Below are 288358 nucleotides of genomic sequence, written 5' to 3' on the forward strand. Positions count from 1 at the left end.
ACGGGGTGTGGGCAAGTCTGCGCCTGGAAACGGGGCTCTGGCAACCCCTGGAAGGGGCCCTGTCAGGGGAGCCAGCCGGGAGATGACCGCACTGAGGACACCCTGGAGTAGTCCTGAGCTGGGGGGGGGGGTGGGGAAGGAAAAAGAAGAGGATTAATTTGGAAATGACACGTTGGTAAGTGGAAGCAGCTCAGCGCAGGGGTCCTGGAGTCACCGCACGGCAGGTCCCGGGCAAAGCGCGACGTCCTCTGTAAAGTGGGGGTGACAGCAGGAACGCCTGTGTCAGTGCTGGTGGGGGCCTGCCAGGAGCTGGAGCAGTGGACACGCTGAGAGCACAGCTTAGCCCTCACCTCACTCAAGAAACACTAGTTATGGGAACCCCGGGGGGCCCCGGCGGGTTAGCGCCACCTTCAGCCCAGGGCGTGACCCCGGGGTCCCGGGATCGAGTCCCGTGTTGGGCTCCCTGCATGGAGCCTGCTTCTCCCTCTGCCTGTGTCTCCGCCTCTCTCTCTGTGTCTCTCATGAATGAATAAATAAAATCTTAAAAAAAACCCAAACTGGTGGTTAAAACTGGTGCCCTAGCATAAATGAAGACAAGGTGCCAAACCATACCAGTAGTCATTGTACCACCGCTCACTACTAAAAAAAACAAACAAACCCAAAACACAACAGTTTATTGAAAAATGTCCTTGATGAGGCAATAAAAAGAATAGTCTAATGGAAAATTCAGTATTAAAATGTGAAAGGATTTTTTTTTTCTGTTGGTGTGTTTTGGCTAAAATGGATAATAAGTTTAATGGTAGATGGTAAAAAATGTTGTATTCCTCTCTTCGTAGGAGATACGGTGGTTATCATGTAGCCATATTCATTGTGGCTTAACTTCAAATCTATGATAAAAAAAAATATTAAAAATACACTGGCCAAAGCTCGAACGATTTGAGCAACCAGATAAAGTACTATCAAGTTATACAATTCAAAATATTAAAAAATAAAACAAAAACCCGGGTGGCTCAGCGGTTTAGCGCCGCCTTCAGTCCAGGGCGTGACCCTGGGGTCCCAGGATCGAGTCCCTTGTCGGGTTCCCCACAGGGAGCCTGTTTCTCCCTCTGCCTGTGTCTCTGCCTCTCTGTCTCTCATGAATAAATACATAAAATCTTTAAAAAACAAAAAAAGAAAACAAAACAAGTATAAATATCCATGAGTGTGTGCTGATATAACCACATCACTGGCTGAGTTAATCAGTGAGAGAGGAGACAAATCTAGCAGAATTCCAAATAAATCATGGAGATATTTTTCCGTAAAGGAGGGGGGCATAACTTCCCACTCCTTCGGTGCAGGCGGCGCACCGTGGCTTCCTTCCACCCAGCCTAGTATCTGAGGGTGGGGATGGGGGAGCGACCCCACAGGCACTGTAGGTGGTCAAGGTCAACAGCAGCAGTCACAAGCCGCGGTGATGCGCGTACGATACGGGGACAACAGAGGCGTCTACCTCTGCGGTGTTCTTCCTTGCAACCTACCACCTCAGTTGAACCATTAGAAAACCTAATTCCCAAAAAAAAAAGAAAAAAGAAAAAAAAAGAAAAAGAAAACCTAATTCCGCTAGAAAGGCATCCTACAGGGGCGCCTGGAAGGTTCAGCGAGCAGAGCACCTTCCGCCCAGGTCAGGAGCCCGGGGCCTGGAACCGAGCCCCAGTGGAGCCTCTGGGCCCCACGCTCCCGGCTCAGTGGGGAGCCCGCTCGTCCCTCTCCCTCTGCACCCCACACTTGTGCTCGCTCGCTCTCAAATAAATACATAAAATCTTAAAAAAATTAAAAAAGGCATCCTACAAATACTTGACCACTCCTTAAAACTGTCAAGGACATTAAGAAATCGGAAAATCTGAGAAACCGTCACAGCCAAGAGGAACCCCAAGGAGGCGTGAGTTCTAAACGCGATGGGTTCAGGGCTCAACTGGTGAAGCGTCTGCAATCGGCTCGGGTCGTGATGCCCGTGATGCCCGAGTCTGTGGAGCTCCCTGCCTCGCCCTCTCGCTCTGCCCCAGTCCCCACCCCACCCCCGTACTAGGGCTCTCTCCCCCTGTCGCTCTCAAATAAATAAACAGAATCTTTAAAAATATGTACGATACATAAATGTGGTAGGTTTGCATCTGGCTGCAATACAAAGACATTCGGGTAAAACTGATGAAATCTGAATGAAGCGTGGGCTTTAGCCAATAATAATGCACCGACATTGATTGATATGGTAATAAATGCACCGCACCAATGTGTCAATAATAGGAAAACCTGTGCGAGGTGGATGGGGAGGGTGGAGGGATATATGGAAGCTCGGCTCTACCTTCGCCATTTTTCCATAAATCTAAAACTTCTAAAAAATAGAACTGATTAGTTTGTAAGAAGTTTATCATTAATTGGGAATAATTCTACTGTCCATTACTCTAGCCTTGGAGAATCCAAGTTCTACAGTGGGATCTCCTTGCGTCATTCAATTCAGTATTTACCAAGGTCCTACTTCATATGCCTCTGAACTGCTGGGTCCAGACTATAAAAAAGATGAACAGGGGATCCCTGGGTGGCGCAGATCTCTCTCTATCAAAAATAAAAAAAAATAAAAAAAAAAAAAAGATGAACAAAACAAGACCCAAGGCCTAGGTGGAGATCAAAGACGTTTCAATAGGTAATTATTGTCCTGGGAGGTGAGCAGAACTGAAAAGTACAGTAAAGGGGTTTTGGGAAGGTTTCACAGAGGAGGCATAAGGAGGAAAAGGTACAGGAACAAGAAATAAGTGGGCTGAACCTGATTTTTTTTAAACCCGTGCCTCAAAGTCTTCTGTTTTTCTCCCCTCCCCTTTTTTCCCTGAAAATTCAAGCCCTATAGAGGCCACTACTTTACATAACATGGTGTTTTAACTTTGCATGAAAAATGGGGAAAATATACTTTAGAAAACGCCAAAATTTCTAAAATTATTACAAGCATGAAAGAATATCATACATTTCAAAGTCATTTTTTTTTAAAGATTTATCTATTTATTCACGAGAGACAGAGAGAGAGGCAGAGACATAGGGAGAGGGAGAAGCAGGCTCCCTGCAGGGACCCTGATGTGAGACTCGATCCCGGGACCCCGGGGTCATGCCCTGGGCCGAGGGCAGATGCTCAACCATTGAGCCATGCAGCTGTCCCCAAAGTCAATTTTTAAAAGAAATTATTTATTTTAGAGAGAGTGAGCACAAGCAGGAGGGGAAGAGAAAGAGAGAGAGAGAATCTCAAGCAGGCTCCGTACTGAGCGTGGAACCTGACACAGGACTGGATCTCACAAACCGCAGAATGCAAAAATAAGTGAATTTTAAAACTGGGATAAAAATAATAATAATAATAATAATTAAAAAACTGGGATAAGTTGGGGAAAGAGGGAGCTACAGAGGAATGTATACAAATATGAAACAAAGATAACATATTGAAGGACGATGTCTGAGGGCCCCTGGCTCCTGATCTCCGGGTCGTGAGTTCAAGCCCCACGTTGGGAACAGAGATGACTTACATTCAATACTTTTTTTTTTAAGACTTAAAATTCCGGGAAATGGCAATTCTGTGATTCAGCTTTCTGTTTCACCCAGGATCTTTCAAGCAAGTCGGTTTCTGCGGGTGTAAACCAGTGAGAGGAGCGGACAGGGGGGCCAAGGGCCTGGCCCTGCGCATCTGCTCCGCGACGGGCACGTGCACCGGCGTCTCTAAGTAGATCTTTAGAAGGAGCCTGGAAACGAGGGTCTGCTTCGCTTTCTGGAGAAAACCCTCGCTCGGAGGAACTTGGTAAGTTGCAGGCGATCCGGATTGGAACCCGGGTCCGTCTCCGCCCCGCTCGGCCTCGTGCCCTGAGGTCGCCTCTCCCGTGTCCTTTCCCGGGGCTGCGGCCGAAGTTCACCGCTGATTCCGCATCTCGTTTATTTTCTTTTTTTAATATTTTATTTATTTATTCATGAGACAGAGAAGAGGGAGGCGGAGGCCCAGGCGGGGGAGGAGCGGGCTGCAGCCGGGAGCCCCGCGCGGGACTCGATCCCGGGGCCGCGGGGTCCCCCCTCCCTCCCGGGCCCGCCCCGCCGCGCGCATCCACCTGTCCGCCGGGGCCGCCGCGCGCGCGGGAAGCCTCGGCCGCCGGCCCCGCCCCTGAGCGCCCCGCGGGCGAGGTGGGCCTCGAAGCCCCGGGGCTCGTCCCCCCGGCGTCGCGGGGCTGCGGGAGGACTCGGAGTCCGGAGGGGCGCGGGGGGGGGGGCGGGGGGGAGGGGAGGGGCCCGGTCCCCGCCGCCGCCCGGTGCATCTCGGGAGCCCGCCCGCCGCCCGCCGCCCGCCCGCCCGCAGCGGCTCCCGCCGGGCCAGGGTCGTGCCCGCCCCCGGGGCGCCTTTGTTCCCGCCCGCGTCCCCGGCCCGCGGCTCCCGGCGCTGCGGCCCTCGGGGGTCCCCGCGGGGCGGCCGGGGCGGGCGGGCGCGCGGCTCCCTCGGCAGGGCGGGCTCCGCAGGGCGCGCTGGCGGCGGGGCGGGGCCGCACGTGGCGGGCGGAGGCGGCGGCGGAGGCGGCGGAGGCGGCGCGGCCCGGGCCCCGGGGTGGGGGGGCGGGGGTCCGGGGGGGTCCGGGCGGGGGGCTCCTCCGCGGCGGCCTGCGCGGGGCGGGGGCGGGGGCGGGGGCCGGGGCCGTGTTTACCTTCCGCGGCCGCTGCACGTTGCGCCGCCGCCCGCGCCTCCCATTGGCCGCTCCCGGGGGCGGGTCCGCCGAGCCCGCGCCTCCCCGGCCGCCCGCTTCCCGCCGCCTCGGCGCACCGGGGCCGCCGCGCGGCAGCTCCAGGCCCGGCCCGGGGGCGGGACGCGCGGGGCCGCAGCGGCAGGTGAGGCGCCGGGCAGGTGGGCGCGGGCCGAGGGCCTGGGCGGGGGGACGCCGAAGGGGGCGCGCGGGGCGGGGGGCGCGGGGGGTGCGCGGGGGGCGGGCGCAGGGGAGGCGCGGGAGGAGCGCGGGCGGGAGACGGCGAGCGCGGGCGGGCGGGGAGCGCGGGGAGCGCGGGCGGGCGGGCGGGGGGGGGCGCGCGCCCGGAGGTGTCAGCCGAGGCGCATGCGCGCGGGCGGGCCCGGCCCGGCCTATATATTGGTTGGCGCCGGCGCCAGCTGAGCGCGGAGCGGCGGCGGGTCCCGCGGTGAGGAGGCGCGGGGCGCGGGGCGTGGGGCTGCGGGGCACCGGCTCCCGGCCTCGGGGCTCCCCGCGGCGCGGCCTGGGGGCGGGGGAGGGGCGTCCCGCGCTGCCGCCCTGCGGGGGTCGCCGTGCCGGGGGCTGCCTTGTCGGGGGCCGCCGTGCCGGGGGCTGCAGTGCCGGGGGCTGCCCGGGGCGGGGGCCGCAGGAAGCGCGGGGTCCCGGGGTCGTGCGTCCCGGCGTCGTCGGGGCGGCCCCCGCGCGGAGGGCATGGGGCGGGCGTCCTCCCGGGCTGGCCCCCGCGGGGTCCGTGCCCGTGTCCCTGGCTCCCCCCCGGGGTCGGGGTCCCGGGGTCCCCGCGGCGGCCGGGCCCGGGGGGGGAGGGCGGCGGGGAGGCCGGAGGGCGCGACCCAAGCCCCAGTTCCCGCCGCCGCCGCCGCCGCTCTCCAAATTGGCGCGGAACCGGCTCCTCCGCCGCCTGAGCGTCCGCGGCCCGCCCGGGGTGGGGGGTGGGGGGTGGGGACCCCGGGGACCCCCGCGCCGCGGCTGAGCGCAGGCTGTGCCCCGAGCCACACGGGGACCTCCAGGCCTGGCAGCGCAGGACCCGCGGGCCGGGGCAGGGCCGGGCCGGGCCGGGGCAGGGCGAGGGGAGCGCGGCTGACAGTGCCCCTGAGCCCTGCTTTCCCCCTCCCTCCCTCCAGAGGCTTCACCCGAACGAGGAGGATGTCCAGACGCAGGTAACCTCGCTGGTCTTGTGCGCGCGTTTGAGATGAGCGCTGCGCCTGAGGCTCAGCACCCAGTGAAAGCTTCCCCCCAACTCTCCCCCGCAGTAGCCGTTTACAAGCCAAGCAGCAGCCACAGCCCAGCCAGACGGATTCCCCCCAAGAAGCCCAGATAATCCAGGCTAAGAAGAGGAAAACCGCCCAGGTGAGGGAGCCAAGGGGACAGGCGGGCAGGTGGGGGCGGGGGAGGAATCCCCGGCTGGACCTCGGTGTGACAGTGCGCTCTTCTGTTTTGCAGGATGTCAAAAAAAGAAAAGAGGAGGCCGCCAGGAAACAGCAGTATGAGATTAGGGTACTGCGGGGCTGGGCTGGGGGCATTGGGGCGAAACAAGCGGGGACGGGGAGAGCAGCACTGTGCTGTTGCGGGGCTGTGGGAAGACCCCGCTGACGCGGTGACCGGGAGGGCCCCGGGGGTCCGCAGGAAGGCGCGCATCTCCGGGGGGCTGGTGCGGCCCCAGTCCCCCTACAGCTGCAGAGCAAGTTTGCCTTGAAGCAGCTGGTTCCTCTTTGTAAATCCCTCCCTCTTGGAGTCGCCTGGTGCACCAGGGCCCGCCTAATCTGTCCAATGTACTGCTCTTTGTTCCCTCCCCGACTGACTGCCGTGGAGGGTCCTAAGAGCTGCTCCTTGGGGCCCAAGTGGGATGTGAAGCCACTGACAGCTGGCACGTCCCCCTGGCTACCTGTTCCCCGTGGGTGGGGTACAGAGAACTCTGGAGACTCTGGTCCTCTTTGAAACCAGCCTCGGTTGGGGAAAGAGTCGTTTAAATGTTTGACTTCATTCAGTGGATTCCATTTTTTAAGGCTTTGCCTTATCGCGTTCTGAAGTATGGGCGCAGGCTTACCTGGGGTGGGGAGGGAGGGAGGAGCTTCCTATAAAACAAGGTGCCCTTGCCACTGCCCTAAGCCGAGGCAGAATTTTGATTTTTACGATCCTGAAAGTGATTCGTGTTTGGCTACAGATGCATTTTCTTAATCCTCCCCTCCCCCGACACCTGATGTCTTCTTGTATTTCCAGAACTGTATTTTGTTCTCTGAAACATCCCACCCGTTGCTACTCACGAAGATCACTAGGAGCTGTTATGTCTTATGTATAAGATACGCCTGTCTACTAGATGTCAGCCATGCTAGCTATAGACCGTGTAGAGATATACGCTTCCACTTAGGAACGATCCAAGACAAAAGCTGATTTTTTTGCACCATTTTTTTCTTTTTTTTAATGACAGAATTGTTGGCCACCTGTATTATCCGGGGGGATCAGTCCGTGTATTATCATTGAAACACCCCACAAAGAAATGGGAACAAGTGACTTCTCTAGATTTACAAATTACAGATTTAAAAATCTTTTTATTAATCCTTCACCTTTGCCTGATTTAAGGTAAGAAAATTTTCTGTAATTTAATATCAAAGGTTAAAATTGTACTAAATATTGTACATAATATGACACTTTTGAGTCCTATTTTGCCTTCATTATAAGAATAGAAAAACATCCAAAACTTGCTTTCTTTACTAATATTTATGCATGTATCGAGAATGGTGCTGTTTGCAAAGGATATGGGTATTTAAAATACTGATTTTATGAAGTTATTTTCATTGCTGAATACCATTAGCCTCAGGAGAAGAGCTGAATCCTCTTTTAATGGAATTTAAATGATTTTTCTAAAATCATTGTTCAAATGGAAGCACTTTAACATGAACTCCATTTTCACTTGACATATCAACCCTATTATTTCTTGCCAAGCTTAGGAAGATCCATACACAGTTCTTTTTTCTAGTTAATGTGACTAAGAGGTACAGCTTACACAAAACGTGTAGTATATTTGACTCTAATACACAAATTAACGGGCAGACATTTACACTTACCGTCCCTCCCCTTCCTTCGCTGTACTTTGTCCAGCTACCACCACGGTAGGTGACTCGACTACCGATTGATTTGGAGAGGACTGCAGCTGGTCTCTACTGGGATTATATGCTTAAATATTTAGATTTTCTGTGTCGCTCTTGAGAAAACCTTGTTATCTTAAGTGGGAGAACTTGTAATTTATAAATGGGGAAAGTACTCCTGAAATCCACAGCCTAGGTTCTTGCTGTACGATTTCAGGCTTCTGCTTTTTCATGATAAAGAAATGGTTTCTAGCAATTTTGTCCTAACTTATTAAGAGCTGCTCCTTCCATGTTCTAACTGAAAATTTTATTTCAATGCCTGAAGTTTATTCTTTGTAAAACAGCATATTCTGTGGGTCACATGGTTATTCTTTTCTTTCTCTTTCCATAGTTGGGGATGTTCAAAGGATGTTTGGCTAAACATGCTAAAAAAAGAGAGCAGATATGTTCACGACAAACATTTTGAAGTTCTGCATTCTGACTTGGAGCCACAGATGAGGTCAATACTTCTAGACTGGCTTTTAGAGGTATGTTCCATCAATATAAATTTCCTTTGTCTCTGTATAATGGAAAGATATTTAGATGTGTGTGCGCCTTCCACGTGCCCTTGGTAGGAGCCATCCTTTTGGGGGGTACCTACGGTAGTCCAAAATGGAACGCGTCTGCCTTGTGAGAATGAAATCTTAACACAGCCACTACATCCCTTACAAGCCAAACCCAATTGAGAATTCCTGATGTCTGTGGGTGGTGCTGTGTGCCAGGCATTAGTTACGGCTGAGGGTAACCAAGATGAACGGGACGTATAACTGACGAGGTTTTGAACCCTGCTACGCAAAGAACCAGGATGAGGTTTCAGGGCCCTTAGAGGTCCTTTTCTGTGTCACCAAAATCAAAATAGGATTTGGAATCCTGATTTCTAGGTCCTAAGTGATAAGGAGGCTTTGAATATCCAGAAGGCTAATAAGCCCTGTAGGTTTCCTATAGTTTCCCTTTAATATATACCTTTATTCCTTTCCATAATGCACTGTGCCATTAATGTAAAGGAGTAACAGTGATCTCCAAGTTTCTAAAGATCTGTGCCAGAATGTTCTACTGCTTAGGTCCATTCCCCTTCTCTGGATAAATTCTAAGAGTCTCAAATTATTGAGAAAGGGATTACTTATGTAAATGACCAACTGATCTTCCTCCAGCCCTTGGATACTTGCTCTGTAGTTTCCCTGTGCTTGACAGAGATGATGCACGGAGGGAGAAACCCTACAGGCTCCTTGGTAGAATGATACATGGCAGAGTAGATCTCAGAAGCTATCAGAAAAGTTCTTAAGACTATAGAACGCTGCCCTTTTGAGTCCAGTTCTCATACCTTATTCTGAATAGAAGGGAAGCTGTTTCAATCGTGTCGGTACAAGTAGGTGGCTGCTTCTTGACTTCTGGAGTGCCTAGTGATTATGGAAGCAACCAAAGCACAATTAGGTAGATTTTTTTTTTCCTTTTTTATGTTACACTGACTTTTTATCTGGTGGTTGTCCATCAGATTTATTGTTTTCCCTTAAATAGGATTATATGCAAAACTGTACAGAGTGTTAAACTTTTTCTTAGTACATCCTTTCAGTCTCAGAATGCAAAGATGGTTCAACAGTACTTTAATGTTTTAAAGGAAAAAAATCAAAGTCTCAATAGACGTGAGAGACCCTTTTTTAAAATGGTTTCCGTTCATTTCAAAATGTATAATAAATGAAGATTCCCTTTACACATTGTATATTAGAAACTCCTGTATTTCCATCCCTGTTTCCTCATTTTCAAAATGGGGATAATGGTTGCTACTTCCTGGAGTTGAGAATTTAAAGCTTTCCCTATAATAAGTATGGAAATGACAGATACTGTTTATTATTAATGACACTAGTGAAACATTAGGGAAATTCCCACTATAGTCAAAAACGAGGGATGAGATCAAGACTTTTCTATCACCAATGTTGTTCACTCAGTTCTCTTCTATAAAGACTCTTAGCCAACGCAGTACAACATGAAAAGATGAAGTTAAAAACGGAAAGGAACTGTATCACTTTGTAGTTAAATGTCTACATAGAGCAGTGAAGAGAATCATATAGAGCTGTTAGAATTAAAAATACAAACTAAGCGTGAAAACTTATTTACCAACAATAAACAATTAGGAAATTAATGGAAAAAAGTTATCACTCCTAATCAGCAAAAGTATAAATGTATCTGGGAACAAATTAAGTCCTCATGGGGAAAAAAAAAAAAAACTATAAAACTAGTAAGAACAAATGCGGATGGTAATAGATACTTTTTATCCTATCATAGTGCACGTTAATGATCTGCCTCCCCTCCCCCCCGCCCAATCCCAGCTGTGGTATCCTAAAAAGCAAAGTTGGCTTTAGAAATATTCTGAAGAAAAAATAAAAAAAGTATTCTGAAGACTGGTATTTTAGGAGAGATCTTTCTAATTTGGAGAAATGCATAGAATATTTCAACGTGTGGATTCTTCTCTAGGTATGTGAAGTATACACACTTCACAGAGAAACGTTTTACCTGGCACAAGACTTTTTTGATAGATTTATGTTGACACAGAAGGATATAAATAAAAATATGCTCCAACTCATTGGAATTACCTCATTATTCATTGCTTCCAAACTTGAGGTAAGTTCTCAAAGTTTATCTATTTACCTCAGACTCCTTTAAATCAGCACATTAATCCTAGCCATTAAAAAAAAAAAAAAAAATTCTAGCCAATAGAGCTTTTGACAGTAACTCTGTAGGAAAGATGAGTGGGGTTTTTTTCCAAAACATTTTCTGAATATTATTGATTTTGGATGAATGGATAAACATAGTTCCCTTTGTAGTATCTGAGCATCTGGTTTAGATTCTGGAACATTACCTGGGTGAAGTGTTCTATGGCACATTCTGCTGAACAAAATACACCGGTGTGGTCTCTGTACATAATCCTGGCACTTGGATCCATAGGAGGGTCTTTGAATACTGACCAACCAGATGAAATAAATACGACACCGAGTTAGAATAATAATGATCTATATCCACACTAAGATTTCTGTATCTGGTGGTAGTGCCAGGACAGAAAAGAGGACAACTCTTTTCTTGCCTGAGGTTTTCTTTCACACAATCTTTTTTCTTAATACAGTTTGGATATCATAGTTTCTTCTGAAAGTTTGAAACCTGTGTCATTTTGAGGGTGGGAGAGGGACCGATTCACTATTTGGACTCTCACTATATGCTTCAGGTATTCTTTCCAGCCTGTTCTCACTCGTAGCAGGTCTCTCTTCTACTCTCATCATTCCGTTTGTTCTCTGGGCTCTTAAGACAGACCAGTCGGCCAAACTGCACAACATATTTCTCGACATAACCTACTTTTTATAAAGTAAAGGAAAGGTTTTCCGTAGTTTCTAGACCTTAGTTAAGCCTTGGTTCAGTCTGGCCAATACACTAAGAATTTATTTATTCATGAGAGAGGCAGAGACACAGGCAGAGGGAGAAGCAGGCTCCATGCAGGGAGCCCGACAAGGGACTCGATCCCAGGTCTCCAGGATCAGGCCCTGGGCTGAAGGCAGGCGCCAAACCGCTGGGCCACCCAGGGATCCCCTACACCAAGCAATCTTAAAAGAAGTTTGGCTTTTTATTTTTTAACTGAAATGACTGGTTAAAATATTCTAGCTGTTTATTAAATGAAATTCAAGATCAAGTCTATGAAAATAAGTCTCAGTATAGTTGGCTAATTTAGATTCCTACATCCTTAAAAAAAAATTTCGTTACTAAGATATATCATCACTTTATGAAGCTGTCCTTAAAAATGAGGCCTGTATGTGATTTGTGTGACTTTTTGCTTTCATCACAATTTCAACTGTGCTTAATTTTTTAAAAATACATTTTAAAGGAAATTTATGCTCCTAAGCTCCAAGAGTTTGCTTATGTCACTGATGGTGCCTGCAGTGAAGAGGATATCTTAAGAATGGAACTTATTATATTAAAGGTAATAAACTTATTACGTCTAGGTTGCAATTTAGTAACTTAGTAGTTACTACTGAAAGACCACAATATAAGTAGTCAGAACAGGTTTTATTCAGTTTTAGGGTCCAGTTCAAAGAAGTTAATGCATCAACATACTGACAATGGTATGAATGGAGGGGAATTTACTTAACCTGTAGACTCTTCTTTTTCTCTATCTTTGAAGTTTTCAATATTGAGAATATATTACTTTCTTGATTTTAAAGTGATTAAGAACAGCACTTTGAAAAGTATAGTTAGCATACCACGCGTGAATACGTATAAATGAATTACAATGACTACCAAGTCTTAGTTCGGACTTTCCCCTTCTTCCAAAAGATAATGAGAATTATTTCATTGCCTTTTTTTTTTTCTTTTTATTAAAAAAGGGCTATTAACATAGAAGGATGGAGAAGAGAAGCGTAAAGGTTTTTAATCAGGCCCCAAATTAGAGTTAAGGCTGAATGTTAGCTACTAGAAAGTATGTTATTAAATCTGGATACCATGAATTTATATATAAGACACAAGAAAACAATGACTTTCACTTATAGATTATCTAAGGTATATGTATTATAAATTCATATTTTTTGCTAATTATGTCTATGAACATTTATATTCATGGCTCTTAAATATCAAGTGCCCAGGCAAGATTCCATTCTCACAATAAACTTGCTCAGATTAAGGCTTGAAGCACTGCATAAAGAGGATGTAAACAGAAGATTGAATTTTCTGTAACACTGTTCTCCCCTAATTATTGTAGACTGCTTGTAAATGGTAAAGTCCCTGGGCTTCATGGGAGAGGATATCATAAATCAGGATTTGTCTTTTTTGTTTTGAACTTTTACATTGATGAGAAGCTATCAAAGACCATGGAAAGAAAAAGTCTGGAATCAGTTCTTGGAAAATCTGAATAGAATTGGCTTTGGTCATTGAATACAATTTCACAAAGGCAGCTTTGATAAATAATAAATAGATGTGGAAGACCAGGGGCTATAAGAAAGAAGAGGAATGGATACCAGGCTCAATGAGCTTTCTAAATAAAGACAACTAGAGAATAATAAAGGGGCCCATATTAATAGACTGGAAAATATAAGCACCTTTACATTCTGAGGTAGCTATGAATATTTTTAATAAAAATGGAAGAAATAAGCCAAACCGGAAAGCTTTTAAATGACTATCTAGTAAAGTAGCAATTTATTAAATTGTCTATATACCTACATTTATTAACAGGTATTTTCATTCCATTAACAGGCTTTAAAATGGGAACTCTGTCCTGTAACAGTCATCTCCTGGCTAAATCTCTTCCTCCAAGTTGATGCTCTTAAAGATGCTCCTAAAGTTCTTCTACCTCAGTATTCTCAGGAAAAGTTCATTCAAATAGCTCAGGTATTTTCACTGAATATATACTAATGTCATTTATTATAGCTGTTTAGTGCATTTATAGTCTTAAATAAGCTAAACCACAAGAAACATAATGAATTAAATTCACTGATGAGAACAGAACTGCTGATATATAAATACTGGGAACAGAATCTTGTGTTGCTTAGTAATTCTAGAAAACAAACTTATTAATGTTTGAGTTTAAATGTATTAGGAGTAGTTTTCATTCTTTGAGTCCAAAATTACAGTGAAATACCTCTTTTTGATGTAAAATGGAAAAAGGCATTTTGTCTCTTGTCTTTCGTATGAAATTAATTTGAAAACACGGGGTACCGTTAGAATGAAGAGTACCTTAGTTACTTTTTTTTATTTTTATTTTCTAAAAGGGGCCCTGAGTCTATGTGATTTTTATTTATTCATGAGAGACAGAGAGAGAGGCAGAGACCCAGGCAGAGGGAAACGCAGGCTCCCTGCAGGGAGCCTGACGTGGGACTTGATCCCGGGACTCTAGGATCACACCCTGGGCTGAAGGCGGCGCTAAACCGCTGAGTGTCCCCCCGCCCCCCCCCCCCCCCCCCCGCCGCACCGGGCTGCCCCTTAGTTACTTTTTTAAAACTTGAGTTTAAACTCTGCTTTCCTAGGCCAGAAGAACAAACGTTCTTTCCTGCCTGCTCCTCGGAGGTATCTTAATGGCTACCATAACTGCCATATAGGCGCGAGGAAGACCAATGTTCTAATTCTCTGCAGGATATGAAAAGCTTACCATGGGATTGAAGGAACTGTGGTGTTCTGGGATGGGTTTTAAAGAATCTAGATTGAAATTTATTTTTTTCCTAGGTTGAAATTTCATTTGTATTTTAAATCTAGTCAGCACACTGTAAACTAAAACTGAATTACCAGTAAAATATTAGAACTGATTCATCTTATAAAATTTTCTAATGAAGAAGGCTTATTTTTTTTTCTGTCACAATTCCCAGTATCCCAGATTATCTGAGGCAGCCGCTACCTCCTTTTGATAGAGAACAAACATTTGATAACTATAATCACTGCGTCTACCTTGTTTGTTTCTAACTCTTTTACTCACATTACTATCTTCTGGACCCGTGTGAACAACTTGTTTTATTCCACTGGACAGGTATCACCTTAGGCCTCTGAAATGTAGCCTTTTTACACCATTCTGCCCTTTGTTCAACTTAGTACCTGGATTATACTGCCTTTTTTTTTAGCTAATCTAATCTCACTGTTCAGACTACACTGAGGCAGATATATAGAAGGGACTAGGTATCTGAAGGATCATTCTTAAAAATTTATCTTTCCTGACTTAAAATCATCCAGTAATTTCAGTAATCAGAACTAAAATTCTTAAGGACCCTTTATGATGTAACCGAGCTCACCTATGACCTAATCTGTCCCTCTCCAGCTACTGTCCTCCTCCCCCTTTAAGGAATGAAGGAAAGGAATTCCTTTGTTCTGCACGAGATGTTCCAAGGGAAACGGGTACCTTCTCATCGTCTTGGCCAGTGCTGTTCCCTAGACATGGAATACTTCCTACCCCGCCCCCCCGCAATCTTCCCGGCTGCCTTGGCTTTTAAGATTCACACAGCACAGACCTTCCCCACTCTGGATTAGGCGCCCTTCCTACCACTACCACAGCACTGCATCCTAACAGTCCTGGTCCCTATTCACTTCCCAACTCGAGCCACCACTCTGAAGTAAGTTCTCTTCGGATCCCTGCAGTTCTAGCAATCTTGGCATAGGGGTCCACATCGAAGTACTCATTACAGCTGACTGGTCTTTAGGAGCAACACGTTATACTCATCCTTTCTCCTCCTAAATATGTGTTTTTGCTTTTTCCTTTGCTAGCTTTTAGATCTGTGTATTCTGGCCGTTGACTCGCTGGAGTTCCAGTACAGAATACTGGCTGCCGCTGCCCTGTGCCATTTTACCTCTATTGAGGTGGTTAAGAAAGCCTCAGGTAAGGCACTGTGTGTTTCCTTACATGTGCACAACTAGGAAGGGCACTTGTACCAACCTCAGCTTCCTATCAAGATAGAAGAAAATTAGTTTAGAGTCCACCTGGGCGGCTCAGTTGGTTAAGCATCTCCCTTTGGCTCGGGTCATGATCCCAGGGTCCTGGGATTGAGTCCACCCGGCATCGGCTCTTAGCAGGGAGTCTGCTTCTCTCCCTCCCTCTCTGCCCCTGCCTTGCTGGAGCTAGCACTCTCTCAATCCCCCACCTTCCCCTGCCCCACGGCCCATGCTCTAAAATAAAATTACAGATTACCTTCCCTTGTGTTAGAAGGACTTTCTAATCTTCAACATATATCCATTAACAAAAAATAAGGTCAAATGGAACTTCTGTCCATTTGAAGTTAGTCAACGTAGGTATAGTTCCACTTCAAGAATTCTTTGTGTATTGAGAATTTGTTTCATTTGTAGAAGTTATTGGTTAAGAAGCCCTGATTCGGGGATCCCTGGGTGGCTCAGCGGTTTGGCACCTGCCTTTGGCCCAGGGCGCGATCCTGGAGTCCCAGGATCGAGTCCTGCGTCGGGCTCCCGGCATGGAGCCTGCTTCTCCCTCCTCCTGTGTCTCTGCCCCCCCCCCCCTCTCTCTCTCTCTTTCTCTATCATAAATAAATAAATCTTTAAAAAAAAAAAAAGAAGCAGCCCTGAGTCTTGGGGCACCTGGGTGGCTTAGTGGGTTAAATGTCCAACTCTTGATTTGCTCCCACAAACTGAGATGGAGCCCTGTTTTGGGCTCCACACTCAGAGGGGAGTCTGCTCCTCTGCCCCTCCCCTGCACGTGTGCTCTCAAATAAATCTTTAAACACAGCAACAGCTCTTTTTCTCCCTCAAAATAGTCACATTATTAAAAGGCCAAAAATCAGGGCACCTGGGTGGCTCAGTGGGTTAAGCATCAGACTCTGGATTTCAGGCCTGTGTTAGGCTCTGTGTACAGCATGGAGTCTGCTTGCCCCTCTCCCTCTGCTCCTCCCTTTGCTATCACATGTTTGTACTCTCAAATAAAATAAAAGGCCAAAATCAAGTTCCAACAATTTAAAGCAGATTAACACTCTCAAACTATGGTTAAGGGCAGTTTCTAATATAAACTTCACGTTTTCCTCTTTCCTCTCTCTAGGTTTGGAATGGGACAACATTTCTGAATGTGTAGACTGGATGGTGCCTTTTGTCAGTGTAATAAAAAGTACTAGCCCTGTGAAGCTGAAGATTTTTAAGAAGATTTCTATGGAAGATAGACACAATATCCAGACACATACAAATTATCTGTCTATGCTGGTATGTTTCTTGTGGGGCTTCTTGGTTTGATATCTAGTAAGTCACCAAAACTGATTAGTAAAGATACTAAAAATACTTCAGGGCGGTGCTAGAGGCTATTAGGGAGTGGAAAGTTCTAACGGGCACACACTAATGTCACAGCCAGACTGCGGAGTGTTTTAGGATCAATGCCGGTAGCCCGGGGTAAGAGTTTTTTAAAAATACAGTTACAGGCAGTTCAAACAACTGAATCTCCAGAACGGGACTAGTCCTTCCTACTTGCAGAGACCTAGAGAGACCACTAACGTTGAGGCCTACGTAGTCTCAAATTAATACCCAAGAGTTTGCTGGTTTGACTTTGTTTTATTCTATCAGTGCTTTATATTACCTGATAAACTCTGCATGATTTCTTCACATCTAGGATGAAGTAAACTATGTAAACACCTTCAGAAAGGGGGGACAGCTGTCACCCGTGTGCAGTGGAGGCATTATGACACCGCCGAAGAGCACTGAGAAACCACCAGGAAAACACTAAAGAAGTTAACTAAGCAAACATGTTGGGATTGACTGAGTATTGGGTAGAATTTCATAGAACTTGAACTACTAAAGTTTTCAGGAAAGTAGTGCTGTGACTGTCCTAGCCAATTTGAAAGTTTCACTGCCATTCTTTGATTTAAAAAAAAAAAAAAAAAAAAAAAACACTTAAAATTGGCATTAAGGAAGAAATTCCTAGATTAGCTGTTTAAGCAGCAGGACTTGTTTACAAAGATGACTTCATTCCCAATGTGACTGGATAGAAGCCAGCCACAATTTATGCCATAACAATTTTTCTTCTGATCCAGTGTTACTATGTTGTATCTTGATAAACTAAGAATTTTATCATTGGAGTTTTAGAGTAGGTAAGGGCTACCTTAAAAGGGACATTGAGTAATACAATACTTTGAATCTAGTTTTTAGATTCTCAAAATTCATATTCTTGACTAGTGCAATTTGGTTATTGAAAATAAAATTTAAACTTGTTTACAAAGGTTTAGTTTTATAATAAGGTGACTAATTTATCTATAGCTGCTGTAGCAAGCTATTATAAAACTTGAATTTTTACAAATGGTGAACTTTAATCTGTTTTTTTAAACTGGTACATTTGCCTTGCCATAACATTTTTTAACCAGTAAGGCTTAGATGAACATGGCATTTAAACTGTGCTCTAAAAAGGGGGAATACCAAAGAAATTTTAAACAAGATAAATGTTGCAGCTCCTCTTTTGGGCTTTGACACAGAGGTTGCTTTATAATGACTTTGTACACCACAATTCAAGAAGTACCCTTTCAACCTATTTATATGAGAAAGTCACTTTATTAACTCCAAGATATCCCCAAGGACTTTTTCTTAATTTAGTGTGACTAAGACTATTTATGTTTGCAAAACCATTAAGGTCCTTTTTAAATTCCTACATAATGAGTTAAGGACAGTGTCAAAGTGATAATGCTTAACACTTGACATAAATTTCTATTTTCGTAAGGCAGAAAAGTAGTACATGTATACTGACTCCTAGATTATTTATTAAAAACAAAAAAACCTGACGTAAGAACTTGCTGTATATAGACTAGCTACTTCTACACAAATACTTCAGTTTTTTTTAAAATGAAATTTGGCCTCAAGAGTGGGTCTAGTACAAGACAAATTATACTAGATTGCTAGTTTATTCTGTTACTGGACATGTGAATCTCTTCCTTTGAAGAAATTATAAATCTAAGCCATGGTTATGGTATGAAGTCTTCTGTATAGTTGTTTTTACTGTTTCAGTATTGTCTGAAAAGAAAACACCACTAAATGTGTACATATGTATTATATAATCTAATACTGTTTATTTTTTAGCCCATTGTTTAAAAAATAAAAGTTAAAAATTTTAACTAACTGCTTAAAAGTAAAGTTTTGCCATTGCTTGGAGAAACTTCTTTTTCCTTCTCTGCGCTGCCAGCTGTAACACTTCTTCTGGGTTGCTTGCGTTCAGTTCGGTCTGCCCGATGGCTTTGATCTTCCAAAACAAGAAAGTGACATTACTACAGGTGTGGTAAAAAATAGTCTTGCTAGTACACCTAATACAGCACTACCTCCACGCTAACAGTTGGCCTCATGGTAAGGGCTGCGGAAGACATCCAGACAGACCAGAGCCACCGGTCATGGACTAACAGTAGGTGCCCCCAACGTACCCCAGCAAGCCAGCGGTAGCCTAAGGCCGTCCCACACCGCCGCGGCACTCACCTCGCGTCCCCAGGACCTGTGGCACGTACAGTTACAACCGCTGTATCAACCTGGGGTGTATACAGGGCTCTCGCACTAGCCGTGGTCTCAGGCACCCACTGGGGCCTTGGCAATTATCCGCGGGGGGCAGGGGGCGGGGGATACTGCTCTACAGTAGCACTAATTCACATAAATTCATTGGACTAAAAATACCAGTATGTAAACCCAAATGTCATTTGACACATTTTTACAGTTAAATTAAGGCTCCGACAAAACAGCCTGAAAAATCAAAATTCATGTTTCAGGAAAGGCTTCATTCTTTTAATGGGAAAAAATAGTTGCTCAGCAGCATGACAGCAACAGTGGTTCATTTCTTTCATGATTAGAAAGCGTCACCCCGGCCTATTAATAATCCACAGAATTCAGCCAAGGAGCACTTTGGGAGAACACATTCGGACCTTCGCAGATTACTTTTAAAGTAGTAATCTACACCTTTAGATTAAAAAAGCCAATTAGAACATCTTTAAACAACAAAAACTACTGTTCTGTAGCCTGAAGGGTGGCAGTAGGAGTACTGAGAAATCAGCAGCAGCAGGAAGGATTGCTGGACAATTCCATTTCAATCTGAGGGAATGTGTGTGGAAAACCGGGTCCTACGGCGTAACTAGAGCGTTACTTCCAAACAAACGATGTCACCAAGATGACAGGCTACACAAGTCCAAGGAGAAGGCAGAGGTTGGAAATGGCCAGAGACTGGAGAAATAATGGTGTGCTCTGCGTAGGAGCCAAAACCATGAGTGGATGACACCTCCTAGGGAGGATGTAGGGCAACCTGAAAGTAACAGAAGGACTAGCTTTGGGGGAGCCAGGGTTAAAGGGTCGACAGAGGGAGACACCCACACAGAAGGAAAGTCGTAACAGAAGAATAAAAATGTCAAGGAAACCAAAGGAATAAACTTTAAGAAGTGAGATGTGAACAAAAGGCTAAGGACTGAAGAGCACCCACTGGCTCTGGCCTTCGGTGACGGCAGGAGTCCAGTTACGCCGGATGGAAGAGCTTCAACACACCAGGCAGAGAAGAGGAAGAGGAAGTAGAGGCACAGCCGCAGATGAAACCGTGTGTAAGCTGGGGGAGGTTACGTACAGGAGTGGAGACGACTCATTAAGTGTCTCTGGAGAGAGAGAAAGCCTAAAACCTTGCCTTCATCAAGGAGTAACCCTTCTTGGGCAGCCCCGGTGGCTCAGCGGTTTAGGGCCGCCTGCAGCCCGGGGTGTGATCCTGGTGACCCTGGATCGAGTCCCACATCCGGCTCCCTGCGTGAAGCCTGCTTCTCCCTCTGCCTGTGTCTCTGCCTCTCTCTTTCTCCTCTCTGTGTATACTCATGAATAAATAAATAAAATATTAAAAAAAAAAAAAAAGGAGTAACCCTTCTCACCAAGAGGAGTGCCCTGAGCAGTGAGCGCAGGGACAGATTTTAAAGGTGGGAAGGAGGGATTTCAAGCTGGTACTTAATGGCCACAATTCCAAAGACTACAGTTCCCATGTGCACAGGAGCTGCTCAGTCTGTCTTCTGGTCTATTCTACACACAGGCAGGGAAGCACGGAATAGGGAGAGAGAGGACAGGGGGCTAAACAGAAGGAAAGTCTAAAATAGTCCCTGACCACTGACCGCTGGCCCAGACACACAAGATGAGGGGCCAGCGAAGGGCAGAGACCATGGTTTAGTTGGTAGTGGCACCAGTTTATACAGTTGCAGGATTTTTTCCAACCGGACTCAGTGGCTCAGGAAAAAAAAGCACACGTTTTTGAAATGGGATTTTTCCAGGTGAAGTGAAGGATGAAAAAAGCAAAGATGCTGTAAATATCGGTCACAGGGTAGTTCTGACAGTAAGCCGCAGACAAGGAGGGGATCCCAAATCTGGCTGGCCATAAGAACTCCCTGGGAAACTTAAAATCTGGATTCCAGAACCTCATCTCAGACCAAGCGACAGTATCTGACGGCGTACAGATTGGCATTTGCTGCACTGAAGTGAGTAGGGAAGGAAGGGAAGCTGTGAAGGGGCGGACAGACTGGTGAAAAACCTGGTCTTCAACCTGAACACCTCACTGATCCTGAGGAACATGGGAGCCAGGAAGTGAGAGAGGGACAGGTAACTGGCCCAGAGCTCTTATGTGGAACAATTCTGACAAGGCACAGCTATGGGTGGGGTGGATAACGCAGGGTTGCGGTAAGCATGGAACCCGTAAAGCTAGGGGGGTACCGGGTAAACTGACCATGTACATCCTGATGCACGCAGAGGAATAACCAGGAGACTGGTTAGATGAGCTGGTAAGGAGAAGACGTAAGCTTTAAGGACAAAGTGTAAACCGATCACAAGGAGAAACGGTTTGGAAGCAGCACTGGGGAAGTGACAGGCTCGTACTGCCTCCCAGCCCTGCACAGGCTGGAAGTGGCGAGGGACTCGCCTCCCAAGCAAAGCTGGCTTTATGTTCTTTTTCTTTCTTTCTTTCTTTTTAATACTATCGGGCGATAGGGATCCCTGGGGGGCTCAGTGGTTGAGTGTCTGCCTTGGGCCCAGGGTGTGATCCTGGAGTTCCGGGATTGATACCTACATCGGGCTCCCCGCAGGGAGCCTGCTTCTCCCTCTGCCTGTGTCTCTGCCTGTCTCTGTGTCTCTCTCATGAATAAATAAAATCATAAATAAATAAATAAATAAATAAATAAATATCATTTTTCCTCTAAATGATGGTCATACAATTTAGTCCAAGTAGGGAACTTTAAAAGACATACCATAGTGCATAATTGTGTTAATATGGGTGAAAGAGCGAAGACAAAGTATCTATAGTGATAACGATGCAATGAATGTTAGGCAAGTAAAAAAGGGCCAAAAATTTATAATGCTTTGGCTAGTGAATCAAATTTTTATATAAATAATTCATCTCTTCAATAACTACTGAGCATCTGTTATGCACCAGGCACCATTCTAGGCAGCAATTATGACACAATCAAGTCCCTACTTTGTGGGGAAATAAGTATAAGTAAGTAAGTATATAGTATGTCAAAGGTAGGTAAGTATAATGGAGGAAAATTTCAAAAGGGAAATGAGAAGCAGAGAGAGTGTTGGGGGGAGAAAAGGGTGGGGAGAGACACTGCAGTTTTATAAGATGGCCAGGAAATGGTCGCTAAGATGACATCTCAGGAGACCTGAGAGAAGAAATGTTTCTGGAAAATTAAATTTCAAAGGCCCCACAGTGGTGAATGCTTTCAGCATATGCAAGGAACAGTAGGGCTAATGGGGTAAGAGAAGTTGGCAGGGGAGAAAGGTAGATGGTTCGAGGTCAAGTCACCTGCAGCCCTGTAAGGCCATTATGAGGATCTGACGCCGCACGAGATGGGAAATCATTTAAAGATTTGGAGCAGAGAAGGGACATGATCTAACATTTTAATACAAAATAAAGTAGGGGTAAAAGCTCTAAGATCAAAACAGGATCTGTTAAAAGTAAACACAGATAACCAAATTCTGGTAGCAACTAGGTACACAAAATCTTTTTTTGTTGGTCCAAATCTTAACAATAGTTTAATACCAGGGGAGATAGTATACACTGAAGAAAGGCATAAAGTAACTTACTGCAATTTGTCTTTTATCTGTTTCTCCTCTTTTATGATGAAGATCTAAACAAATCAGTTAAGAATAATAAATCTGATTAAATGCCATCACAGAATCTCAATTGTGCCTCAACTTTGATTTGTAAAGTACACAGTATTTTTTTTAATTTACAGAAATGAACTGTTCTAATAGCCCATGTATTGATGAAAGGATACAAGTCAAGTATTCCAAAATGGTGACATCCCATATGTAGTCATAGTAGGAGTCCATAGCATCGTGACTGAAAAACAGAATTTAGTTACTTCCTCTTTCTTAAGCAGAAAATTTCAACTTCATTTTATTTTAAAAATCATTCATACCTATTTTGTTCCTGCAATGATTTAAAGGCTGTCTTGTAGTCAATCTCTCTGAGGAACTGACATAAAATTGCCACCTACATAAATAAAGATTTGAAAAATGGTTTCATGTAACCAGTATCAACAATGATTCCTGCTTTGGATAGAGTAAATTTATTTTATTCAATATTGTTTAGTAATCTACACCCAATCTGGGGTTCAAACTCACAACCCCACGATCAAGAGCTGTGTGCTACTCCAACTGAGCCAGCCAGGTACCCCCAGCTGGGGTAATTTTTAATGATTCGTACATCATCACGATCCTGTGCTCCCTGCTCAGTGGGCAGCCCGCTTCTCCCACTCCCTCTGCCGTGTCCCCTGCTTGTGAGCACTCACTCTCTTGAGCTTTCTCTCTCTCCCTCTCTCATACTCTCTCTCAAATAAAAATCTTAAAAAAAAAAAAAAATCTGCCTAATGTTGTTAATCAATAACCTAAATCATAAATTTTTACCAGCTTTATTTGAGAAACTGGCAAAAAGCCAGCTCAGAAAACTAAAAGGAATGGAAAACTGCCAAACAAAAGTATTATGTAATGACTTTCAAGGATGTAGAGAGCATGCAATTAGAGCCGTCACAGCTAATTCACTCCTCCGCCCCCTCAAGGCTCTGGCAACCACTGATCTACATTCTGACTATAGATTGGCCTACTCTGGACATTTCATATGAATGAAATCCTACTACAAAGCCATGTCAATGCGTTTTATATTCAACATAAACACTTCTAAGATCCATCCCTGATAGAGCATGTATCAGCCCTTCATTCACTTTTATGGCAAAATAATATTCTACTGTAGGATCTACCAAATTTTATTGATCCATTCATCAACTGATGGACATCTGGGTAGTTTCTACTTTTTGGCTCTTATGAATAATGCTACTGTGAACATTCATGTACAAATCTCCCTGTGGACAGGTTTTTAATTTTCTTGGTTACAAACCTAGGAATTAAACTGCTAGGTCACATGGTAATTTTAAGCATACATTTTGAAGAAGTGCCAAACTGTTTTCCAAAGAGGTTGCCCCATTTTATATCACTACCAACAGTGAGTGTATGAGGGTTACAATTTCTCCACACCTTCACCAACAGTAGCTACTGTCTGTCTTTCAATTACAGTCATCCTAGTTAATGTGAAGGGTATCTCACTGTGGTATTTATTTGTGTTTCCCTAGTGACTGATGTACATATCCACTCTTAAATATTAAAAAAAAAAAAACAAAAAAAAAAGGATGCCGGGGTGGCTCAGTGGTTGAGTGTCTGCCTTTAGCTCAGGGCGTGATCCGGGGTCCTGTGATCAAGTCTCTGCCTGCTTCTCCCTCTGACTATGTCTCTGCCTCTCTCTGTGTCTCTCATGAATAAATGAAATATTAAAAAAATATATGTATATAAAATACACACACACACTTGAAAACACTTCCATTTAGAGGATTCAAAGACCAATGTTTTCTAATTCCTACTTTCATTTTAGTTAAAATTCACTAAAAAATTTTAAAGAATATGCCAAATTCTTAACCAAAACTATACACATGAAAATAAGCCAACATAATATAAACTAACCTGTGTGTGGCAATTCAGCAAAGAACAACATTTTATCATTCGTTTTATTACCTACAAAAACAAATTGATTATTTTCAAAAACCAGTTAACATCAACTGTAACCAATTTACCATTACCACTCTGATGTGGAATGTCAACAGTGGTGAAAACTGTGTGTATGTGGGAATGGTAGGTATGTAAGAACTCTTATTTTTTGCTTAATTTTGCTGTGAATCTAAAAGTGCTCTAAAAATTATAATTTTTCATTAAAAATAGCTGGTTACTAAAAAATTTAAGAACTTATTTCAAAAGCCATTTATTATTAAGTATTGAAAAATACCATTTAGAAGTTGATACCGGTGGCCTAAACCAGAGGAAAGAGAAATACGTACAGAAAGAAAATGAAATAAATTTGAGATTTACAAGATAAAATCAATTATGTCTTGAAGACTAATAGGATTTTGGTAAGAGCATTAGCGAATAGAGGAGACTCAGGATTTGGGCTTGGTCAACTCCAATGGCTGACTGGACAAAAGGTGTGTGGTGTTCTGGAGTTTTGTCATCGTTATTTTATGGAAAAAGGTCAGCTGGAGGGAGACTATAAGGTAAGATGCTGAAATCAGTTTTGGACAGGTTGAGTTTCAGGTGTTCTAGGAAATCAATGCAGCAATGATCTATAGGCCCTGAAAATATGGAGAGGAACTGGGTCCAGAGCATTCAATTTAGGAGTTACCATCATATACGTGGAAATAAACTCACCCCGAAAGAGGTCCAGGAAAATGAAAGCATTCAGGTAGACAAGAAAGAGAGCCCACAGAAACAACTTACCTGGTCTGTATACACGTCAGGGGGCACAGCTTTATTGAAGAAATCAGAACACACAGCTCCTGCCTGCAGGTAATAGTGAAGAGCTGCCGAATACTGATTTGTTGCTGAAGTAGAAAAATGGAAATGCAGAATTACCTATTAGACATACATATTAGAAAAAACAGACAAGGCCTCTTTTGTGAAGAGCTGGGTATTATACTTCATGAGTTGAAAAAAGCAGACTCAAAAACAAAACAAAACCAGACTCAAACCACAAGACTACAGATAACACTCAACAAGGACAACACAGAAAAATCGCATCTTTAAAAACTATTTTAAGGAAGCAATAGGATATGCTCCTTGCTTTCTAACGGATTAGCCAAAAATTTAGCTCACAGAAATTAAGTATTGGAGGTATTTGTTTCCCAAACACCCACTAGAAACACGCCTAATTTGCTGAGGTAGTTTATCTTCAGTAAATCTATTTTGAATATAGGTATTAAGATCTTGAGAATAAGTTATTTGGGGGGTTAGGGTGAAAATGAACATTAAAACTGGTATTTAGGGGGATCCCTGGGTGGCTCAGTGGTTTAGCACCACCTTCAGCCCAGGGCGTGATCCTGGAGACCCAGGATCGAGTCCCACGTCGGGCTCCTTACATGGAGCCTGCTTCTCCCTCTGCCTGTGTCTCTGCCTCTCTGTCTCTCATGAATAAATAAATAAAATATTTTTTTAAAAAAACTAGTAATTATTGGGACGCCTAGATGGCTCAGTGGTTGGGCATCAGCCTTTAGCTCAGGGCATGATCCTGCGGTCCTGAGATCAAGTCCCACGTCAGGCTCCCTGCATGGAGCCTGCTTCTCCCTCTGCAGAGACACAGACAGAGGGAGAAGCAGACTCCTCCTGGCAGTTACGCATCTGCCTTTAGCCCAGGGCCTGATGCCAGGGTCCTGGGATCGAGTCCCACATCCGACTCCCCGCAAGGAGCCTCCTTCTCCCTCTGCCTGTGTCTCTGCGCCTCTCTCTCTGTGTCACTCATGAATAAATAAAATCTTAAAAAAAAAAAAGTGTCTAAACAGATTTTAAAATAGCATATTTAGACTAGAACATTTTAAAATAGCAATCTTACAGGGTCGCCCCTGGATGGCTCAGTCAATTAAGCGTCCAACTCCTGGTTTCAGCTCAGGTTGTAATAATTCATTTTTTAAAGTAGTGATTTTACAAACTAAACTTTAACTTCTTTCCCTAGGAATGTTTTAACTGACTTAGTAGATGAACATTCACTTTTTCAAAAGAAAAAAAGAGTTAACAAAAATTTAAAGCATCTGAACCAAAGGCTCAACATGGAAAAATGAATATATGAATGAGTATATCTAGGAAGAAGAATTAGAGGTCAAAACAAGACTTAAAGTAGTGTGGAGGGACGCCTGGGTGACTCAGTGGTCGAGCGTCTGCCTCCAGCTCAGGGCATGATCCTGGAGTTCCGGGATCGAGTCCCGTATCGGGCTCCCTGCCTGGAGCCTGCTTCTCCCTCTGCCTGTGTCTCTGCCTCTCTCTCTGTGTCCCTCATGAATAAATAAATAAATTCTTTAAAACAAAATAAAGTATTGGGGAAAAATGTGTAATGTATTAATTTTTTGCTTCTAAAAGTGCTACAAAAAAGAACAAACCACAAAGCAACCATGCATCTCACTTACCAAAATAAATGTCTGCCTGAATAATTAACCAGGAATGGTTGTTTGGATTTATACTGAGGGCATATCGAACCAGCTCTTTCACTGTGATTGCCACAGCTTCAAAGTCCACTGACTGGAGGCTTCAAAGGAAAAAAAAAAAAAAACAAATAACCCACAATGAACATTAATCTCTTTCAACTTTAAATTCCATATATTTATTAAAAACAAAAAGATTAAGCCAAAATTTAGGTGACCAAAATACAATGCTACATATTCCTGAGAGTAGACCCATTAAAACCATCACAGCTAAGTGTAGGAGAGCGGAAGGAGGGCCCGGGCCAGCTGCTCTGGGCCGGGTTAAACCTGCAGCCCTCTGATGCAGAGAGCCCTCTGCAGCCCTCTGTGAGCCTACCCGCCAGCCCCGGCCCTGCTGCCCCCCGGAGGCAGTAGGGCACAGCCGGAGAGAACACGGGCTCCGGGTCAGACCCCCGGGAGGCTCAGGTCCTAGCTCTAGCATTACAAGGTGAAGCTGGATAAAGTGCTTCCCGCTGGGAGGGGTCAGATCCGGCCATAATCTACCAGCCTCCCCAGGACAGCAGGAAAGCTGCGGTACTGTCAGCTGGATTATACATTTACAGCTAAATGACTGAAACTCCTTTGTGATATTTTATAGAAATCTATAAAATGTTGGGTTGCCCGGGGGGCTCTGCGGTTGAGTGTTTTGCCTTGGGCCCAGGGCGTGACCCCGGGGTCCCAGGATCGCATCCCGTGTCGGGCTCCCCGCATGGAGCCTGCTTCTCCCTCTGCGTGTGTCTCTGCCTCTCTCTGTGTCTCTCATGAATGAATAAACACAATCTTTTTAAAAATTAAATTTAAATTAAAAAAAGAAAAAACTTCGTAGAACCTGCTCATGAATATAGGAGTGAAGAGGAGCAGGGAGGTAGACATCTCGGCAGCCTGGCTCTAGTCTGGGGCAGAGGCAGAGGAAGTCCTCGACCATTAATAGGAATGGGGAATTTGGGGGGCCGCCTGGGTCAGCAGTTGAGCCTCTGCCTTTGGCCCAGGTCGTGACCCCAGGGTCTCAGGATCGAGCCCTGCATCAGGCTCCCTGCATGGAGCCTGCTTCTCCCTCTGCCTGTCTCCACCTGTCTCCTGCGTCTCTCACGATTAACAAATAAAATTTTTAATTTATTAAAAAAAGAGAAATTTATAAAATGTTACCAAGAATTCTACCTACATATCAAATAACTGATCTTAAAATAGCCATACTTAATTCATGCCATTCTCACACTATTCTTGGGAGTCAATAAAGACTCCTGCTCAGGAGAAGTGTTTTTTTTTTTTTTTCTGGTCATTTGGTCACATTTTATTTTCTCTAGGTCAATTTACATAAAAGTATTTATCATGAAGATAATAGTTATTAAGACTATTATGTGTCAGTTCTTATTCTAAACACCTCGTTTAGAAAATGTATTAATTTATTTAATCCTCACAAATCTGAGGTAGGTACTATTCCTATATCCACTTAATAAATGAGGAAATGGACTAAGAAAGCAACTTATCCCTAACCCCTAACCCTAACCCTAACTCACCCACCTTTGACCCTCCAAGCCTCTACATGAGATGCACAACAACTTCCAATCTCCAAGCTTGGGATGAAAGCAAAGTACTCTCAATCTACAGACTGCTTATCTACCTACTAAAATCTTTTCTTCTTCAAATATGCCACAAAGAACAATAAAATAAGGCCTAGTCCTGCCTTTTAGGCACAAAGTGGGGGAAAAAAAGGGCAGCCTGGCGGGAAGAAAAAGTAACTTCTGTGAGGAAAGAAATGGGACTCCTGAATGAGAAGCTGCTATGTGTAGGAAGAGAAATGTGTAAATAGTTTCTTCTAGAAAAAGAACATTTTCTTCTCCCTCTCCAAAATTCCATCATCTTCTTACAATTCTCAGGAAATGAAAGAGAGAACATTTCTTTTTTTTTTTTTTTTTTTTTAATATGTCCCTGTTGTGTGTCACACACTAGGTATTTTTTTTTTTTTTTTTTTTTATTTATTTATTTATTTATTTATTTATGATAGTCACACACAGATAGAGAGAGAGAGACAGAGACACAGGCAGAGGGAGAAGCAGGCTCCATGCACCAGGAGCCCGACGTGGGATTCGATCCTGGGTCTCCAGGATCGCGCCCTGGGCCAAAGGCAGGCGCCAAACCGCTGCGCCACCCAGGGATCCCGAGAGAACATTTCTTAACGTATCCAAGAACTTAGTAACTAAAAAGGGTTTGGGAGCCTCTGACAATCACAGCATTAGAACAGACCCACAAAGAATTATCAAAAAATCATTTTCAGAAAGATACTTGTAAAAGATGTAAAATGCTGGAAACCTAACAGGAAATTTTTTTTGACCTCGATTTTCTAATTCTACCCATTGACAAAATATCAGGATCACTTAGGGATCTTTTTCAACCAAAGGCTGGTATACCTTAGCTCTTACAGTCACACCATATTCATTTTTAGGAAAATAATGGCTGCAAAAGAGAAACTAACTTGGCTGTAGAATCCTTATAGACTTTAGCCTTTTAGTCAAATTATTCGAGGTTATCTGTATCAGGATGGTTTCTAAATACATAAATAATAAGTTATAATACATCTTACTTGGGGATGGAGGATGGCCAAATAGAAATGTGCTCAGCTGTAATATCATTCACAATGTCCTCCTTAAAAAAAAAAAAAAAAAAAAAATTTAAAGTGTGATTTTAACAGGAAATTTCTTTCAAAGATTTTTTTTAATAAAATTATAAAATACTGACCCGAACGTTGTGAAGTTTCACAAATAGTGACAAAATAATAGTCAAAACCAATGGTTCCTACAATAAAGAAAATACAGAATCCTTAAATATTATATGTATTTAATATTCCTCCTATCAACCTCAGGAATACCAAGTATTTTCTCTCTAAAGATTCTTTGACTTTAGAAATGTACCATCTTCTTTAGTTTAAAGCATACACACTACAGGTCAAGTTTATTTTTAATCTCATGAAAGAAATCACAGTATATAATTTACACAAAAATTACCCTACTTAGGGGAGCTTGGGGGCTCGGTTGGTTGAATGTCTGATTCTTGGTTTTGGCTCAGGTCATGATCTCAGGGGTGTGAGATCAAGCCCCGAGTTGGGCTCTGCTCTCAGCATGGAGGGACCTTGAGATTCTCTCCCCCTCTCTGTCCCTCCCCAGATCACACGGGCGCGCGTGTGTGTGTGTGTGTGTGTCACACACACACACAGTTTCTCTCTAAAATAAATAAATCTTAAAAGACAAATTACCATATTTAGGTGACTGGTTTATGGTGCTCAAGTCTCTTCAGATGACTTTTTGAATTGAGTAAATCTCTTTTCCAATTAGAATTTCCAGCTATCCCTAAAAAAATTTTTTTTTTCCTTACTCAACATTTAAAGGATGGAATCTAGGTTATGTCCAGTAAATAGATGTAACATTAATCCTAGCAAAAATTAAAGCTAGGCTTCACACATCCAGCCCTATTAGGAAGACTGCTTTAGGGACGCCTGGGTGGCTCAGCAGTTTAGCGCCTGCCTTCAGCTCAGCGCGTGATCCTGGAGTCCTGGGATCGAGTCCCACATCGAGCTCCCTGCATGGAGCCTGCTTCTCCCTCTGCCTGTGTCTCTGCCTCTCTCTCTCTGTCTCTCTCATGAATAAATAAATAAAATCTTAAAAGGGGGGGGGGAGACTGCTTTAAAATTTAAAAAACACCTGTTCTATTCACTAAAACATGTAAAGGTAAATGCACAATAAACCTCTCCATTCAGACCATCTCAACTTCAGGAATGATCACTGAAGATAATAAGCACACTATACAGAGCACTTATAACCAGCATTTAAACACTCAATATTTTTCAGTCCTATTTTATGAAAATCAGTAGTAATAATTAGATCAACTTTTAGTAAGACTTACCCGTAATTTTTTGATAAAGGAAAGTAGTTCGCTCCTACAAAAAACACAAATTTTGTATACACATTTACTATCTGAAATTAGAAAGTAAATTATAGATGTAAGTTTATTCCTAACTCTCCAATTCTGCATGTATGAAAGAGCATAATGTTCTATTGTCAAACAAACCTAATAAAACAATTTCTCTGTTTTAATCACATGTGACTTCTTCAACACTATGCAGTCACAGGCATCACTGATTCTGATTTCTGGAAGATACTAAATGACTAACAATCTCTTAAAAATAACATTTATAAACAGAAGACATTTCCAAAGGTGGCCATGTCAGTCCAGAGATCAGCACCAGAGAACTAACACTGTCCATCTCTATGATATACAAGGATAAAGGCAGATGCTCTTGAAACAGTACAAACAGAACAAATAATAAACTCAAAAAATAAACTGACAGAAACATACCGATACATTATACCTAATGTAGATTCCCTCTGCTTTATTAAACTAACTCTGCCATCATTTCCTCGTTTGTGTTGACTGGACACACTACAGATCTGAACAACAACTTCCCAAAGGTCTTTAGCAGTCCGTCTACTTTCTTTAGGGCCAGGAAGTTCTTTGCATGTAGCTGCTAAAAGCTGTCCAAGCTATAACACGAAAAACAGAAAATATACAAAAAAATAATTTGTGACATCATACATCTAAGTTCTATTATTAAGGCACACTTAAAGAAGGATAACTACCCAAATATACCACAGTTATTTTACGTTGTGCCTTCTATCCAACCGCTGAGGAACGTTAGAGCTCACTGTCTACTGACGGATCAGAAATCTGAATGGGGAAGAGAATGCTCTGGTTCTACTGCATTATAAGGCTCATTTTTTCTATACAATTAATGAGGACAAAAACAAGTAGAGTCTAATTACAAAACTGAGACAAAGCAGAGAGGTACATGATTTATGAAGAGTATGTGTGTGGAGGGGTACCAAGCTGGTAAATAGTATGATCCCACTTAAAGGGGTGGGGGCTGTGTGTGTGTGTGTGATGGAACATATATACAATGTTAACTGTGGTAAAAGCCCAGAGGTGCAATTAAAATAGTGCTTAAGGGGATCCCCGGGTGGCTCAGTGGTTGAACATCTGCCTTCAGCCCAGGGTGTGACCCCGGGGTCCTGGGATCGAGTCCCACATCGAGATCCCCGCAGGGGGTAAGATCTAGAACAACCTCTCTCTAAGAAAAAGCCACTGGGGCTACTGCAGCTGTGAGGAAGCAGCAAAAAGGAAGGACAGACTACTGAAGCTGAACGATCTGATAGAGGCAGCCTTAGAGACCAAAAATGCAGGAAGAATCCATAAAGAGTGCAATGGCTGAAAGCAAAAGTCAGAGAAAAAACAGGCTCAAAAGGTAGAGGTGGGAAAAAAACAGACACAAGTCAAGTTGAGCACTTCCTACATTCCCTCTGTAATTTCCCAAAAAGAGGGCCCCTCTAGCCTTCGTCCTTATTAAATCTTACACATCATTGCTCTTGTAGAGAGTGAAGTGGCAAAGATCATTTCAAGTCCATCAGGAAACCCCAGATGCCCAACTGGACCTAGAAAATAGGATGGGGTCCCCACTGCTGACGGTAGCTTTTAAGGAGGTGGTCATACTATGACAAGATGAAAACTGATACTTTTCCCAATCTTTTTATAATAAAAAATGTCACACAGAAAATCTGAATAGTCCCCTGACACCTGCAGACCGGACTCACCGTCGCTGCTCTGCACACATTTTGGAGCCTACGTGTACTGTTTGCCGGCTCCTAAGCTGCAGACACCACACCTCGTCCCTAAGACCTTTGGGAGGTATCTCCAGGGACGGGAATACTCACCTTCATAGCCACAACTGCATGATCACACCTAAGGTAATTTAGAACGCCGGTGCCTCCTAAGGCAGTAGAAATGATGTAAAAACCCTAGCTGTGGGCGCCTGGGTGGCTCAGGGGTTAAGCTTCCGACTCTTGATTCCTCCTCAGGTCATGTCAGGGTCATGAGATTGAGCCCTGCATTGTGGACTCGGTGCTGCGGGGGGAGCCTGCTTAGGATCCACTTCCTCCCTCCCTCTCTGGCTATCCCCACCCCCGCACCACTGGCACTCTTTTTCTAACAAAAAACAAAAACAAAAAACAAAAAACACAAAAACCCTAGGGGTGCTCTGTGAATGGACATCAAGGAGTCCACAGTCTGAAGAACATTTCACCCTATTTGCCTACTGCACACAAGTTCGTTTAGATAGCCAGGGCCACCGTATGTGCAGCTACTGACTGCAGTGCAGTGCAGGGCTACTGTAGCTCCTTATCTCAATTCATTTGCCATTGTCAACAATCACATGCTTAGTTGAAGGTCACTTTCGTTAATTTACTTGAAAGTAAGAATTTTGAGAAGTCTTAGGCCCCAGGGGCACCTGGCTGGCTCAGTCAGAACATGTGACTCTTGATCTTGGGGTGGTGAGTTCAAGCCCCACACTGGGTACCAAGATTACTTAAATAAGTAAACTTAAAGAAAAAAAAAAAAGCCTTGGGCCCAAATCAATTGAATTCCATAAACATCTATGTGTGGGAACCAAACAAAGCACTGAGAATATAGAAAGTAAGTATCCAGATTATACAGGTTCAGTGCAACAAAAATGTATGTCCATGGTGCAAAAGTAGCAGGGCCAGTGGCACAGTTCAAAGGTAATAAGAGGAGAAAGTGATTTACTCATTTGCAGAGAAAGGAATAAGGCAAAGCTTCGAAGAAGCCACACCAACAGGCAGAAGCGGACAGGGCACCCTGGCTAAGCGACCAAATGGCACATGCTTACATGCAGAGGTGGAGAAAGCATCGGCGTACAGAGCCCTGGTAGTACTCAGAGTACTCTGGTACCGCCAGCACAGAACCAGTGTGACCAAGGAGCAGGAACCAGCACACTGAGGAAGAAGCACCTATACCTTAAGGCCTTGTAGGCCACACTCAAAAGACATAGGTCTTTGTCCTATGCTACTACTATTACCACCAAGCCCTCCTCCTCCTCCTATTAGCTAGTCTCTTACAACCCACGCGTCCATCAGCCTGTGCACTTTCCAATATACCACACTCATCCAAGAGGGAGACTGTATAGTTTCATATTATTTCAAAAGATCACATTTTAGTTACATGCTTAATTAAGATTATTCCCTTTCCTTTTTATGATTAACAGAATATTCAAATAAAAAAAACTTGAAAAATAAAACTGATAAAAATCACCTAATATTCCACTATCCAGAGATAATGACTGCTAATATCCTTCCAGACTTTTCCCTTCCCATGTGTATCCATGTCCCACGCCAAATTCCAATTTTGGAAACTGCTCCAAATTATAGTATTTTCAAAACAAAGTCCCTTACTCTAGACTTCTTTCTCTGACAAGGGAGCAAGGCGCCAACTAGGGAAGGTGCCACACAAACCCTAACCAGATGAGATGATGAAATGCTTCAGTGACTCTTCAGCAAGGTCACCAGATATCCCTCCTTCTTCTGGGCCAGATCAAGGAGACTGCAGGAAGCAGTGGGAGAACTCAGCCCAAAATCAGGCAACTTGCAGCACAATATCCTGTGCCCTTGTACACGGCAAGCCATCAAACACACACTCAGGTCCGCTGAAGCACAGCTCCCCAGAACTCATTGCTGAGAGAAGCAAAGAAAAAGCTACTGTACAGTCCTGAGCAACAAGCTAGGATCATAAAAGGAAATATCTGGAACAAAATGGTTCTCTCTGAGACCTTATTAAAGACCAAGACTATGGGGCATAATCAGACAAATACTCTAGATATGAGGAAATCACGATACAGAAATTTCACTAAAAAAGCAGATATAATCCAATGTCTAAAATTTCAAAGAGAAGGATGATTCAAATTATGACAATAAATTTTAGGAACAAAAGGAAGAAAAACTTTACAAAAGAAATGAGTGAATCTTCAGAGAGTTGAAATGAGCTCAGTTTTTAAAAGGACATACATGAAATTAGGAGGAAAAAACAAAGTAAAAAAGTGACAAGAGTCTTGTGCCTGGGTGGCTCAGTCAGTTAAGTGTCGGCCTTCAGCTCAGGTCATGATCATCCCAGGGTCCTGGGATCAAGCCCCGCAGGAGGCTCCCAGCTCAACAAAGAGTCCACTTCCCCCTTTTCTCTCTTCCTCCACCTCTTTGATCTGCTTTTGCTTGCTCTCTCTCAAATAAATAAAATCTTAAAAAAAAAAAAAAAACAACTAAAGAAACGGGTACAATAATCTCATCCTAATAATCCTTTTGTTTAGATTAAACACAAGTTACCTTTACGTATGGATTATTCTGAAGCAGAAATGCAGGAACTTGCAGTGTAAGGTATTCATTTTCCCTCCAGTTTAACATAAAAGCAACACACTCCTCAGCAATAACTTGACGAAGAGGAATATCTAAAAAGAGGAAAACAGTCGGAATTACCATCATAACATTAAAATGAGAACAAAGCAAATACGTACTAAGATTTCAGTTAAACAAATTAAAAAGTATCTGTAGATGAAAAAATAGAAAAATTCTAAAGTTTTACATTTCTTCCAGAAAGTTAAGGTTTCCCAACAAAAGACTGCATGGTCCTACTAATCAACAAAACCATCTGCTAAGAATATTTTACATACCCAATGCCCTCCTGAGGAAGTTCACAGTACCTGTCCTCTAGAAACTTGTAATTCAAGTGAGCAGAGAACACACAAAAAAGTGCAATGGTACATACAGTATAAACTTTTAGCACATTTAGATCACAGAAATAGCTAAAACATAGAATTGTAACAACTCTGAGTAAACGTAGTTTAAATATTTCTGATTAAAATGTAATAAATACTCCTAAGAAACAAGTCATTCACTTTAAAAAAATACTGACTATACCAAAAACAATTTTAAATAAAAATGAGACCCCCTCCAAAAAAAACAAACACCCAGAATTGTTTTGAACAAAAAAAGGAACTGTTTTGCACATAATTTCCTTTGAAATAATTATTAAATATACCTTAATATAAAATAGGTTACAAATGTTCATAGCTCAAAGTATATACCATTCAGGTTTTTTTTTTTTTTTTCCATTCAGGTGTTAATGTACTTCAGCAAAAAGAAAAAAAAATCAAAAGAATGCTAAATAACAATGTTAACTGAAAACAGAGCTATTAAATGTCTTGAGTACCTATATTTTCATCTTTCTAAAAAAGACAGCCTGGCTCTTTATTTCTCACCTTACCCAAAAAGGATTTGAAATGAAAAAAGAGTGGTAAAGGAACACAGCAAAATAAATTATACATTATTTGTATCACTGTCAAAAACAAACAAACAACCAGAAGTGAAAGTAGTATCCCCAATGCATGCCTATCACTGAGTTCAAGATCACACAGCATTTGGCTCCAAGGCTTCCTTTATTCACCCAGCACTCCTCAATAAAAGACCAACAAAGGTTCTTAAAAATAAATCCGAATCTAGGGAGAATTCTGATACAGCCTGAAAAGCAGTAATTTGAAGATTTAACTTCCTTGTATGCATCTCAATGCAATTAATCATTATCTCTAAATGTAGAGTCCTATGCTACAACAGGAACCCAGAGCAGGCCTAGAATTCAATTTTTCTGAAATCTAAGGAACATAACAGGACAAGTATCTCAATAGAACGTTACCTAAAATACAAAGGTATTAAAAGTTGAGGAATTTCAGGCACCTGGGTGGTTTGGTCAGTTGTAGCGTCCAACTCTTGATTTCAGCTGAGGTCATGATCCCAAAGTTGTGGGATGGAGTTCCATATTGGGCTCCAGGCTCAGGTGGGAGTTTGCTTAAGATTCTCTCCCTCCCTCTTCCTCTGCCACCCCCCCACTTGCATGCACACTCACATGCTCTCTAAAATGTCTTTTTTTAAAAAATTAATAAAAGTAGGAAAATTTCTCCCATAAGACATTACTGGCTTTAGAATAACTAATCTGTAGTCCTTATTTATAAACAGAAGGATGGATCTGTTGTCCATTAACATCACTTCCAATTCCTGATAGAGACAGGCCAATCCACATTAATACCCTCTTTTACAGAGGGCATGCATCTAATTTGATCAAAATTGACCCAATATCACCAGGGAACAATTTTTTTTTCCTTAAAAAAAGAGGGAGGAGGGGCACCCGGGTGGTACAGTTTATCAGGCCTCCAACTCCTGATTTCAGCTGAGGTCATGCATCTGCATCAGGGGACTGAGCCTGTGCTGGGCTCTCCTTCTCCCCACCCTACTGCCCCCTCAACCTACAGGCTCTCACGAAAGAACAAACCTTAAAAGAAAAGAGAGGAAAAGGCAGAGGACACCTTTTTGTACCGCTCCGCCTCCCGACCCATGGAGAGACCCGACTCTCACAGTGGCAGTGGAGTGCAGAGCTGTCAAACATCAGAGCCAGGTATCTGCTGAACCCAGGGACCTCAGTCTGTAACTGAGGCTTGAAGACCAGGAACTGAGTCTGTGTTTGCTCCTCCTAACAATAAAGGATATGCTTGCCTTTCTGTTTTAAACACTATTTGTAACACAAACTAAGGGACAAGCAGCTAAACATCCAACAAGAACTTACATAAATTATGTGCAGTCCTAGGAGTCTTAGACCAAAAACAGAAAGTGATATGAATTCCAAACCACTTAAAGGTCAAAAACGTACTACAAACAGACCTGTGCTTATTTAAAGGCATTTCCATCCATTTCAAAGATTAACCTGGACTGATGGGTTCGAATCACTGTTATGTCCCTTACTGCATGACTTTGGCCAAATTCCTTAACCTCTCCGCACCTGTTTCCTGACTTATGAACAGGAATAATTAAAGTAGCTACAGGAATAATTAAAGTAGCTACTTCACAGACCTGCCACCAGGACTAAATGAGTCATGCACCTAAAGCTCTTAGAATAGCTGACGCGTGCAGCTAACACTCAACAATGTTAGAATTTTTAAAAATTCCTTTTACTTTCAGAGAAATCATACAAAAAATCAAACTTCCACCTTATTTAAAACACACACACACGCACACACAGCATGTGTCAGTTGATAATACCAGTATGAGATCAATTATTTTTTAACATTTTTATTTATTTATTTCAGAGAAAGAGTGTGAGAGAGGCAAGCAGGAGCAGGGAGACTGATGAGGGGCTCAATCCCAGAACGCCAGGATCATGACCAGAGCCGAAGGCAGACACTTAATCAACTGAGCTACCCACGTGCCCCATGGATCAATTCGTAAGACATTAAAGGGCACTGACGCATTAAAACTCATACAGTGCTAAAAAGTTGTATTATTTCCTAGAAATCAGAATGTTTATCCAAAAGACTCAAAGGCCAGAAGCCATTTCTGTTTTGGCACATTACTAACACCTTCCTTTACACTTCAATTTTATAGCTTTAAATGTGTACAGTATGTTTTAATTGCTCTAAATATTAGTAAAAGATTTATAATTAGGAAACTGCTTTAATTAAGCAAGATTTACATACAACAGAGATAGTTTATACAATAAGCCCCTTTTCCTAACAACATAGTTACACTTACAATTGGTCACACAAGGTCTGTTCCTAAAGTGACAGGCGAGTTCTTGACCCCCTGGCAATCTGATTTCTGTGACGGTAATGAGGAATCAAACATTCAACCTATACTTACTAGAACATTTTAATTCTTTGTTAAAAGAGTATCTTAAAATTGCCATATAGTTTTATACTTCGCTGAACAATGTTTCCTCAATATTCATTTCCACCTGAGACCTGACTTTCCTCACTTGGAAAGAGGGTGTTCACAGATATACTTAGTTAAGATGAGATCATACAGAATTAGGACAGACCCTAAATCCAATGACCGTTGCCTTCGTAAGAGGACACACACACACACACCCCTCCCCCAAAGACACACTGGGAAGGCCACGTAACAAAGGAGGCAGAGACAGAGTGTGAAGCGCCAGGCCAAGGAATGCCCAAGACTGCTGGGAGCCACCTGAAGCTAGAAAAAGCTTCAATGAGAGCGTGGCCCTGCAGACACCCTGATTTCAGGTATCTAGTCTCCAAATATGTGAGAGAATAAACTTCTGTTTTAAATCATCTAGCTTGTGGTACTTTGTTATGGTAATCCTAGGAAATGGAATAGTTTCCCTACATTATCCTCAATGTTTAAGAGATCTCTACACCTGATTTCTGTTCTAGGAGAGCAGTAACTTTTTTAAAGATGGCAAATTAAATAAATAAATAAATAAATAAATAAATAAATAAATAAATAAGGTTGGCAAAAAGCCAAGGACATGTTAAGATTCTTCCCTACAATTACTTGAGTAGCACATTTCTGAAATTTGACTTTGTGAACGTCTTACCAGGAAGCCTCATTTCCAGATATCCCCGCACCCTACTAATAAGATCAGAAGGAGGCCTCTCTCCTGATTGCCCTGTTCCAGCTTCATGTGTATGAATATCCAAAAGCAGCATCTCATTCAGCATGACCTGACGAAGTTTCGGTGAGAACTCTGTCACCAATTCCAAACAAGCAGCAAACAGCTGTTTGGCATGGGAAAAGTCCTATAGAAAGAAATAACAGATCACTGGCTCACCTTTCCTCTAGAATCAAAAAATGTACATGAGTACAGAACAAAGAATTCATTTAAATGAATTTAATGATTTACACATTTAAATGAATTACACTGATTATCCTGGAGAATGAAGCCAGATTATCTTTTATCATCTGTGTCACTGATTTATTCCAATACATACTTAATTCTTTTGTAATTAAAATCCAATAAACAGTATAAAAACATGCTATATTATTAAACAAGCTGTACATAAATTGTAACCAAAAAAAGCTTTTATAGAACTTACATATTATATACACATCATATACATATACTTTATATATATAAGCTATATATATTATATACACATACATAATATATACATACACATAAATTATACATTTTAAACATATATATGTATATACAGAATGCATACAGATTCTGTGACAAGTACCCTACTATACCTAGGCTATACATTCTTCAACAAGGTTTCACATTCTAAAATCTTTGCACACACCCCTTACTAGTTCACGTCATTGGCTAATAAATAAATACACTACAATCCAACCCTTTTCTTACATATCTGCTACTAATTTTTTCCAAGAGAAGTCTTCATTCATTCTGTCTTCCCACATGCCTCCTTGACTCCTACCCCCAAGACAATGAAGAAATAGTTTTTACTAAATGACGATCTTCTCATTGTGCAACCTATTGACCACTTTTCAGTTATCTTACAGTGCTTGAGGGCTGCAATCACAGGGCTGCCCACTCCCTTGTTCTTGACATTCTCTCCATTCCCTTGGCTATTATGACTTGACCTCGGTCTGGTCCTCATACCCACCATGCCACTGTTTCTTGGACCCGATGTTGCATCCTCTCAGTTCTGTATATTCTCCCTGGGTGATTTCTAAGGCCTCCCAAATCTGTATTTCTAGCCCAGATCATTCCCCAAACTTCAGGCTGTTTCCAGTTATAGGCCCAAATTAACCACTATAAAAATGAATAATCCTTCAAAAATGTTTTTCTGTATATTTACTTGCTGGCATCCAAAGCAGAAAGCTAAGTATTGTTTTCCATTTTTTTTTCCCTCCCTCTTGCCTTCTCATCGCACATCAATAAGCAATCAATTCTAGATTTTACCTCCTAATGTTTCCCTCTGTTTTCTTTTATCCTTTCTAATACTTGTGCCACTTACTAGCTGCGTGACCTTGGACAATACCTTTGACTCTGATTTCCCACCTACAAAACTGAGCTAACACCTTCTACACAGTTTGTGTGTATGTGTGAAGAATAAATGAAAGAATAAATATATATGAAAACTGCAGAATAATCTCTGCGCCCAATAAACGTTAGTTATTTTAGGCGTGGAAAAAGAAAAGCTGCCAATGACAAGCCGCCTATTATAAATTTTTCAATAGCTCCACAATTATACAGAGCTGTATAGTCCAATATGGTAGCCACTAGCTATATGTGGCTACTGAGCATGTGAACTGTGACCAGTCCAAACTGGCTATTTTATTTTACACTTGAGGTGTAAAATACTACATTTTGAATGAAAACCTAGCACACACATTAGAAAAAGAAAAATCTAGTGTTAGTCTAGAAATAGTTCTCAAAACTTAGCATGCATCAAAATGGAGGGCCTATTAAAACAGACTGCTGGTCCTCATCCCCAATTTCTGATTCAGCAGGTCAAGAGTGGGACCCAATATTTAGCATTTCTAACAAGTTCCCAAATGTGGCCAATGCTGCTGGTGTGGCAACCATGCTTTGAAGGACCTCTGGTTTATAGCACTATCTACTAACGGTTCTTTGCTCCCTACCCTCTTAAAAACAGTTTTAAGTAAAAATTTCTATCAGAAATTGAATATTTAACCTCAGAAATATTTCTGGAGGGAGAGTTTAAGGAGATGCTAAAGTGTAGAAAAATACAGACTTTCTGAATAAATGAATTACACAGGATGCCTGGGTGGCTCAGCAGTTTAGCGTCTGCCTTTGGCTCAGGTCGTGATCCCAGAGTCCTGGAATCGAGCCCCAAATCGGTCTCCCTGCATGGAGCCTGCTTCTCCCTCTGCTTAGGTCTCTGCCTCTCTCTCTCTTTGTGTCTCTCATGAATAAATAAATAAAATCTTTTAAAAAAATGAATTACACTATTTTTTATTTTAAAACATATATACATTTAGGGATAAATCTAACAAAATACATGCAAGATTTGTAAGCTTAAAATTATAGAACTTGATGAGACAAAGATATAAATAAATGCAGACCTAAATAAATGAAAACATACTAAGGTCACGGATTAAAAGACATACTAAGGCCATCAATTGTCTCCAAATTGATTTACAGAGAGACTCATTACAATCTGAATCAAAATCCCAGGAAGCTTTTTTTTTTAAGTAAACACTGAAAAGCTGATTCTAAAATTTATATTAAAAAGCAAAGAGAAGGGTACCTGGCTAGCTCAGTAGGTAGAGCATGTGACTCTGATCTCAGGATCATTTGAGCCCCACAATGGGTGGAGAGATTACTTAAAACTCTTAAGAATGAATGAATGAATGAATGAATGAATGAATGAATGAATGAGTAAATAAATAAATAGAGGGAAGGAAGAGGGGTGCACCTGGCTGGCCCAGTCAATACAGCATCTGACGCCTGATCTTGGATTGGAACGATCAAAAGCCCCACATTCAGCACAGAGTTTATATAAATCTTTATTAAAAATAATAAATAAAATTCAAAGCAAAAGGCCTAGAATATCCAAAGTGATTTTGAAGTACAATAAAACTGGAGGCCTTGACAGCACTTGGTTTCAAAACTTACTATAAAGCTAAAGTATAGCTCTTGTCCCACCTTTCTAAAATAAGCCCCAGAGTTGGGCTCCCTGTTCAGCGGGGAGTCTGCTGCTTCCTCTCCCCGCCTCCCACTTGTGCTCTCTTTCACAAGCTCTCTCTCAAATAAAATCTTCAAAAAACAAAAAAAACAAAAAAAAAAAACAAAGTAAGCTGGAAGAGGAAAATTATGAAAAGAGAGCAGAACGTGGAGAAAGAACAGGGCATGTGACCTCGAACAGTATTTCAGGTGATTTCTGTACCGGTTGCACCTAGCTTCCTCCTCTAGCCTCATCACAGCCTCACCGCGCATACCAGTGGCACTCTACCATCAGCTTACTCCTGCCAATCCGCATGTATACCATCCTATTTCTTATCTTTGAGCTTTTCCATGATGCCATCCCTTTTACCTCGCTAACTTATTCAAGCCTTGAGGTTTATTGAGCTCAGGATTTCTGCCTGAACTAAGTTTGGAAATGTCATCTTTAACCTGCCTATAAAATTTTCTGTACTAATACTTGCACAATTATACCATCTTAAATCATTTATTTAACATTTCACTTACATCTCAACTTCCCAAATACACTACAAAGTCCTTATGTAAAATAAATTACAAAAGTGATTTTAAGAGATTTGGAACACAATTTTACTAACAGAATCCTAAAGATACAATCAATAATTTTTCATGGTCTCTATATTTTTAAAAAGGAATGGAGCAGTATCCATATATCCAAGACTCCAGTTATCAAGGTGAAGGAAAAAGAATGAACTACAACCCCTTTAAAATATCTTTTTGCAGAAAAAGAAAAACAAAACATTTTAGGCCTAGAACTATATTTTAAGATCAAGGAAATATAGGAAATTCTGATTCCTGGGTTTCATGGTAAAATTAATAACGCTTTTTTTTTTTCTAAGGTCAGACTCTGGCTGAATATAAAGCATATTCTTAACCAGTAGTTGATGTACACTTTTACTCACCTTAACAGTACTGCAGTGTAAACCTTTGGCCATGAGAATGTAAACCAAATCTCTTGTTAAATTGTCTTTAATTCCCAGGATAACCCCACTATAAACAGAAGGTACCTCCCACTAGGAAAGAGAAAAATATATAAATATACACACATAAACACACACACAGTCATATCTAGAGAAGAATCTTTCAATAATCTTCAATCACATTTAAAATGGTCATGCCAAGGTCACCTTTATAGAGAAAGAAAAATGACAGCCATAATGAAATGCTAATCAAAATGAACTGTAAGCCAATATTAATTTAAATGGACTGGAACTTCCTAAAGGACAGTCTATAGAAAAAGAAGAAGAAAAAAAAAACCCTAGGAGTATATAGATATATTTTTATGTGATCTTCACCACAATACTCTGAAGTAGGTACAATTATCCGCATTTTACAGATAAGAAAAGCGAAGTGCACAAATGTTAAGTAACTTGCCCAAGATTGATTCTATAGCTAGTACGTATAGAGGCTTGGATTTAAACTCAGGCAGTCAGATCAGAACTCTCCAACTATTATACTTCCTAATCTATAAAAATGAGTACTACTAGCATCAACACTAATGTTCAGGGAAGTTTTTCATTTCACTGCACTTCCATGTTCAAACCCCATAAAATGTACATAAATTTCTGGCTGCTTTTTTAATTACACTTTTAGCAGACAAGTATACAGTAAGTTAGAAGTACCGCCATAGTACTTTGATTTCTCCCACATCTATGTGCTATCTCCTTTGGACCTTAGTTACATTTCACTGAGATGGTGTTCTAAAAGTTATTTTCATTTGCACTTTGCATGCAGAAAAGCTTTTAAACAAATAAACTCAGAAATAGGTAAGTCCATTAGCTGGGCATTTTTAAATGAACATGCAAAGTCAAAAACTTCCTACAAGTAAGTTTTTATGAATCAATTTCAATCTGCAAGCAATCTTAAGCACATAGCAAAGCAGCTAGAGACTACATAGAAAATATTCCTTATACATATACTTACAGCTACATTTAAAATATTTGGAGATGCTATGACAATAAATAGAATATAAATTTATTTTTATTTATTTTTTTTTATAAATTTATTTTTAGAAGTTACAGACTTCATCACTTTTCTTCTCAGCTTTTTGGCTAAGATCAAGTGTAGAAGTTACAGACTTACAAGTATCCTTTTTGACATTTTGTATATTCTCCATCAGTCATGTTCAAAGTGCATTTTGTCACGTGAAAGCCCTAACATTACTGAGCAAACAGGGTCTTTATTCTAAAAAAGGTCAGAGAATAACTCTTCTATTAAATTACATCAGAGGAGGATGTGGATGGCTCAGTTGGTTACGCATCTGAATTCAGCTCAGGTCATAATCTCAAGGTCCTAAGATGGGCTCTGCGTTGGGCTCTTCCAAGCTCAGAAGGAGTCTGCTCTTCCCTCCCTCTCTGCCCATTCCCCCACTGGTACTCTCTGCCTCTCAAAATCCTTTTAAAAATAAGTAAATTGCAATCAGAAAACAAGTATAACACTCTTATCTCTTTTTTTTAAGATTTTATTTATTTGAGATAGCACATGCGCAGGCACATGAGTGTCCAAGAGGGGCAGAGGGAGAAGCAGACTCCCCACCAAGCATGGAGCCCGAATGGGGCTCGACCCCAAGATCATGACCTGAGCTGAAGGCAGATGCTGAACTGAGGCACCCAGGTGCCCCCTTCTTATCCACTCTTGAAAAAGTGTTATTTCTAACCTTGTTAGACACTGTCCAGAACTGGCGCTCTGAAGTCATGCCATGTAATTCAATTAAAATCTGTCGAATCCTCCAGGGATCCACTGATAATATCAGCTGATGCTCCAACTGACCAATGTTGACACTTGCTGAAGCTAAGAAGAGATTTCTATTTCAATAATAATTTAATTCAAAGAAACAATCCTACAAATATGAGAATAATTTGTTGAGAGAAATTGTATGTTTGTTAAGTATTATATCTCTAAGCGAAAAACAGCTCTCATTTTCAGAACTCATTCATTCAACACAATGTAAATTTTATCCTGATACAGAAAACCTAACAATTTGTATTAAGCCTGCATTTAATAAATAAATAAAAATATAAACAGATAAAAATCAGTAACTGTTCATGGAAAGAACAAGATGGGATATACAGAAAAACTTAAGTTGTGCAGTCTCCTGTCTCAAATAATTTTTATTTGAACATTGACACTTTAAAAACCATACCCTACAGTTTGAAAAGTTTAGATTTAAAAAGTCTCCTAGGGATCCCTGGGTGGCGCAGCGGTTTGGCGCCTGCCTTTGGCCCAGGGCGCGATCCTGGAGACCCAGAATCGAATCCCACATCCGGCTCCCGGTGCATGGAGCCTGCTTCTCCCTCTGCCTATGTCTCTGCCTCTCTCTCTCTCTCTGTGACTATCATAAATAAATAAATAAATAAATCATTAAAAATAAATAAATAAATAAATAAATAAATAAATAAATAAAATAAAAAATAAAAAAAATTTTAAAAAAAAGTCTCCTACTTTCAAACATAATATGTTAATAAAGGCACATATAAATATATTTTTGTTTTGGCAAATACTAAAAATGTGCTTTTCAAAGGAAGAAGAAAAGAAGGTGGAGGCACCGCCTTCCCAGAAAAACAAAAAGATCATTAAAATCCCTAATTACGGGATCCCTGGGTGGCGCAGTAGTTTGGCGCCTGCCTTTGGCCCAGGGCGCGATCCTGGAGACCCGGGATCGAATCCCACATCGGGCTCCCGGTGCATGGAGCCTGCTTCTCCCTCTGCCTGTGTCTCTGCCTCTCTCTCTCTCTCTGTGACTATCATAAATAAATACAAATTTAAAAAAAAAAAAATCCCTAATTACAACTCAGCTTTCAGATACAGTCTTCATTAATCCATTCTCCGCATTTTAGGTCCTAATGTCATTTTCCTAGTGAGGTTCAAGCAGCTACAATTTTGTTTTGTTAAACCAACTGAATTGTCTCACCTACATTAAGCTCTAAAGCTTATGTTTCTTATTAATGAACAGCACTATATTTACTATTTTATGTATTCATAAAATAAAAGCAAAAATGGAAGAAAATGATCAAATAAATAAGGAAAAAAATGGCAACGTTGCTCAAAACTGGTATACTGAGCCAGCAGATACTATAATAGCTCCGCTCTGATGGCAGAAATGCAGGAGAGCCTGTACTCTCTCTGAGTCTCAGGACCCTTTACCACTCCCCTCCCAGCTCTCATTTTTACCTCTAAGAACACAGCAGCAGCAGGAGAATCACCTTGGTATATTTCCCCAGCTAGAATCTTGTATGTAACTAGGCCTCAATCTCCATTAACCATAGACTCAGCAGAGTTCCAGCACTTAACTGCTTAGACAGAAATAGGACTACAGAAGACTAGTAAATTTCTAATTAATTAATGATATAAATTAAAACAAGTGCGAGGGCAACCTCAAATACACTGAGGGGCAAATATAACAGAGGGGCAAAATGTGCCAACATTTTCGCTAGCAGACTAGAGAGCTAACCTGGGATATCATAAAATGAAGTTACAGGTTTAATGCACAGATTTACTCTAGGGGATCTCTTCCTCATCTGATCAACAAGTAGCTTTCGTTCTTCATCTTTCAACAATGTAATGAAAAGCTCATGTGAAGAAATCATGAAAACATACTGCAGATCTTCCAACCCCAGACACACATTCCTAGATCAGTAAAAATATTGTAAAACAAAAAAAGTTTATAATTTAGTTTGGGGAAAACAATCATATTAACCAATCTTTATTAACAAACCATTTAATAAGCTACCCATTTCATAAACTGTATAATAATATTTGAAATAGATCTTAAAAAATTTTTGGTCCTTATTTAAAATTGTGACATCATGTCCCAATATACAGAAAGAATAACTAATATAAATCCTAAATTTTGTGTCATTACACAAATCTGAACTGTCTCTCAAATGACTACCTGGATATAAGACATGCAGGACAAATACAAAAAGTAATTAAAGTTATTTTTCTCACAGGACTAAATTGAAAGTTAAGGGGGGAAAAAAAATCACTTACTTTAGAAAAGCAGCCATGTTTCCTTTCAAAGAATCTGAAGCTTTTTCTAAATTTACTGATCTTGAACATACCTAGGAATTTGAGTAATTTGAGTAATTTTTATTTGAATATTGACCCTTTAAAAAACATACCTTACAGTTTGAAAAGTTTAGAAAACAACCAAATTCTCCTTTTTCAGTTACATATCAATCACAGATTTGGCTACGTAACTTAAGATAAGACTGTGACTAAGAACCATTATGGAGAGTGAGTAGAATATGAACATTTCAACAACTGCAGGTATTTATATGAAAAAAGAATAACCTACCTAGCATGGTATAGAGTTCTCCCAAAATGTATAGATTATATTAACCAATTATATGTGGTGATAAATTCTGCCGCAGCTCCAGCCAGAAAAGTGAAAGATTTCACCTGAGATAGCTGAATGATTAGTAATAGCTAAAGTACTGAGAACCAACAATTAAGAAGGTAACAGAGGTTTTAAAAATAAACAATGAAATAAAGAATAACAAAAACTAGTTGTGGAATATTAGTTACCTACAAATAACAATCTCACAATATTCGGACTTTATTCATCAGATTAGGATTTCCTCCAAATATTACTTACGTGAAACCAAAATAAAGCAATCACTATAAAAGTCCCTAATATAAGGAAATTGTCAAATACTCTCTAATATGTTAACAAAAAAACACAGAATGTTCACAGCAGCATTATTCATAATAGCCAAGAATTGGAAATAACCCTAAAGTCCATCAACTGATAGACACACAAAATGAGCAACAAATAATGTATCCATTCAATGGAATATTATTCAGCCACAAAAAAATAATGAAGCACTGACAGATGCTACATTATGGATGAATCTTGAAAACATTTAGTAGGGCAGCCCCGGTGGCCTAGCAGTTTAGCACCACCTTTGGCCAAGGGTGTGACCTTGGGGTCCTGGGACTGAGTCCCATGTCGGACTCCCTGCAGGGAGCCTGCTTCTCCTTCCGCCCGTGTCTCTGCCTCTCTGTGTCTCTCAAGAATAAATAAATAAAATCTTTAACAAAAATAAAAAGAAAAGAAAAAAACATTTAGTAAAGGGCGGCGGGGGGGAAGGCCCGCCCGTGTCTCTGCCTCTCTGTGTCTCTCAAGAATAAATAAATAAAATCTTTAACAAAAATAAAAAGAAAAGAAAAAAACATTTAGTAAAGGGCGGCGGGGGGGAAGGAGTGTGTGAGTGGCTCGGATGGTTGGGTGTCCAGTTCTTGGTTTTGGCTCAGCTCAAGATCTCAGGGTCCTGGGACAGGGCCACAAGTCAGGCTCCACAGTCAGTGTGGAGTCTGCCTGGGTTTTGCCCCTCCCCCTGCTCACAATCGCTCTCTAAAATGAATTTTAAAATTAAAAAAAAAAAAAAAAAAAAAGGACCACGTATTATTTTCTTTTATATGAAATGCCCAGAGCAGGCAAATCCAGAGACAAAAGTAGCTTAGTAGTTTCCTGGGGTGAGGGGACTGAAGGAAAATGAAGGACTATTACTGGGTAAGAAGTTTTGTTGTAGAGTAGAAGAGGGAGGGTGAAAATGTTCTAAAACTGACTGAGGTGGTGGTTGTACAAATCTATGAACATACTAAAAACTAAAAAAAATAAAATAAAATAATCACTGAATTGTACACTTTTAACGGATGAATAGTATGTGATTATACCTCAATAAAGAGGTTATTAAAAGGAAAAAAAAAAAACCGGAGCAGCTGGGTGGCATAGTAAGTTAAGTGTCGGACTCTTGATTTCGGCTCAGGTCACAATCTCAAAATGCTGAGATCGAGCCCCACTCCAGCTCCACACTGGGTGTGGAGCCTGCTTATGATTCTCTCCTCCCACCTCTCTCCCCCTGCCTCTCAAAAGGAAAAAAAAAAAGGCAAAAAAGGACAAAGGAAATAAGTTTTCAAGTACTGTGCTCAGAAACAGCATTGTAAATTATGCTCAGATGAATAGATTCCTCTATTAGCATATAGCATATATACATCTTGATGTACAAAATACTTATATTGTAATAATTTTGCTACACACTATAAATTAATAATGATCTTACAATAAGTAACACCTGAATATGCTTTCATGGTACCTTATTCACACATAGTGATGCACTGTATATGTGTCATGAAACTTAGGTAATAGGTGTTAACTTCTGATAAGCAATATAACAAATGTGTTAAGTTCAATTCTTAAAAACAGTTAAAACATGACATACTGGGCATCTCTATAAATGCTATAAACATTTTATTTCTTTTTAAAGATTTTATTAATTTATTTGAAAGAAAGAGCCTGAGTTAGGGGGTGGGGGGTAAGGGCAAAGGTAGAGGGAGAAGCAGACTCCTTGGATGAGCAGGGAGCTCTGATGTGGGGCTCAATCCCAGGACCCTGAGATCAAGACCTAAGCCAAAGGCAGATGCTTAACTGACTGAGCCACCCAAGCATCCAATGCTGTAAACATTGTTAAAAGTTAATAAACTTAAAAACGTAGATTAAGTGGGGGCACCTGGTGGCTTAGTCCAGTTAAGCGTCCAACTCTTGACCTGAGCTGTGAGTTCAAGCCCTGCATTGGGCTCCACACTAGGCATGGAACCTACTTTTTTTTTTAAAAAAAAAAGATTTTATTCATTTATTCATGAGAGAGACACACAGAGAGAGAGAGGCAGAGACACAGGCAGAGGGGGAAGCAGGCTCCACGCAGGGAGCCCGACGTAGGACTCAATCCCAGGACCCCAGGATCACACCCCAGGCTGAAGGCAGGTGCCAAACTGCTGAGCCACCCAGAGATCCCCTGGAGCCTACTTTAAAAAAAAATAAAAATAAAAGTAAATGGATAAATTCTTAGAAAATTACCTCTTAAAAATAATCAGGAAAAACAGATTACCTCTACATCCATTGAAACTGAAGCAATACCAAAAAAATCTTCCCTCACACAAAAAAATCTCCAGGCCCAAATATTTCATTGGTAAATTCTACCACTTAAAGAAGCATTCATTTTTATGGAAACTTTTCCAGGCAAGGAAAAAAGATACCTCAATTCATTTATGAGGTAACCATGACCAAAACCAAAAGTAGGACATAAAAAAAAAAAAAAATAGATGCCTCAACCTCATACATGTATGAAAAAAGACCTTAAAATATTAGCAAACTAAACCCTGCAATATAGATTTTAAAAAGAGAACATATACCTAAAACGAATATGCTATATGTCCATTATATCTCAACTAAAAAATAAAAAGTTATGACTGGAGTTTACTACAAACAAGCCAAGGTAGCCTGACACTTAAAATTAACATATTTCTGCAGCCACTGCAGAAGTCAAGATGGAGATTCCTCAAAAAATTAAAAACAGAACTACCATGTAATCCTGTAATGGCACTACTGAGTATTTACCCAAAGAATACAAAAACACTGATTCAAAAGAATATACGCACCCCCATATTTACTTCAGCATTTTTAACAACAGCCACATTTTGGAGGCAGCCCAAGTATCCATCGATAGATGAATGGATACAGATGTGTATAAATAAAATAAATAGCCATAAAAAAGAATGAAGTCTTGCCATTTGCAACAACATGGATAGAACAAGAGAGTATAACGGTAAGTGAAAAAACTCTGTCAGGGAAAGATAAATACCGTATGATTTCATTCATATGTAGAATTTAAGAAACAAATGAATGAAAGAAAAAAAGATCAACCAAAGAGACTCAACTACAGTAAATATCTAGATGACTATTAGAGGGAAGGGAGGAGGCGAGGAATGAAACAGGTGAAGAGGATTAAGTCAACACTATCTTGATGAGCACTGAATAACCCATGAATTGTTGAATCACTGTATTGTACACCTGAAATGAATATACCACTGTGTTAATCAGAATTTTTTGAAAATTTAAAAATTGATGTATTTCACCACATACACTAGAGGTGAAAAATTAAATTACAAAGCATCATAATAGAAATACAAAAAGCTTTTAATAAAATCTAAAAATCATTCATGATAAAAAGAAGAAACAGCGGCCCCTGGGTGGCTCAGTGGTTGAGCATCTGCCTTCAGCCCAGGGCGTGACCCTGGACTCCCTGCAGCTTGCTTCTCCCTCTGCCTGTGTCTCTGCCTTTCTCTAAGTGTCCCTCATGAATAAATAAAATCATAAAAAAAAAAACCTCAACAAAGCCATTTAAAGGGAGCATACCTCAACATAATAAAGGCCACATATGAAAAATCCATAGCTACCATCATCCTCAATGGCGAAAAGCTGAGAATCTGAGAGTCTTTCCTCTAATGTCAGGAACAAGACAAGGATGTTCATTCTTATCACTTTTATTCAACATAATAATGGAAGTCCTAGCCACAGCAATCAGACAACAAACAGAAATAAAAGGCATCCAAATTGGTAAGGAAGTAAAACTTTCACTATTTGCAGATGACATGATGCTGTATATAGAAAACTCAAAAGACTCCACTAAAAAACTGCTAGAATTGATAAACCAATTCAGTAAACTTCAGTAAAGGAGGATACAAAACTAATCCACAGAAATTTGTTGCATTTCTATACACCAATAAAGAAGCACCAGAAAGAAGAAAACAATCCCATTTATAATTGCAGCAAAAATATTAAGACACCTAGGAGAATAAACCTAACCAAAAAAAGGTGAAAGACCTGTACTCTAAAAAGTTTAACATATTGATGAAAGAAATTGAAGATGACACAAAGAAATGGAAAGAAATGCTCATGGATTATAAAAACAAGTATTGTTAAAATGTCTATACTACCCAAAGCAATTTACATATTTAATGCAATTCCTATCAAAATACCAACAGCGGGGACCCCTGGGTGGCTCAGTGGTTTAGCACCCGCATTCGACCCAGGGCGTGATCCTGGGGTCCTGGGACTGAGTCCCACATTGGGCTCCCTGCATGGAGCCTGCTTCTCCCTCTGCCTGTGTCTCTGCCTCTCTCTCTCTCTGTGTCCCTCATGAATAAATTTTTTTTTAATTGTGCTTTATGTATTTCTCTCAATGACTATTACATTAAGAGAGTTAAAGAAAGAGGTAGAAAGATCCAACGCAAACACAGATTCTGGAGCTCTCAGGAGAGGTCATTGTTACAATTTGGGAACTTTTAGTCAACAGGTGACCCAAACTTTAAATGAGAATTTAAAAATGATATGAGAAGATGGAGTCAGAAACAAATGACCATAAACAGAAAAACACTACAGAGACGTCGATAAAGGATTAAGGAAAACCTAGTAATGGAGAACTATCAAAGAGCTCTAGCAAAGGATGAGGTTGGAGAGCACAGTCCGTCGGGAGTATCAAACATAGGCAAGCCAGATGAAGAGAGAAAGGGGGCACCATATTTGGCAACCAAGAGGTCACTGGTAAGCTTATAGCAAAATTATAAATCAAATAGGGAAAAAATATCTTACCTCAAGAAGAAAGTCTATTTTCTCTTTATTAGGTCTAAGAAACAGCTGGTTAAATTGAACACTAATCGCTCTACCTTCCAATATATCACGGACTGTATTACAGGCACAGACTTTAAAACAGATTTCATCTAGAGCTTCATTTCTGTTGAATACAAAAGTAGATCTGCTAATATATTCTTTTTAATAAGAGAAAAGCATATATTACAAAACCAAATTCACAAGAATGAGTTATTTATCCTTGAGAGGTAAGATTTTAGGTTTAGGTTATTCAAGCATATGTCAAGGGTGGGGATAGAGCAGAAAAGTTTTAAATTTGTCCAGGGACAATTTAGTTACAGCTTAGAAAATAGAACCAAATTCTGCTAATTTTTCCCAAGTGCTTTTAAAATGAGATTAGATGAACATTAAAGTGGTTCCTCTGGCTACGCTTATTTCTCATATAATAATAAAACTAAAAGTATTGTCATAGACTTACAGGGAATTTGGAGGTAGATTTTTGATAAACCCAAAATGCACTCGCTGTTTTATTCAAAAGTAAGAAAGTAATTCTTCAATTTATTCACTTACCCCTGTTGAGCTTTCTGGAAGAGTTCCCTTAATACTGACTGCCGGAACTGGACAGGTAAACTGAAGGTTAAGTTATCTTCAATGAAAATCTTTACTACATCCTAGAACACAAACATAAAATTGTGTCCAAAAATAAAATAAATAAAATAAATAAAATAAAATTGTGTCCAGTTCAATAATCACAGCAAACTTTACTTTAAAAGTCTTTCCAAAAAGAAAAAAAAAGTCTTTCTATAATGGAAAATATATATTGAAGATAATCACAAGAATATCTTAACCAGGAAAGTCTTTTCTAAAACTTTAAAATAAGACTGAGGATAAAAATAGCCACCCACCCCCAACCCTGCTTTTTTAAATTGAAGATCATGAACCAAAAATGAGAGGTGAAGGAAGAATCAATCAATAAGAAGCAATTCAGGTAGGTTATTAGAAGTTGTAAAAATTCTTCTCATCCATTTAAACCTCAGTTCATACAACAACTACCAAAACAGTTAAGATAACTCAGATGGAAAAAGCATGCAAAGAAACAATTATAATAAACATAAATGGTTTAAATTATAATAGCTAGTGAATTATAGAAAATACCCACATTATTCCATATAGACTTTGTTTCAGGTCTTTAACAAGCAACATAAGAGGAAAAGGAGTGATAATATAGGGATAGGAAAGAGGATTTCCAGAAACATTTAAAGCTAATGAGCTGCTACTACAAAAGTACTGACAAAAGTGATTTCAAAACTATAGAGCAAACACTATCACCTCCATAGCAAAACATGAACAATGGCTACAGAGGCAAGACAGCCTCTTCCCACCAGTGAGAAGACACATTTGTTACAGCTGTTCAAATAACTATTTTCATTTACTTCATTTATTTATTGGGGGTTTGTGTAGAGGGAGAAGGAGAGAGAGAGAATCCCCAAGTAGGCTCCATACCCAGTGCAGAGTTGGAACATGGCTCGGATCTCACAAGCCCAAGATCATGAGCTGAGATGAAATCAAGAGCTGGACGTTTAACTGACTAAGCCATCAAATAACTACTCGATCAGCACAAAAACTACAGTTTACATAAAGAGAAAAAACAGGCTAAATATGATTTCTAAGATAGATAGATAGATAGATAGATAACTGAAGTGATAAATTTCAGAGTTGCAACTTACTCTTCCTAGCTACTCATTACAATACTTTGATTTACAGGTGTTGGCTCTTCATTATATTCACAGGAACATATGCCTATCCCTGAGTAGTATTTCTAAGGTCTCGTTTACATAGGTTTACCACTCCAGGGAGCTTCTTCAAGAGTCTATATCTTACTATATTAGGGATATATAACTAAAAGACTTTTAAATAAATAAATAAATTCATCTGTACCTAAGAAAGTTTAGTCTTCTTCCCTAGGGCAAAGCAGAATTTGAAAAGGGGGCAGAGGAAGGAGAGGAAGTACTATCCCTTTTCTTCTCCTATTTTCTGTGGGGAAGGAAAAAAAATATCAATTCTATTTAAGAGTGAGCTAAAAAGCTCAGCTAACAGCCCATTGGTAGAGACAAAACTAAAGATATGCTGTAGCTTTGTCATTTCATGACTCCTACTTTAAGTAACATGAAGCCTTTCCGATAAAGATTTTAAAAGTACAAATGATAATTCCCAAAGATTTTTCATTATAAAACTAAAAATATATACCCAAAGAAGACAATAAAAATATCGAGACTAATTTAACCCTTTCCATGTGTAAAATTGAGATAACAACCGGGCTCACTGGTAAAGCAAGCTCTGTAAGAGACCATCCAAACCACCAACACCAGCTTGCTCACTTTCTTCTTCAGTCTTAATATTTGTGGTGGCTAGTAAGGCCAGGCTACAGGGCCGTACTTTTAAGTCACTTTTAAGACACAAGACTTAAGGCTCCACAAAACTAACAATTCTCTACCCACAATTTTAAACCTTAAAAGTTCTGTTTACAGAGGTTTTTTTAATTAAGATTTTTAAAAATTTATGTATTCACAAGAGACACAGAGAGAGAGGTAGAGACATAGGCAGAGGGAGAAGCAGGCTCCCTGTGGGGAGCCTGACACAGGACTCAATCCCAGGATCCTGGAATCATGACCTGAGTCAAAGGCACTCAACCACCGAGCCACCCAGGTGACCCTGCTTAAAGAGTTTAATCTTAAAGAATTTACTTAACAAGGGCAAATTCTATATCCTCAAGAAAGGATATTACCAAAACGAGTCAATATCTGTATAACGCACCACTTCGTTTATAAACTATAACTTCCCACTTGATTCTCGTAAGAAGCCTATGCAATGAGTTAATTATTACCACCATTTTAGAGACCAATCTGACTGTGACTTGCCCCAAATCATACAACTGGTAAATGGTAATGCCAGAATTTAAACTCAGTTGTGTCTGGCTTCCAAAGCTTTTCAACTACCCTATTACATCCCCATCATACATCTTACCTGATAGTTGCCAGATCTCAAACAAATATGGACTTGACTATATGGAGTCAACTGTTGAGATGTACTATCAGAAGAAGGTACAAGAACATCACATGCTTGACAATAGCCTGCTAACCGCTTCTCATCTATGGTACAATGAAGAGATAATGAACCTATCTGTAAAGTAAGAAGTATACATCATTATCCATCGATGTAACAGAAACAACAGTCTAGTACCCACTCAATGCATTTTAACAGTACAAGAAAATGTAATGGAAAATTCAGAGCTGGAGGAATCATAAGAAAAAACGAAAAAGCAAAAAAAATTTAGGGCAAGGGTGAACAAACTACTGTTCACAAGCCAAATGTGGCCTGTGGCCAATTTCAGTATAGCCCTTACGGTAAGAACCACATGTAAGGTTGTAAAGGGAGGAAACCAAAAAACACAACAAATGAGAATATGCCACATAAACTGAATTTAGCCCACAGAGCCTAAAATAGCTACTACTTGGCCTTTTATAAAAGTTTACGGACTCCTGGTTTAGTGTTTCCAGGCCAACACAAAACGTAGATACCTAAGTAGATACGACAATTGAGATATTAACACTGAGAGTGAACACTGTGAAAAACGAGTTTAAAATATTTAAAAATACATAAGAGGAGAACAAATATGATGAGATGCCTGGGCAAAAGTAAAATGGGGATTCTCAATAGGTCTAGAATAGATGTAAAGTAAACCTCTTGAGCATTTAATCAATTTCTCTGATGAGAGACAGAAACGGGAATTTTTCTAGGGACCAAGCACATGAAAACCTAGTTATAGACTTTAAAATTCAGTTGCAGGAATCATAAAAAGAAAAATTCAGGTGATATATATATGAAAAAGTTCACCCTTACTAAGAATTCAGAAATGCAAATGTGTAAAAATTATGGTTATTTCACCGTTAGCAATTGGAGGGGGAAAAACAAAAACACCACACACACCTCTCACTACAGATCAGAGTCACCTGAGTGAAATGTACCTGGAAAGCAACTTGGTTTTAAGTTTCAAAGCCTTTATCAAATTAGTAACCACTGACATGATAATTCTATCTGTAGGAATTTAACTTGAAAGTATCTAAAAAACCAAAAAAACCATATGCTTGGAGACAGAAATATTACAGCTTTATATACATTAAAAAAAAAAAAAAAAAAAAAAAAACAGCAGCAAACATAAATACCCAAATACTAGGGAAATGAAGTAAATCACAATACCTCTATACAGCAAAAGAGAATACATTTAAATATTAAAAGATTTAAGTATAATAACAATATAGTATATATAGTTAGTCTAAGCTCATCTGTAATAAAAACAAAGAATGGAAACAGGAAGAAAATAAGCTAAAATGACAAAGGGGTAATTTCTAGGCAGTAGTATTACAGAGTTTCAAAATGTTTTCAGTATTTTTTAAAACTTAGCAAATGTACTACAATAAACACTTATTTTTATTATCATCAGAAAAAGTAAAGCCAAAAAGTATAGACTTTTTAAGGACTGAATGTTATGTGCCTTTTATCACTGTATTTACCTCTGCAATTAGTTCTTTGGTTCTAAAAAACTTTTCTCTGGCATTTTCATAGACAGCTGAATTTGTGGAGCCTTGCTGGAAGTATGCTGCACCCAAATCATAGCACACCTAAAATTGTAATAAGTATCAATTTGCTTATTAGTAACTTTTCATTTTTAAAAGCTGACAAAACTCATAATATGTTTATCTCAGCGAAACACATTTCAGTGAGCAATGAAACAATGTTCTTAGTCACAAGCAACAGAATCCAGTGGACTGATTTCAGCAGAAAACAGATTTAACAGGTTAACATTTCAGGTGGCCTACAGAATTAATGGGCCAAAGAATCAGACTTGAAGGGAGACAAGAAGCCAAGATGAGAGCCAGAACTGACCTGTGAGCACTGCAGCATCGCAACACTAGACTCCGATGCTCTCAGCAGCCACAGCCGCCAGCACTGCGGAGAGCAGCAGCTAGCTACACGCCTGCTAGGGCTGCCCTGGGATAGCTAGCAGCTGCTCTGGAAACCGGATTTTATTGTCACCACTGCTGCTACTCACCGTCGTAATGGATTCTCTATCATCTCCACTTTTCTTTTTTGCGATTCTGAGAGAGCGAAAGAGAGCCCACATGTGCGCGGGGAAAAGGGCGGGGGAGAGAATGACCTGAGCCGAAACCAAGAGTCTGACCCTTACCCAACTACAGCACCCAGGTGCCCCAATCGCCACTTCTTTTTAAAGTGGGGGAGAGCACCTGATCGACCAGAATGAAATATTGAGAAATTTGAATTAATGACTATAAAAGGACTGAAAAAGACAACTAAAAAAGTTACTAATAAAATTTCTGTATTTCTTCAAGAACATTCTTAAACTGATGCCAAGATTCATCAAATGCAGAAATCAAAGACTCAGCTTATTTATTTAATTCAACTTGAACGTTTTATGGACAGAGTAAAGCCCAGAAGGGGACAATGTCTGCTTAAAGACATATAACCAACTATTGGCAGAGCCCAGACTTGAACCTCGATCCCACAGTTCCTTATATCCTGTCCCAAGTTTATTCTACACATCCTGACAGGTTTAGGAGTTTTTTGTTGGTTTTATTTTAAGATTTGAGAGAAAGAGGGAGAGCAAATCTCAAGCCGACTCCATGCTGAGCATGACGTGGGGCTCAATCCCAAACCCTGGGATCATGACTTGAGCAGAAACCACGAGTCAGACGCTCAACCAACTGAACCACCCCAGTGCCACAATAGATTTTTCTTTTAAAAGTTTTCAAATTATTCCAAATAGGAGAAAGTTCAAATCCCTTGGCCTACTCTTCAAGGGTCTCAGAATCTGGACTAACTTCTCTCTCAGAATCTCTCTATTCTCCTCTATTTCAACCACACCAGCCTTTTCAAGTCCCCATTCATATCAGATCTTGGACATATACTTCCCTGTATTTCCCCTCCCTGTATTTCCATCTACACAAAACCAACCTTAGCTAACAGATACTTGTTCCTCCTCCAAACTCCTAACAGTCTGATATCCATTAGAACTACCCTTTATTGATAAGCATGATATATAGAACGAATCAGGATATATTCTTCTCAGCCTCTATGATACTGCTTTCCACTACTTAATCCACATTAACTGTTTGGCTGATTTTCACTCTAGAGTGCTTCCTCCCATCTGGGACAAAGTGGTGCTAAAGAAGATTTTTAAAAAGGAAATGGATATACAGATATGTATACACACATGCACACATAGATATTATAGTTTCATGTAGTTCCTCTTTCCAGACAAAGACAGATTACAGGATATCAGAAGGATATTTTCAAGTATTACTATACTAGCCATTAGAACAAGTTTTTATTTTTAATTCTTCTTTTTTCAAGATTTTATCTTTTTTTTTTTTTAATTTTTATTTATTTATTTGTGATAGTCACACAGAGAGAGAGAGAGGCAGAGACACAGGCAGGAGAAGCAGGCTCCATGCACCGGGAGCCCGACGTGGGATTCGATCCCGGGTCTCCAGGATCGCGCCCTGGGCCAAAGGCAGGCGCCAAACCGCTGCGCCACCCAGGGATCCCAAGATTTTATCTTTAAGTGGGACACGTGGGTGGCTGAGGTTGAGCGTCTGCCTTTGGCTCAGGTCGTGATCCCGGGGTCTGGGGATCAAGCAGGGAGTCTGCTTCTCCCTCTGCCTGTGTCTCTCTCCCTCTCTCTGTGTCTCTCATGAGTAAATAAATAAAACCTTAAAAAAAAAATTATCTTTAATCTCTATACCCAATGGGGTTCCAACTTAGTTACTTGAGTCGCATGCTTCTCCAACTGGACCAGCCAGACACCCCCATTAAAACAAGTTTAACTTCTAGGGTCACCTGACTGGCTCAGTACAGCATGTGACTCTTGAACCCGGGGTCATGAATTCAAGCCCTCAATTTAAAAAAATAAAGAATTCTAGGGGCACCTGGGTGGCTCAGTGGTTGAGCGTCTACCTTAGGCTCAGGTCATGATCCTGGGGTTCTGGGAGTCCCAAATCAGGCTCCCCACAGGGAGCCTACTTCTGTGTCTGCCTATGTCTCTGCCTCTCTCTCTGTGTCTCTCTCATGAATAAATAAATAAAACCTTTAAAAATAAATATATAAAACATTTAAATTCTACAATTAAGAGACAGTCAATAGGTTAAAAACAAAAAGCCTTATAATAAAGCTGCCCTGAAGGACAATAAATACTTTCAGTTTTACTGGGGAAAGAATGTAAAGATTTTCCTTTTGAGTCAGGTATATTTCTGTAATGTAAAGAATGCACTTTAAACATTAACATGCCAGGAAGTGAGTATTGCTATTAATTTGCCATTCAAGACACAGAATTAGGACTCAGCTACATAATTAAGAGAATATTTGACAGCTTACCTAGCACACTGAGATGTTTTAAGAGTTGTTCTCTTAAAAAAAAATTAAAAAATAAATAAATAAATAAATAAAGAGTTGTTCTCTTTTTCAGGTTCTATCACCCCACTCTACAGTGAGTATCAGAAGTATTACCAATATTTTTTTATATTACCAATAATTTTTAAACAGACTCCCAGCGATTACAAGATACTACAGTGCCAGAAGCCCTCCTATACGCAAGTTTCATTAACAATTTAAAGACGTTACCAACTGTCAATCCTCACTACTCCTATTCCAACCGTGACCTCCATCTCACCAGGTACCAAAAAATGACTACCTTCAACTCTACAACCAGCTAATCTGGAAAGGCACCTCCAGACACTGCCCTAGCTATTCCCACCCGTTTCAGAACGGGAAACAGTGATGCAAGAAATCATGCAAGGGGCACCCATCAAGAAATCATGGCTCAAGGGGTAGAGCATGTGACTCTTGATCTCGGGGTTGGGAGGTCAAGCCCCACTCTGGGGGTAGACTTTACATTAATTAGTAGATTAATGAAAAAAAAAAACCTGCCAAATCGTTTCAAAAAAGAAAGCAACATGCCAACTAACACAAAGAAGAGCATACAGAATTTAAGATGCACTATCCTCGTGGCCCTCTTTAGGCAAATTTTGAATACCTTACAATTTCTATTACACTAAAGATCTTGTGCTACAAAGTGAGGAAGATGCGAAATACCCATTAAAAAAGAGATACCTCAGAGAGTTTACAATCCAGCAGAGAAACCGACAACATGAATCCATAAGATATCTCACATCAACTGAAAGTGATCAAAGGAGCTAGAGCCCAGAGTTACAGAAAGCAGACAACCTTAAGATCCTTAGAGAAACTACTTTCTCTAGAAGCCTATATTTTTCAAAGCACAATATTTGTTTTGCAGGGTGGGGTTCTTGTTTTTTTGTCTAATCAAATATCTAATAATATCAATGAACTGTAAAATCAGTTACATGCTCACTGTATTTTCAGTATTTCAACTCTGTATCGTAAACACGACTGGGAAACAATTTCAGAGATGATAAAATCAAATAAAATTTCCCTTCCACTTCTTTTAGAAAAATTTCAAGTGAAGTCTTATAAAATTTACAAATTAAATAGGATTCAAAGTTTTAATAGCATCTTAAGTCAAAATGAAAGAGACAAAGGCAGAAATTCTAATTAAAAATACTAGAATGATCTCACTTAAGATTTTCCAAAAATTTGCCATATATTGATTAAATACAGATATAAATACCTGGCATTGCATCTCCTCAGTTCTGATTTTCAATCCAGCGGTAGAACTCTCAGTTTCTCCATTTACCATGCCTGGCTCCACTGCCAATAAATCTAGAGTTCTCATTGTGTGGACATAAAGATCCTTGTTTAATTTAAGTGCTGCCTCCAGTACCAAAATAGAATCAGAAGCTTGCTCTTTTAGCTACAAAAATTCAATCAAAAAATTATTAAAATACAGAAACTACAGAAAATTAACCAAAATATATTTACAGGATATTTCGTAGCTTGTCCTAAGCTATCAAAAAAATTTTTTAACACAGCAGGAGTGCAAGTAATGTGCCGAGATAGTTATCTTAAATTAAAAAAAAAAAAAAAAAAGTTCCTATTGTGAAAATTAGAAATACAAAGTGAAAAAGATACTTTAACAGAAAATTTAAAGAAAAATGCTTTAAAGATTTGCTTCCACTGACTTACTCAAGAAATGTTTGTATGCTTCAATGTATCAGCCATTTTAGTAGGCACTCATAACAAAAATAAAATAATGCAGGTTTTTTTTTCTTCCACATTCAAAATACTATGGCACATTAAGTTTATACAGACACAGAACACAGAACAGTCTTATCTTCCCTCTCCTTTCCTAGCTCCTGGACTTTACATAGTATCTCTGGCACTGTAGGTGTTAAAGAATTACAGAGATCATTTTCAAATTATGGAAACGCCCATGTTTCTTTTATATTAACTAGATTTAAAAAAAAAAGCTAATAGTTTTCTGATTGCAGAAATAATTTTAAAATATAAGTAACGTGTTTATTGTAGAATTTTGGGAAAAAGATATCACCTGAGTGATTTCTCTTACCTGCTCAAGTATCACAAAAATTTGAGAACAGAATTGGTGGCAAAGCACCACCATTAATGCTGAAAAGCTGTACAACTTACAATTATTACCAAACTATGTTCTAAAAAGTAAAAACCTGTCATTGCCTGTAGACCTTGCCAACTCTCATATACCTAAGGTTATAAGAAGTATGTGAATATGCTCTGCACGTGCCCCAGAAATGTGTAAGTATAACTGATGCTGATACTCACTACTTTCAAAATGTTTTCTGTTAGCTCTTTCTCCTGTTGCATCTGATTCATACTGAAAAAGAAATGATTGAAAAGTATCAAATGTTACTCAAAAGACTGAAAATTCTAAACTTCAAAGCATTATTCTTGAAAGTGAGGTGGAATTTAAATTAAAATGTTCCTAATGCTATTTCTTTTCATGCTTAAAAAAACAAAAACAACTCGGTGCATGGGTGGCTCAGTCAGTTAAGCATTCAACTCTTGATTTCTGCTCAGCTCATGATCTCAAGGTCCTGGGATGGAGCCCCCAGTCAAGCTCCATGCTCAGGGTGGAGTCTTCTTGAAGATTCTGTCCCTCTGCCCCTCCCCCTACTTGCACACACTCTCTAAAATAATTCTTCCAAAAAACAAGACAAAAAACCCAAAACTCAATTATGATGCTTATTTAACCATTATTTTCCTATTTGCTTTGTGTTAAAAAATAATAATAATAATCCTCAATTTAAGACTAAAACACTGACAGCAAAAACTCATCTATATCAAGTTAGAAATTATAGTCTAAGGTGCTCTAAAACGATTTCCCTATATACAGAATACTTATTCGAATAATTTAATTACATAAGAAAATTTCATTACTTCGGAGCAGGTGAGCTAACACTTACTAAAGACAAAAGGCACAATTCACAAAGTGCTGGCTCCCCTCATCTTTCTATAGCTCTCTACTCTGGATATCCAGAGCCCTACCTGATTCTCTCACCCTTCCAAATCCTCCAAAGCTACCTGCCTGCAAGCCTTCTGCCCTCTGGGTTCTACTTTACACTTCTGTACCAGGGTTATTAAAACCTTGCAAGAAATTTTTTTTTAATTCTGATGAAAAAAGTACCAAGCAAGGGTCATATCTGCCAACTTACACACTTAACTGAGGAGGTCCAGGTTTTGCCTGTTTGACAGGAAAACTACTTTGAACAATTGTTCTAATTGCCCTGAAGAAAAAAACAGAAAAAGAAAATTTAATACATTATAAATATCACTTATTTTTTCAAGTACTCCTTAGTATATTTGTATTATAAATTATCTAAGGTTTTAACTCACATAAAAACTTCATAAATCATCCACATTTTTATCAGAATGATCTTCTCAACTACGCAGTCACGAATTTTCTCCACCCTCAGACTAGTTTTTAAGATCCTCCAAGAGATCTCTAGGGTATAAGAGACCCTTAAAAACATAACCCTGAAAGCCAGAGGGCAACTCAAGAGGCTGCCCAACACATTTTAGATCTATGAAAAAATTTACCATCTGTTGTAGAGAAGTATAGCCATGGCAGTGGTTGGAGGTAAAGTAGCCAGATCCATGTCCACATGCTTTGTCCCAGGAGGAACTTTACTGATGCACAGCAATTCATTTAGTAGCATATTCAGTACTGGAACAGACAAACTTAAAAGAAAGAAGCAGAAAGTTCATATCTGCATAAGCAGCATAAAACACACAATTCAGTATTTTCACTAAAAATAATTACATTGTTAAAGGACTAAATCCACGGGACCATTTTATTAACCTGTCTCAACAACTTATATGAGGGATCCCTGGGTGGCGCAGCGGTTTGGCGCCTGCCTTTGGCCCAGGGCGCGATCCTGGAGACCCGGGATCGAATCCCACGTCGGGCTCCCGGTGCATGGAGTCTGCTTCTCCCTCTGCCTGTGTCTCTGCCTCTCTCTCCCTCTCTCTCTCTGTGTGTGTGTGACTATCATAAATAAATAAAAATTAAAAAAAAAAAAACTTCTATGAAAATACTCAAATTCAAAATATTTTTTTAAATCTCATTATGAGGGACGCCTGGGTGGCTCAGCAGTTGAGTGCCTGCCTTCGACTCAGGGCGTGATCCCAGGGTCCTGGGATCGAGTCCCACATCGGGCTCCCTGCGAGGAGCCTGCTTCTCCCTCTGCCTGTCTCTGTGTCTCTCATGAATAAATTTTTTTTAAAAATCTCATTATGAAAACAAATTATACACAAAAGTAGTCATAAACAATGAACCCCCAAGTGCCCATTATTTAGTTTCAACAATTAGCAACTGATGGCTCATCTGGTTTCATCTCTTTTCTCACCTACTTCCATTCTTCCCATACTATTGTGAAGCAAATTTTTAACATTAAATCGTTTCTTCCTTAAGTATTTCAGAACAGATCTCCAAAAAATTAACAGGAGTGCCTGGATGGCTTAGTTGGAAGAGCATGTGACTCTTGATCATGAATTTGAGTCCTACTTTGCATGCAGAAATTACTTAAATAAAACTTAAAAAATTAATATAGTCACAGGATTAATTTCGCATCTAAAAAGTTTTCAGTTGCTTATTAAATATCCCAGTGTTCAATTTCCAACTGTACCATATACATTACCCTTTCTTTGTACACATTACTATCTCTTGATATGCTCCCCCTCAGATTAAAGAATTCTTTCCTTTAATTCCAATGCTTAACGCTAAAAAAAAGTGTTTAAACACTACTAGAGAGAACATAAACTAGTACGACCCTCTTGGAATGCCATCCGGCAATATGCATCATGGGATTTAAAAATGTTTATACCACCTGAGTCAGCAATTTAATAATCTGTACTAAAGATATAACCAAAAATTCAGATAAAATTTAAGGCTGTGATTTACTAGAGTGAAAAACTGAAACAAACTAAATATCAATGGAAGAACAGTTAATAAATTATCCACATAAAAAAAAATTATCCACATGATGGAATTATCTCCAAAAAATAAAATGGGGAAATGTTCATTGTTATGTGGGGGAAAATGAAAAAGAAGGGGTGCCTGGGCAGCAGAGTCAGTTGGGCATCCAACTCTTGGTTTTGATCAGGTCATGATCTCAGGGTTGTGGGATTTGATTCAGCAGAGAGTCAACCTGAGATTCTCTCCCTCTCCTCTGTCTCTGTGCCCCACTCATTCTCTATAAATAAATAAATAAATCATAAATACACACACACACACACACAAACACACACGGAGAGGGGCGCCTGACTGGCTCAGTCAATAGAGCATCTGACTCTTGATCTCAGGGTCATGAGTTTGAGCCCTACATTGGGTGCAGAGAATACTTTAAAAAAAAAATAGAACCCCATGTGTCAGGATCCCTATTCAGCAAGAAGTAGGCTTCTCCCTCTCCCTCTGCTCCTCCTGCGCCCCACCCATACTCTCACTCTCAACTCACTCTCGCTCTCAAATAAAATCTTTTTTAAAAAACAGAAAAAAAAAAACAACAAACATTATATAAAAATGTTAGAAGTACTTGTCTATTATTTCCTTGTTTCTGAATTTTACTTTATCTTTAAATTGTGAGAAAAAGGGGGATGAAAGCAAGTCATTTACTCAGCATAGCCTTCATAGTACTTATTAACAAATAAGCACTAAGATATTTTAATAGTTTAGGAGATAGTGATTGATTTAGGATCAGTAAAAATAACTGAATTCTGGATGGCTCAATGGTTTGAGTGTCTGCCTCTGGGTCAGGTCGTGACCCCGGGGTCCTGGGATCAAGTCCCACATTAGGCTCCCTGCATAGAGCCTGCTTCTCCCTCTGCCTGTGTCTTTGCCTCTTTCTGTGTCTCTCACGAATAAATAAATTTCTTAAGAAACTTAAAAAAAAAACTGAATTATTTAACAGCAAATCATCTATACTATGTAACAACTATCATTAATTTTCATTCATTTTCTTCAGATACGTAAAAATAGACTAAAACATTTAAAACCGTTTATGTGTGGATTTTCCCTAGTTATCACATCAAGCAATGATAAACTACCTCATTATTAAGTTCATGTTTTATTTTTATTTTTTAAAGATTTTATTTACTTATTCATGAGAGACACAGAGAGAAAGGCAGAGACAGAGGGAGAGGAAGAAGCAGGCTCCATGCAGAGAGCCCGATGTGGGACTCGATGTGGGACTCAATCCCGGGTCTCCAGGATAATGCCCTGGGCTGAAGGCGGTGCTAAACCGATGAGCCACCAGAGCTGCCCAAGTTCATGTTTTAAAAGGCGATTTAAATGCACCTAACATTCGAAAACTTTACACCTTTTGAAAGCAGTTGCAATATTTTACCAAGAATATAGAGAAAAATAACTTGCACTTTAGGGCCTGATTACCATAAAGAGCATATATAGAAATAACCCAAAATATCTAAGTAGAGCTTCAAAAACATATTTCTTTTAAATATTATGTACCTTTTCTCTAGTATGTCTAAATCCCACTTCAAATGCGCAGCAACTTTAAGAGCAAGCAGTTTTAAAATACGATTTCTCTTGTTATCAGGTGGAGGTTGCACCTGGTTTTGCTCATTAACTGAAGGTTTGGAAGCCTGTTCCAAAAACTGAACGATAAGTTGAACTGGTGCAGGATCTAGGATTTAAAAGAAAATGAATTCTTAAGTTTAAGTTCTAATTGTGAAGATGCAAAAAGTTTCACTGTATTGGTTTTTGGCCGCAGAAAGAATTCCAAGAGCTCTGTAGTTATAGGGACTAAGGAATAGGATTTCTAAGAGGTATGTTTGGGATTGCAGGGAAGACCAGGAAGGGCGGGAAGGAGAATGGTGATCAGACTGGTGCAGAAGAAAATACATCACAACAAAGAATACAATGTCACGGTTTTCCAGGTCAGCAAATTAGAAGACAGACAGTTCTAGACGCCTGGGGGGCTCAGTGGTTGAGTGTCTGCCTTCAGCTCAGGGCATCACCCCAGGGTGAGTCCCACATCTGGCTCCCTGCATGGAGCCTGCTTCTCCCTCTACCTGTGTCTCTGCCTCTCATGAATAAAAAATAATAATAAAAATTAAAACTTTTCTCCAAAAAAAAAAAAAAGAGAGAGAGAGAGAGAAGACAGGCCATCTATGGAACTGTTTTAACAATTAGTGCGACCTGCATCAAGTTACCTCTCTGCACCTGTTTCCATCATGCAAAATAGAGGACACCGCCATCTACCTGAGGTTATGACGACTGAATTAAATGAGATAAAACATGAGCAGCATTAAGCCTGCCCCCCGGAAAGCACTCAGTAACTGTGTGAGAAATGATGAATTCAAAAAACTATGGAAGGATCCAGGGGATAAAAGCATGGCTGTGGCAGAGTGGTCTCCACCGCTTTGGGCTCAAGGAGACTGAACGAGCTACATCTTCAAGAACTTTGGGAGCAAAACCCTATGGAAGAAACTTCTTTTTCACGCCCCTCCCTCCATCCAGAAGCGCCTGGAGGCCTCCTTCCCTGGGATATCAGCCTTCCCTACTCTTCCAGCCGTTCTCACGTTAACTTACAGCCCAACCTCCCCGAAAACCACAACGTTCAAAGGACCTAAGATGATAACGAGTCCGCGTGGGGACCAGCCCCCCCACAGCAATTTCCCTCCCTCGGCAAAGCGGCCTCAGGCCGGAGTCCCGCAGGGGGTGTCCCAGCCCCCCCTCCCCCAACCCCGCGCTCCTCCCGGACCTCCTCCCGGACGCTAAGACCCCCAAGAGTCAAAGGGCCAAGGGGGGTCGGGGCTTTGCGGTGTCAGCCCTCCCCGCGCCCAGCTCCGGGATGCTGAAGGCTTAGCGACGGTCGGGGGTCGGGGGATTGGGGGGTTGGGGAGTCGGAGATCGGGGGGACCGGGGATCCGGGGGTCGAGGATCGGAGGTCGGGGATCGGGAGGGTCGGGGATGGGGGGGTCTGGGATCGGGGGATCGGGAGGGTTGGGGATGGGGGATCCGGGAATCGAGAGGGTCGGGGATCGGGGGGATCGGGGAGTCGGGAATCCGGGGGTCGGGGGATCGGGAATCCGGGGGTCGGGGGACCGGGGATCGGGGATCGGGGGACCGGGGATGGGGGGGCCGGGGATCGAGGCGTCGGGGATCAGGGATGGGGGTGTCGGGGATGGGGGGATCGGGGGAGCCGGGGATCGGGGAGGCCGGGGATCGGGGGGTCGGGGATCAGGGGATCGGGAGTCCGGGGGTCGGGGATCGGGGGGCCGGGGATCAGGGATGGGGGTGTCGGGGATGGGGGGATCGGGGGAGCCGGGGATCGGGGAGGCCGGGGATCGGGGGGTCGGGGATCAGGGGATCGGGAATCCGGGGGTCGGGGGATCGGGGATCGGGGGACCGGGGATGGGGGGGCCGGGGATCGGGGCGTCGGGGATCAGGGATGGGGGTGTCGGGGATGGGGGGATCGGGGGAGCCGGGGATCGGGGAGGCCGGGGATCGGGGGGTCGGGGATCAGGGGATCGGGAGTCCGGGGGTCGGGGATCGGGGGGCCGGGGATCAGGGATGGGGGGGTCGGGGCGTCGGGCGGCTGGGGTTCGGGGGGGGTCGGGGGATCGGGGGGCCGGCGATCAGGGGATCCGGGGGTCGGGGGGGTCGGGGAGTCGGGTCGGGGGTCGGGGTGCCGTCGGGGGGTCAGGGGGTTGGGGACTGGGCGTGGGGGCCGGGGACGGGGTTCGGAGCCCGGGGGTCGGGGTCGGGGTCTGGGTCCGGGTCGGAGCTCGGGAGTCGGAGCGGGTATCCGGGTCGGGATCCGGGTGTCGGGGTCGGGCCCCTCCCCCGCGGGCCGGCGCCGCGCCTACCCGGGCAGGGCTTGCGCAGGTGCTTCTCCAGCAGCGACTCCTCCAGCAGGAACTCGAACCAGCTGGTCTGCGGCGGCGTGCAGGGCCGGCTGGAGGTGGCCGCCTCCCGGTCCGCCGCCTCCGCGCTCATCCTGCCCCCGCCGCCGCTGCCCCCGCCGCCGCTGCCCGGCTCCAACCTGACCTCGCGCGCCTGCGCCTGCGCCTGCACCTGCGCCTCCGCCTCCGCCTCCGCCTCCCGCCTCGGAGCCGCCGCACCTCCCGGGCCGACGCCGCGCTCGCACCGTCCCGAGGCCCGCACAACCCAAAATGGCGGCGCGGCCCGGGCGCCTAAGGCCTGCCCCCCCGCGCCGCCGCCGCGCCTCCGGGCCAATCGTTGTCCGACTTGTCGAGAGGGGGCGGGGCCTAGCCCTAGGCCACGCCCCTCGCGGTTGCCATGGGAGACGCCCGCCGAGCCGCCGGGTCACAGGGAGATTCGGCCTCCGCGCGTGCAGAGGGCCCCGGGGTGCGCGGGGACGGCGGCGAGCACCCTAGTTTGAGCCGCGAGCCGGGCGTAGCTTGCCTTCGGTGCTCCCAGGTGCCCCGTCTCCATCTCCTAGGTTTCCTCCTAGGAAACCAGCGCCCCGACCCCCTTCCCGGAGGGATGCCGGAGGGACGGGCCACGGTGGGACCCAGCGGCTGCTACTTCTCAGGACCGGCTCTGGGGTGAGGGCCCTGGGGAGGGCGCGTGATGGGGTGAGCACCCGGTGCCACACTGAGTGTTGGCAGATTGAATTCAAATTTTAAAGATGTAACCAAAAAATAAAATAAAATAAAATGAAAAATAAATAAAAATGTAACCAAAAAAAAAAAAAAAAAGAAGAAGAAAAAAAGGACTAGCTCTCAATACTTAGCGCAGAATTCAGCCTCTTGATAGCCCAGCTAGAGATACGGTCAATCCCATCTTATATCTAACTCCACTCTGTAATGTTCTATGTATTTTAATTAACAATTAAAATCAGAGAAAGTGTATTCATAGGTCGTGCACATGCTCCAGGTAAAGAGTGCAGTCTCGTCTAGGTCAGGCCATTTAACTTACTCTCTGAAACTCAGTTTCCGTATTTGTGCCTAATCTTAGGGTTGATGGCAGGGCAGCCCGGTGGCCCAGTGGCTTAGCACCGCTTTCAGCCCAAGGCCTGATCCTAGAGACCCTGGATGGAGTCCCATGTTGGGCGCCCTGCATGGGGCCTGCTTCTCCCTGTGTGTCTCATGAATAAGTAAATAAAATCTTTTTAAAAAGAGAGAGAGAATTCAAGAGCCCAGCAGCAGGCTCCATCCCAGACCCAGGGGGGACCATGACCTGAACAGAAGCAGACACTTAACCTCCTGGACCACCCAGGTGCCCCTATCTGGGCTTTTCAAACAAGGCCCGGCATCTAGAAATATATCCATGTTTCCTGATCTTATATTATGCTTTTTTTTTTTTTTTTGCAAATTATTTTCAAATACACAACTCTAATTTTCTCCTGTCAACAAACTCATTATACATCTTTTAACCAATGAAGAAACTGAAGTTCCAGAGTTCTCATTTGCCCAACATTTCCCAATAAAGAAAGGGCTGAGGGCAGCCCAGATGGCTCAGCGGTTTAGCGCCGCCTTCAGCCCAGGGCATGATCCTGGAAACCCAGGATCCAGTCCCACGTGGGGCTCCCTGTGTGGAGCCTGCTTTAGCCTCTGCCTGTGTCTCTGCCTCTCTCTCTCTCTCTCTCTCTGCGTCTCTCATGAATAAATAAATAAAATATTTCAAAAAAAAAAATAAAAGAAATAGTACTTTAAAAAAAAAAAGAAAGGGCTGAGCCACCGCTCTGATGTTCTTTCACCTGTACCTAGGCTGAGTCCAACATGGATAAGATTAATTGCTTATTAGTCTTTTCCAGAATGAAGAAGCAGAATTCATAAGTTTTAAGAAAAATAAATGGAAGTAACTCCTCCGTAAGCAAAAGTAAATCAAATGCTTCAGTGGCAATCACTGCCTTATTCTTCTCTTCCTGCCCAATCCTCTTTCTGGGCTCTGTGCTACCTCTCCTCTTTCATTTTAGGGTTCCCTGGGATCCTACTCCTTATCCTCTTCTCACTGTAAAAACCCTCTCTGGGTCACTCTCCCACAATTCCTGCAATTCTATCCTAGGCTCTAAAGAAATAATGTATTAGACTAATAAAACCATGAAAACTAAATTAATAAAATACAGGGAGATTAAACAGTTATTTTCATGGAAGATTTGGCATGTTTTACTCACCAGTTAGGCATAAAAAGATGAGGGGAGAAAGGACAGATCCTATGTTCCTGACCCTAGTAATAAGGGTAGATGACCTGTGTCCTGATCCTTTGCCAATATAATAGCTATGGGGGGGGGGGGAGGTTGAAATTCATGTTGGAGGACACCTGGATGGCTCAGGGGTTGAGCATCTACCTTCGGCTCAGGACATGACCCCCGGGGTCCTGGGAACAAGTGCCGCATCGGGTTCCCCACAGGGAGCCTGCTTCTCCCTCTGCCTGTGTCTCTGCCTCTCTGTCTATGTGTCTCTCATGAATAAATAAATAAAATCTTAAAAAAATAAAAATAAAAATAAAATAAATAAAAGAAATTCATGTTGGAAACTTTTGAATAGGCACCACCTGTCAGGTGTCAGAATGGAAATGTCCAGAGGGCACTGAGTTTTAGATGATTAATATATTTAAAAAAAAAAAAAACATAATATGGGACAGCCCGGGTGGCTCAGCGGTTTAGCGCCAACTTCAATCCAGGTCCTGATCCTGGAGGCCCAGGATCGAGTCCCACGTCGGGCTCCCTGCATGGAGCCTGCTTCTCCTTCTGCCTGGGTCTCTGCCTCTCTCTCTCTCTGTGTCTCATGAATAAATAAATAAAATCTTTTAAAAAAGAAAAGCCATAATACTAGCAAATGCTCACTTGTAAACTCGCTATGGGCACTGTTCTAAGCACTTTATACATTGTCTTAGTCCATTCAGGCTGCTATAAACAAAATTTCATAAGCTCAATAGCTTATAAACAACAGAAATGTATTTCTCACAGTCCTGGAGGCTCACAGTCAGGGTGCCAACATGGTTAAGTTCTAGTATCAGCCCTTCAGCCCTCTTCTGGGGTGCAGGCTGCCAACTTCTCATTGTATCCTCAACTGACAAAGCAGAAAGGGAGCAAGTTCTTTCCTAAGGGCATTAATCCCATCCAGGAGGTCTCCACCATTATGGACTCATCTAATCCTAATTATTTCCCAAAGGCCCTGCCTACTAATATACCATCAGATTAGGTGGTAAAGTTTCAACATTTCATCATATAAGGGAGAGGAGCACAAACATTCAGTCCATAACATGCCTATTATCTCATTCAAGCCCTGCAAGGTGGGTTTCACTATTATCTTTATTTTCAGGTGATAAAACAAGCACAGAGAAATGGTTAAAACTCTCCTAAAGTCACACAGCTATTAAGTGCCAGATACTAAGCATGAATTTAAGCAGCATGACTTCAGAGATTAAAATCTTACCCCACATACTATGTGCCTCTTTAATAAGAAAAGACCAAACCAAACCAAAGACAACATTCCAATAGAAAACTGGGCTGAGGTCAGGAAAATGTAAGCTACAAAAGAAGATATCTGAATCCAAGTCAAACACTGAATAAAATATTCAGGCTCATCAATAATCAATGAACAGAGTTTGATAAGTTAATCGACATGATTGCAAATTCCAACTAACCTTTTTTAAAAACCACCACTTTCTTGACTTTTGGTGTAGTATCAAAGAAGAAAAATACCACAATTATCTGAAAAAAATTTAAAATACTCTTTTTTCTCTTAAGTAAGCTCCAGGCCTGGGATCCCTGGGTGTCTCAGCGGTTTAGAGCCTGCCTTTGGCCCAGGGCATGATCCTGGAGACCCGGGATCGAGTCCTGCATCGGGCTCCCTGGATGGAGCCTGCTTCTCCCTCTGCCTGTGTCTCTGCCTCTCTCTCTCTGTGTGTCTCTCATGAATAAATAAATTAAAAAAAATAAATAAGCTCCAGGCCGAACACGGGTCTTGAATTTGTGACACTGAGATCAAGAGTCACATGCTCTACCAACTAAGCCAAAAAAGCACCCCCAAATACTCCTCTTTAAGCTACGTATCTATGTGAAGCTGGATTTTCTTCATGTATTTTTACAAAAAAATATACAGTAATAGTTCAAAGACAGAAGCAGATATGAGAACCCACTGTCTTCTACTAGCCACTCTAGAGATCTGCAAAAATGTAAAACAAAGCCATCTTCTTACCAGATTTTTTAATGAAAATAAAGTTACTTTGCATAAAAATTATATCAACATATAATAGGCTTGCAATTTGCATTAGTTTTATTTATTATTTATTTTAATTCCAATTAGTTAATATACAGTGTTTCAGGTATTTCAGGTGTACAATTTAACGGATTTTTTTAAAAGATTTTATTTCTTTATTTGACAGAGAGCGGGAGTGCAGGAGCACATAAGCAGGGGGAGCGGCAGGGGGAAAGGGAGAACAGGTTCCCCACTGAGCAGGGAGCCCAACGCAGAACTGATCCCAGGACCCCCGGATCATGACCTGAGCCGATGGCAGACACTTAACAGACTGAGCCGCCTAGGTGCCCCAATAGATTTTTATTATTTTTAAACGATTTTAGGATCCCCAGCTCCACTGGGCCACACCACCATTTTGGATTGTGTGGGTTTCCAGGACATTCTAAGCCCAGCCTTGATCCCTGGCTCCCTGAGATCTTTAAAGGAATTAAATATTTTAAAAGTATCTCAGTTTTAATTTCTAATATGGTAAATGTCAATAAATATAACTCATAAATAAAGGCTGTTTATCACTTATGAACCGGGCACTGTGCCAAGTATTATACACAGATCGTCTCAGTTAAGCCACATAACAATAATTTCACAATTATAATTTCACAATAATTAGGTACCATTAGCAGTACTATGCCCATCTTATAGATGAGAAAACTGAGTCTCAGGGGAGTTAAGTGACCTGCCCAGTATCATACACCTAGTTAGTAGAAAATAGGGATTTGAGTCCCTGTTTTATCTGATCCAGAGCCCAATCACTCCATCAAGAAGATATCTTGCTGTTGATTTTTTGTTTGCTTATTAAATAGACATAAACCTACAAAAAATGTTGCAAGAATCGTTTAAAGAACTCTTACAACCCCTTGACCCAGATGTCTCAATTGTTAATATTTTACTGCATTTCCTCCATCATCCTCTCTCCAATCCCTCTATGTCTCATCCTGCTTCTTTACACTCAGTAGAGTAACTCATCCTAGTTTGGCCAGGCCTTGCCCCGGTTTTAACAGTGAAAATCTTACATTCCAGCACCTCCCTACCCCCGTCCTGGGCAAACCCTGACATGAGGCCCGTTGCCTGTGCAACTGTACTTCCTCACTTTGCTTCCAGTTGCTTTGGTGCTGGGGGCTGACATCTCTCCTTCAGGAAGGAAGATGGAATGAGAACCTTGTAGTTAATTATTAATTAATCAAGTGGCCTGAAGGTGCCAGAGTGCTTAGCTTTAGAATAAGGGAAAAACCACAAATTAGGTGGTTCCAGGTTTAATAATATCATAAGAATAAGTGAAATTCTAACAAACATTTTTACAGTGGTGATATGTAATCACAGAACATCTTGCGAGGTTCATATACTGTATGTGCTCAATAACTATTCAAGTAGGACTCTCTGTCTTGTGCTCGCAACAGGCTGCTGTACCTGGTCTTATTTCCTCTTCCTTCCCGAGATCACGACCTGAGTGGAAACCAAGAGTCGGATACTCAACTGACCAAGCCAGGGATCCCTGGGTGGAGCAGCGGTTTGGCGCCTGCCTTTGGCCCAGGGTGTGATCCTGGAGACCTGGGATTGAATCCCATGTCGGGCTCCCGGTGCATGGAGCCTGCTTCTCCCTCTGCCTGTGTCTCTGCCTCTCTCTCTCATGAATAAATAAAATCTTTAAAAAAAAAACTGACTGAGCCACCCAGGTGCCCCAAGATATTATTAGGGTGTTATACACCCTAAAGATGAAGATGTTTTTCTCATCACCTGAGAACCACATCGGTAAAAATCTATTTTAATTCAGTTCATATGTTTAAGGTTTTTTGTTTTTTTTTAAACAAATGCACTACAATTCAATTACGAGTAAATGATTTAAAACCTTATTCAATAAGTATTTGTGGGGTGGGGTGCCTGGCTGCTTCAGTCCGTGGAGCATGGGACTTTTGATCTTGGGGTCATGAGTTCAAGCTCCAAGCTAGGAATAGAGCTTTCTTAAAATACTAGTAATAATAGGGATCCCTGGGTGCTCAGCGGTGGAGCGTCCGCCTTCGGCCCAGGGCGTGACCCCAGGGTCCCAGGATCGAGTCCCACGTCGGTTCCCCACAGGGAGCCTGCTTCTCCCTCTGCCTGTGTCTCTGCCTCTCTGTGTCTCTCATGAATAAATAAAATCTTAAAATAATAATCATAATAATAATAATAATAAATGAGGGAGGGGGACTATGTTAATGGTTACACTGCCATCTTGTGGCCTTTGGGGAGGGTCCGTATCTACCAGGTGTGCTGTGACCTTTGCCTGATACTTTCCAGTGTGGAAGGAAGACAGCATGAGGCTTGTCATTGGTTGTTGCCTACCCCTTACCTGAGCTATCCGGCTACATCTACTGAATCACATCTTCCTAGGGACTCCCAGAAGCAGATCTTTCAATAAAGATAATGAGTCCTACAGCCATGAAACATGACTTCCCGGGCGCCTGGCTGGCTCAGCCTGTAGACCATGCAGCTCCTCGGATCTCAGGGTCATGAGTTCGAGCCCCATGTTGGGTGTAGAGCTGACTTAAAAAAAAATAAAAATAAATGCTTCCAAACTTAAAAAAAATGATTTCCTTACGCTTATATTTTACTTCTCTCGGGCTTTCCCTGGACTCCTTGACCAGGTAGGCGCCCTGTTACATGCTCCTGTAGCACTGAGCCTCAGCGTCCCGGCCCTCAACTCACCTCCTTGCAATCAGTTAGGAGCCTAACTTCCCTGCGAGACTCTAGGCTCTTAGGGGTGTGGTGGCGAGGAGCAGGGTAGGGTTGCACTGCGTGCCCAGTACAGTCCTCGGTGCGTGAGAGGTGCCCATAAACACTTGCTAACTAAGTGAGTTGTTGTGTTGAGCAAATAGCACCTACGTTCCACACGCACCCAGGTGGGGATTCAAGCCTTTCCGTATGTCTCCTTCATCTGACCTACACCTTTACTAAATTGCTCTTAAAACATGATTCTCTGCTGCTGTAGGTTTTACAAGCACCAGTGAACCCAGAGCTCTGCTGAGGCAGCGTTCACGCCGTGCACTTGTCTTTGTTTCACTCCTACGTGGTTTCTAGCCGAGCGGGGGGTGCACGGAGACCCCAGCTCCCTCGGGAGGGCGCGGGTGGGTGCTGGAGCTGCGTCCCAGGGGCTTCCCGCCTTCACCCGGCCACCTGCACGCCGCCCCCTCTACCACCCTGCCGCCGGCGACGGACCACCCTGCTCGGGGCCTGGGCCGCAGCTGCCTCCCTTCCAGCATCTCCAGGCGCCACGAGGGGGGCACAGCCCTCCCGCCGGGCTGGTGGCCAGGACAAGAAGCCGCGGGAGCTTTCAGGTCGGCCTCTCGTTGGCTTACTTCCAGCTACTGTCCTCCTCCTTACCTGGGGCTTTAAGACCTTAAAATCCATCTGCATGCAGATGAGGCAACACTTCAAGCCCCACTTTTAGAACTGGACCTAGAACCGTACTGACGTTCTCAGCAGCCAGGACAACACTGTCCCCTTAACACACCAGCGGGGCCCCAAAGTCCATACTGAACTGGTTCCTCGTGTGGTTGAAGAATCCGGAGTCACCGAGGCCGACGCTCCGCCCTTGATGAGCCCCCGGCTTCATTGAGCGCTGTGCGGGAGCGGAACGCGCTAGGCTTCACCCAGAAGCAAATAGTGTGATTGCTCTGAATCGCCTGCTTTCGGGCCACACACACGTGCACACACACAGTCAGAGAACAGAGGTGTTTAAAGTGTGCTGTGCAGACCGGGGTCGTGCCCCTACCTGCTTGTTGCTGGCCTGCATGGAGCCAAGCCCTGCCCTCGACAGTGTGTGCTGAGCAGGGCTTACAGCAGTTGGCCCTTGTCCGGATGTCCAAGAGCATGGTCAGTGGCTGCATCTTCTAGAAGAGTCTCGGTGCCGGGGAGTGTGGCTGGGGAGTTCAGCGCGTAGTGTGAGAAGCCAACCGGTTCTGAACAGCAGACCCACACCTCGGTCTGGGCTGCAAACTAAAGCACACACATAGGGCAGGGGGATGGGGTCGCTGGGTGACGGGCACTGAGGAAGGCAAATGATGGGATGAGCACTGGGGGTGATGCTGTGTGTTGGCAAATTGAATTCAAATTTAAAAAGTGTAAAAAAGGGATCCTGGGGGGCTCAGTGGTTTAGTGCTGCCTTCAGCCCAGGGTGTGATCCTGGAGTCCTGGGATCTAGTCCCACGTCGGGCTCCCTGCATGGAGACTGCTTCTCCCTCTGCCTGTGTCTCTGCCTCTCTGTCTCTCTGTGTCTCTCACGAATAAACAAATAAAATCTTAAAATAATAATAAAATTTTATTATTTTTAAAAATAATAAAATAATAATAAAATAAAAAGTCTAAAAATTAAATTAAAAAATTAAAATAGAGACACAGACTGGTCCTTCAGCGCAGATGGCTCGAGAACCACTATTCCAGAACCTACATAAAAGGTACTCTCAGACACACTGAACAAGCTTGAAGTTCACTGTACACGAAAAACGACAAAATCCACGAAGAAAGGACCTCTGTGAAAGGAAAGCAATTTAGTTTGTTGTTGCAGCAAAACCAGGACTGACACAATTCCCTCAGATACTTCTCTACGTGTTTTCTTTTTTCTTTTTTTCTCTACGTGTTTTTTCTTTTTCCTTTTCTTTTCTTTTTTAAAGTAATCTCTGCTTGTTCATATACTTTTTTTTTTTTTAAGATGTTACCTATTTATTCCTGAGAGACCCAGAGAGAGGCAGAGACACAGCAGAGGGAGAAGCAGGCCCTGCGGGGACCCATGCAGGCCTCGAGCCCTGACCCGGGGTCATATACTACCAGAGCCACGTCGGCCGGGCCTGGAGGGGGAAGCAGGAGCTCGGGGAACCCACACCCACACTGGGCGCCCCACGGGCCCTCCGCGAGAGGACCGGGTGAGCAGGCTGGGGGGACCCCCACGGAGCTGCACACCCCGCAGGCAGCCTGTTGGAGGGGAGGAGCCAGCAGACGGCGCTGGGGACCTGGAGAGCCGGTGGCGGTGACCGCAAGGCAGCGGCAGGCCGTGGGGAGCCCCGCTCCCGGCCCTAAGCACTAGCTCGGCTGGTGACCTCCCCTTCTGGGACCCTGCTCTGTAATACCTTGACTGTTCAGGGGGACTGCTCCCAAGGGCTCCCGGGGGGCCAGGGACAGTCAGCCCCCCAAGGCAGGCCGCCCACTGGCCGCTCAGCCACAGTGTGGCCTTCAAGGGACACGCCGAGAGGCTCGGAGCCTGATGCTAGCCGGTGGGGGGCACTGAGCCTGAAGATCCCCGGCCAGGGGTTGGAGGCCGTCGTCTGCGGGCAGAAGCAGCGGGTCTATAGAGAAGAGGAAGGGCAGACAAGCCAAGAGAAGCAGAGGTAAGAAACCAAGTTCAGCTCCAATGAGACACAGTAGCTAAGTGCTTGAAGATTTTTTTTTTTTTTAATTTATTTACTCATGAGAGACCCAGAGAGAGGCAGAGACACGGGCAGAGGGAGAAGCAGGCTCCATGCAGGGAGCCCGATGCGGGACTTGATCCCACGACTCTGGGATCACAACCTGAGCCAAAGGCAGATGCTCAACCGCTAAGCCCCCAGACATCCCTTGAAGAATGTTTTAAAAAATGTTTATTTAAGTAATCTCTACACCCAACCTGGGGCTCAAACTCACAACCCCAAGATCAAGAGTCACCCGCTCTTTCAACTGAGCCAGGCAGGTGCCCCTTGAAGATCTCTTTAGTATCCATTTCAGGCCTATTGCTGGGCATGGAATCAGAGATCCTAAGCAGTGTTGTTCCTCTCCCGAGTTTCCTGTCCTCAGAAGCCTGCGGATTTCTGTCCACGACCATGACGGTTTCTGTTCTTCGTGATCCCCAACACTTTGGCATACCTCACTGTTGCCCACTCCCAGTATGGGAACCTGCATCACAAGGAGGCCTTGTCCCTGTGATATCTCAGTCACCCATTTCCACGTGGCAGTCATTGCACCATGTGGCATGTCCTGCTGCCCCTCTGAGCGACATGGCTCAGCCCACGGGACGGATGGCCTTGCCTCTGAGGACCGTGAAACGTTCCTTGCTTTCAACAGTCTACTTTCCCACTGAACACCAGGCTCATCTTATTGCCACCACATAATTACAGTTCCTAAATGATCATATATTGAACTTAATCAGATGGTATTAAGCAACGAAATTTCCTTAGAAATTCCAAGGACGACAGAGTGGCGTGCCTAACTCTTGACCAAGGGAAAAACTCCCAGTACAATTTACAGTTCCACCATAGGAAGGGAACGATGTACTTCCTTGCTGGTCACTGGACTTATCCGTGGCCAGGGATGATTTGCGGCTAATAATCTGCCTCTTAAAAGAAGTAGAGGGTGGTGCACCTGCCCAGCTCAGTCGGCTGGGCGTCTGACTCTTGATTTTTGGCTGGATTGGTGATCTTAGGTCATGGTCTCTCGGGGTCATGGGATCAAGCCCCGCATTGGGCTTCTCACTGGGTGTGGAACCTGCTTAGGATTCTCAATCTCTCCCTCTCCCCGTCCCCTGCTTGTGTGCATGTGCTCACTTAGGCTTGCTCTCTCTCTCTCTCAAAAAAAAAAAAAAAGAAAAAAAAAGTAGTAAAAGTAGTAGTAGTAGTAGTAGTAGTAGTAAGGGGTTTTAAACTGTGTTTCCCAGGCTATGAAGTATGGTCCCCCAGGATTGCCCAGAGAGTGCTTCAATCTCACTGACAGACCAGCCCTGTTCACCTTCGCCCCTAAATAAACAAATCAAAGAGCCTGGCCCTCTAGACCAAGCATTCTCAAAAGGGGTGATATCAGATCTAAAGGGGTGCCAAGTTCTCTTTTTATGTAAACAAGCACAATGTACATTTAGTACCCAAACAGACATACGGTCTATGAGTGAGACCATTCCCAAAAAAGATCTCTGAAAAAAGGCTTCCTGGGGGGCCATATGAAAAATAGGAAGTTGAGAAACATTTGTTTAGACTTAAATGAGATCCTGAGTTTTGCACAGGAAATGATACAGAGAAGAGACCATCAAACAAGACAGAAGCCAGAAATCCAGTTCTGGATTCATCTCTGGCACAGCTGTGAAAACTTGAGCAAATCAATGTCTCCGAACCTCTCGTGTCATTCCCAAAATGAGGATAACAATGACCTTCATGGAGTTGTCATCAGGCTCAAATAAAATAATGGCTATGATTGTGTTCTACCCTCATTCTTCTTAAAAAATATTTTATTCATTTGAGGGGCAGCCCCAGTAGCTCAGCGGTTTAACGCCGCCTTCAGCCCAGGGTGGGATCCTGGAGACCCCAGATCGAGTCCCCACGTCGGGCTCCCTGCATGGAACCTGCTTCTCCCTCTGCCTGTGTCTCTGCCTCTCTCTCTCTCTCATGAATAAATAAATATATATATATATATATATATATATATTATTCATTTGAGAGAAAAAGAGAGCAAGTGTGCACAGGGGGAGGGGGAGAGGGCAAGGGATGAGCAGATTCCGCACTGAGGGGGGAGAGCCTGATGTGGGACTCGATCCCAGGACCCCGGGATCATGACCTGAGCCAAAGGCAATCCTCACCCACTGAGGCACCCAGGCGTTCCCGCCCCCCCTCTTTTTTAAAATAGAGACTGTATTTATTTATTATTTATTTGAGAGAGAGAGAGATAGAGAGCAGGGGGAGGACAGAGGGAGATGGACAAGCAGACTCCTCCGTGAGCCCACCTCGGGGCTCGATCCCACAACCTGGAGATCATGACCTGAGCCATAATCAAGAGTTGGACACTCAACCGACGTGCCACCCAGGTGCCCCTGCCCTCAGTCGTAGGCCCTTCTCCTGAACGCTCTGACGTGCCATTGCCATCAGGATCCATAGTATGGACGGTAGCTACTAAGGACCAGCATCTTCTGAGAGAACTATTTTATAGCTGAAGGAAAGAAGAATGTTTGAGTACCACCACGAGTTTTGTAGCGAGGGTGGGTTCATCAGTTTTGGCTATTAAATGGACTAATTTACAACTATATAGCCTGTGTTTCTTGGGGCTTTGGGGATTTGGGGAAAAGTCATTGTGACTAAAATTGTGCAATTTTATAAAAGCTCGATCATCTTGTTTAATTACCAGTGCACACAACTCACAAAGTTCATTCATTTGTCCACCTTGTCCTAAATGGATTTAATGTGGCCTCATTCTCCAACGTACGTCACATATGGCCTGCTCGCAGGTATCATTTAAGGGGCTACTGAGTGCACTAATCCCTCTCAGGTACTTGCCGATACAATTCCACACCATCCGAGGATTTCCTGTGCTTGCAGAGGGGCACTCACTGCTACCTGCACTTTGTCACTCCTATAGTTACATCTGTATATCTAACAGACACGTTCGAAAATTAGGTTTATTTTATTTTATTTTGTTTTCTTAAAGATTTTATTTATTTATTCATGAGAGACACAAAGAGAGAGAGAGGCAGAGACAGGCAGAGGGAGAAGCAGGCTCCATGCACGGAGCCCCATGCGGGACTCGATCCCAGGACCCCGGGGTCACGCCCTGGGCTGAAGGTGGCGCTAAACCGCTGAGCCACCCGGACTGCCCTGTAAATTTATTTATACCTCAATAATATCTCATGGTCTGTAGGGTTATCTAGAGATTTCCTCTCCTGAGTGATGGACTCAATTTGGCCCAGTTAGCGCCCCTCCTGGGGACTTTAGATGAGCCATCATCTTGGAACAATGTCTTCTTTTTGCGACAGTCAGTGCTGATCATCAGGGCTTCCTTCTCTTGATGTGGTTTCTGCTATTTTCTGGAATTCATCTACATCGTTTAGTATATGATGTACGACACTTTTAGAGATGTTAAAATGTGGGACAATAGGTACTTTAGAACCTTTGAATTATGATCTTGAGTTCCTCTAGTTCCTCATACTCATCCTTCCTAACAGAGAGAGTAGAGAGCTACACATGACAGTCATAAACTTAATAGAAGTGAACTACCCGTATATTACCAGTTCCTCATTTAAACAACAAAGTAGATCCTGCTACCATCATATCCTAGTACAGCCAACCTTGTGTATCACAACCACTAAGCTGTATACTCTGTATTAACTTTTCCATTTGAGGATCATGAGGAACTTTGACCTATAATAGACTCAATGTATTTCAACTTACTATATTCACTATTTTCTTAATGATGTTCAAATGGTCATAATTGGGGCACCTGGGTGGCTCAGTGGTTGAGTGTCTGACTTCGGCTCAGGGTGTGACCCTGGGGTCCTGGGATCGAGTTCTGCATCAGGCTCCCTGCATGGAGCCTATTTCTCCCTCTGTCTGTGTCTCTGCCTCTCTCTGTGTCTCTCATGAATACATGGATGGAATCTTTAAAAAAAAAAACCAAAGGCAAAAACAAATGGTCATAATTTGAGCTGAAGTATAGTTCTATTAGGTAATACAGATCTAGCTCCTTCTTGCTTTTTTCCCCCTGCCTCAAGATGTGGAATTAACTACTACAAGTCCTTACTCCCTTGTTGCAGAAAACATTTTAAAAACCAAATCTGGAGGAGGGGTGCCTAGCTGGCTCAGTTGGTGGAATGTGCGACTCTTGATCTTGGGGCTATAAAAGTTCGAGCCCCACATTGGGAGGAAAGATTATATAAAAATAAAACCTAAAAAAAAAAACAAACTCAAAAAACAAATCTGCATGAAATGAGTCTACCTAAGGGTTGAATCAAATGGCTGTGCTGCTGCAACTTTTGGTAGTAACTGAGCTGCATAATCAGTTCACATTGATTTTTCAATTTTTTAATTGGGCTATTGATTCTACTTTTTTTTAGACCATGAAGTTTAATCAATCATGGTATGTTTCCATTATACTGATAGTATTTAATCACAAAAGATCAGTGTCAGTTCCTCAGAACCTCCTCCCTACACTCCAAAAGACTTAACGGGCATTTTCAAGTATTTATATCTGCAGCAATATTGTACACTTTTTTCTTTGAAAATTTTTATGATGTTTCCGTTGCTTTTTAAATTACAAAGTCAATACATGTTTATGGAATTATACTTTAAAAATACAAAAAAAGAACAAATTACAAATTGCCAATAACTTTGCCACTTTCCCATTATCAACATTTTGCTGTACAAGTGGTCTTTGCTTTGTACAGTAGTGCAGAACGACAGAAATGACCCTGCGAGCTGCAGTGATGCAAAAATGATCCCAGTAACCAATGGAAACATTTACTATAATTCCATGATCTTTAAATTTTAAGACTTTTTTTGTTTAAGGGGCACCTGGGTTGCTCAGTGGTTAAATGTCAGCCTTCAGCTCAGGTCGTGACCCTGGGGTCCCTGGATAGAGTCCCACGTCGGGCTCCTTGCATGGAGCCTGCTTCTCCCTCTGCCTGGGTCTCTGCCTCTCTGTCTCTCATGAATAAATAAATAAATAAATAAATAAATAAATAAATAAAATCTTTTTTTTAAAAAACCCAACTTTTAAAAAAAAGATTTATTTATTTGAGAGAGAGAGAGAGCGTCCAAGCACAAGTAGGGGAGGGGCAAAGGGACGGAATCTTTAAGCAGACTCTCTGCTGAGCATAGATCCCGACATGGAGCTCCATCTCCCAACCTGTGAGATCATCACCTGAGCCAAAACCAAGAATCGGAAGCTTAACTGAGCCACCCGGGCTCCCCTAAATTTTAAAACTTGGAAAAATTTTGTCAGAACATTAAAAAAACTCTCTAATTGGTGGTGATACATGAACAGGGAAGTAAAAGGATGGAAAAAGTAATATTTATTTAGTACATTATAATTTAAACATTAAAAACTCTGAGAATTGGGGATCCGTGGGTGGCTCAGCGGTTTGGTGCCTGCCTTCAGCCCAGGGCCTGATCCTGGAGTCCCGGGATCGAGTCCCACGTCGGGCCCCTGCACGGAGCCTGCTTCTCCCTCTGCCTGTGTCTCTGCCTCTCTCTCTCTCTCTGTCTCTCATGAATAAATACAATCTTAAAATAAAAATAAAATAAATAAAAACTCTGAGAATTAAAGTATTTTATTTCTCCCTAAAAAACTTACCAAAGGTTGTTTCAACGGGGCTTGCCTTCTTCTCATCATTTAACTCATGCTGTGGAGCGAGCCTATGTTCTGTTTTGGCCCAATTGTCACACCCCTTTCTAAGTGCAGATAAGCTTTCATAATTTTATCTTTTGTGTTTCCAATGTTTCGAAATATCTTTGAGAACTCCTTTAATGCTAAGATTTTTTTGTTAGTGTGACTTCCTCTGGGACATCTTCATCTTTTCTCTTTTTGTATCGATACATTCACAAAGCTCCTTCGGCAGCCTAGCTAGCATCTCTGAACAGTGGCACGGTGGATGTATCTACGGTCAGGCAGGTGTTCTAGGATTTTATTTATATTTGGTTCCAATTTCATTCAAACATTATCACTTTTTGTTTCTTTGGTGTACTTTCTTTGGCCAGGGCCCTCCTTCAATGCCCATTTTTGTAAAATGTCAGTTGGGTTTACCACCCACTGGGAGACAAAGAGGCGACGTCGGCACATGCTTTGCTGTGTGTGAAGTGGAAAACAGGTGCGGAGTTACCAATCACAGATTTGGAAAGAAGTGATCATGACATGTATCTGTTATGGACATGAAGAGCGGACAGTGAGACTCGTACTTATGTCATTGCAGTCACTATACCACGGTAACTAAAATTCGAGCCGTGTTGCTGGAGGGCTGGTGTTTACTGTGGTAGCTGGCTACAGGCATGTCAAAGCAAGGGAAGCCTACATATCCTTCCCGTCTTTTTTCTATTCCATTGTATGCAAAATTTTTAAAAATTGGATCATCCTTCTGGCATATATAATAAGCTGGCCCAACATCACTCATCCCAACGACCTACCATTGGCTTCTTTTCTGTAGGCAAGCTAAAGTCTGCATTCTCCAATTCCCATCTAGAACTCTGCATGTGACCTAAGGTCCAAGCAGAGGCAGTGAGGTTTGTTCTAGAACAGTTCCACTGTGTGATTCTTCTTTTTCCTAGCTGTCTTCTCAGTCTCCCCGAAAGCCCCTTAGGGCTATAAAGCTAAAGAGTTAAGACAGGGGGGATATTGGTGAAAGAATAGACAAATCAGTGGGACAGAATAGAGACCCACATATACACAGTCAACTAATCTCTAAGGAGCAAAGACAATTCAATAGAGCAAAAATAGTCTTTTCAACAAATGGTGCTGGAACATCCACATGCAACAAACAAACCAAAGAACCAAATCTAGACACACACCTTCCATACTTCACAAAAACTAACTTGAAATGGATCACAGGCCTAAGTGTAAAGCACAAAATCATAAAACATAGGAGATTATACAACATAGGAGAAAATAACATAAGAAAATATCTAGGGCAACCCTGGTGGCTCAGTGGTTTAGTGCCACTTGCAGCCCAGGGCGTGAGTCCCACGTCTGGCTCCCTGCATGGGGCCTGCTTCTCCCTCTGCCTGTGTTTCTGCCCCTCTCTCTCTCTCTCTCTGTGTCTCTATGAATAAATACATAAAATCTTAAAAAAAAGAGCTCATTATAAAAAAAAAAAAAAGAAAATATCTAGATGACCTTGGATATGGTGATGACTTTTTAGATTAAATACCAAAGGCACAACCCATGAAAGTAATAGCTGATAAGCTGAACTCCACTGAAATTAAAACCTTTTGTTCTGTGAAAGGCAATGTCAAGAAAATGAGAAGCCACAGACTGCGAAAAAAATATTTGCAAAAGATATATTTGATGAAGGACTGCTACTCACAATTATAAAAAGAATTCTGCCCTGGGTGCCTGGGTGGGTCCGGGGTTTAGCGCCTCCCTTCCGCCCAGGGCGTGACCCCGGGGTCCTGGGATCGAGTCCTGCATCGGGCTCCCCGCAGGGAGCCTGCTTCTCCCCCTGCCTGTGTCTCTGCCTCTCTCTGTCTCTCTCTTTCTGTGTCTCTCATGAATAAATAAATAAAATTTTTAAAAGAAAAACCCCAACTATGATTTATATGCTAAGGGCTCTAATGGATAGACAGCCTGCAAGAACAGGTGAGCAGTGTAAGCAGAGACATAGAAACCCTAAGGAAAAAAAGGAGAGAAATACTAGAGTCAGAAACCCTGTAACCAATGTGGAGCCTGTCTCTGATGGGTTCACTGGTGTTGCTAGTTACTTCATCCAATATACTTAGATTTCGTTTAACACGCCCACCCTTAGGGTTAACTTTTGCAGAATTAATTTCTAATGTAATATTCAAAGATTTTATTTTTTTTAAGAGCTTATTTAGGAGCACCTGGGGGGCTCAGTTGGTTAAGCATCTGCCTTCAACTCCGATCATGACCCCGGGGTCCTGGGATGCAGCCACACATCAGGCGCCCCCACCTCAGAGAGGAGTCTGCTTCTCCCTCTCCTTCGGCCCCTCCCTCTGCGTGCTCTCTCTCTCTCTCTCTCTCTCTCGCTCTGTCAAACAAATAAAATCATTTAAAATTTTTCTAAAAATAAAGATTTTTATTTGAGACAGAGAGAGAGAGAGAGGACCAGCGGCAGGGGGTAAACATTAGCCTGACGTCACTGTATTTTGTCACTGTGATCACAAAAACCACCAACAGGATCATAATGGCATATCTGCAGCGGTTCCCCGAGCAAGTCCTCACTGCCTTGACATTTCGTTTATCAGACTGACAAGGAGCCAGCCCCTCATTTCAACGGCCCTGGTCATAGTTTCCAGGTAAGTAATGACTGTTCATGAATTCGACTTCTTACCAATACTACTACCAAAAAGAAAGCCAATTGGGAACTACTGAGAGGATGGCTAAAGGGCCGCCTGGGGGCTCAGCGGTGCACCTGCCTTGGGCCCAGGCCGTGACCCCGGGGTCCCGGGATCGAGTCCCGCGTCGGGCTCCCTGCATGGAGCCTGCTTCTCCCTCTGCCTGGGTCTCTGCCTCTCTCTGGGTCTCTCATGAATAAATAAATAACATCTATTAAAAAACAATGTGCTCGGTCGTCAGGAGGCGGCCTTGACCTCTGGAGGCGGCCTTGACCTCTCGGGCCCAGGGCACATGGCACACCCGGACCTGGACCTGCACCTGCGGTGTGAGGGGCGCCGGAGCGGGCCTGCTGACCATCATCTTCCCAAAGAACAACCCTTGACAGTCCCTGGGAACTGACCGAAGGGCACGGGCGACCCGAAACCTCTTTATTCCGCGAGCTCCGCCAAGCTGGGTGAGGCCCGGCGCGGCCTGGGGTGGGGGCGGCTCCTGGGGCGCAGGCGGCGGAGGGCCCGGGGTCTCGGAGGCGGCGCCCCACTCCGCGCCCCCAGGGGAGGCCGAGGTGAGGGTTCCCTTCCTCACCTGTCAGCGGGCTCTAAAAGGGAAAAAAGGAGTGTGATTCCAGCCCACGGCGGACAGCGGCCCAGGAAACACTCTTCACAGGGCACAAAGTGCTCTGGGGGGGCCTGGCGGGCTCAGGGCAGCTTGTGACCTGTTCTCGGGGTTGTGGGTTCGAGCCCCATGCTAGAAATTACTTAAAATCTTTAAAAAAAAAAAGTGTTCTGGGAAATGAAGAGTTTTCACAGGGCGAGGTACCTTTTCGCATCTTGTAAAAGCTCATGGGTTGTAGGTTAGCTGACAGGCAGGACTCCGGTTCTATCGTACAGGAACACAGGGCCTGGGGACACGGAGGCACAGCCCTCTCGGGGCAACGCGCTTTTCCTTCCCGCTACTCATTCTGGACGCAGATGCGCCACGCATACGTGCTGGGCCACAAGTCAGGCTTTCGGTTCCAACAAAGTTTATGTACAATCACGTTGACTTAAAAAGACCTCAAAAGTGGTTTCCCTTGTACACTGGGATTTTAAAGAGACATGGGACTTGATGTCACATCAAGTGACAACCAGCCCCCAGGTTAGGAGTAGAGACTCTGGGCACCTGGGCGGCTCATTCCATTTCGGGCCTGCCTCCGGCTCACGTCAAGATCCCAGGACCTGCTCTGCGACAAGCCTCCCTCTCCCATGGCCTCCCTTTCTGTCTTTTATGAATGAATAAATAATATCTTTAAAAATTAAAGTTTTTTTTAAAGAGTAGAGACTCTATCTTAGGCACAGCACACTGGTCATTGTCACCCCAGCCGACTCGGAGGGTGCAGGTTCCGGATGGGGAGAGCCGTGTTAAGACCACAGAGGCTATCATCTCCACCCAGAAGCCTGCTCCTAAAGTAGGAATGCCGCGTAGACACACAACTGCCCCCAGTGCCAGCTCCAGCGCTGTGGCTCAGTGATTTTTGCCCAGAGAAAACCAGGACGTACAACAGAGAGCTCCACAGCTACCTCCAAAAGAACCGTCTTTGTTTGAAACAGAGTGCAGGGAAGTTCAAGCTTAAGGGTATTCCAAACAACAAAGATTTTGGTGGAAAGCAATTAAGAAGAAGCAAGGAAAGAGACAAAGAGCCCTCTTGGCATTAGGACAAACCAGTCATTTGCTCCCCCTTCCCCCAACTACCAGCAAACTACCCCTTCAAAGGAGACAGGATTTGGGATCCCTGGGTGGCGCAGCGGTTTAGCGCCTGCCTTTGGCCCAGGGCGCGATCCTGGAGACCCGGGATCGAATCCCACGTCGGGCTCCCGGTGCATCGAGCCTGCTTCTCCCTCTGCCTGTGTCTCTGCCTCTCTCTCTCTCTCTGTGTGTGACTATCATAAATAAATAAAAATTTAAAAACAAAACAAAACAAAAAAAAAAAACAAAGGAGACAGGATTTAATTGGATCAGGTTGTGAAGCAATTTATGCCTCAGGAGATCGTTGAAAACAATACAACGGGGCAGCCCTGGTGGCTCAGCGGTTTAGCGCCACCTGCAGCCCAGGGCGCGATCCTGGAGACCCGGGATCGAGTCCCACGTCGGGCTCCCTGCATGGAGCCTGCTTCTCTCTCTACCTGTGTCTCTGCCTCTCTCTCCTCTGTGTGTCTCTCATGAATAACTAAAACCTTAAAAAAAAAAAAAAAACAATATAACAAGCTGGAGAGATGACTAGTAGAGTTTCACAGCTGCGTAAGACCAAGGAAAGGGACGGTCAGAGCCCTGCTAAAAGCACAGTCACCCCGGGGTGACCATGTACCTGCTCAGGGTGGTGGTGTCTGAGGACCAACATCAGAGGCTCCATAGTGTGGAGGAAACAGACCTCACTAAACTAGTTCAGCCGAAGCTCAGCAAATAAGCCAACTATAATAACAAGCTCCAGGGGGTACCCACAGTTACTATAAATAGAGAACATCAATAGAGAGAATAACGGTACAGGCACACACACACACACACACACACACACACACACGGAAATTCAGAGAGTCTCAGAAGTAGATTTGAACCGACGAAATTAGCAAACTGGAAGACAGATTGATAGAGGTTATGCAATTCAAAGGACAAAGAGGAAAAAAATGAAAAGTCAACAGAGCCTCAGGGAAATGTGGGTCACCATTAAACACCCCACCATAAGTACAACAGGAATATGAGAAGTTGCAAATTTGATTTAAAGAAAATTCTTAATGTATGTAATCGAGAAGCTCAACAAACTACAAGTAGGATACATGTAAGATCTACTTCATACACATATAAAAATGCTCCATCGGGACACGTGGGTAGCTCAGTCGGTTGAGCATCCAACTCGAGTAGAATTTCTGGGTTCTATGATAACCGTGGTAACTGAGGAACTGCCAGACTGGTTCTCAAAACGGCTGTACCACTTTAACAATCCCTGCAGCAATGTATGAGCTTTCCAACTTCTCCCTCTCCTTGCCAACACTTGCTCATTACCTTGCTCCTTGATCACAGCCATCCTAGTGGATGTAAGCAGTTTATCATTCTACTCCTAGATATATACTCAAGAAAAAGGAAAACCTATACCACCCCAAAATTTGTACACAAGTGTTCATAGTAAGGATTGTTTGTAATAGCCAGAAAGTGGAAACCCAAACATCCACCAATTGATGAACAGATAAGCAAAATGTGGTACATCCATACAGTGGAATGTTATTTGGCAATAAAGGGATACTTACAACAACATGAATGAATTTTGAAAACCTTATGCTAAATAAAGAAGCCAGTCACAAAAGACCATATATCATGATTCCATCTATATGGAATGTCCAGTCCATCTACGCGGAATGTCCAGAATAGGCAAATACAGAGACAGAGAGTATATTATTAGTAAGAGTTGCCTAAGGATAGAGTGGTTTAGGGTGACAGCCAAAAGGTATGGGGTTTCTTTCTGGGGTGCTAAAAATGTTCTAAAGTTAATTGTGGTGATAACTGCACAACTCAATATACTAAAAACTGTTGAACTGACTTTAAATGAGTGAATTAAATAGTATATAAGTTATGTCTCATTAAAGCTATAACAAAAAGATACACATAAATGAAAGACAACTTAAAATTCTAAAAAGTTTTATTATAGAAACAAAACAAGGAGTGTAATTAAGCATGAAATAAATAATTTCATTCTTGATAAAAGTACATTTAATGTTACAAAATCTGAAGTAAACTACTTTATAACCCAACTCTTTTAAAGGATTTATATTTATTGAAATTGACTTTTATTCTTTTGGAAAGATGTAACTTTAGTACAGGAGGAACACATTTAATCTGTTATACATTGTTAGCGATATGATTCAGAAGTCAACATACATAATAGCAACTGTATTCATCTTTGCTAAATAGCTGTACAAAGCTACCAACTTAAAATATTAAAAAGTTGTTTATGAGATATCTCAAACTAGAAGCTTGGAATGCATTTTTCTATCTGATACCATTATTCCACTAAATATAGTGGTCAGATGTTCACTGTATCTCTCATAGAACTGCACTTAGGATTTCATAAGCCAAGAGTAAAATGTTACAAATTCTAAGGGACATAAGCAAATGATTGAAAGAGGACTTTTTGCTAAATTCGTCAAATCTGGTGTTTAAATAACCCTTTTTTATTACAGAAAACAAGTAGGTATAATGTATAGAAAACTTAATGGATGGAAAATAGTTGAATAAAATATATTCTTTGCGATTTTCAAATCTGATTTTAAAATATTAAACTCTAAACATTCAAAAGGTTAATAATGAGCTATTATTTTAAGAAGAAATTGTTCAATTTCACTTGCAACTTTTTAAAGTTGTGATTTTAATACATGTCGAGATCTAAAACTATTAACAAATAGCAACAATAGAGACTATATATTTTTAAAAGTGGACAAATGAGAGCATATATTGGGATGTAAATTATGAAGTAGTTACTTGCTTTACAAAAGGTTCTTAAATATACAGAATAATTTGTAACACGTGATTTTTAAATATTCATGCACTTAAAATAAATTTACCAGAAAGATTGACTTACATACAACTTTTAGAAATCCCATCAATTTTATAAAGAGAGGCACTACTTTTATCTACACACTAAAGGCAATAAAATGTTTTAACAGTTCAAAAATAGAAAGGGCCAAAAAACAAGTGGTTTTCCAAAAACAAAACAGTTGAGTAAGATGGCTGTTCACTGTGCCCTTCAAGAAATTAATAACCTACTGTTTTAAAGCATATTTTCCAGCCCCAACATGTAACACACTTTGACCTCCATTTCTGCTCTTCCTTGAATCAACCTGGAGTACATGTAAGAGCGCCACAACAGTGAGGCTACTGGTGGTTTGGGTTAATGTCCTGAAGAAACATGCCATCTATGTACTCAAAAAGCAATGAAGAAAAAAAGTTAATCCTGAAGTACAATGCATACTCCCGAGGCTGTGATACCGGGATAGTCTAACAAAAAGCACCAAGTTACAGATCTCAAAGTTGGAAAAAAATACAAACCAGCACAGAGTCAATACCATACACCTTATCAATTTTTATTTATTAGACTGTTTGGCATTTGGGAAGCTAAATAAATTAATTTAGCAGGCTAGAAATCCCCTTGGGACCCTTACCAAAGATTTGCTTATTAATGAAATAAAGTTAATACTGAAAATATCATAGTGAGGAGTCTTTCTCTGTGCTTAATGATGAGGAAAAAGATATCAAAATCTTCTTACAGAAAAGAAAAAAGTCAATAGTAATTTTTGAACAATAAGAAGTAAACAAAAGTTAAGGCACTTATTTCAATGCTTTTGCAACATCAAGGGCAAAGTATGTTTTGTATTTCTTTGAGAAACTGCTTCCATCCTAAAACCATACACTTTGTTTCCTTTCATAGATTTTTATTGTCAAATCAACAACTGTAAGTTACTCAAATGGAATTACTTGCAAAACTTTAAATCATCTATTACCCTACAAATAAGCAAAGAAATTAATTAAATGCTCCTCACTCAAAGTTTTCTACTGCTACTGTTTTAACTACAGTTAAAATAGAAGCAAGTAAGCTAATTTCTTATATCCAGTATTGTTACTTCTATAATAAACCTTACATTTTCCTTTTCAACTGATGCTGACTAAAAAATTTATCATTTAAAAAAGTAAGTTTCTCCAAATCTATTTTAAAAAGTTGACAGAAGGAAAAGAAACTTATTAGTATGTATATGTCAAAAGCCAAAAACAAAAAACACACAAAGTAACTCAGCATAATTGATAATATAAATCAATAAAAATTCAATTAAATATTTCATGCTATTTATGTTATTCTATTTCCCTTTCAAAATATGCAAGCTGACTTTGAAATAGCATTGTTTTACATGCTCTGATCATAAGGACCACCAGGTAACTATTCACTGTGTACTCAGGTAGCCACAGTAATATTTTCATAAGGCTTGAAGCTAAATACTAGTGACTCACTATTAAAATGTATAGATAACCTGATATGCCCTACCTTCAACTATGTTAATAGAACTGTTACAAATTACATAAAGCATGAAATGAGAACAAATAAAACTAGTGCAGCATTAGATATATGACACTGCCATCAAACAATTGTGAGGCTCCAAAAAAGCAAAGCATCCTAGAGCTTAAGAATGCTTGTGCTTTTTTACTTAAAAACAAAACAACAAAGATATATATATAACAAAAAAATAAAGATAATGAAAAGATGCTCCCTTCTAATGCAGTTAATTCAGAGTACTGAAAATGCAATTTTACAGCACTCTAACAAGTGAAAATTTTAAAAATCTGTTCACTAAACATATGTATAAGGTAAAACTAAACATGCATCCCATCTTATTAAAATGATACATCTATCCTGAATCTCTTTATACAGCCCAACTAATCATTTAATAATTTCTTTTAATAAATGATTAAAAATATGAAAACATTGAACCTAAAGGAATGTTGCGTTTAGGTTATGAAACTGTTGTGAATTTTATTAAAATTGTCATTTTGTTCTTAATGTTGAAGACTGTACCATTGTTTCCTAAATAATAGCATTTGTGTTTTATAATAAACAGATCTGTATGCAGAAATATGTTTAATAGCATCAGCCCATTTCTCCCCAGAAATTGTTCATTTTAGTTTGTCATTTTAGTCACTAATGTCAGAATATTCTTATTCTTGTGAAGATTTAATTTTTCACTTAATACTTCAGTAGAACATGTGAATAGGCTGTATATCCCATTCCATATCTTTCAAAAACCTGAACAACATTCTTTTAAATGTCTGTTTTAAAAATATTTAGGTAACAAGAGTTACTGTTTTATCATGATTAAATTGATATTAAATTTATGAGCATAAGTGAAAAAAGCTAACCACTTAATAGTTGTAAAATAATAAAATGCAAGATCATGTACTACATTTTACTAAGAAAGTGCATGGTTATATAAGCAGCAGATGATGAGCAGTATCATGGAAAATCTGGATATATCTTTATGTGTATATCCATCAAATCACATTCCTTTACACAATTTATAAATTTTAATTTAAATGTCACATAGTTTCAGCTAACATTTAAATTGGTTTTTATTTTAACATTTCAATTCTATTATAAACCATGAAATACCTTCAGAACTGCCTTGAGGGTAAGAAGAGGTCCTTCCTTCTAGTCTATAATTATATGACATTAAATGACATATTTATTAAATGTTATGTTTGAGAAATATACTCTGACATTGAACATATCAAATTCAAGACCTATGTTATGACAGAATGAAGATTTATAAGGACAATTTTATAATAGTTGAGAATATAAAGTCTTTAAAGACCATGTAACGATAAGGAAAACATCTGACCAGAATATTACAGAGTGGTAGATGTGACATTTTACCAAAGGACAGTAATGCCTGATGTTCTATACCCCACAGAACTCTGGATCCAGTTAATAGCAAAGAGGGAAAAAGCAGCAGCATTTCAAACGTCCATACTCTGATTTCTAAAAGACACCATGTAGGTAAGAAGAAAATCACATTTTACTTCAAGTGATATAAGTCTTTGAAATGAAGGCTCTGCTATCTTTCAAGACTGAAAGGATATCACAGTGTTGATTTTATATACAAAGTAGGATCTGTTCCAGTACACTCTAGTGAAATAATTCACATATGGAGAATAGTTAATTTTGACCTCATGACAAAATCGCCCATATTTTGAGTAGGTTAACTTGTCACCTTCTTCACAAACTACCTATCGAAAGATATGAAACACAATATTAAAAAAGCTATTAAGTTTATAAGAGAAATACAATGTACAAATGACTTATTGATATAAAAAATATATTATTGCTATACATGGACTAAGATGATCTTACATTGTTGAACAACCCTAGAACCCCCTTTATTAAGAGAGTTATCATTTCCATTAAACTCTTCAGCTTCCCACTGAAATTGAGAAATCAGTAAAAAGTGTTTCCAATTTTCAAAAAGATATAGAAATCCTCAAATATAGAAGACTGTCTCTCTAGTTCATTATCATTCCTCTAACTTATCATGGAGCCTACTAAGACTGAGAAATGGACACATTCTTAATATATATTCAAACTCTTCTAATGTAGAAATGACTCACAATTATCTAGTAATCAAGTTTTTGTGACTTATCCAGTGAAAATCTTTATATTCTCACCTTGATGTTCACTAAGACAGCTTAACTAGTTTGAAGGGTTTTCTATACTAAAATGTTAAACATTCTCCTAATGCTGAGTAAAAATGTCAGAGAACCATCTTTTAGAATAAAAAAATGAAGTAGCTTTAAGTCCGTGCCCAGTATTATATGAAAGAAGTAATTTGATCTTTAAAACGGAACAGAAAGATAGCCAAGATCAGAATTAAAAGGCTCCAGACAGCAGGCAGCAACACAGCAGTAATTACTGAATACCTGATGTTTAATAAAATTCCATGGTGTCACCCATTAGGCCAAAGATCACAGATATCAAGTACCAAAAAGAGGAAATTCAAAATACATGAAGCAGAAAACAGAATACACTTATTTTCCAGAATTAAGGGGTCATGAGGAAAGACAAAGGTGGAAATCATAAAAACTAATTTCTCACCTCCAAACTGGTCTGGGACAATAAGAGAATAATAATAATAAGCTTATTATTTAGGAAGAGACAGAAAAAAAATCTTGGTTGCTACCTGAATAGAACATGCATATCAACTCAAAATGGCCAACTGAAATTCTAAGGTCATCCAACCGCAACTTCCCAGGAGTAAAGGCACCCATTCCAGACAACACTAATTACCAGATATATAAACTCCTCTTTTTAATTGCCAGATATATAATATATGCATTACAGGCTGAGAAGTAAAAAGGTTTGGTCAAATAGCCGAAGTCAATGAAAAGTTAAAATATAGCTAAATCCTAAAAACCAAAGGAGTTCTGAATACACTAATTTTTGTGGATAATAGGGACTGTGATGATTTAGTAAGCAATTTTTCTAGCTATAAATCAAATTATCAGAAAATTCTCAACATAATGTAACAATGCAACCAGCTGCTCTTTAGATTATAATAAGCTAAAATAAAATCATTGTTCAAATTATGCCATCTTTTGTATATAAATGTGGAATACAAACAAAGTATAGGCAATGAATAAGGAATCCAGGTATTGGTAAAATTTTTTTCTGCAAAAATGCCCAAATTTTCTTTTGTACATTGAAAAAAATACTTCAAACTACTTTTAATGCTCCCCCCCACCGCGCTGCTATATCACTTTTAATTATATTCTTAGTTAAGTCCCAAAAATAAGTTTGAAGAGTAAAAGTTAAAATGTCTTTTTCTCAAAGAGATTTAACCTCTCAAGTGGTTACTTACGTGGCCATTTGCAATGTCTAATAAATCTTTCACTCTACAGCCTCTCATGGTTCCCACCTCATTGCAGATAGCATCCTCTACAATTAGGTAATTAGCCTTGTAGGATGTCAGTATTTTATAAATATCCTCAGCAGATCGCTTTGAATAGATCTGATAGATCTGAAAGAATAGAATTAAAACAGTAATTCAAAAACATTTAAAATGTGTTATTTGAAACATCTACTAAGACTTAGTATTAAGCACTATCTACAGAAAATAAAGCTATTTACTAAGACTTGATTCCTGCCCTCAAGAAGCTTACATTCACACAATTCACTCACTATCCACTGTATGTCTTCTTTGGAGAAATGTCCATTCAATCCTTTGGCCATTTTCCCCCCAGCTTTACTGAGATATGATCGACACATAATATTTTGCAAGTTTAAGGTATACAACATATTGATTTGACACACTTAAATACTGCACAGTTATTACCACCATAACATTAGCTGGCACCTCCATCATGTCAAATAATTACCATTTCTTTTTTCTGATGAGAACATTTAAGATTTACTCTCTTAGAAACTTTCAAGTATGTAAATACAGTATTTTTTTTTAAATAGAGTACTATTAACCATAATCACCATACTGTATATTAGATCCCCCGAACTTACTCATCTCATAACTGGAAGTTGGTACACTTTGACCAACATGTCCCCATGCCCTTACCTTCCAGCCCCTGGTAACCACCATACTACTGTTTCTATGAATTTGGCTTTTTTAGATTCCATATTTAAGGGTTATCATACAGTTATTTGTCTTTATCTGACTTCTTTCACTTAGCATAATGCCTTCAAGATTCATCCACATTGCTGCAAACGGGCTTTGCCCATTTCTTAAGGCTTGTCGTTTCATTATTGAGTTAGAATGGTTCCTACTATCTTTCTTAGCATGTACAGAGAATTTTTTTTTAAAGATTTTATTTATTTATTCATGAGAGACACAGAGAGAGAGAGAGAGAGAGAGAGGCAGAGACACAGGCAGAGGGAGAAGCAGGCTCCACGCAGAGAGTCTGACGTGGGACTCGATCCCGGGACTCCAGGATCACACCTTGGGCCAAAGGCAGGCGCCAAACTGCTGAGCTACCCAGGGATTTCCCCCCCCCCCACCCCATGTACAGAGTATTTTATACTCATTTATACATGAGATAAAATCAGCAAGATTAAATATAATTTGACCACTGTCACAAAATACTCAATGAGCAAAAATGCTTAAAACTTGTCTTGATTCTGTGGTATTTTTCATTACAATTTTGCTGATCTTATCAAATAGTAAGTTCTGGATCTTATTAGATAATAAAGTTTTTCAGGTTTTCTGAAATGCTAACGTTGGACTAACTCTTGCTACCCTTTAGAAAAAAATAAAATCAGAAATGCTAAACCAAAAGCACCATATACTATATGTCCTAAAAATACTGATTTGAAATCTAGATAGGACAAGATCCTAAACTATTTGATACTCAGCAGCCACCTACTACATGTTATGACTGTCGTCTATCCAGCGCCATCAGGTCCAATGGACGTCCACCAATATGATAGAGATACTCACCTGAATATTCTGGTATACAGAATGCTAATAAACCAAGAGGAAATTTCTTAGTCACTTTACTTTTTTTTTTTTTTTTAAGATTTTATTTATTTATTTATTCATGAGAGACACAAGTAAGAGGCAGAGACATAGGCAGAGGGAGAACCAGACTCCCTATAGGGAACATGATGCGGGACTTGGTCCCACAACCCCAGGATCATGACCTGAGCCAAAGGTAGACACTGAACCACAGAGCCACCCAGGTGCCCCTCATTTTACTTTTAAATACATTCCAATGGAAATAGTTCTTTCCAGTCTATTTCTATTTATTGTTTTTCACATATATTCTTAAATTTTGAGAAACTGTAACATATTCATGGGGCATTTAAAAAAGCCCACTTCTTTGCAATGTCAATAACAGAACTGATAGATAGGGTTTCTCAATCTCAGCACTATTGACATCTTGAGCTACATAATTCTTTGTTAGGACAGAAGAAGACTGTTATGTGTACTGTTGGATATTCAGCAGTATTCCTGGTCCCTACCCACTAGATATCTGTAGAATTCCTCCTATAGTTAGAACAGTCAAAATGTCTCTACTCATTGCCAAATGCCCCCAGGGGCCTAACAGTTCCAGATTTGAGAATCACTGGCCTAGGAGATTATACAAGATTAGTTAAATGTTATGAATTATAGATAGTACCTAATTCAAATTATATGGTCTCATTTATGGAGTTTGATTTGAATTTTAGTTTAACAATAAATTTATTCAGTACTTGCTACGTACTAGACACTATAGAGAAAGACAAAGTTTTGGAAAAGAAAATGGTTCCTATTCTCATAGTCAAGTTACATAAAACATTAAACTCTAAAATGTTTAAATTTTATTAAAACCTAATTAGAAGTTTGACCTAATTATAAGTGATTTTGAAATTCTATATTAGGAAAAGACTAATCATAAGACAACAAAGAAATCCACAAAAAATAAAGTTCAGAAATATGCTCTATACATTCTAAGAGACTCTACCCTTTCAAAGTACAGCAAATACTAGTCAAAGGCAGCTGTTGTCTTTCACACAAATCACTCCCAGGTAGATCTCTTCATCTCTGACCTCTCCTTGCTTCAATCGTTCTTTCTGCTCTGACCATAATTAACTCTCAAAAACAGATCTAAGCATTCCATTCCCAGGCTTATTAAAGGTCTTTGATAACTCCCAAATGCCTCAAGGGTAAGTCTGAATTCTTCAGCATGACAGTCCAGGTCCTTCAGAATTTGGCCTCATTTTATTTTTTAGTTTCATGGCTATGGCTATACAAATTTCATAGCTCATGTTACTTTTTCAGCTTGGAATCATATGCATTCTTTTTCCAAACAAGTTTCTAAGAGTTCTTCAAAGCCCAGATCAATGGAATGCCATTAATGAAGACTTGGGTTTTTGAAGGCAGAACTGATTATTCCTGCTTTTGAGCTCCTCTTCATACTTTCAATGATTCTGTGTGTGTGCATGTATAATTTAATAGTAAATAAGAACACAATAATAACTAATATTTAAGGTTTACTATGTTTCAGGCATACTGCATTCTCTCATTTAATTTTCACAACTAGGACTTAAGAACTATTATTATTTCCAGATTCAGAAACTTCTCAAAATTAAAGACACTGAAGAAGATACAAATGAAAGATATTCTAGTTTCATCGATTAGAAGAATTAATACTGTTAAAATGACCATATTCCCTACCTAAAGCAATCTACAGATTCAATGCAATCCCCACCAAAATTCCAATTGCATTTTTCACAGAAATAGAACTAACAATCCTAATTTTGTATGGAACCAAAAAAGGCCCTGAAGAGTCAGAGAAAGCTTGAGAAAGAACAAAGCTGGAGGAATCATGCTCCCTAACTGCAAACTATATTACAAAGCTGCAATAATCCAAACCAGGATAAACAGATACGTAGATCAATGGAACAAAACAGAGAGTCCAAAAATAAACCCACGCACACATGGTCAATTAATTTACAACAGAGGAGTAAAAAAAAATACAATGGGAAAGGACAATCTTTTCAATAAATGAAGCTAGGAAAACTGCAAAGCAACATGCAGAAGAATGAAATTGAACTGCTATTGTACACAATACACAAAAATTAACCCAAATGGGTTAGAAATTTGAATGTAGGACCTGAAACCATAAAATATCTAGAAGCAAACATAATTGGTAAGTTATTTTTTTTATTTTTGTAAGTTCTTTTTTTTAAAACAAAATTTATTTATTTGCAAAATAAAGGAAGAGAATAGGGGGCGGGGCCGAGAGAGGAGGAGAGAGAGAGAATCCTCAAACATGTTCCCTGCTGAGCATAGTGCACGATCTGGGGCTAAATTCCAGGACCCTGAGCTGAGATCATGACCCCAGCTGAAACCAAGAGCCAGACGTTCAACCAACTGAGCCACCCAGGCACCCCAGGTGGTGAGTCTCTGACATTGGTCTTGGCAATTATTTTTTTGGATTTGACAGCAAACATGAAGGCAACAAAAGCAAAAATAAACAAGTGGGACTACATCAAACTAAAAAGCTTCTGCATTGCAAAGAAAACCATCAACAAAATGAAAGGCAACCTAATGAATAGGAGAAAATATTCACAAATCACATAACTGATCAGAGGTTAATATCCAAAATATATAGAAAACTCATACAGCTCAATTTAAAAAAATCTGATTAAAAAATGGGCAGGAAAAAAAAATGGGCAGAAGATCTAAATAGACATTCTTCCAAAGAAGAAAAATGGATGGCAAACAGGTACATGAAAAGGTGCTTGACATCATTTATCATCAGAGAGATGCAAATTAAAACCACGATGAGATATTATCTCACAACTGTTAGAATGGCTAGGATCAAGAAGGCAAAAAATAAGTACTGCTGAGGCTGTGGAGAAAAGGGAACACTTGCACTGTGGATGGGAAGGTAAAGTGGTACAGCCACTAAGGAAAACAGTATGAAGTTGCCTCAAACAAATTAAAAATAGGAGCACCTGGGTAGCTTAGTTGGTTCAGCATCTGCCTTCAGCTCAGGTCATGATCCCGCAGTCCTGGGATCAAGCCCTGTATGGGGCTCCCCATTCAGTGAGGAGCCTGCTTATCCTTCTGCTCTACCCCTTGCTCATGCTTTCTCCCTCTCTCTCAAATAAACAAATAAAATCGTTAAAAAAATTAAAAATAGAACTGCCGCATCATCTAACAATTCCACTTCTGGGTATTTATCCAAAGGAAATGAAAATACTGATTCAAAAAGATATATACAACCATGTTTGCAGCAGCATTATTTATAACAGCCAAGATATGGAAACAACCTAAATGTTCATCAATGAATGAACAGATAAAGAAAACATAGTATATATGTGTATGTGTACTTATAAATAGAAAACTATTTAAAAAATAAAATCAAAAAAGAATATACAAAAAAGAATAAAATCTTGCCATTTGCAACAATATGGATGGACATTGAGGATATTATGCTAAGTGAAATAAGTCAAACAAAGACAAATACTGTATGATCTCACTTTCATGTGGAATCTAAGAACAAAACAACCAACCTCACAGATACAGAAAAAAGAATGGTGGTTGCCAGAGGTAAGGGATGGGAGGTCAGTAAAAATGGGTAGAGGGAGTCAAAAGGCACAAACATAAAGTTATAAAGTAAGTGTAGAGCATAGTGTATTGCTATGTTACAGTATTTTGAGTGTGCAATACAGCAGTAACACTGTATTGCACATTCAAAAATTGCTAAGGGAGTATATCTTAAAAGTTCTCAGCACAAGAAAAAACATTTATAGCTATCATGGTGACAGACATGAACTAGACTTATTGTGGTAATCATTTTGCAATATATATAAATACCAAATCATTACATTGCACACATGAAACTAATATAATGTTACATGTCAATTATACTTCCATTTTTTTAAAAAGCCATTGTGGAAATGCAAAAAAAAAGAAAAAGAAAAGAGGGTTCATGGCTGGCTCAGTCAGCAGAGCAAGTAACTCTTGATCTCGGGGTTGTAAGTTTGAGCCCCACATTGGGTGCAGAGATTAGAAGTGCTGAATCACTATATTGTACAACTGAAACTAATATTATACTGTATTTTAACTGAAAGTTAAACAAAAAAGGGGGCACCTGAATAGCTCAGTTGGTTAAGCATCTGCCTTCGGCTCAGGTTATAATCCTAAGGTCCTGGGATCGAGCCCCAAGTTGGGCTCTCTGCTCAGCAGGGAGCCTGCTTCTCCCTCTCCCTGCTGCTCCCCCTGCTTGTGTAATCTCTGTCAAATAAATGAATAAAATCTTTCAAAAATATATTTAAGGGGCAGCCCAGGTGGCTCAGCGGTTTAGCGCCGCCTTCAGCCCAGGGCCTGGTCCTGGAGACCCATGATCGAGTCCCACATCAGGCTCCCTGCATGGAGCCTGCTTCTCCCTCTGCCTGTGTCTGCCTCTCTCTCTCTCTCTCTGTCTCTCTGTCTGTCTTTCATGAATAAATAAATAAAATCTTAAAAACACATATATATTTTTTTTAAAATGTTTTTAAATCTTAAAAAGAGGCAAATTGAACTCCAATAAAAAAATAAATAAAAATTTAAAAAATATCTTAAAAAGAGAAAAGAAACTTGTTCAAGGTCACAGAGCTAGGACACGGCAGAAGGAGCATTTGAGTCTAGGTGTTCTAATTCCAGAATCTGCATTCTTTGTGTCTAAATTCTATATTGCTATACTACCTCATCTTAGAGCATACTTAAAAACCTTATGAAATTCTTTCAAACTGAAAAAGAGAGTATTTGGAATTCAGGTTCAGTTAGTCACTGCTTTCAGATGAAGTTAACTTTTATATCCAGACCAAACATTCAAAATAATATATTCTCTGAATAGTAATTAGATTATCATTCTAATGTTACACTAAGTTATTAGTAACAGCCCATACTGAAAAATAAACCAAAATGAGATACAATTTTAGCTTGGAAATACAAAGTGTATCAAGATATTAACTGACAGGGACGCCTGAGTGGCTAAGCCATTGAGTGCCTGCCTTCAGCCCAGGGTGTGATCCTGGAGACCCAGGATCGAGTCCCACATCGGGCTCCCTGTATGGAGCCTGCTTCTCCCTCTGCCTGTGTCTCTGCCTCTCTCTCTCTCTCTCTCTGTGTCTCTCATGAATAAATAAAAAAAAAAAACTTAAAAAAAAAAGATATTAACTGACAGCCTTTCTTCAATAATGTAATTGAGAACAAAGATATTTTCCAAATAGGACATAGCAGTTCCTTTGAAACTTCGTGGAAAATTAAATGTTTCTCCTAGAAACATATCATTTTACTATTCATGAAATAAGGAACTTAGTATTTTAATTTTGGCTCTCCTCCTGCTTAAACATATTACACAGCTTTTTAAAAACTAAAGCTAATTGACTCTAAAATTGTTTGGATTTTCCTAGCTAACCAGGAACATATGCATCATTACAGAGCGATACTAAAATAGGGAGCAATGTTAAAAAGATCCAAATGTGTAATCTAAAATGTCTTACATTTTCATTTCTCTTGAGAAGATCATCATCATTGTAAAGAGGCAAGCTGGTCACCATCCATCCAGTGCATAATTTAATTGCACCCATTAACTGTGGACTTCCTGCAAACACAGCTGCAACCGGAGCTTGCCTTCTGCAAAGAAGCACACAGATTTACACACTGAAAAGGTACTACTATTTAGATCACTGATTTATACCAACTCTGAAATAGCAGGCAACTCAACAATGATTGTATACTTGAGTTTTGATGTCAGGTTTTATTTCATTTATGAATTCGTTAAAAAAGAATCTGAATACTTATTATGTGCCAGGAGTATTTTGAATGCTGAAAATATAGACATTTTTTTTAAAGTGGAGTGGAGACAAGGTCTCTGCTTTTGAGAGAGATTGGAAAAAGGACAAGAAACATATAGACCAGATGGTAAACATACTATTAAAAAATAATGCAGGGTATATATAGTGACAAGAATTTACTACCTTATATATAGAGTGGTCAATTCAATGGTGATAGTGTGAATTGTCAAATTTATCCCCCACTACAACCCCACTCCTTCCCAATCCATTCGTCTCCTGCTTCTTCCCTACCTTTACCATGTACCTGTCTACAGATAACACATATAGGACTTGACTTCTCTTTGTTGTGTTTTTTTTTTTTTTAAAGATTTATGTATTCATGAGAGACAGAGAGAGAGAGAGAGAGAGAGAGAGAGAGAGAGAGGCAGAGACACAGGCAGAGGGAGAAGCAGGCTCCATGCAGGGAGCCCGACGTGGGACTCAATCCTGGGACCCCAGGATCACGCCCCAAGCCGAGGCCAACACTCAACTGCTGAGCCACCCAGGGGTCCCTAGAACTTCTCTTTGAACCATGATCCAAAGTCCCAAACAGATGCCACTTACAAAACTAGGAAATCTAAAAGCAGATCCCAAAGGATTGCTCCAATGTCTTTACTTGTTCAATCACTTTCAATATTCAATATTCATCTACTATATGCTAGGGACAATGCCAAGCTCTGGAAATAAAAGAAGACACACAGCCACTGACTTCAGGGTGCACCCAGTAATGGGGAAACAAACATGAAACAGGATAATTATACCACAATAATATATATGTCCTATTGCCTGGTGTACAATGTCCAATGTTCAGGCCTCTGTGCTGGTTTTGAAAATACTGTGATAAATCACACACCCAGACTTAACTTCCTCTTTTGTTAATTGATAACACAAAGCTATATAGTCAGTCTTCCACAATGGTAAATACAATTCACAAAAAAATATTAAAGGGCAGCAGTTAAGGGAGATCAAAAGACAACAATTCTTAGAAATATGAAGAGTGTATTTACAGTAACAAGACCTTGTAATAAGACCAATTCTCACTTCTATAAACTTATTCCTCATTCTAGAAACATTTTTACTTTCCCCTCCATATTTTCCTGGCTATTTTTGATAGTGTTTCATTTCTTTTTCATGTTTTAGTTTCTTCTTCTACGTCTTAAATAATTTTCAATGTAGTTATTTCATAGTGTCTTTCCATGGGGTAGACTAGCTGCAAAATGGCTGCAAAGATTCTCCTCCCATACCTGTGCTCGGGGAGCAAATGCTGGTCTTGCTCAGTGACCTGCTTTGGCCAATAGAACAACAAAGTGAGCAGAGACTTTAAAAATGCTTGACAACGACATTTGTGCTCTCTTGATGCTCTCGTGAACTCTATAACCACTACCCTGTGAATGAGCCCAGGCTACATGGATGGATGATGAGAGGCCCAGGGCCAAGTCAATTCCATCCTTTCAGCTGATACCTTTAGACAGGTGAGAGAGGCCATGCCAGACTACCCAGGCCCAGATCAGCTGCCCCAGACCAGAAGAATCCTCCCCCATTCAGCTGACTGTCAAAATGGTACAAATAAAAAATATTTATCATTTGTTGCCACTAAGTTTTGTGGCAGTCTATCATGCAGCAAAAACTGACATAAACAAATTTTATTATTAGAAATTGCTAGAGGTCTGGGGCATCTGGCTGGTAGAGTTGGAAGAGCATGCACCTCTTGATCTCAGGGTCACATTGGGCATAGAGATTACTTAAGTAAATAAATAGATAAATAAATTTAAAAGTAGCTAGAGGTCTAATTCTGCTGTTTATTACAAACAACAGTTGATTCTTGCTGTGTTAGACTATTTCTTCATGTGTTTTGTAATTTTAGAGCTCATTTTCATGAAGTTTTATTTGTGGAAACCTGTATAGCCTGGGTTGAAAACATATCAGGCCCTCCAAACCAACCCAGGGCCACTTTTTATGATAATTTCTTGCCTGGGGGTTTTCTGGATTAAACAAGCCTAATTTCAAACTGCAAACACATGTGAATTCAGATCCACTGATACAAATTCAGAGAGACTTTTTTTGACCAAGAGCTGAGGCCAAGAAAGACATACTTTCTTATCATCTTCTTCTAGCACTCTATGGGTAACTTGTTAGTCTATCATTGACACTGTAGCCTTCTGAGGGTCCCCTGGTTATATGCCTGTGTTGGGAAAGGGAAAAAGGTATCTTAACTATAGTCCCCACAATCCACTGGCCCAAGACCACATCTTCTGTACTGTGTGGGCATTAAAACAGGCATTGGTATTAAAATTAAAAATTTAAATTTTGGTATACTTGGTTACCAAGACTAGCAATCCACCGCTCATCCATTTCCAACCCATGGCAAAAGAAGCATCCTCTTGATTATCTAAAGGAATATTGTTCCTTTATATTCCACATTTCTAGGTATTTGATGCCAAGAGTCTCAAATTTATCAATGCTATATTTTCTTCTTTTTTAAGTTTTTTATTTATTTCAGTAATCTCTACAACCATGTGGGGCTGAACTCACAACCAAGTAATCAAGAGTCACATGCTATTCTGACTGAGTCAGCCAGGTGCCCCTCAATGCTATATTTTCAGTGGAGAGTTCAAATAGAAAATTAGAATTGTAAGTCAATCGAAAACTAAATAGCCCTAAAAGCATGGGAATAAAATTCTGAATTTTATGAGAAGAATTTGGAAAAGGATTAATTTATTATTTCCTCTGAAATCAGATAGCATGCAATAATCAATTATTAGTCTTAAAAGCAGTTCAATTCTTACTTTATCCAGGTCATAAGTTCCACTGTATCTGGGTCATAAAATTCTTGTAGTTCCATTAATTCTGTCATTAATCTTGGAAAAAACTAAAATGCAAAACAAAATTTCCAAGAAGTATGCATAAGTATCCAGAAAGTTTAAAACTGCTACATAGTATTTCAAAAGACTAAGAGACTAACATAAGACAATATCGTAACATTGTGCTCATAGGAAAATTTCATGGATCTTTCTACTTTCTTTCAGTGCTGCTCATCTTTCTCAGTCCAAATAACCCATATAATCTATTTTAGGGGTGCCTAGGTGGCTCAATCAGTTAAGCATTTGCCTTCATTTCAGGTTATGATCTCAGGGTCCTGGGATCAAGGCCCACATTGCACTCCCTGGTTAGTGGGAAGTCTGTGGCTCCCTCTCTCTCTCCTCTGCTCCTAAGCCCACTTGTGCACACGCTCTCTAATAAATAATTAAATCCTTAAAAATAAATAATTAAATTTATTTAAATGGTTAATTTATTGCCTAAACTCAATAAATAATTTTATCATTACCAAATAACTAATCATCAGTTGTATCTTTCAACACACAATTAATTAATTTCAGGTCAAATAATTCACAGGTTTATTAGCAATTAGTTTTACATTATAATAAACTAAAGGATTTATATTATTTTATAAATATTTAAATTTTGGAGTTGTCAAAATACTTTTTCAACAATTCTAGTGTAGTTAACATACTGTTATATTCATTTCAGGTGTACAATATAGTGATTCAACAATTTCATATATTACTCAGTGCTCATCAAGTTAAGTGTGCTCTTAATCCCCATCACCTACTTCAACCATTTCCCCAACCCCCTCTCCTCCTGTAACCATTTGTTTGTTCTCTAAAGAGTCTGGTTTTTGGTTTCTCTTTTCTCCTGTGTTTTATTTCTTAAATTCTACACATGAATGAAATCATATGGTACTTGTCTTTCATTGATGGACTTACTTCACTCAGCATACTCTCTAGATCCATCCATGTTGCTGAAAATGGCATGATTCTTTTTTATGGATGGTTATTATTTTTTAAATTTTACTTATTCATGAGAGACACAGAGAGGCAGAGAGAGGAGAAGCAAGCTCCAGGCAAGGAGCCCGATGCAGGACTCGATTCTGGGACTCCAGGATCATGCCCTGAGCCAAAGACAGCTGCTCAACCACTTAGCCACCCAGGCGTCCCTTTATGGCTGATTATTATTCCATTGTGTGTGTGTGTGTGTGTGTGTGTGTGTGTGTGTGTACACCACTTTTTCTTTATCCATTCATCTATCGATGGACACTTGGGCTGTTTCCATAATTTGGCTGTTGTAAATAATGCTGCAATAAACATAGGAGTGCAGGTATCCCTTTGAATTAGTGTTTTTGTATTCTTTGGGTAAATACCTAGTAGTGCAATTGCTGGATCTAAAGTTAGTTGTTTTTTTTTTTTTAAGATTTTATTTATTTTTTTGATAGAGCATAAGTAGGGGGAGCAGCAGGCAGTGGGAGAAAGGAGACGCAGCCTCCCTGCCGAGCAAGGAGCCTGACGTGCCCCTCATAAGGTAGTTCTATTTTCAATTTTTTGAGGAACCTCCATACTGTCTTCCAGAGTGGCTGCACCAGTTTGCATTCTTACCAACAGTGCACAAGGGTTTCTATTTCTCCACATCCTTGCCAGTACTTGTTTCTTGTGTTTTTTAGTTTAGCTCTCTGACAGGTGTGAGGTGTTATCTCATTATGGTTTCGATTTCCATTTCCCTGATGATGAGTGCTGCTGAGCATCTTTCCTGTGTTTCTTGGCCATCTACGTCTTCTTTGGAGAATTATGTCTTTTGCCATTTTTTTTAAAGATTTACTTTTTTAGAGAGCAAGTGAGAGAGGATGGTGGGTAAGGAGGGGCACCACTTCCTTGAAGGAGAGAGAGAATATGGAGCAGACTCCCCACTGAGTTCGGAGCCTGACACAGATTCAATCCTAGGACCCCACGATCATGATCTGAGCTGCAATCAAGAGTCAGACACTTAACCAACTGAGCCACCCAGGTGCCCCAGTTCTTTATATATTTTGGATACTAACCTCTTATCAGATATATCATTTGCAAAATCTTCTCTCATTCAGTAGGGTGTCTTTTTGTTTTGTTGGCTATACCTTTTGCTGTTCAGGTTTTTATTTTGATATAATCCCAATAGTTTATTTTTGCTTTTGTTTCCCTTGTCTCAGGAGACACATCTGGAAAAATGTTGCTATGATCCATGTCAGAAAAATTACTGCCTGTGTTCTCTTCTAGGACTTCTATGGTTTCAGGTCTCACATTTAAGTCCTTAATACATTTTGTGTTTATTTTTGTGTAGTGTCAGAAAGCGCTCCACATTCATTCTTTTTAGCTGTCCAGTTTTCCCAACATCGTTTGTTGAAGAAACTTTTTCCCATTGCATATTCTTATCTCCTTTGTTGAAGATTAATTGTCTATATAATTTAGAATTGTAGATTTATTTCTGGGCTTTCTATTCTGTTCAATTGAGCTATGTGCCTATTTTTGTGCCAGTACCATATCATTTTGATTACTACACCTTTGTAAATATAACCTGAAGTCTGGAAATGCAGTAATTCCAGTTTTGTTTTTCAACACTTGCTTTGGCTACTTGAGGTCTTTTCTGGTTCCATACAAATTTTAGGACTTTTTTGTTCTAATTCTATTGGCATTTTCAAAAAATACTGTTGGTATTTTGATAGAGATTGCATTAAATGTGTAGATTGCTTTGGGTAGTAACATTTTAATGATATTTGTTCTTCTAATCCATGAGCATGGACTGTCTTTCCATTTCTTTGTGTCATCTTCAATTTTTTTTTTCCATTGTTGTTTTATAGTGTCCAGAGTGCAGATTTTTCACCTCTTTGGTTAGGTTCATTCCTAGGTATCTTATTATTTTTGGTGTAATTGTACATGGGATTGTTTTCTTAATTTTTCTTTCTGCTGCTTCATTCATTACTGGTGTACAGAAATGCCATGGATTTCTATACAGTGATTTTGTATCCTGCAATCTTACTCAATTCATTTATCAGTTCTTGTAGTTTTTTTAAGATTTTACTTCTTTGAGAGAGAGAGAGAGCACGAGCAGGGAGAGGCAAGAGGGGAGTGGAAGGGGGAAGCAGACTCCTTGCTGAGCAGGGAGCCTGATGCCGGGCTCAATTCCAGGACCTTGGAATCATGACTTGAGCTGAAGACAGATGCTTAACCAACTGAGCCACACAGGCACCCCAGTTCTAGTAGTTTTTTTGGTGGAGTCTTTGTGGAGTTTTCTATATATAGTATCATGTCATCTGCACACAGTGACAATTTTACTTCTTCCTTGCCAATCTGGATGCTTTTTATTCCTTTCTCTTGTCTGACTGCTATGGCTAAGACTTCTAACTTTCAGGGCTATGTCGAATAAAAGTGGAGAGAGTGGGAATCCTTGTCTCGTTCCTGACCTTAGAGGACAATCTCAGTTTTTCACCATTGAGTATGATGTTAGCTGTCAGTTTTTCATGCCAAAATACTTTTTAATATTATCACCTATTTATTCAGTAATTTCCTTTGACAATTATAAATTGAATTAGTAATAGCATTAGACTACATGCATCACATGACGTTCTAAAAATGTTTTAGCTCTATTACTAGAATTAATAGAATCTATGTTCCTGATAAAAAATTAAGCATACTAAGAATATCATACTTTATGTTGTTAGAATAGTGTCTCAATATAAATATGTTACACATGCACAAATTTATCACTAAGTTGTAGGTAAAGTACATCTTAACAATATAAAAATCTGATTTTCTTACCTCTTTCCATAAGCTGAGACCTATTATAGTGGGAACAGCCATGCTCAGAATAAGAGCCTAAAACATTGAAACAAAATGATTATGGATACATACATCTAAGAAGGTACTAGAAGTATTAGACATTAACTCCATGACCAATCACAGATTCTTACAGTCATAAAAATTTCAGTCAGGGAAACTGAAGTTAGTGTGGAACCTAATTCACAGAGTGAGATGAGTGAAGACTAAGGCATTTAAGATACATTAAGCTGGAGATAAAGCGAAACATACTACTATATGTATTATGATAGTTATACGCTACTATATAAACATTCACTATATAAATTAAAGACAAAACATAAAAAAGGTAACAGTAATATTTCATGTAACAAATCAATATTTGACAATTCTGCCAGGAATTTAAGTTATAAAGAGCTTACAAAGGACACTAAACTGGGCCACTTACAAAACTAACAACAAGAAGACAGGAAAAATAGCCAATACGTAACAATGCACAAGTATGCTAAAGTAACATACAAATACCTCTGGAAAGACTGGCAAAACACAACAGGACTATTACTAAAGATATTTACTCATCACCTCTCTGCCAGAACCTGTTCTTCTTCCTCCTGTCCCATGTCTACTGGTGACCACACAACCCACAGTCACACAAACAAGAGACCTAGGAAGTATCTATAATTTCTCCCTCTTCCTTACTTGCCATACTTAATTTAATGAAGCCACCAACTCTTATTAACCTTATTATTTTTTTCACCCCAGTATAGCATAGTATTAAGTAAATGGGCTCTGGAGTCAGAAAAACCTGGGTGTGAATCATGGTTTCCACATTTATAAGCTATGCGATCTCAGGCAAGTTACTTAACCAGTTTAAGTCTCAGTTTCTTTGTGTACAACCTACAGATGATAGAACTTAGCCATTAGGGTCTTTGTAAGCATCAACACATGAAATGTTTTTATTTTACTTTGTTTTATTTTATTTTATTTTATTTTTTTATTTTATCTTATTTTATTTTATATTTTAAAGATTTTATTTATTTATTCATGACAGACAGACAGAGAGAGAGAGAGAGGCAGAGACACAGGAGGAGGGAGAAGCAGGCTCCATGCCGGGAGCCCAACGTGGGACTCGATCCCGGGACTCCAGGATCGCGCCCTGGGCCAAAGGCAGGCACCAAACCGCTGAGCCACCCAGGGATCCCCCATGAAATGTTTTATAAACAGTACCTGACATGTGGTGAACACTCAATATATTGAAGCTTTTATCACTTCCATCTACCATGGCCAGTACCTGGGCAACAGCTTCCTTCTTGGCCTAAGTTGGTCACCGTTAAGTCTATTCTTCAAAGAATGGTAAGCATGAACTAAGAGACCATGTAAGTCTGACTCTCTCACGCCCCTGCCTAAACATTTCAATGCATTTCTGCTGCCTCCAGGATAAAACTAAGCACCCCAGCATAATACTCAAAGGCTTCCATGACCTACCCTCTTGGACTTCAGTATCATTTCTTGACCACCCCATCTCACATTTTATGTGCCAGAGAAATTAAATATATCATGCCTTTTCTTTGCCTTTGCTTTCATTTCCTTTGATGACAACATGCTCTTTGCCTGTTTTTATTCCTTCTACCATGAAAACCCTTTCTTTACCTTTCATTTGAGTAAGTTATCATCTTTCTTTTTTTAAAAAAAAAAGATTTTATTTATTTATTCATGAGAGAGACAGAGAGAGAGGCAGAGACACAGGCAGAGGGAGGAGCAGGGTCCACACAGGGAGCCTGACGTGGGACTAGAGCCTGGGACTCTGGGGTAGCCGCTCCACCACTGAGCCACCCAGGCGTCCCCAGTCATCATCTTTCAAATCTCAGATTGAAAAGTCTTTGAGTCCCTAACAAAATTGAATTAAGTAGCCCCTCTCTGTGTTCCAACAGCACCCTATCGATACTTCTTATTGTTCATTTTTATGAATGGGAGACTGTAATCGACCTGACGAAATTAATTTGCATTATAAGCACATTGTACATGGCAGGCACAGTGAAAATGTTCTATTTGCATTGAAAACATAAAATAGTTCTAAATCAAACCAAGAATATTATTAAATTATTAATTATAAAAAAATTTTTAAAGATTTTATTTATTTATTCATGAGAGATGCAGGCAGAGAGAGGCAGAGACACAGGCAGAGGGAGAAGCAGGCTCCACACAGGGAGCCCGATGTGGGACTCCATCCCCACACCTGGGGATCATGACCAGAGCCAAGGGCAGATGCCCAACCGCTGAGCCACCCAGGTGTCCCTATCCATCTGCATTTAAATACATTACCTTTTTTAAAGTTAGTTAATTTCTTTATGATGTACATAGAGAAAGAGAGAGACAGAGACCCAGGCAGAGGGAGAAGCAGGCTCCAGGCAGGGAGCCCGATGTGGGACTAGAACCCGGGACTCCAGGATCACACCCTGGGCTGAAGGCAGATGCTCATCTGCTGAGCCCCCCAGGCATCCCAATGTATTACTTTTATATCAGAGATTATATAAAAAAGAGTTTTTCACAGGATCTCTCTTTCACCTGCAAGTCAAAATATGATTTATTCATGCTATTTTAATTGTATTCAATGTGGTTTCCATTTATATAATTGAAAGAGAAACAAGAACTTAACCCAAAATAACAATAACTCACCAACAATACTGGGTGTACCGTTCGTAATCGAAGCCACTTGAAAAGCGTCATCCAAAGTTCAGGAGAACACACACCAAATGCTGCTAACATGCATACATAAGGAGTCCAGAGGTATTTCAAGCTAGAAAAGACAAAAGGAGTCACATATGAGATATCCTACGAACATTATTACTATCTCATTTCTCTTTAGATTCTATTTTTTTAGGTAATGGCTACACTTAACATGGGGCTTGAACTTAACAACCCCCAAGATCAAGAGCCTCATATTCCACTGATTGAGCCAGGTGCCCCGATTTCTCTTTTCTGAGTTCTTTACTACTCATGAAAATATCACTGTTAAGAGTAAATAAAAATCTTAGCTCTAATTTTCAGCATCAAATTGTTATTCATTTCTTAAATAATCAAGATGACACGTGGGTTACTAAAATGAGGATGAAATAAGGGCACTGATATAGATGAGGTTGTAGTAAAATTGTACTCTTGGGGGACGCCTGGGTGGCTCAGCAGTCGAGTGTCTGCCTTCGGCCCAGGGCATGACCCCGGGGTCCTGGGATCGAGTCCTGCATCGGGCTCCCCACAGGGAGCCTGCTTCTCCCTCTGCCTGTGTCTCTGCCTCTCTCTCTGTGTCTCTCATGAATAAATAGAAGCTTTAAAAATCAATCAATAAATAAAATTGTACTCTTGGAGAGATTAAAACTGGTATGTTTTTACAGAAAGTGATTTTGCAGAACCTTTAAAAAACCTTGAAAACCCAAGACAGTCCCATTTCTCGTAAGCTAGCCTATAGATATATAGCATAAGTGTATAAAGATATAAATACAAAAGTTTTCTTTTAAAGATTTTATTTATTTATTCATGAGAGACAGAGAGAGAGAGAGAGAGGCAGAGACAAAGGCAGAGGGAGAAGCAGGTTCCATGCAGGGAGCCTGATGTGGGACTCGATCCCGGGTCTCCAGGATCAGGCTGTGGGCTGAAGGCGGCGCTAAACCACTGAGACACCAGGGCTGCCCTAAATACAAAAGTTTTAACTACAATATGTTGTTTTAGTAGCAAAAAAATTAGAAACCTGGCTGTCCTTCAGTAGGTATTAATAATTATATATGACAACAAAGCAAAATGCCAAATTTCAGGTACCGTTTACTGTTATCCTATTTTTTGGTTATTTAAAAAAAAAATGTAGGAGTACCTTGCTGGTTTGGTCAGTGGAGTGTGGGGCTCTTGATCTCAGGGTTTTAAGATGGAGCCCCATGTTGGGTGCAGAGATTACTAAAAAATCAAACTTTATGGGTGCTTGGGCAGCGCAGTTGGTTAAGCATCTGGTTAAGTGTCCAATTCTTGGTTTCAGCTCAGGTCATGGTCTCAGGGTCTTGAGATTGAGTCCTGTGCTCAGTGTGGAGCCTGCTTGAGATTCTCTCTGCCCTTTCCGCTTGTGCATTCCCTCTCTCAAATAAATATTTTTAAAAATTGTTTAAATTAAAAGAATAAATCTCTATAAAAAATGAATACTGACTTGGACTTTAAGAGAAGTAGTCGATGTATACAGAATACATGTTGCTAAGACAAAGGAACTGCATTAGTTTTCTCTGGTCAACTAGTATCTCCTCCTAACTTCCTCATTCCTACTATTCTTCAAGTCAGCCAGAATCAAATGAGAGTCTGGTTTGTAATTCCAGGAGAAACCATTCAGGTTGAATTATACATACATAACATTCCCTGAAACACCAACTTCCTGTTCTAGAGGTCAGACCATTATGTCCAATCCACTGATTTCTCTATATTCATCTCTTCCTTACCATTTCATTGTAATAGTTGCTAATGAACATTTCTACATTTTAAGTTTATTTATTTTTAGTAATCTCTCAATGTGAGGCTTGAACTTATGACCCTGAGATCAAGAGTCAAATGTTCTTCTGATTGATCCAACCAGGCACCCTAACATCTCTACCTTTAGACTCTCCTCCAACCAAATGCTAGATTAATCATCTGAAAATGTAATTAATTACATTTTCTGTTAAAAAATCATTAGTGGGGGGGATCCCTGGGTGGCTCAGCGGTTTGGCGCCTGCCTTCGGCCCAGGGCGCGATCCTGGAGTCCCCGGATCGAGTCCCGCATCGGGCTCCCGGCATGAAGCCTGCTTCGCCCTCTGCCTGTGTCTCTGCCTCTCTGTGTGTGTGTGTCTATCATAAATAAATAAATCTTTAGAAAAAAAAAATCATTAGTGGTTCCCCAGAATCTACTGAAATAAATGAAAACTCATCCAAATGGTTTTTAGGGCCCTCAAGAAACATGGTCTTGGGACGCCTGAGTGGCTCAGCAATTGAGCACCTGCCTTTGGCTCAGGGCGTGATCCCAGATTCCGGGGTTCAAGTCCCACATCGGGCTCTTTGCAGGGACCCTACTTCTCCCTCTACCTGCATCTCTGCCTCTCTCTCTCTCTCTCTCTCTGTCTCATGAATAAATAAAATCTTTACAAAAAAAGTATGGTCTTGATTCACTTTTTCAGTTTTTCTCCTAACTTTCCTAAATATGATTAGTGTTCTAACAGGGTTTGTAGAACAATCTCAGTGTGTCTGTCCCATAATGACATAAGTTTCTCCCTCCTGACACAAGCATACCTGTCTAGTGCTACCTTAGACTCTGATTCCCTTTATAGCGAGACTCTTTGAAGTCCACACTTAACTCTCTGCCTTCTACTTCCTGATCATGTACTCCTTTAAAAACTCTTGTAGCTTCTGAGTTGCAACTCTTCCTAGAGTCCCTCCACCACAGTCCCTACTACTACTTATTCAGTTTCCAATTCCCAAATATTTTCGTTTTGGCTCCTCCTTCATTGCTACTCACTTCTAGATTCTATTACAATTCTCAACTGGCTTATTTTCCTTTAATCTTGCTTTTCTCAATCATTGCTGTCAGACAGACAGATCTTACCAAAAAGCAAATACGGTATCAAATTTCTAAACACTTCATCTGGTCCCTGCTTATTTTTCCAGACATATTTCCTTTTTTTCCTTTTTTAAAGATTTTATTTATTTGAGGGAACGAGGGAGCCTAAGTATGGGTGGGGGGAGGAGCAGAACGAGAAGGAGCAGCAGACTCCCTGCTGAGCAGGGAGCCTGACATGAGGCTTGATCCCAGGACCCCAAGATCATGATCAGTGCTGAAGGCAGATGCTTAATCAACTGAGCCACCTGGGGGCCCCCAGACATATTTCTCATACTAACTTCACATTCATCTTGTACTATTAGTTCCCAAAGAATATTTATTCTGTCTAGATTATTACACACACACACACATACACACACACACACACACACACACACACAGAGGCACATAAGAAAACAGAGAGCCTGGTCAACCTCTATTTATCTCTGAAGGCTGTCACCCCAGTTAGGAAATCTTCCTTAAACTGACTTCCTCTACCCACCCTCTACAACTGAGGACCTCTCCTCTGAGTGACCAAAGCTTCCTTTGTGTATGCCTTTTTCATAGTACTTTACTTTGCTCTAACTCTTGGTTTACTTACCTAGGATAGGAACTCTTTGAAAAGAAAGAGTAGATTTTATATTTCTTTAATCCCTACTATCTACTTAGTAGAGTGCCTGGAATTTCTGAGCGACTATGTATTTTATTTGCATGAACAGGTGATCACAGTATTATAGGCCTACTGAGCAAATCAAAGATGCAAGGATGAATGGTTACAATAATGCTGGCAACAACAAAAAGTTCTTCTGCAGAAAGAAATAAAACTGAGAATACAAAGGGGAAAAAAGGCAAACCATGCATCAAAATTCTAGTATTACCAAGCAATGAAATGAGAATCAAAACATGCACTTAAAATATTCATGGTTTAAAAAAAATAATAATCATGGTTTAATACATTTCTTCATTCGCTTATTAGGCATTATGAAATGCTAACTATTAGAGTGAACCACCATTCTTGCTTCATGTTTCAATAAAGAGCTTCCAGGGGAGCGTGGGTGGCTCAGCGGTTGGGCATCTGCCTTTGGCTCAGGTCTTGATCCTGGGGTCCTGGAATGGAGTCTTGCATCAGACTCCCTACAGGGAGCCTGCTTCTCCCTCTGTCTGTGTCTCTGCCTCTCTCTGTGTGTCTCTCATGAATATATAAAATCTTTAAAAATAAAAAAATTAAATAAAAAAAAATAAGAGAATCCTAGTAATCATGGCTTGGGCAGTCTGATAAAGTCTATGAATGCACGGATGCCTTAAAAGAAAATGTTTTAAATGTATAAAATACATAGGCGTACAAAGGAAATCAATTATATTGACATACTGATATCAAATATTAAAAATAAATTCCTATACAGCAGTATTTGTACTTAATACATTAAATGGAGATCTAATAACTGGAACTTTGAAGTTGTGAAGTGTAAAAACAGGACTTCAAAATAAAAAGTTATTAAGAAAATAGCTATGCTATCTGTTGGGGAAAACACCACAGGTACTGCTATAAACGAATGTGATTCAGTATCTATATTCATAATTAATGGAAATTTAACTTGAGGGATGCCTGGCTCAGTGGTTGAGCATCTGCCTTCGGCTCACAGCATGATCCTGGGATCTTGGGATCGAGTCCTGCATCGGGCTCCCCGCATGGAGCCTGCTTCTCCCTCTGCCTGTGTCTCTGCCTCTCTCTGTGTGTCTCTCATGAATAAATAAAATCTTTAAAAAAAAAAGAAATTTAACTTGAGAAATCTTATACTAGGATCAATACTCTTTATCTCTCCCTACTTCCCCTCCTATTCCTTTACCTCAGAACCTTAATGGCTCCTCCTCATGGGAGTGATTTATCTGATTTGTGGGCAAGAGAAAAGACTGAGTGTATCCATTCCAAACATTAAAAATAAAATAGGCCCAAACATAGGCCTCCACATTTTGTATCTTCCTTTTGCAAGAAGGGTATAGATAGGTGCATAAACTTCCCAAGGCTCTGCTCTTTCGAAAGGGATGGCCTGAAGTTTGAGGACCAAGCTCAATTTGGGGTGGAAAACAGTAGAGACCTTTTGTCACACATGAGGTGTTCTCCAATGCAACATTTATCAGGATCAGAATCATTCAGATGACCAAATAGATTTCTCAGCTCCCAAAACTCTTGGAATTTCCTAACTGATGAAATTGGAAAGGTGGCTCTGGTTGTGTTAATGGTAACTTTTGGAAGGTACCCAAGGATGGGGCTGGTTGCCAGTGGAGCCAACCATGTGATTAGGGGGTTGTAACTCTCAGTCCTGCCTCAAACCTGTGGGGAGGGAAGAGGATTTGGAGTTTGAATTCAATCACCAACGGTCAATGATTTAATCAACCATGCCTATGTAATGAGGCCTCCATAAAAACGGAAAACGAGGGTTTGGAGAGCTTCCAGGTTGGTGGCCACACAGATACTTGAGAAGAGTGGTATGCCTAGAGAGGTAAGGGGAGCTCCATACCCCTTCCTACAAACTCTGCCCTATGCATATCTTCCATCTGTTCCACACTGTTCCTGAGTTCTATCCTTTTCTAATAAAGTTGGTGCTCTAGTAAATAAAATGTTTCTCTAGGTTCTATGAGCCGCTCTAGCAAATTAATTGAACCCAAGGAGAGGGTCCTGGGAACTTCTGATTTATAGCCAATTGGTTAGAAGCACAGGTAACCTAGGTTTGCAACTGGCACCTGAGTGGGAGTAGGGTGGAATCTTACAGGGCTGAACCCTTGAACTGTGGAATCTGATGCTATCTCCAGGTGGATAGTGCCAGAATTAAGTCAAATTGTAGGACACTCAGCTGGTGCCTGAACAACGGCTTTTTATTGGTGTGGGGAAAGCTCCGCCTCAAATTGAAATCAGGTTTTCAAAATCATTTATACTCCTATGTCTTATTTTACATGAGTCTAAACTTCAAGGAAAAGGGTATCATTGAACTCTTAGCCTCACAGCATTATTTATTCTGTTTCACTCAACAAAGTTGTAATTTTACTTTTGTGTGATTAATGTTTGTTACCTCTATTAGGCCATAAGTCACATAAGGTTAGAGATTGTGTATCCACTTTTGTTCACCACTGTACCTCCAGCACTTAGTACAATGCCTGGCCCTTAGAAGACATTCAATAATTTTTGAGCAAATGAGTGAACAAGTAAATGTCAGTTCATTATACTATAACAATCTCTGTAAACCCCAGTTAGGTTAAGAAAGTTTGTAGATTTTGAGTTTTTATAGTTTCATAAATATATTCTTGAAAGTATCCACTTATTACTACTAAAAAGGATAATTCTTTGTAAAAACAGATCCAATAAAGTCCACTTACCCTTCTATAACCATTGCAAGAGAGCCCAATAAAATAGTGTGAATCACATGATAAATTATTTCTGGCCTTCCTCCAATTCGTCCATCTTCAAGAGTAATGGTTTCTTTCAAGGACTTGCCACTACACAAAGGAAATATGTATTTTACTATTTTGAAAATATGTATTTGAAAAATCAAAGATCTTAAGTTTCTTCATAAAAAAAATATAGGTGGGTCCTTGAAATTTTAAAGTATATTGTTAGTCAAATACCTAACTTACAGATCTATTTTTTTCAGGGTTTTTAGAACCTGAAGACAATGAACTCAGTGAAGATTAAACAGGAAAGTTCAGGAAATACGACAAAAAAGATTTTAGGGGTCGCCTGAGTGGCTCAGTTATTAAGCAGCCGATTAGGTTTCAGCTCAGGTCATGATCTCAGGGTCTTAAGATCGAGCCCCAAGTGGGGCTCCATGCTCAGCAAGGAGTTTGCTTTAGGATTCTCTCTCCCTCTGCCCCTCCCCCTACTCACTATCACCCGGGTTCTCTCTCTCTCTCTCTCAAACAAATCTTAAAAAAAAAAAAAAAAAAGATTTTTAGGTTCCTTTTCCAAAATCAATTATCACTCAACTAGTGATTACTTCATCAATATAGTTAAATCATAATTTAAATAGCTAAGTTCTCAAGATTAAAATACTATACACAACCTATTTTTTTAAACATGACAAAAATTTTCTGGAAGTCTTTATAATTTAAAATCACTTATACTACTAGCTTCTTTTAAGCTAAATAGAAAAAAATATATCCTTACAGTAGGTAAAAATGATTAAATTGGTAGGCAATTTACTACGTTAAATTTGGACATTATATATTTAGATGTAAAAACAAATTTGAATTTTACCAATTTTAACAAAATTGAATATTTTACATGTTGATAATTAGAGAATGGATCTAGAAACTCTAAATCAAATATACAAATATTGGAAAGATATTAAAAATAGTTACTTTCATAATGTATAAATTAGCAATGTGATTGATTCTCATAGGTACTTACTTAATTCTCCTAAAAATAACTTGCATCATAGAAAGAAAACAAATAATTAACACTAAAATATAAAAAGGTAATAAAGAAGACTGTGTCAATCGCAAAAAAAAATCTTGAGATGGTGCCTGCAGGGATTCTTGACATAGGAGCCAATTCATTGTAAAATTCCTACAGAAAACAAAAAACAGGAAATTGAAATCATAGATGATATAACCTACTATGTAAGAGTATTTTTTATATCAATGAAAACTAAGCCAAAACAACACATTTCTAAATCTATTCACTTGTAACAGCAAGGCCCTACCTTTTATAAAGATAATATAAATTGCCCTAATAAATGTAAAACATCTGCTTTTTTATTATCCAATAATGTGACCATCTCTAGAACCCAATATGGTTTCAAGGAAATATTACTTTCTATTTTTATCTGGAAGACAAAAAAAATTCAGTCATCCAACCTCCATATCTGCAGTGTCCACTATGGTAGCTACTAGCTACAATGTGGCTATTAGCTCTTAAAATATAACCAAAGCGGGATCCCTGGGTGGCGCAGCGGTTTGGCGCCTGCCTTTGGCCCAGGGCGCGATCCTGGAGACCCGGGATCGAATCCCACATCGGGCTCCCAGTGCATGGAGCCTGCTTCTCCCTCTGCCTGTGTCTCTGCCTCTCTCTCTGTGACTGTCATAAATAAATAAATAAATAAATAAAAATAAAAAAAAAAACTTAAAAAAATATATATAACCAAAGCAAATGGAGATATACTTTATTTTTTTTTAAAGATTTTTATTTATTTATTCATGAGAGACACACACAGAGAGAGAGGCAGAGACACAGGCAGAGGGAAAAGCAAGCTCAGTGCAGGAAGCCTGATATGGGACTCAATCCTGGGACCCCAGGATCATGCCCTGGGCTGAAGGCGGTGCTAAACCACTGGGCCACCAGGGCTGCCCAAGATATACTTTAATTATTTTTTTTTCTTTATTTATTTATGATAGCCACAGAGAGAGAGAGAGAGAGAGGCAGAGACACAGGCAGAGAGAGAAGCAGGCTCCATGCACCGGGAGCCCGATGTGGGACTCGATCTCGGGTCTCCAGGATCGCGCCCCGGGCCAAAGGCAGGCGCCAAACCACTGCGCCACCCAGGGATCCCCCAAGATATACTTTAAATACAAAATACACTCTTGATTTCAAACATAAAAAAGAATGAAAAGGACTACAGAACACAAAATAGCTCACTAATAATTTTTATACTGTTTACATTTTTTTTTAATTATTTATGATAGTCACACAGATTGAGAGAGAGAGGCAGAGACATAGGCAGAGAGAGAAGCAGGCTCCATGCACCGGGAGCCCGACGTGGGATTCGATCCCGGGTCTCCAGGATCGCGCCCTGGGCCAAAGGCAGGCACCAAACAGCTGTGCCACCCAGGGATCCCTATACTGTTTACATTTTAAAATAAGATTTTAATAATCAGGGATGCATGGGTAGCTCAGTGGTTGAGTGTCTGCCTTCAGCTCAGGTTGTGATCATGGAGTCCTGGGATTGAGTCCTGCATCAGGCTCCCCACAGGGAGCCTGCTTCTTCATCTGCCTGTCTCTCTGCCTCTTTCTCCATGTCTCTCATGAATAAACAAATAAAATATTTTTAAAAATTTTAATAGATTAAATAAAATGTATTATTATTAAAATTAAATTCCCTTGTTTCTTCTTCTTTTTTTTTTTTAAGAATGTGGCTTTTTAAAATGTGGCTACTAGAAAATTGCATATGGGACTCATATTATTACTGGATAGTACTGTTTTATATGGATAAAAGTAATTCAACTAGGACACATTTTAAAAAGAATAGTCTAATTATTAAGACAGAAATCATAAAATTTGAAACAAACATTTTGAGCTCTAAGAATATGGATACACTTTTTTTGACCCAAAGCTAAATATGATCAACAAGACTCCTACTTATATGCAGTTTTATCTGCATTCTCACACCTGATCCATCTGTAACCTCCATCTTATCCTCAATCCCTAGCCCTGGAAATGAATGTAAGAGATGGAGTGATCTTCAGAAGAGCTCTTGGGTGGACTAAGAATGCCTGCTTTCCAAATCACTGGGTGAAAGTTTTACAATGTGCCAAGCAGTAATACAGCTGTATCAAAGAGGCTGCCATCAAAATGTTTTGTATGTATGATCATATGATGAATCACATCTTTCTTATCTACCTATTAAAGTTACTAATGCTATAAAATCCATTTCAAATCTAGGGTGCCTGGATGGTGCCCAGTGTTTGCCTTTGGCTCAGGTTGTGATCCCAGGGTCCTGGGCCGAGTCTGCCTCTCTCTCTCATGAATGAATAAATAAAATCTTTAAAAAAAAATCCATTTCATTTTTTTTTATTTTAAAAGGTTTTTATTTATTCACGAGAGAGAGAGAGAGAGATACATAGGCAGAAGCAGGCTCCCCGCAAGGAACCTGATGTGGGACTCGATCCCAGACCCTGGGATCATGCCCTGAGTCCAAGGCAGACGCTCAATTGCTGAGCCACCCAGGCATTCCAAAAGATCCGTTTCAAATCTCAATTTAATGAATATTCTTCTCCATATCTCAGTCTCAAATCTTTCTTTCCCTATATCCCCATGGCACTTTATTTTTCTCTTCTAGTGCTTAATACAAGTTGCTAGTTTAAGATTATAGTCATTTTTTTTCTCTCTCACAATACCTGGCCCAGTATTCTGAACATCCAATAAAAACTAATTAACATTTCTTTAGTGGTTCTTGAGAGTCTGTCTCAACAGAAATGTTCCCTGAAATTCTGATGAACTACAAATCCTAATACCTAGTTGGCACATTTGAGCATAAGGTATTTATAATTTATACCACTCATGTCATTATCTATATAAAAACTATATAATGAGATGTCAATATTCTCAAGGACAGACATCATGTCTTAGTCTTAAAACATCTAGTGTATTACTCTGTCAGGTAAATCTAGTACCTGATGTGTTGAGCAAAGGGGCCCTACATAACATAAACTAAGAAATGTTAGACAAAAGCAGCCCTTTATTCTACGTGCATTCTAGAGTCTTCTGGGGTTAAAGATAAAGTCAGGGGAAAGGCAGTCAATTATGGAGATCAATAACCAATTTTTCCTTGCCTGTATATACAGGCCTATATATATATACCTGAAAAAGACATGGTCCCTGCCCTTATGGAGCATGTGACTTCTTTTTTTTTTTTTTTTTTTTTTTTTGAGCATGTGACTTCTTAAGGGATCCTTTAACCTTAGTAGATATCCATATATGACTTACACTTTAGAAAATTTCTCCAGTGTTTAACACTTGTAATTGTGATACATCACAACAACTTAAATACATATTTTCTGTTATATAAGTGGACATTATTAGTACATAAGTCATTTATTTCACTTTAGATTTAAAAAATGCATTTAACTAACAAAAGGCACACCATCACTCTTGAATTTAAAGTCAGCTTCTGATCTAATCCACTATTATGATCCCACGTTCAGAGTCTTTGCTATGAAATAAGTATGTGACTGCCTACCTTTTTTCATTTTTTAAAGATTTTTATTTATTTATTCATGAGGGAGAGAGAGAGAGAGAGGCAGAGACAAAGGCAGAGGGAGAAGCAGGCTCCATGCAGGGAGCCCAATGTGGGACTCGATCCTGGGTCTCCAGGATCAGGCCCTGGGCTAAAGGCGTCGCTTAAACTGCTGAGCCACCTGGGCTGCCCTGCCTACCCCTTTTTAATGCAAGCATTTTGCTGATGTAGTAGTTAAAATTACATTTTTTTTTAAATTACAATTTTTTAAATTCATTTTAAATCTTTAATTTATTCTGACTTTAGATTATATCACTGTTCCACATCAAAGGAGAAAATGGCCACCAAACACTGTGATGTTATTAAGGCTGAAGTACATCTAATTTATAAAACATCTAAATGAGATTTTTTTAATGAGAAAAAATATTGTTCTATTTCTTTTAGATATTACACTATTCCAAATTATTTATTTTCTAAGTGTTAATTAGGTGTCTACTACTCCTTGGATTATTTCTGCTCTTTATGTCCTATGTGATACAGAGTTAGGTAAAATTTTATATAATCTAAAACTTACTTAGTCATATTTAGTCCAAATTTTACTTCAAGGAATTTCAGCATGTGCCCATTTTCTTTGTGTGGGACGAACATCTGTAAGAAAAAACACTAGTTACAACAAAGAACTATTAGCTGTGCTCACAGCAATATGTTTCTGTCTAGAAATAGAAAACACAGCAAGACTATAAAATAAAAAATATAAATTAAAAATGAATTAGATAATACATGGTGTAACTATGAAACACGGAGACTTACTGACCTAAGTCAGTAATATTACTTTATAGTTAATCATAAATCCTAACAGGGTAGTAAGATTTCCACTTATCTTACGACTTAAATAACTTACCTACTCTTTTCAAAACTTTTACTCATCTCAATTTATTATATTACTTAATGTTAGTTAAATGGGTAACAATGACATTTTCAATTAAGTGGAAAATAAAATGTATCTTTTTTTTTTTTTAATTTTTATTTATTTATGATAGTCACAGAGAGAGAGAGAGAGAGAGGCAGAGACACAGGCAGAGGGAGAAGCAGGCTCCATGCACCGGGAGCCTGACGTGGGATTCGATCCCGGGTCTCCAGGATCGCGCCCTGGGCCAAAGGCAGGCGCTAAACCACTGCGCCACCCAGGGATCCCTAAAATGTATCTTTTAAGTATATCTAGAAAAGAATTAGAATCCTAATTTCTCCTGTGAATATGATAGTGATCAACTCAAAATTTTACTGTACAAACTCTATTATCTCAGTCTCATTAAAATTTAGCCCAATATATTTCTTTTTTAAGATTTTCTATTTATTAATTTGAGATAGAGAGAGAGTGAGAGAGAGAGAGAGAGAGAGCATGAGCAGGGGAAGAACCAAAGGCAAAGAGAGAAGCAGGCTCCCCGGTGAGGAGGAGCCTGACGTGAGGCTCAATCTCACAACTTAGAGATCATGAACTGAGCTGAAGGTAGATACTTAACCATCTGAGCCGCCCAGTGCCCCTAGCCCAGTTATTTCATTATTCAACTTGCTTTACTACATGAATCTCACACGCCGAGTTATTTACCTTCATTATAATATTCAGTGTCACTGTCAGAATACACACCAAGTAAAAGTTAATCACTTTCATTATTTTAGCTATAAAAGTTCCTTTCTTCACATTCAGCTGTGGAGAAAAAAAATCATGAACAACGAAGTGAGGTATGATAAATTAACAATTAAAAAATTTATCTCAAGAATGATAAAAAGGTAATTCTCATTACCTGAAGGCACTTAGCAAGCATTAAGGCTACTACTAAACTTAATAAAGGAGACACCAATAAAGCTGAATTCTCAAACTGCAGTAAATATCCCAGAAACAGAGAAAATATATAGATTTTATAAACTTCATGAACCTGTTGGGACAAAAGATGAATGAGAATAAAATTAATTTTATTGTACATTTTTTCATTAGTTTTGTTTAGAATAGATTTGACTCCAATTATAAAATAAATGCTCTATTATAATTTAGGACAGTATCCTACAAATGTTCAATCTGTATCTTTAATATTATGGCGTATAATGAATGTATTACTTAGAAATAATTCTCATAAACGAAGTGAAAAGCTTTAAACCCACGGACATCTAAGGCCAGACTAAAACAAACTGCTTTCTTCCCAGGCTCTGACTTCATTTCACTTTGCTTACAAGATAAGGGCATTATATTTGATAAATGATTCTTTATGTTAAATTCTCTCTACTCAATGAACCTAAATGTTTGTATTCATCAGGATTCTGGAGCATCTAAATACACAGGATTAAGAAGAGAAAGAGCAAGAAGATTCCCAAATTTTTGGCTTGGGCAATATATCAAATACTTAATAAATGTTTATAAGCAAAAGAAAGATAAAAGAGGGGCAAAAAAGAAAAAGATAAAGAAAGGAACCAATGCTGGATGGGAATCTTTAACTACTGCTAGCAGGTATATAAACTGCTGTAACCATTCTGGACAAAGTCTTGGTACTTAGGGTAAATATGCACATAACCTTTGACTTGTAATTCCACTATGAGGTATATACTCTAGAGAAATCTTGCAGTTATGTGCCAGTAAAGATGTTTACAGCAGCACTTGTCATATGGACAATAAAATGGAAAAAATGAAATGTCCATTAACAAAATGTATAAATAAATAAAAATGAATAAAATATAGCTCTGTACATCATCATGGATGAATCTCAAAAGCATATCAGAGGGACTTCTGGGTATTCCAATGTTCCATTTCTTGGCCTGGATGGTCAAATACTCATATTTTATCCTATAGAATATATATATATATAATAATATACTCTTCTGTGCATGTTGAGTATTTCACTTTTCTTTTTTAAAGAAATAGAAAGGGGGACGCCTGGGTTGGCTCAGCAGTTTAGTGCCTGCCTTCAGCCCAGAGCATGATCCCGGGGTCCTGGGATCGAGTCCCACATCGGTCTCCCTGCATGGAGCCTGCTTCTCCCTCTGCCTGTGTCTCTGCCTCTTTCTGTGTGTCTCTCATGAATAAACAAATAAAATATTAAAAAAAAAAAATAGGGAAGGAGCAATGGCTAGAAACGGAGAAGCACAGATGACTCTGGCTAAGCAGATCTTTATTTATTTATTTTTTTAAGTAGATCTTTTTTTTTAAAGATTTATTTATTTATTTATTCATGATAGACACAGAAAGAGAGAGAGAGAGAGAGAGAGAGAGAGAGGCAGAGACACAGGCAGAGGGAGAAGCAGGCTCCATGCAGGGAGCCTGACGTGGGACTTGATCCCCGGGACTCCAGGATTGCGCCCTGTGCCGAAGGCAGGCGCCAAACCGCTGAGCCACCCAGAGATCCCCTATGTTTTAAGTAGATCTTTAAAAGGAATTTCAAAGTGCTTCTAAAAGGGCTGGGAAAAAAAATAAATAAATAAAAGGGCTGGGTGAATGAGTTTAGCAATCTTTTGAGTAGAAATAGAAGTCAAAGCCTATTAAAACATTTCAAAATAAAGCTTAAAAGCTAAATGATCTTAAGATACAACACTGAAAGGGCATTTCTTCTCTGAATTTAAAAATAACAATTTCAAAATTCAAAATACCTTGTCGCTCTGCTCCAGTGAAAAACTATCTAGCAAGAACAGAGATATTGCTTGAAGAAATAAGAGATAGTGGCTGTACTCCCACATCATCATAAACGTGTAAGTTGAAGCACTCATCAACAAGTAGCAAAACCTCTAGGGAAAACAATAGAAAGAAACTAAGTATCAGTAGCTTTATTAATATAAGAATCTAGGAGGTTGTTACCTCAAAGTTACAGCTCTGTTACTGGTTCTTCTTTAAGCTATATAATTCTAGAAACTTTGTTTTTAAGTCAAATAATTATGAAATCCTTACATAAACAGTAAGATCTTAAATAAAGCACACAGACAGAAATCAACCACTTGTCCTTCAAAGTTTGACATCATATTGAGAATTTCAGGATGACAAAGGGAAAAAATTTAGTACAGTTTCCTTTCATCTCAGGTGAAGTAATAAATATAAGAAAATGGTAGCTTTTGCTAGACTTGGCTGACTGGCTTTTGTTATTGTGAAAGTAACTCCATTCACCCTAGAAAATATTTTCATTTCTGTGTTGCTCCATATTTCTCTAAGAATTTCCATCTAAATAGTCTGTTTATGTCTCAGCCTATTACGGAGTCGATGGAAAAAAGTCCATTGCTTTTTTTATTGCTTCTCAGCAAAAGTGTGCCCTTATCTTTCCCCAGTGCGTATACTGTCAACCATATAAAACTCTCTTTTCCTTGCTAGGGTACTAAACACAAGGATTTTTGCCCTTGCCTGAAAAATACCTGGCTAAAATCATTTCTGTCCTTCCAAATGTCAGCTCTCAAGTGATCCCTTAGCAAGAGGCCAAATCTGACAAATCCACTGCTCTTAAGCATATTTCGAACAACCTCTACTTCCTCCAGGGAGTACATTTTTGTTCCCAATTTCTCCACCAGCCATGATTTCAAATGACTTTACTCTGATAACAGCAAAGGAGAAGTGCAATAAGGGTCTAGTCAAGAAACCTAAGATAACAAGTGTGCTCTCTAAAACTTAATTTTTCAGACTACGCTGACTATACTGAATGATAAATTTCAAAGTCAGAAACACCTCACTCAGGCCATCAGCAGATACAGGGATTTTCCAGCACCCTGAATAAGAGAATGTAAGAGAAGAATACCAGCTGCAAGGCTCAGAAGAGCTCAGCACTGATAGAACATAGAAGCTTCTGCTCTTCTGATCACCACAGCTATAAGAAAAAGTGTTCCGGCAACTTCTAACGTGGAACAACCAGAACTGTAATAATAAGGCCTGAAACCATCATCCCCAGAGAAACCAGTTCCAGAAATCAATGAAGGCTCAGATCTAGATCCAGCCTATTTAATCTACTGGACACGTGGATATTACTTCAAGGATACTAGGAAAAAGCTATAATATAATGAAGCAAATTGCTAATTCCAAGGGTTTATTCTCAAACTACTCTAAAGAACATGCAGTGAAATGAGATAGAAATATATATTAAACATAATCTGGGCAATTAGCTATGTTTCTCCTTTCTCTGAACATTTTCAAAATTCTGTGCACTCTTATCTACCCCCTTACCTTGCACATTTCATGTTCAACTATGCCTTTACTGTGAACTATTTTATACATATTACTTGACACATTAAATGCATTTCAGTAATCAACCACAGATGTCTCTAGATGGCTTCAGATATTTGCACAAAAGATCTGAGCTTCGATAATCCTGATGTGACTGGTACTATAAGATCTAAATATGTAATTAAAATATACATATTGCTGTAATACTACTCAGCAATGAAATGAGCAAACTATTGATACAAGGCAACGACTTAGATGGATGTCAAGGGTATTAGGCTAAATGACAAGTCCGTCATAAAGGATAACATACTATATAATTCCACTTGTATAACCTTTCAAAATTACAAAATCACAGTGATAGAGAACAGAGCAGTGGTTGCCAGAAAACAGAAAATATGCAGTGCTACCATGAAAGTTAACACTGCTGTCATTTGTAGTCACTCTGTAGCTTCACTAGTATTTCCTTAACTTGCAATGACTAAAAGCTAGTACAGGAAAGAAATGGTAAAATGAGAGATTATCAAAATAATATGTTTTTTTAAAATAATAATATGTTCTTAAATATTTACCAAGTGCCTGCACTGAAATATCACAACATCTCCTTTCTCCTAAAAATAATTTACCATCTATCAGACTAGACTAACAGTGTTATATAACAGACTACCTAAATACATCTTTTATTATGTAGTAATTAGGCTTCACTGAATATAACTGTTAATATGATTAAGTTTAAAACTTTACACCACATTTGCAATATATCAATATTAACTGTGACAATTAAATTTGTATCTTACCTCTCCATAAGTATTTAAGTTGCTTTTTAAATAGCCTGTAAGTGCAGCAATTTGGCATGCGAAATACGGTAGTGCCCAGTTTTCTCTTAAAGGAATGGAGTATTCAATTCTTGTTGTATCTACCCTAAAGTAAACCACAAATGAACAGCAAAATAGCAAGACTTTACATTTGTGTAACACTATACTTTTCAAAGCACTTACACATACATCTCATTGTTTTCTCTACCAATCCTGTGAGGTAGGCATAGATGGAACCACTACTGTCTATACAGCACCTTGGAGCCAATTAAGCATCTCATCCAGCTCCCCTTACCTCCCTTCCAGGAAGGCTTAGTGCTGCTACATACTCCTTGGTGAATAGACGGGCCTCTGTGAAAACTTGAAAAAGGTACGCCTACTCTGAGCAGAAGACACCTCATATTAAAGGACACAGCTTGTTGCAGAGGACATGGGATTCAGGTCCCATTCTCACTTCCCTTAAAGAGATGGCTACCCTTCTCTAGAGGACAATCTGCATTAGATAGTTAGCAGGGCTGACAGACCCAGGGTTCTTATCCTCCCTTAAAAAATATGAAGCTCAGAGAGGTGATGTGACTTAAACAAGGTCATAGAGCAACTGGGATTAAATGCCTATGTTCTGGGATCCCTGGGTGGCGCAGCGGTTTGGCGCCTGCCTTTGGCCCAGGGCGCGATCCTGGAGACCCGGGATCGAATCCCACATCAGGCTCCCGGTGCATGGAGCCTGCTTCTCCCTCTGCCTATGTCTCTGCCTCTCTCTCTGTGACTATCATAAATAAATAAAAATTAAACAAAAAAAAAAAAAAAAAAAAATAAATGCCTATGTTCTAATATCTAGTTTAATAATCTTTTCAATCAGCAGATTAGGGATGCCTGGGTGGCTCAGTGGTTTAGCACCTGCCTTCAGCTCAGGGGTGTGATCCCAGGGTCCTGGGATCAAGTCCTGCATCGGGCTCCCTACATGGAGCCTGCTTCTCCCTCTTCCTGTGTCTCTGCCTCTCTCTCTGTGTCTTTCATGAATAAATAAATAAAATCTTTGGGGATCCCTGGGTGGCGCAGTGGTTTGGCGCCTGCCTTTGGCCCAGGGCGCGATCCTGGAGACCCGGGATCGAATCCCACGTCGGGCTCCCGGTGCATGGAGCCTGCTTCTCCCTCTGCCTGTGTCTCTGCCTCTTCCTCTCTCTGTGTGACTATCATAAATAAATAAAAAAAATTAAAAAAATAAAATAAAATAAAACAAAATCTTTAAAAATATATCCGCAGGTTACCTGGAATTACCATTACTGTAGTCCTTCATGTGATATATCCAGAAACCTTAAAAAATTTCCACAATCACAAATACAGAATGTCTTTCCAGGTTCTTCCTAAATTTCTCAATTTGCACAGACAGAAACTTGTCTCCTACACATATTCTCAAGAAGAGTATCTTTCCAACAATCGTTAAATTTGAAACTCATACATACACTCCATGACTTTTTTCCATGCAGAAACAAAGATGCTGCTGCTTTAAAAATTTTATGAAAATTGGGCACCTGGGTGGCTCAAGTAGTTGACTGTCTGCCTTTGGCTCAGGTTATGATCCTAGAGTCCTGGGATTGAGTCCCACATTGGGCTCCCTGTGGGGAGCCTGCTTCTCCCTCTGCCTGTGTCTCTGCCTCTCTCACTGTGTCCCTCATGAATAAGTGAATAGAATCTTTTAAAAAAAATTATGAAAATTGCTGTATAACTCTTCTAAATAATGGTGATTAATATATTTACATGTAACTTAGTTCAATCTAATTATGGTATAGGATACTACTTAGCAATGAAACGGAATGAACTATTGATATGCCCAACATACAAGAACCTCAAATAATTATGCTGAGTGAAAAAGAAAAACAAAACAAAAAGTATGTGCTGTATGATTCCATTATATAAAATATCAGCAAATGCAAACTAATTTATAATGACAGAAAGTAGATCACTGATTTTCTGGGTACAGTGCAATAGTTGGTAGAGGTATGGGGTAAGAAGAGGAAAGAAGGAAGCATTACCAGGAGGGCGCAAAGAAACTTTTAGGGGTGATAGATATGTTTATTACATTGATTTTGTTGATGGTTTCATGAGTTTTATCTAAACGCCTGAATTGATCAAATTGTGCATTTTAAATATGTAAATTGTATGTCAGTCATACCTCAATTAAAACTTAAAAAGTATTACAAGAAAACTTATCTTCCAAGAATGTATATATGTTTGAATACATATATATGAAAAAGGATTGTACATGAATATCAAATAAAAGCTGTAAAGAACTTTGCAGTGTGTAGGTCTACAACCTAGTAAATATTAGATCTTGTTCTTATATATATATAATACCATAATGAAGTACTTTTCACCTAACGATATATTATGAGCATTTTTTCATAACATATGTATCAATACACTTCAAGAATATTTAATGGTCATGACACATCATTATATAGATTTATCATAATTAACCAATTTCTATTGTTATATACTTATATTGTTTGATATTATCTTTTACAAAGATTTTTTTAAACATGAACCAATGTTGACAGCTATTTCTGCCCATAGGTCAAGTACCCTGCTTTAATAAAAAATGCCTTTTGCACCAAAAACAACAAACTTGAACCAATGTTTCTGTATAGTAATCATTTGTTTCACTATTTACTTTTAATACTAATCCATTTGGAATTTTAGTATCTGTGCAATAAGATTTCTTTTCCAGATGATTGTTCCAATACCATTAATTGAACATCATATATTCTAAAGACCAGCTATTTTCATGTAATATTATCCCTGAAAAATTATAAAAGTTAACTCTCTAAAGACAAATGAGAAAGTCATGGGTCATAAGGCAGGAAATGGGGGAGGAAGGAGAAGATATCTGTACTCCATTCAGGACTCTACCAGCTACTCCATCAGCCCAGAATCGGAAGCTGGACCCAGCACTCACCTTTCTGAAGGTTCACTCACTATCCTTGCCCAAGTCACAGATTAGGGCAATGAATCTTTAAAACTGCACTGCAGGGCAGCCTGGTGGCTCAGCGGTTTTAGCGCCTGCCTTGGGCCCAGGGCGCGATCCTGAAGACCCAGGATCGAGTCCCACGTCAGGCTCCCTGCATGGAGCCTGCTTCTCCCTCTGCCTGTGTCTCTGCCTCTCTCTCTCTGTCTCTCTGTCTCTGTGTGTGTCTCTCATGAATAAATAAAATCTTTAATAAAACAAAAAAATGCACTGAAGAAGGAAGTCATTGCAACACAAACTGAGTAAGATCTCTGCCAGTTATTCTCTTCACCTGGACAGGCCACCCCATTGTTACCTTCTTGAACACCTGAGCTACTCTTGCTTGCCTTCACCATGCTTGGTGGTTGTGAAGAACAGAAGGCTAACAGTAGGAAGTGACAAAATCAAATGAGACCTATTTTTTCTTCCCAGTGGCAGAGTCTATCAGCAACACAAACCAGCAGTTCATTTTTTTTTAAAGATTTTATTTACTTTTTCATTCATGAGAGACAGAGAGAGAAGCAGGCTCCATGCAGGGAGCCTGACGTGGGACTCGATCTCGGATCTCCAGGATCACACCCCAGGCTGAAGGCGGTGCTAAACCACTGAGCCACCTGGGCTGCCCCGAGCAGTTCAAAATAACTATTTAAATCACCTAGGGTTCATAGGCTCATAGATATATTCACAAAGATTAGCAAGCTCTGAGTTTGATTTTGAGTTTTCCTTTTTTTTTTTCAAAGTAATCTCTACACCCAATGTGGGGCCTGAACTCATGATCTCAAGGATCAAGAGCCACAGCCTCTACCAACCGAGCCAGCAAGGAACCCCCAGAGTTTTCATTTTAGACACATCATAGTATAAGCATAACTGGGATCATCTAGGTGACCATCTTGTAATCCACTATTGCCAAAGATTTCAGTGCTCACTTCCAATCTAGTTGGTGGGAAGCCCAGGTGGCTCAGCGGTTGAGTACCTGCCTTTGGCCCAGGGCATGATCCCAGAGTCCCGGGATTGAGTCCCGCATTGGGCTCCTTGCGTGGAGCCTGCTTCTCCCTCTGCCTGTGTCTCTGCCTCTCTATCATGAATAAATAAAATCTTAAAAAAAAAATCTAGTTGGTGGACACCTGGGTGGCTCAGTTAGTTAAGCATCTGCCTTTGGCTCAGTTCATGGTCCTGGGGTCAGACTCCATGTTTGCAGGAAGTCTGCTTCTCCGTCTCCCTCTACCCCTCTCCCTGCATGTGCTCTCTCTTTCTCTCTCTTAAATAAATAAATTAAAAAAAAAAGAAACAATCTAATTGGCAACATAGGACTACTTCAATCGGCTTGAGTTAATCGGAAAAAATAGAGATAATTATAAGACCAAATGATGTACTGCCAAATAAAAACAAAATGATATCCTGATCACTGTAATAAAAAAAAAAGATTTCACAGTGGACTGAAGAAAGCAACATGATGAAAAGTGAATCATCTCACAGTAGCCACCTGTGTGGGTTTGCCACACTCAGAAGAACCTGCTGAGGGACACCTGCTGGCACGGTACCTTATTTACGCTAATAATAGAAATCTGGTTTTAGCAAAATATCATTTTTCACATTAAATTCATCTTTTCAGTAACTATTTTGTTGGTTCTTTTTTTTTCTAAAGATTTTATTTATTCATGAGAGACACAGAGAGAGAGAGAGGCAGAGACATAGGCAGAGGGAAAAGCAGGCTCCATGCAGGGATCCTGACATGGGATTCTATCCTAGGACCCCAGGATCACATCCCAGGCTGACGGCAGGCACTAAACTGCTGAGCCACCCAGGTGTCCCTTGATTATTTCATTAGTAAATTGGTTTGTTTTATAGTAGCCTAAGTGCTTTTAAGCATTCAGAGCATAACTTAGTTTTATTTTATACGTAAACACAGCAGTATAATTCAAAATATTTAAGTCAACACATAGAACCCATGAGAATTAAGTTTTAAATATAAAGAGCTGAAGTTTAAGTAACACTGAGCTGGATAACATAAAACAGTTGGCATATCAATGTATAACGTGTGAAAGTTGAAAAACACACAGTATCAGTACAACTTCTAATGGCAGCGTATTGCCTTCCACTGATGTAGTACAATTTACCTAACTGTTCTCTTATATTTAAATGGTTTTCTAATTTTTTTGTATTATTGTCTTTCTTTTCTGGATTACTGCCTTGCAATAAACTGGAATTCCTGGGAAAAACTATCACCTAAAATGGAAAAAGCTTATACCTTCATGAGTATTCCAGGTTCATAACAGAACCAGGACGGTGTGTCACCATTAAATTTTCTGTTAGCTGTACCTTTAGGACATGTGCATTTTACCTCTTTATTATTATCAATGTACAATTACTTTTTGGGGGCCAAAGACTAACTTTTTTTTTTTTTAAGATTTTATCTATTTATTCATGAAAGACACATGGGGGTTTGGGGTGGGCAGAGACACAGGCAGAGGGAGAGGCAGGCTCCATGCAGGAAGCCTGACGTGGGACTCGATCCTGGATCTCCAGAATCATGCCCTGGGCCGAAGGCAGCACTAAACCGCTGAGCCACCCAGGGATCCTAGACTTTTTTTTTTTTTTTAAATAATGAGATAATTTATTTATTTTTAAAATGAGTAACTAAAATGCAATTCTATTAAATATTGATCTTATTTAAAAATTAGAAATAGCTAACAGGAAAACAAAATATTTCTCTACAATTATGATTCAGTTTTATAGTCATTCTTAAATGTAACTTCTATTTTTTAAAAGGTTTTATTTATTGGGCAGCTCCGGTGGCTCAGCGGTTTAGCGCCACCTTCAGCTTGGGGTGTGATCCTGGAGACCCGGGATGAGTCCCACATTGTGCTCCCTGTATGGAGCCTGCTTCTCCCTATGCCTGTATCTCTGCCTCTCTCTCTCTCCCTGTGTCTCTCGTGAATAAATAAAATCTTTAAAAAAATCTTTAAAAAATCTCTCTTCATGAGAGACACACACAGAGAGGCAGAGACAGAGGCAGCGAGAGAAGCAGGCTCCCTGTGGGGAGCCCGATGGGGGAACTCTATCCCAGGACCCCAGGATCACACCATGAGCCCAAGGCAGATGCTCAACCACTGAACTTCCCAGGAAACCCTTAACCTCCCCTACCACTATTATGATTCACTCCTCTTCCACTTTTAAAAAAATTACCCCCATACTTGGAACAAGGTAATCAACTTTTTTCTTTTTTTGCCATATAAAATACATATAATTCTTTTTATTTATTTTTTTAAATCATTTTTATTTATTTTATTATTTTATGATAGTCACAGAGAGAGAGAGAGAGAGAGAGAGAGGCAGAGACATAGGCAGAGGGAGAAGCAGGCTCCATGCACCGGGAGCCCGACGTGGGATTCGATCCCGGGTCTCCAGGATCGCGCCCTGGGCCAAAGGCAGGCGCCAAACCACTGCGCCACCCAGGGATCCCTATAATTCTTTTTATAACCGAAGTCCCAAGCAAGCATGTGAGTCCTGATCTCAGGGTCCTGAGTTCGAGCCCCATGTGGAGGGCATGAAGCCCACTTAAAAAAACAAAGTTCAATGCCTATAGTAGCCAGTCTCCAAGATGGTCTGGAAGGTATTGACACTATGTAGTTACTTCCTACAACATACCAGAGTTAGTCTGCAGGATCAAGAGAATATAGCAGAATAACGTCATACCGTTTCTCGTATTAGGTTATAAAAGAGATCTGGCTTCAGGCACTGGGGTGGCTTGGTCGTTTGGGCGTCTGCCTTAGACTCAGGCTGGGATCCCGGAATTCTGGGATCAAGCCTCACATCTGGCTCCCTAGTCAGTGAGGAGTCTGCTTTTTCCTCTCCCTCTGCCCTCTCCCTGCTCCTCCTCTCTCTTAAATAAAATCTTAAAGATAGATAGATAGATAGATAGATAGATAGATAGATAGATAGATAGATCGATCGATCGATCTGGCCTCCACTATAGCACACTCACTCCACACTCCCTTGGATCACTCACTGTAGAGAAAGCCAGCAGCCAAGTTGTGTGCAGCTCTATGGCTAGGCTCATGTGATGACAAACAGTGATGAGGCTTCTTGTAAAAGTCACATGAATGAGATTGCAGTAGGTGGTTGAGGCGAGTCAAGTCTTCAGATGATTACAGCCCTAAGCAACGCTTGACTGCACCCTCAATAACAGGCGCTGAACCAGAATGACCCAGTTAGGCCACTGCGGATTCCTGACCATCAGAGCTATGACATAATGTTTATTGTTTTAAACTGTTAAATTTTAGGGTGACTTGGTATGCAGCAATAATACATCACATAATTAAGAAAGTAATCCTTTCATTATTGTAAACAGTGCTAGTTTTGTACTAAATATATTTCATTCTAAAAAAGCAAAACTTTCTAGTCTATGAATTCTGAAATACTTTGAGTGGGCTACTAAATCTGTAGTAGCCAGTAGGATTCACTCAATGAATCCTAATAGAGTTTTAGAAAAGTACACGGGAACTTAAACAAGAAATCATCTTATCCCCCTGGCATCCATATCAATTCTCTAAGGAACTAATTAGTGGCTAATTCCAAATCTCTTGCAGGGAATGTATAAGGTGAGCCCACTCATCTTGTTGAGCCAGAAAATAAGAAAACTTTCAAAGATTAATGAAGATGTGTTAAAAGAACTCAACAGTCAGCCTGAAAGGACTTGTATTAATCAAAGTTGTGACAATTTGAACAACAAAAATGATAGTAATGGACCTATCCCTAATGAATCAATGAAAAGCCCAAAGTAGAGAAATATGCTTTAAAAAGAGAGCTTAAGGGACGCCTGGGTGGCTCAGTGGTTGGGCATCTGCCTTTGGCTCAGGGTGTGATCCTGGGGACCCGGGATCGAGTACCACATCGGGCTCCCTGCATGGAGCGTGTTTCTCCCTCTGCCTGTGTCTCTGCCTCTCTCTCTGTGTCTCTCATGAGTAAATAAATAAAAAAATCTTTAAAAAAAAAAAAAAAAAGAGAGAGCTTAAAACCAGGGGTGCCTGGGTGGCTCAGTCCGTTAAGCCTCTGTCTTAGCTTGGGTCATGATCCCAGGATCATAGAATCAAGCCCCAGTCGTGTCAGACTCCCTGCTCAGCCAGTAATTTGCTTCTCCCTTTCCATCTGTTCCTCCTGCCCCCACTCATGCTCTCTCTCTCCCCCTCTCAAATAGATAAATCTTTAAAACTTTTTAAATAATAATAATAATTTTTTAAAAGATTTTATTTATTCATGAGAGACACAGAGTGAGGCAGAGACACAGGCAGAGGGAGAAGCAGGCTCCCCGTGGGGAGCCTGATGTGGGACTGGATTCAGGATCACGACTTGAGCTGAAGGCAGATGCTCAACCACTGAGCCACCCAGGTGCCTTCCCAAAATAAATTTTTTAAAAGAATAAGAATAGATATGCTTTATCCATAAAGCTGAACAGCTGTACTTGAGAACTTATAAGATTTTTTTTTTTTTGAGAGAGTGAGTGTGCAATAGAGTATCCGACCAGAGTGGGGAGAGGGGAGGAGAGAGAATCATAGGCAGGCTCCACACCAAGAATGGAGGCCAAAGCAGGATTCAATCTTTTGACCCTGAGATCATGACTTGAGCTGAAATCAAGAGTCAGAGACTTAACCGACTCAGCCACCCAGGAGCCCCTAAAAAAGATTTTTTAAAAATCCTTTTATCAAATGATTGGCACCATGTGACTAAGTGTAGACAAATCCCAGGAAGAGACACAGACCTTAATGCTGAGTCTCAGTAACTTGAAAGTATCATATTTTTTATTTGGCAATTGCCAAAGGTCAATGTTTTTTTTTTTTTTCTTTTAAAGATTTTATTTATTTATTCATGAGAGAGACAGAGAGACAGAGGCAGAGACACAGGCAGAGGGAGAAGCAGGCTCCATGCAGGGAACCCGACGTGGGACTTGATCCCAGGACTCCAGGATCACGCCCTGGGCCGAAGGCAGGCGCCAAACCACTGAGCCACCCAGGGATCCCCAAAGGTCAATGTTATAACAGAAGAAATGTTTCGTTTAAAAAAATTTGGTAATGGTAAGTTTTAGGGGAGAAAAGTGTTAAGGAATGAAAGAATATTCATCCTTCAAAAATAAACTTTTGACAATGACCAATGCCAAGAAAATATTTCTCTCTCATACCAGCCTTCCATTTCAAAGAAGCGCTCATTGCCTACTCTCTTTTTTACTCACAATTAAAGAACGGAGGCTGCTCTGGTTACCAAAAGTGATGAGCTTATTAATTCCAAGTACTCTGTGATAGATCATTACAGAATCCTTATCTGTGGTGATAGTAATGTATCTGATGCCTCTTCCTTCTTTTCATGAAATTGTGTCATCAGTTTTAAATAAAAGAGTAGGGGATCCCTGGGTGGCTCAGCGGTTTGGCACCTGCCTTTGGCCCCGAGCGCGATCCTGGTCCCGGGACCAAATCCCACATTGGGCTCCCGGCATGGAGCCTGCTTCTCCCTCCTCCTGTGTCTCAGCCCCCCCACCATCATAAGTAAATAAATAAATAAATCTTTAAAAAATTTTAAATTAAATAAAAGAGTAAAGAAAAGGCATATCCATGTATGCCAATGTTACTATGTCTGACAAAAAAGAGATATGAGGTAGATGGGCTCTCCTTCAGTTGTCGCATGACAAAGGACCACAAATGTATAGGCTTAAAACAACATACATTTATTAGCTTACAAACCTACCCCAGTATGTCTGAATACTCTGCTCAGGGCCTCCCTAAGCTAAAAGCAAAACATCAGCCAGGCCTGCCGTTCTCATCCCGGGCTTGCGGTCCTCTCATACAGGCTTACTGGCAAAATTCATTTCCTCCTCACTTCACACCAGCAACAGAGCAGCAATCCATCTCCTGCTTCAAATATCTCTGACCTCCCCTTCTGCACCAGGCGGAGAAAGAGCTCTACCTTTAATGACTCATCTGGTTGATTAGATCAGGTCCACCAGGTAATCTTCCTACCTGAAGGTCAATTGTGCCATTTAACTAAACAATCACAGGAATGATTCCTCATCATATTCACAGGTGGGGATTAGGGTGTGGAATACTTGGGAGGTGGCATTTTTATTTTATTTTTTTTTTGGGGGGGTGGCATTTTTAGAACCAAATACCACAGCCATAAGAAAACTGTAAAACTGGGCAGGCCTGGTGGCTCAGTGGCTTAGCACCGCCTTCAGCTCAGCGCATGATCCTGGAGACCCGGGATCGAGTCCCACATCGGGCTCCTTGCATGGAGCCTGCTTCTCCCTCTCCCTGTGTTTCTGTCTCTCATGAATAAATAAATAAATAAAATCTTTAAAAAAAAAAAAAACTGTAAAACTTCACTTAAACATTTCTTACCTGTTAATAATGAACCACGCAACAGTAAGCATCCCTGCTAGCCATGTTCCACTCATAAGCCAACTTGTAACAAATAAAGCAGTAACATATATTCCTTGCAATCCAAAAACAATGCCAATATAGAAATATACTGGCTCAATAATCTCCTAATTAGAAAAAAAGAGAGGAGATAATAGGACAACATTGAATAATTTTAGTTATTTGTAAATATGTAAAAAATAAATATTAAAGTCAAAAGAAACATACATTGCTACCAGTTGCTTGATATAAAACACTGGCGATAAGTTCTGGATATAGAGACATTTGCTGCACTGCATTTATTGTCTTCAGAGATACAGTTTTGTTATTGTGTGTCAATTCATAAACACCTAGAGACAGAAAAATTTTTCTCTAGATTATTCTGCTTTTACAATATTAAATATATCATTCAGAGCTCATTAAATATTTTAAATTATTACTAAGAAAAATCTCAAAACATAACACACTGTGCATTTTTCCAATGTTTTTATTAAGTATAAGAAAGAATAATGCTTATATTCTAAGACAAATCTCCACATTCAAGGGCTCCCATATAGGACAATGTATTTTAGAAAAACGTTGTTATTAAAAATACAAACATGGGAGGTACCTAGCTGGCTCAGTCGGTAGAACATATGACTCTTGATCTCAGGGTCCTGAGTTTGAGCCCCAAGTTGGGGGTAGAGTTTAATTAAGAAAAAAATACAAATGTGGTTATCATACCTCTTTCAAATGAGGGTGCTTTTAACATATCTTTATAATAAGAGTAATAAATGGCACTGTCACCTTGAAATGTGATTTCTCGTTCAAGTTCCTACAAGAAAATGAAATGATTATTTAAATACCAGTATCCTAAATTTCAAATGCAATCTTTCTCTCTCCTCTTCTAAATTAATGCTATTTATTTATCCTTTATTCAAAGAAATGTTTGAATTTTCCTTTGGTCATTAGTGGCCACATTACAGAGGTTAAATTTTCAATAATCTGGCAGTCATTTTAATGAAACACCTAAGGTTTGGGGCATCTGGGTGGCTCAGTCAGTTAGCATCCACCTCAATTTTGGCTTGGGTCATGATCTCAGGGTCATGAGACTGAGCCCTGCATAGGGCTCCGTGCTCAGCAGAGTCAGCTTGAAATCCTATTGTTCTCTCTCTCTCTCTCTCTCTCTCTCTCCCCCTCTGCCCCTCCTCCTGCTTACATGTTTCTTTCTCAAATAAATAAATCTTAAAATGAAAAAAACCATAAGGGTTTAAAATGGATTCTAGGGACACCTGGGTGGCTCAGTGGTTGAGTGAATGCGTTCAACTCAGGGCATGACCCTGGGATCCTGGGATCGAGTCCCGCATCAGGCTCCCTGGATGGAGCCTGCTTCTCCCCGTGCCTGTGTCTCTGCCTCCCTATGTCTCTCATAAAAAAAATAATAAAATAAAATAAAAATAAAAATAAAAATAAAAATAAAATAAATAAAATAAAATAAAAATAAAGTAAAATGGATTGCAGCTCATAAGTCATTTCCCTATTATGTATAAGGAAAATCTAGAAGGAAAACCAGAAAAAATGCCCTTAGGACAGCAAGAATAGTAAGATAAGTAATAAAAAATAATGGTTGAGGTATTAAAGTCTATAATAAAAAGAGAAGTTTAAGGAGAAATTAGTATTTCCTATTGCTTTTTCTATTTCCCTATATATCCAGAACTGTAAACCCTTAACTCTTTTCAAGAGTAGCAAATATGTAATCAGTGTTTTTCAAAAGAACTTCCAGAAATATAAGTAAATCTTAAGTTCCTAAAACTGGGCTATACGGGTGTCTGCATTGCTTAGTCAGGTAATCGACTCTTGATTTCAGCTCAAATCATGATCTCAGGGTGGTGAGACTGAGCCCTGCACTGGGCTCCATGCTGAGTGAGGAGTCAGCTTGAGATTCTCTCCCTCAGCCCCTCCGCCACAAGTGTATACGTGTGCGCGCACACACACATAGTCTCTATCAAAATAAATAAATAAATAAATCTTTAAAAATATTATCATAAAATATTGGGCTATACAGAACTGAAAAGTTTTGTGCATTGTATGACAAACCATGCTTTCATAAATCTATAGTCTTTGAAAACAAAACTCCTTTATTTTCATGCATATTTATCAATTAATATAAAACAAAAGATATCAGAGCATTTATTCCTAAGTTTGATAAACAGAATTTCCTAAGATATAAATAGGTGTTACCTAAAGAGTTCTATGGTTAAATAAGTTGTGCAAAGGCAGCATTAAAGAAAATGAATGGGGACGCCTGGGTAGCTCAGTGGTTAGGCGCCTGCCTTCGGCTCAGGGCGTGACCCTGGAGTCCTGGGATCAAGTCCCACAACAGGCTTCCTGCAGGGAGCCTGCTTCTCCCTCTGCCTGTGTCTCTGCCTGTCTCCCTCTCTGTGTGTCTCTCACGAATAAATAAATAAAATCTTAAAAAAAAAAAAAGAAAAAAAAAATTAATGGGTTTCTTTATTGCAAGACTTTTCGGAGTTTCAGTATACCTTATATATTGTCAATCTCCAAGAGGAAATCTTTCCCAGATCTACTTGATTGTTGAATTTTTTTTCCTCCTTCAGAGCTTATTAATCTAAATAAATTTCCTTAACAAAAAAATCTGATAAATTTCCTTTAAATGATTCTTTATGAATGGAAACAGATTTCTTTCTAAGATTTCAAATATGTAAATTGTTAATCAATGCTTCTCAAATTTAATGTCCTTATGAAAGTCCTAGAGATCTTATTAAAAGATCTCTGATTAGATTCTGCTTCTAAAGTGGGGCCTGAGAATCTGCAATTCTGAGAAAGTTCCCAGGTAAAGTCAATGTTCCTGACTCATACACAGTGTTTTAAAAATGACTTTGAGGGAACCCTGGGTGGCGCAGCGGTTTGGCGCCTGCCTTTGGCCCAGGGCGCGATCCTGGAGACCCGGGATCGAATCCCACGTCGGGCTCCTGGTGCATGGAGCCTGCTTCTCCCTCTGCCTGTGTCTCTGCCTCTCTCTCTCTCTCTCTCTCTCTCTCTCTCTGTGACTATCATAAATAAATAAAAATTTAAAAAAAAATAAAAAAATAAAAAAATAAAAAAATAAAAATGACTTCGATGTTTTCAAACTCTTGGTTGTTCTCGATTCTGCCTACACAACAGATTTGCTTAGACATCTTTTGAAATGCTGATCCTAGATTACCCCTCCACCCCCATCCCATGTAAAAATCTGAGAGGGAGGTTGTTTTTTAAAAGCTCATCAGATAATCCTACTGTACATCCTGTATTGAAAACTCCTAATAGTTAATATGTATAACATTTTCAAGGAAATAGGATATGCTATAGTTATAGCTTTTGTCAGATCAATAAAGGTAATTAATCAGCTAAATGTTTTGGTGTTTTGGGAGGATTAGGTCAATCGATAGCTTAAAAACATCCAGTCAGCTTGACTATTGCTCAAAAATAAGAACAACAGGAACACATGGGTGGCTCATTGATTGAGCATCTGCCTTTGGCTCAGGGCGTGATCCCAAGTCCCGGGATTGAGTCCCATCTCGGGTTCCCTGCAGGGAGCCTGCTTCTCCCTCTGCCTGTCTCTGCCTTTCTCTCTGTGTCTCTCATGAATAAAATAAATAAGATCTTAAAACAAACAAACAAACAAACAGTTTGGACTAAAAAGGAAAAAGCTCTTAGAGTCAACCTGTAACACTGTGGATTTTGTCAATGCATGAAAGATATGTATCTGATTGTAAAAGAGAACAAATTTACTCAAAGGTTAAATTATGAATTACATAAGTAGCCAGAGTGACTAAGGGTCTGTGGAATACACATGATTTAAAACCAGACATTAAACATACTAATATGAAGAGACATCTTAATAAATACTGTCATGCATGTTAATAATTTCCAAGCCCCCAAAACATTCTAATCCCATGATCTAAAAATTACTATTTTACTACCAAAACTTCTACAGATTGTTTTGGAAATGTAAACAACAGAAACAACCAAAACTACTGAAAGTGTGACTAAACTCCGTAACATTTCACTGTCATCAAAAGCCCCACGTAAAGGAGTTGCATGAAGGAAAGCATCCTCATAGCTTCTATTACATAGCCCGGAAATACACTGTACTAAATTTTTTAAGGTTGATGCTATGACTGTGTTCTCAAAATAGTTCCTACAACATTTTTTCTAATTCCTGTAAATAAGAAAGCACTTGTCATACTTATCACAAATATGTATTTTGGCTCCCTGAAAAACACATTACTTAGATTAAAATTAAATACTAAAACAACTTCCATATGCTCAAAATTCTTTCTTCTTACCTGCCTGTTGGAAAACCAGAATTTCCGTTCATGGTATGCTGATAAATAGAGAGCATACATCATACCACTAGTAACTGCTGCAAGACAGCCAATGAAAATCTTTGCAAAGCGCTGAAATAATACATCTGAAAAAGCATATTAAAAGTAATCAGATGTAGATGATATTTATATTTATGCACTTCTATTTTTAAAAAGTAATCAAAAGGTAGTATGTACCCTTGATATGATGTGAGGAAAATGGCATTCTAACTCTGCATTCTTCCTCCCCAAAACCTATAACCCCAGTCTAATGAGAAAAACAGCAAACATATTCCAATAGAAGAGCATCCTAAATACACCTAACCAGGATTCCTCAGAACTGTCAAGGTCACTGAAAACAAGGAAAGCCCCAAAAGGAGTCTGAGGAGACATGCCAACTAAATGTAATGTGGGATCCTGGAATAGAAAAAGAACATTAGTGGGATCCTGGAATAGAAAAAGAACATTAGGTAGCAGCTAGGCAAATCCAAATAAAGTCTGGGTCTTATTTAAAAATAGTGTATTAATATTGGTTCATGATCTATAACAAAAATACCATCCTAATACAAAATGTTAGTAATAGGGAAAACTGTGTGTGTGGGCGGAAGGAGGCTGTAAGAAGGGAACGCTGCACTATCTGGATGGCACATTCTACAAAGCCATGCTCATATATAGTTCAGTAGGATAATAGAAAAGGAAGGACCTCCAGAGGGTGGAACCAGGAACCACAGAGTACAATGAGCTGGGCAGCTACTCCCAAGGAAACAACTGGGGCTTAATCAAGAAACATCCCTACCCCAGAGTAAGAAGCCCTCATATCCATCTGGTAGGATTTTAAAACTGTTATGGACCAATGGCTGATATGCCTCTCACTCTTCCTCTTTCTGAATGGAAGCATTTATTTTGCTTATCCTGTCCCTGTCCAACAATGTATACTGGGAGAGGGGGCCTGTGCAGAAAAGTTAACACAGCAGCCCTGCAACTGCTTTGTGGAGAAAAGCCTGCTTGCAAGGTAAGCTCTTTGTTGGAATCTGGGAACTTGGATTTCAGGAGGGTTCCCACCATTCTCTCATCAGTTAGTTTACTGTGCCTGACCTGTATGTACAAACCATGTGGTTCATGTTTGCTGCTTTCCTTCTGGGAATCTAGTTTTGGTATGTGGTAGGTAGAGGGGACATGACCAGCCGCCAATAAAAACTGCAGGGGCACCTGGGTGGCTGTCAGCTCAGGTCATGATCCCAGGATCCTGAGACTGAGCCCCGCGTCACACACCTTGCTCAGCGTGGAGTCTCCCTCTCCCTCTACCCCTCCTCCTGGCTTGTGTGTGCTTGCTCATGCTCTTCTCTCTCTCTTAATAAATAAATAAAATCTTAAGGGAAAAAAAAATAAACCAATTGTGTGCAGTCATTACTGAGTTTCCCTGGTACACAAAACTTTACAAATGTTACAATTTGATGCTGAAAGAGTTAAGCGCATCCTGTGCGACTCCATTAGGAAAAGAATCAGGAAAGCGGGACTCCTGGGTGGCTCAGCGGTTGGCGCCTGCCCTTGGCCCAGGGCATGATCCTAGAGTCCCGGGATTGAGTCCCACATCAGGCTCCCTGCTTCTCCATTCGCCTGTGTCTTTACCTCTCTCTCTCTCATGATTAAATAAAATATTAAAAAAAAAAAAAGAATCAGGAAAGCTTATGCCTATTTCCTTACAGACTTTAGCCCACTGGCCTTTTCCCTTTGCTGATTTTGTTTTGTATTGTTCACTGTAATAAATCATAGCTGTAAATATTCTGAGACCTGCAAGTCCTTCCAGTTAATCATCAAATATGGGAGTGGTCTTGGGGACCCCTAACATAAAGCACATAACTTAACTTTTTAATTCACTGGTCTCTGGACTAGAATGAATTACAGCTGGCCCTGACAGAGATAAGAAGACCTTGGGCCTCAAGACTGCTGCCAGGACTGGGTAAGACTGAGTATCTTCCTTGGGGTCAGAGAGGTAGTGAGTATATTTTGTTTGAGGAAGAAAAGTAAATATTTATGACCAAAAGGAAAGAATGTGGTAGACTATTATATTATTATTCCCACTTATTTTGTCCTTTCCTATAAAAGGATTAATCATCTCTGCCCACTACCATGTGGCTTGCAATGCTTCCCTGTAGTCAGAGTGTACTTCTCCATCTCACTCTGGATTGATTATAGGACTTTGGGTCAACAGAATGTGAGTACAAGTGACAGAGTGCCAGTTCAGCAGAAAATTTCAGAGACAGTGCTGCCTCTTCTCCTGCTCTTTTCATCGGGCCCAAGAAAACATCCCAAGTAAGGGGCGTTCCTTCATGACACATGAAGCTACACCAGCCAACCTGAAGCCACAACATGGAACATTAGTCAGAAATAAGTGTTTTTTGTAAAACTGTGAGATTTAGAGTTGTACTACAACAAAACCAATGAAAGTTGACTGATAACACAATATAATTAATCTCAAAGTAGTTATACACATTTAAAATATTAATATAAAACAAGGGTGCCTGGGTGGCTCAGATGGCTACATGTCTGCTTTCAGCTCAGGTCCTGATCTCCGGGTCCTGGGAACATGCCCATGTCAGTGGAGAGTCTGCTTCTCCCTCTCCCTCTGCCTCTCCCCCTGCTGGTACTCTGTCTCTCTCTCAAATGAATTTTTAAATTAAAAAAAATATATTAATATAGAATACCTAGGATACAAAAAGCCATTCTTGTAATAGCACAAAAACTCCAAATTAACTTACGTTTCGGGGCTTTTTCAGGAATTGGAGTGTCACTGATCTTCTCTTCTTTGGCAGATTCCTTATTTTCTGAAGACTTCAGCTTTTTTCTTTGGCGCAGTTCTACTGTTGGTCCTTAAAATATTTAAGATGTTATTGCAACATGTGTATCAAGTTGTTCTTCTAATCTATAACCCAAAAGAATCCACTTTTGTTATACTAAGGCAGAAGTCAGCTGGAGACCTTTTAGTACAAAAGATAACTTTTCACAATTGAATAAATCATTCATTTAGACAGAAAAACTGTTTTTCCTACAAAAAGATTTAGACTGTGTCTTCTAGCTGTGCTTTCAGAGTTCTACTGATAAATCAATAAGCTCTTCTCCTGAGATAATGTTATTTTCAAAATATTCCAAAATAAGTAAACTCCTTTCCAGAATAACTGGGGAGCAAGGTGTTATTTAATATATTAGTGTATTATTCTAGTTTCCTGAGAGTATCACACTCATCATTCAAGGGTTAACAATTTTTTTATCATTCAAAATATAATACAATACATTGATCATAAGACTATACTTCATTTTTAAAATAATCTTGCAGTTCTGCAGAATTTCACAGTGCTGTGATATTACCATTGCACAGTTTAGGTATTAGAAATGGCATATCCCTGTATGTGGGAAGCCGTCAGAAAATTTCCCAGTATTAGGCTACCCTTTTATGTCTGATAAAAAATGGAACCCAGGAGTGCCTGTGTGCTCAGTCAGTTAAGCATCTTCCTTTGGCTGGGGTCATGATCCCGGGATCCTGGGACAGAGTCCCGCATCAGGCTCCCAGTAGAGAGTCTGCTTCTCCCTGTCTGTCCCTCACTCCTGCTCATGCACACTCTCTCTCAAATAAATACATAAAATCTTAAAAAAATAAAAAGTAAAGCAGAAAGTATCTCCAAACCAGCAAACTAAATTCTAAATGAAACAAAAATTTACTATATTCAACCTAACTACTTTTCTTCCTAGAGATATCTTTTTCTTTTTTTAAGTAGGCTTCCGCACCTAGCATGGAGCCCAACACTGGGCTCCATCCCATGACCCTGAGATCACAACACAAAACAAAACCAAGAACTGGACGCTCAACTGACTGTGCCACCTAAAGGCCCCAGATTTTCAGTATTTTTGCACACAAATCTGGGTCAATTGATACAGATTACTGTATTTCTTTTTCATGATGCCTTTTTAATTTTCCTCTGCTGTGAGATAAAGCAAAATTTAAAAGCACCCAACAAAAATGAGGATTTAGGGGCACATGCACCTCAATGATTATAGCAGCAATGTCCACAATAACCAAAATATGGAAAGAGGCCAGATGTCCATTGACAGATGAATGGATAAAGAAGACGTGGCGTATATATACAATAGAATATTATTCAACTATAATGAAAGATGACGAAATCATCTCAGAAAGGATGAAATCTTGCCATTTGCAATGACGTGGATGGCCCATGGCCATGGAGTCTAGTTTTAAATAAATAAATAATAAACAAATAGTTTTATTTTTTTTAAGTAAATAGTTTTAAATAAATAGATAATAGTAATAAATAAGTAAATTTATTTTTTTTACCTGTCACCGAGAAACAAAACTGACTAGATCCAGATTTCACCTAATTTTCTTTATACTGATCTCATAACTTCATAATTGAAATGCAAAACCAGGAATCTCTCGGTGGAAAAGCAGCAAAGGCCAAAGCAATGAATGATTTAGATTAACTCTGATAGGGAAAGCTCTAGGATAGAATTTAAGTTTCTTCTCCCTCTTACATCTTTAGCATTGTTAAGAAAAAGTCAAACTAAATGAAAATGATAACACAGACACAAAAATAACCCACTATTTCAGGCTCTGGTCTAGTGCTCTCCACATGAGATAGTTAGCAGAGCTACAAATAGGCCTGCAAATGTCCATCCAGACTACATAACAGCAATTTCTAAATGAAGTGTTAATACTGCTGTACTCAAAGCTGCCACTTCTTTCTTTGCGCTCTAACATTTCTTTCAGGAAATACCAATGTGAACAACCTGACCCTCTACCGCATCAAGGAAGACATTTTTTTGCCAGAGGAGATTCTTAAAAAATCATTCACCCAGAGTTAATAGTGGGACAATGAAATACATCCAAGTGAATGTGAAGATAAGCAAAAAAGATATAGGGAATATCTAGATACAAGTAAAGCAGACCACAGAGTTTCATTTTTAAAAAGATTTTTTTATTTATCTGAGGGGAAGAGAGAGAATATGGATGATGGGGAGGGGCAAAGGGAGAGAGAGAAGTGGGCTCCCGTTCAGCCGGGAGCATGGTGCAGGGCTTGATCCCAGGACCCAGAGATCATGACCTGAGCTGAAGGCACTCAACTGACCTAGCCACCCAGGAGGTCCCCATTTACTCTAATTTTAATACAATACGTATTTTGAAAACAATTTGTAGAGTGCCAAATAAGTGTAAAGCACTCAGAATGCCTAACACATAGACATGTTTGCCATAAATATTACAAGAATTATTATGATAAATAAAATACAAATACTCATTATTGTTGACTGCTGTATCCCCAGCACCTAACACAGTAGGCACTCAAATGTTTATGGAACTAAAAAATTGTTGAATGGGGGGACCTGGGTGGCTCAGTGGTTGAGCATCTGCCTTTAGCCCAGGGCAGGACCCTGGGGTCCCGAGATCAAGTCCCACATCTGGCTCCCCCCAGGGAGCCTGCTTCTCCCTCTGCCTGTGTCTCTGCCTCACTGTGTGTGTCATGAATAAATAAATAAAATCTTTTTTTAAAAATTGCTGAATGGAACTCTATTTTAACAGAACCTCACTCCATTAATTGCTCCATATAAAATGTATTTGGGGATCCCTGGGTGGCGCAGCTGTTTGGCGCCTGCCTTTGGCCCAGGGCGTGATCCTGGAGACCCGGGATCGAATCCCACATCGGGCTCCCGGTGCATGGAGCCTGCTTCTTCCTCTGCCTGTGTCTCTGCCTCACTCTCTCTCTCTCTCGGTGACTATCATAAATAAATAAAAATTTTAAAAAAAATGTATTTGCTTTTTGATTATCAGCGATTTTTACAATCAAAAATCATTTTTCACTGTATGTCCCATAAATAAATTTTACAAAATGGCATGGTTTTTTTTCATTGGTTCCATGTCACATTGATTTGAGTGTAACTATAATCTCCTAAAATAATTTCTCATTTCGCATGATGTATATTATTAAAGACTTAGTATTACAGTAATAATTTTTTTTCATGCTTTAGCTTAAGCATGAAAGTGCTCATGGAAACATACAAGGTAGCTTATCAACCTACTCCACAGATTTGCAACTATTCAGAAAAAAAAGTCAAGAAATGTTTTATTTTATTTATTTATTTTTATTTTTATTTTTTTTATTTATGATAGTCACAGAGAGAGAGAGAGAGGCAGAGACGCAGGCAGAGGGAGAAGCAGGCTCCATGCACCGGGAGCCCAACGTGGGATTCGATCCAGGGTCTCCAGGATCGCGCCCTGGGCCAAAGGCAGAAGCCAAACCGCTGCGCCACCCAGGGATCCCTCAAGAAATGTTTTAAACTAGGGGCAGCCCCAGTGGCTCAGTGGCTTAGCGCTGCCTTCGGCCCAGGGCGTGACCCTGGAGACCCAGGATCCAGTCCCGCGTCCGGCTCCCTGCGTGGAGCCTGCTTCTCCCTCTGCCTGTGTCTCTGCCTCTCTCTGTGTCTCTCATGAATAAATAAACAAAATCTTTTAAAAAAAGAAAGAAATGTTTTAAACTACAGGAACCAGGGCCGCCTGGGGGGCTCAGCGGTGGAGCATCTGCTTTCAGCCCAGGGCGTGACCCCGGGGTCCTGGGATCGAGTCCTGCGTGGGGGTCCCTGCCTGGAGCCTGCTTCTCCCTCTGCCTGGGCCTCTGCCTGTCTCAAGTATAAATAAAATCTTTAAAAAAATGAATAAACAAACACACACCTACCGGAACCAGTGATAACAAATGGAATCACATTCGTCCTTACAAAATACAAATAGCCTTGATTTCGAGGTTGTTTTTAGGTAGAGAGTCCCTAAATTTAGAACAGCGTTAGTACTCTGATAACTCAAGAAAGAGGCGGTGGATACGAAGCCAGTGTGAGCAGCGGGACAGGGCGGCGAGCCAGAGAACAGAGAACAATTTCTTAAAAATCGTCTCCCGCTGGATTCTTGCCATTCGGTCCTCGCACTCCCGGTTCAGGTTAGCTTCATCCTCAGGGAGGTCGCATGCACAAGTGCACTCGAGAAGGTACACGGCAGGCTTCCCCCCAGGATACTAATTTCTTTTTAAAAGACTTTATCTATTTGTTCCTGAGAGACCCAGAGAGAGGCAGACCCAGGCGGAGGAGGGGCAGGCCCTGCGGGGAGCCCGACGCGGGACTCGAGCCGGGACCGGGGTCACCCTGGGCCGAGGCGGCCGCCCCACCGCCCAGCCCCGGGCCCGGGCCCCAGGCCGCAAAGGGCCGCGCAGCCGCCACGTGCACCGCCCCCGAGGCTGGCGCGGGCGGGACGGTACCTCGCCCCGGAGGCTCCGCAACACCGGCCCCGGGCAGGTGCGACCCTCCGGCTCCCCGTTTCTCTCTCGTACGCAGCATTTCCCTTTGAAGAACAGTAACGACGGAGAAGATCCACTTCGTTAGCGGCGGCCCTGGGGGTCCCGGCCAGCTTCGGCAGCCCCCGCGGCGCCCAGCCCCTCCCATCCCCTCCACCCCGCGGCCCCCGCCCCGCCCCGCCCCCCGGGAACCCGCCTCCCTGCTGCCCGCCCGGGCCCCGACCCCGACCCCGACCGCGACCCCCACAGCCCTGGGGGCGGACGGCGGCCCACCCGCTCCTGCACGCACCTGCGCCGGCCGCCCGCAGGAGGGGCCTGGGTCCCGCGCCAGCACGGCCCGCAGCCGCTGCTCTCTCCCCGGCTAGCCCCCCCCCGCACCCCTCCCCCCCATCCCATCCCCCTCCCCTGCACCCCGCCCCCTCGCCCCCTCCCTCCCCATCCCCTCCATCCCCCTCCCCTCGCACCCGTCTTCCTCTCCATCCTCCTCCCCGTCGCACTCCCTCCGCCCGTCCCCCTCCATCCCCCTCCATCCCCCTCCCCGCCCCCCAGCTTTGGCTCTTCCGACCCGCTTCCCAACTCTAAGCTCCACCTCTGCTTCCCGCGCCCGCGGACAGAACTTGGGGCACCCGCCGGGCTCCCGCACGTCGCCTCCCCGCCCCCCGCCCGCCCGCAGCCCGCGCCCCGGCCCCCCGCCCCTCCTCCCCGAGACTTCGGGCGGCGGTTGGCGCGGGGACCCCGGGGCCGTCACCTTCTTCCTCCGCCATCGTCTCCGCGGAGGCCCCGGCTGCCCCTCCGGGTCCCGCGCCGCCGACCCCCTCCGCGGCCCCAGGACCGCTCCGGCCGCCGCGCCCCCACTTCCTGACCCGCCCCCCGGTGTCGCCGCCAACCGCGTCCCGCCGCGGGCCCGGGAACCAGGGAGCCGGGAGCGGAGGACGCCCGGAGCGTATTGCGGGCGCACCCAGGCCTGCGCGCGCAGGAAGACGGCCCGACGCGCGCTGGCACCGCCCACGGCCGACGCGCCCCGCCCCGCCCCGCCCTCCTGCCCCCCCGCCTTGCGTCCTGCCCTCCCCGCCTCCCGCCTTGAGCCCCGCCCTTCTGGCCTCCTGACCCCCGCCCCCCCACCCCGCCCCTCGGCCCCCCGCCCGGGGCCCTGCCCCTGGCCTCCCGACGCCCCGCCCCCGCCCCATCGCCCCGCCCCCTGGCCTCCCGACGCCCCGCCCCCGCCCGGGGCCCCGCCCCCCGGCCTCTCGACGCCCCGCCCCCCCGGCCTCCCGCCTTGCGCCCCACCCCCTGACCTCCCTGCGCCCCCGCCTCCCCGCCTGCCCCTCGCCTGCCCCCCGCCCCGCGCCCCCCGGGAAGAGGAAGGTGGGATCCCCGCGGCCCCCGCGGCTCGTGTGGCTCCCGCCAGGCGGAGAACCCGTCGGATTCCTGCCCCAGGTCCGACCCCTCCGCGCGCCCTTGCACCGCAGGCTGAGCTCAGCCGGGCGCCCGGGTTCCGAGCCACTTGGTCCTCACAGGAGAGAAGCTTCTAGGTGGAATCGAGGGCTTTTAACGCCCCACACAGCTTAAATACACTTGCATTTCGTGATAGTCTTTAAAGAAGCAGGGCCGCCCGGGGGCTCAGCGGTGGAGCAGCTGCCCTCGGCCCAGGCCGTGACCCCGGGGTCCTGGGTTCGAGTCCCGCGTCGGGCTCCCCGCAGGGCGCCTGCTTCTTCTCCCTCTGCCTGGGTCTCTGCCTCTCTCTGTGTGTCTCATGAATAAATAGATAAAATCTTTAAAAAAGAAAAAAAAGAACCATTAATACTAGGGTCGATGCGGGGGAACAGGATGCATTTAGATACTCACAGCGGGGGAGCATAGTTTTGACTTGTTATGCCCTGGCTTGTATTGCATCTGAGCATTCTCCAACAAACACCAGGAACTTTTCCCCAACAATATCCAGAAGTAGACTTAGGAAGTGACAAAATGTTCGTTTTAGAGCATGGAAAAAAAAGAAAAAAGCACTAGGACTCACTGCAGTCCTGGGGTAATTATGGACGTCCCATTCTGAGCAGGCGGCAGGATTCCCCTCACAGCGCCCTTGTCAAGTTAGGATAGTTTGAGAGAAGCTATGGCTTTTCAGAGTCGGGCAAAAAACAGTTTCAGGGACTTTTTTTATGCATTGGGTTGCCTCTAAATAGGCCTTGCCCGACAGCACTGGACCAGGAGTTAGAAACACGGTGGAGAATGCCTTATTATGTCAGCAAGACAGATTTTTCAAAGGAGCAATGGAATGTACATCCCATGAAGGAAAAGAATGCTTACTACATTCAAAAGTAGTTTTATTAGAATGTTTGGTGGCATAAAAGACATCCTTAAAAATATTTAAAATCAAGGATGTGAAAACACATTTGACACATATACAATGTAGAAATATTCTAAAATATACAAAGAACTACAAATTAAGACGTGAAAGACAACAGGCAACTCAGTGCATACGAACCTGGTTGAAGTGTAAGAACGTGAATCCACAGAAGTGCAAGTTAAAACAACTTAACGCACATCACACTTCTACCCAGCAGGTTTGCAAAACATTGAGAGTCTGAAAAGAAAAATCAATGAGGATGTGTGCATTGCATGTCAGTGCTGTGCAAAAAACCGTTCCAGGAAGGCTTTCTGTGCCTTTGGTTGCCTGTACATATGTTTTGCCCGGAAACAACACTGGACCAGGATTTAGAATCACGGCAGAGGCTGCCCATAGACCCGAAAAGACAGGGATCAAAGGAGAGAACAGAATGTGTGGACTTGAAACCACAGAGTGGGGGAGGGCATGGTCATGGGCAAGAGATACCGGAGTGTCCGCCTTATCAGATGACCCTTCCTGCGACAGCTGCACCTCCCTGGAGAACAGCACGTGGCCACCGAGGCCCGCTGTTTTCCAAGAGTCTTGGGGTGATGGCCATTCCTCCTACAGTTCCCTCATGATCCCCTCCAGGTGACGGGCTTACCTGCAAATGTGCCTGCTCTAAACAGCAGCGGGCACAGAGGGAAAACAGCCTCTTAAACGGAAACGGAATCATGAAAGAAGAAAGATCACTATTTAGTCTTGAGTTAGGAATCAGTGGAATCCTGGGCAGCCCGGGGTGGGGCGGGGGGGGGGGGGGGCAGCGGTTTAGCACTGCCTTCGGCCCAGGGCCTGGTCCTGAAGTCCTGGGATCGAGTCCCCATTTGGACTCCCTGCATGGAGCCTGCTTCTCCCTCTGCTTGTGTCTCTGCCTCTCTCTGTCTGTGTCTCTCATGAATGAATAAATGCAATCTTTAAAAAAAAAAAAAAAAGGAATCAGTGGAATCCTGACTGCCTTCCCCATTGTTCTTCCCTGAACTGTGAGACTTCCACATAAGGAAACTGACAATGGAACGTTCTATTTCCCCCCAATCTCTCATTTTGCTGAGAGAAATAGGCTTTTTTTTCCCAAAAAATATATATGTAATCTGAAAAGATAGAACCCTAAGTGCTCAAGATGTTGCCTTGCAGCAGACATCATACCTGAGTTTTCAGCAGCTCAATCCATGATTCTCTAATACCAGCTGCTCCCAGATGGCGGTGGGCACAGGCAGGGGACGCATGGCCCAAAGATCACTTCTGATGATAACTTGATTATCATCTTACCTTTGCAATCATGCACTGCTAGTTTCCAGTCCAGAGTCTGAAGGGTCATTTCATTGCCTTTTGCCTCACCTTGACCAATCTTAAAGGCCTATCACTGTCTCAAGTGGTCTTTTATTTGCAATATGCTCTCCAAGAACAGTATGATTTTCTGCCAACTTTGGAAGTTTCAGGATCCCTTCTGTATGCAATGGATATTTTTAGGGAGTGATATAAAATGCTCTTTGTTTTAAGAAGTTAAATCATGGAAATGGAGCTTAGGAGGTTATTGCAGTACACTGGGTAAGGAACAAAGACTCGGAATAAGGTTATGGAAATAAAAATGTTCAAAGAGAATGGACTCAGAGAATGCCGGTGATAAAATCTACAGCACCTGATGACAAATTGGACGTGATACGTGATGAGTTGAAGATGATTCCTGAGGTTTCTATTTTGAAATTAATCATGTAGTTTTTATATGCCAAGTATAGTGTGCTGCCAAGATGTGAGAAGAACATAAAATAGAAACCCCTGGGGACTTACCTGCTTGAAACCAACAAAATGCAGGCAAAGTCTATTTCAAAAACATTCTTTTATCAAATGCTTCAACTTGGGGCACCTGGGTGGCTCAGATGGTTAAGCGTCTGCCTTTGACTCAGGTCTTGATCCCAGAGTCCCAGGATGGAGCCCCGCATCCGCATCCGGCTCCCTGCTCATCAGGGAGTCAGCTTCTCCTTCTCCCTCTCCCCCTCCCCTGTGCTCCTGCTTCCTCTCTCTCTCTCACTCTCTCCTTCTCTCTCTCGGATAAATAAAATCTTTAAAATTAATTAAAAAAATACAGGGATCTCTGGGTGGCTCAGCAGTTTAGCACCTGCCTTTGGCCCAGGGCGCGATCCTGGAGTCCCGGGATGAGTCCCACATCCGGCTCCCTGCATGGAGCCTGCTTCTCCCTCCTCCTGTGTCTCTGCCTCTCTCTCTTTCTATGTCTATCATAAATAAATAAATAAATCTTTTAAAAAAATAAAAAAATTAATTCAAAAAATAAAAAGAAAAACCAAATGCTTCATCTTATTAGTAGTAACAGAACAGAATTAGTAAATCTTTGCATCAGTTCAGTTTTTCTTCTATTAAAGATATGGAATTTTGTTTTATCGTTATTATGTAATAAAGCCTTAATGATCTATTGGTTAGCAGCATATTTACATTATTCTCAAACACCATCTCCTTTGTGAAGTCTGAACCAAATGTGATCAATTCAGATTTGAAAACATGTAACACCCTTACCACTATTATATTCAGGCTTGTGTTGTGGTCATGTTTGATCCCCATACTTTCAACTCTCTGAAAACAATTGTAGACAAATATTTTGGAGATTGACTTAAAAGTTGATGATGATGTAGGTGTGACTTAGACCAACATAAATTGTATATTCGGCACTATCGATGAGAACAAACCCCTTGGTTTGAAGCTATTCTGTTCACTAGTTCTGATTGTGATTTTAGGTTAATGAGGGTTTTTCTTCCCCTTACCTTGTCTTTAGAAAGGGGATGAAGGGTGATACTGTCAGTTGCTCCTGCGGTTGTTTCTCAAACGCCTCACGCCTCACTTCGTCCTCCTTGTTTGAAGCTGTGGCTTCCCAGCCTCCTGAATACCTTCTCCCTATGGTCACTCCTCATAAGGACGTGCTGTCCTTTTCCACTGACAGGCATATAAGCAGAGTCGAACTATGAAATGTATAATCCTCCCAATTATATATAATAATGTGTGTTCTCTTTAGGGGCGCCTGGGTGGCTCAGTGGGTTAAGCACCTGCCTTTGGCTCAGGTCACGATATGGGGTCCTGGGATCGAGCCCTGTGTCCGTTGGGCTCCCTGCTCAGTGGGGAGTCTGCTTCTCCCTCTCCTGTCCCTCTGCCCTTCCCCTGCTTGTGCTCCTTCTCTTTCTCCAATAAAATCTTTTTTATTTCTTTTTAAAAGGTTTTATTTATTCATGAGAGACACAGAGAGAGGCAGAGACACAGGCAGAGGGAGAAGCAGGCTCCCTGCAGGGGATCCCCAGGACCCCAGGATCATGCCCTGAGCTGAAGGCTGATGCTCAGCCCCTGAGTGACCCAGGAACCCCAAATAAAATCTTTTTTAAAAATGTGTGTTCTATTTATATGTTTTAACTGAACATATTAGGTATCTTAGGACATTTTCTGGCGTTCAGGTTTTTCTAGAGTTAAAACTCCTCTAGGAAGAGATTTTTGACCAAACTGGTCATATGAAACAATACTCATTAATAAAAGTGAAACAAAAAAATAAAAAATAAATTAATAAAAGTGAAACATTTTTGGTACTTAGTGGTCTCTTATTGAGAATTTCTCAGCAAAGCTTCTATTTTAGTAGACATAGTTTGCTGACTTTGTACCAAGATTCTTTCCTCCCTTCTTTCAGATAGTAAGCCCTCAAAATAGTTGTGAAATTGAATTGATTTGAATTATCTTAGAGTTGCCAGATAAAATACGGGATGTTTTAGTATAACTATGTCCCATGTAATATTGGGCCATATTTAATACTAAAAATTATGCTATTTGTCTGAAATTCCCATTTAATTGAGTATTTAGTTTTTTCTTCATTTTGGCCTGGTGTTTTGTTTTTGCTTCAGGGCTTCTTTTTTTTTTTTTTTTTTAAGATTTTATTTATTTATTCATGAGAGACACAGAGAGAGGCAGGGACCCAGGCAGAGGGAGAAGCAGGCTCCCTGCGGGAAGCCCAATGTGGGACTCGATCTCAGGACCCCGGGGTCACAACCTGAGCTGAAGGCAGATGCTCCACCCCTGAGTCACCCAGGTGTCCCACCTTCAGGCTTTCTGGGAACATGTCATTAACAGATTAAATTCTTTCTTATGCTAGAGGGAAGGCACTGAGATAGCAGGTGCTCCTGGAACACCTCAATTGCACTAACTCGGAAGAAGAATCTGTCATTTCTAGAGCCCCAACATATCAAGCTGTTTCTGCTGTTTCAGCAGGCTGTGAAGCGCTCAGGCCGGACCTGGCTTGGCCTTGAGCACTCCTGGAGCTAACACTGCACTACTGCTCCGCCGGGGCAGATGACTTACCAGGCATATCTAGACCTGCCCTTGTTGAGAACTAATCACACTTCCAAATTATAGGTATCTTAAAACCAAAAGAGCATAATGATTTGGGGAGGGAAATTGTTTTCCACCAAAATCATGACTCAGCAACATAACAGTTTATGTGTAATAGGCGAATTGGAATAACATTTATTTTTTTAAATACCATAAAAAGTCCATCAATTATGACATGATTTAAATATAATGGTTTCTTTAAGATTTTATTTAGTGGAGGGACGACTGGGTGGCTCAGTGGTTGAGCATCTGCCTTTGGCCCAGGAATAAATAATTTCCTGTCTCTCAGGAATAAATAAATAACATCTTTAAAATATATATATTTTATTTAGTTGAGAGAGCACAAGTAGGTGGAAGGGGAGAGGGAGAAAGACTCCCCGCTGAGCTGGGAGCCGACATGGGCTCCACCCCAGGACACTGGGGTCGTGACTTGAGCCTAAGGCAGACACTGAACCACCCAGGGGTTTAGAGAGAAATTTTTAAAATCCTTTTGGAATCTTAGATAAACCCTGGGGCTGAGAATAGGACCCCGAGGAGCCAGTAGCACTGCATGTCCAGCAGGCGGCAGAAGCAGCCAAAATCATCACATTTAGGTGCATTTTATACCAAACTGTGTCTCTCTTTGGATGTGGACTTCAATATAAAAAGCATCTCACAAATAACTGGATTGATATATTTTAACATTTTTAATGATGCTAAAGAAAAACAGTTTTTGCTATTTAGTAACATTTAAATTTATAAACATTCTTTTTTTTTGAATTTGAGTAAATTTATAAACATTCTTAAAGCTGTATAGAGTTACCTTTTTTATTATTTTATTATTATTATTATTTTTTAGAATCCCATTTGTTTTCACCTTCAGGAATGAACATAAACTTGTTCATTCAGGGCCGCCTGAGGGGCTCAGTGGTTGAGCATCTGCCTTGGGCCCAGGGCGTGACCACAGGGTCCCAGGATCAAGTCCCACGTCGGGCTCCCTGCGTGGAGCCTGCTTCTCCCTCTGCCTGGGTCGCTGCCTCTCTCTTTGTCTCTCGTGAATAAATAAATAAAATCTTTAAATTAAAAAAAATTTTTAAAAAGGAAGGGAAGAGCGAATCACAAGGAAGGCTACAAGAACAAGCTGAGAATTTCACATTGATTTTTTCCTTTTTCCCACTGTTGTCCCGGAGGAGGTGCGCTGTTCCTGGATACCTGCAAGAGCAGGACGGTGCCCGGAGTGGACACAGCAAACTCCTATTCCATCTCCCTGCTCCAAAAACCCATTTAATATATTGTCCTTGGAGAGAAGACGTATCAGATATTAAACTGATAGAACACATATGACACTTGATCTTAGCCAAAAGGCTGAGAAGCGATACACATTTTAAGTTTTTTTTATTTGACTTATCTCTGCACCCAATGCGGGGCTCAAACTCACGACCCTGAGATCAAGAGTTGCACACTCCACCGACTGAGCCAGCCAGGAGCCCTACATTAATTTTTTAAATGTGCTTTTTGCTGTTGAATTCTACTACCATCCGGGTTTGGGTTATAAAACACTGGCTCAGGGCAGCCTGGGTGGCTCAGCGGTTTGGCGCCACCTTCGGCCCCGGGCGTGATCCTGGAGACCCGGGATCGAGTCCCACATCAGGTTCCCTGCATGGAGCCTGCTTCTCCCTCTGCCTCTCTCAATCTCCCTCTCTCTGTGTCTCTCATGAATAAATAAATAAAATCTTTAAAAAATCTAAAAAAAATAAAACACTGGCTCAGATTCAGGTGTGTAACCAGAAGTTTTGTTACCCATTTACCTGCATTCACTCCTCGAACAGCAACAACATGCAGCTACTGAATAATTCAGGTGGTGACTTAGTGGCGGGCTGGCCATAAAGTAGAAAGGCCAAAGGAGCACCGTGAAGCCCTGCCCCGCGACACTGCGTGTGCTGTGCTAGGAGGAGGAGCAAGTGGGAGTGGTAACCACATCAACCGTCTCCAAACCTTACTCTTCCAACGTAATGACTCCCAGCTTGGTTTTTGGCTTTAAATATCCCTCCACGGTCCACCAGATGGAATCGTGCTGAACTACATTGAAAGAAGGACAAAAGTTAGGTCTAAGCTCGGGGCAAGTCAAGCAGTTTGCTTCTGAACCTTTCCTTCCCACTAGGCCCACGCTTTGGGATCTTGGCTCTCACGGTGTCTCTCCACACCAAGGAAGCAGGACTAAGGTAGAAAACCAGTTCTCTCCCCAAGGCACCCACTTAGTGCTCTTGCTCTCGAGGTTCATCCTGATTGCCTTCCGGTCTTGAGAGTTTAGATCATCTCCTGTCTAGTCTTGGTCCCCCTGGATCAGCACAGAGACTATAGCACGAACAGATCAGATTCAGCCTTGAACCGAAGACACCCAAAAACAGATTATTTCCAGCGGATCAGTTTTTTTTTTTTTTTTATGTTTTTTTCGGTTCAGTGATTTTTAAGATTTTATCTATTTGAGAGAGAGCATGAGCCAGGGCAGAGGGAGCAGGGGGGCAAGCAGACTGCCCTGCTGAGCGCACAGCCTGACCCGGGGCTCCAAGGACCCCAGGACCCCAAGGACCCAAGATCAAACCTGAACCTAAGCAAGACACTTAACCAACTGTGCCACCCAGGGGCCGCACCAGTTCAGTTCGGTTCTTCTACTACTAGGGTAGCCCAATTTTTAACTTGGAGATTGTTTATTCTTTAATCTCTACACCCAACATGAGGCTCGAACTCACGACCCTGAGATCGAGAGTCCCACGTGCTTCCAACTGAGCACTGGCCTGCAGCCGCCAGGTGCCCCATTTTAAACTTGACCCAAAGGATTTGCTCCAAAATAACACAACGGGGGAAATGGAAAGGGACGTGAGGCAAGATGGGCGGAACCAGCGGACCAGGTTCAAGGCATTTGTTGCCATCGGAGATTACAACGGACACGTGGGTCTGGGCGTCAAGTGCTCCAAGGAGGTAGCCACTGCCATCCGTGGGGCCATCATCCTGGCCAAGCTTTCCATCGTCCCCGTGCCACGAGGCTACTGGGGGAACAAGATCGGCAAGCCCCACACTGTCCCATGCAAGGTGACTGGTCGCTGTGGTTCTGTGCTGGTGCTTCTTATCCCTGCCCCCAGAGGCACTGGCATTGTCTCAGCCCCTGTGCCCAAGAAGCTACGATGATGGCTGGTATTGACGACGGCTACACTTCGGCCAGGGGCTGCACTGCCACCTGGGGAACTTTGCCAAGGCTACTTTTGATGCGATCTCCAAGGCCTACAGCTATCTCACCCCTGATCTCTGGAAAGAGACTGTGTTCACCAAGTCTCCCTATCAGGAATTCACTGACCACCTTGTAAAGACCCACACCAGAGTCTCCGCACAGAGGACCCAGGCTCCAGCTGTGGCTACCGCATAGTTTTCTTGTAAGAAAAATAAAAGTGAATTACAGCTTGTAAAAAAAAAAAATGTGTACATGTGTGCTATGTAAGGGAGGTAAATGGAACAATGAGCTTAGCACAGACAACTCTTTGGTTCAGGGATGGGAATAGGGGCGCCTGGGTGGCTCAGGGGTTGGCGTCTGCCTCTGGCCCAGGTCGTGATCCCGCAGGGAGCCTGCTTCTCCCTCTGCCTGCGTCTCCCATGAATAAATAAAATCTTTAAAAAAAAGGGGGGGGGGGGACTGGACGATGTTAAATGCCTGCAGAGACGAGGAAGGTGGTGAGAGCTGCACCCTTGTGGAGGGCGGCAGAGACGCAGTGAGGTCAGGTGCCAGGGGCATGGGCAAGGCAGGGAGGGCTGAGCACCCTTCCCCAGTGGCCGCCACTTCGCATCCCGCAAGGGGCCAGAAAGGGGCCAGAAAGGGGCCGGACAGACGGAAATGCAGGCTTACTTCCCGCCGGGGGGTCATGGGGATCATGGTCTCGAGTGGGAGCGATGCACTCGGGCCTGCAACAAGCTGGTGCGGGCCCGGTGATGCCAACACACCGGCTCCCAAGCAGCAGAGCTTGGGCAAGACCCAACCGGGGCCCTGAAGACCGGCGAGAATTCGGATTTGAGATTGCAGGACTCGGAGCCGGCAGGGAGCCCCGGGAGCCCCGGGTGGGACCCGGAGGCAAGGCGCTAGGTCTTGCTAGCTCTACGGGGCTTATGTGGCTTTTTACGTGGTCAAACGGAGCACCAGTGATACCCTGCAAGGGCAAAACAGTTTCTGTAACAGCTAAACATTTCAAGATCAAAGTTTCAATGATTTATGCTTTAAAGGTGCTTGTTAGAACTGTATCTGGGGGGTGCCCGGGGGGCTCGGTGGTTGAGCGTCTGCCTTTGGCTCAGGCCATGATCCCGGGGTCCTGGGATCGAGTCCCGCGTCGGGCTCCTCTGCCTCTCTCACGAATAAATAAAATCTTAAGAAAAAGAACTGTATGTGGAGTGCATTTATCCTTGATAGCTTTTACAAATCCTTATGGCAAACGGGAAAAAAACAAAACAAAAGCTTACCACCTTGGAAAAAGACGGCTTACCCCTACCCTTCCTCCATGACCCTAACTCTTCCAGTAATAAGCACGAACACACATTTTGAGATTAAACAGGCAGGTTTTTATTATCAAATGTAACAATTCTACGAAAACTCAATGGTATTGTGGTTAGGTATTACTTCCTATCTTAAAGTCTTTCAGAGGTTTGGGCAGACAGCATCTTAAAGCATCCGGTATAAACAACTCTTTTTCTGATCTTAAGTGCCGGTTGTCACCAATCTTCACACAAAATGGTTTTCTATTGTTTTTTTTTTTTTTTTCCTACTGCAGTTAAAGGGCCATTGCTGGTCAGGTGAAGAGGGAACGTTTGGCTCTCCATTCAAGATGTTAATCAAAGTAATGCAAAGTAAATAAAAATAGCAGCCACATAAATCTGCAGGGCATTGCATCCAAACGCTAAGGACAACAGGAGGAACTTAAGAAACGCATGTACACTTAATCAGATCCTATTTTCCTCTTTGGAGTTACGCGAGGCAGCAGTACTAGCTAGCTAGTGTCTAATATTGCACTTTTGTAGCTAAACACATAGTGCTAAACACTGACAGCATCAATAGCTGCTCTAACCGCTTCAGTGTTTACCTCTCAGTCCAGCATGCTGACTATAATCCTATGCTTTTAAAAGTTTTAATTATTTGACAGTTAAGGCATTAGAGAGAAAGGTTTAAGGCTCTATCTTAATATATACAAGCATTCACTTCAGTTAGTATATTGCTTTCTAGAATACACTGTTCAAATAGTCTCATTTTACGATATTAAAAACTATGGGATTTCTCTTATTAAAGTCCAAACCATCAGTAATGGGAAAAGTACAATATAAAATAACACATACGAAGCCACAATGTTCCGTTATGGTTTAAACTAGAAATGACTAACTACACATAGCTGCTTCATTTTTGGTTTCGCATTTTGGCCCCTAGTTCGTTCTTATTTACAAACTGGTACGTGCTGAAGAAAAAGATGCGACTTTTAAGCTATGAATGTTTGGTGGTGGGTGCGCAAGATCTTCTGATTTATCCCAAGGTGTGTTAAAAGTCAAGTTTCATTGGCTTAACTGCAAGACATCATGAGGGCCAAGGCAGTGGGAAAATATTCGTTTTATTTCTTTTCTTAAGTTTGTGACTTAAAGATCCCAAGACCTTATTCTTGAATGACTTAGGAAGAGGGCACGCTTGTGCAGAAGACCAGGAGATGGAGAACGAACAATGGAAACACACGAAGGAAGCTTCCACGACAGAGTTCCTCATGGAGATGGTAGACGCTAATATTTTTTTTTTTTGTCCAAGACTTAAAACTTAGGAAACACTCATGATGCCACGTTAGCTGGAAGTAATGGCGTCACCCGATTTCAAATTCACATTTTAAATGCCTATTTGCAACCAGCAAGGAGCCAGGCATGCTGCTTGCTACAAGGATTTGGCTTCACTGGCTCAAATTTTTTACTCTACCCAAAGACAGGGCAAAAGCCCACTGTCCAATCATGTTTGCTGAAAATACTGCAGCCTGAGTGTAGACAAACTTCCCCTGACATTGCTAGAAGTTGTCGTATCTGACGGTTTCGGGATCACCACACATCTTTCAAACACTGGGGAAAAAACAAACAAACAAAACAAATGGAAATATTAGTCTCTGAATTTTTCAATTATTGGCAGCTATAAAAAAATGATTTTGAATTACAAAAGGTCTAAAAAGCCTTAAGGTGGCCCAAATTTTTATTTTACACGGACATAGCTGGCATTTCCACAATTCCCCATCCTTTGTATTTCCGCGTGTGATAACGTGGATGTTTTCACCTTCACTCAGCTCCTCTGTGCAGAGACCATTTTACGCCTATTCACACACAGACATTCCTCAGTCTGGGTCCCCACGTTACCACAGCATTCTTTCGACAGCAGAGGCTCGATACCATTATTAAAACCATTAAGACCATTTTTAAAAACTAAATTCTAGTAGAAGAAATTTCAAATAATGTGAAACAAAAATATTTGAGTAAGAAGCCCCGGGGCATGGCGTTATAGGAAACAGAAACTCTGTTATGTCAGTGACTAGCTAATTAACAACCTTCCTGTGGATTAATTCATTTATCCGCACAACTACCCTATTGGATTACCATGTTATCCCCATTATACAGATGGGGAAATGGAGGCCCAGAGCGATTAAACCACTAATCAGCAGGTCCAGAATGTGAACGCAGATTGGCTCTATTATGCTAGTTCACTTACACACCACACAAAAACTTCTTTAAAGTGAAAACTTTAACTGGGTATACCGTGCATACTTTCACACATAGATGGGAAACAGGACTGCAGATAGAAACGAGAACAGCTCTTCAGAGTTCAGACCTGTTCGATATTGGCCAGTTTGATATTGTAGCCAAGGTTGAATTTCCTTTAATAAGAGATTCAAAAATTGATACAAACTTAGAATCAGGTATTTAAAAAAACAAATATGTTAGAATTCATCCTTAAAATGTGGTTTACAGGGACGCCTGAGTGGCTCAGTGGTTGAGTGTCTACCTTTGGCTCAGGGCATGACCCCAGAGTCCTGGGATCGAGTTCCACATTAGGCTCCCCATGAGGAGCCTGTTTATCCCTCTGCCTGTGTGTGTCTGTCTCTCTCTCTGTCTCTCATAAATAAATTTTTTTAAATGTGGTTTACAAAGTGATCATATTTTAGTGCTCAGTGTAAAATACGATACATCGAAAGCTTCTCCTTGGATACCAAATACAAAATTCTTTTTTCTTTTTTTAATATTATCCAATTTCTAGCTTTCATGGTTTTTTTTTTTTTCTTTTTTAAGATTTATTTATTCATTCATTCAGAGAGAGCGAAGAGAGAGGCAGAGACACAGGGAGAGGGAGAAGCAGGCTCCATGCAGGGAGCCGGATGTGGGACTCGAGCCCGAGTCTCCAGGATCACACCCCGGGCTGAAGGTGGCGCTAAACCGCTGCGCCACCGGGGCTGCCCACAAATAATATTTCTATCAATGGCCTAGCAATACAACTGTCTAAGATCTACTGTATCCTACTTTTGGCAAGAACACTTGGATTTTCCTTAAATGACATCTGTCCCATCACCCATCCTCGAGCCCATAACACGGCAACTTTACAACGGAGCCCAACAATGACACACACGACCAATCAGAGCCCTGTATGTCTCTGGCAATGGTGTTTTCTGAAACGGACTTAAGGCCAGGCCAGTGAAGCTCAGTTCCTGGCTTGCTTCTGGACTTAAATTGGACTCCCAGGAATCCAAGTGTTGCTGGGAGTACGTCATGGATAGAGGTTGGCCAAGAGTAAGCCCTTGGATTCAGGCAAGTCCGTCAACCCTGGGTCTGTCATCAGTTAATAAATTAAAACTTCCTCATTCCCAGCTCATATTATTGTTATTCTAGTAAGAAACCAACTTATTTGCTGAAAATTATACCTTCATATTCTGTGAAAATGTAGAAAAGTCTGAAAGAAATTAGAAGTCTAACCTTCTCAAGCCTGCTTTTTAATCCCAGTAGTATCTAATGCAATTTTAGTATTTAGCACTGAAACTGTAGACTCTAAGCTGCTAGCAAAAGACAAACCCTGAAGGGATCCCTGGGTGGCGCAGCGGTTTGGCGCCTGCCTTTGGCCCAGGGCGCGATCCTGGAGACCCGGGATCGAGTCCCACATCAGGCTCCCAGTGCATGGAGCCTGCTTCTCCCTCTGCCTGTGTCTCTGCCTCTCTCTCTCTCTGTGACTATCATAAATAAATAAATTTAAAAAAAAAAAAAAAAAAAAAAAAAGACAAACCCTGAAAAACCTCCAACTGCCCCCCCCCCCCCAACAACAAAAACCTCCAAAACAAACAAAAAACTAAAGTTTCCTATTCTCCTTTAGGTGCAGAAAAGTGGACAGTAAAACAGGAAACTATTATGCAAAGACAATTTTGAGCTACAACTGCAAATGTTCACAAATCTGTCATTCCTTTCCAGTGAAATCTGTTTTAAAAAATGTTTTATTTTGCATACTGTCATCGAAAGTACCATGTACAAAAAAAATCTTTTTTTAATAAAGATTTTATTTATTTATGAGACAGACACACACACAGAGGCAGAGACACAGGCAGAGGGAAAAGCAGGCTCCCTGTGGGGACCCCTATGCGGGACTCAATCCCAGGACCCCAAGATCACCCCCTGGGCCAAAGGCAGGCACTCAACCACTGAGCCATCCAGGTGTCCCCAAAGAAATCTTTTAAGATATTTGGGTTTTGGGGTACCTGGGTGGCTCGGTCAGCTACATGTTAAACTCTTGATTTCAGGTCAGGTCATAATCTCAGCATGAGAGTCTGCTTCTCCATTTGCCCCTCCCCCCATGCTCTCTAAAAATAAATAAATCTTAAAAAAAAAAATCCAGATTTCACCAATTGGTGTTAAGCCCTGTGGCATGAAGCTGACCCCTCAAAAAGCCTACAGTTCTGATTAGTTGTAATATTTTATTTCCTTATAGTAATTCTGAAATCTCTTTTCTGAAAAATTTAAGTCTTTTGTGAGATTTCTTTGTTAGGACAAAGGAACAGTTTCTTCTTCCTCATATGTAAGATAAAATAAAACCCATAACTCCGATTCCTTAAAGAAAATTTGTTTGATAGCCTTTTTGTTACTTAAATCCACAATAAGCATTTACTTAGCTATTGTTGCCCAATATTATAAATACTAGTTGGAAGAGAAAGAGAAAAATCCTGTCTACTTTTGAAAGCTTCTTTATCCAAAAGATACATTGGATATTTTGGCCAGAAACTAAAATGAGTCACTATACTGATCCAAAAAAAAATAATTAAAAATTACAAAAGACAGATCATTTTCATCCACAAAGCCATCTAAACGATACACTGAAGAGGCCAGGTATAGAAGATACCCTCCAAACGAGAGCGACATAGTTTTTGTTTGTTGGGTCTTGTTTTGTCTTTCCACAAAACCCAACTGTTGTGGAAATAACCAGGCTTAACAGATGTAAGAGCCTCCAAAAATACCTAGTACAGACAAAAGTTTTCACAAAAAAGCAAAGGAAACTGTCAGCACTTCATCTTGGACTTCCCAGCCTCCGGGACTGTGAGAACTTGAAGGTGTGGTTCCATCCAATCCATGGAATTTGTGACGGCAGCCCAAATGGACCAAGATATTCACTCAGCAAATTATGAAGATTAAGATTACCGCCAGTAATGTCACGTGGGCATAATAACCCAAATACCACGTGAGGGGATATTTGGGATACCATCACCTCTATGGTATTATCCTTTCGTAATTGTTCTTTTATTATAGTACATGAATTATATATTTGTTACGTAAATATTACTCTATTATTTTCTATTATTCTTACCCCATTACCCTGGTATAGCCACAAGAAAAATATTAAATCCAAACTGAAGGAGCACCCACAAAATACCTCGAGAGCAGAATACCTCAAAATTGTCAAGGTCATGACAAACAACTAACCAAGAAACTAACCCAGACTAGAGGACGCCACGGAGACAGGTAGCTGCAACAGGGAACAGAAAAAGGACATTAATGGAAAAATTGGTAGAAATCTGAATAATGTCCGGAACTTCATAGTCACAAGCACTGCTCCTGTAATGATGATGGTGATCACAGCAACAAAATAGTTATCTGTCTACCTATAGGACTTTACAGTGTGCCAGACTTGTTTACACATTAATCCACCGGATGCTTACCCCCTAGCAAGGTTGGGTCACATGCGAAGAAGTGATGCTCACGTGCATCTTACAGAGCAGGGAAGCAGCGCCTCTAAACGCTCATCTCCCACGTACGCAAAATATGGTCATACATAAGCATCTGCTGACAAATTTAAATTTGTGAGCTGGCCCTGGCCCCCCGATGCACTGGGAGTGTCAGCTTGGAGACCAGGGTGATGGGGGGGAGGGGTCAGGGGCACCCACAAGTGTGGCCTCCGTAGGAGCCGCTTCCCCCAGCCAGCCCCCAACTCTCCTTCCCCAGGAGCATCTCCAGGAGCCAGTGAGCTGCCCTCGGGGGCCTTTTAGGACAAAAAAGACACAGCCCAGAAGTTCTTGGGGTCGGCAGCAAAGATCGGACAAAGCTACGCGGGAAGGTGGAGCAGCGGAACTTCACCTGAGCTGCTCGTGGGCTTCACCACTGCTCCCGGACACTGACAGCAACGACGCGGTTTTTCTTTTTTCTTTTCTTTTCTTTCTTTTTTTTTTTTTTTAATTTTTATTTATTTATGTTAGTCACAGAGAGAGAGAGAGAGAGAGAGAGAGAGAGAGGCAGAGACACAGGCAGAGGGAGAAGCAGGCTCCATGCACCGGGAGCCCGACGTGGGATTTGATCCCGGGTCTCCAGGATCGCGCCCTGGGCCAAAGGCAGGCGTTAAACCACTGCGCCACCCAGGGATCCCTCTCTCTTTCTTCCTTTCTTTTTTTTCTTTCTTTCTAGATTTTATTTATTCATGACAGAGAGAGAGAGAGAGAGAGGCGCAGAGACACAGGCAGAGGGAGAAGCAGACTCCACCCAGGGAGCCTGATATGGGATTCGATCCCGGGACTCCAGGATCATGCCCCAGGCCAAAGGCAGGTGCTAAACCTCTGAGCCACCCAGGGATCCCTGTTCTTTCAAGACATTTTTATTGTTACCAGGTTCCTGTGACTGCTGTAACAAATGACGGCAATTTCGGGGTGCCCCGGTGGCTCAGGGGGCGGTTGAGCCTCTGACTCGGGATCGTGGCTCAGGTAACAATCCCAGGGGTGGGAGACTGAGCCCCGCACAGGCTCCCTGCTCAGCACGGAGTCTGCCTTAGATCCTCTCCCTCCCCGCCTCAACTTGCAACCACAAGTGCGCTTTCTCACTCTCTCTAAAATAAGTAAATCTTTTTTTTTTTAAATAAAGACTTTATTTACTTATTCATGAGAGACACAGAGACACAGGCAGAGGGAGAAGCAGGCTCCCTGTGGGAAGCCTGATGCAGGACTCGATCCCAGGAAGCTGGGGTCATGCCCTGGGCCAAAGGCAGATGCTCAGCCACTGAGCCCCCCAGGCGTCCCATTAAATAAGTCTTTTAAAAAATCATTGCAGTTGGGTGGCTTGAAACAATCCTGGCAGCCAGAAGTCAGAAATCAAGGCGTCAGCCAGGCTGCACACCCTCCAGAGGCTCTTGGAGAAAATTCATCACCTCTTTCAGCTTCTGAGGGCTTCAGGTGCCCCTTGACTTTCGTCTGCATTATTCCAATCTCTGCCTCCAGAGCTGCACTGTCTCCTCTTCTCCATCTGCCTGTTCTCCTTCTGCCTCTATGCACTAAGGGCCCACCCAGAGAATCCAGGATAAACCCCTCCTCCCAAGATCCTTAATTTACATTTTGGGCCAGGTAACAGTCACAGGTTCCAGGGATTGAGACATCTATTTGGGAGATACTTGGGTGGCTTAGCGGTTGAGCATCTGCCTTCGGCTCAGGTCGTGATCCTGGGGTCCCGGGATCGATTCCCGCGTCGGGCTCCCTACATGGAGTCTGCTTCTCCCTCTGCCTATGTCTCTGCTTCTCACTCTGTCTTTCATGAATAAATATCTTAAACACACACACACACACACACACACACACACATACATTTGGGACCACCATTCAGTCCACTACAAGTACTGACTCTGCATGTTCTTATTTGCTCAATTAAAAAAAAAAAAAAAAAGAGTACCAAGTCTGAAACGAGAAGTGATGGATCTTTTGGTCCACTTGGTCATAAGCTACATGACTCTGAATGTTATCCAGCCTCCTGGGTTTCACGTCCTCATCCATCAGATGGAGCATAGGGTACCTGCCCTGATGCCTCACGGTGCTGTGATGAGGCCCAAGGAGCACTGGACGCATAAAACTGCTTAGAGAGCACAGGGCACTCTATTGGTATAACAGATGACTGGTGATGACACATCTGATTATTAATATATAGTCACACTATAAGGTTAAGGGGAGAGAAACTAGGTCCAAACTGCATGAGGGCATACAAAAAAAAAGAAGCTGAAAGAAATATTTGTTGTGGTTATATCTGAAGGGCGGAATTTTTAGAGACTTCTTTGTACCTGTCTATATGTTCCAAATTTTTAAAAATGAGCACGCAATACTTCTGTGATCCTTACCTCCCAGGGTTACTGAGATCATTAAATGAGGTAACTTATTACTTATGCCAAGTGTTTCACATAGTAATTCATGTGAATTTTTTAAAATTCTCAACATAAAAGCAGATTAATCTAAAATTAGAATAATAAAATGCAAAAATCTGGATTTTAACAGGGCATCTGATTTGCTATTCTATCATAACCCCAAGCATAAGATAGAATCAAAGGTGAGTAATGGTTATAGTCAATTTAGGATATTTTTTTTTTAATTATAAGATTTTATTTATTTGACAGAGAGCGAGAGCACAAGCAGGGGGAATAGCAGAGAGAAAAGTGAAAAGCAGGCTCCCTTCTGGGAGGTGGGATGGGGCCTGATCGCAGGACCCCCAAATCATGACCTGAGCTGAAGGCAGATTCTTAACCAACGGAGCCACCCAGGCACCCCAGATATTTCTAATGTAATAGCAAAAAGTTTCACTTCTAGCCATTTCTTATTCAATATATTCATTTTGCTACGTAGATAGTATGCTTATCAAATCCATTAAACAGCATTAAGAGTTAAATAAAGAACATTTCATGGTAGGGACGCCTGGGTGGCTCAGCAGTTGGGCAACTGCCGTTGGCTCAGGGTGTGATCCTGGGTCTGGGGATGGAGTCCCACATCGGGCTCCCTGCATGGAGCCTGCTTCTCCTTCTGCCTGGGTCTCTGCCTCTCTCTCTAATAAATCAAATCTTAAAAACAGAACAAAAAACCAAAAAAAATATTTTAAATGACAAAGTGTATACCGAAAAGAGTATCAAAAAGACTGGAATAGGGATGCCTGGGTGGCTCAGTCAGTTAAGCAGCTGCCTTCAGCTCAGATCATAATCTCAGGGTCCTGGGATCGAGCCCCACATCTGGCTCCCTGCTCAGAGGGGAGTCTGCTTCTTCCTCTGCACTCCCCGCCTCTTGTTTTCTCTCGCCTCTTGTTTTCTCTCGAATAAATAAAATCTTAAAACAAAAGGCCGAAATAATGTGCTCCCATCATTGTGAGCTAAACTAGAAAATAGCCCACCTTCCACTGCAAGGTATGTGGGCCTGATGTTCTCTGGTACCCAAGAGATCTTGAAACCTCACAGAAAATCACAGAGAATCATCACCTCCATTCCAGAACTGGGGTTTCTAAAACTTCTAAAGGAGAGTCTAAGATCCCAATTGTCATTTCTCAAGAACAACATTATACTATTGGGAACCACATTTTCCAATTTAGAATCCATATGGTTAAAATCCATAGGATCCTCAGCCATGAAAATGATAACATTAAAAATGGTATGCCAGGAAACCAATTTCAGCAAGCCCAATCATAAAAAATAAAGAAATTAATAAGCCATACCAATTCCTGACCATGTCCCTCTATTACCTTCTCTCAAGCAGTCTCACACAGAAAGCCATATCCTTTAAGAAAAGGTTATCAATGAAAAAACTATTTTCTTTTCCTTTTCTTTTTTTAAAAATTTATTTAAAATTTAAAAATTTATTTAAATTTATTTAAAAATTTATTTAAAAATTAAAAATTTATTTAAATTTATTTAAAAATTTATTTAAATTTAAAAGAGAGAAAGGTGGAGACACAGGCAGAGGGAGAAGCAGGCTCCATGCAGGAAGCCCGACGTGATGGGATCCCTGGGTGGCGCAGCGGTTTGGCGCCTGCCTTTGGCCCAGGGCGCGATCCTGGAGACCCGGGATCGAGTCCCACGTCGGGCTCCCGGTGCATGGAGCCTGCTTCTCTCTCTGCCTATGTGTCTGCCTCTCTCTCTCTCTCTCTCTCTATGACTATCATAAATAAATAAAAATTTTAAAAAAAAAAAAAAAAAGGAAGCCCGACGTGGGACTCGATCCCGGGTCTCCAGAATCACACCCCGGGCTGCAGGAGGCGCTAAACCGCTGCGCCACTGGGGCTGCCCGAAAACACTATTTTCAAAAACAATCAGGGATCCCTTTCTTCTAGATTTAGACAATGAACCTTAAAAATATTATGCTAAGGGAAATAAGCTAATCATGAAAAGACAAATATTATGTTATTTCATTTACGAGGTACTAAGAATAGTCAAATGCATAGAAACAGGAAGTAGAAAGGTAGTTGCCAAGGGCTGAGGGAAGAGGGAAATGAGATTCAGGTTGAGAAGATGGAGCTAGCTGGTGGTAATGGTTACATGATAATGTGAATGTACTCAATGCCACTGAACTATACACTGAAAAATGGTTAATTATATGCTATGCATACTTACTTAAAAAAAAGAAAAGAGGGAAAAAGTACACCCAACTCAATAGAATTACCGTAGGACTCAGTGACTCCACCCCTAGATGCATACCCAAGATAATTAAAAACAGGTACTCAAATATGTGTACATAAGTATTCATATCAGCACTTGCTATTATAATAGCAAGAAAGTAGACACAAACTCAAACGTCTATCAGTAGAGAAATGAACAAAATGCGGTATTATCCATACAATGGAATATTATTCAGCCACAAAAAGGAATGAAATACTATTACATGCCATAACAAGGATCAACCTCAAAAATGTGTCAAGTGAAAAGCAGCCAGACACAAAAGAGTCAATATCATAGGATTCCATTTATATGAAATATACAGTACAGGCAAATCCATGCAGACAGGAAGCACACTGGTTGCCAGTGTCCACGGGGAAGGAAAATAGGGAGATACTACATTATGGGCATGGGGTCTCCTTTTGGGGAGATGAAGATGCTTTGGAACTATATAGAGATGGTGGTTGCACATGTTGTGAATACACTAAATGCCAGGAATTGTAGACTTAAAAATTATGGATTTTATGTTACGTGATTTTTATCACAGTTAAAAAAAAAAAAAAAAAAAAAAAAAGGCATACCCAGTCTGCATTCCACATGAAAAACAGCAAATAAATTTCCAAATGGAAAAGTTTTCCCTTAGCTCAAAATAGCGTATAATTAATATTCATAAATGTTGCTTTGATACTGTCTCCTTGGATGACACGCTAAATTCCAGTCTCCCATTTCTTCCAGGATTTCTGACACTCCTACATCATACCTGATAAAAAGGGAAACTTCTCACCCAATTTATTAAAAAAAAAAATTCAGATTCGTGATTTCTATTTGGCCCTTTTTGATTTAGCTTTCACATCATAGTGCCTTACCTTCTTTTCTGAGGATGGTCTAACTGCTGGGGCCCTTAAATACAAACCCATTCTTTGGGTAGAGTCCTGGCCTGGTCATTTGTGTGTACAAGTCCATCATCGGCTGCATACTAAAATGCAAGTTAGAACAAACAGGATCAAAAGATGGACAAACTGCCACTATGGATGATAATTAGTATTTCAACCGAATAGATCTACCAACAGTATCATACTCTACTTAGACTATAGGAAACAGGTTAAAACTCTGGTATGAGCCACATACGTAACCACTCATCCCAAGTCGCCATGTCCAACTTAACATGTCTAAATACCATAAAACTTCCTTTTAAGAAAGGAGTTAGATTGAACACGGATAAGAAAAGAATAGTGTAACACAGTAAACACCAAAACTTTCAGATCTTGCTAACAGTACAGTTTCCAGGATACCACGGGGTGACTAGATAGAAAATAGCTGAGTACCAACGATTTGCAAGGTATTGCTCAATAAGGCTAGCATCTGCAAACAACTCTGTGAACTTTAAATATTAGATGCTACTTGTAATATCAGCCTAATTCTCTCAGAAGGACAGTAAGCAAAAATATCAGCAGTGAAAGGCCCAAAGGGTTACTGATTAAAGTCAGTATTTTGAAAAGAAACAAAAACTACCACTACTGAAAATGCAAAACCATTAACAGTCAAGGGTAAAGCAAAGAGCAAATAGAGTTAAAGGAATTATGTAAGGATTTGGAGAGTCTAGGCTAAGAGGCCTATTAACTAAAATATAGATACAAAATTTATTTTCATGACCAAAATGACATTCTCCTGACCAAATATCTTCACAGTAGCTTGTCTTCTTATATTCAGTGCTCATTCTATAAATCTCATTTATCAAAATGGGCCCAACCTGGGCACTTTAACTTTACAAAATTACAGAATTTGTCTTATATATATATATTTTTTAAAAATAATAATTTCCATACTCAATGTGGGGCTCAAATTCACGACTCTGAGATCAAGAGTCACATGCTCTTCCAACTGAGCCAACCAGGTGGTTGGCTCACATTTCAAATTAGATTTGAAAGCAGAACCCACTTCCTTCATTTTGTTTTGGCCGTCAGAATTCTTCCCTTTTGGTAAGTCCTTGCACGTTCTGGCTTTACATCCCCTCCCCACGTATGAAGTATAGAAAAAATAAATTGAAATACAAGGAATTTTGCTAAGAGTAGAAGAAACATACATCCAAAAATTGTATTTAAATATAAGGCTTAAAAAATAAATAAATAAATATAAGGTTTATAGAAAATGACATATACCATTATTACCTCAAGATATTTTTTAAAGGCAAAATCAAACTATCAAGAGATTTCATTCATGCAACCAATTATTACCACATATTTGCTTAATTGTTTGAATATATTACATAACCATATGATCATAAATAACCAGAAATCAAACGGAAACTTATTAAACAAACAAACAAAAAAAATCAAGAAAAATGCTTGTAAATAAAGACAAACACAGAATACACTTAAGAGAACAGTTTTGTTTAAGTCCTCCTTCACTGATTCGGTCTTATGGTAAAGCTACACCTGAACAATCTGAAATCCTATAGCTAGTGGCTATTTCCAAAATAGCGGAGTACTTAAAAAAAAAAAATAATAAGACAACACAGACTCCCAAAGACAGAAAATAAGAGCCTTTACCTAAGAATGATACAAAAGATTTTGGATGCATGCACTGTAAGTGCCTTAAAGCTCAAATTACTGAAGACACTGAATAATTTGATATACTTAATTGGGTGAGGTTCCTATGTAATCTTTTTTTCCTTTTTGAAAGTAGGCTTTATGGCCAACATGGCGCTTGAACTCACAACCCTGAGATCAAGAGTTGCATGGTCTACTGACTGAGCTAGCCAAGCACCACAGGCTCCTACGTAATCCTAATTTGTTGATCCAGTTCATAAACTCTAAGGAATTGAGCAATGAAGGCCAAGTGCCTTGGGATGAAATAATTTTGCACAATCTTCTTAGTTCTTATTATACCAGATAACTCTAACCTTCAATGATTCCCAAGAAGCTACGAGAAGATAAACTGCTACAAACTTAAGTTATCTGATCTCAACTCTGAAGCATGTCAATCTTTTAGCAATAAATCTAGAAATTGCTTTGTTTCTAGGAAAATAAATACCCACAAAAGCCAGTCACCGAATTCCTCATGACAGCAATTTTGTTTAATGTCATGATTAATTTATGCATACAACCACTTAATTCTATTCAGTGTGGAGGTAAAAGTTGGCTAGTCAAAACAAAAAAGAAAATTATTTCAGCGGACTCCTAAAACCTAAAACTGCCTGTAACTTTCTAGAATTGGAAAACATTGGGAGAAAATATAAACTCCAATGTTAATCTTGGTCACATTAAGCAGTCTCTTCAATAGCCTTCAGTAATATGCTCTATTCCTTTCATAATCTCATGAATCTCATATGAAGGTTAGAAAGTCACTTTGTTTAGTCCTGCAAGAGCTCCCGACAGGCAGGATAATAGTTTAGGGAAGAAGTAAAGTATCTCCAATAGTCCCTCTTATCAGCAATTTCAGTTACCTCCAAAGGAAGCAGAGGATCCTAACACTACATCACCATGCTACATCACCCACCTCATTTCCTCTTGCCACACAGGCATTTTATCTTCCCATTCCATCTTATCATAACAAGGGTGAGGACACTACAGTAAGATAGTTTAAGGGAATGACCACATTCACATCTCTCTCATTACAGTACTTCATTATTATTAATCTCTCACTGGACCTCACATAAACAACATAGGCATGCAAGAGTAAGAAGCATATGTAGGGTTTGATACTATCTGCAATTTCAGGCATCCACTGAGGTGGGGCGGGGGGTCTTAGAAGATTTCTCCCAGATAATGGGAGAAAGACCCACTGATTTCTGAAAAAATCTTACTTCTAGTAAGAATGTGTTAAGCCACACAGTACAAAAAAAAAAAACCTTTGTCCAACCTTCCTTAGATTTTCTTCATTTGCCAGAAAATACTTTCTATGTTAAAAGCCCGTAAGACCATCATAGTAACTTGGTGGCTTTGCAGCATCTCCACTGAGATCATTTTAGCTGAACTCAACAGTCCTCCATGATTCACGGATGCCAAGTTTGTAGACCCATTCGAATAGCAAAACAGCCTCTGTAGGCACAACCCGTACAACGCTGTACTGTAAACGCTCAAGGCCTATTTTAGGATTTGACGATTATGTCTATAAACACTTCTCAGCTCTAGAGACTCAAGCAAAGTTCAGCTCCAAGAAAAAAGATAATTTTTGCTATGAATGCAATATAAAAAGTTTCAGGATACTGATTTTTAGACATCGTAGGAAAGGAATTCGGGTTCTAGATAATTCCATGATTTGAGGAAGGAATGGCAAGTGCTCAAATGAGATGGCATTGAGGAAATTCTTACTTTAAAGAGCTCTTATCAAGAAACATCTCATTTTTTTTTTTTTTAGCTTGAGTCAGAAAACAACTGATGGACATGGGCAGCGGTAGAAAAATCTGGTAGGAGTAAATTCGTTTCACAAGAATTAGGTCATATCATTTCATAAAAGGCTAATTATCCTACAGCTCATTTTAGTAAGTTAGCATCTAAAAATTCAGAGTCTCCTTTGGTTTTTTCCAGGTTAGGCAGAGAGGCTTCTAACCACTCTTTAAATACTCCAACTTCATGTTTAAGTACCTTTTGGTGTTGTTTAATTAAGAATTTGACCTTGAGGAAAACTCCTTCTCAACCAATCCTATTCTAGATGGAACGATCCACACTACTGTGTGCTCTAAAGAGCTTTCCCAAAGTAGCCCAATTTTCAGAGAAGAGCACCAACGGATCACGTTGAGACAATCCGAAGAGCACGGAGAGGCCCTCATCTTGTCAAAGGGGTGAGTCTGAAGTCCGCACTCAGACAACCAGCTAGTCCCCCTGACTTTGACTCTGGTTCTTTTTGCCTCTGTATGCAAATCTGTTAGCCCAGATACATACAAGGTTCGGAGAATGTGCTTCTTTCCTGGCTGCATTCTTTTTAGGCAAACCAACTTAAGTAATAAGGGCACTGTGTATTTTTCTTCTTCAAGCTACTGACCTGGTAACCTTGGAAGAAGTTAAGAATTTCCTTAACTCCAGTATTGTAGGCCAGGCCCTGCATTCTGACCACCGTGCCAGGCTGTGGAGGGACGCCGCTAAGACTAGCAGCTGTAGGGAAGTAGCCAAGACTAGTGGGCGAACCTGGGGAGCTAAAGGGAGAGAAAGCACAGTGAACCAACAGGAATAGACAATGTCCAATATTTACTCTAAAAACATCAGTTACTTAAGGAAACAGACTTTCTCAAGGTGCTCTTTCTTAGAATTTTTAGATCTCTCTCCCAGGACAGGTAAGAACACCGTAGCTCATCTGTCCCACATTTCCACAAAAGCCAAAAGTTGAAAAGTAGAACAGTTAATACAGAGTTAAGTGCAAAGCGTGCCCAGAGATCCGGTTCTGAGATTCCTAAAGGGCCAGGAAGGAGAGAATTAAGCCTCCACAGTCACTCAACCACAAAGCACCACTTCCAAAGCCCAGCTCATTGATGATTAACTGGCTTGTTACCAGAAGAGTAAGGCATGGAAAGGCATGAATCCAAAGGACTTCTAAGAACCATAGCCACAGTGACCAAAAGAATCCAAAGTTTTTGCTCCAAAGAATAGATGGCTCTACCCATATATACAAGCAATTGTACAGCACAAAACACAAAGTACTATAGCACTCGTGAGTTAGTTCTTCCAACCTGACTGGAAAAAAAAAGGTAGTAAAGTGGGTAAATTGGAAGGGACGCATAACAAATTAAATCAATCACCATTAACACGAGGGGAAAATTGATGCTTGCGTCTGCTAATGGATCTGCAGCAATTATCTCCAAGGAGAACAAGCCAAGTGAATACATAATTATTCCTTATGTGGCAACTCTAGTGATTACCATATTATGAAATGAGTTTCATCCTATCCCCCCACCAATCTGTTTTCCATCACAATTAGTGGCCAGATACCCATAATTGAAAATATATAGGGAAATTTTTTTTAAAGACCTTATTAGCTTAAAGAGCAATAAAGACCCACAGCTTCAGATTATTAAATCTCATAAATCTAAGTAGGTAATTATCCAATTTTAAAGACCAGTAAACACATAATGGAAGGGACTAAAAATCTTTGAGATTATCTATCCCACATAATCCAAACTGAGGGGTTAATAGGAAAGTTGCAAGATGTGCATATAGTTCCAGACTCCATTTCTTTACTAGCATAGGAACTTTAAGCAAGTCACTTAATTTCTCTGAAATTCGATTTCATCATTTGCAAAATGGGGATAACAGCACCTTCCTAGTTTCATAGAATTGTTCTTCAGATTTATTGATATATCAAAATTATTCCATAAATCATTAAAATGAAGAAGTAATTTGTTACCTATTGTTATTATTTCCATAACCATCATTCCATTTCATCACTTTTAAAAAAATATCAGAGCCTGAAAATATTCTGTGACATCAAGCTGCCCTTAACCTTTTAAATCTATAAAGCAGTGAGCCTCAACCTGTTTGCATAACAGAATTACTTGGGAGATGTTTACAACTCTGTATAAGGAGAGCCTATTTAGAGACTATGTGCAAACTAGGAGAGCACAGACAGGGAATGCTGAACTTTACACCTGAGTAGAAATTCAGCCATCACTCAGACACACCTCTTCATTTTTACAGAGGCAGAAACAGAAACTAAGAGTTAAGTAATTTCCCAAAGGTCACACAACCAGTTAGCTCTTCACCAAACCAGAAGAGTCACCCAGATTCTTCAACCACCATTCACTCAAAGACCATATTCTGCTCATGTCAAATGCATGATAGACACTAATTTTCAAAGACTACCAAGCCTTCTCTGTTTATTCAATAGAGTTATTAGGTTTTTCACACGGACTAGGAGACTCAGATTGTTACAACTTACTTCTGTGACTCCGTCCTGGCACATTCTAGTCCTCTGGCTAAAGATCTCCTATAAATTAAGTCTAGTTGCCTAGTACTTTCAAAATACAAACAGGACAAAATAGAAAAATAAAAGTTACCCAACTGGAAATGTAAGGTTTTTAAGTGACAATTATGTTCAGCATCTCTAAGGTAGCACCCATTCTCATGAACCCTAACCTTGGAATCACATCCTTGTTTATTGCACTAGGATTCATGCTAGACACGAGGTACCTTAAGAAAATTAAATAATTGTGTATCAAACTGACAGGACATGAGAATAAGCATTTTCTAACAACCTAAATGCGAAAGTCCTTCAGATTATTGAAATAAGAATCAACAAAAATAATTTATAAAATAAAAATGACAAGATATAAGGGCACTTGGGTAGCTCAGTCGGTGAAGTGTCTGACTTCCACTCAGGTCATGATCTCCGGGTTCTGGGACCCAGCCCTGCATCAAGTTCCCAGCTCAGTGGGGAATCTGCTTTGCATCTTCATCTGCCCCTGCTCATGCCCTCTCTTTTACTCACTCTTTCTCTCAAATAAAATCTTTTAAATAAATGGGGGATAAGACATAGAGTAAGCTCCTATGTAGAAAATCAAGAAAAAAAAAATCAAGAATTAAAAAAAAAAGCTAAACCCAAAAAACCAATTCAGTAAGGTTATAAGATACAAAAATTGATAAACTAGATCAATTTCATTTTTACACACTACAGTGAAAACACAAATATGACATTAAGAAAGCAATTCCAAAAAAAGAAAGCAAGCAATTCCAGGGGATCCCTGGGTGGCTCAGTGGTTTGGTGCCTGCCTTCAACCCAGGGTGTGATCCTGGAGTCCCGGGATCCAGTCCCGCATCAGGCTCTCTACATGGGGCCTGCTTCTCCCTCTGCCTGTGTCTCTGCCTCTCATGAATAAATAAAATCTTCAAAAAAAAAAAAAAAAAAAAAAAGAAAGCAAGCAAGCAATTCTATTCACAATAGCATTAAAAAAAAAAGGAAAAAATAACTCAGGAATGGCTAGACTTGTACACTGAAAACTAAAAGACATTGCTTAAAATAAGAATCTAAATACAAGGAAAGACAACCTGTGTTCATAAACGAGGCTTAATGTTGTTAAAATGACATTGTCTGAAATCACCTACAGATTCAATTTAATAGCTATCAAAATTCCAAGTGGTTTTTTACACGAAGCAAAAAAACTGAACCTAAGACATACATGGAAATGCAAAGGACTCAGGAGAGCTACCCTCTTTTGAAAAAGAACAACGCCGGAATTACATTTGCTAAATTCAAAAGTTACTGTAGAGCTACAGTAATCAAGACGGAGTGGTCTTTCCATAAAGGTAGGCAATGGTCAATGAGAGGGAATTGAGTAGCCAGAAATAAACCCTTACATTTGTCATGTGTGGTTCATTTGAGTTTTGCCAAGGTTTTTAAGACAATCTGATGAGGAAAGAATACGAAAGCAAACCTTGGAGATGTCGTGAGTTTGGTTCCAGACCACTGCAAAACAAGTGAATCCAATGAAGCTTTTGGTTTCCCAGGGAACATACATATTTTTAAACTGTATTGTTATTTATGAAGTGTGCAATAGCATTAGGTCTAAAAAAACAGTGTATGTACCTTAAAAATACTTTACTGCTAAAAACTGCTAAGTAGCACCTGAATTTTCCACTAGATATAATTACTGATCACAGACGATCATAACAAAATAATAAACCATGAAGTAATTCAAAACCTGTTGAAATGTGACAGAGAAAGTAAGCAAATGCTGTGAAAACAATGGTGCTGACAGACTGGATACAGGGTGCCAAAAACTTTCAATTTGTTAAAAACAAAAAAACAAACAAACAAAACCCGGAGTATCTGCAAAGTGCAATAAAACAAAGCACAATAAAACAAGGTATGCCTGTTGTCTTTCCAGAAAATGGTGCTAGAATAATGTAATATCCACGCACAAAAGAATGAATTTAGACTATTACCTCAAATGATATAAAAAATTAATCCAAGCTGAATAAGATACCTAAATATAGAAGCTAAAGTTACAAAACTCTTACAAGAATATGTAGTGAATCTCCACAACCTCTGGTTATATATTACAACAAAACTGTGAGAAAAAAGACATCAATAAACTGGTTGTCATCAAAATTTAAAACTTTTGTGCTTTTAAGAACGCCTTCAAGAAAATGAAGATAACCCACAGACTGGGAAAAGGTATTTGTAAATCATATCTCATAAGGTTTCTCATCTAGAATATGTAAAGAAATCTTACAACTGGAACATAATAAAACTAATCCAGTTTTAAGATTTTATTTATTTGACACAAAGAGAGACAGAGCTCAAACAAGGGGAGAGCGGCGAGGGAAAAGCAGGCTCCCCCGTAAGCAGGGAGCCCAATGCGGGGCTCGATCCCAGGACCCCAGGATCACACCCCGAGCTGAAGGCAGACGCTCAATCATCTGAGCCACCCAGGTGTCCCTCAAGGAAAATCTTTTTAAAAAATCTGCAAAATGCATTAGTCTCTTAAAGTAACGAACACGCTGAATGAACCTCAAGTCAAACGGACATATTTCATAAAAAGGAGGGAATTTTAAAAACTTTAATTGAAAAAGAGACAAAAATTCTAGTCTGATTAATATACTTTTTTAGTCTCACAGATACGCTTTTAAACCTTCCCCATCATGAGGGAATATGGTCAAAATATACCTGAAAACTTACACAGCTTTTTTTTTTTAATATTTTATTTATTTGATGAGAGACACACAGAGAGAGAAGCAGAGACACAGGCAGAGAGAGAGAGGCAGGATCTGTGCAGGAAGCCTGATGTGGGACTCGATCCCGGGATTCCAGGATCATGCCCTGGGTTGAAGGCAGGTGCTAAACCGCTGAGCCACCCAGGGATCCCAGCTTTTTTTTTTTTTTTTTTTTTTTAATAGCCTCAAATACCTTTTAGTCGTGGCAGGTTAGAAATTAGTGGAATTCTGACGAAACCGTGAATTATTCTTAGAGTTTTCTGGATTTTGTTTTTTAAATTATTCGAGATTTTGCAGAATAACAGAACACTCTCACGTTTAAACACTTTGGGTGGGTAATTTCACTACAATTAGGGAAACATCAATTAAAATAATGAAATATAGGGATCCCTGGGTGGAGCAGTGGTTTGGCGCCTGCCTTTGGCCCAGGGCGCGATCCTGGAGACCCGGGATCGAATCCCACGTCCGGCTCCCAGTGCATGGAGCCTGCTTCTCCCTCTGCCTGTGTCTCTGCCTCTCTCTCTCTCTCTCTCTGTGTGTGACTATCATAAATAAATAAAAATTTAAAAAAAAAAAAATGAAATATATAGGAGTTACATGAAAGTATTTAAGTTAGGGGTCCCTGCACCTGCCTTCAGCTCAGGGCATGACCCCAGAGTCCCGGGGATCGAGTCCCACATTGGGCTCCCTGCATGGAGCCTGCTTCTCCCTCTGCCTGTGTCTCTGCCTCTCTCTCTCTCTCTGTCTCTCATGAATAGATAAAATCTTAAAAAAAAAAAAAAAAAAACACTTAAATTTAATACACACAACCTTCAATTAAAAATTTCATTTCTGAAAAAAAAAATTTCATTTCTGGGGCCATTGGGTGGCTCAATTGGTTAAGTATCCGACTCTTGATTTAGGCTCAAGGTCATGATCAGGGTTGTGAGGCTGAGTGCCACACTAGGCTCCTCACTCAGTGGTGAGTTTGCTTCTTTCTCTCTCTCCCTCCTTTCCCTCCCCTTAATTTCTGTAAAATTTTCATTTTACAGAAATGAAAGTATTTAAAGATCAATATGAGCTTTTTTTAATAGGGAATTTTTTTTTTTAATTAGAGGTCTAAAAATAAAGGAATTGTTAAATTCTGATGTATTTTCACCCTCGTGACATCATGTGGAAGTTATAAGAATGAGGTAAATATATAAACATTCCTTAGGGAAGATGTCAAGGACATAGTGGCAAGTTAAAAAAAAAAAAAGAAAGAAAGAAAGAAAAAAAAAAGACGCGTAAGCAGTACATGCTAAGTATCGTATGGCTCATTTAGAAGTACACACGTGTGTCCATATATCACCAAATCAGTAATGAAACCAAACCAGGACTGCTTCTAGACTTAGAGCTGTATAAAATGGGAGTCTACTTTCATTCACTATACTTCTATACTCTTACAATTAACCAAGAAGATCTTACAAACTTTAAAACTACTAGGAAAAAAAAAAAAAAATCAACCTATAGGCACGGACCCAAAATTACAGGAGCTATTACACCAGAAACATCAGTTCCTCTTGCCTTTGGGGCTGCCATTCAAGACTCAAGTTCCCATCTTGCCACGAACACCAGCTATTTCTGAGGGACTCCTTCTTCTCATAGGGTCCAGATTTCAAGGCAATGATGGAATTGGATACCCTACTAATGTATCCTAGAGTGGAAAAGCAGCCACAGGCACCCAAAGGAACAATGCATTGGACTCCTGACATTCTGAGGGTGCAAGAAAGGTAGACAAAGATCTTTCTCATAACCAGAGTCCACTAACTAGCAAGTGATTGTCACAGGATCCACAGAAGGTGGCAGGTTGGGCCTGGCCTAGGCGCCTCACACGGCACGCAACCAGGAGGAATCATTCATGCTTCTGAGCCTTTTCAAACCTTCAAGGCGGCCAACTGACAATCATTATGGCCTTCTCGTCATTCTTCCCCAACGGAATAAAGAATATGTGTAATAGCCTTTATGAATCTTTTAAAAATACCCAACAGGGCAACCCTGGTGGCTCATGGTTTAGCGCCACCTTTGGCCCAGGGCGTGATCCTGGAGACCCGAGATCGAGTCCCACGTCGGGCTCCCTGCATGGAGCCTGCTTCTCCCTCTGCCTCTCTCTCTCTCTCTCTCTCTCTGTGTGTCTCTCATGAATAAATAAAATCTTTTAAAAAATAAAAAATAAATAAATAAATAAAAATACCCAACAAAGTAACAAACAGAGGCTACAAGCTTCACTGCTGAGAGTCTACAGTTTCTGTTCCCTTCCAGAAAACTAGATGGAAAGCGAAGAAAACTACAATGTGACATAGCAACTAGGGGATCAGATAGGTTCCCTCCAGATGGCTTATCAAAAAATCTTGCTTATATATTTATGGCTGTACTCAAAACATGTCAAAATAGCTGGGGAAGGAAAAATAAGGGGTGGCCAAATTTTTAAAATTCTGAGCAATATCACTCGAGCAGGTGTAAAATTTTATTTAAATAAAAAACTATCTTAATAAATTTTTAATCTTAATAAAATGAAATAAAAGTTTACTTTCATAATGAATCAGTTACTCGCTCAACAGATTTTTTTGAAAAGAAAATTTGAGAACGAGAGATCGTTATACATCCAAGTTAGAATCACAAGCAAGCAGACCCGGAAGGGACTTCTAAAAAACTTGGCAAATCGCATCATTTTATAAGAACCAGAAAGGTTAAGTGACTTGCCCCAGTTAGAATAAGAGCTGAGAGCCTGCTCCTCTCACTGCCTGGGTCTCTGCCTTTCTCTCATTGTCTCTCATGAATAAATTAAAAATCTTAAAAAAAAGAATAAGAGCTGAGACTAATCTCCGGCCTCTCAACTTCCAGACCAATGGCTTTCTCTCCATCATACCTGCTGCCTTCCAGAAATTGAGCACAACTAAGAAGAATGAATCAGATTAAAAATCTGTTGATTCTAAGAAAGTACAGAAGAATCACATCTCGGACTGGCCCGTACTAATCTAGGGGGGAACTAATAGTCCTATAAAATTTACAACAGTTTTTATTACGGGTTGACATCTGAATTGATGCTACTTTAAACAGAACTGCTCTGAAGGATTTTCTGGGTTTATAATCCATTCACAGGAGACACAGTGCCACGTGTTGCAGTGCTGACAGTGCCACTTACTTAGGGCCCTAAGATGGGAGGAGGGAAAGAGGAACGTCGCAGGTGACCTGAAAGATCCTGCTCAATATACGGTTAAAAAATGAACTTCTTGGGTCTCGAAACAGCCTTGTCGGTCAGAGCTGGGACAGAGCTGCTGCTGCCATCCTCACCTTCAGCGGCGGACAATATTCTTTTGTGAGCTCGGGCGCTGCGCTCAAAGGGGCCCTTTGTTCCGGTCCCTCCGCGCACTGCCCTGGGCCTTACCTGGGGTAGTAGGCGGTGTAGTTCATGAAGAGCTGGGTGCCCGCCGGGTAGTAGGCCGTGGAGGGCTGCAGCGCCCGAGGGTTCAGAAGCACGGAGGGCTGGTAAATGGCAGCTTCCGTGGGAATGACTGCTGCAGGGGCTGGAAATGTGTAGGAGGGAGGAGACAGGCCTGGATAAGCAAAGAGAGAGACTTTGAGACATGTTTGTCACAACGGACACACGTGCTAGCATTAAAGCCAGAAGCTCGGGAGGCCCGGGCGGCTCAGGGGTTGGGCGGCTGCCTTTGGCTGCGGGCGTGATCCTGGGGTCCTGGGATCGAGTCCCGCATCCGGCTCCCCCAGGGAGCCTGCTTCTCCCTCCACCTCTCTCTGGGTCTTTCATGAAAAACAAATAAATCTTAAAAAAAAAAAAAAAAAATCCAGAAGCTCACTGGTCCATACGGACGTACATATTATTTCTCACATGAACATTTTAACAGGTTCTTTGTCAGCCAAAGCAACTTTTAAAATTTGTATATATTTAATCTTTTTTTGAAATTGTTAGAACCATGTGAATTCTCAAATTTCTAAAAGTATGGAATTAAAATTTTTCTTAAAGATTTTACGTATTTATTCGTGAGCGACACAGAGAGAAGAAGAAGCACAGGCAGAGGGAGAAGCAGGCTCCCTGCAGGGAGCATGATGTGGGACTTGATCCCAGTACCCTGGGGTCACACCCTGAGACACCCAGGAACCCTGAAAAAGTTTTTTAATGTTGGTCATTTTCTGGTGAGTCTTCAACTCAGTCACTGAATCCTGATCTTCCACACAAAATGTGACTAAAACATCCACGCAACTTCCTTTTGATTGTATAGTTAACACCTAAAGATAATCTCAAAACCTATATAGACCTAGAAATTGGGAAACACGATTATCAAGTGGATTTTAAAGTCTTTTCAACCATTTCATGACATGTGATTTTTTTTCCCTACTCCTAAGTGCCAGTTACCACAATCTAACCCTTTGAGGAAAGAAACATAGGACTGACACGTAGTGTAACTTCAAACTAAAAGCTGGGCTGCTGTTGTTGCTTTTTTGAGAGCTATGCTTCTCTTTCGTCCTGTTATCTGTTCTGTAGTACAGTGTAAGATGAAAAAGTTAGGATAAAAATGATTTCATGAATTCCATGCATTATGCCAAAGCATAGATGGTGCCAGAGTGAACGGACCTAAAAGTAGATTAACTCTGCATTATTATTTCCATCTAAATGAATCCCAGAAGATGGGCTTTGAAGCTAATCTACATCTTTGGACTGGTTTTAAAAAAAAAAAAAGTACCCAACCTGAAAAATAACTAAAAAAATACACACCCAAATCTTCCTGATTTGGAAGGAAATCAAAGCCGAGGGTCGGCTGATAAAAAGTGGACTCAGGTTAAATAGAAAACAGAAAGGATGAAATTCTATTATCTTCCAGTTATTCAATATCTTCCAGGCCACATAACTCTTTTAAGTGATACTAGTCATGGCTTAGTCTTAGTAGCTTTAACATGTGAAATGAACACAACTATCCAGGCCATCTGCATTCAACAGGAGAGATAACTGAATGGTTGCTTGAATTTGGAATTCTTGTCTTTAATTTTTAAACCTATAACCATCTAATACATTTTGCAAATAGCAGAGGCTCAAGGAATAACTTTTCACAGAAAAATCTCTATTGTCTTTTTCATTTTTTAAGATTTTATTTATTTATTCATGAGAGAGAGAGAGAGAGAGAGAGGCAGAGGGAGAAGCAGGCTCCATGCACGGAGCCCGACGCGGGACTCGATCCCGGGTCTCCAGGATCACACCCTGGACTGAAGGCAGGCGCTCAACCGCTGAGCTACCTGGGCTGCCCGTCTTTTTCATTTCTTATGAGTTTCTACATGTGTATGGAGAGGATCAAGAGAGTCTGCTGTACGGGGTACATAAACCAAAGACCAACATATTGATCTCATATTCAACCTTTAGGTATCTCCTTCATAATTCACTAAAAACTGTGCTGCATGCTCGATACTTAACGTAAAAAAGATTTAAAATGATAATTCCTGACCTTAAAAACTCCACAAAAGGGCAAACAAATGGGGGGCACCTAAGTCATATAGAAAATTATAAGCCTATGCCCCTATCTCGCTTTCAAAACTATGCAATTTGTTAGGACAATATAAAGAAAGGTTGAAATTTTTGATAATAGATTAGGCTGCCCAGATTTGGATATTCCTCAAGTGGAAGGACAGCTATGACACTCCTAAAAGAGAATCAGATGTGTATATTCATCGATTAGAAAAGTGGAATTTACCTTCTAATGTCAACTTTTTGAAAAAGTTAAAATGTCAATAAACAAATTAAAGTTAAAAAAACCTTAAGAGCATTTCTTTCCCAGATTTTTCTTTTTTCTTTCCCAGATTTAGTAAGAAATTCCTTCGTGCAGATTAACCAATCACTATTTTAAATTCTTTAGTTGTTTTGAGTAGATTAAAAAAGCATATGCAATTTCTCTAAGTTTTTTGGTTGCTGTAAAAATAGGAAATCACCTTAAGGGAGATGGCAGGGAAAAAAAGTCCAGTAGAACAGGCATGATATTAGCATGTATCAGTCGGAATTCCAACTTTTTTTTTTTTTAATGAGTAAACTCTTTCACTAAAATAGCAAGTAGTCAATTTTGGTTAACATTTTTGGAGATTATTAAAATACATCAAAATCTACTTTTATGTGGAAAAAGGCATGTTAAATTTTTTCATGTTACTTTAGGGCTTTAGGAAAGGGAAAGAGGAATAGAATGAAAGTCTTAGGAAGAAAGTCTGTAATGACCAGTTTTCAACCAGGGAGAGAGAGAAGTAAAAGGATACCATAGCAGAATAATTTGGGTTACACAGCATGAAGAAATTCCCTTATCTCACAATGTTTGATAAGATTATCACTAAAGGAAATCATAAAAGTTACTGACATTATCAGTGCTTTATGGACAGAATACATAGGACTGAGATTACTTTAAGACACCGCTTAAACCCAATCATAAGTTTTTAGAACTTGACGCTCATCAGTTATCAACTCTGAGATATTCACCAACAGCAAGCAGCAGATGAATGGAGTATTAGCATTTAGGAAGTCCGAGGGGGAAAAAAAAGGATTAAGCCCCACCAAATGTTCTACGAAAAATAATTTATCAAATAGTTTTATTGGTATAGATCCCGCTGTATAGAAAGTAATGTCCTAACACACTCCATTTTATTGGGATCAAGTACATAATCCAGTTGGCTTTCTCCATTATCTTTGGACTACATTCCAAGTGCTACATTCTTTAAACATACCCAGCATGGCTCCTAACAAGGTATGTCTTATTCAAAAGTGAAAACTGTGTCAAAAAGATTCAAATCTTAACATCAGATCCCCAAATATTCCTTAGTCACTAACCTCATAACATAGTCACCAGACTAAAGGGCTTATTCCTCTCAAACAGGATTTCAGATGGCTTGCACCCAGATGCCAATGAGCAAGAGCATGCCTTGAAATTAAGCACTGATCCTGCGATCCAATGGAAACTTTGGCTAATTTATTTACGCATTTGTATTTGTATTTTTATTCCAGATATCCTGGAGACCAAGAGAAGTGTTCCCCAGATTGTCCTTTCCAAAGAAATACTTAATGCTCAAAAAATGGAACATGTAAAACGGGCATCAAATCACCCTTCAAAAAACAAAATATAAAGTTTCAAAAAAAAAAAAAAAAAAAAAGACAAGAACGAGGATCCAGCCATACTTATTTTACCTTTAAATGCGTATTAAAATATCTACATAGCCAGGTTGCCTCCCAGAGTCAGTGCTTATCTTGAGCACACTAAGCTTCAGAAATCAAGTGCTTATCACTGGAAAAGCAAGAATATAATTTGAAAGAAGGTTTCCATAGCATCTCTAATTATGGGTGTCCACAACCAAGGTCTTAAATGATTACCAGATACTACCGATTTCAGATGGGAAAGCCTTATGTAACCACTTCACCTGCCTTAGAAAGAACCAGGGGCACAGAAAGTTATGAAAGCAGCTTAAGCACCTACCAGCATATAGCGTAGAATAGCGCCAAGACCCAAGAAAAACTTACATGGTAACTTACATGGCGGTGGGGATAAGCCATTTCGATTTAAAGTGCCCCCCATTAACACAAAGTTCATCTCCTCAGCTGAACACTGAAAGACTTCAACATATCTGTCCTTCATGGTTTTTTTATGACACTTCTGTGCAGCCATAAATGCTCTGTCCGCAGACTTCATCTGGATAAAGGCATCTCCTGATGGGCGGCCCTGAGCGTGTGGGGGAAGAATAAAAACAAAAGGAGACTGTCTCCTTCAACAAGGAAATGGTTGCTTATAAAACATGCAAAGTGACAATCACCCATAGTACAGACATTTTAGCCACAAAATCTGGGTGACAAGTGTTGTCTACTGAAATCTAACTTGCATTTTTATCACCTGATCAGCAGAATGGCCCACAAAACCTTGGACAAAGTTTTGAGAGCTCACAGTCGAAAATGATCCTTTCTCGCTTCTGCTAATTAGTATCAGATGTACAGGGCTTTTTGAAAGGGTCTCCTTATAACTGAGGCTTCGAAGTCTAGGCTCGTATATTGGGTTTTGCACCTTTCTGGAAAACCCTGTTAAATCTTATGTGACAGAGAAAAGCTAGGAACAGAACCAGTAGAAGAGCTTTAGGTATGCTCCTACGTGAAGCCAAATAAGCCAGTGTTCTGTTTTGGCTCTCAGATGTCCGTCGTTGCCCTGCAACATCTCCCATCTCCATAGGATGTGGGGATAAGGAAATGGGAACTAAAGGCACATTGAGGGTGGAGGAAAGCTGTATCATCGCCTTGCTTAGGAGTCCTTCTCTCAGCTCCACCTTAAACCTTGGACAGGTGTTTATAGGTATTTCCTCGATTACTAATAGCTTGCTAAAAAGCCTATTTAAAACCAAGCTGGTCAATTTCTGTTTCACAGAACCAGAACACCTTGGTTTTTCTTTAACATGGAAATTTTATGGGGGAGAAAAAGACAGGATCAGCTTTTAAGATTTTCTTTTTTCTAAGGATTTCTTTAAAAGTCTCTAAGGGACTATTTAGTGCAAATTATAACCATGCAAGTTACCATAAGAGTTACCATACCAGGGAAATTAGGGATACCAGGGAGACCCAGTCCAAGATGGAAACCTAACATCTTCAAGGCAGCTAAAAGCTCATCATTAAAGAAGCATTTCTCCCAAATGCAATCACAATACGTCACGTGGGTCAATAAGAGGCAAATATGTCCACTGTGGTTAATCAAAGAACAATAATAACCCCTAGGTTATTAGAAATGGTGCTCAAAGAGAAACCAAACAATTTCCTGGCGATGCTGAATTGTAGGGAAGTTTTATTCAAAAGGACTCCCACCAGTGAAGCATGCTGAGAGGGTATATAGATTAAAAGTTGCATAGCTTAATATTGACATAAGAGTTAGAATGAGCATGTGCCGGTGTGGGAAACCAAGCCAGGGGCTCAGAAGGTTTTCTGATTCCTCATACTCAGACTAGCAATTTAAAAAGCGTTGGTATTTCCAATACAAACCTATATTCAACCCATAGTGTTCAGAAAATATTTTTAAAAAGTAATGCAACCTTGCTTTTAAGATTTCCAAAATTTTAATTAGAATCACCCGGTTTACAGGTTTTTAAAAAATTCTGTCCTGCTTATGATAGCACACAATGCTGATCAACTATTCAGCAACTAATGGGATTAATTTTATTTAACCAAAAATCAAGGGACACCAAGGCAGGAACTACTTTTAATACGCTTTGAATAGATGCTCACATACTATAAGAATCTGGTTATTCTTCGATGGAGGCTTTTCAACAATTCATTAATACATTTGAGCGCCTGTTATGATCACATACCATTCCAACACATCTTTACTAAGTTCGCACTCTACTCAATGTCATTTGATGTCATATATAGAAAATAATGTTTTTTAATAAACAATTTCTAAACAGTCTATAGATAAAATACTCTGGAACAGAGACATGCTCATTGGTTTATACATAGCCTAACAATCGCTTTCATGCTACAACAGCAAACAAAGCTTAGTAGTTGCAACAGTAAAATGTTATATTAGACAGAGAATATTATTTGCATCCTTCCTGAGACTACTAATAGTTTGATGGATATAAATGATGGAATCAGAGCTGAATTTAAATCACCATACCAAAGACAGCATTCTTTCTGGACTTTATCTTAAAGACCTCCTGCATCTACACTTAAAGCTCTCCTTAAAGACTCACTAGACAGCTGATGAACGCTTGTACTTTTTTTTTCTTTTTTTTTTGAACTGAAAGAGAGCCTGATCCTAAGAATAAGCAAATGGGCTTTAAGTTACTTCTTACCTGGTGATTCAATACCATGTGCACCCCATGCGTTCGAATATCCGTAGAAAACTCCCCCAGGAAGTCTAGGATGTCTTCAATGGTGGCCGCATAGGGAAGACCGCGAAGGCGTATACAGTCTCTAACATTCGTAGGGGGCACAAATTGCTGAGGTAGTACTGGAATAATGGGGGGGGTTGGAAGTGGAATAAGAGGGGCCGAAGAGAATCGGTTCAGCACCTGTACTCAAAGCAAAAGACAGGGGATTTAGAGCCTTGCTCCTCCAATGTGGTCTGCAAACCACAGCAGCACTGTGGGGCTCGCGAGAAACGCATCATCTCAGCTCTACTCCAGACCTAGTGAACGTGAACCTGCATTTTAACGGGATCCCCAGGTAATTTGTAGGCATATTAAAGTTTGAGAAGCACTTATGCAGAAAAAGCTTCATACTTTTCAGCTGGGGAAGCAGGATACCCAGGCTTTCGTCAAATGCATGCTGAGGCACATGCCATATGCAATACAACGTGCTTAGATTAAGTGCTTGTCTACTGGACAAGGACATCACTGTCTTGGGACAAATATCCTAAAAAGTACGCTGCTTTTATAAAAACCTGAACATACTGTTAAATGTGGACTCCTGTAGCCATCTCTTAGATTTCGTTTCACTAAGCATAGCCTTCCCCTTAATATTGTTATCACATCCCGCCTCCAAACCCAAGCAAGGGTTTATACATATAAACAAGTATTTATGTATATGAATATATACGTCGTATAAAACAAATTCAAGACAATGGCTGGTAATGTAAAATGAAAAAAATTCAAAAATAACCAGTTTTGATGTGAATTTGAGACAGTGCAAGACAAAACATCTTGACTATCTTCTAAAGTCATGGAATTTGGCTATCTTGAAAATGAATGAGAGGTTTGCTACATTTAGGAGAAAGGATTATTCCCCAAGCAACACTCTGTTATAGGGTTCTGGTCTCCTTCTGCCTTAGTTTGGAACATGCCTACTAGTTTATAATAGTAGGAGATACTTGTGCAAACAGCGTGTGTGACATCACTAGGTTTCTCGAATTTACTACTATAGCCTTAATCCTCCCGTAAAGTGAAAATGTAGACTCAAAACCCTCCCCCCAAATTGCCCTAATTCCCCACTCCAACCCTGTCCAGTTGCTATCAAAGTTAAGAGGTTACAGAAATCAAAAGACAAATACACCACAGCCAAAGAAACTTCAGAGACAGCAAGAATTTTTAAAAACTATACAAATAATCAAGACCCAGCACAAATGTTATAGGATAAGCACGAATAGAAAATACATGTGGTTGTAGACAAACTCAGCACACGAAATGGTCAAGCACCTTCTGATACCTGCCAAATAGGAGGTGAGCAAGTAGTTCTTGAACGAAATGATTATTAGTAATGAAATGATGACAGTGCAGAGCATATGAGGACTTCAGCATTCCTTACATAAATCAGTAGGATGGGGGCTGGAGACAAAGCTCATCTATCACCCAAACTGCATTATGGTAAAGTCATATTCTGGTAGCGTACTCTACACCCAAACCAATACAATATACAGTGGCCAAGACCCTGGAGGAGTCTATTCTAGGCCAAGATTTCCATAAAACTATTCTTCCAATTAAAGATTTTTTTAGAAAAGATTTTATTTATTCATGAGAGACCCAGAGAGAGAGAGAGAGAAGCAGAGACAAAGGCAGAGGGAGAAGCAAGTTCTATGCAAAGAGCCCGACGTGGGACTCGATCCTGGGATTCCAGGATCACGCTCTAGGCCGAAGGCAGGTGCCAAACTGCTGAGCCACCCAGGGATCCCCCAATTAAAGATTAAAAAATCTCATTTTCCAAAGAAATAAAAATAAAAAATAAAAAAAATTAAAAAAAATAAATCTCATTTTCCCCTCCACTAATTTGGACTGATGTGTCTAGTGTTACAAGCCTCGAGCATATGTAGCATATTTTAGAAATTCTGAATTTATGATACTTATTTTCAACAAGGTACAGAATCGTTTAAATTTTTAAGTATGTTCACAGTTTAGGGTTCAAGAACACGAGTACATGAGGATGGATGCAGAACTAGCTTAAAATGTCACCTGCGTTTGTTACAGGTATAAAGATCATGTCGGTATCCTAGCAGGTGGGAAGTTCTTTTCAACTCTGGGCAATTATTTCAAGTCACAATACACGATGGGCTTTGCAGAAAGAAGCTAGACAAAGTCATTCTATGAACTCAAAGAAATAATAGTAGAGTCAGTATTCTAACTGCTTGTAAAAATAAAAGCTGAAATGTATCACTAAAGTTGCTCTGTTCTATTAGGGGACCCAAGTGGAATAAGTTGGAAGAGCCACACACGAAACAGTCTGCGTAATCTCAGATACACAAGAAAAACGAAGACCCTTAAAGCCCCTTCAGCTGGGAAGTCAAGAAGAATAGCCAAAAAGCTTGAAGCTCCACAGGTAGCTTCCTTCCTGGATCATTTTGGGCAACTGACTGTCCCATCTGTGCCTCAAAAACATTTCTAAATTCTGAAAGTGTAAAACACCCTTTTGTCCTATTATTACCTATCATTAGCAGTATGGAACTGATCAAGCCTTTGGGAAATAAATTTGGTAAAATATTAAAGACCCTGAGATGCCTGGGTGGCTCAGTGGTTGAGCATCTGCATTTGGCCCAGGTCGTGATCCCGGGATCGAGTCACACATCGGGGCCCCTGCAGGGAGCCTGCTTGTCACTCTGCCTAGGTCTCTGCCTCTCTCTGTCTCTTATGAAAAAATAAAATCTTAAAACACACACACGCACACACAAAAAAACCTTAAGAGCTCATCCAGGGACGCCTGGGTGGCTCAGCAGTTAAGTGTCTGCCTGCTGGCTCAGGGTGTGATCCCAGAGTCCCGGGATCGAGTCCCACATCAGGCTCCCTGCATGGAGCCTGCTTCTCCCTCTGCCTGTGTCTCTGCCTCTCTGTCTCTCATAATAAATAAACATCTTAAAAAAAAAAGAGAGAGAGCTCATCCCATCCAGTTCTAAGGAATCAGAAATTGAGAGTTTTATGAACATGTGTATCTAGAAATTCCTTATAGATGGGGGAAAAAGAAGCCAACCTAAATGTACAACAGAATTTCTAAATAAATTATGTACATAACATTAAAAATGAATTTTTTTTAGCCATGGGTAAACTTGCAAGATATGTAGTTTTTAAAAAGAATATAGAGTGTATTACAGCAATATTCTAATTATATAAAAACACATGCATTTTTTTCTGTGTGTATAGAAAATTACAGTGGTTATCTTTTAATTACAGAATGAAATTCTTTTTAAAAAATGCACCTGTACTTTCTGTATTTTTCAAGTTTTAACACAATAAATAATGTTGGATTGTTCTTGGAAATAAATAGAATAATCACACAAAGCCACCAAAATGCTCTTAAAAACCAACCTGCTGGACTTCAGCTGCTGTGCTCCTGAAGAGTTCAATGTATCTTTTACCCAACAAGTCCTTATGCTTCCTCAATGCATTCTGTGCATATTCTTCACAGGCAAAGAGGACAAAGGCATCCCCTGTTGGCCTACCGTCTGGATAGGTAACAAAGAGGATGCCTTCCTTCCCCCCGGTGATGGGGCAATGCTGTCCGAAGAAGGCCACCACTTCATCTGCCGTGGCCGTGAACGGGAGCCCCCGCATGCGGACAATGACTTGATTTTCCTTGGAGAGAAACTGGGCTACCTCATTAGATGTACCTAGGAAACACAAATACCAGGAAGCACGGGGAGAAATGGTTAAGACATCAACTTTACCAAACTTAAAATGGCAAGATTCTTGGCAGTGTCTTGAGCAGTTTACAATTAAAGCTCCCACTCCCACTGAATTCATGACAACATCCCAGGAAACCAAATTCTCTCCTCAACAATTTGAAACTATTCCCCTACCATTTTCATAAAGCACTTCTTAACTTAGGAAGGTGGCCAGACAATTAAATCATGGAAAACCACTGTATTCTTCTCGTGGAGAGGAAATCATCATGCTAGGTAAGAGCACAGGTCAAGGAGCCCGGGCCCAATCTTGACTTTGCCATGTACTAGGCTAGGACTTTAGTTTAACCTCTATGTTTTAGTGTCCTCATCTGTAAAATGGGGGTAAAATCATCTACCTCATAGATTATGATAATTAAATAAGTTACTACACATAAAGCACTTTGGTGATTTTGTTATTATTTTCCTGATTTCTTTTTATTAAGAAAAGTTCAAACCTACTCAAGTAAAAGGGAGTATGATGAACATGCACAGCAGCCAGTTTCAAGATTTATCAACATCCTGCCTCTCATAAAGCATCTTGTACAGTACTGCCAGGTAGCAAATATTCAGAGGCACATCCTTCAAGCTTGTGTACACATAACATTTTTTTTTTTTTTTTAAAGTAGGCTCCACCACTAACATGGGGCTTGAACTCATCACCCCTAGATCAAGAGTTGCATGCTCTACCTACTGAGCCATCCAGATGTCCCATTAACATTTTCCTTTAAGAGGAAAGTCTCTGGGCCCCTGGATGGTTCAGTCAGCTAAGCGTCGTGATCTTGGGGTCCTGGGATCAAGCCCCACATCTGTCTCCTTGCTTGGTGAGTCTGTTTCTCTCTCTCAGCCTGCCTCCCTGTCCCCATTTGTTTCCATGTGCGTGCTCTCTCCCCCAAATGGATAAAATCTTTAAAAAATAAAAAGAGCAGACTCTCATACTACCCACATACCATGAACTCTCAGGTATTAATGTAGGAGTTAACTTTGCTGTCTATCATGGAACCTCATGCAACTCCCAATATATCTCAATTCCCAACCAGTATCAAACATCACTTTGGGGTTTTGGAAACACTATCAAACCTGAAGCCCTGAATTTGGAAGTCTTTGTAGATCTAAAGAATTGTCAGAACAGAAATAAACCAGCAAATTGTGCAAATGAGAGATTTTTGCTACGAATTCACAGTTCCAAGGATTTTAACCAGGGCTATATATCCCTGAGATACACACATTCTCCATATTTAAGTGAAAGTCACTCTAGTATATATTTGGCAATAGTATATTTTCAAAAGCCTCTTAAAAGGTCTACCTACATTCTTGGATTTAGCTATCCTAAGGTTAGAGAATTATCCTAATGAGTGACATATACAGAGATACAAAAATATTCACTGCAACATCTTTATGGGGAAAAATTGGAAACGAGCTATAAATGTCCACCAGGGTATTTTTAAAAAGTATGGTACATAATACTGTATATTAACACTTAAGAAAATTTAGTTATGTGGGAAAATATTCATAATATACTAAAAGGAGAAAGTTATAAAGCTATATAAACAGAGAACTAGAAACTTACAAGATAGTTTTATGTATAGAAAAAAAATCTGTCAAACCATATCAACATTTTTTATGCATCCGTTACAGATTTTAAAGTAACAAATCACTTAATGAGATAAAGATAGTATCTGTTCCACTTCTTTTCTGATGTCGTTATTGCAAACACTACGTACTCACAAATATATCAGAGCCAGAAAACTACTGTGTTCTGGCCATTGAGGAGTTCTGGAAGCGGGAGGAAAAAAATCCTACAAGCACATATCCAACAATTCCAGGTACTCTAGTATGGCTGTTTAAAAGTAGTTTTCAGGGCCGCCTGGGGGGACTCAGTGGTTGAGCGTTTGCCTTCGGCTCAGGGCATAACCTCGGGTCCCGGGATCAAGTCCCACATCGGGCTCCCTGCAGGGAGCCTGCTTCTCCCTCTGTCTGTGTCTCTGCCTCTCTGTGTCTCTCATGAATAAATAAATAAAATCTTTAAAAATAAATAAATAAAAGTAGCTTTCAGACTATTTAATTTCTTTCAAAAACTACTCTCTCCCTTTAAGATTTTAAGCAATCTCTACACCCAGTGTGGGGCTCAGGCTCAAACTCAAACTCTAGAGATCAAGAGGGTCAAACAGATGCTCCACTGACTGAGCCAGCCAGGCACACCTGAAGGGTACTATTCTTTTTTTGAAGTAATCTCTATACCCAACCTGGGGATCGAACCCTCAACCCAGAGGAAGAGTTGCACACTCAACCGACTGACTGAGCCAGCTAGGCATCCCTGAATGGTACTATTTTTTTTTATTTTTTTTATTTATGATAGTCACAGAGAGAGAGAGAGAGGCAGAGACATAGGCAGAGGGAGAAGCAGGCTCCATGCACTGGGAGCCCGATGTAGGAATCGCTCCCGGGTCTCCAGGATCGCGCCCCGGGCCAAAGGCAGGTGCCAAACCGCTGCGCCACCCAGGGATCCCGGTACTATTTTTAATGGCCAGTTAACTATGGTTGGCTGACTGAAGCCTTAGGGCAAGTGTATACACTGTACTCACTGGTACTATGTGCCATTTCTTCCAACTTAAAAAAAAAAAAAAAGTCAATTCCTAGGTTTCTTTAGGGGATAAAAACTATTCACGACCCTATTTATCTACTCTGGTATATAAATAAATTTCAGATTCTTCTCATATCCACATTATATAAAAAGCACTCACCACCAGCAATTTTAAGAAAATCTTCACCTGTTGCTTTGTAAACCTAAGAAAAGAAAGGGAAATTAAATACAGTTTCTGAGCCTTCCAACATGAATACTCAACATGTCAAGGATCTCAAGTTGTAAGGACATACCTCAATGTACCGGGTCCCCATGTGATGTTTGTGCCTCTGCAATGCTAGGTCCCTGTGTTCCTCGCTTACAAACCTCACCAGAGCTTCTCCGTTCCTTCGACCCTGGGCATTCAGACAAAGTGCTGCACCTCCCCTTTGAAAAGGACAGAGAGTGGGGGTGGGGGGGTGGGAAGTACAGTGAGGAAAAAATGATAGGACACCCGTTATCCCTTTGGGATTACTAAGTAACGTAGAGATTAAAGAAAACCAACTTGGCAATATTGAGTCCTTTGAAGAATCTTGCAATATCTTGATCTGAAGACTGCCATGGTAGACCTCGCGCCCGGACTATGGTGTTGTCATCAATAAGTTCCATCTTGCTGCTGTGGGTAAAGCAGAACTTCAGGTTGCCTAATCAGCGCTAGAGCCTCTGACCTATTCCCTGCTACCATTTTCCTAGTTATGCAGAAGGTATTATTTGGTATTCAGACAGACTTGTAAGACTGCCTGATTTATTTGATAACCTCAAAATTATGTGGGCACAGTTCAAAGTATTCTTTGGAAAGAAAGAAAGCCAACTGCTGGGACACCTAGGGGGCTCAGTGGTTAAGCATCTGCCTTCGGCTCAGGTCGTGACCCCAGGGTCCTCGGACTGAATCCCACATGGGGCTCCCCGCATGAGCCTGCTTCTCCTTCTGCCTATGTGTCTGTGTCTCTCATGAATAAATAGATAAAATCTTTAAAAAAAAAAAAAGGAAAGAAGGAAAGCCAACTGCCTATGCAGGTCTAACACAACTAGCCCACTTAACAAATCACTGGCTGAGTTGCCGCTTGCTTGCCATAAACTCAAAAGGACCCAGGCTCAACGGATAGGAAGCAGAGTTCTCCCAAAACCCCGATAGCCAGGAGGTTCCTAGAACCAAGGATAGGTTTAAATCGATTCTCAGATCTAGCCAGCATACCAGGTGGGGGTTTCAATCCAGTTTGACAGCAAAACCTAAGATCTGCATAAAGTTGGCAATTAACCCGCATGAGGGACCCGCGCATGCAGTCAGAGCTCTGCCACTGAACCATCTCCCCTATCAAGCAGGGCGGTTAGGGAAGCGCACGGAGTTCCAGTTCCCACACCCGTGAGCAGTTTGCAAATTACCTTGTCTACATTTTGACACCTTTTGGTGCTCTGTTCCTCCCATATTCCTATCTCCAGTAATCCCACGACACTTTCCAAATCAGTCACTTTCTCCCCAACTAAATAGACCCCAGTGTCTCTCTATGGGCAGTGACGTCAGAAGTTTTTGTTCACTTCAGGCACCAGGCAATCTCAGGAATTCACTGCAGTGATTCACAAGCAAACAGGTCTACCTGTGATCACGAAGAGATACCACCGTTTCATGCTTCTTGCCAGTTATTTCCTTTGCTTTAAAGTACAGGCTGATAGAACATACTTTAAATTATCTCAGTAAAAATCTCGTGAACTTTTAAAGCCTATGGTTTTCCCTCTGTAGGTTTTCCTGTGAGAGGATGAATAGTTCAGAGGCTGAAATACGAAGCACCGACACGATACCTAAGGGTCATGGCGACTAAGGATGCAGATATTTTTAAGTTTAATCCTATCATCCAAGCTCACTTTAAGATACAACCTTCTTTTATAAAAATAACCTGATATTTAAAAAACGGATAGCCGAAAGGTTTAGTGAAGTTACTGAAATACAAAGGGAGCTAAATATCATGATGAACATGAACATGAACAAAACAAAAAGCTCAAATGGATTACCGCTCTAGTACTTACCAAGTGCCACTTTCAAATTTGTAATTTACTCTCTCCGGATCTGAAAACCTGTGATCTGAAAATGAGAACACAGAAGTCCTCGTTTTAGCTACTGGGGAGACAGAGCTGTGGGAGGACTTTCCAGGGTATACAACGAGGAAAACACGGCAGGAGGGGATTCTGGGTTTGCAGCTGTTACAACAGCAATACTTACTATAAGGCTCTGAAATCATTGCTAAAATTATATTCCCCATATCTTCAACTTGAGAGGCTCCATACCGGGAGACCAAACTATTCTTCTCAAAATTTAAACCTGGGATATCAAGTTAAGGAAACATCTCGAGGAAGTAAAGTGAAGTGTTTCCAACCCAAGGGTTAACGCACACAGAGCCAAGAAGCCAAGTAAAATGCCTCGAAGACAGAGCATTACTTGAAATCACAGAAGAGCCGCTTCATGTCAGTCTGAACCTCACCCACACTTCCTAGAGTCTCCAACAACTGTCCTGGGTAAATATAGAGTAAAATGGCCAAAACAATCCTGTCCGGAGGCACCTCCAGTAGTAAAATTTGTTAATTGAGGGGCACCTGGGTCCTGGCTCAGGGGTTGAGCATCTGCCTTTGGCTCAGGTCGCCATCCCAGGGTCCTGGGATCGAGTCCCTGCATGGAGCCTGCTTCTCCCTCTGCTTCTCTGTGTCTCTCATGAATAAATAAAATCTTTTTTTTTTTTTTGAATAAATAAAATCTTTAAGAATAAATAAAATTTCTATAATTGAGTAGTAGCAAATGCATGAATACTAAGCACTTTCACGTAGTGTCGAACCATGAAGTATACACCAGAGCAGTAAATTCCCATGCCCCTGTTATCTTTATAGCATATGCAAAGCAATGAACATGTGGACTTAAAGACATGGTTATATGGTCAAGACCACGAGGTATCAAATGGCTTTTTTAGGCTGTTCGAAAAAAAAAACACTTCAGATTACTGAGGACACCATTTCTGGAATGCCACTCTTACTGAGAACTTCCCTACTGGAAGACTTTTAGAGCCGTATAGGATAGTCCTCTTAGATGGCAGCGAATGCTTGAATTCGTAGAAACAATTTAAACACTCAGAGCTAACAATGGCCAACGTGGGATTCGATCAAGTGAATACATGTTTTGGGGAAGCCAGAAAGCAGGCTTTTAAGAAGCTGAAGGGGGAGACCAGAAGCGATTTCCAGCAAGCTTTATTAACTTCCAACCTCTCTAAAATAAGCACGTATTTTTATGAAGAAGCTAACGGTTATTTAAATGTTTAATTTTCTTATTTTTAAGTTTTGATACTATAGTCACACTCTGCATTGTGTGTAAATTTGCATAAATTTCGTAATGTAGTACAATCCATACAACAGGTAACACTCTGGGGCGTTGTCTTTTCTCGAAGTTTTTTTTTTTTTTTTTCTCCTTTTTTTTTCTCAAGTTTAAAAGGAAGAGTTACCTGGGGAGGTGGTTATTAGAATGTTTGCCTTTAGTTTTTTTTTTCTTTATTTTAGTTTCTAACTGATGTTTTATAAGGGTAAAAAATGAAGACAGACATCAAAGTACTACTTCCCCGCAATCAAAGAGGACACAAGGTTAAGACAGTTCAGAGAGCTCCCTTCCACCAAGCATTATAGCCAACATCTGAAGAGTTAACTCAATGAGCAATATCCCTTTCCATTTCATCCCTACACACCCTTCACCCCGCCTCTTGCTTCACTAAGGAGACATTGTTTTCCCACTGCACTGGGCAAATTCACTTTGGGTTGTCCCTCATCCAGCTACACTTCTCTGCAGTTCAACACGCCACAGGTAGAAATACTGCCATAAGTTCCTTGGCAAATTACTGAACCCCACTAAACTTCAGCTTATCTGAGAGGCCAAAGCTGTGATAATCTTTACCTCCCTGGGCATTTTTGTGAAGATTACATGAGATAAAACAAGCCCAGGGCACAAAGCAGGCATTATAAAAAGTGATGTCCTCCCCCTCTTCCTAGAACCCTTGGGTGGCCAACTTTCATAACCCATGACAATCATACTCTGAGGGGTAATTCACCAGATGTCTTATTTGTATACTCACAGGATAACAATCAAGCTGACTTGGTAGATAATTTCTGCATTTCCCTACCCCCCGAAATCCCACCCTTTACATCATCTAGTGATGAAATAAATTCGCTGCCCGCTAAGGGATTCGAAAAACCACCCCAAGAGATGCTCAAGCAACAGAGCAAGGAGCATGGGTTGGGTCATTAAAATGATTACGGGGCGGGGTGGGGTTGGGGGCACTGCTGGCCCATTTGGTAGAGCATTGTGACTCCTGAGCTCAGGGTTGTACGTTCAAGTCCCACAGTGGGCATAGAGATTACTTAAAAATAAAAATCTTAAAAATTAAAAAAAAAAAGGATGAAATGATTATCCACAGAAGGTACACAATAGAGTATTAATCCAGTGCTGTTTTCAAGGAATATGATGACAGGACAGAGAAACAAGAGCCAAATGATAAAGATATTTTGGGGAGACAACTGCCCTAAATGTTCTGGGGAGGCAGGTGTGGGGGTGGGAGCGCTTTAAGAGTCTTTATGGGGGGATCCCTGGGTGGCGCAGCAGTTTAGCGCCTGCCTTTGGCCCAGAGCGCGATCCTGGAGACCGGGATCGAATCCCACATCGGGCTCCCGGTGCATGGAGCCTGCTTCTCCCTCTGCCTGTGTCTCTGCCTCTCTCTCTCTGTGTGTGTGTGACTCTCATAAATAAATAAAAATTAAAAAAAAAAAAAAAGAGTTTTTATGGGGGAAAAAAAAAAAAAAGAGTCTTTATGGAGGGGATCCCTGGGTGGCTCAGCGGTTTAGCGCCTGCCTTTGGCCCAGGGCGCGATCCTGGAGTCCCGGGATCGAGTCCCACGTCGGGCTCCCGGCATGGAGCCTGCTTCTTCCTCTGCCTGTGTCTCTGCCTCTATCGTGAATAAATGAATAAAATCTTAAAAAAAAAAAAAAAAGAGTCTGTATGGAACTAGGAAGGATTAGCTGTGAGTAACCATAGTTTATCACACAAACACTGCCACCAAACAGTCCTTGGGAACGCTGTGATTCTAATAATGCCTTTAGCCTTGTCAGGGGCTACAAAACGGAGTCAAGAGAAAAATATCCAAAAAACGGAGACCAATCCCATTGAATAAATCACTATTTGTTTCAACCTTGGCACTACTGCCACATAGACCAGGTAATTCTTTGTTGGGGTATGTGTGTGGGGGGGTGGGGATGGGTCTTGTGTATTATAGGATTTTTACTAGCATGCTGGTCTCTATCCACCCCAGTTCTGACTAAAAGGATCTCCAGGCATAGCCAAATGTCTCCGAATGGGCAAAAATCACCCCAGGTTGAAAATCATTAGTAGAGGCAAACAGTTCCCAGTTGTTCCAGCTTCACCCCTTACTATATACTGATCAGAGAAAGCTCTTATATAGGAGACCATTACTGAACAGATTTTCAAGAAAATTTGCCAAAGAAACACCACCTACAAACCCAGTAAAGTGCTTTCTCAAAGCCCCTGTCAGTACGCGTGCGTGCACGCACACACACACACACACACACACACACACACACACACACAGAGACACCCTCTCTACCTTTGGAAATGAAAGAAAAAACACAAAAGTCAACCCGTGGTCCTCAGCCTGTTTTTTTGTGAAGCCCAGAAAAAGAGTGGATTTTACATGGCTAAAGGATAGAAAAAAAGAAGACTATGAGCAGAGACCACATGCAGTCTACAAAAATCGAAACTCTTGACCACCTAGACCTTTACTGAAAGTTTGCTGACCTCAGACCAAAGGAATTGCTTGCAGCTGGCCCAAACCAGAGAATGCCACAGGAATGTTTACGGCATCACAACATTTTGTCCCCAAACAGAATATTGGAGGGAAATTAAGCTTTGAGGGAATAGGGGTAGGAGAGGATATCTCACTCCAACCACTGGTTCCTCTTCTCTATAACTAAGAGGCATCTCGCCTTCCTCACCTTTGCTCAGGTGATCCCTCCACGAAGCCCCCGAATCTTCCTAATCCCCTAAAACCAGTGGGGTCCTTAGGTAACTGCCACCCAGCACCGATACTTTCTCTAACTGTGCTGGGCCGCAACCATCCATTTAAGAGCTGACTAGATATTACTATTCCTATAAAATCCTACTGTCTCCTCAACAGGGCTACAGGTCTCCTAAGCGCAGGTCCCATCTTCCTCGGATCTCTATCGACAACCACAGCATCTAGCAGGTCTGAGTTTATGGACCTAAACGGATGGCATTAAACACCATTTCATGCCAAACACTGGCTGTTTCCCCTGATTTTCCCAATAGCCCTACCAGGTAAACGCTGGTAAAACCAAAAGGATGAAGACACTAGGATTTAGAGAAGCTCCGGGACTCGCCCAGTCTCCTGGCTGGTGGGGGAGAGAGCTGGGGTCACAGTTCAGCTCTGACAGGACGACGGGCACGGAGGTCCCCGCACTAAGATAAGCAGCGGTGCTTCTCAAGGTGTGTATAAAAGTCAAGGGAAAAAGAATGAGGGCAGCCTGGGTGGCTCAGGGGTTTAGCACCACCTTCGGCCCGGGATGTGATCCTGGGGTCCTGGGATCGAATCCCGTGTCGGGCTCCCTGCTTGGAGCCTGCATCTCCCTCTGCCTGGGTCTCTGCCTCTCTCTGTGTGTCTCTCATGAATAATAATTTTTAAATAAATAAATAAACAAATAAACAAATAATAAATAAATAAGAAAAAGAACGAAAGTAAAAATATAAAGCATCCTGTCTGCGTAGACATAGATTAGTAGACGAAGAATTATTTACTGAACTCCACTTTTGAAGGAGGGATATGTTCTAGACACTTGGCTAACTTGGTTCCACATGACACGTCCCAACATGTTTCCCTTCAAGACATCACACACCGGGGATCAGCAGCCCTAAGCTCCTGACAACTTTTAAAAGTCACCCAACCTCCTGCATGCCCAAACCCAAACCCAAACTTACACACATTTACACACACACACACACCCTCTCTTCAGAAGGCTTGTTCGATTCCTAATCCTTACCAGAATTTAACATGAATAACAGAGCAAAAAAAAAAAAAAAGTTTTAGTACCAGCTCTTTGTCCTATCAATTTATAATTATATATTGAATTACTTGCTGCACGTCTGATCTTGAGAGAAGGAAAGATGAGTCTTCTGCCCTCCCGATTTATGGCTCATCATGCAACTTACTCATTCTGCCCCGGAGGCACCACAACAGCACGAACAGGCTTAGCCAGCTTTACAAATGAGAGATGCCAGGAGGAAATGCGGAAGGCTAAAGCCAGACGTGGTGGGAACACCACAAACATCTCAAGCTACAATGGAGCAAAGTGCGACACAGACACGGAGCTTCACGCAGAAATCCAGGCTCTGCCTTTATTTGAATGCAAGGGACGTTTTTCCCTAGCGCCGCCTTCAAGTGACATGGATTTCAGGATTCAGATCAAACTTACACTGGCTGAAGCTGGAATTCAGAAAGCAAGATTTTACAGAGTCCATCAATATAAGCTCAACCATCTCAAGAAAACAAAAGCAAAAACCACCTCTTAAAGGCTTGCCACGATGAGTCAATCCACTCAAGAGTCACCTTTTCTGACTGCCTACAGATGGACACATGTGGTTATAAATTTTCATTTGTAAGTAATCTCTGTTTTGAAACTAAATTTTTAGTTCATACTCAGAATCACATGTATAAAAATAACAAGGACCTTGGGGGATGATCAAGTTTAAGCTACACTGTCGTGACTGCATCCCAATTAAAAATTCTAACCCCAAGCCTTTTTTACCTTGCCACAGACCCTTCGGAAGACCAGTCGGTTTCCTCCCCTTACTCATATTTAAAACACAATGGCTTAACTGCCAGACGTCGAGCGCTAAAATGCCTATGCTAATGAACAAAGGACTAGCCAACAGGATTCGGGAAGATGGAATTAGTACCCCAAAGAAGAACCGAATTTCCTACAAGTGTGTAAAGGGAAGAAGGGAAAGAAGTGATAAATCACACTTAAATGAGTCACATAATTTTAAAAAATAGGTTCTGGGGCACCTGGGGGGCTCAGTGGTTGAGCATCTGCCTTCAGCTCAGGGCGTGATCCCGGGACCGGGAGGGAGTCCCACACCGGGCTCCCTGCAGGGAGCCTGCTTCTCCCTCTGCCTCCTTCTGTATCTCTCATGAATAAATAAAATCTTTAAAAAAAATAAAAAATAAATAAATAGATTAAAACTAGGTCCTATAAATAACCTTCTAGGTTTTAAAGTGAGCTCTCAAAGAAGCAAATCAAGAATATAACTAGGAGTCATGGCAACAAAAGTTTTTTCATACCAGTAATAAAATTCTGGGGAAAAAAAAAAAATCCAAAACCATAGTTTCGACTCTATTCCTCAGAAGCTTACTCTTTCCAAGAGTAAAAACAGTAAGACCCGTCATAACAAATACTACTTCAGGAGGTATTAGTGTAACAAAACACAGAACTGACAACTCGACTGTACCCTCAAAGAAAGAAAAAAGAGAAGTAGGGGCTAATGCAACAAAAGAGTGACCATTTTTTACTTTAAAAAAAAAAAAACACTTCTGTGGGATAAATTAGGAGAGAAAGAGAGAGACTAAGAAAGCAAGTGTTCTAATGCCTTCTAAATCAAACCAAAGAATTATCCTGAAATTCCCAAACTCCTATTTTAAAAGAATACTGTTTTATAATAAAAACAAACCACACAAAATTAACAAAACTGTGAGTGCTGGCCAAGAATATACAGTCTCTCCAGTCACTCACGATAGACCACAAGCCAGAGTATCTGTGGATTTGGCTGCTATCACGCCGACGCGATGCCAAAGATAATTCCTCCCCCTGCAGCTAACAAGGTCAACTACTAACCGAGCTTAACTGTACACTTGGCGATATTTAAAATCCCTTTCATACGCAAAAAGGTCCCAAGGAGGCTTCAGCACTTCCCTCCCCCCGTCAGGCGGGCAGGGGGTTTATGCAATTGTAAAGACCCGGTTCCGTGGGTCAGAACAGGCAGAGGGAGCCACCCCGGCTCAGCGCGGAGGGAAGCAAAGTCAACCTGCAAGATCAGCCGCGGCCACCCGGGCTGAGGTTTTAAAGGTCTGTATCCCACCTCACTCAAAGTTCAATGTTTTTAAGCGTAAGAGGGTTTAAATAAGGTCTTAATCAGGAAGGACGTCCTTTGAAGTCCTCAGAAGCTGCTTTTCTTCATCCGAGACCCCCTAGCACCCCAATGAGGCTCCAGGGATCACAGTCCACGTGGGAAAGTGGCTGCGTGGCCGCGCAGGTCCTGCCCATGGTGAGACAGGGAAAGGGAGGCTGCGGGGTTCGCTAAGGTCACCCCCAACGAGTCGGACTCCAGCGCCCGTGTTCTTCACCACTCTGCTATTAAGGTTTCTAGCTTCATCTTTAACGCATGGGAAAAATAGGCCAGTGTCACGGCGTCCGCACGTGGGTGCACTCGCCTCCTTCACCCCCATCAGAAGTGGCCCAACAGCTCCCCCACACACACACCTACTGACCATCAGACGGCAGATAAGAGTAGTTTAGGGATTTTTTTTTCTTTTTATCCTGACAGTGGAAAACTGCACTAGTCAAACGGCCTTTGCTAATGATACACAACACACACACATGCAACTGGATAGAAATTTTACAAAATCGATTCCCCTTTCTTGTCGAACACTCCTTGGGTCAGTATGTGCTCAGGAAACACAACATGAACTTACAAGGGACGTCCTCTGTGTTAAGACCCAGCCCCACCCTCAAATGAACTTTATAGATTCTAGAATATTATCCCCTGGTCAAGGGGATTTTTACATCAGAATGATTCTGGCTCAAATGTTGGCGATTCCACTTAAAACCTCTAAGTCTCTGTTTCCCCAGCTGTAAAAAGGAGAGGACGTTCCTCTGCCGGTTGTGAGGAGGCTGCTGGTGGCATACAGGGTGGGCACCTAACTCCCTCGTTTTCTTTTACCTGCTCTCCTTACATGGCCAAGACTTTATTAAAAAGTTCTTATTAAGCTTGACAAAGTAAACACCATGGAAAAGGTCTTGATTAGTGAGAATAAGTTAGTTTGTGAATCACAAAGCCAAGAAAACATGGGAAAAAAAAAAGAAAGAAAACATGGGTTAAGAAGGCTGGAGGAAGTAATTCCATCTACCATGCAGGGGAATAGGGTTGCTCTTCTTTTAAAATGGATAAAAGGGATCCCTGGGTGGCGCAGCGGTTTGGCGCCTGCCTTTGGCCCAGGGCGCGATCCTGGAGACCCAGGATCGAATCCCACATCAGGCTCCCGGTGCATGGAGCCTGCTTCTCCCTCTGCCTGTGTCTCTGCCTCTCTCTCTCTCTCTGTGACTATCATAAATAAAAAAAAAAAAAAAAAAAAAAAAAAAAAAAATTTAATAAAAAAAAAAATAAATAAAATGGATAAAAGAAGTCATTCATACAAACAGTCCCATATTTGAAATGTCTTTTTCACAGAAGAAAACCAGCATAAATTCCCTGCAAAAAAATCAAAGAGAACTCCTCCCTCCCTCCCCCACACCCCCAAAAACCAGGGGCACCTGAGTGGCTTAGATGGTTAAGCATCTGCCTTGGGCTCACTCAGGCCATGACCCAGGGTCCTGGGATGGAGCCCCGCGTCGGGCTCCCCGCTTTTCAGGAGTCTGCTTCTCCCTCTGTGTATACTCACTGTCAAATAAATAAAATCTAAAAAAAAAAAAAAAAAAAAAAAATCAGAGATCCTAATTCCTATTTTCACACCCTTAGCGTCTCACCTGATTAAATAAAAAGCTACAAAACGCTACCCACAGTTCACCTGCTAACAGAGGTCTTCTCTCCTGCGACCACATACTTTAAAAGGCAGGTAACAAAATGGCAACTTGAAGAACTCCTAAGTGGTCTCAGAACCAACACAAGGACAAAAGAGGGAAATAAGTGCTAAAACTAAGGACCAGAACCGCATTCAAGAAATTCCTAAACCCTTTATTTCATCAAAGGAGTCCTACTTTTTCATTTACATAGCTGCTGGTGGTTTACAAAGCTTTCCTTTTGGGAGTTTTGGTTCTGGGAGTTTGGGGAGTACTGGAGCTAAAAGTGAGGCTTGGAAAAGGCAAGTAACTTTCCTTCCCAAGAGCCTCTCCCTCTCCCGGTTTACCTGGTTGAACAGGTAATCCCTCAGGAGCAAATGACTCCCCATCTACTTGGCAAAACCACTGAGGATGTGTAATGTCCACCTCAACGTTTCCAAATTCAGTGTCGTTTCCACATCAGAAAGGGAAATATTGAGTGATTTGAAAGAACACGACTCTTCAGACACTGTAGAAATGCTCAGCATAGAGAAGGGCAAGTACATAGTCAAATTGGGTAGGACTGTTTTTGACCTGGGGACTTTGGTGGCCCGGTCAAGGAAATAATGTTTCCTCTCAACATGAGTCATAAAATAATTGATCACAGCTGCAATGTGGGGGGGGGGGGGGAAACACTGACAGGAAAGCTTAAGAATCCTTACCTATTAAATGGGAAATAAATATGCAGATAAAACACTAATAAAAAGTTAAGATTAAAATTCTATTTTCTGGGTGGTAATAACACTGTAAAATCCAAGACTCTTCCAATGTAAGCCCAAAGAAAGTAGGATATAATTAAGAAATTTAAGAAATAGAAAATGCCCTATTTTTTTCCAGTGAATGCATTACTAAGTGGCAATGAGCTCCTTCTCCATAGTTCAAGTGCCTGAAATGGAGACCAAGTTAGCTTTATTCACAATTAATTTGTTTACTATAGGCAAGTATTTCTGATTTTCATCTTCATGGCACTTGAAAAAAGAACTACCGGGGATCCCTGGGTGGCTCAGTGGTTGAGCACCTGCCTTGGGCCCAGGGCGTGATCCTGGAGACCCAGGATCGAGTCCCACATTGGGCTCCCTGCATGGAGCCTGCTTCTCCCTCTGCCTGTGTCTCAGCCTCTCTCTCTCTCTCTGTCTCTCATGAATAAGTAAAGATCTTAAAGAAAAAAAAAGAAAAAAAAACAACCTACCAACAAATAATTGTAGAGCTAGAATTAAAATGAATGACAAAAACAAATCAGCAAAGCATCACATCTAGTCATTTAAATGTCAGTTCAATTTTTTCATTTAAAAAGTACTATATGCTGGTGTGTAGATAATAAAGCGAAGTAAAAAAGTCCAGTTTACCACACTGAAAATGTTTACTAATAACCCCAAATTTTATTCATGTGAAGGTTTTAAAAAGAAACTGAGAAAAAACAAACAAAAACAAACAACAAAACCAGATGAACTTTTATTAAGTTTTCCCTAAACCGTCAACACATTGAGAAAACTGAAAAAAACCCAAATGTAAGAACCTCTTGCTTGTAGCTATGGAAATTTTTACCAGCATGTGACCTATAATCACTAAGGGAAGATGGTCTTTGCCAAAAAGAGGCTACCAAATAGTCAAGAATAAACAGTTCTTGATATACTGCTTTTTCTACTCAAGTCGTCTTTTTCTAAATTAGATAACTTAATTAGATTTTCCTTCCAACTATTTTTTTTCTAGGTTTTTTTGAATCTGTTTCATCTACCTTAGACTTCCCTGTAAGTCTGTAAATCTGTGAGCAAATAATATTTGTTGTTTAAGGCACAGTCTAATAGAATCTTTATGGTAGCCCTAGCCGACTACTATAGCATTTGAACCAACAATTAGTAAGAATTTTTTTGCTGTCTCAACCTTTTAATTCTTACACGAACCCCCTCAAAATGAGCTTAATACACACCCCCTCCCCCCAGCACTAATGATGCTAAAGCAAATTTCCAGCTAACTACTTCCAGAAAGAAGGCAGACACAATGGATTTGACCGGCTTACAAAGGGTTGGGAAAAAAACGTACAAACAGTATTTTCCAATCAGAAAAAGAAATTTTGAAATAAAACAAGAATCAGGCTTCAGCTCCTGAAAAGAATGAGTAAGTTTAAGAATAAACATCTATAACCCACAAGTTCCTGAAAGTAACTTAAATCCGACTTCAAGTTCGTTCTCATAGTGGCTTTGGGTGAGTTGCCCAACTCTTCTATTACTCAATTTCACATCTGATGTTGGCACATGACTGCTTATTAGTTAGCACTTTAAAGACTTACTGGATGAAAGATGATGTGTCAGTCATGACTACGAGATTAGTGATTATAAAATTTACTTTTACAATACACAGTGCATCAAATATACTATCCTGGTAATGAAAGAATTTGGGGGTAAAGCATCAACCTCATTTTACCATCTCAAAAGATGACTCATTATAGTCACCACAATCTCATGTGTATTTAAGAAACCCAAGGAAGGTTAAAAGGGGTACCCATGAAAATATTTGTAAACAGCAAATACCCACTACTTAAAAAAAATTTTTATCCATTCAAAAGATGTCAAAGTAAGCCCTAAAACCAGGAGAGTCCAGAACAAGTGGCCTTAGAGTATCAGAGAAGGTGGTCTCCACATTCTCCATCAACAACAAAAATCAAACATTCCCATAATACAAACTTCAATTCTGTTTAAATGCGTTCAACTCACAAAAATCCAACTTTAAATCCATCTAACTAAATCAGTACTCAAATTCAATAAATTACTACTTTGAAAAATGCCTGTAATTGTACTATTAGTTCTTCCTAATACAACAGATAAATTTTGGACAGGGTATTTCATTCATACATTCACAAAGTAAAAAAAAAAAAAAAAAAAATTTTAGAGGTGGGGCAGCTGGGTGGCTCAATCAGTTAAGCAACTGACTCTTGACCTTGGCTCAGGTCATGATATCAGGGTCCTGAGAAGGAGCCCTAAGTCTGGCTGTGTACTCAGTGAGGAGTCTCTCTCCTGGAGATTCTCTCTCTCCCTCTTTCTCTGCCCACCGCCCTCCTACACTCTCTCTGTAAAATAAGTAATTTTTTTTTAAATTTTAGGGGCCCCCAGATGGCTCATTTGGTTGAGCCTCCGACTCCTGGTTTAGGTTCAGGTCATGATCTCACGGGTCATGGGATCAAGCCCTGCCTAGGTCCCCAGCTCAGTGGGGGAGTCTGTTTTAAGATCCTCTCCCTCTGCCCCTCTCTCCACTTGCACACTCCCGTGCACACACACTCTCTCAAATCAATCTTTTAAAAAACATTTTAAATCTCTTATATGGTCATTTTATCTGGAACTACCTTTTCAAATGATTCTTGGGTAATCACTTAAAGGATACACTCTGTCATTGCTGCAACATCCAGTTTATCAATGTCAGGTGAGCCAGGGCAACACTTCTTGAATTCTTTTCGGAGATCAAAAAAGGAATAGAAGCATTCAGGCAATAATACATTCTGAGGAAGGACAAGGTAGACACTGTTAACTAGATGAATTTAGTTCAATGGCACTTTAATAATTAGAAACCTAAAAATTAAATGTAAGTATATTTTACCACAATTAAGTTTTTAAAAAATCAAATATGAGTGACATTTTCTAGCACGTATCCTATCCTATATACAAGTATCACAGAAAAAAATGATCTTACTTTAAGGTAATAGGTTACATTTGTGTTCCATTACGCGTTCCATTCAAAATTCTTTTCAAGCTATAATACATTTGGGCTGTCATATTTCCTGACTGACAGAGCTATACACTTTTCAGCCATACCCACCTGTGTATTTTCAGGCAGCAATATGAGAACTGAAAGTTCTCATAAAGACACTTATGTTTACAGTGTCTACCTAGACACTGGAATCAATCACAAAACATAATATTTTTAAATATTGGTTTTGTGTAATACAGATTTTCTGTACTGAAATCAGAGTAAGATAGCAAATTCCTGATTAACCAAAAAGGATGATTTTTGTGCCAAGTTAACTGTTCCACATTTTTCCCCAACCAAGATTGTGGCTATACATGAGAACTCAAATTAGACTTAAAAGATACCACAAATCTCAAGTGCAAAGGAGAAATAGTGACCTGCCGTTCTTAGCTACTAGCACCACTCTTGTGGTTATTAAGCATGTTCAACTGTTTGGGCAAATATTATACTATTATGTTTTTGCTTCTCCTAGTGGGAGGAGGGACCCCACACTGAATAACTTTGAAAGATCAATTTCTTTAAAACTGAATTCAGATTTTTCTTAAAATCTCAGAATCGTTTCTATTCACTCACTGGGAATTTCTACCCATCTATACATTAGAAAGTCAAGGAAATAAAGACTGTTTAATGTTTGCAACCTGTAACATTTACGCAATAATGTCTCTTTCTTCCAGATTTCCGAAGTGGATTCTATCAGATGTAGACCTGCTTCTGCTATATTTAAAATAGATATCAGGGCACTCAGCTGGTAAAGCATATCACTTTTGATATTGGGGCTGTGAGTTCCAGCCCCACACTGGGTGTAGGGATTACTTTAAAAATCTTTAAAAAATAAAATAAAGGGGTCCCTGGATGGCGCAGCGGTTCAGAGCCTGCCTTTGGCCCAGGGCGCGATCCTGGAGACCGGGGATCGAATCCCACGTCGGGCTCCCGGTGCATGGAGCCTGCTTCTCCCTCTGCCTTTGTCTCTGCCTCTCTCCCTGTGTGTGACTATCATAAATAAATAAAAATTTTAAAAAATAAAATAAATAAAATAAAATAAAATAAAAAAATAAATATTGTACCATGGTCAGTTACCAAGAAAATGGTGAATCTTCAAAATTACCTACAAAAATCCTCATTTAAGAGCTGTTGATAACTCACATGTTCAACAATAAAAGATTTAGTTTAAATTGCTGTAACCACTTAAAATTCATCTAATTCTTATGAAAGATACTGATGTTAAAAAAGGAAGATATTGATGTTTTATTAAATTATAAAGTAGGCTAAAAAGTGTGTGTAGTATAAATGCTCCTTGTAAAAATAGAAAGGAGCTTTCTGCTTTTCTACAGAAACCTGGAAAAATATTTTCAAATATGTTCATATTAGAGAAAAATACAGTTTTCTGAATGGCAAGATTATTTTACCATTTTCCTTATTTTTTCTTAATAAATAGAATTACTTTATGATACTAGTTTCTTGTTTTCGGATACTACATTGTTTTAGGTTTCTTTATCACAATTCTAATAGAAGTAACTCAGGAAAATATGGGAGGTTTTCCCATATATAAAGCAGTCCCTCGAAAATAATAAAAACAGCTGTTTTCCTCCAGCCCAACAGGGAAAGGATTAAGTTTTATCCCTCTCTATAGGAGTTTGGGGGGAGTGAAAAAAAAAATCCTTATCTATTTCTGGATCAAGGGCATAGCAACTGGTCTAGCATGAGTGAAACACACTTCCCCCTTTTAATGGAACAATTACTGACACTGCTGTAAAAGGAGTGGTTTTCTCAACTCTTAAGATACAGAAACTTGAATTTCTCCTTCAGACTTTTGAAATTGTCATTATGTATTTAACATGTATCTTTACATTTCTTCCCTAGTGAGGTCAAAAAGGGAAATCTGCACTGACTAGCCACTATACTTGTGACATCAAATGTCAGTCTAGAGCTTTCTTTGAAGACTTGCCTCATCCAGTTTCCTTAAAAATATTTCACTTTTCAAGTGCAGTATTTGCCTACCACAATAAAAAGTTACAGCTCAAGCTAATTACGTTGATAAGATCAACTATATTAGCAATGATTGGCTACACTGGGCCTGCCCTCTGTGCTCTCCATTTCCTCACAGCCCCTCGGTATCCTTCCCAGGGAGAGAAATCACAAAGCTGCAGTCAAAGTCTTATTTTTCTCACTCCATATTCTTTTCCACATCAGGGAGACCAGCCAAGGTAAAAGATGAGGCTGACCCTACTGTTTCAATACAATATTTAATCAGTTTTGAACATTTGCTAAGTCAAAGTGCAGCAGGCTATAATTAATGTTTCACTAGTTATATGGCTAAGTCTCTACCCAGTACAAAGCTCTTTAATGAATTAGTTACAATTAAAAAGATTTCATTGAACTTTTTGCTTTGCCCCTTCCTTTCTAGGATAAGGCATTTTCCACACAGAGGAGATTACAATGTCTTAAAAATGGAAAAGTCAATGTTCTCTCCTACTTGCTAGTAAATGAAATGTCAAAGATTCAGCTAATATGCTCTGGAAAAGGGAGACTAGGTCAAAACGCAACATCAAGAGAAGCTTTAATTAAGTCACCACAGAGCATCTATAAAATTACCTCTATTGAAGGGTCATGAATATTTTTGTGGTAAAATACCCATAACACCGGATTTTGACATCTAAGTGTACAGTTCGGTGGCATTAAGTACAGTCACATTGTTATCAAACCATCACCACCATTCTTTTGTCATCTTCTCAAGCTGAAATCCTGCCGTGAAACAGTAACTCCCAACATGCATCTTTTTAAAATGGAGAAACTTGGATAAACCATAAAAAAAAAAAAAAAAATAAGGTAAAACAAACAAAAAAAAGCCTCCGGTCACTCCCAAAAGTCCAATCATTCCCTGAGAAGCCAGCACACACTGACCTTCTTGGAAGCCTCAGGATGCAGGATTTGCCGGACATGAAGCTGCCCATCAGTACAGAGGCAGAAGGAGGTTCCGACCCCAATATTCAGCTCGTTGCTTACGGACTGGTTAAACTGAAAACGAGACACAGCGACGCAACTGATGCAGGATTTCCAAAGTGGCCCCACGTGTTGATAACCGGGGAACACCGCGCTCCGCTAGGGGGGCGGCGGGGCTGGGGCAGCTCCCTTCCCACAAACCATCTGAGGGTCCTTTAGCTGGGGAAGCTCTCCAATCAACCCACATTTCCCGGACAGGAGAATTCAGTATCTGCATCGGCCCGCCCGTCCCCTCTTCCGTTTGTGCAATAAATCCACATTCAAGACTTTTAAGTCGGGTCCTCGTTTCATCAGCAGGTTGCCTTCAGATTACATCATTCCCCGCTGTTACTTTATGTTTGGATGTTCCGAGATTAAGAAGGATGCCAGCGTCTGATAAACAAACGTGATTAATGGGGAAAGCCTGGCAACCCCAAAAGGAGAACTTTCCCCTAATAATTTGCAACTTATGTGCTGGGGGGGGGGGGGGCGGAGAGATCGGACACGCACCTGTGCACAGGTGAGCAGCGCCCCGCCCCGCCCCCGGATCCAGTAACCCGTCAGAACCGCAAAGCAGCCCTAAAGCTGCACTAAGGGGATCCCGCCCGTTGCACGGTGACCCGAACGAGCAGCCCTACAGGTGCCGGCCCCAAACCCAAACCCCAACCCCAACCCCGCGGGGAACAGGCGCCGCCGGAGTCAGGGCCTGGGGCGCCAGCATTCAAAGTGCGCTCGTCATTCATTTGGTAAAAACCCGACGGACTCGGGGGCCCCCCAGGAATGACCCGAAAAGCAGCGACTTTGGGCCGCGGTCCCGGGGGCTGGGGGGCTGGGAGGGGCGGCGACCCCCTCGCAGAAGGGCCCCCCCGGGCCTGCAGGCCGGGTTTGCGCCCCCGCGGCCCGGCGTCCCGCCACCTGCCCGGGGATGCGCCACCTGCCCGGGGCTGTCACCTGGCGGAGGGCTTGGTCCAGCTGCGGCGCGGAGGACAGACTGTCCGCGTCGATCTTGGTCTCGGCTCTGCAGTCCTCCGTCAGCTCCAACTGATCCGGTCTGACTAGTACTTCGTGCAGCTGCCCCACCTGCAGACGGGAAAGCGGCCGGGTCAGTCCCGCTCCCCAGCCCGGGCGCCCCCGCGCCCCCCGGGCCCCCCAGCGGAGCTCACCTGTCGCGGGCGGCTCGGGCGGCGAGGCCCGCGCGCCCCGGCCCTGCCCCCACCCGGATCCGGCCGAGCCCCGGGGGTCCCCCGGCTCCGCGCGCCGCCTCCCCACCCGAGCCGGATTTGGGATCAGCCAACCGGGGCCCCAGCCGTCGGCCAACCCGTCCGCCTGCAGCCCGGACCCCGTAGGCCTCGGGCCCGGCCTCGTAGGCGGCCGAGCAGACCCTTGTTTACCGACTCCCCCAACTTGTAGGGCAAACTCCTGGCCCCGTTCCTCTCGTTTGGGCCAGAACCCTGGAGAGAAATACCTTCTTGTTGGCCAGATCCACGACTTTCCATAAGAGCAGGATCAGCTCCTTCTCATCCGAGCCCAGCTTGGCCCCGGTGGCCCCCGCGGTGATCCCAAAAAGCACCACCAGGTAATCCGGAGACGCCGTCATGACGGTAGGCGGGGAGGGGGAGCGGGGGGTTGGGAGCGGCGAGGTGGGGGGAGGCCGGGGAGGCCGGCGCTGAACCCGCTCCTCGGAGGAAAAGAAAGAGCGCCCACCCCCTCCGCGCGGCCGCGGGTGCAGAAGCGGTCACCGGCCGCCCGGCGCACACCTGGCCCGCGCTCCGCGCCCCGGGCAGGGAGGGGTGGCACGGAGGGCGCGGGAGGCTGCCCTTTCTGAATCCGGTCGCCGTGCGTCTATGCAAAAAGCCAGGAGCAGGGCTGCACCCCGGGCGGAGCGCGCAATGGCTGAAAGCTTTTCTGTTTTGGGATGTGGCTCTACCTGCCCGCCCCTTCCCCCTCCCCCACGTGGTGCAGGTAAGAGACACCTGGCGGCGCCGGCCCATTGGCTCCTTCAAACCACGACGTGGCAGCGGTGGGGGAGGAGGCCGCCCGGGGAGCCGGAGAGGGGGCGGGAGACAATGGCTGGATGAATGGGGAGGGGAGGGGAGGGAGGGCGAGGGGCGGGGAGCGGGCGGCGGCCACCTAGAGGGCAGCCGGGGCCGGGCGGGGAGGCTGGGGGCGCCGAGGGGGACGGGGCCGCGGGCGGCCGGGGTTCTCTTCCAGGGTCGGGGGAGAAAGGAGGCCAGGGGTGAAGGCGCGGGGGGCGCGGGGGCCGGGGCCGGGGGCCAGCGCTCCTCCGCGTGCGCACCGCGGACGGAAGCCGGGGACCCCCCACCCACCCCCCCACCCCGCGCGGGGGCCCGGGCCACGCTGCCCCCCCCGCGAGGTTCGCGCAGAGCCGCAGGGGTCCCCGCGAGGGCCCTCGGGCACCGCGCGCCCCGCTTCCTCGTCCCTCCACGACGCCCTCCATGCCCGAGCCGCCCGCGGACTAGAACCTTCTCCGCCCGGCCCGGCCGCCCCCGCCCCCGCCCTCGCCCCCGCGGCCGCCCGCGCGCTCGTCGGGGCCGGGGAGACCACGTGGCGGGCCGCGCGGGGAGCCCCGGGGCCGACGTCGCCCGAGCTCTGCACGCTCTGGGAGCCCGAGGTCCGGGAACAGCGGGGCGCGCCGGGCGCAGGGCGAAGCCGGGGCCGGACCCGGAACCCGTCGGGGGCGGGGCGGGGCGGGGGTGGAGTCCGGGGAGCCCCGCGGGCCGGGCCGGGCGGCGCAGGGGGCGGCGCAGGGGGCGGGGGGCCGGGGGCGAGGGGCTCGCCCCGGAGCCTCGGGATGCGGGGGGCGGAGGGGGTCGGCGGCGGCGGCCTCGCCCCGGGTCCCCGAGCCCCGAGCCGCGCTCCCGCCCGCCGGCGCCGCGGGGGCAGGGACTGGGCGCGGAGGCGGCGGGGAGGGACCTGGCGGAACCACCCAGCCTGCACTGCAGCGGGCGCGGCCGCCGGAGGAGCCGGTTCCCCGGGGCCCCCCCCCGCCGGGGTGCGCGGGGCTGGGCGCGCAGGAGGCGGAGACGGAGGGAGGCACCTGCCCCGCCGGGGCGCGCGGGCCGGGGGCTGGGCGCGTGGGGGGAGGCGGAGGCACCTGGCCCCCCCGCGGTGCGTGGGCCGGGAGAGGGAGGCACCTGCCCCCCAGGCGGGGCGCGGGGCCCCTGGGCCGGGCGCGCGTGCGGGGAGAGGGAGGCACCTGCACCCGGTGCAGTGCGCGGGGCCGCGGGGCTGGGCGCGGGGGCGGGGGAGGCACCTGCCCGCCGCGCCCCGGGGCGTCGGGCGCTCGGTTGGATCCCGGGGCTCTGCGGGGCGCGCCCGTCGGGGCTCCCGCGTCTGGGGCGGCCCCCTCCCGACCCGGCTCCCCTTCCTGCTTCAGGAAGCGGGTCACCGGGTTCTGAGGTGCTGGATCTAAATTCTAATCTGTGCAACGAGGAGACGAGGACGGGGATTTCGCGCGGTCCTGGGCCCGCCCCTGCAGCCCCGGGGCCGGGACGCCGCCGGACAGACGCTGGGCACTCCACGAAGATTTGTGCAAAGGTCTCAGTGGGCGACGCCACCCATTTTTTGCGGCTCTTGCTTCCTAGCGCGGGCACAGGGATCGTCTCTGCGAGCGGGAGCCCACAGGGAACCCAAGTCTCCGGTGGTTAAGAAGAGGAGGTGCTAAGTCTTCCACAGACAAACCTACTTTTGTGAAATACGGCAAATGCACGAGTGCCAAGGGAAGGAAATCTGTGCAACACAGTGCAGTTCTGAATACAAAACTTTTTTTTTTGTCTATCTAGAATGATTCTAATATAGTGGGAGTGGTCAATAGGAGGTGCCTAGAAGGGTCCTTGAAGAGGGGGTCATTCTACCTGTGGTCTTCACTCAAGACCACACCTAAAACTCCCCAAACAAATGAGAATCTGTGTGTGTGTGAGAGAGAGAGAGAGAGAGAGAGTGTGTTAGCAGAGACCTAATTGCTCGACCGGCCACACAATAACTTGCCTGTATTCATGAAAGGTTATAAAGGACAAAGACTCAAGAACTTCTTTTTATTTACTTATTAGAGGGGAGACAGCATGAGAGAGATCATGGGGGGGATAGAAAGAGAAGCAGACCCCTCCCAGAGCGGGGAGCCCCATGCAGGACTCCATCCAGGACCCCAGGATCACACCTGAGCCGAAGGCACACTCTTACCTGCCTCAGCCACCCAGGTGCCCTGAAGAACTATGTGAAAGGAATTTATGAGACATGACAACTATGTGCCACGGGGATCCTGGACTGGGCAAAAAAAATTTTTTTTCTTTTTGCTTTAATGGACATTATTGAGATAACAGGAAAAATTTGAGTAAGGTCTGTACAATAAAATGAAATTGTATCTGTTAATTTCCTGATACTTATATTACTATGGTTTGGCAGGAGAATATTTTCTGTGTTAGGAAATCCCCATTCTTTAGGGAGAAGGAATAATGTATATAATTTTACTCTCAAATGATTCCATATATGGTATATATGTATATCTAGATGAGACAGAAAATGATAAAGCCAATCTGGCAAAATGTTAACATTGGTGAATCTGAGTGAAGGAATTTTTTTATACTATTCCTTGAAACTTTTAAAGCCTTTTAAAAAAAATTTTAGAGAACTTTTTGCTGCCACCACCATTTGATGTTTAACAAGGCTCTTTCTGATAACTTCCTATGCTAAGCTAATCCCTTCTTCCTGTAGAATGAATCCATTTTCTTTGTCTTTTCCTTAGGGAAAAAAGGAAATAAAGGTCATCGATTTTTTTGTATAACAATCCCAAGTCATTTAAGGGTGTTTTTAAATAACTTTCTTAGACTAAATCACTGCAAGCCCTTGAATCTTTCATTGTGAATCTTTTCTACTTTTAATTCTTTTCCTTTTTTTAAAGGTTTTATTTATTCGTGAGAGGCAGAGACACAGGCAGAGGGAGGGACCCCAGGATCCCTGGGGCGGGCTCCCTGGGGGACCCCAGGATCATGCCCTGAGCCGAAGCCAGCCGCTTAACCAGTGAAACACCCAGGCATCCCTTTAATTATTTTCTTTACACTCCTTGGACCCTTTTCCTTTTATCACTTTTAATAAAATTTTTTAAGTTTATTCATTAGAGAGAGAGAGAGCAGGAATAGGGGGAGAGGCAGAGGGAGGAGGAGAAGCAGGCTCCCCACTGAGCAGGGAACCCAATATAGAGCTCATCCCAGGACCCTGGGATCCTGACCTGAGCCAAGAGCTTAACAGACAGCCACTCAGGCCCCCCTCTTTTATCACTTTTAGAGCGCAGCTCTTGAACTGGGCAAAATTCAGATGAGTCTAGCCACTGACACAGTAGTTTCTCTATGTTTCTTTTTTTAAGATTTTATTTATTTATTAATGAAAGAGAGAGCACACATAGGAGGAGAAGCAGATTTCTCGCCAAGTGCGGGTTCACGGTGTGATCCTGGAGTCCCGGGGTCGAGTCCCCCATCCGGCTCCCTGCAGGGAGCCTGCCTGTGTCTCTGCCTCTCTCGGTGTCTCTCATGAATAAATGAATAAAATCTTAAAAAAAAAAAAAAAGTTAGTCAAAGTATGGATCTTTGAGCTCACTGAATAGACACCATGAGCAAAGCTCACCCTCCTGAGTTGAAAAAATTTATGGACAAGAAGTTGTCATTGAAATTAAACGGTGGCAGTCATGTCTAAGGAATAGTGTGGGGGTTCGATCCCTTTATAGAACTTGTGATGGGGGATCCCTGGGTGGCGCAGCGGTTTGGCGCCTGCCTTTGAGCCAGGGCGTGATCCTGGAGTCCCAGGATCCAGTCCCCCATCGGGCTCCCTGCATGGAGCCTGCTTCTCCCTCTGCCTGTCTGTCTGTCTGTCTCTCTCTCTCATGAATAAATAAATAAAATCTTTAAAAAAAAAAAAAAAAACTTGTGATGGATGAAGGTATGGAGATGGCAACTCATGGGCAACGACAATATTGGAGTGGTGCTAACTCAAGGAAGTAGTGTTGTGTTAGAAGCCTTGGAAGAAATATAAACAACGGTGTGTTCCCTGGAAGAAATCAACTGCTTCCACGTGTCACCCATCTGTAGCACCTGTTTTACTACAATATAAAAACCAGGTCGTATGCATTTTCATATTGAACTTTTTTGTTAAATCAACTCTTGTAATTGTAAAAAAAAAAAAAAATGAAACAAATGTTCTTGATTAGAGTTGTATTGTTTGGTGGTGAACATACTAAAACCACTGACTTGTACACTTGAAAAGGTGAAGCGTATACTTGAGAGGGGTGAATGTGAATCATATCTCAGTTTTTTAAAGACCAAATCAACATAAAAGCCCGTGTCCTAAGGCTACCACTAGCCATTGATATTTTTTAGTTATTCGTTTTAGATGCAGTTGTAAAAGAGTTCACATTTCATACTCCTGGACAAATCCAACCTCTCTGAAGGTAAGGGGGAGTGATGGTCAAGATAACTAAATACATTATAATTTTCTGTGAATTATTCTGTGCATCACATATTTAAACAAATTACTAGTCTGAACCTTTATTATAGCAATTATTATAGATGGTCTGTATGGGAAAAGTATAGGTTTATAAATCGGCCCTGCCATTTGCCACCTCATGGCCTTGACTGTGTCCCTTAGCTTCACAAGGATTCAGTTTTTCACCTGTAAAAATGGGAATGATGACAATGTATACTTCAGAGGCTTTAAGGGGAGAAGAAATAGATAAAGAAGTGTTTTCCTTAAAACAAACCTAAGAACCAGGAAGTTTAATACTCAAGAGCGATCTCCTGGTGGGGAGGAGGTCTCTTCAGCCCACCACAAGGGCCCTAGCCATCTGACCTTAGTTAGCTTACCATAAAGACACCACTGAGGCAGGCTGAGACATTTATGGAGGACGTTACTGACTCGCATGTCAGGGAAGCACACAGAAAAATCAAGCCACTGACTTGATCCCTTCCAGAAATTATCAACAAATTGATTTTCCTAAGACTCCTTTGTGTTTTTTAATTTAATATATATTGGAGCGCCTGTGTGGCTCAGTCAGTTGGGTCACCGACTCGTGATTTCAGCTCAGGTCAGATCTCATGAGTCGGGATTGGGCTCCATGCTCAGTAGGGAGTCTGCTTGAGATCCTCTCCCTCTGCCTCTCCCCCACTCACACTTGTGCACATGCTCTCTCTCTCCACCTCAAATAAATCTTTAAAAAATAAAATTAAGGGCAGCCTGGGTGGCTCAGCAGTTTAGCGCCGCCTTCAGCCCATGGTGTGATCCTGGGGACCAGGGATCAAGTCCCATGTCAGGCTTCCTGCATGGAGCCTGCTTTTCCCTCTGCCTGTGTCTCTGCCCACCCCCCCACCCCCCCCATCTCTCATGAATAAATAAATAAAATCAAATAAAAATAAAATTAATATATATTTAAAGTAATACAACTATGTCATAAGTCTAATCATTCTACATCATTTATGATAAAGAAACGACAGTTCTCTGTCTTTCCCCTGAATTCTGACTCCTGCTTCCCAAAGGCACCTTACCCACTTTCAGCTATTTTCTACTCTTGTAACCTCATTTGCAACTAACATGCATTTACTAATAACATTGCCTACCTCAATCTTTTTTCTTTTGTGAAAGTGCATCTCACAGGGACGTTTATTCATGCCACACAGGAGACACTTCTACAAGTGACCGGCGATGCTCCATGTTCCCATCCAACAGATCTTGCTGTGATGTACAGCCAGACTGACTTCCATCTGGTGTGCACACCACGCAGAGCTGGTTAGAGATGACCCTGCACAGGTACAGGACTCGAAGCTTTCAAAGCTTTACTTTTTTTTTTTTTTTTTTTTATCAGCACTCCTGATTTTATAAACCATGAAGCCCATTCCTACCCAAATCTGGTAAACTTGGGTATAGTGGGGCTTCATGGGGATTCAAACTTTTTTTTTTAAATTTTTTATTTTTATTTTATGTTTTATGATAGTCACAGAGAGAGAGAGGCAGAGACACAGGCAGAGGGAGAAGCAGGCTCCACGCACTGGGAGCCCGATGTGGGATTCGATCCCCGGTCTCCAGGATCGCGCCCTGGGCCAAAGGCAGGTGCCAAACCGCTGCGCCACCCAGGGATCCCGGATTCAAACATTTTTAATAAAGCTTTGAAACATCTCAGTGCAGAACCACCAGCTAAGGCTGCCCCGACCTGCGCAGCCAATGACTCAGAAAGGCCCAAGCCTATTTCGATGTTGTTGCTTCTCTTTTCAAATGGAACTGGAAGTACGGACTAAGTTATATATTCTTCAGCTGAAATCTCAAATTCATCTACGATGCTTGGCAGAGTCAAGCCCACGGTGATTACCACTAGAGCCTCTATACTTAAAATGCTGCCCTGTATTATCTAGTTCAAGTAGGCAACAGCTTCCTTTTCTTAAGATTCAAACTCTCAATTAGTGGTTGCTTTATGGCTGCTTTTATTCCTATTTATTAAACTGTTCTCTTTACATGCACTTTGTTTTTTAAGTTTATTTTTTGCAGTAACCTCTTCATCCAATGTGGGACTCAAACCTGCGACCCCAAGATCAGGAGTCACGTGCTCTTCCGACTGAGCCAACCAATCACCCCTGTGTGAACATTAACAACCAGTAGAACTTGCCTCTGCTTAGAACGTGGGAAAGAGGTTTGGTGAGGGTAGCCATCAGTTATGCTGACCTTAGAGGAAGAATAACGTTTCCAAAACAGGAGAACTGTTCCCAGTAGTAGGCCATTCCTTTCTTGTTCAGAGCTGTATCCCTGCTTTAGAGTCTATTTAAACCAGCATCCATTTCTGCAAACAATATTTTGAATCAGATCACCATTCTGAAAGGCAACACAAAAAAAATTAGCACTTCCTATAAAGGAGTGGTCCGTCGGGTTGGTGGGAAAGAAAACAGAAAAGAGATCTTTCTCTTTATAAACATGCATAACAACAATACAATCGCTTTTATTTATTAAGTCGACACTACATGGGTTATCTCATGATTTTCACAACAACGCAATGAGGTAAAAGTACTGTTTTTTTTTTTTTTTTTTTAACCCCTGCTTTACAAGTGATGAAACCAAAGGTTAAGAATAACCTGGTGAAAACAGCGTTGGGAGGCATGGGAGGTCTAGAGCTGGGCTTTATACCTAGGGAGTGTGACTCCAGAGACTGCATTTAGGCAGCACGCTGTACTTCACATGAACCACGGTTATACTCTACTGATTAATAAACTAAAATAGTACAGACGGTCGCAGAGTAAAACCCATCATCTACGGGTGAAAGTTGCAACACATACACGTGACCAAGAGCAAGTCACAAAAGCAAAGCCAGAGTAAGCGGATTTAATGATTTCAGTAACGTCACACCTTACATTTGATCAAACAACCTGCATTTCATACCTCAGCCTACAAGAGAACCACGGATTATAAAGTGCACTTGAGACCGATTATGGCTATCACCTTCTACAGCAGTTATAAATAACATGGTAGTCAAAGTAAGCATTGAATGTCATCAAAGCTTATTATTTTCATATTTGGTAGCGACTCTTGTCAATTTTACTCCAACTCCTTCTTTTCACAAGCGGCCAAGGGAAGAAGTGACTTGCCCAACCACGGTGCCCTGGCTAATTAGCAGCAGGGCTGCAGTCAGGGCTCAGGGCTCCTGGCTCCTGGCCCAGTGCTCTTTCCCGGTTGTGTCCATGACTACCCAGAAAGTGTGCGCCCTCTGAGAGTACGACAGGCTTTCAGGATGGGACTCAGAGATGTCTGTGTAGTTGGTTCTGGTGCAAATGACCTCTCTTGTCAAGGTTTTGGTAGGGAAAAGACATCTTTGTCGAGAGCTCTTCCTCACTGCAACGTACAGGATAGAATTCAGAAGACTTGAGTGTCCACCGCTGAGGCTGGCGCACTTCTTGCTGTCCCGGGGTCTGATTCCATAGCTACTGCCTACCACACTGAGAATTTAGAAGAGTTTTGGTATGGAGGCAGCAGGTGGGGGGTGGGGGTGGAATTTGGATGAGCCATTCTTTTTCTTTCTTTTTTTTTTTTTTTTTAAGATTTTATTTATTGGGACACCTGGGTGGCTCAGCGGTTAAGCATCTGCCTTCCAGCTCAGGGTGTGATGCTGGAGTCCTGGGGATCGAGTCCCACGTTGGGCTCCCTGCATGGAGCCTGCTTCTCCCTCTGCCTATGCCTCTGTTTCTCTCTCTCTCTCTGGATGTTTCTCATAAATAAATAAATAAAATCTTTAAAAAAAAAGATTTTATTTATTCATGAGAAACAGAGAGAGGCAGAGACACAGGCAGAGGGAGAAGCAGGCTCCTCACAGGGAGCCCAATGCAGGACTCGATCCCTGGACCTCAGTCAGGATCACGCCCTGAGCCAAAGGCAGACGCTCAACCACTGAGCCACCCAGGCGTCCCATGGATGAGGCATTCTTAATTTAAAACTGTCCAAAGAAATTTGAATGGAGGCATTCTTTTGATGTTGGTAAAGCTCTCTGTAGAAGATTCAGATAAAGAGGACATGATCTCTGCTGTTCAGGAGCTGGAAATGTGATGACAGAGGCCAAGCTCAAACAGCTTAGCTGACTGGTGTGGTGTGGACCCTGTAAGAGCGTGTCTTTGGCCCAGAGCAAACGTTAGAAGAATGATACAGCAGATGGTCTATACAGGAATGTTTTTTTTTTCCTTTTTCTTTTTAAAAGATTTTATTTAATTAAGTAACCTGTATCTCCAACATGGGGCTCAAACTTATGACCCCAAGATCAAGAGTTGCATGCTCCACCAACTAGGCCCACCAGGTGCCCCAAGAATACTTTTCTTTTTTTTCCCTTAAGATAGATTGATTGATTGATTGATTGATTTGAGAGAGAGAGAGAGCAGAGGGAGGGGCAGGGAGAGAAACTCCAGCAAACTCCCTGGTGAGCATGGAGGTGATGTGGAGCTCGATCTCATGACCCTGAGATCATGACTTGAGCCGAAATCAATAGTTGGACGCTTACATGACTCTGAGAGTATGATAGGCTTTCAAGATGGGACTTGAGCCACCCGGAGGCGCCCCCAGGAATGCTTTTCTAAACCCCTGGGTCACCGATATGGCTATCCTTACTTTATTACCTCCTCCAACTTGCTGTACCTCCTCTCTTCCTTGTGGGACACATGGGCTTCAGCTACATTCTTCATGCTGAAGTGTTATCTTTACTGACTGCCTGTTGGCTAGCAAAATTCCTCCTAGGGTCTGGTCAGTGGCTCTATTCTTCTTTGGCATGATGCCCTCAACTAACCTTCCTGCCTTCCCTGTTCTCAAAATGGTAGCAGCAACCACCATGTGAAGGAAGCAGCAGATTACGTCTGGTGAGAGTTCAGATCAGGCATTCGGAGTCCTGAGTCCTCTACCTCCAACCTGTCTTCCCAGCCTTTTCTCTCATTCTCCATTCCCCCAACATCAGTCATCGATATTAAACCCTTACTGTTTCTTCTTTTCCCAGCTTCCTTGCCCTTTGAGGCAGGACCGGTCACTTGGTTCTTTAACCTCCCACAACAGCCCAGTACTTCCTAATGTACAGTATTTAATGAACCTATCAGCCCAGATGGCTTCGCTAGTGATTTTACCAAATATTTAATGGAGAATTGACACTAATCCTTCAAAACTCTTCCAAATAGAAGAGGAAGGAGCACTTCCCCAACTCATTCTCAGTACCAAAACTAAACAAAGACATCACAAGAAAACTACAGACCAATATCCCTTATGGATATAGAAAATAAAGCAAATTGGCCTGCCTTGGTGACTCAATCAGTTTAGCGTCTGACTCTTGGCCTCAGCTCAGGCCTTGATCTTGGGGTCATGAGTTTGAGCCCCACCCATCGTGGAGACTACTTTAAAAAAAAAAGAAAGAAAGAAAAGAAAGCAAACTGGGGCGCTTGGGTGGCTCAGTTAAGCATCTGCCTTTGGCTCAGGTCATGATCTGATCCCAGGGTTCTGGGATCGAGCCCCACATTGGACTCCCTGCTCATCTGGGAGCCTGTTTCTCGCTCTCCCTCTGCCTGCTGCTCCCCCTGTTTATGTTCTCTCTCTGTCAAATAAATAAATAAAATCAGAAAAAAAGAAAACAAATTGAATCCAGAAATAGATTAAACAGATTAACACTGTGACTAAGTGGAATTTATCCCAGTAATGCAGGACATTTTTTAAAAATCAGTATAATACACCATGTTAATACACTAAAGGACTGGAACCAGGTGATCATCTCAATTAACATGGAAAAGGTGTTTGGCAGAGTCCAGCACTTATTTATGATGAAAACAAAACAAACTGGGGATAGAAGGAACTTTCTCAACCTGATAAAGAGTATCTATAAAAGACTCACCAGCTAAACTCATACTTAGTGATGAAAGACCGGAAACAAAGCAGGGATGTCTATTCTTGCTATTCTTATTCAACACTATAGTGGAAGTTCTAGCCCAAGAGGTTAGGCAAGAAAATAAAAGGCACCTGGAAGAAAGGAAGAAATAAAACTATTCACAGATGATAAGATATTATACATAGAAAATCCTAAAGGATCCACCAAAAAAAATTGGAACTAAAAATTATCAGCAAGGTTGAAGGATACAAGATTAATATACAAAAGTCAATTGTATTTCTGTGATTAGCAATGAACAATCCAAAATTAAATATAAAACAACTGGATTTGCAGTGCCTGGGTGGCTTAGTTGGTTAAGCTTCTGACTCTTGGGTTTCAGCTCAAGTCAGGATCTTGGGGTCATGAGATGGAGCTCTGTATCAGGCTCCACGCTCGGTGGGAAGTCTGCTTAGGATTCTCTCCTTCTCCCTCTCCCTCTGCGGCTTGTGCCCCCCCCCCCAATCTAAAAATAAGTAAGTAAATAAAATCTTTTTTTTTTAGTAGATAAAATCTTAAAAACAATTCAATTTACAATCATATCACAAAGAATAGTTAGGAATTAACAGAAGAAGTGTAAGATTAATATGCTGAAAACTAACACATTGTTGAAAGAAATTAAAGAAGTCTTAAATAATGGAAAGACATTTCATATTCATGGATTGGCAGACTTACTATTGTTTAAATGGTAGTACTCCTCAACTTGATTTATGGATTCAGTCCCTGTCAAAATCCCAGGAAACTTTTCTTGGAGAAACTGACAGGTTGATTCTAGAATTCATCCAGAAAGCCAACAAACCATAATAGTTAAAACAATCCTGAAGAAGTAGATAGTCCTCTTACTTCCTGATTTTAGACCCTATTACAAAGCTATAGTCATCAAAACAGTGTGGTACTGGTACATGGATAGACCTAGAGCAATAGAATTGAGAACTTTTAAAAATTAAATTTATGGTGAATTTATCTTTTACAAGGGTATTAAGATCCTTCCATAGGGAAAAAATGGTCTTTTCAAAAATGGTGCTGGGACAGTGGGATGGCCACAGGCAAAAGAATGAAGTTAGAGCTCTTTCATTCATTACAGAAAAATTAACTCAAAATGGGTCATACAGTTTACCATAGGAAATGTGGTATATTCATGCTCTGAAATGTTATTCAACTGTAAAAAGGGGTGGAGCACTGATACTTGCCAAACCTAGGTAAAATGTGAAAGCATTACGTTAAATGAAAGAAGCCAGTCACAAAAGGCCACATATTATATGATTCGATTTATATGAAATGTCCAGAATCCATAGAGGCACAAGGTAGATTAGTGGTTGCCCGGGGGTTGCGAAGGAGAGGGGAATGTGTAATTTCTGTTAATAAATATGGAGTTTAGGGATCCCTGGGTGGCTCAGCGGTTTAGCCCAGATTGTGACCCCGGGGTCCAGGGATCGAGCCCCGCATCGGGCTCCCTCATGGAGCCTGCTTCCCCCCTGCCTGTGTCTCTGCCTGTCTCTGTGTCTGTCATGAATAAATAAATAAAATCTTTAAAAAAATAAAAACATGGACTTAAAAAAAGAAAAAAAAAAAAAAACCTAGGGACTCCTGGGTGGCCCAGTGGTTGAATATCTGCCTTTGGTTAAGGGCATGGTCCAGTATCCGGGATCAAGTCCTGTGTTGGGCTCCCTGCATAGAGCCTGCTTCTCCCTCTGCCTATGTCTCCGCCTCTCCCTCTCTGTCTTTCTGAATAAATAAATCTAAAAAATTTTAAAAAGAAGAAACACCTATAAGCAAAAAATATGGAATTTCTTTTGTGGGCAATGAAATTTAGATAGCAATGTTGGTTTTATAACTCTGTGATACTAAAACCCACTGAACTGTTTACTGTGAAAGGATGAATTTTATGGTGTGTGAATTATATGTCAATAAAGCCGTTATATAAAAAAAGAACCTATCATACAGCTTTAAAATTATGTGTTTACATGTATTTCTCCTCCTAGAACTAGACTATGAACTTCCTTCCTTCAGCCTTACATATTGTAGGTACTCAGTGAACACAATAAGTACCTGTTGATCCAATAATTCATTCGTTGAGATCTTTGAAAGAAGTTTAAGACTTTGACAAGCAGTTGGAATGAAAGATTATTGGTGGCTGAGCAGAGGCGTGGAGAAGGAAAAGCACCAGGTTTGAGCAACCTGCAGTTCCCATCTGGCTAAGGAGACCCTGGAGAGGGAGCAGCGCAGAGACGGGGGCAAGGGTGGGACTGCCTACTACGCGTGTGCCGTTTTTATATTTTATTTTATTTTATTTTATTTTATTTTATTTTATTTTATTTTATTTTATTTTATTTTATTTTTTAAAAGATTTTATTTATTTTTTCATAGAGACACACAGAGAGAGGCAGAGACACAGGCAGAGGGAGAAGCAGGCCCCATGCAGGAAGCCGGATGTGGGACTCGATCCCCGGACCTCGGGGTCACGCCCTGGGCTGCAGGCAGCGCTAAACCGCTGAGCCACCCAGGGATCCCCCACGTGTGCTATTTGTAAATGTCATTAAATAAAAAAAATAAAAAACAAAAATAAATAAATAAATAAATAAATAAATAAATAAATAAATAAATAAATGTCATTAAATACTTTGGTTAATTGATGGTGTTTTGCTAACTGAAAGTATTATCAGACAAAATGCTGATACAACCTCCCTCCCCTATGCCTTTTCTTCTTTTTCTCTTCCTTTTTTTTTTTTTTTAAGATTTTATTTATTTACTCATGAGAGACACACACAGAGAGAGAGAGAGAGACAGAGACACAGGCAGAGGGAGAAGCAGGCTCGATGCAGGGAGCCCGACACGGGACTCTATCCCGGGACCCCAGGATCACGCCCTGAACCCAAAGCAGATGCTCAACCCCTGAGCCCCGCCAGGTGCCCCTCTTTCTTTCTTTTTTTGATTTACTATTTTTATTAACAAAGTTTATAGAAACAGATTAAATACTTAAAACCAAAGGCCAATCCTTCAGCCTCATCTGGTTGTTCCCTATGCCTTTTCCTACCCCATTAGTCTCCTCAAAGCCTACTAGGGAGGGTGTTCGGATCGGAAGGAAATAGAGGAGGAAAACATTTTCCTCCTCGGCTGCTACAACCAGCTCTTCCCACTCTGGAGATCCTGCTCTGAAAGCCCAAGGTGACCATCAGGCCTCACTCACACAGCTGCTCTGCCCCACTCTCACAGCTCTGAAGCCCAAACCCCACTGTTTGCACCTCCTGCCCAACTTCCTTCCTTCCTCCTTTCATTCCTTCATCCAGCAAATATTTATCAAGCGCTTACTTTTTGCCAGGCGTGCCTATGGCAGTGAGTAAGTAAACTGTGCGCTCAGTATGGGTCACAGTAGCCAGTGCTGGGTCAAAGCGTTCTTTTCTTTTCTTTTTTAAAGATCTTATTTATTTATTTATTTATTTATTTATTCATTCATTCATTCATTCATTCATTCATGAGAAGCAGAGACACAGGCAGAGGGAGAAGCAGGCTCCATGCAGGGACCCCGATGTGGGACTCCATCCCAGGTCTCCAGGATCAGGCCCTGGGCTGAAGGCAGCACTAAACTGCTGGGACACCCGGGCTGCCCTTCTTTTCTTTTTTTAAAGATTTTATTTATTTATTCATTGAAAGAGAGAGAGAGAGAGCACAGTGGGGGTAAGGGCACAGGGAGAGGGAGAAGCGGGCTCCCCACCGCAGCAGGGAGCTGACCCAGAGCTCCATCCCAGGATCCTGGGATCATGACCTGAGTGGAAGGCAGATGCTTAACAACTGAGCCACCCAGGCGACCCAGGGTTGAGTCATTCTATTGGACTATTGGTAGCAACTTTTATAAAAGATTTATTTGAGAGAGAGAGAAAGTATGAGTGGGGGGGGTGTTGGGGAGAGGGAGAGGGAGAAGCAGTCGCCCGGCTGAGCAGGAGCCCAATAGCCCAATGTGAGCGGGGTCTCAGGTCCCCGAGATCATGACCTGAGCCCAGGGCAGCCTCCTAACCCACTGCCCTCCCCATCCCCACCCCCCACCCCCACCCCCATCCCCATTCCAGGGAGTGGGGGGGGGTGCTATCTCGCATAGGACAGGGCTTCAGGGCAGTCAGGGGCTTCGCAGGCCACATCCTGTTGATGCTCAAATCTATGAAAAGGTAAAAAGGTAGGACATATATTATTTTGCAGGTGAGACAAGTGAGACCTGGTGGGTAGGTAACTCCTGCAGGTTCAGGGGCCAGTAGGCCGCAGGGGAACTCGCCCCTTCCCCCTGGTTGGTTGCTTTCCCTGTTACCTCTTACGGAGACCGAAGTCTGGCTTCTTAGGAGGCACACACTCATTCTGTGTGTAAATAAGGCAGCAGAGAACTGTTCTGTTTGTTCCTTTACATTTTTTTTTTTTAAAGCTGATTCACATAGGTAATCTCTACACCCAACGTGGGGCTCGAGCTCATGACCCGGGATCAAGAACCACTCGCTCTTCGGACTGAGCCAGCCGGGCGGCCCCTCCTTTCAAACTGTTGATAAGCTATCACTGTGCTTATTGTCGATTTTACAAACCGGCAGCCACCAGGAGCAGACGGGGACGTAAGACTTGGAAGTGCGAAATTAGTGGGGACAGCCATCGGATCCCAGCCAAGTGTGTGGTTCCCGACCCAAAGTGCTGTCCTGGAGATCTTTCTATTTACCTCAACTACTGGCCTCTTGGGGAATAATTTCCAAAATCAATTCGACAAATGTTAGGGGAGTCACCAAATGCCTAGTGTGCGGAGAATAGAAACAGGAATGAGGCCCCACCCCAGCTTCCAGGGCCCCTTGTCTCTGCCAGGGAAACAAATCATCAGAATACACTGTAAATACATGCTAGACTGAGCAAGTGCTGTAATGACATGGAAGTCTTCTTTTTTTAAAGATTTTGTTTATTTATTCATGAGAGACCCAGAGAGAGAGGCAGAGACAGGCAGAGGGAGAAGCAGGCTCCATGCAGGGAGCCCGATGTGGGACTTGATCCTGGGACCTCGGGGTCATGAGCTGAGTCAAGGGCAGATGCTCAGCCGCTGAGCCACCCAGGGGCCCCAATATGGAAGTTTTCTTACAAAACAAAGTTAGGAAACAATGACTTTACTTAAAAAAAAAAAAAAATTCTACATTGAAATCTTAAAACTTTCTGACGACCTCCAAGCTCTCCAGCTCTCTTAATAAAAATACTATTTTTGTTGACCAGCTATTAGGTACTGAACACTGTGCTGCTTCATAGGTAGTATACCTTATTTAGTCCTCACAAGCACCACGGTGATTATTTTTCATTTTACATACAGGGAATCTGAGGCTCCGAGAGTTTGAGCGACTTGCTCCAGGTCCCACAGCTGCTAAGTAGATAGAGCTGGTTTGGGCCCCCAAGGGCAACCTCTCAATCAAGACCCTCTAGAGCCCCTTTTCCCCCAATGCGACTATTCTTTGATCTTACTGGGGTCTCAGAAGCCTTGGTTTCCTTTTTTCTCGCCTTCTCCTGGCCATCATGTTTGCTTTCTTTACTCTGTCCTGCAGCCGTGCCAAAGCACTTGTAGGAACCCAACTGGTGTGTCGTCTGGCACTTGTTTTCCTTTGTACACATTGTTCCCACTGCCTGGAAGAGCCAAGTCACAGAGCCACCAAACCCATTTTGAAATATAACAGAGTGAAAGATAAGGAGGAACCAGAACAGTAGAGTATATTTGAAAAGTTGATATGTCACTACCATAATACCAAAACAATTAAGGAAATAATAAAACTAGAAAATTCATGGTAGACTTTACCCACAAAAAGATCCTACTGGAAGAATTTGGGGAATACACTCTGCTCCAAGGTAGTTGTAAAATTCAGCTAATTTGATCCTGTATCATAGGACAAAGATACAGAGTTAATACCTCAAGATATTATTTCTTTTTTTTTAATTCTGTGCTTTTTTAATTTTTTTTTTATTTATTTATGATAGTCACAGAGAGAGAGAGAGAGAGAGGCAGAGACACAGGCAGAGGGAGAAGCAGGCTCCCTGCACCAGGAGCCTGATGTAGGATTCGATCCCGGGTCTCCAGGATCGCGCCCTGGGCCAAAGGCAGGCGCCAAACCGCTGCACCACCCAGGCATCCCAAGATATTATTTCTTTTTTTTTTTTTTAAGATACTATTTCTATATATGGCATTCTTTGACAACGACACAAGATTTTAAATCCATTCTTAATGTAATATCTTTAAAAATAAATACATGAATATGTGTGTGTATATATATATATGTACCACACATACACTCTTAACCTTTTTTTAAGACTTTTAGTTTTTTTTTTTTAAAGATTTTATTTATTTATTCATGAGAAAGAGAGAGAGAGATTGGTGGAGACACAGACAGAGGGAGAAGCAGGCTTCTGCAGGGAACCTGATGTGGGACTCAATCCTGGGACTCCAGGATCACACCCTGGGCCAAAGGCAGGTGCTAAACTGCTGAGCCACCCAGGGATCCCTTTTAGTTTAGTTTTTTTTTTTTTTTTTTTAAGATTTTTTTATTTATCCATGAGAGACACAGAGAGAGAGAGAGAGGCAGAGACATGGGCAGAGGGAGAAGTAGGCTCCCCACAGGAGCCCAATGTGGGACTCGATTCCAGGACCCTGGGGTCATGGCCTGAGCCACAGACAGATGCTCAACTGCTGAATCACCCAGGTGCCTCAACCCCCTTTTTAAAAAATGTAATCTCTATCCCCCAAATGGGGCTCAAACTCATGATCCCATGACCAAGAGCTCAAGAATCTCATGCTCTACTGACTGAGCCAGCCAGCCAGCCCACACATACTCTTAAATAAAACCTAAGTCATTAAGCACATCCAGGGGTGCCTGGGTGGCTCAATTGGATAAGCCACCAGCCAACTCTTGATTTCAGTTCAGGTCGTGATCTCAGGGTTGAGAGATGGAGCTGTGTGTGGAGCCCCACATTGAGCATGGAGCCTGCTTGGGATTCTCTCTCTCCCTCTCCCTCTGCCCCTCCAGCCCCACCCCACTTGTGTGTGCTCTATCTCCCTTTCTTGCTCATTCTCTCTCTCTCTCTCAAAATATTAATAAATAAAATAAAATAAAATAAAATAAAATAAAGCAAATCCTTGGGGTTCCTGGGTGACTCAATTGGCTAAGCATCTGACTTCAGCTCAGGTCATGCATGATCTTAGTGTCTTGGGATCGAGCCCTGCATTGGGCTCCCCACTCAGTGGGGAGTCTGCTTGGCCTTCTCCCTCTCTCTCTCCCCCTCCTCCTGCTCATGCTATCTTTCTCTCAAATAAGTAAATAAAATCTTTAAAAACTTTTTAAAAAGCAAATTCAGCTCACAATATCATCAGTTTTTTTTTTTTTAATTTTTTAATTTATATAGAGAGAAAGCACATGTGAGCCTGAGCAGGGTAAGGGAGTGGCAGAGAGAGAGGGAGAGAGAGAACCTTAAGCAGGCTACACAGGGCTCAATTCCACAACCCTGAGATCATGGCCTGAGCCAAAATAAAATGTTAGAGGCCTAACCGACTAAGCCACCCAGGCAGCCCATCATCAGTTTTCTAAACAACAAAAATTAAAATATACATATCAGATGCTATTAAGTCAGTATTTAGAGAAAAACTTGGGGGATCCCTGGGTAGCTCAGCGGTTTAGCACACCTTCCACCCAGGGCGTGATCCTGGAGTCCTGGCATCAAGTCCCACATCGGGCTCCCTGCATGGAGCCTGCTTCTCCCTCTGCCTGGGTCTCTGCCTTTCTCTCTGTGTCTCTCATGAATAAATAAATAAATAAAATCTTTAAAAAAAAAAAAAAAGACAGGGATATGTTTTACAATTTTGCTTATTTTATGAGATTAATATGTTTATTTTTTCCAGTTCTATTGAGGTATGACTGAAAAATAAAAACTAAAATTTAAGGTGTACAGCATGACATTTTGATATGCATATTCATTGTGAAATGATACAATGGTTTTCACTGTGTGTACATCTGTGTAGTGAAAACACTAGAGATCTACGCTTAGTAAATTTGAAGTATATAGTCTATTATTGCTATAGACACCGTGCTATAAATTATTCATCTCATAACTGAAAGTTTGTTCCCTCGGCTCAATATGAGGTTTGTGTGGTTTTAATTCTAAAAGCTTGAGGAGGATAAGCAGAAGGGAAAAAATGTACAGGTTAATCCTGTTTTTGAATGAGGGTGTAACCCAACTCTGTTACACAGACACAACCAAGCCCTCCCCACCCTGTCTAAGCAGGTTTGTACCGCAGGCATCACAAGAGGCAGAGGGCCACTGCACTTAGGAGTAAATCAGATCATTATCTCAGTGGACTCCAAGAAGGCAGGGGATAGTATTCACCACCGGAAACCTTAAGCATGATGTGGTTATTTTTTTTTAACAAAAAGCATACATGTGTATAAAATGTGGCAAAACGTTAAGATATGACACAGGTGGGTGGTGAAAGCACTGACATTCATTACATTGTTACCCTTCCCACATGCTTACTTAGGAGATTTCAAAATAGGAAAGATTAGATGACTAAAATTATATATATATATAAAATATAAAAATACATGTATATATTTTATTATTTTTATTTATTTATTTATTTTATTTTCTTAGGATTTTATTTATTTATTCATGAGAGACACACACAGAGAGAGAGAGAGAGAGAGAGAGAGGGATGCAGAGACAGAGGCAGAGGGAGAAGCAGACTCCCTGCGGGGAGCCCAACCTGGGACTCCATACCAGGACTCCGGGGTCACGACCTGAGCTGAAGGCAGATGCTCAAGCCCTGAGTCACTCAAATGCCCCTAAAAATATATATATAGGGATCCCTGGGTGGCGCAGCGGTTTGGCGCCTGCCTTTGGCCCAGGGCGCGATCCCGGAGACCCAGGATCGAATCCCACGTCGGGCTCCCGGTGCATGGAGCCTGCTTCTCCCTCTGCCTGTGTCTCTGCCTCTCTCGCTGTGTGTGTGTGTGTGACTATCATAAATAAATAAAAAAAAAATTAAAAAAAAAATATATTTTTTTTTGTAATTGTATTTTCAAAAAAAAAAATTGTATTTTCAAACCTTCCCTCTCATTAAGGAGGCCTTTTCCTGGTGCTCCTCGAGATCCAGCCTTAGCTTTTTCCGGCTCTTCTAGCCACTACCTTGACCGTCCTCCTTTCCCAGTGCCTCTCTCGACCTAGCAGTGATCTTGCTCTTTGGGTCCCCGGACGTTCCGGAACTCACCCTGGCCAAGGTCACCCATGAGGGGTCAAGGCCAGGGCCCTGTCCCGCTCCTTCCTCCGAGGCCTCACCTTGTCACCGCCTTCTGGCTGGTTTCTACGGGAAGGCCTGCCCGGCTCTTGCTCCCGCCCTCTGACCAGGCCGCCCCAGCCCGCGTGGTCCTCTTGGGTCCTCGGAGGCCACCCTGTCACCGGCCGCCGAGCCGGGCCTCCCCGTCCGTGCACACCCCGCACGGCTGCAGCCTCTGGCCCGGGCCGGGCTCCAGGCCGCACCACCTGCCTTAGGCCCGCGTGTCACCTGCTAACGCCTTGCCTCGCTGGAGAACGGGGGACCTCTCCACGAGCTGGGCCACAGGGTTTGGGAGGCACTGAGCTGTTACCGGTCACCTTTCGTCAATCACCTGGGCTCCGTGGCGTCCCCACTCGGCTATGGCCTGTACACGAGAGAAATTCTGTGTGTTACAGACTAAACTGATGATCTGTGCCCGCAAGGCCACCCATCTCTCTAAACTCCCCGTGGTCGCGAGTTAGAATCCTGCAGCTGGCCAGCCCCCCCGTCACCCCATTTTCCGAGTCACATTCTGCAGGGCCGCACTGTTCCCAGCCCCGTGGGTGCTCAGCTCCACGGGCCCAGGCGCCCTGGGCTGACCGCAGTGCCCCCGCTCCCCTGCGACCTCGCCCCTAGGTCGCCCCTCCGGCCCAGCTCGTCCCCAGACCCCGGAGGCCTCAGAGTTGCCAGGGCCTGGGCAGGGGGAGAGCGGGGCCTGGGCAGGGGGAGAGCCCGCCGGGGCACATCCAGGGTGGCTCAGGGCTGTCCGACAAACTTCGCGCTCCCCACCCATGTCTTTGAAGTTGCAAGCGTTCCAGGAGGGATAGTGAGAGTCACCCATGGTGTCCGCCGTGCGGAGCTGAGAGCCAGGGCGGGGGACCTGAGTGGGGCCTTGACCAGGACACGACTGTCCGCCTAGCATTGTGCAAGACTTTGCAAGACCCCCGTGTTTCCTGCTGGGACTACCCGGTCCTCATGTGGTGGGTCTTGGGGCAAAGGCGGCCCTCCTGCTTCGTGCTGCAAGAGCTGCCAGTTGCCCACCCCAGGCCACCTCCCACCTCCCAGATCCTGGGCCGTTTAATCACGTCTCCCAGCCACTATGACCAACACGTTTATCAGGCCGTGAAACCCAAGCTCGGAACCCCGTGCTGCTCTTGGAAGCAAAGGATTTGGGAGTCACCTGAGAACCACTGTGATCTCTGGATGTGGGATGTCACGACAAGCACCCCTTCACCTTTCCATCCCCTCCCCACCTCTTCTAGGCCAGTGGTTCTCAAGCCCTGGTCCCCAATCCAGCCGCATCCCCATCACCTCGGGAACTTGTTCGAAAAGCAAATTCTCAGGTGTCCACCCTCCGCGTGGCTTGCGGACAGAGGACGGAGGCAGGATGATTGATGATGGCCGAGAGGCCGGGAGGTCTCTGTAAGACGGGAGAACAGTTGCTTTTGGAAGAGAAGAGACCCTAGAGAGTCTTGACTCAGAGGATGCCCTTGGGAGCCCAAACTGGCTCATCCACTTAGCAGCTGTGGGACCTGGAACAAGTCACTTACCCTCTGAGCCTCAGACTCTTCATCTGTAAAATGAAAAATAATAGGGTTGTTGTGGGGATGAAGGGACACACACTGCCCATAAGGCAGTTAGTGTTAATGTCTAGGACACCATAGGGAGTCGATAAAAATGTTATTTTCAGTACGGCAGCCCAGCTGGAAAGTTTGAAGGTGGTCTGAAAGATTTAAGCTCTCAAGTGGGGATGGGGCCCAGGAGACTGTTGTAACACAGCCTGCAGGTGATGCTGCGGCATCTCGCAAACCACGCTCGAATCACCTGCAGGGTCTGCACCTCCCATGCCCAGACTGCACCTCGCACCTATTAAACCGGGGTCTCTGGGGGTGAAGCCAGCCCAGGCCCCGGGATTTTTTAGATCTCCCCAGGTGGTTCCAGTGCGCGCCCCGGCTGGAGAGCCAGCCGGGGAGCCGAGGCCTGGGCTCACACTAGTAGAATTTAATAGCTAATCATTTACGGAGCATTTATAATGTGCAATACGTTTACATGTGACCCTCCCAACCACTCTAGAACTTGGGCATTACTGCTCCCACTTTAAGGAAAGTAATATTGAGGGGATCCTTGGGTGGCTCAGGAGTTTGGCGCCTGCCTTTGGCCCAGGGCATGATCCTGGAGTCCGGGGATCGAGGCCTACGTCGGGCTCCCTGCATGGAGCCTGCTTCTCCCTCTGCCTCTCTCTCTCTCTCTCTCTCTGTGTCTCATGAATGAATGAATAAAATCTTTAAAAAAAAATCTGTGTATTAATTAAAATGTTGTCATGGTAGAAAAATATAGCCAAAAAGGGGAAAAAAAGGAAAAAGAAGTCAAGGAAAAGAGACAGAAAAGACAGCAGGGGTGGCACGGGAGAGAGAGAAACAGCTAAAATTCGGTGATAGGAAGAGAATAGGAGAAGGAAAAGGCAAATAAATAAAATCTGAGGCTTGGTGTGGGTAGAGGTGAGAGGCCGGGCCTCAGCCTCTGGGGAATCACTGAGACAGCATCACCACCCCCATCAACCCCGGTTGCCCCACCCCACAGATCTAGGGCTCTGTGGCCAGCCCTCCTCTCTACCCTTCACACTGTCCCGCAGCCAGCAGCCGAGCCCCCAAAGTCAGGGAAATCTCAGGGGTGTGTGCCTTGGAATAGCTGGCTCAGGCCCATTAAGACGTCTCAGTGCTCGGTATCGAACTGAAGTTCCCCTTGGTTCTCAATGTAGGAAACGCGCTGGGAGTTTGGTCGTTCTGGGGAAGCTGTTGCCCCGCCTGGTTTAATAACCAGGGTCAAATGTGGATGTAGCCCCGTCTCCAAGTCCCTCACTCAAGGAGCGATGAACCAAACTGAGGATTCCAAGAATAAGGTCGCCCGTCGCTCCGTCACGTGTGGGGAGGATGAATGAGGCGCAGGCAAGAAACAGAGACACACCCTGACTCATTCACTTTTTTAAATGGAGTTTTTATTGAGATAATTATAGATTCAGATGCAGTTGTAAGAAATTAAACAGAGAGAGCCTGTCTACCCTTTACCTAGTTTCTCCCAATGGTAACATTTTGCAAAACTGTAGTAAAATATCACAACCGGGATGTTGACGGTGATGGAGTCCATCTACCTAGATTTCTCCCCTTTTGCTTGTACTTGTGAGTGTGTGTGCATTTGGATCTATGCACTTTTTCACACGTGAAGTGTCCTGTCTCCACCGTCACGGTGCAGATATTCAGCAATTCCGGCACCACCAAGATGCCTTGGGTCGCAGCTGCACCCACCCCCTCCTGCCCCACCTCCTTCCATACCCAACCTCTGGACCATGAGGTCTTGAAGACTTCGTCATTTCAAGAATTTTATGTAAATGAGATCATAGACTATGTCAACTTTAGGGGCTGACAACCCCCCCCCACGATTCCCTGGGGGGCCATCCCGAGTGGGCCAAGTAGCCATCGTTTGGTCCCTCTCATGCGCTTTTTTGCTCGGTGGATGTGAACAAGTCGCTTAGAAGGCTGTACTTTCCTACCGGAAGCACCTTTGGGAATGGTCTTTACCCTTCTAAGCCTTCATGTATTTGTCTGTTATGTTTCTTTATGTTCTGTTTTGTTGTTGTTTCATGTTTTTAATCGCGGGAAGTTGATAAGAGCACGGTTTCTCCCAGGACTGATATAAAGATCAAATGAAGTAATGAACCTAACAACGCATTACGGCCTGCCAAGTGATGTAAAGCCGTAAGACATTATTATAATTGCCTCTTGGAAGGAAGCTTCTATTTTAAATTTTGTTTTCCCTGCTTCCAGACGTATCAAATTACTCCCATTTTGGGATTTTCTTCCTGCCAGCTGAACTCCAGGGGGGACTTGGTTTAACTTTCTGGGCTCCCTTGAGGATATTAATAACCAGGGCAGAGAGGGAGAGAGGTGGTGGGGTGGGGAGGGAGCTAGGGGGAGAGAGAGAGAGAGAGAGAGAGAGGAGGAAGGATATGGGGAGAGGTTCAGTGAGCCCGAAGGGGGACGGAGGAGTGCAGAAGGCTTTCAGGGCTCCCTCCCCTCCAGCATCCCCAAACCTGTTCTCAGGGCAGAGCACCCAAAAGTCCATGTGCCATTTACCCAACACTGTCAAAATTGCTGAAAAAAACTCCACTATCCAGTACAAAACTCAATTCCAAAAAATAATAATAAAAAGAAATAAAAAATAAAATTCCACTGGGGCAGGAAAAAATTTCCTCTGATCACAGCCACGATCCCCATCCGTGAAAAAGAGCAGGATGTCTAAGACTGGAAGCCCGTTTCTGAGTTTTTTTGTTAACATCCGTTTTGTGTTCTATTGAAGTTCAGCAGAAGACAAGTGATAGCAAGCTCTAGAGGCTGACAAAGACATTTAGGGGAGAGAAACATAAAACTTAAAAGTTCTGTCTATTAACACCTACCCTCCTACACCGCCCCCCAACTAGGAGAAGGTATTTCTTCTGTTTTGGTGGGACTATTCCTGCCCAGCTCCCCTTCTAGACTAATGAGCTAAATCAGAATTACTGAAGGAGCTTTTTTAAAATATAGATTCCAATGTCAATGATACCTCAACAGAAACCAAAATTTAAAAAAAAATATGTAGATTCCATTAGTAAAAACTAAATTCAAAACTAATGACAATAAAACAAACAATAATAATTTACACCCATAGGTATTCCGATTCCCACTGCTAGGAATTCAGTAAATCTGGGAGGGGACCGGAAACTTGTGTTTATTTTTTAAGTTCCTAGGTGACTGTGACGTTCACCCAGGGTGGGAACCTCCTATTTCTAGTGCCCCTGATGGACCTTTTCTGACCTCCCCGGGTCTTTCTCTCTCCCAGAAGGTCTGACCTCACACAAGTTTTCCTTTTTACCAAAAGCTCAAGCCTGGTGGGTTTTCAGCTGCACTCCCTGGACCCACCCCTGTCAAGGTCACCGTCCCTTCTCCCTCTTACTCAGCAGCTTCGGCCTGGGCCGCACCCTCTCCTGGCTCTCGGTTTCTGCAACGCTGGGCCGGCTCCCTCCTGGGCCCCTTGGCAGGCTCCCCTCCCATGCCTCACCCCTCCAGTTCCCTTTCTTGGGGCTCCTGCTGGGCTCCCTGCCTGGTCAACACTCTGTCCCCACAAGATCCTACTTGGCAGATGGCTTTCAAGCCGTTCAGATGTTGTGCTCCCTCTGGCAGCACGTGTATCACCCAAATGCAACGGCATTGACCAGTCACATCTCCTCAGCTTCCAGAACTGCCTACTCCATTGACTATCTACCAGGGAGGCCCAGGGTGGGGGGCCTCAACAGTGGAGCCTTGCCCTCAGCCCAAGGCGTGACCCCAGGGTCCCAGGTTCGAGTCCCCCATTGGGCTCCCCGCAGGGAGCCTGCTTCTCCCTCTGCCTGGGTCTCTGCCTCTCTCCCTGGGTCTCTCCGGAATAAATAAGTAAAATCTTTTTTTTAAAAATGCATTTTTTTCTACTAGGCATCCCAATCTTAACATGTGCAGAATGGACCTCTCCAGTCCCAAGGCCACCAGCTGGTTCTGCAGCCTCCCTCCTTTCGGTTACAGCCCTGCCGTGCACGCAGCCTGGGAGCTAATCATCCAACACTCACCTGTGCCTCCGTTTACCTCCGCGTCCACCTGCGAAGCCGCCTCCGGGATCTCACCCCTTCTGGCCATCTCTCAGCGACTTCTCTGACCACCATCAGATGATGGTCTCTCTCATCAGACGTGATGGCAGCTGGGGCGCCTGGGGGCGCTCAGCTGGTTGAGCAGGGCCTTTGGCTCAGGTCGTGATCTCCAGGTCCTGGGGCGAGCTCCAGGCTGGGCTCCCTGCTGGGAGGCTGCTTCTCCCTCTCCCTCTCCTTTCCCACTGCTTGCGCTCCCTCTCTTTCCCTCAAATGAATAAATAAAAAAAATCTTAAAAAAAAAAAAAAAGAAGTGATTGCAATCGCTCCCTAATTGGTCTCTCTGCTTCCACTCTTCCCTCCCTAAAGCTGATGCTCTACTAAGCATTTTTAAGAATGTAAATGAGGTCAGACAACTCTCCTCTTTAAACCTCTCTATTGACCTCTCACTGCAAATAGGGTAACATCCAACTCCTGATTCTGGAACTTACAAAGTCGAAACGGCACGGTCCTGAACCCTCATACTGCTGTCCCCTCTATTTGGAAGGTTCTTCCCACAGACCTTTGCCCTGGACTCCTTTACCCTGACACACTTTCCTGAGGACTCTCAACCCGCCCAGCCTTTCTCTTTGTTGTTTCCTGACTCCTTTGCTCCCATTGCCCTTTCACTACCTGAAATTTTGATTTCCGTGTTTACTTGTGTGTCGTGGGCCCGGCCCTGCTGGAATGCAAGCTCTAGCTCCACCAAAGTAGATGTTCAATGAACATTTGCCTAATAAATCACTTATTCACACCGTAATATACGTGACTGGCAAGTACCCCAAGTATTTCATTTGTCTTGGGCATTACATTTTAATTGGGATCAAAGCTTTAAGATCAGGAAAAAAAGCAAGCTGGTAAGATCCTAATCATCCATTCACTGACCGGGGAGAATTTCTTCACCACTCCCCTGCAAAGTCATACCTCTATTTTTATTAGGCCACCCCCATTTTCTGTCTGTACTTGCTTCTGGATCCCCTCCAACTTTCCTGGGAGGTTCCCTCAGAAATCTGTTCTTCCCCAGTTGATTCCACCCCCTGCACCCCCAACCTTCATCCATGTTTGAACACCGGGGCTCACAGGTTCTTCTTTGCCGTAGCTGCACCCCAGGTACTCTTGTCAGAGGCAAGGTCAGGTTCTGGGGGGTCGGGCAGCCTTCCTCACCCTGCATCTCAGCAGTTTTCAGTAGCGTCACGCTCCTGGCCTGTCCACACCCTCATTCTTGTCTATCAGCTCTGCTGAGCCCATATTTCCTGTGCCTTTTCTGGCCTATACCTCTTCTCGCCTCTTTTTATTGGCCAGATGCCTAATTTTGCCTCCAGCTTCTCCATTTCTGGAAGCATTCTCTAGGGCTGCTGCAAGTCTGCCCCCTAGTTGCTGAGACTGGCTTTGGTGGGAAGCAGGGCTCCGGGCCCCAGCTCCTGGCTTCCACTCCCCGAAGGGCCCCGCTGCCCCAGAATCTCTCCACCCGGGGAGGGCTCGGGAGAACTGGCCCCCGCTGGGCCTGGTGACCTCCGGGTACTTCTGCATTCAAGGTCCACTTTCCCCATCACCCCCTCAATGGTATGTTCCCTTCTCTCCTCCACGTCCCTCCTTCCCCACAGGGATGGCAGTTCCTCTCAGGGCTCGCATGGGAATGTGGCGACCCTTCAATGAACAGGTTTCCGTAAGTGTTCAGCATGTATTTAGTGAGGGTGGAGAGAAACTAGTCTTCTATTAATGCAAGTTACTCAAACTAAGGGATTTATAACATCTAATTTCCTAAACCAGGAAACGTCCCGGGAAGGATGATATTTTTTTCATACTCCAGAGATAACCGTGATTTTGACTATTACCATAGGTTAGGTTTGTCTGTTGTTGGACTTCAGGTAAATGGAGTCATACAATATGAATGAGGGTGGGGTCTGGCTTCTTTCATTCAGCATTTTTTTTTTTTTTTTTTGGTCATTGTTGTCATCTCTACACCCAATGCGGGGCTTGAACCTACAACCCCCAGATCAAGAGTCACAGGCTCCACTGACTAAGCCAGTCAGAGGTCCCTTATTCAGCATATTTTTTGCTCATTTGTTTTTGTTTTTGTTTTTGTTTTTGTCTTAGAGAGGGAAGTGGGGAGGGCTGGAGGGAGAGGGAGAAAGAGAATCTCAAGCAGGCTCCGTGCCCGGTGCAGAGGCCTACGTGGGGCTCAATTGATCTCACAGCCCTGAGCCAAAATCAAGAGTTGGACATTACATGACTGAGCCAGCCAGGTGCCCCTCATTCACCATATTTTTGAGATTTATCTACGTCACTGCATATAATATTGCTGAACAGAATTCCACTATAAGGATATAGCATAATTTGTTTATCCATTCTCCTATTGATGGATGTTCAGCCTGTTTCCAGATCTTTTCAGGCTATTGTGAATAAAGCTACTATTTCTGTACAATTTTTCATGGATGCATGTCTTAATTTTTCTTGGGACATCACTTGGAATTCGCTGGGTCACAGGGCATATGTTTGAGTTTATTAGAAACCGCCCGTTTTCCAAGGTGGTGGTGTCACATTACATTTTAGGAGACATATAAAACTCCGAAATTTAGGTAGTGAAATAACTGACACGCAGTGACTAGTCCTACACTATACTTTCCCAGTACGAGGAGTTCATTGGTTGAGGCCATCAGACTGCAGGAAACTGTCAACTGGAAGATCTTGGGGCTGGAAGCTCATCTTTTAGTTGTACAGCACAAGTGGTACAATCAGGTCACAAAATTAGTCACTCAGGATTCGTCTGTTTTTGCAAGGCAGGACTTTTTATTTCTCTGAAAAGGGTTGTGTGCTTTTAGTCAGTTCTGTGATGAGTCAGGTGAAATCCCAACTGAACTGGCAACGTTTCAAATTTATTCCAATGATGTTTTCAGGGCCCCTTACAGATCAGTGCTTGGAAAATTCAGATCACATGGGTGTGTTTCTCTTATTGTTCTTGTTTTATTTTAAAAAATTTTTTTATGATGTTATTTATTTATTCATGAGAGACACAGAGAAAGAGGCAGAGACACAGGCAGAGGGAGAAGCAGGCACCATGCAGGGAGCCCGATGCGGGACTCGATCCCGGGACCCTGGGGTCACGCCCTGGGCCGAAGGCAGGTGCCCAACCGCTGAGCCACCCAGGCGCCTCCTGTTCTTGTTTTAGGAGATGGGAATGGAGACACCTTCACGGCACCACCTAAAACCTAAAATATTTTTTGATTATAACAAATCCTTTTAAAAAGCATAAAACCAATATGCAGATATAATACGTGATTATAAAGCAAACACCCCAGTAATCACCCTCTGTGAAAAAAGGCAGCACCTTGCCAGTCACTCCAGAAACCATTCCTATGACCTAAACACAAATCCCCTCCCTCACCACGAAGGGCAACCACTGCCCTGAATTTTATGTCCATTGTTACCTTCTTTTTTTTTTTTTTTTAAGATTTTATTTATTTATTCATGAAAGACACAGAGAGAGAAGGAGGCAGAGACACAGGCAGAGGGAGAAGCAGGCTCCATGCAGGGAGCCTGACTGGGATTTGATCCCAGGACCCCAGGATCACACCCTGGGCTGAGGGCAGCTGCTCAACAGCTGAGCCACCGAGGTGCCCCCATTTTTACCTTCTTTTATTTGCAGTTTTATTGTCCAGCTCTGCATCCTTAAACACAATAGTTTTTGTTTTTTTGTAAAACATGTCTTTCAGATCTTTAAATCTTTAAGTTTGCCCTTTACCTCTTTTTCCCTCTTGCAGTTTACTTGTTTAAAAAAATGGATCGGGGAGCTTGGGTGGTGGAGTTGGTTAAGCGCCCGACCCTTGGTTTCCGTTCGGGTCAGGATCTTAGGTCGTGAGATCAAGCCCCCAGTTGGGATCTGTGCTGGGTGTGCAACCTGCTTAAGATTCTCTCTCTCCCTCTCCCGCTGCCTCTCTCCCCTGCTCTCTCTCTCTTATTCTCTCTCTCAAATAAATGAATAAATCTTTAAAAACAACCAACCAGATCACTTGTCCTGTAGCATTTCCTGGAATCAGGATCTTGTTGGCTGCAGCTTCCTAATGTAGGTATTTATCATTATCCGCTGCCCTCTGTACTGCCTGCGAATTGGTAGTTGAGTCTGGAGGTTTTGTCATACTCAGGTTGGATCTTTGCGGGGGAGGAGGGAGGAAGACTCCTTGGTCGTGATGTCTTCTGAAGCACATAGTGTCCAGGTCGCTTTCTCTTTGAGTTGCCAGTAGGCACTGAGGCTTAATTCATCTGGGGTTGTGAAATGTTGATATTCTATCAACATCCTATCACCCCTCCTTAATTTATTGTTGAAATGCTTCTATAAAGAGAAACTTTCCCTCATCATTTATTTGGCCACCCAGTGACACAGTCATGGGAAAGGCAAGATCAGTTTTTCTTTCTTTTTTTAAGTGAGCCTAACGTGGGTCAGGCACTTAACCAACTGAGCCACCAGGCACCCCAGGTAAGATCGGTTCTTAAGTCTCTTTATTTACCAGTTTTCAAGGCAACAAGTTGCTCCTCAAGCATCCTTTCAAGATGACCGCATTTCTCTTTAATGTCATCATGAAATACATGGATTTAAACATATTTTAATCTGTGTTAATGCTTAAAACTGCCCCATCGTTGGCCAACAGCAACCTCTTCAAATTAGGTCCCAAAACCTTCTAACATGACTCTATCAATTCTTTTTTATTCTATCAATTTTTGACAGATTTTTTTTCTTTCTCTGGTAGAACATGATTTTCCAGACTCACACATTTTCTGCCTTCGTCTTAGATCAGCCTTTTCCCCAAGAAGGTTTTTTTTTTTTTTTTTTTTTAGTTTATTTATTTTTTTAGTACTCTCTATGCCCAACATGAGGTTCAAGGTCCTCTGACTGAGCCCGCCAAGAACCCCTGTTTTGTTTTTTGTTTTGTTTTGGGTTTTTAGTGGGAAATATGTCAAGGCCATATTTGGGGTTTAGGGTCATTCGTTGCTATTGGATTGGTCATTGTTTCCTTTCTTCTCCTTTCTTTCTTTCCTTCCTTCCTCCTTCCTTCCTTCCAATTCACATTCAGAACTATAAGATTTTTTATGTGACTTCTAATACATTTCTTCTACATGACACATTCCTTTTATACAACCTTCTAACTACATCTGTACCTTATTTTCTCCTCACTAAAAATCCTGCTTCACAGGGACACTGGAGACAATAGAACTAGAATATCACATAATTTCTCATTTGTCTTGTTGATCTTTTCAACTTTTAAAGTCAGGTTTATTGAAGTATATTTAATATACAGTGAAATTCGCCCTTTTTAGGTGTATGGTTTGATGAGTTTTGGCAGAGGTATATTGCTGTGTAGCCATCCCCACAATCAAGTGATGGAGCCTTGCCAGCTCCGATTCAGTGTGAGGACTGCACAAAGGCATGAAGAGTGGGAGGTGTGATTCCTTGGGGCCATCTTGGAAGACCTGCCACGCATCACATCAAGCTTCCACTGGGGCTCTCTTCTCATTACACGTACTCTCCCAGGCAATTTCATCTACTTCTTTTCCTTTAATTACTGTGTCACAATGACTCCCACATCCATATCTCCTGAGCTCTAGGCCTGACATACAGACATTACCTCCTGGAGGAGCCACATTATCTTTTCCCAAACCTGCTTCTTCCCTGCACGCCCTATCTTGGTTATGACCAATTACCCAGCGATTTATTTTTCATCTTAGACCATCACCCTCACCTCTCTCTTACTTCCTACAGCCAACAGATTTCAAGTCTATCAATTACCTCTTGAAATATCTCTGGACTCAGTCCTTCCCACTGCAAGTTTTTGAGTTTGTGCTTTTTGTTTCTCTCGCCTCTGCTTCCAGTCTAATGCTTCTCTCCTCTCCATCGCTGCCCTCCTCCTTGAGCACTTCCATCGTCTCATCTCTTAACTTCTTTCACTCTATCCTCAGTAATCTACAGTTATATTTCTTTTTTTAAAGATTTTCTTTACTTATTCATGAGAGACACAGAGAGAGGCAGAGACACGGGCAGAGGGAGAAGCGGACTCCCTGTGGGGAGCCCCAGCAGGACTTGATCCCAGGACCCCGGGGTCATGCCCTGAGCTGAAGGCAGACACCCAACCACTGAACCACTGAGGCGCGCCTGCAGTTATATTTCTTTTTTTTTTTTTGCAGTTATATTTCTAAATATAAATCAGACATATCTTATTCTGCTGCCTAAAATTCTTGAATGACTTGTCACTGTTTGTAGGATAAATTCCAAACATATCTGAATCCTATACAGTCTTCCCATGTTCTAAAATATACTTGTGCTTCGCCCAAATATGCCATGATTTTTTTCCTTCTTGTATGTGGTTCTTTTCTTGGTATGTCCTTCCCTAATTCTCTATCCATTAATTTCTACTTCTTCTGGAGAAAGAGCAAGAGCTTTCTCTTCTCTGAAGCCTGCCTTGATTTCCTCAGACACACTTAGGATTGCTCTCCTTATGCTCTCATTATATCTTCTACATCACTCAGTTATATTGGTTTATGTAATCCTCACTACTCCCACTATGCATTCTGGAAAATATGCTTCCTTCAGAATAAGAAGCACATCTTATTTATTTTTCATTTCTTTTAAGAACCACATCTTTTTTGGTTGTGCGTTCTCATTGCTAACGTGGAGAGTAGCTGTATTAGTCAGAGTCTTCTATTGACAGTGGAAGCCTGACATCTGATCAACTTAAACCAAAGGGGATTTAGAGAAGGGATATCAGTTCACAGACTCAATGGGAAGAATGGAGAGACAGATTTGAAAATAAGAAAGGCCCAGGGCTGTTCCTGAGAGATAGGAAACAGAAGTGGAGAGAAACTCTTTCAGCTGGAGCAAACGGAATGAACTTCAGCCATTTTCTGCCTCTTTGTGTGGGCAGAGTTCAGGAAAGGAACACCTGGCCACAGCCATGCCCATTCCTAGCCACGACAGCACGGCCCCTGATAAGTCCCATGTAACCGGCCAATGGAAGTGAGGTAATTTCTTGGAAGGACTGAGATGACATTAGGAAGGGCAAATGGATACCTGGTAGCTAAAAAGACAATCATTCATCACACTAGCACATAGGAAGCACTCGATAAATATATTAATATAAATCAATGAGTGAATACTTGAAACTTTATTTCCTGCCATACTAAACCGCAGCCATTCACCGGATGTCTCCGATAACCCACTACTTCCCTACCTTTACATGGGCTGCTACCTCTACTTGGATGGCTGTCCTCCTCTTGTCTGCCTAGGAATGTGTTTGGCCTCTAAATTTGCCTTAGAATGAAATGAAACAACCTCTTGGAAACTTTCCCTGTCCTTTCTCCATCTTGCGCCCTTCTAGTACATTCTGTGTTCCTCCTTCACACTGCTTCAGTAATTATGTTCTATCACTCCCAGGCTCCCCCAGAATTGGTCCCTGCTCTTTGTAGCAAAACCATCCTTTCTTTTTTTTTTTTTTTTTTTTTTTTTTTTTAAATTTTTTTATTTATTTATGATAGTCACACAGAAAGAGAGAGAGAGAGAGGCAGAGACACAGGCAGAGGGAGAAGCAGGCTCCATGCACCGGGAGCCTGACGTGGGATTCGATCCTGGGTCTCCAGGATCGCGCCCTGGGCCAAAGGCAGGCGCCAAACCGCTGCGCCACCCAGGGATCCCCAAAACCATCCTTTCTGATACACCAAGATGGACACATTTTCTGCTCTCCTACACTGTATATTTTATTTATTTAAGAATCTGATTATTTTAATTTAGGTTTGTTTGTTTATTTATTTATTTATTTATTGGTAAACTCTATCCCCAACGTGGGCCTCAAACTCATGACCCAAAGATCAAGAGTCATAGGCTATATGGAGTGAGCCAGCCAGGTAGCCCTACATTGTGTGTGTGTGTGTATGTGTGTGTATGTTTTAAGATTTATTTATTTATTTGAGACAGAGACACAAACAGATACCACGGAGAGGGACAGAAGTAGAGGGAGAGAGAATCTTTTATTTTTCTTTTTGGGAGAGAGAATCTTAAGCAGACTCCCTACTGAATGCTGAGCAGGGAACCCCACTTGGGGCCCAATCCCAGACCCTGAGATCATGACCTGAGCCAAAATCAAGAGTATGATGCTTGACCACTGAGCCACCCAGGTGCCCTGGAAGAGCTCTATAGTTTTAAAATTCAATTTCCAGTGTTGTGGGTTTGGCCACTAAACTCCCATTTTTACCAGTTTGTCCATTGAGCCACCAATTTGATATTTATTTATTTATTTATTTATTTATTTATTTATAGATTTTACTTTTGAGTAATCTTTACACCAACAAGGGGCTTGGACTCACAACCTCTAGATCAAGAGTTGCATGCTTTACTGACTGAGCCAGCCAGGTGCCCCGTGAACCACCAATTGGAAATCTTGAGCTGAGTCCCTAAAACTAATTAATAAGCTATAGCACCTCATGATATTGTAAGTTGTGGCTCATCTGTTTGTGTATACCAATAAGTATTTCCTGCACCGTGAGGGCTTCATGGAAAAATAAAACTTGCTTTCTGGATAGTTTTTATTCCTGTCCTCAGGAATTTACATGTAGATTCTATTTGGAGAGATAAGGATGTAAATAATTATAACAGAAGGCAAAACATGCTTACAGAAATAGAGGCTACATAGCTCTCGTGAAATATTTTTGACTTCTCTAAGGACCAAAAATTATGCTTTCCTTTATTTCCATTCCTCATGCTGTCTGCCAGTGTGATGTTCATGAAAGAGGCTCAATATACAGTGCTTAGTGGATTCTGTGGTATAGAGAAATCGGTTGATGATACTAAAATTACCCTCAGCAGACATTAAGAGAGAATGAGTTGTAAATAAACATGTTGTGAAATATCATTTAGTAATATATGAGATAACGCTTCCTTGGTTCCTTAAAATTTTAGCCTAAGATTATGCCTTATATATGTTTTTAAGTATAAACAATATTGTCGGGGGGTGGGGGTGACTGGGTGACGGGCACTGAGTGGGGCATTTGATGGGATGAGCCCTGGGTGTTATTCTGTATGTTGGTAATTTGAACACCAATAAAAAATGAATTTATTATAAAAAAATAAAAAAAATAAAAATATCTACTCTTGCAATGCAAAACAAACAAACAAACAAACAAACCAATATTGTCCCAGTGTTGGCTCAGAAGGGATTTTTGTCTTACTAAATCACCTATATTATGTCTCTGAGCGCACCAGGTTTTCCTGAAGGTCTCCAAGGATGTCCAGTTAGTCATGTCTAGAAATGAAATTAGTTTGGGAATGTAGCAGAAGAAATCAGGGCTCTATTTTGAATTTTTAGAATTTTTATTTAGTTTTTTTTTTGTGGCAAACATTTCAAGGGAATTAAAAATATTTTTTCAGGAAGAATATTTTTCATAAGTGTTTTAATTTTAAGATTAAAAAAAAAAATCTCGGGATTTTTGGATGGCTCAGCGGTTTGGCGCCTGCCCTCTGCTCAGGGTGTGATCCTGGAGTCCTGGGATCGAGTCCTAGATCGGGCTCCCTGCATGGGGCCTGCTTCTCCCTCTGCCTGTGTCTCTGCCTCTCTCTCTCTCTCTCTCTCTCTCTCTGTGTCTCTCACGAATAAATAAAATCTTATGAAAAAAATCTCTTTTGAGACCACGACGTTCAGGTATGAAATAGAGGAAATGAGTCAGTAAGGAATAGGAGTTGATTTTTGCAATAAAGAATATTACGTATACTTTTAATTTATTTGAGGCTCAGAAATTAACTCTTTTTTCTTTTCTTTTTTTTTAAGGTTTTATGTATTTATTCATGAGAGACACAGAGAGAGGCAGAGACACAGGCCGAGGGAGAAGCAGGCTCCATGCAGGGAGCCTGACCTGGGACTCGATCCCTGGTCTCCAGGATCAGGCCTTGGGCTGGAGGTGGCACTAAACCTCTGAGCCACCGGGGCTGCCCTCTCTTTTTTCTTTTAAGTAATCTCTACACCCAGTGTAGGGCTCAAACTCATGACCCCAAAAGAGTCATATGCTGTACAGACTGAGGCAGCCAGGTGCCCCAGAAATTAATTCTTTATGGTTAAAATAGAAAACTTTATTAAAATCTAACAATCCAGCAAAAAGTAGGAAATGAAAAAAGATGCTTAAATCTTTTAAAATGTGAAGTGTATCACTGATGGACAAAATGCTTTTGTGGCATAGAATGGCATATGAACCACGCAAGTTTAGTAATTACCTGATTGCACACACCCAGACAGCTATTTCTGAAAACCAGTGGAAGGAGTTTCATTGCAGATGCCTGAATAATTTTGTGATTATGTAATGCCCGGGTTAATTTCAGAAATCACTCAAAGCGGTGTGGGGATTAGCAAAGCAACCAGAAAAGATCAAATTATGAAAGGGTCATGTCCAGATATGTTTCTTAACGCTCAAATCTGAAACTTTGACTTTTACCCTCTCCTCTTTCCAAGCTGCCAAACTGGCTTTTCTGGAGGCAGGCTTGGTCCGAGTGAGTGACAGTTGGTGATATTTCTGTTTGGGTAAAATCGCCTTTGAATTTTTGGTCTCCTTGCTCCTCCCCCTTAACTCTGTAATCTTTCTCTTTTCTTCTTTTATCTCCTGTGTCCTTTTTGGCTTTCTTGTTTCCTCTGCGCTCCCTATTTGCTCTGTTCTGTTTCCCTGGGACTCTTTCTTTCTATTCTATTTGGAGAGATAAGGATGTAAATAATTATAACAGAAGGCAAAACATGCTTACAGAAATAGAGGCTACATAGCTCTCGTGAAATATTTTTGACTTCTCTAAGGACCAAAAATATGTGGTCCTGTCGCGCTTCCCTTGGCCTTGGCCGTGTAGTTCCATGCCTGTTTCTCTATACAAAGTGTTTAGGAGGCGTCCTGGGGTTGGAAAGTAAACAGCAAACTTTGCTTTTCAACTAACTTGGGTCAAATATTCCTTAGTGTGACAAATCTTAACAAACAAGCACGATTGTTTATCGGTAGTGTGTCTGCTAAGGGTACACAGGAGTACAATATGTGGGTGGCTCTCACACCCAACGGAGTGACTATAGTGAAGGGAAAAAAACAAAGCAGAAATGGAAAACAACAAGTATTGGCAAAGGTGTGAAGAAATTGGAACCTTCGTGTGTTGCTGGTGGAATGTAAAATGGAACAGCTGCTATGGAAAATAGTTTGGTAGTTCCTCGAAAAGTTAAACAAAGAGTTACCCCATGACTCAGCAATTCCCCTCGTAAGTATAGGTATATACTGCAGAGAGTTAAAAGCAGAGACTTGAACAGATTCTTGTACACCAGTGTTTGTAATAGTATTATTCACAATGGCCCAAAGGTGGAAACAACCCAAATGTTCATCATGTTCTTCAACCAATGCATAGATAAACAAAATGTGGTGTATGCATACAATGGGACATTACTCAGCTATGAAAAGGAATGAAATTCTGACACATGCCACCAGATAAATGAACCTTAAAAACATTATTCCAAGTAAAATAAGCCAGACACAAAAGGACAAATATCATATGATTCCATTTACATGAATAATCAACTCATGGAGACAAAAAAGTAGAAAAGTGGTTGCCAGGGGTGGGCTGTGGGGAGCAATGTGCAGGGCCGGGAAGAGGAACCAAGAAGTTGACGTTTAATGGGAATAGAGTTTCTGTTGGGGATGAGGAAAAAGTTCTGGAAATGGATAATAGTGATGGTTGTACAACATTGTTAAGATACTTAATGTCCCTGAATTGTATATTTAAAATTTTTTACAATGGTAGGGGCATCTAGGGGACTCAGGTCATGATCTCAGGGTTGTGAGGTCAGGCTCCTGGAGCCTGCTTAAGATTCTCTCTCTCCTTTGGCCCTTCCTTGCTCTCTTAAAAAATTATTACGGTGGTAAATTTTGTGTCTATTTTACCACACACACACACACACACACACACACACACACACACACACACAGATGTAGATGGTTTGTGGCCAGCCCAGATTAGGTTCCACTAAAGTACCTTTTCTTAATTAGGGTCATCTTTGGGCTTTTCCGAATCAGCTCTGTGTCTGTTTCCACTTCAAGGACCTAGAGGTGATATAGTCTGTCTTCCTAAACCTCCGCCTGAAGTGGGAATTACTATTATTAAATGGAGCAGTCCCTAGAAAGCACTACTTAATAAGATTTAGGACTTTAGGAAAAGCCCAGAGTTGTGCATCGTAACTGGTCATCATATAGGATTTCTCTAGAGTTAATATAGTGGAGAATTACATTTTTAAAAACCCAAACTTTTACTTTTATTACCAAAATAATACGTGGTTATTATAGAAAATTCAGAAAATAAAGGTAACCAGGAAATAAAAATCACTTATAACCCCATCATCCATAGAGAGGTAACTGTAACATTTTGGTGTATGTCCTTTCAGTTATTCACATTTCATCTGTATTATATATGTATGGTACATGTATATATGTACAGATATGTAAAAAATTTATGTGGGGATCCCTGGGTGGCTCAGTGGTTGAGCGCCTGCCTTCAGCCCAGGGCGTGATCCTGGGGTCCTGGGATCGAGTCCCGCGTCGGGCTCCCTGCATGGAGCCTGCTTCTCCCTCTGCCTGTGTCTCTGCCTCTTTCTCTCTCTCTCATGAGCAAATTAAAAAAAAAAAGCTTATGTTTGTCTGATTTACATATATAAACTCTTTTATGTGTGTGTATATATATATATACTTATATATATAAACCTTTATAATCTCCTCTTTGAATTTAACAATGTCTTCATATAAGTAGTGATTAAAAATTCGGATCTGCAAGAACTCACTTGGGTTTCGAATGCTCACTTTGGGGGGCGCCTAGGTGCCTCAGTCGGTTAAGCATCTGCCTTGGGCTCAGGTGGTGATTCCGGGGTCCTGGGATCGAGGCCCCCTTATCGGGCTCCCTGCTCAGTGGAGAGTCTGCTTCTCCCTCTCCCTCTGTCCCTGTCCCTGCTTGTTCTCTCTCTCAAATAAATAAATAAATAAAATCTTTATTAAAAAGAATAGAATGCTAACTTTGTCACACTGGCCCCTTAGTTACTTCGGTGGAACAGTAAATAAGTAGAAAAGGCTCCCAGGCAATATATTATATGAGGAAAACAGGACCGGGCTGCCTTATGCAGTTGGGTCCTGTCACTGATACCTGTTTGGGCTGAAGCAAGTCCAAGGCACAGAGGACACCTTGAGAAACACCACAGAAGGCTGTGGTAGACGCAGCCTCAGCAGCTTGCCTCCCTCTGGTGGCCACACCACCGTCAGGATGGAAATTTGCAGAATTAACAGCTCGGCCTCCTCTTGCCTTTTGTTCAAGTTCCTTAAAATAGCCGTCCCTGTCCCTGTTGCGGAATTCTTCATACTAAGAGAGAACAGAGCTTGTTGAAGACTTTGTTTTTAGCTGAGGAATTTTATCCGAAAAGTGGGAATAATGTCCACACCTCAACTTGAATTCTCCTGCATAAGAAAACAGACTGTGGGAGGGCCCCGACCACACTCAAGCGTGCAAGCGTAGAGCAAACGTGGTTTTCACAGCAGCTTCCTTTGCTTGATGTATCTAAGCAAAGAGTGTGGCTTGAGCTGTGACCAGGTTGGGACAGGAGCTAGTCCCAGGTGGATGAAGTCTCACTGCGGTAAGTCCTCTTCCTCTTCGGGGGAGAGGAGTTGGCTTTCTTTGGAGAATCTGCACTTCAAGGAAGCACTCCGTGGCTGCCAGAACATTCCCTCTGATCTCATGCTGTATGCACGGGGTTCAACCTTCCTACACGTTTTCCTTCTCCCATAACCTTTTCCCCCATCCTTCACAGCACTGGTTCCCTATCTTTCGAGGCTTAGCTTAGCCGCCACTTCTTACACAGGGTTTCCCTGACCATCATATCTGTTCTTCTCCATCAGGGACCCTATTTCTTTTCTTTCTGTTGCTTCTCTTCCTTTTCAATTGTGTGTATTGGTTTGTTTACCTGGTGTCTCTCTTCCTCCATAGACTCTGACTGTATTAGGGCAGGGTCTGTGTCCACTTCCATCAATATTTGTCCAGCACAATATGTGTTGCATGATTGGATACATTTAGCTTTGGCTAAGGGATGGGATGATAGATTTTATCTGCCATGTTGACTCAGATCTATTGCTCTGGAGTGGTTGTGTGGGAAATGATCCTGAGACCAAGTCTGTACACAGTAAGAATGGCAAGACTGACCATTATGGTAGGCTGAATAATGGCTTCTCAAAAAACACCACCACCGGATCCCCAGAACTTGTGAATATATCACCTCAAGTGGCAAAATGGGCTTTTCAGATGTGATTGTGCTGAGGAGTTTGAGATGGAAAGATTATCCTGGGCTATCTAGGTGAGCCCAATGTAACCACAAGGTTCTTATAAGGGGAGAAAATGTGATGGTAGAAGCAGAACTTAGAGCAGATGCTATGATGCTGGCTTTGAAGATGAACAAAGGTAATTCCTACAGCCAAGGAATGGAAAAACGAATGGAACAGATTTCCCCTTAGAGTCTCCAGAAGGAATGAAGCAATTAAGGCCAATTTTAGACTTACTACCTCTGGAGCTATAAGATAATACATTTGAGATTTTTTTTTTAAGATTTTATTTATTTATTCATAGACACAGAAAGAGGCAGAGACACAGGCAGAGGGAGAAGCAGGCTCCATGCAGGGAGCCCGACATGGGACTTGATCCCGGGTCTCCAGGATCACACCCCAGACTGCAGGCAGCGCCAAACCGCTGTGCCACCGGGGCTGCCCACATTTGAGGTGTTTTAAAGCATTGCATTTGTGGCAATTTGTTATAGCAGGTCTGAGAAATTAGTACCCTCGACATTGTCACAATATTCTCACAAGATTCCTGAATAATTAACAATAAACTTTCATGAAACGGGACCAGCTGACTCCAACACAGCATTGCAAATAGAGGTAGAATGGCCAATTACTGAGGGGACGGTGTCCTGTTTTCATGGTATTTATTTCCTACCCACAGGCATTTAGGTGCCTTATAAATAGGCTATTTATTACTTCCTGACTTTCGAGATCTGTTGACATCAGGTCAGCACTGTCATGAATCAGTGTGATATTTCGTAGAATGATGAGATGGTCAAAGTACCTAAAGGTTAGATTGTGGCCAGAAATAGAGTTAATTTAGCCCAAGTCAAAGGTTTGAAGTTATATTGCTATCTCTGATATGTGAAAACAAATTGTTTCTGGTATTGTTTGAATATTGAGATGGAGAAAAATGGCATTTTCTACATGACCAGATGTATCCCAGAGCTGGGAACTGAACTGATTTGTTCCAGCGAGTATACCCCTTCTTGACATCAACTGTAAGTGGAGTCAGAACCTGACTGACCTTATGAGAACTTGCTGGCATTCTTCAAAATTCTGTGCCTGCCACACTCACAATCTAAATGGGGGTGTGTTGGGTATCACCACAATTTTCAAGTCATAGAAATGCCATTAATCTCATTGATTCTCTGGAGGATTTTTTTTTTTAAAGATTTTATTTCTAAGTAATCTCTACACCCAATGTGGGGCTTGAACTCACAACTCTAAGATTAAGAGTCACATGCTCCTCTGAGCCAGCCAAGTACCCCTCGGCAATTTTTTTAAATCTAGATTTTATTTTAATTAATAATTACTTAACCAATTAATTAATGAGTGAGAGAGAATGAAAGAGAGGAGTGGGGAGGGACAGAGAGAGAATCTCAAGCAGGCTCCATGCACGGCACAGAGCCCAAACTGGGGCTGGATCTCACAACCCTCAGATCGCAAACCTGAGCCGAAATCAAGAGTTGGATGCTTAACCGACTGAGCCACCCAGGTGCCCTTATTTTACTTTAATTTTTTAAAAGTAGGCTCCACAGCTAACATGGAGCCCAACGTGGGGCTTGAATTCACAACCCTAAGATGAAGACCTGAGCTGAGACCACAAGTCAGACGTTTAAGTGGCTGGACCACCAGGTGCCCCTACTCTAGAAGCTTTTTTAAAAAAATAGATAATATAGGGGCGGTCAGGGGCTCCTCAATGTAATTTTTTAAAATTATCGGTTGAAATTTTCTTGGCCCTGCTTACTCTTTATTCACCTTTCACGTTGCCAGCTGATGTGAACACAGGGAATGTGCACTATTTAATCTGTGTTTCCTCCACCACTTCTTTCCATCTTCCCCTTCTCTCCTTTTCTTTTCTGTTCTATTACCCTCTCTGCTTGCTTCTATGGTTGTTCTCTGTAATGCCTCCCCTTTCATTCTTCTTGGACTCACTTTAAGATATACTTAGAATGTCTTGACTCCAAAGATATTTGAAAGCATGTTAAAATAGGTACAAGTGCATGTGCAGGCACCCATATATATAAACACAGATTGGGTCATCAACTGGGGTGAGAGGAAAGCTGGCACAGAGGCACAGAGTTCGTTTCATGCAGGCCTCTTGCCCATGGAGCCCAGCTCACCAAGTCCACGGCACGTCCAGTCTGGCCACTCCAAGGCCCCAGAGCTCCTTGCTTTACTTGCCATGGACTGAATATCCCCCTTGATTAGAGCCACCTCTGCTATCCTCTCCCATCCCAGGTGGGGCTCACTACAAGGGACAGTGCGTTTGTCTGCTAAGGCTGCCACGACAAAAATACCATAGGCCAGGTGGTTTATTTTATTTTATTTAAAGATTTTACTTATTTATTCATGAGAGACACAGAGAGAGAGAGGCAGAGACACAGGCAGAGGGAGAAGCAGGCTCCCTGAGGGGAGCCCAATGAGGGACTCGATCCCTGGACCCTAGGATCATGACCTGAGCTGAAGGCAGATGCTCAGCCACTGAGCCACCCAGGCACCCATATTAGTTATCTTTTAATAAACCCGGCATTCTCATGGAAGTGAATTTGTAGAATTCAGTGGTGCAACCGACTCCTTTAACACATGAACTCAGCTATATATTCATTTTAAGAGTAAGTTTATAAAGGCTCAGAATCATCTGAGTTCATTTCTGGCTCAGTTCATGTTTCCAACCTTTGTGTTATTACATATTCTTATGTTTAAACAGTAGATTTTAAATAAATAGTGATAATACTTCACAGATAGTAGTAATTGTATAGACAAACAGAATTTGAATTACTTCATTTCTGCATTCGAATCACTTCATTCTCCCTTTTGCAGGTGGTTCAATTTTATTAAAATATACTCACTAGTTACTGGGCAATTATTTACACAAAATATTGTTAAATTAAGGTATAATCAAGGGACCAAAGTTCAGACTGGTAGGTATTTATAAAATGTTTCAAATTAAAAACTGTTGTGCTTTTTCTTTTTGTATTGTATTATTTTTTATTTATAGGCACACATACATAAAGTTAAGTAAATTTTTTATTGTCTTTATTACTTTTCTGGTCATTAATGCCATTCAATTTCTTGATTATTGTGGTGTCAAAAATGCCAACCCCAACTCTTATCTCCTCATCTTCTCCCTGCTTTTCCATAATTGTTTGCCCCTAATTCACTAATTGCTAGTATTTTTTTGTTTATTTATTTTTTTAGTCATCTCTATACCCAATGTGGGTCTCAAACTCATGACCCTGAAATCAAGACTCACATGTTTCTCCACCTAAGCCAGCCAGGTGTCCCAAATTCTTGACATTTCTTGAGCACAGATGTTTAGCTACGTTGGTGAATAAAAGAAAAACACCTGTAGGGATCCCTGGGTGGCGCAGCGGTTTGGCGCCTGCCTTTGGCCCAGGGCGCGATCCTGGAGACCCGGGATCGAATCCCACTTCGGGCTCCTGGTGCATGGAGCCTGCTTCTCCCTCTGCCTGTGTCTCTGCCTCTCTCTCTCTCTCTATGTGACTATCATAAATAAATAAAATAAAAAAAAATCTTTAAAAAAAAAAAAAAAGAAAAACACCTGTAAATGTTATGGAGTTAAGAGGAAGGGAGGATGCCTGTGAAGGGGACAGAATTTTCAAGGAGTGCTCCCGGAGGCCAGCACTGGAGATATCCAGGGGAAAATGAGAAGGGGAAGATGGAAAGAAGTGGTGAAGGAAACACAGATTAAATAGTGCACATTCCCTGTGTTCACATCAACTGGCAACGTGAAAGGTGAATAAAGAGTAAGCAGGGCCAAGAAAATTTCAACCGATAATTTTAAAAAATTACATTGAGGAGCCCCTGACCGCCCCTATATTATCTATTTTTTTAAAAAAGCTTCTAGAGTAGGGGCACCTGGTGGTCCAGCCACTTAAACGTCTGACTTGTGGTCTCAGCTCAGGTCTTCATCTTAGGGTTGTGAATTCAAGCCCCACGTTGGGCTCCATGTTAGCTGTGGAGCCTACTTTTAAAAAATTAAAGTAAAATAAGGGCACCTGGGTGGCTCAGTCGGTTAAGCATCCAACTCTTGATTTCGGCTCAGGTTTGCGATCTGAGGGTTGTGAGATGAACAAGACTAGAGGCTATGAGATCCACTGCCTGTTTCTCATTGAGAATTTCCATCCTTTGCCAAACAAAGGCTAGAACCTTTCTTGTCTAATCTAGTTATCCCAAGGCCCTTAGAGGGCTGTATGTATATCTTGCACTTTCTTGTGTCCTCAGCAACTTGGCTCCTCGGGGATAGTTTTTGGCTGAAACTGTGGATGTTTCAGGTCAAAAAATGTCAAACAGCTGCAATTTCATGGTTTCAAGTGTTCTTTGTTGTTGGTCATGATAGTAATGATGAAGACCATCTTTTGATTCTCTGGTATCAAGGTATTCTTTCAGAGGTAGGTCCAGCAGGTTCCTGGTCCTGGCCACAGATTCACAGTGGGCCTCAACCTTCCCAGTGGTAGTGATCTCTGGCTACAAGGGAAAAAGAAGTTCATCATGTAGCTTTAAATTCCTGCCCCATTACCAGACCACACAGCCTATGGAATGCCACGAATACTTCTTAAATAATTATATAAAAATTATATTAATTTTCAGATTTATATAATTAATTATATTGCATTCTATGAGGATGCCCCGGGGGGCTCAGCGGTTGAGCGTCTGCCTTCGGCCCAGGGCATGGTCCTGGGCTCAAGTCCCGCGTCGGGCTCCCTGCATAGAGCCTGCTTCTCCCTCTGCCTGTGTCTCTGCCTCTCTCTCTCACTCTGTGTCTCTCATGAATAAATAAATAAAATCTTAAAAAAATTATATTGCATTCTAAATTTCATATTTAAAAAGTATTAATGTGTTAAATATAAGCATTGAAAAATATATCACAATTCTTATGCTGCTTTGGCATTTCTTTAATTGACCTAGGTCTTTCTTTACCTCTGAGAGTCTCCAGCCAATGTTCATTTTCACTTGTGTGTGCCCTTAAAACTTACTGTTCATTTAACAGACGCTAATTAATACCAACTAACCACCTAATTGTATTAATTCTAGGAAAGGAATACAAAAGCTTCTTTTCTTTCTTAGGTAAGCTCTATGCCCAATGTGGGGCTTGAACTCATGATCCGAGGATAAAGAGTTGTATGTTCTACAGATGGAGCCAGGCAGGAGCCCCCTGCAAATTACTTTTCTTAACAAAATCATAGTCTAGTGAAACGTAAAGACAAATATATGAAGTGGCACTCAATAATTCAGGGATAAATTTATCACTTGTGGGTTTTTTATACTGATAAAGTAACAATTTCAGTCCTAATATCCCTCTTAATGTTTAGATCGTTTGTATAGACACTCAATATGCTGTGATCCTTTCTGGCCAAAATAGCCCATTTATCCTTTTATTTTTAAAGATTTCATTTTATTTTTAAGTAATCTCTACACCCAATATGGGGCTCAAATTCCCAACCACAAGATCAAGAGTCACATACTCCACCAAGTAAGCCAGCCAGGCATCCCATAAAACAGCCTATTTATCCTAATGAAGATATATCCATATACATTTTTTTAATATTTATTTATTTATTTATTTATTTATTTATTTATTTATTTGAGAGAGAGGGTGATAGTAGGGGATTGGGTGGTGCAGGAGGAGAGGGAGAGAAAGAATCTCAAGCAGACTGTCCCCTGAGTGCAGAGCCTGACATGGGGCTTGATCCCATGACTCTAAGATCATGATCTGACCTGAAACCAAGAGCCAAGTGCTCAACTGAATAAGCCACCCAGGTGCCCCACAGGCATAGAAATTCTTTATTTATTTATTATTTTTAAAAGATTTTATTATTTATTCATGAAAGACACACACACACACACAGAGGCAGAGACACAGGCAGAGGGAGAAGCAGGCTCCATGCAGGGAGCCCAATGCGGGACTTGATCCCAGGACTCCAGGATCACGCCCTGGGCCAAAGGCACTAAACCGCTGAGCCATGCAGGGATTCCCCAGACATTCTTTAAAAAAGTAAAAATTTAACTAAAAGGAAGTCATGTTCTGGTTTTACTAGCAGTTCAAAGGAAAAAAGACTGAATCATATTATGCTTAACATGTATTTTGAAAGATCTATTTCATATGCATTTCATCCAGTTTTGTAATTTGATCAGTCACTAAAAAGTTCTTTGAATTTGTAGATTTAATCTTTCTTTGAATTTCCTGGGGTTTTTAAACAAGTGGTGATTTAAAAAAATTCTAGGCACATTATTGTTACGACATAAATTTATGCTTATCATATAAATGATAATGGTTGAAACATATGCTAAAATACTAAATGCCTTAAATAACTAGAATTTTAGTATCTGAAACTGTCATGCATACTGGGGTTCTAGACGATAATTCCACAAATATGCAAAATATAGCAAGGGTATATATGCTGCTAAATAAAAGAAACTGGAAAATTTGCCTAACGTGATCGTAATTTGTTCCACAAATATTTATCCTTCCTACACTTTGCTCTTCCTGGATCACAGGGTTGAATAAGAATATAGATTTTAAAGTATTGTTTCAATCACCATTGCAATAAAAAAAAAAAAAAACCCTAAAGCCAGATGGCCTATCAACTCAGCAATGTTTAGTGCAGGAAATAAGCAAATCAGCAGCTGTTGTTGTCTGTAAAAGACCATCTATCTAGCTGGGCACTTGTTGATGGGCCTGTTGTGATATGTTTTGAAAAGTCTCTGAAGCCAGAGTTTAGTGTGAAATTGGGCATTTTACATGAATGTACAACTGAAGATATGATATATGATATAGCAGTTTAGGTTATTAACCACCATCACACTGTGAAGCTGACACCTTTCAACCTCTTCACTGGAGATTCAAAGGGAATTTCATCTGTGGCCACATTCCTTCTGCTTTTTGTTGGAGAATCATAGTTATCACATTTCATTTTTTTTTTTAAGATTTTATTTATATATTCATGAGAGACACAGAGAGAGAGAAAGAGAGAGAGAGAAGCAGAGACACAGAGGGAGAAGCAGGCCCCATGCAGAGAGCCCGACGTGGGACTCAATCCCTGGTCTCTAGGATCACGCCGTGAGTTGAAGGCGGCGCTAAACCGCTGAGCCACCCAGGCTGCCCAGTTTTCACATTTCTTATCTACATTACTTACTTTTGGATTTTTTCTCCAATGTCTTCTAAATCAATGAGATATTTTGGGAAGAAGTTTGCAAATGGTAATGGCATATGTTTAAAAAAAAAAAAGACAATGGAGTTACTTGTGCTAAGACCATGTCACCAAACAGACACTTAATACCTAACCAATTTGCAGTTTCAACCTCCCCCAGGAATATAATCTTTTTTTTTAAAGATTTTATTATTTATTCATGATAGACACAGAGAGAGAGGCAGAGACATAGGCAGAGGGAGAAGCAGTCTCCCCTCAGGGAGCCTGATGTGGGACTTGAACCCTGAACTCCAGGATCAGGCCCTGAGCTGAAAGCAGACCTTAACTGCTGAGCCATCTGGGCGTCCCCCCAGAAATATAGTCTTAACTGGTCAACCTGGAATTTATTGGTCTGGAGTAGTGAGATAATCCACTTGATAGACCCCTTCCATACTCTAAAGGAAGATGAGAGAATCCATTCTTTCCTTGTCCCTGCCCCCTTCTGCCCGTAGAAATCTCCCATTTTGTGTAACAGTTTGGAGCCTCTTTCTCTCTGCTCTATGGGATGCTGCCTGAGTCAGGAATAAAGCCAGTTTAATTCTTAAATTTACTCAGTTGAGTTTTTTTTTTTTTTTTAACACATGTTAAGCTTAATTTTAAAAAGATATGGATGAGACCTCTTCATTTTGTGAAATAGGGGTAGATGAAGTAAAGACAATTTTTAATAGGGAACATTTTCTGGGAATATCAGAAAGTCTGAATGATCATTTTCCTGTGATTTTAAAGCTCTTGTGCTTTTTTAGAGTCTAAAATTTACACTGATGGTGCCCTTAACAGTTTGCCATTCCTAAAGATAACTATTTATTTATTTATTTTAAAATTAAAATTCAATTAATTCACAGATAGTATTATTGGTCAGAGGTAGAGGTCAGTGATTCATCAGTCTTATATAATACCCAGTGCTCATTACATCACGTGCCCCCCTTAATGTCCATCCTCTATCCCCCCACTCCCAGAGGTAACTATTATATGTTGATTCATTTCTTTATAGTCCCGGTATCAAAACAAAATACAAAAAGATTTGGCATGGCAATCTTTGGCAGACATAAAGCCAGTGGAATTACGAAACAATCACCTCATGTTGCAAAAAATTTGTAAAATGGCATTTAATTTTTGGTTCCTGAATTCACTTCTCGCCCTATAATTTCTTTTCTGTTTGTTTTTACATTTTTTCCTTAAAATTTGAGTATATTTGACACACAATGATATTACATTATAGGGCTCTGTAATTGTTGACTTGGTAGCTAAGTACAGACCAGTTGTAGCCACCGAAGACAGCCAAGTCTGAAGGCGTCAGATGTTTGCCTTGACACAATCTTTTCCAAAATATGTTCCATGGCTGGGTAAAGGTGTTCCTCGGAAACAAGTTTCTTCAGTCAAAGAAGGTTGTGGAACAATTGACTAAACAAAATTCAACAGTCTTCCCTCTGAAGCATTTCTTAAAGCCTTCACTATGTTCATGTACAATGGGAACCTCTTAGAGGAGGTGAGAGTAGATATATTTTGTCAAATGTATTTGATCATAGGACCTTTTTTTTTGAGGAGCATCCCACAGGACTAATATTTAAACCACAAAAGTAAGATGGATTTTACAATAAGTAATTTTGAGATAGTTTATGGGGAAATTTTCCTGGAAATGCATGTGGGAGAACTGTGCTGGCTTCTTCCTGTTGGATGTTGGGCAACCTGCTCAGCGGGGAGGGTGCTTCTCCATCTCCCTCTATGCTCTCTCTCTCTTTCTCGAATAAATCAATAAAGTCTTTTTTTTTTTTTAAGTGCATGGTCTTATTTGGAAATATCAAATAGAGAGAAGATGAAAATATTCTGTAAATTAGTGAGAACTAGTTTACATACAATACACATAACCTCTCTCCACCCTCAGGAATGCTTAGGTAAGAAAAAGGAATGAATATTTATTGAATACACAGTATTTGTGAGGGACTACATAGGATTTTATGAGACTGATATGCTGCTTAGGACACTAAGGAGGCCAGTTACCACCATATGGGATTTTAGTAATTCACCATGAAGAACAGTGGATTAGAATATAGAAAAATAAAATATTTCTTTCTAGTTTTTTTTATATCCATGGATTGTTAAGATTTTGTTTAGTTTTATATAGTTGTAATCACATATTTATGTGCATTTTTAAAAAAAGATTTTATTTATTCATGAGAGACACAGAGAGAGGCAGAGACACAGAGGGAGAAGCAGGCTCCATGCAGGGAGCCGATGCGGGACTTGATCCCGGGACCCTAGGATCATGCCCTGAGCCGAAGGCAGACTCTCCACTGCTGAGCCTCCCAGGCGCCCTTATATGGATTTACCAAAATAAAATGCACCTTCCCATGTGATTCTAAATGATTCACGAATATCATTTTGATGGCTATTAAGCACTTCATTTTATGATTATAGCAGTGTTTACAGTTACTGTTTTATTGGACATTTACATGATCTTCAATTTCTTGTTATTACAAATGATGTGATACATGTTTTGTAAATAAAGCTGTTTCACCATTTTGTGATTACTTCCTTAAGATAAACTTCCAAAATGAAAAATATTGGATCAAAGGGCATGAATATTTTAAGGATATGTATATAGATCCAGTACTTCCAATATTAACCTATCAATATTCACTTAGATGTAGGATCACTCTAGTATATTTTAAAACCTATTACTACAACACAGCAAAAATAAAAACTTTATGGTACTGAATCAAAATTTTTAAAAAATAAATAAAAAAAATCAATTTGTAGGGGCACCTGGGTGATGTGCAGTTGATTAAACACCCATCTGACCCTTGGTTTCAGCTCAGGTCACGATCTCAGAGTTGTGAGATCAAGCCCCAGGTAGGGCTCTGTGCTCAGCTCGAGGTCTGCTTGCATTCCTCTCTCCCTGCCCTTCTGTCTCTCCCCTCCTCACTCTGTCTCTCTCTCTCAAATAAATAAATCTTTAAAAAAATCCATTTGTAGAACAAAACAGATGTCTGGTACAAACAAAAGAAAAACACCCTTACTTGAGTTTTCTTTCCTCCATTCTTTTTCTACAATATAGTGGAAGTAGCTAGCAAACTTTCATTGTTTCAATCTTAGAAGTGAGGAAATCTTTTTTTTTTTCTTGAAGTGAGGAAATCTAAGGAAATCCCAAAACTACTCCCGAAGAATAGAATGAAAAAGGAATAAGGCATCGAGCGTGATCACCCAGTGGCAAATCCACAGGACTCCTTGAGCTGGTGGTGATACAGCAATTGGAGTATATAATAAAGAATAGAAACCCCTGTCACCCTCCAGGTACTTCGCATTTGAATGACTACATAATGTCAACCGAGACTTGTTAGGTTTCCCAATTCCGAGACTCTAGTCACTCTCCCTCTGCCAGCAGGTGGCAGTAGATACTGCAACGAGGCCTTGGAATCCAAAATGTAAAACCTTTTGTCTGAGATTTTAATTTTCAGCCTGACTTTTTATGTTAAACAACAACAGTAATACACGTTAGGAAAACAGATGCATTCATTACGTCATCGTCTTGTCTCATCTTTATTTCCGTCATTGGTACCAACCTGAATTTCAGAGTGTCAACAAATCAGTAAATGCTAAGTTGCATGCATGTAGGCTAATCATTAGAGACCGTTATTTTAACAAATTTTCTATAACTGTTTTCTTTTTAATGTCTCTCTTTTCACTCTATTTCCTTTCCATATTCCTGCCAACAATCCGAATCTCGACTTTTAACCCCCCCTCCTATGAATTATTTTAATAACTTTCTGGATGACTTTTTTGCTTCTACTCTCCTTTTATTTCAGTTAATTGTAAACACCACAGGAAGAGTAATCTTCCTAATACATCTTTTCTATAATTTAATTTTCCCTTCAAAGAAGTCAATGTTCTGGGGAACCAGGGGTGCTCAGTAGGTTAAGCGTCTGCCTTCGGCTCAGGCCATGATCTCAGGATCCTGGGATTGAGTCCGGCATTGGACTGACTCAACAGGGAGTCTGCTTCTCCCTCTGCCTCAGCCCCTCCTCCCCACTTGTTCTCTCTCTGTTTCAAATAAATAAAATCTTAAAAACAAACAAGCGAACAAAGAGGTCAATGTTCAACCTCAATTTCGCAGTTCACTCCCTGCTTACAAGACAAATTCTAACATGGAATTCAAGGCTCTTTGTTACAGAACGTCAAAAACCTTCTTCCCTTTAATCTTTTTTTTTAAGATTTTATTTATTTTATTTTATTTATTTTATTTATTTATTCATACAGAGAGAGGCAGAGACACAGGCAGAGGGAGAAGCAAGCTCCATGCGGGGAGCCTGATGTGGGACTCGATCACCAGTCTCCAGGATCACACCCCAGGCTGCAGGTGGCACTAAACCGCTGCGCCACCAGGGCTGCCCTCCCTTTAATCTTTAGTTCCTACATTCGAACTCATCTACATATATTTGACCATCATACTGGTCATTCTGACTTGGTCAACAATTTGATTTCAAATTGTTATACAAACTGGGTGCTTCCTCCCCTTCTCTGTGGCCATCTCATGTACTTCCTCTCCTTTCTGGCCATCTCATTCTTGTCTATCCTAGAGAATTTAGTTCAAATTCCATTTCCACGAAGACTCTACTGACCACCCCATTCTCATTTATTCACTCATTCAACAAATATACAAAGAGAGCGTTTATTGTGTCCAGGTTCTATTAGGCAAGGAAATACTCTGACAATGGTGTAGCTCCTTCCATCAGGTAGTTTATAGTTTCATTTAAAAAAAAAAAAAGATCTTATTTATTTACTTGAGAGAGAGAGAGAGGGAGAGAGAGTGAGCGAGCATGAGCACAGGAGAGGGGAGAAGCAGATTCTTCACTGAGCAGGCAGCCCAATGCAGAGCTCAGTCCCAGGACCTGAAATCATGACCTGAGCCGAAGGCAGATACTTAACCGATGGAGCACCCAGGCAGCCCTCATTTTTTAAAAGTAGACTCTACGCCCAATGTGGGGCTTGACCTCATGACCTTGAGATCAAGAGTCATAGGCTCTATCCACTGAACCAGCAGGTGCCTCAGGGGATTTACAGTTTCTAAAGGTAAGGTTAATTACAGTGCAGAAATAAGTGAATAATAAAGTGTACAATAAGAGCATAAAGTGGCTCCTTGCTTGTATTCGGTGTGGTGGTCAGGGAAATTTTCCCAAGTTCTGAAAGGTGAATAGAGTTAGCTGGCAACAAAGGGACAAGGGCATTTCAAACAGAGGAAAAGAGCATGATTAGAAGCATGGAAGGAGGGACACCTGGGTGGCTCAGTGGTTGAGCATCTGCCTTTGGCTCAGGGTGTGACCCCGGGGTCCTGGGATCGAGTCCTGGGATCAAGTACCGCATCAGGTTCCCTGCAGGGAGTCTGCTTCTCCCTCTGCCTGTGTCTCTGCCTCTCTCTGTGTGTCTCTCATGAATAAATAAAGAAAAAAATATTTTTAAAAAAGAAGCATGGAAGCATACAAAAGCACTTATTGATCTGAAGACCAAAACCCAACCCAACCCAAACATTCAAGGATTCTGAACACTTAAGTTTTTCTAAATGCTCACTTTCAAGACCTGTACTTAAGTTATGAAGTAAGTTAGTCAAATCTGTATGTGTCACCCTGGGGGATGGACTGGAGTAGAGCAGGACTGGTCAGAAGGCTGTCGCAGCTCAGTGGACAAAGGCCAAGGAACTCAGGTCAGGCAGGGCATGGGGTGGAGAGGAGGAGCCACCTGCAAATGTCGTTGTGGAGGTACACCCAGCAGGACTGCCTGGATGGGACACTGGTGAGGAGAATAAAGGATGATCGCCAAGTCTCTGGCTCAAGGAAGTGAAGGGAGAATGATAGAATAAGTGAAGGATGGTCTAGGGTCCCCCATTCCTTTGGGGGTGAGGTGAATTGAGGTTTACTGAGACCAAGTCCCTCTCCGAAGATCATACATCTAATGAGTGTCATAGTCCAGAGTACAGTTTACTCTCTGCTTGTTCCTCTAGATCCATTCCCCATCCTTCCCTGCTTGCTCCGTGCCCAGCTGGCTGTATACTCCATTACCTGAGTTTCTCTGTACTTTGCCTTTTTATTGGGTTTAGCCCAGGGTAGAGACAGAGAGATCATTGTGAGAGGAAAGAGACTGAAGGATGCATGTTCCCTAGCTCTTCCCATGCAGAGCTCACGTTTTATCAGAGATTGAACTCCTCTAGACTAGTGTTTTTCAAACTATCCATGGTGATCTTTTAAAATTACCACCCCACCATTGATCGCTACCTTAAAAAAATAACAAAATGAATTAGGGGGAAAGTGAAATTAAAAACCCCAAAGACCTATAAAATATAAATCCGCAGGTTTTATATCATTGGATTCAACAAAGGTGACATTAGTCTGTTAAATTGGTATAGAAGTTTCTAAACATTCACTCTCAAATTCTGTTCTTATCTCTTACTAGAGGGCAACAGATGGTTTGTAGGCCCCATGTTCACAGCTAGAGCTCTGTTGATTTCTTAAGTCTCCTCCGTGCTCCTTCAGCCCCAGGGTGCTAATGGCTTCTCAGGATTGCTTGTCCACAGATGCTTTCCTCTTGATGACACTCATATTTCAGTAAATAGTTCCTTCATTAAACATCCTTTTTAAAAATTTTTAAAAAAATATTTATTAATTTGTTTTGAGGGGGCAGAGGGAGAAGGGGAGAGATACTTAAGCAGATTCTGCACTGAGCGTGGAGCCCAATGCAGGGCTCCATCTCATGACCCTGAGATTATGACCTGAGCCGAAACTAAGAGTCGGATGCTTAACCGACTGTGCCACCCAGGTGCCCCAAACATCCTGTTCTTTTTCTTCCTTTTTTTTTTTTTAGCTTTATTGAAGCATGCCTGACATTCAATGAACTGCACGTATTTAAAGTGTATACTTGCTGAGTTCTGACAATGAACACTGTGAAGCCATCACCATGATCAATAGTCATTCTCACTACCTCAAAAGTTTCATTAAACATTGTTTCTTTTGAAAAATATGTCCTTAAACATTCATTCTTTTTTTTTTTTAAGTAAGCTCTATGTTCAACATGGTGCTTGAACTCAGGACCCCAAGATCAAGAATAATATGTTCTACTGACTGAGCCAGACAGGAGCCCTATATCATTAAACATTCTTGAATTAAGCATTTGAATGTGCCATCTCTTCCCTGAGTCTGAGTCCCAGGTCTCAAAAATTCATGTTTTCTTACTCTAAGTCCAGTGTTCTCTCTATATTATATTCCGTAATTTTATAAACAGTCTTAGATGATCAGTTATTGTCTGACATTGATGTTTTATTTCTCTAATTCTACCATTAGTTCAATTAAGGTCGTTGCCATACTTCATTCTGTTGCATACATTCCACTGATCTCAGAAGAACACTTGGTAAGTAGTTGTTTTAATGTAGAACTGTTTGCAAGAGGGATTCCTGGGCAGCTCATTTTGTTGAGCATCCAGCTCTTGGTTTTGGCCCAGGTTATGAGCTCAAGGTCATGAGATGTATGTAGTCCAGCGTTAGTCTCTGCACTCAGCGGGAAATCTGCTTGACGATTCTCTCCCTCACCCTTGGCCCTTTCTCCTGCTTGCACTCTCTTTCTTTTGTCTCTCAAATAAATAAATCTAAAAAAAAAAAAAAGGAACAGTTTGCAAGAAATAGAGATCCACTCAAATGGTTTAAATACAAGGGGATTATGGTTAGAAGCATTAATTTGAAACAAGAGCAGTGACATGGCTGGGGCTACCTCAGCACTGGGACCTCAGCACAGGTGATCATCAATGCTTGTTCCAGTTTAATCCTTTGTCATTAATTTGCCTTGGCTCTGCTCCATGCATCTGCATCCTTCTGTCTCACTACCAGCTGGTAATTTCACTCCGATCTCTTATCTTTTCAAGTCAAGCCGCATAAGTCAGAGGTTGTTGCCAATTGAGGACTCCCTACAACCTCCCTTGTGCCAGGTGACCATCCTTGGTCAAATTAGCCGAGGCTGGGAAACCAGATTGTGGTTACTGCACAAATTGAAAGAGATTTAGATAGGGGTAGAATATTTGATTCAGGGGTATAAGTGGATCCAGAGAGAGAGAGAGGAACTTAATTTGCTCATCAACTAACATGAAGTTCTTATATAAAAGTAAGTTTTTAGCCAACTCCATTCATTCTACTAGCCATCTTCAAATCTACCTAGCTTTTATTTAAAAGTGCTAAAAGAAAGAATAATCCATAAAGCTGATGTCACTAGCTTTTAATTGTATAGATATCATTGAAGTTGTTAAAAGCAAGTTTAAACTAAGCTGCAAGTGCTAGTTAAGTTCTAGAAAGAGTAGTTTCTTCTCTGTGGACTCATTAGAGCTTATAATGTGCACGATGAAGTTCTAAGAGGGAGACAAGGTATACAGAATTTCCCAAATTATTTTTGATCACAGAAATATTTTTTTGAAGATTTTTATTTATTTATTCAACGAGACACAGAGAGAGGCAGAGACAGAGGCAGAGGAGAAGCAGGCTCCTCATCAGGAGCCCAATGTGGGACTCGATCTCAGGACCCCGGGGTCACACCCTGAGCTGAAGGCAGATGCTCCACCGCTGAGCCACCCAGGCAGCCCACAGAAATTGTTTTCCATGGGCTTCTTAAGGGAACACGCTTTGAGAGATTGTGGATCTGCTAAATACAGTAGAGCAAGTAAAAAAAAGAAGAAGTGCCTTAAGTAAGGCTTAGCATCTACACAGTGTAGACTCTGTACCCAAGGGTAGAACTGAACCACAACATTTTGGCTGTTTACCTATCTTAAAACACACAGGATCCTGGAGTGTTATGCCTTTATGAAGCTGCATAAAGAGCTGAGAAATAGCTGGAGTCATGAAATCTTTCAGAACAATTGCTACTAACTGGTGTGCTTATTTCGAGATAGTTTGGTAGGTAATAGTGTCCAATCCAGGTTCCTCAAACTTTTAGGTAATCTTCCAGGCCTCATTTTGAAGAATGGTGTGGAAGGTTCATAGCAAGACCTTGGCTTTGGGAGTTATCATGCTCAAGTATCAGGGAGAAAGGGTGGCAGCTGTTACTTTTAATCAGTGTGCTCCGAGAGGGGAGAAAACGAAGGCTCTTTGTGTTCCTGCTGGTGGACGGATGTCTTGTACTTGGCAGTGTGCCAGAGCCCCCAATCAGTTGTTCTTGATATACTGGGCCTCTGGAGAGGCTGAAATGCTTGGCAGTTCACTTGGATCCTCCTCTTGCTCTGTTGTGCTTGTGTGCATGTCACCTCGGAAAGGAGCTCCTCTGTTACCAAATAAATGCGACATTGAGCTGTCTGGGGCTGGTTAGCTCTCTCCCACTTCTTTGTCTTTTTGTCCAGTTGCTTCTGGCAAGCATTCAGATTTACCTAAATTGCCTTTCACATTAGAGGCGATTTTTTATTTTCTTCAAGTTGCTCTTTTTATCACTGAAAGTTGGTGGCAATCAAAGAAGGAAAGAGACTATGGCTGGTCAAACAGCAATAGCTAGTAAGGGCTGTTTACAGAGCCCTGCTCTGGGGGAGTTGATCATTTGATGAGGGAGGCAGATAAAAATGAAAGAGGAAGAATAGTCCAGACTAAGCATACAATGTATAACATGACATTCAATGCAAAATATAATTCCATAAGTGATTCGAAATAGCAAACAAAAAATCAATTCACTCAATAACCATTTTTGAATGTTTTTTAAATTTTTTTTTTTTTTACCATTTTTGAATGTTTAGCGTGTGCCAGATACTAAGGATGTATTGGTGAACAAAACAAGGTAATGAAGATTTACCCATGTTTTCTTCTAAAAGTTTAATGGTTTTAGCTCTTGTACTTAAGTCCTCAACCCATTTTGAGTTCATTTTTTGTGTATGGGATGAAGTAAGGGTCCGACATCATTCTTTTGCATATAGATATCCAATGATCTCAGCATCACTTATTGAAGAGATTATTCTTTCCCCATTGAATGCCCTTGGCACCCTTGACATATATGTTCATTATATATGTGAAGGTTTATTTCTGGCCTCTAATTCTATTCTATTGTTGTATATGTTTATCCTTATGCTGTTGCTATAGTTCTGATTCTCTAATTTTTTTTTTGCTGTTTTTAATTTTTTAAATAAAGGGTATTTCTTATTGGTTCTTTTTGCCTGTAACTAGAGTTTTTGTAGCTCACCCTTTAATAATATGTAATTACTCAATTTAAATATCTTGACTTTTTTACATTTTAAAAAAAATTTTTTACTGGTGTTCAATTTACCAACATACAGAATAACCCCCAGTGCCCGTCACCCAATCACTCCCACCCCCCGCCCTCCTCCCCTTCTACCACCCCTAGTTCGTTTCCCAGAGTTAGCAGTCTTTATGTTCTGTCTCCCTTTCTGATATTTCCCACACATTTCTTCTCCCTTCCCTTATATTCACTTTCACTATTATTTATATTCCCCACATGAATGAGAACATATAATGTTTGTCCTTCTCCGACTGACTTACTTCACTCAGCACTGATTCTCTAATTTTGTAGTAAGTTTTGAAATCAAGATGTGTGTGTCCTCCCCAATGTGTTCTCCTTTTTCAAGATTGTTTTTGTTATATGGGGCCCCTTGAAATTCCATTTGCATTTGAGAATCAGATTTTCCATTTGTAAAAAAAAACAAAAAAAAAAAGGCCAATGTCTTTCCATTTATTTGCCTTTTAATTTTTTTTTTAAGCAATATTTTATAGTTTTAAGTGTGCAAAGCTTTCACCACCTTGGTTAAATTTATTCTTTAAGTAGTTTATTCTTTTGGATGCTATTATAACTGTATGTAGTTTCTTTTTTCTTTTTTTTTAAGAGAGAGAGAGTGCACATAAGTAGGGGTGGGGTATGGGGGGTCAGAGAGAGAGCAAGAATCTTTTTTTTTTTTTTTGAGAGCAAGAATCTTAAGCAGACTCTACCCCCAGTGTAGACCCCAGACACGGGGCTCAATCTCATGACCCTGAGATCATCACCTGAGCTGAAATCAAGAGTCAGATGCAAACTGACTGAGCCACCGAGGTGCCCCATGCTACTGTATATAGGTTTTTGAGAGCCGTAACAAGGGAGTCACATTCAAAGCAGATGAAACCATGTAAGTCCTAGGGGACAATATTGAGAAATACCTCTGTATTAAGGGAGCCGTATCTAGCTGGGAATGTCTGAATCTTCAAATGCTACAGTAGGAACAAGGTGAGAATAGTGAGCAAGAAGTGAATCTGGGGCTCTATACACTATGTGAGGTGATAGACAATCAGGGATTCTAGGCTCTCCTTGAAGTCTGGTTAATACTTTATTTCTTCTACACGTCTGACTGTCCTCTCAATTATAGCTCATGATCTCAGTGAGACAATAGAAAGCCATCAACAAGGAACTTCCTAAACTCCACATATTAAATCATTACTCCCATCTGCATGTGTACCCATGGATCCTTCTTGCCCCTGGTCACCAGGGAGCAGGCATTCTTTTTTAGCAAAGGTCACTTTCTATTTGGCTACCATGTACCTGCCCCCCACCCACTCAATATTTTGCTACCTCAGATACCCCCTCATTCTCTTATATCATCAGTTTCTCTCTCCGTTGCTTGACTTCCACCAGTCTGCATGTTCTATTTCCCATCTTAAAAACACTTTTTCCTGATCCCAGTTCCCCCTACCACAACCACCTCATTTCTCTGTTCTATCTATGCAACAAAAGTTCTTTATTCAAGTTTCTTTACTCTTCATCTTTCAAAATATGTGCACACAGGGATAGATTACCGCTATTTCTATACTTTAGTCATCAAGCTCCCCTCCCTGGAGGCAACAACAGTTTCTTACATAATTCTTTCAGAGATAATCTAAAAATTGAAATATGCATATAGTATATATGTTCAACATAAAACAAAGGGTGGCCCCTAATGTAAACTATGGACTTCAGCTAATAATAATGTATCAATACTGGTTCATCAATTGTCATGAATGTACTACGGTAAAGCAAGATACTAACAATTAGGGAATCTTTCAATAGGAGGGAAAGGGAATATATGAGAAATCCAGTATTAGCTGTTTAATTTCCCGTAAAACTAAAACAACCCTAAGTCTCTAAAACAACCTATAGTCTATTAACGGGGGCACCTGGGTGGCTCAGTCCTCCATCAAGCTTCTGATTCTTGATTTTGTTTCAGGTCATAATCTCAGGGTTGCAGGACTGAGCCCCATGTTGGACTCAGTGCTTGGTATGGAACCTGCTTTAGATTCTCTCTCGCTCTCCTCCTGCCGCTTCCCACTGTCTAAAATAAATAAGTAAATCTTAAAAAAAAAAAAAAAAGGAAAAAAGAAAATAGAAGAATGGTGGGAATAATAAATATGAAAGCAAAAACCAGTCCTTTGAAAAAGCAAATTGTGGGCACCTGGGTGGCTCAGTGGTTGAGTTTCTGCCTTTGGCTCAGGTTGTGATCCTGGGGGGGTGGTCCTGGAATTGAGTCCCATATTGCCTCCCTGCAGGAAGCCTGCTTCTCTTTCTGCCTGTGTCTCTATCTGTGTCTCTCATGAATAAATAAATAAAATCATAAAAAAAAGCAAATAGTAAAAGATGAACTGTTAGCTAACGGAGGAAACTGGCTAAGGAAGGGTATGGATGGAGATTTGCTTTAAGAAATAGAAAAATAGTCTACGGCCATACCACCCTGAACGTGCCCGATCTTGTCTGATCTCAGAAGCTAAGCAGGGTTGGGCCTGATTAGTACTTGGGATGGGAGACCGCCTGGGAATACCGGGTGCTGCAGGCTTTAAAAAAAGAAAGAAAGAAATAGAAAAATAATTATTAAATATTTCAGGCATAGCAGAAGGCACAAACAATAATGTGAGGCATGCCTGTGAAACCATCACCAACCTAAAGAATGAAACATAAACGAAGAATTTAAGCTCCTATGAGCTTCTTGATTTCATCTTTGTCCAGTTTCCCACTATCTTTAAATTTTAGTGTTTATCATTCCAATGCATTTTATAATTTTGTAATTTATATACATTCCCCCAAGTTATATTATTGTGCATGTTTTGAACTATATAAATGCTATTTTACACTACGTATTCTTCAACCTGTTTGCTTTTCCGTGTTTATCCATAATTTGAGATTACCCATATTAGTGGATACGGAACTAGCTCATCCTTTTCTTCCTGCTATGTTATTACATTGCATGCATATACCACGATTTCCTTATTACTCCCTAACGCCAATAAACAGATTTTTTGCAATATCCAGTTTTATCATGAACATTCTTGTATGTGTAGGTATTTCTTTGGGCACATATGCGAGAATTAGCGTAGAAGCGGGGTAGGCACATGTCATTTTACGAAATAATTCCTAACTGCTCTCCCAAGCGCTTGTACCAGTTTTTTTTTTTTTTTTTTTTAAGACGTTATTTATTTATTCACTAGAGACGCAGAGAGAGAGGCAGAGACACAGGCAGGGGGAGGAGCAGGCTCCCTGTGGGGAGCCCCAGGGACTCGATCCTGGTCGTGGCCTGAGCCCCAGGCGGAGGCTCCACACTGAGCCCGGGGGCATCCCCGTGCCCCTTGCGCTGCAAACGCTTCCAGCTGCTCCACTGCTCAACACGAGGCCAACTCTTCACTCTCTGCTTCTATGTTCGTGGCATTTCACGTTATACGATTCCAATTTTATTTCCACTAGTTCTCACGATAAGCCCGTGGGTTAGGCATCATTATTCACATTTGCAGATGAGAAAAAGAAAAAAAGAAAAAACCTCTCCTCTTTGAGATAACAGGTTTTCTCTTTCTTAAAAAAAGCCTTAGTCTTCAGCCTCGCTCAGTGAACCTCCCCGCCCCACCCGCCCGTGTGTCCGGCGTGGGCGGCTTCCCCTCTTCCCCCTCCTCCCCCCCTCCCCTCTCTTTCCTGTCCTCCCTCTTCCCCCCTCCCCCCTCTCCTCTCCATCCTCCCCTCTTCTCCCCATCCCTCCCCTTCTCTCCATCCTCCTCTCTCTTCCTCCCTCCCCCTGTTCTCCCCCTCCCTCCTCTTTCCCCTTATCTTCCCCCCTCCTCCCCTCTCCCTCCCTCCCCTTCTCCCCCTCCTCCCTCCCCTCTCTTCCCCTCCTCTCTTCTCTTCTCCATCCTCCCCTCTTCTCCCCATCCCTCCCCTCCTTCCCCCTCCCTCCTCTTCCCCCCTGTCTTCCCTCTCCTCCCCTCTCCCTCCCTTCTTCTCCCCATCCTCCCTCCCCTCTCCCCCTCCTCCCCCTTCTCTTCTCCCTCCTCCCCTCTTCCTCCTGTCCACCCTCTCTTCCCCGCTCCCCCTCTTCCCCTCTTTCCCCATTTCCCCCCTCCGCTCCTCCCTCATCTTCGCCCCTCCTCCCCTCTCCCTCCTCCATCCTCCTCTCTTCTCCCCATCCCTCCTGTCCTCCCCTCTTCCCCCTCCTCCTCCACCCCTCTTTCCCCCATATCTCCCCCCTCCCTCCCCATATCTTCCCCCTCCCTCCCCTTCTCCCCCTCCTCCCTCCCTTCTTTTCTCCATCCTCCCCTCTTCTCCCCATCCCTCCTGTCCTCCCCTCTCTTCCCCCTCCTCCCCTGCCCCTCACCTTCACCCCTCCTCCCTCCCCCCCTCCTCCCGTCTCTTCTTCGTCCTCCCCTCCCTCCTCCCCCCTCCCCGCAGCCCGCGGGGCACTCGGCCCGCCCCCCAGGCCGTCGCGGGCCGGCAACGCGCTAAAAGGCCAGGCTGTGGAGGCCGTGGGCCGCCGGCGACGCCGTAGCCGTAGCCCTCCCCCCGCCCCCCGCCCCGCCCCTCCCCTCCCCGAGCTCCCGGGCGCCCCCGGCCGCGCGGCAGAAGGCGGGGGCGGGGCTCGCCGCGGCGCCGCACTTCCGGGCAGGCCGAGGCTCGCGGCGCCGGCGCGCTGGGCACCGGAAGTGCTGCGGGCTCCGCGTCTCGCGAGCCGCCGTCGCCGCGGCTGGAGCGCTGCCCCGGAAGTCCTCCCCCTGGGCCCCCGCCCGCCGCGAACATGGCGGTGGACTCGGCGATGGAGCTGCTATTTTTAGACACTTTTAAACACCCGAGCGCTGAGGTAAGGCTCCCGGACTTGACTCCGACGCCGCTTCTCGCCGCGGGGACCCTCAGGGGGCCGTGGGGCGCGCCGCGACTCCTCGCCCCGCCGGCTGCCGCTTGGGCTCCCCACAGACGCGGCGCCCTCCCCGCCCCCCGCCCGCCTGGGTGTGGGCACCACGTCTGAGGCCGGGCGGCCGGAGCCCCCCCGTTGCGCGGGGTCGGGGCGCGGTGGCCGCTCAGCCCGCCTGGCCCCTTTGTGGGAGCGCCGTGGGCCGCGGCAGCCCGGCGGGGGCTCGGACGGCTTGGGGCTTGACAGCGCCGGGGGCGGAGCGGGGGGCGCCCCCCTCAGCGGTGCGCTCGGGGCTGCGCCGCCCGCCCGCCCGCCTCACCTCACCTCAGCACTGGGCTCAAGAAGAGTCCGCTCGCTCGGACGGACGCCCGTGGCGTGGGGAGCGCTCGCCGAGGAGGGGCCGGAGCGGAGCGGAGCGTGGCCGCGGCTGAGGCGCGGCGGCGGCGGTGTCGCGCGGCGGTCGTCCCGGAGGGGCCGACCCCGCGACCTCTGCGCGGCACGGAGCGGCCTGTCAGCGGCCCCCGAGGGCCGGCGGGAGCGCTCACGGAGCCCGCGGCGGGACCACGGGGACCCGGGGCGCACGCGGCTCCTCCGACGTGGGCCCCGAGCGACCCTTCGGCCCTGGTCGGAGACAGTGCGGCTGCGGCCGTAACGCTGTGTGTGGCGAAATAAAAAGTTGACTGACTTTGGTTCTTCCGACCGTTTCCTGTGTAAAAATCGAGACCCCCGCACGTCTTGCAAACGGTGAAATTGTTGGTCGCTTTGTTTTATGATTTTATGTATTTATTCCTGAGGGAGAGAGAGGGAGAGAGAGACACCCAGGCAGAGGGAGAAGCAGGCTCCACGCAGGGAGCCCGACGCAGGACTCGATCCCAGGACCCCGCGGTCACGCCCTGGGCCCGAGGCAGGCGCTCCCTGCGGAGCCCCCTCACCGGGCGCGCCCTGGTCTCTTCATTTTGTCCCCTGGTCTTGGTCCACGGCCGTCCTCTGCGGCCGCACGCCAGCGGGGCTCCCGAAACCCCCTGGAGTTAGCAGTTGGATCAGAACAAACCCGTCATGTGTACAGGCAGAACCATTAAAAGTGAAAGAAGCATATGAGAAGTCAGCGGCTTTCTAGTTTCGGGAAATCAGTGTTGGTTCACTCCTGCGTGTACGAGTCGAGCGTGGCTCCGCTGGTTCTTAGACAAACAGCGAGGACCAGGAGACGGCCGGTTCTGGCAGTGATTGAGGGAGGCTCGGTAGAGCTCACGGTTGAACCGAGTCCTGAGGGAAGGCCGAGGGCTTGTGGGGGACGTGGAATGTCGAGCTGTTTGTTCCCACGGAGTTATAACTAAGTGTTGGAGGTTGGGGCCACAAAATTAGGGTCCGGGTTAGAATGTGGTCAGTGCATATAGAAGCAGTGGGAAGCCCTTGGAGTTTATCACCTCTCTCTCTCTCTCTCTCTCTCTCTTTTTTTTTTAAGATTTTATGTATTTATTCACGAGAGTCACAGAGAGAGGCAGCGACACAGGCAGAGGGAGAAGCAGGCTCCACGCAGGGAGCCCAGTGTGGGACTCATCCCAGGTCTCCAGGATCAGGCCCCGGGCCCGGTGGCGCTAAACCACGGAGCCACCCAGGCTGCTGTCTCTTTTTTTTTTATTTTTTATTTATTATTTTTATTTTTTAAAGATTTTGTTATTCACAGAGAGAGGCAGAGACACAGGCAGAGGGAGAAGCAAGCTCCATACAAGAAGCCTGACGTCTTCCATCCTGGGTCTCCAGGATCACACCCGGCTGCAGGTGGTGCTAATACGCTGCGTCACCAGGGCTGCCCTCCTCTCTTTTTTTAAAAAAGTAAGCTCCACACCCAGTGTGGGGCTCGAACTCCTGACTCCGAGTTCAAGAGTTGCACGTTCCACCTGCTAAGCCAGCCAGGTGCCTCAGGGTTTATAATCTGTGTGTGTCTGACATTAGGACCCCAGTCAATATTTATTTAGCTCCTTTAGGTGCTACCAACAAAGGCTATGTAATTTCAGTGGAGGGAGAGATGACTCTTCATTTGAGAATATCAGGAAAGACATCATCAAAGTAGTTGTCATGTGAAGTTGGATCTTTGGTGGAAGAGGAAATGTCCCACAATTGTGTATAAGAAAGCAGGGCATTGTCCTGGAGTAGCCAGTCCTCTGTGGAGTATTCCAAAAGTCCTAGAGTGAAGTGGCAGCTGATGGGCAGTTTGAAGCCACATCATGGAGTTCCCTGAATGCTCAGCAAAGGAAATGGACTTTATTTTGTAGGAAATAGTTTCTGAGCAAGCAAATTAAATGACTAGTAAAATACATTAAGTCAATTAATTGATCAGTAATGCCTAAAATGGTTCAGAAAAATTACAGGTGGCAAATCAAGAAGAAAAAGTGAGATGTAATGGAAGTTCCAGGTTAGTGGGTAGGCAGTTATCATTGCCAGCATTTATTGAATGCTTATTTTGTGCAAGGTGTAGTGCAGTATATTGAAATACACTATCTTTAATCCTTTCAAGAATTCTGAAAGATTTTTATCCCCAATTTATAGATGAGACTGAGTGTGAGAGGTTACGTGACTTTCCTAAAGTGACATAGCTGGATGAAGGAAGGCATACAGACATATTTCCTGGCTCTAAAGCAGTGCCATTCTCAGTGGGACTAAGTAGGAAGGGATAGGTACGAGATGAATTTTGGTTATAGATTTAACAGTGTGGTAACTGATTGTGTGAGGAAGAAAGAATAGTCAAAAATGGTGGAGTGCTAGTTTTGGAGACTAGAGAACTGATGGGGCCATTGATAGTAATGGAGAAGTCTAGAGTTGGGTTTGATGGGAACAAGGTATTTTAGTTTTTGGTGTGTTTAGTGGTTCACCAGAGAGATTTGCTCAGTAGGAAGTTGGGAATCTCTTTTACCAATTGTTTTTGTTTTTAATTTTTTTAAATTTATTTATGATAGTCACACATAACTAGTCACACATAAGAGAGAGAGAGGCGCAGAGACACAGGCAGAGGGAGAAGCAGGCTCTATGCACCGGGAGCCCGATGTGGGATTCGATCCCGGGTCTCCAGGATCGCGCCCTGGGCCAAAGGCAGGCGCCAAACCGCTGCGCCACCCAGGGATCCCTACCAATTGTTTTTGAAGGTTAGGTAGAGCTTTATGAGGGAGAGTACAAAAAAGAAAACAAACAGAAACTCCCAAAATCCATTGCCCTTGCTTTCAAAGGAGTTTGTAATCTGGTGAAGAAGATATTTATTCAAATTTCCCAGGAGGAACACTGAAAGAGGTTTTAGTAGTGCTAAATGAATTACAAATTGTGTTTGTGGTTTTATGTAACCTTTTTTTTTTTAAAAAAAATAACTTATTTTAGTAAATTTTAATTCCATCATAGAAAAATAAGAAAGTACAGAAAAGCAAAGGCTTTCATAGTCTTATCTTTCTTAATCCGAGCTATAATAGCTTTTTAATTTTTTTCCAAATCCTCTTATAGATATATATGCTTAAATGTATGTACCCATCACTCACATTGAGGTACTATACTGTAATACTGTTTCATGGTTTCTTTTCTCACCTAACAGTTTGTCTTGTATCTTTGTAGATCAAGAATTATGCCTATGTAACATTTTAAAAGTATACTTCATTTTAAAACATTATCTTTTTAGTTTGACTAAACACATGTATGAGGTACATATTCAAAAGGTACAAAAAGATATATAGTAGAAAGTATGCCTTTTTTTTAGTATGTCTTATCTTATACTTGTCTTCTAGCTATCCTGTTTCTTTCCCTAGATATTCTATATAATACCATTTTTAATGACTGCATAATATTTAAGTGGTAGTGCTGTTATTTATATAATCTCATACATTTGGTTTTCTAACTTTTTACAGTGATGTGTCATTTTTGAAGTCTGTAAATTGTAGGTATAAAAGTTATTTTATGCATCTTTCTTTTTTTAGTTTTATTTTTTTAAGTAGGCTCTATGCCCAGCATGGAGCCCAGTGTGGGGCTTGAACTCATGACCCTGAGATCAAGACCTGAGCTGAGATCAAGAGTCAGACACTTAACTGACTGAGCCACCCAGGCACCCCAATGCATCTTTAATTACTTATTACTTGCTAGAGTGGAATTGCTGGGTTAAATGATAGTTTTACAAGAATGATTGATTCTAGAAAATCCTGCTTCATTTTGTTTTATTTATTTTTTTAGAGAGAGAGAGCAGGGTGGGAGGGGGGAGAGAGGGGTAAAGAGAAATTTATTTATTTATTTATTTATTTATTTATTTATTTATTTATTTATTTAGAACATGAAATGAGCATGAAGCATGAAGTGAGCATGAAGGAGAGGGAGAGAGAGAATCCCAAGCAGGTTCCATGCTCAGTGCAGATGCTGACATGGGGCTAGATCTCATGACCCTGAGATCATCACTTGAGCTGATATCAAGAGTCAGGCACTTAACACACTGAGCCACCCAGGTTTCCCAGTCTTACTTTTAGAGTTTCTTTAAGAAACCAATTTAGAACTTCTCTGAATAGAAGTAATAATGGAAGTGGTAGGAATAGATGAGATAGCCTTAGCTAGCTAGCTCCTTAAGGAGAGGGTAAAAAGAGAAGAGAAAATATTTTCAGGGATAGAAGAGTAAGGATGGGGGGACTGTTTTACTGTGACTTCGAAACACATAGGAACTCTTTCTGAAGGTGACTGGTTCAGAGTCCTGGAAGTTGACCATTTTCTTCTTCACCTTCTTGTTAGCTTCACAGTCATAAATTTTCCATGATTTCCCATTACCAACCTGTGTTCCTAGATTTATGTACTCCTCTAGACACTCTGGATATCTTTTTTTTTTTTTTTTTTAAGATTTTATTTATTTGAGAGACAGAGCATGAGCAGGGGGAAGGACAGAGGGAGAGGGAGGGGAGAAGCAGACTCCCTGCTGAGCTGGGAGCCTGATGTGGGGCTTCACATTGGGCTTGAACCCAAGACCCTGAAATTATGACCTGAGCCAAAGTCAGATGCTTAACCAACTGAACCACTCAGGCACCCCTGTATTCTTTGAGATATCTTAAGCCCCTACTTCATTGTAATATTTTTACTCTCTGAAAACATAATTCAATCAGCCTTTATTAAGCACTTTAAAAGTCTTTCATTCATTAAATGAATATGCTAGGCACTATGAATATAACAGTAAACTGAGACTTGGTTTTTGTCTTCTTGAAATACCGTTGTAATGGGAGAGAGAAAAGAAGCAGTTACAGTTTAGTTTGATATGAGATTTTTGATTCAGAAGGAGAGGCACCCATTTAGACTTGCTGTGGCACAGCTTTCAAGAGAAAGTAGACATCTAAAAGGAGATGGGAGAGAGGACTGTGGGAGTAGAGATAAAACCATGAGTAAGGGCATGAGGGTGAGAAAGAGCATGGTATGTTGGGTCTATAAACTTATAGTGATAAGAAAAGACTGTACTTGTTTCTTAGACAAGGAAGTTGGCCTGGGGACATTAAGGAACGGGGGAGTGATACACTGACCTTGTAGAAGGATCACACTGCAGTAGGAGGAGGGGGGCAAGAAAGAAGCACAAAACCAGTTAAGATCCTATTGCTGTAATCCAGATAATGTGAATAATGTCTAGAACTAGAGAAGTGACAGCAATAATGGAGAGAAATACACAGATTTTTAAAGATTTTTATTTTTTAAGGATATTTTAATTTAATTTAGTTTTTATTTATTTGAGAGAGAGCAGAGTTGGGGAGTAGGGGCAGAGGGAGATGAAGAAGCAGGCTCCCCAGTGAGCAGGGAGCCCAATGTGGGGCTCGATTTCAGGCCCCTGGGATCATGACCTGAGCCAAAGGCGGATGCTTAATCCACTGAGCCACCCAGGCACCCTGAGAAACACACAGATTTGAGAGCTGTTTAGAGGTTTAATAATAGGACTTGATGTTTTTAAATGAATGGTTTAGGTGAGAAAATGAGAAAGAAGCAAAGGATGGTAATGGTTTCTGTCTTGGCCATTGTGTGGATGATGTTGCTATCACTGATACAGAAGATTTCAGTTTTGGACTTGTTGAGTTTTTGCTACCAGAGGGACATCTAGTGGAGATGTCTGTTTGGCAGTCGGTGATAGTGGTCTGGGGCTTGGGAGGGAGGTCCTAAATGGTGATTTAGATTTGGAATTGACTTATGGCGATGGATGAAAATTGTATTTCTTGTAATTTTATTGATTGTGTTTAGTTTCTGTGCCCCACTTCCCTTTCTCTCCTATTTTGCCCTCTAGTCACGGTGAACTATGCTTACAGTTTCTTGAACCTTCCAAGTTCTTGTTTGTATTCCCTTATGTGCATGCTTCTCCCTTTGCTTGGAAAGTTGTTCTTTCTCCTCCTTTTCCACTGATTCTTGTTTTCCTTAAAGACTTACTTAGCTCAGGTGCTACTTCTTTTGAAAAATGTTTCCTGACTCTCCTCTTCTCCTTGCTACAAGTTTTTGCCCACAATCTGATAAGTACCCCCTTTGACTTTCAACAGTATCCTGTGTGAGTCTGTATCATAGCAATATATGTCAATATATTGTCAAGAGACAATAGATGGTCTCTTCCTTAATGGCTGAGAATTATGTCTGGGTGTCTTTGGGACCTGGCATTCCTTGGAAGATAATAGATACCTCAAAATGTTTAGAAATAAATAGTGAATAAAAGGGGCAGCAACTTCTACAGAAATTCTTCTATTTACAAACAAAATAGATTTTGAAAGGCTGTTCATAAAACCTTTAAGTTCATTTATTTTAGGTCCACAGTGATTATACCCTAACTATTGATACCATTAATTAATCAGTATAGGGCA

General features: G+C 41.9%; 5 protein-coding genes, 4 long non-coding RNA genes, 1 other non-coding gene and 2 pseudogenes across 30 annotated transcripts in view; 7 read left to right on the top strand and 5 right to left on the bottom strand.

Moving 5' to 3' along the window:
• Positions 1-4788: 4788 nt before the first annotated feature.
• On the top strand, positions 4789-17209 carry CCNE2 (cyclin E2). Of its 4 annotated transcripts, none has more exons than XM_072803861.1 (12): positions 4789-4872; positions 5870-5905; positions 5999-6095; positions 6189-6242; positions 7174-7325; positions 8223-8358; positions 10340-10486; positions 11736-11831; positions 13097-13231; positions 15089-15200; positions 16365-16522; positions 16923-17209. In XM_072803861.1, the coding sequence occupies exons 2-12, from the start codon at positions 5892-5894 to the stop codon at positions 17034-17036; spliced, it is 1215 nt and encodes a 404-aa protein (XP_072659962.1). In that variant the 5' UTR covers positions 4789-4872; positions 5870-5891; the 3' UTR covers positions 17037-17209. The 4 variants fall into 4 exon arrangements, with proteins under 4 accessions (XP_072659962.1, XP_072659960.1, XP_072659963.1 ...); XM_072803859.1 differs by lacking the exon at positions 4789-4872 and adding an exon at positions 5086-5175; XM_072803862.1 differs by lacking the exon at positions 4789-4872 and having other exon boundaries at positions 5877-5905; positions 6002-6095.
• LOC140620089 (uncharacterized) lies at positions 8223-15416 on the bottom strand. Its single transcript, XR_012019827.1, has 3 exons — positions 14310-15416; positions 10725-10825; positions 8223-9267 (listed from the first exon to the last, which is right to left on the bottom strand). It is a non-coding gene; the product is annotated as an uncharacterized lncRNA (long non-coding RNA).
• A 1135-nt stretch (positions 17210-18344) lies between the features above and the next one.
• On the bottom strand, positions 18345-69163 carry INTS8 (integrator complex subunit 8). Of its 3 annotated transcripts, XM_072803856.1 has the most exons (27): positions 68981-69163; positions 66618-66792; positions 63692-63832; positions 63307-63378; positions 62417-62468; positions 61350-61532; positions 57202-57309; positions 55655-55810; positions 53201-53301; positions 52634-52775; positions 47191-47261; positions 46652-46827; positions 44858-44991; positions 43104-43214; positions 39106-39307; positions 35052-35173; positions 31189-31373; positions 30736-30769; positions 29575-29631; positions 29420-29481; positions 26785-26903; positions 25109-25212; positions 24302-24352; positions 22711-22784; positions 22567-22631; positions 22373-22416; positions 18345-18536 (listed from the first exon to the last, which is right to left on the bottom strand). In XM_072803856.1, the coding sequence occupies exons 1-27, from the start codon at positions 69108-69110 to the stop codon at positions 18420-18422; spliced, it is 2988 nt and encodes a 995-aa protein (XP_072659957.1). In that variant the 5' UTR covers positions 69111-69163; the 3' UTR covers positions 18345-18419. The 3 variants fall into 3 exon arrangements, with proteins under 3 accessions (XP_072659957.1, XP_072659958.1, XP_072659959.1); XM_072803857.1 differs by lacking the exon at positions 24302-24352 and having other exon boundaries at positions 68981-69146; XM_072803858.1 differs by lacking the exons at positions 52634-52775; positions 53201-53301 and having other exon boundaries at positions 68981-69145.
• Positions 69164-90470: 21307 nt separating this feature from the next.
• LOC140620091 (uncharacterized) lies at positions 90471-129429 on the top strand. Of its 5 annotated transcripts, XR_012019830.1 has the most exons (6): positions 90471-90569; positions 94576-94661; positions 103665-103811; positions 111645-111946; positions 122612-122761; positions 128784-129429. It is a non-coding gene; the product is annotated as an uncharacterized lncRNA (long non-coding RNA). The 5 variants fall into 5 exon arrangements; XR_012019831.1 differs by lacking the exon at positions 122612-122761 and having other exon boundaries at positions 128784-129425; XR_012019829.1 differs by lacking the exon at positions 128784-129429 and having other exon boundaries at positions 122612-123354.
• On the bottom strand, positions 90744-153170 carry DPY19L4 (dpy-19 like 4). Of its 7 annotated transcripts, none has more exons than XM_072803873.1 (19): positions 152977-153170; positions 147645-147755; positions 144868-144992; positions 141263-141353; positions 140768-140889; positions 140522-140667; positions 130115-130238; positions 127772-127906; positions 125941-126072; positions 125745-125843; positions 124713-124786; positions 120595-120753; positions 119565-119684; positions 113270-113390; positions 110597-110653; positions 106763-106845; positions 103644-103776; positions 96517-96675; positions 90744-94891 (listed from the first exon to the last, which is right to left on the bottom strand). In XM_072803873.1, the coding sequence occupies exons 1-19, from the start codon at positions 152990-152992 to the stop codon at positions 94727-94729; spliced, it is 2172 nt and encodes a 723-aa protein (XP_072659974.1). In that variant the 5' UTR covers positions 152993-153170; the 3' UTR covers positions 90744-94726. The 7 variants fall into 7 exon arrangements, with proteins under 7 accessions (XP_072659974.1, XP_072659973.1, XP_072659976.1 ...); XM_072803872.1 differs by lacking the exon at positions 152977-153170 and adding an exon at positions 152193-152373; XM_072803875.1 differs by lacking the exon at positions 152977-153170 and adding an exon at positions 151623-151877.
• Positions 153171-160149: 6979 nt separating this feature from the next.
• On the bottom strand, positions 160150-160338 carry LOC140620441 (U2 spliceosomal RNA). Its single transcript, XR_012020235.1, has one exon. It is a non-coding gene; the product is annotated as a U2 spliceosomal RNA (small nuclear RNA).
• A 1488-nt stretch (positions 160339-161826) lies between these two features.
• LOC140619908 (small ribosomal subunit protein uS5 pseudogene) lies at positions 161827-162382 on the top strand (annotated as a pseudogene).
• A 1155-nt stretch (positions 162383-163537) lies between these two features.
• ESRP1 (epithelial splicing regulatory protein 1) lies at positions 163538-219460 on the bottom strand. 5 transcript variants are annotated; one of them, XM_072803881.1, is made up of 16 exons: positions 218897-219460; positions 218383-218511; positions 217354-217467; positions 214090-214204; positions 202007-202105; positions 201814-201868; positions 200297-200407; positions 200046-200178; positions 199913-199955; positions 196816-197117; positions 193381-193599; positions 191087-191273; positions 186962-187130; positions 178895-179045; positions 174778-174887; positions 163538-165081 (listed from the first exon to the last, which is right to left on the bottom strand). In XM_072803881.1, the coding sequence occupies exons 1-15, from the start codon at positions 219026-219028 to the stop codon at positions 174813-174815; spliced, it is 2034 nt and encodes a 677-aa protein (XP_072659982.1). In that variant the 5' UTR covers positions 219029-219460; the 3' UTR covers positions 163538-165081; positions 174778-174812. The 5 variants fall into 5 exon arrangements, with proteins under 5 accessions (XP_072659982.1, XP_072659981.1, XP_072659984.1 ...); XM_072803880.1 differs by having other exon boundaries at positions 191075-191273; positions 218897-219459; XM_072803883.1 differs by lacking the exon at positions 178895-179045 and having other exon boundaries at positions 191075-191273.
• LOC140620093 (uncharacterized) lies at positions 218662-226112 on the top strand. Its single transcript, XR_012019833.1, has 4 exons — positions 218662-219007; positions 220829-223888; positions 225111-225240; positions 225425-226112. It is a non-coding gene; the product is annotated as an uncharacterized lncRNA (long non-coding RNA).
• An 18070-nt stretch (positions 226113-244182) lies between these two features.
• LOC140619925 (uncharacterized) lies at positions 244183-245071 on the top strand. Its single transcript, XR_012019688.1, has 2 exons — positions 244183-244519; positions 244652-245071. It is a non-coding gene; the product is annotated as an uncharacterized lncRNA (long non-coding RNA).
• Positions 245072-279080: 34009 nt separating this feature from the next.
• On the top strand, positions 279081-279200 carry LOC140620440 (5S ribosomal RNA; annotated as a pseudogene).
• Positions 279201-281322: 2122 nt separating this feature from the next.
• The window catches only part of VIRMA (vir like m6A methyltransferase associated), a 58721-nt gene continuing 51685 nt past the window's right edge, over positions 281323-288358 (top strand). For both annotated transcript variants that reach the window (XM_072803885.1, XM_072803887.1), the window contains exon 1: positions 281323-281480. In XM_072803885.1, the coding sequence (XP_072659986.1) occupies positions 281418-281480 (63 nt within the window). In that variant the 5' untranslated portion in view covers positions 281323-281417. The remainder of the gene's footprint in view (positions 281481-288358) is intronic.

Source organism: Canis lupus, chromosome 28, assembly GCF_048164855.1.
Source record: "Canis lupus baileyi chromosome 28, mCanLup2.hap1, whole genome shotgun sequence".
In the NCBI taxonomy this organism is placed as follows: Eukaryota; Metazoa; Chordata; class Mammalia; order Carnivora; family Canidae; genus Canis; species Canis lupus.

Coding starts and splice junctions, on each gene's coding strand:
- CCNE2 (XM_072803861.1), top strand. Junction 13,232..15,088: donor AGTTCATTCAAATAGCTCAG/GTATTTTCACTG, acceptor TTCCTTTGCTAG/CTTTTAGATCTGTGTATTCT. Junction 16,523..16,922: donor CAAATTATCTGTCTATGCTG/GTATGTTTCTTG, acceptor CTTCACATCTAG/GATGAAGTAAACTATGTAAA.
- INTS8 (XM_072803856.1), bottom strand. CDS start 69,110: ATGAGCGCGGAGGCGGCGGACCGGGAGGCGGCCACCTCCAGCCGGCCC. Junction 43,215..44,857: donor TCTGGACAGTGTCTAACAAG/GTTAGAAATAAC, acceptor TCTCTTTCCTAG/TGGGAGGTACCTTCTGTTTA. Junction 30,770..31,188: donor ACATTAGGTATAATGTATCG/GTATGTTTCTGT, acceptor TGTTTTTTGTAG/GAGCGAACTACTTTCCTTTA.
- DPY19L4 (XM_072803872.1), bottom strand. CDS start 152,271: ATGCTGCGTACGAGAGAGAAACGGGGAGCCGGAGGGTCGCACCTGCCC. Junction 106,846..110,596: donor GTCTCAGCTTATGGAAAGAG/GTAAGAAAATCA, acceptor TTTGCATTTTAG/TTTTTTCCAAGATTAATGAC. Junction 103,777..106,762: donor GAACTTATGACCTGGATAAA/GTAAGAATTGAA, acceptor GCTTCTTTGCAG/AAGGCAAGCTCCGGTTGCAG.
- ESRP1 (XM_072803880.1), bottom strand. CDS start 219,028: ATGACGGCGTCTCCGGATTACCTGGTGGTGCTTTTTGGGATCACCGCG. Junction 218,512..218,896: donor TGGATCTGGCCAACAAGAAG/GTATTTCTCTCC, acceptor TCCCGTCTGCAG/GTGGGGCAGCTGCACGAAGT. Junction 202,106..214,089: donor TGTTGCAGCAATGACAGAGT/GTATCCTTTAAG, acceptor TTGATATCCCAG/GTTTAAATTTTGAGAAGAAT.